Consider the following 217630-nt stretch of genomic DNA (forward strand, 5'->3'; position numbering starts at 1 on the left):
CTGCAGACGGTGATGAGGAGGATCCAGAAGCTGACAGAGGATGAAGCCATGTTCCTGAGTTCACTCTTTGACCAACACTGACTCAGTGGGACTGAAAGCTGCTGTAAAAACCAGAACAGGGTCATGTGATGCAGCATCAGCTGTTACCAGGCAGAGAGTCTGACTGGAGTCTGCTCAGCAGAGCACCGGACAAGAAGACCTGATCAATACCCTGATAGCATCAATAATCAATACCCTGATAGCATCAATAATCAATACCCTGATACCATCAATAATCAATACACTGATACCATCAATAATCAATACCCTGATACCATCCATAATCAATACACTGATACCATCAATAATCAATGCACTGACACCATCAATAATCAATACACTGATACCATCAATAATCAGGACTATCAAGTCAGTTCAGTTCCCATATCAGTGTACGAGAGAAAATAGTAGGAAGGGGGAGTTCAGAGAGTTAGGTAAAGTTGGCAAGATATTCACAGATTCGGACTTCCGGCATCAATAACTCATGAGATATACGTTGTAAAAACATAAACAATGCCTCTTTCAAATCGTTGTAAGCTAGACAATGTGCTACGAGGCCAGTTTTATCAAAAGTCGCTGTCTTTCAAGTTGCACAAATAGCACTAATGTCTATGAAAATTTAATTTACTTTTAATTTAATTTAATTGAAATTGAATTGAATTCAGGTAAAAGGCTAGAACGTACTGGTGAAGTGTGTATTCTGTGCTGGAGCGAAGTGTTTGTCCACATCTGTTGGAAGCAACTCTAATCTCATGAAGCATCTCTCAACGGCACGTGCTTCTACAAAACTAGTGGCCAGAAACACTGTTGTTGACCCTGTTGATGATGATAGCAGGACGGATGTGGCTAACCTGAGCTCTGCTGACAAAGAAGGGAACAAAGCCACGTCATCCAAGCAGCTAAAGCTGGATTTTTCTGCTCCAGCTTCATAAAAACTTGTGACACAGACTGAACTGAATGGAATAATAGGCAGGTATGTTGCTGAGAACATGCTTCTGCTATCAACAGTTGACTCCTTCAGAGTCCTCACTGGCAAAATATTGGAGAGAGCAGATGCTGGTTAGCTGGTAGGAAAGACATTTTCTAAATATGTAGATGCCGAGTAGCTAAAATGAATGTCAAGCTCAAAAAGGGGATTTGAAGAATTAGAATATGTAACTGTATGCAACTGGCTTGTGAAACCTGTTTAGAAAATAATCCAAATTATTAGACGCATTTAAATGAATTTTTTTTAAAAAAAAGGAGTAACTCAATAGTTACTTTCCCTGGTAATTAGTTCCTTTTATAGTGGAGTAATTCTGTTCCTAACTCAGTTACTTTTTGGCAGAAGTAACTAGTAACTATAACTAATAACTTTTTAAAAGTAAGTGCCATTAAACTCTTACCAGCTATTTTTGTTCAAATTATATTTGTCCAGACAAATGTACCTTTAGTTGTAGCAGGCATTAAAATGAACTAGAAATTGAAGAAAGCAAGGATGGTCTGATCCTTTTTTTCATGACTGTATTTTGGCCAACAAGGTGACCTGTGTGTGACTTTGAACCTAACTGGAGAGTTTGTTATACTTTGATTCCTGAAAGCTCTGACAGTGTAACTAGTGCCATAGATGCATTTCAGCTTATTAGATGTGCATTTGGTCTATCAGAAGGAGCAGGATGGTCTGCTAATGCTCAGCTGCAGGACCAGTTAGGACCAGTGGGAGCTTTATAGTTCAGATTCTGGTGGCTGTTCTTCTGTCACTGTTTGTGATGTTTTGTTTTTGTATGTTGTTGTTGACCTTTACGAAGGCTATGATACTGAAATGGTCTGGAGTTGTAATGCCAGGAGACAATATTCAGATGCCACTACTGCGTGGGATAGACCAGAGCGAAGAAGAGGAGGAAGTGGTGATAGAAGATGAAATCAGGGTTCCCACTCTGTCCCTGAAATGATTTTCCAGGACATTTCCAGGACATTTCCAGGACTTTTCCAGGACTTTTCCAGGACATTTCCAGGACATTTCCAGGACTTTTCCAGGACATTTCCAGGACTTTTCCAGGACTTTTCCAGGACATTTCCAGGACTTTTCCAGGACTTTTCCAGCCGCTACAGACACGTTTTCACATCATACACTAATACATTCCCGTCCCCCTCTGTCTTTGGAAGTGTTCTTTACTACAGCTGTAACCTGCATTTACCCAGACTGTCTCTATATTTATTACTCAGACATTTGATGTTCAGTCTATGGCTATAATTCATCTATGAAAAATAATTATGACAACTGTGTGATAGAATAATGCAAACACACCCACAGATTACAGTGTAGCGCTTCACTAGCATGACAAACTGGAGTTACAGTGCTCAACTGGACAATTCCCAACTCAACTTTCTCTGGTGCAATTCATTTAAAAATATTTTTATATTTTCAATAAATCACTGAAAAACTATTTCCTGTGTTTCATGTCAGTTTACTGCACAACTCAGATTTTTTACACATCTGGCACCTGCATTTCTCAAACATAATTAAAATCAAAATCACTGCCAAAATACCCAAACACATCATAAACTGTCATAAATATAACTCAGATATCAAAATAAAATTTTATCCTGCAGTGCAATAAGGTCAATATAAAACAATGTGATTCTAATAAAAATGCTCCTCCAAGAAGTTGCTCAGTTATTTTATCTTCTTGACCCCTGCTAGCGGTTCAAATGAACATGTCATAGTTCCAGATTCTCCTCTTCCCTGTGCTCTCTGTGCACATCTCACTCTGTTGACAACTACTTTTATTGGAAATTACAGAGATTAAATCGACATGAAAAGTGGTTAATGTCTCTAATTTCTTCTCTCCATCTATCTGTGCACATAGTCATACAACAGAATTCCTCATGTTGTTTTCATTCACTTATTTGTGTCAGACAGTAAAACAGGTGTGAACTACTGAGTGAAACGTGTTCCATTCAGATTCCCTGTTAAACTCCCGCTGTGCTGAAATCACAGATGTTGGATCTCACAGCCAATCAGGAAGCGACACGCCCACTAGAACTCTCCTCTGCTGTCACTCCACGGAGGACAGAGAGGACCCTGTGGCCGCCCACTAGGGTTGACACATGGCCCTTAAAATACGGAATCGTCCTTTATTTCACAATTCATTGTTGTTCCGTATTTTCATAAACGCCTCATACACGTCTGTCACACACTCATCAAAACTGCATAAGGAACAAAATAAAACACAGGAAATACTAAGGGCAGCCAATAATAAACTTCGTAGGACCCACGTAGCGAGGACCCGATGCCAGGTCCAGCAGATCACGCTGCACCCACGTGTTTAAAAATGTTTACACCCGAAACTCCACCACGTCCACAGAAGCAAAAACGTTTGCAAATGTACAGACGTGAGTGGGAAGAGAGAAACCCCTGGCAGTGGGTAAAAGGCAAACTGTGTTTTCTGTTGCTCATGGACTGGCTGAAGTAAAGCAGCATCAGGAGACCAACATGTAAGAAACATGAGAACAGAGAGAATCCAACCAGTAGGTCACAGTTTATCATCATCTAATCATCTCCTGAAGTCCATATGGTGAGAGACATCAGTATCTGGTTGTTCATTTACCAGAGGATGCTTAGAATCATGCTGATGTGGTCTGTACTCTACAGTATTTTAGTGACTCAATAAATGCCTAAGTTGTTTTTTTTTTTAAATGCTTTTTAGTTTTTAATAAACATTTATATAATAGCCTATATGTGATCAATAAATGGCCTTTGCCTATCTAAAGAAAAACTCCCTCAGAACTCTGATATGTTAACAGCACTAAATAAATCAATAAATACATGCATACACACATAAATAAGTTAATACATTAACTGTGTTAAGATAAGATTTAGATGGGAAAAAATGTCTGTAGAGAATTTCTTTGTCCAGTTCTCTGCATTCAGTTGTTTATGTTTTTGTAGAATCCAGTATTGCTCACTGGTTGCTCATTACATTTTATTTCATTAGTTTGGTTTCACTGTTTAAAATGAGGCCACTTCTGTTCAGGCAGAACCTGTGATCATGAAACAATACAAAACTCTTAGTTTCATGTTAATAAAGCACTAAAAGCTTTAAGGTTCTTCTTCAAAATTAAATATATCACTCCTTAGGTGGTAGTGGCCCCAAGTTCAGTAAAGTTGGAAAGATATTCACAGATTCAGACTTCCAGCATCAATAGCTCATTAGATATAGGTTGTCAAAACATAAACGGTGCCTCTTTTCCATCATTATAAGGTACACAATGTGCTACTTGATATAACTGGGCTTGTAGCACATTGTCTGCCTTGCAACAATGGGAAAGAGGCACCGTTTATGTTTTGACAACCTATATCTAATGAGTTATTGATGCTGGAAGTCCCAATCTGTGAATATCTTTCCAACTTTACTGAACTCAGCTCATCATTTACAGTGAAAACATCTGACAGCAGAGACGAGTTCAAAGAAAACATCTGGTTTCATTTGTAGAGAACTTTATTGTTCACAGATCAGAGACAGAACAGAAACACAGAGTGAAGTTTATTGGTTTGAGCAGAAGAACACTGGACAGGAAGTGGATCAGCAGATGTCCAACCTTCAGATGTCAACATCAACACAACCTGAAGAACATCTGGAAGAACTGAAGCTGAAGATCAAAGCTACCAAGATACACACATCCACCACACACTGATGACATCATCATCCCCCACCAATCAGCTGCACTCGTTTCCTTTGATGAGGAAGAAGGTTCCAGCTGCCACACCAAGCAGACCGATGGTCAGACCGATTCCACAGAACGCTGCAGGTCCAACACCTGGCTGGGTGGTCTCCACATCTGGATACAGAGACACAGAGACATGAAACATCTGGATACAGAGACACGAAACATCTGGACACAGAGACATGAAACATCTGGACACAGAGACATGGAACATCTGGATACAGAGACATGAAACATCTGGATACAGAGACATGAAACATCTGGATACAGATATACAGAGACATGAAACATCTGGACACAGAGACATGAAACATCTGGATACAGAGACATGAAACATCTGGACACAGAGACATGAAACATCTGGACACAGAGACATGAAACATCTGGATACAGAGATACAGAGACATGGAACATCTGGACACAGAGACATGAAACATCTGGACACAGAGACATGAAACATCTGGACACAGAGACATGAAACATCTGGATACAGATATACAGAGACATGAAACATCTGGACACAGAGACATGAAACATCTGGATACAGAGACATGAAACATCTGGACACAGAGACATGAAACATCTGGACACAGAGACATGAAACATCTGGATACAGAGATACAGAGACATGGAACATCTGGACACAGAGACATGAAACATCTGGACACAGAGACATGAAACATCTGGACACAGAGACATGAAACATCTGGATACAGAGACACAGAGACATGAAACATCTGGATACAGAGACACAGACATGAAACATCTGGATACAGAGACATGCAACATCTGGATACACAGACATGAAACATCTGGACACAGAGACACACGCAACATCTGGATACACACACGTGAAACATCTGGATACAGAGACACAGAGACATGAAACATCTGGACACAGAGACATGAAACATCTGGATACAGAGACATGAAACATCTGGATACAGAGACACAGAGACATGAAACATCTGGACACAGAGACATGAAACATCTGGATACAGAGACATGAAACATCTGGATACAGAGACACAGAGACATGAAACATCTGGACACAGAGACATGAAACATCTGGACACAGAGACACAGAGACATGAAAGATCTGGACACAGAGACATGAAACATCTGGACACAGAGACACAGAGACATGAAAGATCTGGACACAGAGACATGAAACATCTGGACACAGAGACATGAAACATCTGGACACAGAGACATGAAACATCTGAATACACAGACATGAAACATCTGGATACAGAGACACAGAGACATGAAACATCTGGACACAGAGACGAAACATCTGGATACAGAGACATGGAACATCTGGACACAGAGACATGAAACATCTGGATACAGAGACATGAAACATCTGGACACAGAGACATGGAACATCTGCATCATGTCTCTGTGAGCAGCTGTGTTGTGTTCAGGTCTCTGTTTAAATAAAGGTTCTTACCCCACATTCTGGTCAGTGGCTGGTCCAGGGCCAGATGTTCTACTGAACAGCTGTAGATGTCTCCCTGCTGTGGGATGAAGTCCAGTCTGGAGATCTGGGTGAAGGAACCGTCTTTGTTGGGGAAGGGAACGTTGATGCTGGTTCCTTCGGTCACCTTCTCTCCGTTCTTGGTCCAGGAGACTTTGACAGGAGCCGGATAGAAACCAGAAACATGACAGATCAGAATGTTCTTCACTCCCAGTTCCACTTTGTCTCTGTTGTAGATCATCGGGTTGGAAGGAGGATCTGGAACACAGAACGTATGGTTCCATTATAACCTTGGTTGTCTGTTATCCTGAGGCTATTTCTCCACTCCATCATACATTTCATATGTACAGGTAAGTCTATAACACCCTTATGAGAAGATGGGATGTGATAAAGCATGAATTTTTCAATGTACATATATTTACAAACCAACCAGGATGAGGTCCTGCATGATGTAAAGACCAGACCTGAGAGAGAAAAGCTGAGGTCACACATATATATGTATATATATATATACATATATATATGTATACATATATATACATATATATGTATACATATATATGTATATATATGTATACATATATATGTATACATATATATATACATATCTATATATACATATATATATTCGGATATATATGTATGAATTTTAGGATCTCAATATAAGTATTTGTATACCACCGTCACGACCGACTATTCGGATATTCGGGTCCAGCCCGATTGACCACTAGGTACGGACTTCATCAGAAAATGTTAGCAGCCTTCGCCAAATTCACCTGCCCCAATTGTTTGAGCAACCCATATGCCTGAACCCCCAGAGCAGCCCTAAGGAGACAGTGGCAGGAAAACACCCTTTTACCACGGAAAAAACCTTGAGCAGAACCCGGCTTTTTATGTGGGGGAACCATCTGCTGCTGGCCGGGCGGGTTGAGAGGAACAGATAAGATAGAGAGATAGAGATAGAGGGATGGAGGTAGAGGTAGAGGGGTGTGTGTGTGTGTGTGTGGGGGGGGGGGGGGCAAGGAACATAAAACAGACACACACACATATATGTATATATATGCATATTTACCTGTAGAATGTATGAATATTTAATAGAGAACAGTAAATTGAACTAATAATCATCTGAGCTGATGATCAATAATCAGTTTATTGTTTAAATTAAATACAGCAGGTATTTTTATATCTGATGATAAGACAGTTTTAACTTCAGACAGTTAAATTCACTGAAAAATCACCTTAGTTCCATCAGGAATATGAAGAACACATTTAAATGGTGTTGATCTTTACCTTTCTCCAGGGGAAGGTCCTTCATACCACGACGACTGACATTCAGCGCCTGTTTGCACATCTGTTGATTAGCCACAGCCTGTTCATAAGCTCCTGGGTAGGTTATATGATCTATGAAGTCTGGCTGAGGCTCCACTCCTCTCTGATTGATGAAGTCTGCATACCAAACCTCTTCTCTTTCCAGAGTGTACATGTCCTCTCCATCAGAGTCTGAACATCCAGTGACAGCAAGATCTTCATGTTGAACTGAAGAGAAAACACAGAAACTGATCAATAACCTGAAACACTGATTGATTATTGATTAGTCCTATCTGTAAACAGCTTGTTTATCCCCTCCTCTCTGTAAACAGTTTGTTTATCCCCTCCTCTCTGTAAACAGTTTGTTTATCCCCTCCTCTCTGTAAACAGCTTGTTTATCTCTCTGTAAACAGCTTGTTTATCCCCTCCTCTCTGTAAACAGCTTGTTTATCTCTCTGTAAACAGCTTGTTTATCCCCTCCTCTCTGTAAACAGCTTGTTTATCTCTCTGTAAACAGCTTGTTTATCCCCTCCTCTCTGTAAACAGCTTGTTTATCTCTCTGTAAACAGCTTGTTTATCCCCTCCTCTCTGTAAACAGCTTGTTTATCTCTCTGTAAACAGCTTGTTTATCTCTCTGTAAACAGCTTGTTTATCTGTCTGTAAACAGCTTGTTTACCCCCCTCTCTCTGTAAACAGCTTGTTTATTGATCCCTCCTGTCGTAAACAACTTGTTTACCCCCCTCTCTCTGTAAACAGCTTGTTTACCTCTCTGTAAACAGCTTGTTTACCCCCTCCTGTCTGTAAACAGCTTGTTTATCCCCTCCTGTCTGTAAACAGCTTGTTTACCCCTCTCCTCTCTGTAAACAGTTTGTTTATCTGTAAACAGCTTGTTTATCTGTCTGTAAACAGCTTGTTTATCCCCCTCCTCTCTGTAAACAGTTTGTTTATCTCCCTCCTCTCTGTAAACAGCTTGTTTACCCCTCCTCTCTGTAAACAGCTTGTTTATCTGTCTGTAAACAGTTTGTTTATCTCCCTCCTGTCTGTAAACAAACTCACCGTCAGCAGAGACCCCGAGGACCCAGCAGAGGATGAGGAGCAGCTTCATCTTGGTCAGCAGCAGTCTGACTGTTGAACTGTGGATCTGAAGTGGATCAACTCAAAGTGAGTCAAAGTGCAGCAGCAGCTCTGAGTCCCAGAGCACCAATCACAGAGCAGAGTCAGCAGTTACCGGGCAGACTCTCCCAGCAGCATCCAGCTGAGTTCCATCAGCAGAACCGTTCATCACTAAAACACTAAGTTTAGCTCAGCAGCTGTGGTCTTTGTGACAGAACCAGACTGAAGGTGTTGGACATCTGCTTTCCTCTGCAGTGGAACAACAACACAACGGTTCTCCTGTTGTTCTGGAGAACTTTAGGAACACTTTGGAGCCAGAGACTCATCAGAGACTTGATTTCTAAAGTGAAGAAGTGAAAGAAAACCTGTTGCTGACTGCAACTCATTTCCTCTCTAGAAAGACTGATGTGGAAAAGAATGAAAGCAGAGAATCTTGTGACAGCAGATGGAATGTTTCCAGACTTTCTGAGGACTTTTCTGAGTTGAGGACAATTCTGCTGCTCTTCTACTTCCTGAGTCTTTTCACTGAAACATCAGCAGATATTTCCAATAATCAGCAGACTGATCAATAATTAGAGTGTCACATTAGTGGAGGTTCAGTGTGAAGCCGCTCAGTGATCAAACGCTGCTTTTAAAGTCACTGTTTTACACTGAAGCAGGTGAGCTCACCTGGACAGGTGAGAACCAGAGAACCCAGTGATCCCAGAGGATCTACTTTCCATCCACCACATGATGCCTTCAGGCGTCTCTGTCAAACCAGGAATTTACTGCAGCGCCTGAATGCAGCACAAAGTCCCCACAGTTTATTTCACCTCTGCAGCAGCAGCCAATCAGAAAACAGAGCAGCTGCTGAGTCATCAGTCACCAGGAGAAGCTTCTACAGTCTGGAGGTTCCATCTCAGTTTAGAATGTCTAAGAACTGGAACCTGGTCTGGTCCAACGTTAACATCATCAGGTTCTACTGACCTGTTAGAGCGTAGAATAGAATAGAATAGATCATAATTAGAATAGAATAGAATAGAATAGAATAGAATAGAATAGAATAGATCATAATTAGAATAGACTAGAATAGAATAGAATAGATCATAATTAGAATAGAATAGATTAGAACCAAACAGAATAGAATAGAATAGAATAGAATAGAATAGAATAGAATAGAACAAAAACAGAATAGAATAGAATAGAATAGAATAGATCATAATTAGAATAGAATAGAATAGAATAGAATAGAATAGAATAGAATAGAATAGAATAGAATAGAATAGAATAGAATAGAATAGAATAGAGTTTTACTGCAGTTTGAACAGGTACAGTGGAATTCTTTGTGTGTTTTTTGAGTCGACTTTATATACAGGAAAAAATAAAATAAAATAATGAAGGTCAGAGCTGCAGAAATACAAAAAAGTCTGCATTCATATTAATAAAAAAATAAAAATCAGTTTGTATAAAACATAGTTTAGAACAGAAACCCTGAGAACATATTTAGTGATGTTCAGACTTTATGTAGACCATGGAAAGGACATGATGGAGGGTGTGAGGAGATGGGTGATGAGGAGGGGGAGGTGGGGGAGGAGGTGGGTGAGGTTCTCAGTCCTCCAGTAGGTTGTAGAAGGAGCTACCTCCTCCTCTCCTCAGGGTTCTGGACCACCAGTCTGATGGTGGAGGGACTAAAGCTGTGGTTGAAGAGAACCTGGTGAGGTCTGATGTTCTGCAGGTCTCAGGTTCTACCTGAGTCCACCTGGACAGATCGGGATCTGGTTGGTCCCTGAGGATGGTCTGGGTGTTTGCAGAGTCCATGGAGGGGAGGTCAGAGCTGATGGTCCTCTCAGCAGATGTAATGACCAAACTCATCCAGGGAGGTGTTGGAACCACACAGCGATCCTACTGGAGAAGATGAAGAACCCTCTGGAGTCTCAGGTGAGGATCTGAGTCCAGCTTCTCCAGCAGCTGTCTGAGTTTCTAGTCCAGTTGAGGTTCTCTGAGATATGAAGGTCAACTTGTTGCTGTCAGTGACCTCCACCTCATCTTCTTGATGGTGAGAGGCTGCTGAGAGGGGGAGGTCCTCCTGACGTCCAGGATGAGGTCTTTGGTTGTGTCTAGTTTAGAACAAGATCTTTTTCCTTTCCATAGATGATGATCTTGTGAACCAGATCTCCTCTAATGAGGCTGAGGATGGTCAGATCATCTCCATACTTGATGGAGTTGTTGTCCTAGGTGGAGGACCAGTAGGGTTCAGGTTAACTTTAACCCTAACCCTACTGGAACCTCAGACAGACCTTCTTTACTGTCTTCACCACCTGTGGTCTGTCTGAGAGGAAGTCCAGGATCCAGGTCCAGGTGGGTCTGGGTTCTCCCAGGTCTACCAGTTCAGTATTCAGCTCCATGGTTCTGATGGTACTGAAGGGTTGGAATGATCCAGGAACAGTAGCTGAGATGTTGAGGGATGGATGAAGAACCACTGATCTGATGGAGTGGAAGGAGAACTGAATGTTCTACTGAGTCCACAGAACCACAGAACCTCAGCAGTTGTATATGATCATAGTGTGTAGAGAATGGTTCTTTAAAGAACCCCTAAATGTACCCCCAGAGAACCATCAAAGAACTGTTTAAAGAAATGGTTCTTTGATGGTTCATATTTGCGGGTTCTTTAAAGAACAGTTTGAAGAAAAGGTTCTCTAAAGAATCTAGTTTTACTAAAGTTCTTTGGAGCACCTTTTATTGTGAGTAAAGGAACCATTATTTCATTGTTCTTCAATGGAACATTTGGGGGCTCTTTAACAAAAAATTTGAAGAAAAGGTTCCTTGAAGAACTTGTTTTTACTAAAATTCTTTTGAGGACCACTTATCGTTAGTAATGATAAATGGTAAGTATTTATATAGCGCTTTACTATACCTGAATGATACCCAAAGCGCTTTACATTATACATCACATTCACACACTGATGGTGGAAGCTGCCATGCAAGGCATTAACCACAACCCATCAGGAGCAGGTAGTGGTTCGGTGTTTTGCTCAGGGACACCTGGACATGAGCTCTCCAAGCCAGGATCGAACCGGCAACCCTCCAGTTACAAGACGGCCACTCTACCCACTGAGCCATGCCACCCCTATGTAATGAAAGTAATGACAGCATTCTTTGAAGGTTCTGGAAACATGTGGATGTTCTCTAAAGAACAGAATAAAGAAATGGTTCCTTAAAGAACCTATGTTTGCTAACGTTCTTTGGAGCTCCAGTTATAAGTGTAAGGGAACCGTTCTTTGATGGTTCTCTGGGGGCACATTCAGGGGTTGTTTAAAAAACCATTTGAAGAAGAGGTTCCCTAAAGAATTTAGTTTTCCTAAAGTTCTCTGGAGCACCACTGAGAGTGTGTGAAAGAACCATTCTTTGATAGTTTTTGTAAAGAGCCTCTTGCTGAAAGTCTCTTTGTGGAACTTTAAATGGTTCTTCCAGCTGTTCTAGATCTGAAAGATGGTTCTGTCCTGCTGGTGACATGGTGGACTTCTCCTGCTGCTAATAGACATTTGTTCCCCGTTCATGTTCCTGTCTCTGTTCTCGGTTTATGATGTTCTCCAGTGTGTTCCATCTGCTCTACAATCGTTGAAGGAGGTTCTAGTCCTGAACTGTTTTTTCTCTGTAACGGACTCCAGACGGAAGAGAATGGAGCTGCTAGCATTAGCATGGCTAATCCTATCTAGCCTATGCATCCAGTGCAGTACTAGCATTAGCATGGCTAATCCTATCTAGCCTATGCATTCAGTGCAGTACTAGCATTAGCATGGCTAATCCTATCTAGCCTATACATTCAGTGCAGTACTAGCATTAGCATGGCTAATCCTATCTAGCCTGTGAATCCAGTGCAGTACTAGCATTAGCATGGCTAATCCTGTCTAGCCTATTCATTCAGTGCAGTACTAGCATTAGCATGACTAATCCTATCTAGCCTATGCATCCAGTGCAGTACTAGCATTAGCATGGCTAATCCTATCTAGCCTATGCATCCAGTGCAGTACTAGCATTAGCATGGCTAATCCTATTTAGTCTATGCATCCAGTGCAGTACTAGCATTAGCAAGGCTAATCCTATCTAGCCTATGCATTCAGTGCAGTACTAGCATTAGCATGGCTAATCCTATCTAGCCTATGCATCCAGTGCAGTACTAGCATTAGCATGGCTAATCCTATCTAGCCTATTCATTCAGTGCAGTACTAGCATTAGCATGGCTAATCCTATCTAGCCTATGCATCCAGTGCAGTACTAGCATTAGCATGGCTAATCCTATCTAGCCTATTCATTCAGTGCAGTACTAGCATTAGCATGGCTAATCCTATCTAGCCTATGCATCCAGTGCTATGCTAAGGGGACTATGAGCACTAGCTGGCTACCTTACAGCTACAGGTTACTGGAACTGTTGGACTGTCTAGTTCTACCATCTTCAGACTACTGAATGACATAACTGAAGAGATACTCTGGCATCATGGAGACGGTCCTCGTTGAGGTAGGAAGACCAGACAATGGGTCCAGAGAGCTACAAAACTTCTGCTACCATAGATGCTAATCTGCAGCCCCCACTCCCTGAAAAATAACCTGTACTGATCTGCCTTCATCGCTGAGGCATTCATGAACTCCGTGAGTCTGACTCATTGATTCTCAGAGACTGGGCTTGGACTTACAGACCAGACAGTCTCATACACCTGGACAGTTGTCCTCAGGTACGTATGGACAGAGATGGACACTCTGGGAACAATCGGGGTGGACGATGCATCTAGATCAAGGACAGGTCCGTCTTCAAGTCAAACCAGAAACAGGAAGTGTGGAGCTGTGGTCCAGGACAGAAGAGAGGAAGTGAAAGAAGCTTCCTGTCTTCTCTGGACTTTATGAGTTTAGAAGCTAATATTTCTCTGAGAACATTCACTGTCCTACTGTCCTGGTGGTTTTATGGTCCTGGAGGTTCTTCTCTAGTCCCAGACTCATTCCTCCCAGAGACAAATGGAGAACTTTGACTTGACCTCGGTTCCAGTTAGAACCTCGGATGCTCTGTTTGTGTGACCAGAGGAGAGTTCCAGGTTCATGTTCTACCTGTGCAGGTGAACCTCCGTCAGTGAACACACCTCACCTGTCTGACAGTAGAACAGCTGATCAGGTGGTTCCGTCCAATCAGCTGTGAGAACAGAAGGTGTCATCATACTGGTGTTGAGGTGAAGCAGACCAGTAGAACCAGTAGAACCAGCTGGGTTCTCCTGCAGACGTTAAACTGAGGAACATTTATTAAATATCAGTCAGAGTCACATTAAAGAGTTTTTATTGATTTATTTTTATTGATTTAAAACAGAGAGAAAAACTCAGTTTAGAAATCATCAGACTTTACTGTGATGAAGAATCCATCAATAATCAATAACATCTTATTATTAAACACCTGCAGAAGGAACCAATCAGAGACAAGATCAACATTTACACCAGATCCACTGCTGGTTGTGTGTTTTTGTGTGTTTTTTTTAGTAATCTGTGTTGGTCTGAAACCTGAACTCAGCGTCTGTGGAAAGTCCCGACTCTTCCACTTCCTGTTCAGTCAGCAGCCAATCAGAGAACAGCTGCTGCTGTGTCATCAGTTACCAGGAAGCTGCTTGTTGAACAGACCATCCAGTACTTCAGTTAAAGTACTGCAGTAGTAGAAGTACTGTGACTGTATTAAATATGTAGAAGGTCTGGTGTTCTAGAGAACAAACAGCTGGAATGGTTGGTAGAACCTCAGAACTGGACTTTACAGAGTTCTACTGTTCTTCTCTGTGACCAGCTGCTTCATGTAGAAGTTTAACAACATCTGAGGAGGATTTTACTGGAAATGATCCTTTTAGTCTGAACGTCTAGAAACTGGATCCTGGTCTGGTCCAGCTTTAACATCAGGTTCTACTGATGGTGGAACCTCAGCAGTTGGAGAATCTAAAGACTTATACCCGATCTGATCCACCGCCAGTCCAACAGCCAATCACAAAACCTGCTGCTGATGACTCACCAGTCGCCGGGAGAAGAGAGCAGCTGCTGGAGGACCTCAGAGCAGAGACGGAGCTGAGACGCCCCCTGGTGGAGAACCAGGATCTGAGACCTGCTGGAGAACCAGGATCTTTGACGCCCCCTGGTGGAGAACTAGGATCTGAGACGCCCCCTGGTGGAGAACCAGGATCTAATGCCCCCTGTTGGAGAACCATCCAACAATTTGAGTCTTCAGATCTAGAAGCTGAGCTCTCAGGACTCCACGTTTAGAACCTTTATTTCTAGACAGCGCCAACTGCTGCAGTGGAGGATCACTACAGTGAACAAGTTCCAGTTCTAAAGGAGGATTTCACTCAGAATATACTTTAAAAGCTTTATTGAAGGAGTATTCCACACAAAGTACTACTTCCTGTCCAAGTACCTCTAGTTTAAAGGTTTATTCAAGGAGTATTCCTCACAAAGTACTACTTCCTGTCCAAGTACCTCTAGTTTAAAGCTATATTCACGGAGTATTCCTCACAAAGTTCTACTTCCTGTCCAAGTACCTCTAGTTTAAAGGTTTATTCAAGGAATATTCCACACAAAATACTACTTCTTGTCCAAGTACCTCTAGTTTAAAGGTTTATTCAAGGAGTATTCCACACAAAATACTACTTCTTGTCCAAGTACCTCTAGTTTAAAGGTTTATTCAAGGAGTATTCCACACAAAGTACTACTTCTTGTCCAAGTACCATGAACTACAATGTCAGTGTCTTATTTCTGTCCAGCAGAACATTGTTGTCTTTTAAAATCCATGTCGTTGCCTTTAGATTGATCACTCTTCATAGACACACAGCTGGGTCCTAGTCCTGGTCCTGGTCCTGCTTCTGACGGATCCTGGTCCTGGTTCTGGTCCTGGTCCTGCTTCTGATGGATCCTGGTCCTGGTCCTGGTCTTGGTCTTGATCCTGGTTCTGATGGATCCTGGTAGACAGAGAAGAAATCAGCAGCTCATGTAAGTCCAGCACCAACCAGCCTGAACCTGCTCAGATCAGAGGTCAGATCTTTATGGTTCTCCTATGAGACCCAGAACCAACCCTCCCAGTCATAAACATTTGATTTCTCTACTACAGGGGTATTCAACTAAAATTCAAAGAGATCCAGTCAGAGAAAATGTATTAAAGCAAAGGTCCGGAACATCATAAAGTCTAACTTCAATTAGTGTGATATATGTTGATGTAACCTAGAAGTTTTATTAGCGTGTGCATGTAATCAATACTGACTGTCAAATCAAATAAATTCAGTACGGTTCAAGAACATTTTGACAACATTTATTAACAAATAACTTTTGATATAACTGTACATCTTAAAATTAAGCGCAGAACTTGAAAAAATAATGACTAAACAACCCGAACCAGCTTATATACATCTTTAACAATACCTAAATCTCAAAAAATGTAAACAATTGAACACTTTAACATTTTTTTTCCTGTCTTGTTACTCCCCTTATATCCCTGCTGCTTAATGGGAGAACTGAGCTGCAGTTTGCTCTGCCAGTATTTTTTGAATTGTGTATTTTGAATTGTGGTCTGAATGGTGTCAGGGTCATTCTCAAACACATTTGGAGCTCATTGGTCAGTCTGGAACCATATTCAGTTTTGACTATGTTCATAGCTGAGAAAGGTGCCTCCAGCTGTATGTTGAGCCAAACATGGTCAGCATGTGCAGGACTATTTCCCTCTCGGTGTCGCTTTATTCATTTCCTTTTTTGTCTGTCCCTCACCTCTCACCTGTTTTCTGAACGCAGAGCTGTGATGTTTAGCAGCTGCAATGCAGAGACTTCATTGGCTGAGTAGTGTCATGTGGGATGGCTGAACTCGTACGTAATTGGTCTGTGTGTTTCCTGAGCTGATAACTAATGACGTAAACACTGGGAAAGCTGTGCCGGTAAAACAGAAGCCACCGGTCAAATTTAAAATCCCGTTACAATTTACTGATTACAGGTCCGGTCTGTATAAGACGGCGTCTGGGTCCAGATCCGGACCGCAGTCCGCCAGTTAGTGACCCCTGGTCTACCAGAACAGTCAGTCAAAAACTCAACAATTAACCTGAAAGACTCCATAATAAACTTAATATTTAACCTGAAAGACTCCATAATAAACTAATAATTAACCCTGAACCTGAACTTAGACCTCCTTCCAAAGCCTCACATCAATCTGGAAACACCGAGCAGCTCATTGGTTGACGTCTTCTCAGCTGTTCTGTGAGTTCTCAGATAAAGTCTTGAACATCCATGTAGACGCTGAGGATGAAGCCTTTAGTTCCTTGTTAGACTCTCCGTGTTTTCATCACAGCCTCCATCTTGTTCTGACCTCCAAACCCAACATCTCATTAGTTTTCTCCAGAACCCTCTTTAATGAGTTCATTAATGTTTAATGAATGTCTGGATTTACAGTGATGGACTTCTGGGTCCAAACAGAACCAGGATCACTGGAAAGGAACCTTGGAGTTGAAATGAGTTTAATAAAACAACTTGTGTTGGAGCTGGAAGAAAAATGTTTCTCAGCTGAAAGATTTTTTTTAGCCTTTATTTATACAGGTAATGTCATTGAAACACTGGGTCTCATTCTCAAGAGAGACCTGTCCTCAAATAACGTAAGACAACACTGAGTCACTGACAAACAACACTAAGGGACCTGGACTAGACAATATAACAACACAATAAAACACTGAGTTCCAGACAGACAGGTTTATGACAAAACACAACATAGACATCAACATGGATGTGCAAAGCGCCAAGCAATGAAGTAAAAATGTAAAAACACTAAGAACAAGTCCTAAAAAAGATAAAACACACATCTTCTAAATGAGTTCTGTTGAGCGTCTTCGTTCTTTGAGATAGAAGACAAACAACTTCTCTCAGATAAAGTAGCATTTTGAGATGGTTTGTTGGCAAAGACATGTAATAAACATTTGCTAGAAGCTAGCAGGTTAGCTGTTTTATGTTTTCCAAATTAGCTAAAACATCTTTTATGAATGTAGGTGCAGTTTTCAAGCTAGCTAGTTGTAATGTTAGCATGTGTGGCTCTCACAGTGGCTAGTAACTTCCTTCTGTTTGTACTGTTGGTGAAAAAATCTTAATTCTATGAATGCTAGTGTAGCGTACTAGCCAGCTGGACAGCTACAACCTTAGCATGTAAGGAGGCTACCATAGCTAGCTAACACATTGCTCATGCTAACTAGGACAATTTGCAAACATTTGTCAGCACACCTAGCATGCTAGCTCTCTTATGAGTTATTTTGGACAGATCTGGGTCATTTTTAAAGGTTTTGAGCCGTTTAGGACAACTATTGAGTCATGTTTGACATATTTTGAGTCATTTTGGACACATTTGAAGTCACTTTGACAGTTTTGAGATATTTAGGACACCTATTGAGTTATTTTTGACATATTTTAATCTCTTTTATTGGTTTTGAGCCATTTACGACAACTATTGAGCAGTTTTTGACACATTTTCAGGTGTTTTTGGCATATTTTGAGTCATTTCGGATATTTTTGAGTCAGGTTTTTAGTCATTTAGGGCAGATTTTAGTCATTTTCAAAGGTTTTGATCCATTTAGAACAACTATTGAGTAGTTTTCAACACATTTTCATGTGTTTTTGAGATTTTTTGAGTCATTTTGGACAAGTTTCGAGTCACTTTGACAGGTTTAGGGCATTCAGGACACCTACTGAGTTATTTTTTCCAGTTTTGAGTCATTTTTAAAGGTTTTGAGGCATTTAGAAGGTTTTTGACACATTTTCAGGTATTTTTGAAATATTTGGAGCCATTTTCGACATTTTTTGAGTTCTTTTGGACAGATTTTGAGTCATTCTTAAAGATTTTCAGGCATTTAGCACAGCTATAGAGGAGTTTTCAACAGATATTAATGCATTTTTGACATTTTTTTGACAACTAAACACTTGTCAAGACACAGATGAAGCTGTTAAAGCGGAAACAGATTGATTATTAAATCTGGAATGACTGCTGTTGGACACATTAGGTCTAATTCCTCCTAATCCAATCAGAGCTGCAGCGTTCTGAGAGCTGCTGACTCAGGAAGCTTCCTCTAATCCTCCAGCTGGACGCTGATGTTCCATCCAGGATGCTAGCAGCATGTCTTCACTGTTAGGAAGGTCATGTTCTGTTTGTAGGTCCTGGAAGCATCAGTCATCGTTCTGGACACGTCCTAGTCTTGATGGACACGTTCTAGTCCTGATGGACACGTTCTAGTCCTGATGGACACATCCTAGTCCTGATGGACACGTCCTAGTCCTGATGGACACATTAAAGTCCTGATGGACACGTCCTAGTCCTGATGGACACGTCCTAGTCCTGATGGACACGTCCTAGTCCTGATGGACGAGGTTCAAGTCGTTCCAATAAAAATCACGACCATTTCTGAAGAGTTCCGAGTCATTTTGGACAAAGTTCTGAGTAATTGTGTTGAGGTTTGTAGTATCTGATGTGTTACTTATCATATAGAATCTGGGAGGTATGGTCTATTACAATGGAATGCGTTCTCCTATTAGAAGGGACCCTTATTAGGGTACCTATGGCCAAGATATTGAGTGATGGGGCTCTTGGGTTTAGGAGAAAGATTGACAGGGCCCTCTGTTTGCTATTTTGGTCTTTTAGCTGAAACTATTTGTTGTGACTGCATATTTGCCCTCCTTGTTTAGATCATATAAAAGGGACCTCCAGTTGGGGTTCGGAGAGGTTCATTTGGCTGAATTCTCCCAGACTGTCTCTGTCTGACTGATGCTGTTCTTCCTTATAATAAACATATTATTGAGCAAGTCAGTGTCAACGGACGTTTCTTCTTAACCTGCACATCACGAACATCAGAGAAACTACGACAGGTTCCAGCTCACTTTCAACAGGTTTCCAGTCAGATTGGACAACTCTGTGTAGCTTCTATTAAAATATGGGCATTATTTAAGTCCTTCAGAGTCCATTTGGACAAATGTTGGATCACTTTGGACGGCTTTTGAATGGTTTTGGACATAATCATTTCATACTTTTGGACAAGTTTGGTGACATTCTGAACAATATTAGATTAATTTTGTTCATTTTGAAGATATTTATATCAGTTTGAGCAGATTTGAGTCATTTTGAAGGTTTTGAGCCATTTAGGACAATTATTGAGCAGTTTTCCACTCGTTTTCAGGTGTTTTTGTCATATTTTGAGTCATTTTGGACATTTCTTTAATAATTTTTAAAGGCTTTGAGGCATTTTGGACAATTACTGAGTAGTTTTGACAGGTTTTCAGGAGTTTTGGACATATTTTGAGTCATTTTAAAGGCTTTGAGGCATTTTGGACAATTACTGAGTAGTTTTGACAGGTTTTCAGGAGTTTTGGACATATTTTGAGTCATTTTGGGTATTTTTGTGAGTCAGTTTTGGCAGATTTTTGGTCATTTTCAAAGATTTTGAGTCATTTAGGACAACTATTGAGTAGTTTTTGACACATTTTTATGTGTTTTGGACATTTTGTGAGTCATTTGGGACAGATTTGGAGTCCCTTTGACAGTTTTGAGGCATTCAGGACATCTGTTGAGTTACTTTTTACATTTTCTCAGTCACTTTGCCCAAATCTCAGTCCCGTTTGTCACTCAGACTGGTCTGCTGAGGGAGTTTTCCATGGCAGAGGCTGGATGTGGACGTTTCCTGGGCTGCGTTCAGGCTGGATGTGGACGTGATGAAGGCTGGATCAGCATCATCCGTCCTCTAAGCTCTTTATCCTCGTCAGGGTGACAGAGGAGACTCGTCTTCTCGGCTTTCTCTGCCGATGCCGACCTGCCGAGGACTTCAGGTATGTTTCTGAGCGTGTGCGGTCGTTCCTCTGTTTCCATGGTGATGACTCTGATGGACAGTCGGTGGATGCAGTAACCGAAGGTGACAGATCATCAGCAGACAGGTGAGATACTGGAGGCAGGCTGTTCAGACATTACACCTCACATGACGGAAATACTCAGTTAATTAAATCAGGTTTACTCATTCTGAAGGTTCTGAAGCTTCTTCTCCTCAGAAAACACGTCTGCAACACGACTGCATTCTGATGTCACTGTTTGTTTTAAGCTTCCAGTCACTGACATGTCTGATTTTAAAAACAGACATTTTTGGAAGAGTTTTAATAATTTTGGGAACTTTCAATCACATTTGAAAACATTTTAGTCGATTAGGAGGTTGAGTTGTGTTGGTCAATGTTTAAGTTGCCATGGACATGTTTCTAGTCATTGTGGACCATTTAAAACCATTAATTTTGGACGTTTCTAGTCATTCTAGGTCATTTAAAGACACGTTTCTAGTCATTCTGGACCATTTTAAACCATTTTGAACACGTTTAAACCCCTTTGTTGGGTTTTTAATAATTGTGGACATATTTTGAGAAGTTCTGGACAATGTTTGGGTAATGTAAAGTCTGAACCATTCTGGACTCCTTTTTTTGAAGAGTTTTTGTACAAATTTAAATCATTTGGAATTTAGTCATTTGAGATATAATATTGAACTGGTGTTGATTTGTTTGGTTTCTCTCCATCTCTGTAACATCTCCATGGCTAAAGTTGCTCCATTGGCCCCGCCCATCACTGCCAGATTGACTCCGCCCACCATAATTTTGCAGGACATGGAGGAGGCGGAGCCAGCTGACGTCCGGTGAGTCACCACGCAAACGTGATGAGTGTTTCAGGACTCAGGGTCCTCAGGTGGCCTTTAGAAGTAACTCAGCTGGTCTAGAAGTCAACAGTTAATGGATGATCTGAGGTCAGTGATTGGAGGATAAAGACTCCTGGATCTGGAAGGTCCAGTTTCTGGTGGATCAGAACTCCTGGATAGAACTACACTATGAAGACTGAAGAACCAAGAAACTCTGAGAAAAGGTTGTTGAAAAGCATCAGTCAGGACGATACAAGAACATTAAAAGTTCCTGAAGATCTCCTGGAGTCCAGTTAAATCCATCATTAAGAAATGGAAGGAAGATGGAACATGAGTAGGATGTCCTCAAGACCTGAGAGACTAGAGAGGGAGGCCACCAAGACTCCTATGACTCCTCTGAAGGAGTTCCATCTTCAGACCGTTCATCCAACAACTGTTGTCTGTTCTACACCAGTCAAAGCTTCATGGAGACAAAAAGAAAGACTCTGATGGAAAAAGCTCCAATTAAATCTGGACTAGAGTTCACCAGAAGACATGTGGAGACTCTGAAGACACCTGGAAGAAGGTTCTTTGGTCTGAGAAGACCAGGATGGAGCTTTATGTCCATCAGACTAGATGATATGTTTGATGGACAGCAAATACTGAACATGGTCACAAACACACCATCCCCACTGTGAAGCACGGTGGTGGCAGCATCATGATGAAGCACAGTGGAGGTTAGGGTTTGGGTTTGAACTGTCTTTAAACTGTTTTCTTTTAAAACTACTTTGTGTTTTTGTTGTTTCTATAAATATAGTTGTGTTTCTGTTTTTTCTATGAATCTGGTTATGTTGCTGCTGTTTCTATAAACCTGCTTGTGTTGCTGTTTCTATAAATCTGGTTGTGTTGTTTCTATAAATCTGGTTGTGTTGTTGTTTCTATAAACCTGGTTGTGTTGCTGCTGTTTCTATAAATCTGGTTGTGTTGCTGCTGTTTCTATAAACCTGGTTGTGTTGTTGTTTCTATAAATCTGGTTGTGTTGTTTTTATAAACCTGGTTGTGTTGTTGTTTCTATAAACCTGGTTGTGTTGTTGCTTCTATAAACCTGGTTGTGTTGTTTCTATAAATCTGGTTATGTTGCTGTTTCTATAAACCTGGTTGTGTTGTTGTTTCTATAAACCTGGTTGTGTTGTTTCTATAAATCTGGTTATGTTGCTGTTTCTATAAACCTGGTTGTGTTGTTGTTTCTATAAACCTGGTTGTGTTGTTTCTATAAATCTGGTTGTGTTGTTGTTTCTATAAATCTGGTTGTGTTGTTGTTGTTTCTATAAACCTGGTTGTTGTTGTTTCTATAAATCTGGTTGTGTTGTTGTTTCTATAAATCTGGTTGTGTTGCTGTTTCTATAAATCTGGTTGTGTTGCTGTTTCTATAAACCTGGTTGTGTTGTTGTTTCTATAAACCTGGTTGTGTTGCTTTTCAGGGTCATCCAGACAGAAACTCCAGTGGTTCTGTTCAACGTCAACAACAGCAACAACAACGAGGACGAGTAAGAAAGCAGCAGACATGAACATGAAGTTTAGATGTTTAAAGGTGAGAATAACACGTTCACCTGATGTCTTCCAGGGAGGAGAAGAAGAAGAAGAAGAAGGAGAAGAAGGAGAGGAAAGAAAAGAAGGAGTAAGAGTCGTCTCAGAAGATAAGACCTTCAGTGGAAGAACTCAGAGAAAACCTGAACTATCTGTTGTCTTCTAGGAAAGAAAAACAGGAGAAGAAGGAGAGAAAGGAGAAGAAGCAGAAGGAGGAGAAAGAGAAAGAAAAAGAAAAGGAGAAGGAGAAAGAAAAAGAGAAAGAGAAGGCCAAGGAGGAGCCGTACGTTCTCATCATTTAAACATTTCTACCATCCATGCTGCAGTTTGATTGATTTTCTCTTTTATTTCTGATTGTTTTCAGTCCTAAGGAGATCACAGTGATCGATCCAGCAGGAAACACCTACTACCACTGGCTGTTCATCATCACTGTTCCTGTCATGTACAACTGGACGCTCATCATAGCCAGGTAAATGTGAAACACCGTCCACAGGAACCTTCTAGTCATCATCACCAGGTAACCATGAAACACTGTCCACAGGAACCTTCTAGTTCATCATCGCCAGGTAACCATGAAACACCGTCCACAGGAACCTTCTAGTTCTGCAGATCCGTCACGTAAATGTTCCAGATCACAAACTAGTTTTAATATCAGACAGGAATTATGGTTTTATTCATTGAAGGTTAGGTTCTGTCCAGACCATCTTGTTCTATGTTAAAAAGTAATCGCCCCCTGAGCTACCAGTCTACCAAAGGACCACATTCATTGGTCAGTTGGGTTCAGGTTCTCCATCCAGACCTTCATATGGTTCCTGCCAGGCTGGTGGAACCTAAACATCACTAGATAGAACCTGTCTTCATTGTGAAGCAGCTAAAGGATCTCAGAAAGCAGAACATGATGCCATGTTCTACAGAGATTCAAGAACAGATGAGGAACAAAGTCATGGACATTCATCAGTCTGGAAGGTTCCAAAGCCACTGCTGAGGCTCTGGGACTCCAGAGAACCTCAGTAGAGATGTTATCCACACATAGAGAAACATGGAACAGTGGAGAACCTTCAGGAGCGGACCAACCACCAACATTTCTCCAAGAATATCCACATCTAATCCAGGAGGTCACAGAAGAACCCAGAGGAACATCTAAAGATCTGTAGACCTCTCTGGCCTCAGTTAAGGTCCATCTACATGGTTCCACAATGAGGAAGGAACTCTGGAGGAAATGGATCCATGGAGAGTTAAAGATCAAACCTCCACTGACCTAAAAGATCATAAAGGTTCCTCCAAGACTTTAGGAGAACATACTGTGGACTGATCGATCAAAGGTGGAACATTTTAGAAGACATGGGCCTCTTACATCTGGAGTAAAACTAAAGAAGAACATGATACCAGCAGTGGAACATGGTGGTAGTGAGATGGTTGGAGGACCTGGATGACTGGTCATGAATTCTACTCTATCAGAAGAACCTCCTGGAGAACATCCACCATCAGTTCAGGACCTGAAGCTCAACACTAATGGACCCACAGAACACCAACAAGTCCACCTCTGAGTGGATCATCAAGAACTGAATGAAGGTTCGGGAGTCAAAGTCTGGACTTGAAGATGCTGGTTGAAGACCTTCAAAGATCAGCTGATGATCTAAAACCTTCTAATGTGTCTGAATTCAAACTGTTCTACAGATAAGAGTGGACCAGCGTTCCTTCATGGATGTAGAAGATGTCTGTGGTCCAGGTTTGACTTGAGGAATCGACCAACCTTCTCCAAAAAGGTCCCAAATTTGTCCCAAGTGAGAGGAATGTGTCGTCCCAGATCAAAACATGGATATGAACATTCCGAAACATGAAAAACCTGGAAGTTCAAAGTGGTTCTAGCTGCCTGAGTTAAACTTGTGCTGACGTTTGTGTTGTTTTTGTGCTTCAGGGCATGTTTCGAGGAGCTGCAGACCGATTACCTGGTCTACTGGTTCCTCCTGGACCTCCTGTCCGACCTCATCTACCTGGGCGACATGGTGTTCAGAACCAGGACCGGTAAAAACCCACAACACACATCCTAGAAGAGCTGTTAGCTGAAATAACGAGGCCTGAGAAAGAAATGATTCATAGATCTGATCTAAAGTCTGAGGTTCTTTCTTCACCCCTTAATAAAACAGGAAACGTCCTCACAATTCACAAGGAAAACTCTCTAGAACTTCCTGTCTCCACTGTCCTGTTTCCCGTCTTCTCCCCGTGTCTCATGCATCCATATTTTTATATGTTTTGTTAACAGTCAGCTTTTAGACCTCTTCATGCTGTGACATCCATCTTTTCCATGTTTTGGTGCTCTAATATTCAGGAGTTTTATGTTTACTGTGTTAATATTCAGGTTGTTAAAGTTGTGCTGCATTCTTTTCCAGGTTTCCTGATATTTGGGTTCTTTAAATCCAGGTTTTTGTCATTTTGGTGCAGGGATGTCCTGGTTTATGACAATTTGCTGCATTAATATCCTGCTTTTTTATGTTTATGTACATTAATGTAACCCACCAAGAACCTGAATATTAATCCACCAGAACACCAAAAACCTGAATATTAATTCACCAAAACATCAAAAACCTGAATATTGACCCACCAAAACATTAAAAAGCTGTTTTGTTCCATTAATATCCAGGTTTCTGATGTTTTGTTCCATTAATATCCAGATTTTTTATGATTTGTTCCGTTAATTTCCAGGTTTTTGATGTTTTGTTCCGTTAATATCCAGGTTTCTGATGTTTTGTTCCATTAATATCCAGGTTTCTGATGTTTTGTTCCATTAATATCCAGGTTTTTGATGTTTTGTTCCATTAATATCCAGGTTTCTGATGTTTTGTTCCATTAATATCCAGGTTTTTGATGTTTTGTTCCATTAATATCCAGGTTTCTGATGTTTTGTTCCATTAATATCCAGGTTTTCCACATGGTGCTGCATTAACATCCATGTTTTTGACATGCTTGAAAGTACACGGGCTCATGTTGTCCTTTTGATTTGCTTCTGTTCATGTTTCTTCAGGTTACCTGGAGCAGGGTTTGCTGGTGAAGGACGAGCTGAAGCTCCGTGAGCGCTACATGAACAGTTTCCAGTTCAAGCTGGACTTGGCCTCCATGGTTCCCACCGATGTTCTGTACGTCGTCTTCGGCCTCAAATACCCGGAGATCCGCCTCAACAAACTGCTGCGATTCAACAGGTACATGCATCACGATACCTGCTCCCAGGAAAATAATAATGGTTCTAGGTGATTTCTGGATATTAATGCACCAAAACTTAAAACATTTGGATATTAGTACATTACAATGTCAGAAACCACGATAGTGACCCACCAAAAACCTAAATATTAACACACCAAAACACCAGAAACATGAATATTAACCCAAGAAAAGACCAACAAACTGAATATTCACTCCCTGAAACATCAAAAACCTGAATATTAACCCAACAAAACACCAAAACCTGAATATTAACCCAACAAAACACCAAAACCTGAATATTAACCCAAGAAAAGACCAACAAACTGAATATTCACTCCCTGAAACATCAAAAACCTGAATATTAACCCAACAAAACACCAAAACCTGAATATTAACCCATCAAAACACCAAAAAACTGAATATTAACCCTCCAAAACACCAGAAACCTGAATATTAACCCAACAAGACACCAAAAACCTGACTATTAACCCAAGAAAAGACCAACAAACTGAATATTAACCCAAGAAAAAGCCGACAAACTGGATATTAACTCCCTGAAACATCAAAAACCTGAATATTAACCCAACAAAACATCAAAACCTGAATATTAACCCAACAAAACACCAAAACCTGAATATTAACCCAAGGAAAAGCCAGCAAAATGGATATTAACTCCCTGAAAGACCAAAACCTTCACATGAACCCACCAGAAGGCCAACAACTGGATATTAACTCCCTGAAAGACCAAAACCTGAACATGAACCCACCAGAAGGCCAGCACCCAGGTGTTTGGTGATTGGTTTCATGCCTGGCAGCTCTCTGGTTAGTGTTTCAGACTCTCTGACTCTCTTCGTCAGGATGTTGGAGTTCTTCCAGCGGACAGAGACCAGAACCAACTACCCCAACGCTCTTCGTATTTCCAACCTGGTCATGTACATCGTCATCATCATCCACTGGAACGCCTGCCTCTACTACTCCTTCTCCAAGGCCATCGGTGGGTCTTTTATATTATTATTATATTAGAAACTGCAAAGAGACACAACTTTCTGTCCGTTTGTGTCTCGTTGGGTTGTTTTATGTCTTGTTTTGTGTTTTCTGTCTTGTTTTGGCTGTTTTGTGTCTTGTTTTGGTTGTTTTGTGTCTTGTTTTGGTTGTTTTGTGTTTTCTGTCTTGTTTTGGTCGTTTCGTGTCTTGTTTTGGTTGTTTTGTGTCTCATTTTGGTCGTTTTGTGTCTCTAAGTGCCTTGCTTTTTGTTTTGTGCCGTGTTTTGGTTGATTTACGTCCCTTTTTTTTGTTTCTACTTCTGTCATGAATCACTTCGTAACAGTTTCCATTCCACTGAGTTTCTAAACGCCTGCATCATCTCCATCTCTGGCTTCAGGTTTCGGTGCCGACAGGTTCGTGTATCCGGACCCATCGGACCCAGAGTTCGGTCGTCTGGTGAGGAAGTACGCCTACAGCATGTACTGGTCCACGCTGACGCTGACCACCATCGGAGAAACACCGCCCCCTGTGGAGAACTCCGAGTACTTCTTCGTCGTCACGGACTTCTTGGTGGGTGTGACCCTGAAATATCCAAATAAAATTAAACGTCTCAGAAAAATGCTTTAAAAATGTCACACAAATTACAAAACATGGGCAAAAAGTTTAAATAAAAGGTCAAAAATGTAAACAAATAAAAGTAAATGTCAAAGAAATATCAGTAAAATGTTTCCCAAATGTGCACAAAATACGTTCCAAAATATTTATTATTATTATTTTAAATTATAATAATGTGAAGAAGTGAAAGAAAGTATAAAATGGCCAAAAATATTTTTAAAAATCAATAAAGTGTTTCTGTAATGTATGAAAAAATGCTGGAAAGACTCAACAAAGTTAATAAATTATCCAAAAATATATTTGAATTTCTCACAAATCTGAAAAGAAAGCAACTTTTGATAAAACACAATGCATTCATTTGTTAAAATATTAATGAAAAGTCCCAGAAAGGGAAAGAAACCACCCATCAAAACATCAAAAACCTGAATATTAACCCACCAAAACACCAAAAACCTGAATATTAACCCAACAAAACACCAAAAACCAGAATATTAAACACCACAACACCAAAAACCTGAATATTAAACACCAAAAAACCAAAAACCTGAATATTAACTCACCAAAACACGAGAAAATTGGTTAGTAACCCAACTAAAGGCCAACTAAACTGAATATTAACTGTCTGAAACATCATATTTTATTTGTTTAGTGTCTAGTTTGGAAATCATTTCTCATCAGAAATGGGAAGAAACATGATTCTACTTCCCAATGAACTGAAATGTGTTGATAAATGTGTGAAGAAGCAGGTTTGTGCTGCTTCGTTCTTCAGGTCGGCGTCTTGATCTTCGCCACCATCGTCGGTAACGTCGGCTCCATGATCACCAACATGAACGCTGCCAGAGCCGACTTCCAGGCTCGCATCGACGCCATCAAGCAGTACATGAGCTTCCGAAAGGTCAGATGTCATTATCTTTGCTTATTCTCCTGTGGAACTTTTCTTTTCTGCTTGAAAAGGTTTGCTAGAAGGACGCCATGGACTTCTATTGAACTATTTATCCTAGAATGCTGTATTTTTCAATCTCTTGACAAATTTTGAGACATTTTGGACAAATTCTTGGACAAACTTTAAGTCATTTTGGAAAACTTTCAGTTACGTTGCACGTTTGGATAAATTCTTGCTGGACTGAACCATTTTCAGTCATTTTTGGAAGAACTGTTGGCACGTTGGAGACATTTTTTGAGCCATTGTGGACATATTTTAAACACTTTTGGGTATTCGTTTGAGTCATTGTGGACTATCTTTGAGTCATTTTGGACCAATTTTACCATTTTCACCAATTTTTGAATCATTTTGGGCACACTTATAGTCATTTTGGACAAATTCTGAGTCATTGTTGACGATTTTTGCCATTTTAGATGTGTTGAGTCATTTTCAACACACTTTGAATCATTGAGGATGATATTTGAGTCATGTTGGACACATTTATAGTCATTTTTAACATATTTTGAGTGATTATTGACCATTTTTGCCATTTTAAACACGCGTTGAGCCATTTTGGACAAGTTTTGAGTCATTTTCAACAAGTTTCCAGTTGGATATTTATTCTGTTGGAGTTTAGAGGGTTGAAATAAAGAACAAATGATTACCTACCAAATCTAAATAGAGTGTTTCCTCAGAGATGTGTCTGTTGCCCTCCAGGTAACCAAGGACCTAGAGAAGCGAGTGATCAAGTGGTTCGACTTCCTGTGGACCAATAAGAAAGCGGTGGACGAGAGGGAGGTGCTGAAGTACCTGCCGGACAAACTGAGGGCTGAGATCGCCATCAACGTCCACCTGGACACGCTGAAGAAGGTCTGGACGGCTTCACGACGCTGCTCCCTAGCGGCAGCTCAGAGGGTTTAAAGCTGCTGTTTGGTTCTGCAGGTCCGGATCTTCGCCGACTGCGAGGCCGGGCTGCTGGTGGAGCTGGTTCTGAAGCTGCAGCCGCAGGTCTACAGTCCCGGAGACTACATCTGCAAGAAGGGCGACATCGGCCGCGAGATGTACATCATCAAGGAGGGCAAGCTGGCCGTGGTCGCCGACGACGGCATCAAGCAGTTCGTGGTCCTCAGTGACGGAAGCTACTTCGGCGAGATCAGCATCCTGGCCATCAAGGGTTTGTTATTGTCTAACCAGCACCGTCTGTAACGTCCAAACGCTGCTTCTTATCCCTGAACGTCGTTCTTTGTCTTTCAGGCAGTAAAGCAGGAAACAGGAGGACGGCAAACATCCGCAGCATCGGCTACTCCGACCTCTTCTGTCTCTCCAAAGACGACCTGATGGAGGCGCTGACCGAGTATCCGGATGCCAAGGCCATGCTGGAGGAGAAGGGGAGGCAGATCTTGATGAAGGACGGGCTGCTGGACCTGGAGGTACGATCACATGGTCTCATACGGGTGAGTCGCCAAGTGGAGCCGCTGACATCAGAGCTGGTGTCGTCCTGCAGGTGGCGGCGCAGGGTCCCGACCCGAAGGAGATCGAGGAGAAGGTGGACCGCATGACGGGAACGCTGGACGTCCTGCAGACCCGCTACGCCCGACTGCTGGCCGAGCACGAGGCCACGCACAGCAAGCTCAAACACAGAGTCACCCGGCTGGAGAAGAAGATGGCGCCGCCGCCGAGGGCCGACCAGCCGGTGGATGCCCCGCCCCCAGAGACGGAACCCACCAAAGAAGAAGAGAAGAAGTAGAAGAAGAACCAGACCTGGTCCCAAATCACCAAGTTCAATATTCAAACTCAGCACTTGTTCAATTATAAAGACAACGTTTCCCAAAGTTAGTTTATGAAACCTTCAGGAAACTTTCAGGGAACATTCCCAGCAGGTAGTCTGTCAAACCCTCAGGGAACCTTATGGAGAACTTCTGGGTCTTAAAGGGACCTCTAGGGAACTTTCTGGGAACTATTTACTGTGTTTTAGGGATTGAAAAATGTGATGTGGACCATAACCTCAAACCTTGAGGGAACATTCTCCGAAGTTTGTTTGTGAAACTTTTAGGGAACCTTTGGAGAACATTTCCAGAAGTTAGTTTGTGAAACTTTTCAGAAATCTTCTAGGAACGTTCCAAAAGTTAGATTGTGAAACCTTCAGGGAACCTTAAATTAAACTTCAGGGACCTTTTTTTTGTAATTTATTTTTTTTATTGACATTCAGAGTCAGATATTCACATTTGATACAGCATATGATATGTACAAGCATCTCAGATCTATTGTCTGCCCTAAAATGCCAAAACAGCGTCTTTTCTGAGCAATGAAAACAAAACAGAATCAAAAAACAAACAGCAACAACAACAGAAAACAAACAAATAGGGAGTGATCTTTCCCGTACATCACAATTATCATTTTGTAATTCAGGGACCTTTTAAGGGAACTGTTTAATATTTGCTACTGAAAAAATATGATTCCGACCATAAAGCTGAGAACTCGGTGAAACATTCCCAGAACATTCCCTGAAAATTATTTTTAAAAACCATGAGAAGACCTTCAGGGAACCTTCAAAAATACCAAAGGATTCTCAGAACGTTCTAGTAACTATGTACTTTTATTGTTAGGTACTAAAAAAAAAAGCAGAGAACCTTCAAAAGATGCCCAAAACTTTGTGAAGAAACAGTTTGCCCCATTTATGATTCTCCTTTAGGTCCTTTGGAATAATTCTAAAGCCGTCAGGGAACATTCCCACAAAGTTCCCAGAAGATGCTTTTTGAAACCTTCAGGATCTTCAGGGAACCTTCAAAAATAGCAAATAGTCCCCAGACTTCTCCTGAACGTTCTTCTGACTATTCAGTAGCTATGTACTGACCATCTTGGAATGTTTCCTGAAGATTCCCTGAAAGCTCTCAGAACGTTCCCTTAAGGTTAGTTGGTGAAACCTTTGGGGAACCGGGACTGACGTCACCAAATTCAAAGTTTGTGCTCAGAGTTTGTTTAAATAAAAAGATAAAAACCCAGATAGTGAAGTTAAAGACGGAGCTTCTGGAGGATAAAGACGTCATTTTATAATATCTCATGTCTGAATGACGTAGCTGAAGCTGCTGGAGGATCATAGTTCTGTTTTACTGGACCTGGATCTGATGAACGGTTCATATTGTTCAGCATTTTATACGCATTATTAAATCCATATTTCTGTTTTATCTGGACATTTCTCCAGCTTCTGTTCAGACAGACTGTAGTGTGAAGCTTTAGCATGTAGCTCGCCTGCTTTAGCTAACTGAGCTAACACTATGAATCCAACAGTGAAATAAATAAATATTTTATAAGGAATATCTGAGCTGCTTCTTTTATTTCCACAATAATCTACTGAAAAAATACAGTTCACGTTATTTAATTTGATTTTGACATGCTAAATGGTAAGATCTAAACTTTGATAATTAATCAGACAAATTTATCTAATCGAAATAATTTTTAATATTTAAATTATTCAAATGGGTCTGATCGTTTTACATTATTCAGGCAAATTAATATAATAAATAACGTTAACTTAATGAGCTTAAAATGATGAAGAAAATGTAAACAACTAGGGACATAGTAGGGATATTGTTGCAAGAGTGTTAAACTCATTCTGGTTCAGGTTCCACATTCAGTCCAGTTTGATCTCCAGTGGAGCGGACCAGTAAAACCAGTAAAACCACAGCAGAATAACCTAGAAATAACCACAACTCCTGATGGTTCCTTTGCTTTAGTGCAAAAAAGTACATTCTGAAAATGTTCACATTTAAGGAATTTTCTTTTCACTAAACATCATGAACAACCTGAAATTTCTGGAAAAAAATAAATTCAGTTTCATCAACATTCAGCCTCAGTTTATCATTTCCACATTACAACTTCCAGATCACAGAGTGTCGACAAAGAAACACAACATTTAGTCATCTGGAACTGAACCAGAGAGGATTTACTGCAGGATCAAAACCACAAAAATTAGACAAAAAAAATACAAAAAAAACCAAAAACAAGACAAAATACTACAAAAACGAGACACAAAATGACAAGAAATGACACAAATGGCACGAAACAAAACAAAAAAGAGACAAAAAATTAGACAAAAAAGTTTCAAAGCAATAAAAAATGGACAACACAAGTGAGACAAAAAAACACAAGACAACAAAAACAACACAAAACACTGAATAAAGAAAAACACAAATTGACAAGAATAAGACAAAAAACACAAGCGAGACAAAAAGGAAACACAAAACAACAAAAACATGAAAGAAAACAACAAAAACATGAAACAAACAACAAAAGTCCCCAAAAAAGACAAAAACAACAAAAACAAGACAAAAGTTTACAAAAATGAGACACAAAGCGACAAAAAAATAGACAAACAATGCAAGCGAGACAAGGAAACACAAAATGACAAAAATGAGAAACAAAACAAAAACATGAGACACAAAAAACAAAAGTCAGACAAAAAGGCGAAAAACAATAAAAAAAAGACAAAATATTACAAAAACGAGACACAAAACGACAAAAAAACGGACAAACGACACAAGTGAGACAAGAAGACACAAAACAAGAACCAAAACAACCAAAACCTGAGGCAAATGACAAAAATCTGTCAAAAAACATGACAAAATATTATAAAAATGAGACACAAAAGAACAATGAACAATCTAGTATTTTACTTTATGATCCAAACAACTTGTCATGATCAAGAAATTATTTTAAAATTTTAGTTTTACTAATTTACAGTCTGCAGTTAATGTCTTCTCTGGAATTTTTACACTTTGAGGGCCGGATTGGACCCTCTGGAGGACCGCTTTTGGCCCACGGGCCGCATGTTGGACACCTCTATCTTAATTTTAGTATTTAATTTCTTCAGGTAATAATTTAGTTTGGTCTCAGTTTTAACTTTATATTCATTTTATGAAATATTTTATACATTTTTAGCTAATTTTATTTATTGTTATTATTTTTGAGCATAAATAACAGATTTTTTTAAAATTACAGCAGCACCGGAAGTTTACCGCAGCTACTTCCGCCGCTTTTCATTTCATATTCATTTTTATTTAATGTTTTATTATTATTATTATTATTATTATTATTATTATTATTATTTTACTATTTTTATTGTATTATTATTGTTATTATTATTCAACGTAAATAATGGAAAAATGTTAAATATTAATCTGCCACAGGGACTACAAAGTTTAAATGATCGGTAAAGGCAGTGACTGGGTGTGTAGTCCCGGAAGTCCCAGCATGCACCGGGAAGCTCTGCGCATGACAACTAGGCATTGACGTGCACCAGACCGAGCACTGAGGTGAGTTTTAACTTCAAAACTGACCGTTAAAGTAAGTTTTCTGGGGGTTTTAATGACACCGTTAAATTACCGGCAGCTTCCACGTCACGGTAAGGCGGCAGCACCGGAAGTTTACCGCAGCTACTTCCGCCGCTTTTCGCTCGATTTGTCAACAAAATGAGTGTTAGCTTAGCGCGGCTAGCCGGCTAGCAGCGGTTTGAACCGCAGTTAACGGACCAGACCGAACCGTGTTCAGCCCCACCGAAGCGGTCCCGGTTCGGTGGGGCTGAACACGGCTCGGTCCGGTCCAGTCCGGTTCTGTGGGGCAGAACTCAGGTGAGGTGCGGAGGCTCCAGTGGAGGTGCTAGCTGTAGCATGTAGCTGCGACAGGTGAACGTGGCAGGTAACCGGACAGGTGACGATCTCGTCCGGGTGGAAACAAGAGAACCTGTTTCTAGTCATTCAACGGTGTCACGTCAGGTGCATTTGTGACGTAGACAGGTGCACGTCTGACGTAGTTGGAGAATATTTTGTGTCATTTTTGGGGAAGTTTTCGTCTCCTGGTACAGATTTTACATAAATGACAGGGTTTCTGCAGGGCATTAAAAAGCATTAATAGTCATTAAGCTGATTTTGCGAAAATTATGGCCTTAAATGGCAATAAAAATCATTAAATTTGATTCTCAGTGGCATAAAAAATTCTTTCTGCGGTTTTCAAGAAAAATATTTGACAATAATAATATGTAATTATGGACTGCGATTCTTCAGATAAGTACATCTGTGTAAACATGCCGAAGCATTGTGATAATTGTTTCATCCGGTCGGGTACAATTGCCATAAGCTGCATGTTTTTAAAGTGGCCGGCAGGCTGGACCAGGTGAAGGAGAGCTGGGAAATGTCGGAAACGCAAAAATAGCTCAAAAAGGTGGATTTCAGAGAATGACTGCAGCCTGTAGATGGTCATAGGTGGTTTCCGGATTCAGAAATAGTGAAATGTAGGGAAAGTGTTCATGTAAAAATCATCTTTTACAAAAAACAAACCTGTGTAATTTGTTGAGTTTGCGGTCGTGACCTTAAAATTTTTACAATCTAGCATTAAAATGGCATTAAAAAGCATTCAATTTGACTGGCTGATTTCTGCAGAAACCCTGAATGAACACGCTGAAGATGTTTTCTTCCTGTGATGAAATGTGATTTACCCAGAGTCCTGAGGCGCTTGCCATGGAGCCAGTCTGGCGACAGCAGGGCCGTGGTCGGGGGCGGAGCCAGGAGGCTCAGGGCGCCAGATTTCGACCCGGCGGTGGACGAGGAGGGAGGACTGAAGCTCCACACAGTGAGTCCAGAGGAATTAATCCCCTGCATCCCTCATCCACCGTCCAGAGGTTCTGACCTTCTCTGTAACCGACAGGCGCCGCCCCGCTGGACAAATTCGAGGAGATCCGGAAGTCCAACCAGGCCGCGGCTCAGCGATTGGTCGAGAGCCACGTCAGCTCCTCCTCCTCCGACGATGAAGATGACGACGACAGAGAGTGTCAGGACGGGAAGAGAGGGCAGATCCTGGCGTCTACCTTCACCACCTACACCAACCAGACAGGTGAGGTTACCGTGGCAACAGTAAAAGTCTGGGAGAAGTCTGGTCCCTTTGAGCTGTATCTTCCAGGTTGGTCAGGTGTGAAGGTTTAGATCCTGAGGTGCAGTGTCTCTGTGTGTCCAGGTGGGGACGCCACAGGTCTGGCCCGGACCGGTCAGTACCTCAGCGACCTGTTCCAGTCTGGAGCCCTCACCTGTCTGATCTGCATCGCCTCGGTCAAGAGGACGCAGCAGGTACGACGACAAATGGCTTTTAAAGTGTTGCGACTGTAACCTGCTGATTGCAACCTTCCGACTGTAACCCAAAGACTGTAACCTTCTGACTGTAACCTGCTGATTGCAACCTTCCGACTGTAACCCAAAGACTGTAACCTTCTGACTGTAACCTGCTGATTGCAACCTTCTGACTGTAACCCAAAGACTGTAACCTTTTGACTGTAACCTTCTGACTGTAACCTTCTGACTGTAACCTTCCAATTGTAACCTTCTGACTGTAACCTTCTGACTGTAGCGTTCTGACTGTAGCTTTCTGACTGTAACCTTCCGACTGTAACCTGTCAACTGCAATCTTCCGACTGTAACCTAACGACTGTAACCTTCTGATTGTAGCCTTCCGGCTGTAACCTGCTGATAATAACCTTCCGACTGTCACCTTCCGACTGCAACCTTCTGTCTGTAACTTTACGACTATAACCTGCTGACTGTAACTTGCCGACTGTAACCTGCCGACTGTAACCTTCTGACTGTAACCTTCTGACTGTAACTCCATCCAGGTGTGGAGCTGCTGCAGCTGTTTCTCTCTCTTCCACCTGCCCTGCATCCAGAAATGGGCCAAAGACTCGGTGTTCCTGGTGTCCTCTGTTACCGACGATGACTTCGGGCAGAAACAGCATCCGTGGCCCTGGTGAGGAGGAAATGGAACCCTCAGACCGACTGTAGCTCACCAGACTGACTGTAGTCCATGAGACTGAACCTTCAGACTGTAGTTCACCAGACTGAACCTTCAGACTGACTGTAGTCCACCAGACTGAACCATCAGACTGACTGTAGTCCACCAGACTGAACCATCAGACTGACTGTAGTCCACCAGACTGAACCTTCAGACTGACTGTAGTCCACCAGACTGAACCATCAGACTGACTGTAGTCCACCAGACTGAACATGCTGCAGCTCTTCCAGTGATTAGTTATTGACGAATGTTTTTTATTCTAAGTGATTGGTGACAGAGCTGGAGTCCTTTTTAACATATTTTGGGTCATTCTGGGAAAGTTTAAAGCACTTCTGGACATGATTTGAGTAATTTCAGACGCATTGTGAGATATTTTGGGCATATTTTTGGTCATTATGGAGTAATTTTAAACGATTTGGGATGTGTTGAGTCAAGTTTGAAGTTTTTTTAAAAGTAATTATAACGAGTTGTGTGGAGTGTTGAGAAGCCTGCTGCTTTCTGTGTAGTTGAATCTTCTCTGGAGTTGCAATGTTCAGTCCAACAATAAATTAATCTATGATCATTATTGACACATATCTTTTTAAATGAAGTCATTCAGATCATCTAATGTTCATGTTTTTGTCTCAACATCATTTAAAATAAATGTCTTCAGACAGAACTGACAGGTGAAACGGTTCCAGCTCTGACGTTTGTGATTTTCTGTCCTCAGCCCAAAGTGTCGGGCAGAATATCCACCCAGCGCTAAGCCCAACAGGTACGTCTGAACCGCCGTCCACCTGGAAACAGAACACCATCCTCATTATCAGTCTTTTAGAGAACTTTAGAGGATTGGTAGACAGGTTTAAAGGAACTCTGGACATGTTTAAAGTACTTTTGGACAGGTTGAAAGTTCTTCTGGACAGGTTAAAGTGCTTTTGGACGGGTTTGAAGTACTTTTGAACAGATTTGAAGTACTTTTGAACAGGTTAAAAGTGCTTTTGACAGGTTTAAAGTTCTTGTGGACAAATTTAAAGTACTTGTACACAAGTTTAAAGTAATTTTAGACAGGTTTATAGTACTTTTTGGACAGATTTAGAGTCATCGAGGGCAGGTTTAAAAATACTTTTGGACAGATTCATAGTACATTTGGACAAGTTAATAATTCTTGTGGACAGGTTTAGAGTACTTTTGGATAGGTAAAGCAACTTGAAACAGGTTTATAGCACTTTTGGACAGGTTTATGAAATATACTGTACAGATGAAGGTGCGTTGCCGCTGTCCTCCAGCAGGGGGCTCCATAACACTAAGTTCAGGTGATCAGAAACACCTGTTGGAATCTGTCTCATGTATTTTTCTTTCTTGATATTTAAAGGTGTGTTTGATAAGAACAGTAGAGCTGGAATGTTGAATCATTTAGAATAACTCTGCTGAGGTTTCTCTCTCCAGATGAATGTTCCTCTGATGTTCCTCACTGGTTCTTCTGAGCAGAACAAACTTCAGGGAATGTTCTCCACAAACCTTAACGGTGTTTGTGCTGCCTTCAGGTACATGTGCTACTGTGGGAAGCTGCAGGATCCTCCGGCCGACCCCTGGCTGGTTCCTCACTCTTGTGGGTCGGTCTGTCAGAAGGAGCTCAAACCCACCTGTGGACACACCTGCCTGCTGCTCTGTCACCCCGGTAACCGCTTACATCTCATAATTACCTCCCAGGTCTCAGCTTCGTGACACCACCGATCCATGTCGTGTTTTTACCACGATGTTGGTGATTCATTTTACCAGTCCAACTACAGCAAACACAGACTTTTATTTTATTTTCAGGCCACATTGGACAAGTTTAGAGTCATTTTTGTCACATTCAGAGTCAATCTGGTCAAGTTTAAAGGCGTCTTCAACTGATTTTAAGTCATTTTGGACATTTTAAACACATTTTGAGACACGTTGGACTACTTTGAGTTGTTTTGTACATGTGGGAAGTAGTTTCAGACAGAAGTAGAGTAGATTTACCGGAACTTTTGAGACTTTTTGAGCAAGTTTTGATTGATTTTGGACGAGTTTAAAATAATTTCAAACAGCTTTTATATGTTTTTTACAGCTTTTGTTCCATTTTGGACAATCTTAACTTATTTTTTCATTCTGGACAAGTTTAAAGGCGTCTTGAACAGGTTTTAAATCATTTTGGCCAAATTGTGATTGACTTTGGACAACTTATACAACAGTAATGTTAGTTTCAGATTGTTTCTGCATGTGTTGTTGAGGTCGAACTTGTAGCTGGTGAAATGAAGCCAGGTTCATGTGTGCTTGCCTTCAGGTCCATGCCCTCCGTGTCCTAAGATGGTGTCTGTGGCCTGTATGTGTGGGAAAGCTAAGCCCCTCCCCCGCCGCTGCAGCAACAAGGTAAACAATCAGAAGAAGGTTCCGGCTGCGTTCGGGGTGTTTTCTGGAAGGAAGGGCTTCCTGATTGTTGGCTTTCTTCTCCCTACAGGCCTGGTCATGTCAGCAGCAGTGTGGAAAGTTGTTGCCCTGCAGACAGCACACCTGTTCACAGACCTGCCACACAGGTACGCAACACCAACCATAACCTTAACTCTACTATCCCAACCTCTACTAACCCTACCCCTACCTTCCCCTACTAACACTTCCCCTACTAACCCTACTACCCCTACTAATGGTACCCCTACTAACCCTATCCCTAACCCTACTAACCCCAACCTTACTTCCCCTATTAACCTTTTAACCCTACTACCCCTACAACCCCTACTAACCCTACACCTACTACCCCTACTAACCCTACCTCTACTGCCCCTACTACCCCTACCTCTACAACCCCTACAATCCCTACACCTACTAACCCTAGTAACCCTACCGCCCTTTCTAACCCTACTCCTACTTATCCTACCTGTACAACCCCTATACCTACTAACCCTACTCCTACCTACCCTACCTCTACTATCCCTACTATCCCTACCTCTGCGACCCCTACCACTGCTACTCCTACTAACCCTACCTCTACTACCCCTACTACCCCTATCTCTACAACCCCTACAACCCCTATACCTACTAACCCTACTGCCTTTACTAACCCTACTCCTACCTACCCTACCTCTACTATCCCTACTATCCCTACCTCTACGACCCCTACCACCGCTACTCCTACTAACCCTACCTGCTCGGTGACTCCAGGTGTTGAATGTGTCTTCCTGTCCGTCAGAATGCCGTCCCTGTCCCAGAGTCAGCGTTCAGAGTTGTGTTTGTGGCCAACAGAAGGCAGAGCGACCCTGTTCCAGCCCTCAGTGGAACTGTCAGCAGGTAGGAACTCCTTCAGAACCATCACTTCCACAAAGTAGTACTTGGACATGTGATGGGAAGGGACGTAAGACTTGGGGGTAAAAGTTGGACAACTTGGAACCCAACCTTTTACTTAAAATGGGGCCTTGACACTACGACTAGTTCCACAATGGAAAGGGTTGTCGTCTTTGGAGTCATCATGTCTTATTTGTCATATCGTCTACCTGCATCATTTATACAGGAATGTATGCATCCTCTTGGGTACAAACTATTAAAAGTGTAATTTAGAACCAGTATTTTCTCAAACAGTGCCCCATTCTCTGTGTAATGGATGAAAGCTCTGAGGCTGGGGTCATGATTGTAGGACCTCTCTGTTGGCTAACGTGCCTGATAAACTGGAATCAATACAGAGAGGATTAGCATGACATGGACATGTCCTCAGCATTAAAGACTCGGTGTCTGTCTTTTCCAGGTGTGTGGCTCTCCCCTGCCGTGTGGAAATCACACCTGTGAGGAGGTTTGTCACGATGGAGTTTGTCCTCCGTGTCCTCGGTCCGTCAGCAGAACGTGTCCCTGCGGCAAGACCAGTACGAAGCTTCAGCTTTTGTTCTGACACCAGTGATGTAACTTTATTAGCTTTAGTTTCATCAGCACACAGCAGCAATGGAAGGCCTGGACATGCCTCATTCAGTGGTTTAATATGTTCTAGATTCATACAGAAGACATTAAACTGAAAGAACACAGAATTGATTCTGTAGAAAACAAAATAGTGTTCGAAAATCATTAAATAAACCTCTGAATGAGAAGCTGTGTCCAGACTAAGATAAGATAAGTCATTTATTTCTCCCCACGCCAGGGGAAATTCACATTGTTACAGCAGCTTAGGTAGCAATAGATGTAGTAATAGAAATAAATTAATAATAGAACAGTAGTAATAATATTTACAGCATGTACAGGGATGAGAAATGAGGATGAAATAGTGCAGTATTGACACACTGCAAGACAATGCAGTATAAAGTGGTATTAAAAAAATAAAGTTTACAACATTGTCATCATGTAGCGGTGTGTTGTCGGTCACTGATCTGTGTGTGTTTGTGTAGAGTCGTGTCTGCCGTGTACAGAGGAAGTGATGCCGTGTGGCGACACCTGCGACCGCCGTCTGTCATGTCTAAAACACACCTGTTCAATGAGGTGTCACCGAGGAAGCTGTGAGACCTGCAGACAGGTGAGGACACAACTAATACACACCAGTGGAGTGTGTAGTCAGACACACTAACACACTCTCTGTGTTGCTGCAGGAGGTGGAGAAGGAGTGCAGGTGTGGTAAACACAGGAAGCTGATGCCCTGTCATAAGGAATACCTGTGTGACTCCAAATGTCCAAAAACCAGAAGCTGCCAGAGGCACCAGTGTAGGAGGAAGGTGAGTCTACAGCTGCACTTTTACACACCTGTACAGGTAGAAGTCTGATTTATGCACACCTGTGCAGATATAACTCTGATCCATGCACACCTGTACAGGTAAAAATCTGATCCATGCACACCTGTACAGGTAAAAATCTGATCCATACACACCTGTACAGGTATAAATCTGATTTATTCACACCTGTACAGGTATAAATCTGATCCATACACACCTGTACAGGTATAAATCTGATTTATTCACACCTGTACAGGTATAAATCTGATCCATACACACCCGTACAGGTATAAATCTGATTTATTCACACCTGTACAGGTAAAAATCTGATCCATACACACCTGTACAGGTATAACTCTGATCCATACACACCTGTACAGGTATAAATCTGGTTTATTCACACCTGTACGGGTATAAATCTGATCCATACACACCTATACAGGTATAAATCTGATTTATATACACCTGTACAGGTATGAATCTGATTTATTCACACCTGTACAGGTATGAATCTGATCAATACACACCTATACAGGTAAAAATCTGATCCATACACAACTGTACAGGTATAAATCTGATTTATATACACCTGTACAGGTATAAATCTGATCCACACACACCTGTACAGGTATAAATCTGATCCATACACACCTGTACAGGTGTAAATCTGATCCATACATCTGTATTTAGCTCAGAACATCGTCCGTTCTAACAGAAAGCTTCCGTTCCATGTGTTTCCTGCTGGGTAAATGTCAGGTGATGGATCTAATCTGTCCGATCTGATGAAAGGTTGGCTGGTCTGTCTGAGCTGACGGCTGCTGGCTGGATTACATCTTTTTCTCTCGTTTTAATGTCACAGCTGGTTTAAATGTCATAGACGCTGAAATGTCCGTTTGCCTTGTGTTCCAGTGTTGCCCCGGTAACTGCCCCCCATGTGACCAGAGCTGTGGTCGAACTCTGGGATGTCGAAACCACAAGTGTCCTTCAGTCTGTCACCAAGGTAACGTCCAGACACGTCATTTAGACTGATGGTGAAGGACAGGAAGCCAGATGATGGAAACAATCACCAGCTGAAGTTCAGTTGGAAACAAACTACGACTACTGACTGTCCAGTTGTCGGTAGGTCTACTCTAGAACTTTCTCCAGGGGATGTTCTCCTCTATGGACTTCAAGGACCTGGAACTCTGGAAATATTCACAGGATGAAGGTAGAACTCTGATCATTAAATATACTAAAGATGAATGTTCTCAGTGAGACTAAACCTAAAGACTGGAAGCAGGAAAGAAGAACGTCCCCTGAAGAAAGTTCTAGAGTAGACCTACCGACAACTGGAGAAAGATCTAGAGTAGACCTACCGACAGCTGTAGAAAGTTCTAGAGTAGACCTACCGACAACTGGAGAAAGATCTAGAGTAGACCTACCGACAGCTGGAGAAAGTTCTAGAGTAGACCTACCGACAACTGGAGAAAGATCTAGAGTAGACCGACCGACAACTGTAGAAAGTTCTAGAGTAGACCTACCGACAGCTGGAGAAAGTTCTAGAGTAGACCTACCGACAGCTGGAGAAAGTTCTAGAGTAGACCTACCGACAACTGGAGAAAGATCTAGAGTAGACCGACCGAGAACTGTAGAAAGTTCTAGAGTAGACCTACCGACAACTGTAGAAAGTTCTAGAGTAGACCGACCGACAGCTGTAGAAAGTTCTAGAGTAGACCTACCGACAACTGGAGAAAGATCTAGAGTAGACCGACCGAGAACTGTAGAAAGTTCTAGAGTAGACCTACCGACAACTGGAGAAAGATCTAGAGTAGACCTACCGACAGCTGGAGAAAGTTCTAGAGTAGACCTACCGACAGCTGGAGAAAGTTCTAGAGTAGACCTACCGACAACTGGAGAAAGATCTAGAGTAGACCGACCGAGAACTGTAGAAAGTTCTAGAGTAGACCTACCGACAACTGGAGAAAGATCTAGAGTAGACCTACCGACAGCTGTAGAAAGTTCTAGAGTAGACCTACCGACAACTGGAGAAAGATCTAGAGTAGACCTACCGACAGCTGGAGAAAGTTCTAGAGTAGACCTACCGACAACTGGAGAAAGATCCCTGATTAGTATCTGATATCTTGTTTTTTAAGCCTGAACGTAAAAGGAATAGAAATACAACAATGTTCAGACACTCTGATCATTAACAGAGTTACTGGAGATGAAGATCCAGATGGTTCTGGGGAGGAACTTTCATATTTAGTTGGTTTTTATATGAAATGACCCAAATACAGCTGCTGGTTGTTTCAGGTGGGACTGAATGTCTGGACACAATAGACACTGTTTGAACAAGTCGTGTAATTACACACTTAGACAGACACACACACACACACACACACACACACACACACACACACACACACAAACAGTAACACACACACACACACACTTAGTCACATACACACACACACACAGTAACACACAGACACACACTTACACACACTCAGAACGTCACATCACATCCATGTCTGTCAGATTAGTTGTGATTAGTTGAAAGAGTCTCAGCTGGAAGGTTAGAGGTTAAATTCAGGAACATTCTCACCCACAACACCTTTATGTGTGTGTGTGTGTGTGTGTGTGTGTGTGTGTGTGTGTGTGCGCGCGCGCGCGCGCGTAGGTGTGTGCGTTACATTGAGAGCGGTGAACAACACCAGCTAAAATGTGTATTTGGAAAATGTTGACCTCTGCTTCCTGTTGATCATCATTAATCACCTTCAGCAAACACGTGTGTGTTTCAGTTTGTATGTGTGTCTAAGTGTGTCTCTCTGTGTGTGTGTGTGTGTGTGTGTGTGTGTGTGTGTGTGTGTGTGTGTGTGTGTGTGTGTGTGTGTGTGTGTGTGTGTGTGTGTGTGTGTGTGTGTGAGAGAGAACCGATAGCTTCCTGCGTCTGTTGTTCCTCGATTGGATGATAAAGGATAATTTATTCGGCTGTCTGCCCCGTGATTGGCCGAACAGATTAGAGTTAATTTATTTGTGAATCTGCGTGCTGATTGGCTGCTCTGACCTTTCAGGGGGAACCAGGAGAAGGTCACCTCAAAGATAACAGCCGCCGAGGCATCAGAGGGTTGTTCACTGTTTGTATGGACGCATTTAAATAACTTAAATATGGTCTAAATAACTACAATGTGGTCCAAAACAACAAAAATAAGATCTAAAATAACTTAAATATGGTCCTAAATGACTAAAATATGAACTAAAATAACTTAAATATGGTCCTAAATGACTAAAATATGAACTAAAATAACTTAAATATGGTCCTAAATGACTAAAATATGAACTAAAATAACTTAAATATGGTCCTAAATGACTAAAATATGGTTAAAATGACAAAAACATGATCTAAAATAACCTAAATATGTTCCTAAATAACTAAAATATGGTCTAAAATATGGTCCTAAATAATTACAATATTGTCTAAAATAACTTAAATATGGTCCTAAATGACTACAATATTGTTTAAAATAACTAAAATATGGTCCAAAATAATTAAAATATGGTCTAAAATAACTAAAGTATAGTTTAAAATGACTACAGTATGATCCTAAATAACTAAAATGTGACCACATTTTAGTTCTAAATAATTAAAATATGGTTTAAAGTGACTAAAATATGGTCTAAAATTACTGAAATATAGTTTAAAATGACTAAAATATGGTGATAAAAAACTAAAATGTGGTCCTAAATAATCAAAAGATGGTCTAAAATGACTAAAATATGGTCTAAAATGACTAAAATATGGTTTAAAGTGACTAAAATATGGTCTGAAATTACTAAAATATAGTTTAAAATGACTACAATATTATCCAAAATAACTTAAATATGGTCCTAAATGACTACAATATTGTTTAAAATAACTAAAATATGGTCCAAAATAATTAAAATATGGTCTAAAATAACTAAAGTATAGTTTAAAATGACTACAATATGATCCTAAATAACTAAAATGTGGTCCTAAATGACTACAATATGGTCTAAATTCAACTATTGTCCAAATTGACCGGAGTGTTTTTGATGAGAATAATCAGACTGCAGCTGTTGGAGGTGAAGAGTCTGGACTGGTATCAGTGTTGACTGTAAACTCTGTGGTATTTTAATGGACCCTTCACAGCAGAGTGTTGGCTGACTGAACCCAGGAGAACTCCTCATACAGAGAGTTAGAAGAATAAAAATAACCTTCATCTGATAGAAGAACAAACCCAGGAGAACTCCTCATGCAGAGAGTTAGGGTTACAGGAACACTAATATCATCACCTTCATCTGGTAGAAGAACAAACCCAGGACAAGCTTCAGGTGACACTAGTTTCAACTCTTAGATGTCAGTCTTCCACAAGCAGAGCACGAATTTTACAGAACAATCCAAGAACTGAATCTGTTTGAAAATCTCCAGGTCACAATATGGTCCAGAATAACTCAAACGTGGGTGAAAATGACTAGATACGGTCAACAGTGACTCTAATATGGACTAAAATGTTTTCATAAATGATTAAAATGACTAGATATAGTCAACACTGACTCTAATATGGACTAAAATGATTGAAATAAACGTGACTCCGTAGTGAGGAGATATGACTCTACAGTGGATTAGATATAAAATGAGAGTCAAACCCAGAGTCTCGTGCCGACAGACTGACCCTCACCCTGTGATGCTGGTTCTCAGGCAGCTGCTACCCGTGTCCGGAGAACGTGGACGTCCGGTGTTCCTGCGGTTCCACGGTTCTGGTCGTACCGTGTGGTCGAGAACGAAGCACCAAACCTCCTCGCTGCAAAGAACCCTGCAGGTAAACGTCTCTGTCCTCCTGATGGAAGCTCTGATGTCTGATCAGGACACCGAGCCAGACTGTTAACTTGGCATTTCATTGACACGCTGACTGAAAACCTGATCAGAATGACTCAAAACGTACTTTAAATGACTAAGAACTGGTTCAAAGAAACCTCAGATTTATGTAAAATGACTAAAAACGGGTTCAGATTTATGTAAAATGACTAAAATCGGGTTCAGATTTATGTAAAATGACTAAAAACTGGTTCGGATTGATCTAAAATGAATAAAAACTGGTTCAGATTTATGTAAAATTACTAAAAACTTGTTTAGATTTATACAAAATGACAAAAAACTGGTTCAAAAAGACCTCAGATGTATGTAAAATAACTAAAACTTGTCAGATTTATATAAAATGACTAAAAACTGGTTCGCATTTATGTAAAATGACTAAAAACTGATTCAAAAAGTGCTCAGATTCATGTGAAATGACTAAAAACTGGTTCAAAAATAGCTCAGATTTATGTAAAAGCACTAACAACTGGTTTAGATTTATGTAAAATGACTAAAAACTGGTTCAAAAAGACCTCAGATTTATGTATAATAACTAAAACTTGTTCAGATTTATCTAAAATGACTAAAGAATGACTCTAGAATTACTTAAAAACTGGTTCAGATTGATCTATAATGGCTGAAACCTGTCCTGTAACTGGTCTACCTACCTGGCCGTCCTCAGGTGCCCCCCGTCCTGCCACCACCCCACCAGGGAGGCCCACCGCTGCCACCCCGGGCCCTGCGCCCCCTGTAGGCAGCCCTGCTTACTGCCGCTGGCCGGCTGCAGCCACACCTGTCCACAGGCCTGCCACGACCTGGTTCTGGTCCGGTCCCAGCAGGTAGGAGTCTGAGCCGAGCATCGTGAGAACTTTAGGTTGTGGGAAACAGACGATCTCCGTCCTCAGATCGTTGTCGCTGCTATTTAAAGTCCCGTTTCCGGTCCGGACCCGGCAGAATTAATGGTGTTTGTGTGTTCAGGTCCAGCTAGCCGGTCCGTGGGAGCAGCCCACTGAACCAGCGTTTGTCCAGAAAGCTCTTCCCTGTCCGCCATGCCAAGTCCCCATACCAACGTAAGTCCACCCCCACTACACAAACAATGACCGAGTCACTTCCTGCTGCCATTAGACACTGTTTCCTGTCCTGTGGTTGACTTCATTCACAGCTTCAGGCACTCTGCTGCATTAAGTTGTAACGTCCTGGTTTTAACGTGTTTGTTGGGTTAATATCTGAGTTGTCAAAAAGTTTCTGCTTTAGTTCTCTTCACTGAGATGATCTTTCTCATCCATGTGTTGGAATAAAGGGAGCTAATGAGTGTTGGTTTGTTTGTCTTTCAGGAGCTGCTTTGGAGAACATGAGGTGAGAACCACCTTCATTTAGTCCATCTTTAACCTACCTTTAGTCCACCTTTAATCTACCTTTGTCCATCTTTAATCTACCTTTAGTCCACCTTTAATCTACCTTTAGTCCACCTTTAATCTACCTTTGTCCATCTTTAATCTACCTTTAGTCCACCTTTAACCTACCTTTAGTCCACCTTTAATCTACCTTTGTCCATCTTTAATCCACCTTTAGTCCACCTTTAATCTACCTTTAGTCCACCTTTAATCTACCTTTAGTCCACCTTAATGTACCTTTATTCCGCCTTTAATGTACCTTTAGTCCACCTTTAATCTACCTTTAGTCCACCTTTAATCTACCTTTATTCCACCTTTAATCTACCTTTAGTCCACTTTTAATCTACCTTTAGGCCACCTTTAGTCTGCCTGGTCAGCAGTTTTTCTGACCAGCGTCTCCGAGTTATTCTGGACTTTTATTTGTCCTTTACATTAGACAACTGAACCTTTAGACAACATGAACCTTTATGTTGGACAACATGAACCTTTAGACAACATGAACCTTTATGTTGGACAACATGAACCTTTAGACAACATGAACCTTTAGACAACATGAACCTTTATGTTGGACAACATGAACCTTTAGACAACATGAACCTTTAGACAACATGAACCTTTGGACAACATGAACCTTTATGTTGGACAACATGAACCTTTAGACAACATGAACCTTTAGACAACATGAACCTTTGGACAACATGAACCTTTGGACAACATGAACCTTTACACAACAAGAACCTTTATGTAAGACAACATGAACCTGTAGACAACATGAATCTTTACGTTAGACAACATGAATCTTTACGTTAGACAACGTGAATCTTTACGTGAGACAACATGAACCTTTAGACAACATGAACCTTTAGACAACATGAACTTTTAGACAACATGAATCTTTACGTTGGACAACATGAACCTTTAGACAACAAGAACCTTTAGACAATGTGAATCTTTAAACAACCTGAACCTTTATGTTTGACATCCTGATCCATTGTACGACGCTTATTTCGGTTCATGTTGTCTAACGTTCGTCTGGTGTTTTGTCCATCAGGTCAGTCCGGTGCCGTGCCACCGTCAAGGTCGATTCTCCTGCGGACGACCTTGTGGACGACCTCTGACCTGTGGAAACCACACCTGCAGCAGGGAGTGTCACCTGGTTACCGACGGCAACAAGGTGAGGAGCCTCTTCCAGAGACAGAAACCAGCCAGAGTCTGTCAGCATTAGAATGATGGTTTCTTTAACTTCGTTCGGACGAGGCATCAACTAATTATTATTTAAATAATCACAAATATACTATCCGATTGGATAGAAGGTGAAGGTCATGCATGTCGTCAGATCAGCTGTAGTTACTGGTTGTTCCACCAGCTGGAGCTTCTTGGAAGCTGCCTCATTATTATCCAGGTTTTTTATAGTCTTGCTGTTGGTGTTGTGTGAATATGCAGGTTTTTGAAATTTTATATGTAAACATGCAGGTTTATGACATTTTTATAGATTAGCATCCAGGTTTTCTGGTGTTTTATGCACTAAGGTCCAGTTTTTTGACAGTATTGTGTGTTAATATCCAGGCTGTCTTGTGTTTTTTGTGCTAATGCCCAGGTTTTTGACATCTTCTATGTGAATATGAATGTTTTTGACAGTTTTCTGGTGGTTTTGTGTTGACTGATGTTGGTTGTGTGTCTGCAGTGTGAAGTGTGCGAGGAGGGCTGCAGTAAGCCCCGCCCCCCAGGCTGCCCCCACCCCTGCCCCCGCTCCTGTCACCGTGACGACTGCCCGCCTTGCAGCCAGATGATTCGCCAGCGCTGCCACTGCAAGATCAGCATCCTCTACGTGGAGTGCATGTCAGTACACAGTAACACAACTCTGAAGCAAATACACAGTCTTACCGTGAACATGATGTTCAGAGTTTATCAAAACAGCAAAAACTGAAGCAAAGACACACAAAACATCACAGAACTGACACAAAATGACACAAGGGAGACAAAAAATGACAAAGATGAGACAAAAGCTCATAAAACAACACAAAAGAGACAGAAAACAAGATTTAAGCTTCAATCATCAGAGTTAAAATATGAGTGAATCCTGTCTATAGATGACTCTGGCTTCTTCTTCCATCATCTCGAATAGTTCTGACCATCCACCTACCAACATGTTGATATAAGCCTTAAGTTTACCCTAAATGACCTTTTAAAATTTTCGCTGGTGAATTATCAGAAAACAGAAACAGGTTTTGATCTGATGAGAACAAAATTCAGCTTTTTGTAGCAGCATCATGATGTGAAGCCTGGTGGTGGCAACATCATGATGTGAAGCATGGTGGAGGCAGCATCATGACGTGAAGCATGGTGGAGGCAGCATCATGACGTGAAGCATGGTGGAGGCAGCATCATTTCAATTCAATTCAATTTTATTTATATAGCGCCAGTTACAGTCAAATTGTCTCAAATGCATCATAATGAAGCATGGTGGTGGTATCATCATGATGAAGCATGGTGGTGGTATCATGATGAAGCACAGTGGTGGCAGCATCATGATGTGAAGCATGGTGGTGCTATCATCATGATGAAGCACGGTGGTGGCAGCATCATGATGTGAAGCACGGTGGTGCTATCATCATGATGAAGCACGGTGGAGGCAGCATCATGACGTGAAGCATGGTGGAGGTGGTATCATGCTGCTTCTTACTGTCTGGTTTCTCTCTACAGGATCCTGACAGCAGCTGATGACCAGACAAAGGTGAAGCTGAGTTCCTGTAACAACCAGTGTCCTAAAGAGGTACAGACTCTCCCTGTGGAGCCCCAGTGCATCATGGGAATGTCTCTCTGATGTCAGCTCCTGGTCAATAATCAATAATGTCATGGTGAATGAGGAACATTGATGTTTTCTGGACCTAGGGAGGAAGTAAACCAGAACTACAGAGACTAAACTGTAGAAGAAATGGTAAAAATGTGGATCAGAGATTCCTCAAACATCTGGTCTGGTCTGCAGATCTTCAGCTTCCTGTCAGAGTTGTTGTTGGAACATCCACCAGATGACCTGGTATTTCTTTTTACTGACAGGAACCATCTGAGATCAGAGCTCTGTTTTCTCTTCCAGCAGGTCCCTTCATGTTTCTATTGGAGGAACCTGAAGCTGCTCTTTGTTCACAAAACATAACATCTGGCTCAACTTCTAGTGTCTGCAGACCTCCAGAATAAACCTGAGAATCCTTGAGAACGTTCAGTAGAACTTTAACAGATCAGATTCTACTGATGTTAGAGCCTCAACAGTTGGTGAAATGTGGACCAAAGACTGTATTTTAGTAGAAACATGGATCCATCCATAGATAAACACTGACAGGAACTTTAGACCAGCCTGGATGGAGGTTCTAGACATTCTTCTATCTCCAGATCCAGTAGTTAAACTGTGTTCTCTGCTGGATCCATCCAATGGTTCTGATCGGATCAAACTCTTCTGTTCTTTCATGGATGGTGGTTTATTTCTGGAGATACTGGACCTTTAAACGTCTTCTCAGGTTTATTTAACAGTGAAACCAGAAGCTTCCAGATCTAGAACAGATAAGATGGTGAAGACCTAGAAGTTCTCTTGACGGTCTCCTGATGATCGTTGTGTTGTGTCTGCAGCTGAGCTGTGGCCATCGCTGTAAGCAGGTGTGTCATCCAGGTGAGTGTGAGGACAGGTGTCAGCAGAAGGTGAAGCTGCGATGCCCCTGCAGGAGGATCAAGAAGGTAGGAGCTCCTGCGGTTTCTTTCTGCTCTTAACCTCCTGGCTGATGAACGCTGGAGATCTGTAACGTCTTTCAGAGGATCGAATGTTTGTAGGAAACATCTGAGAACATCTGTAGATGGTTCTCCAGCTTCCATCAGCCTACTCTACTGTGATAAACATCTAGACATGGTGGATGACTGGAGTTAACCAGGTGGTGTGTCTGTGTGTGTCTGTGTGTCTGTGTGTGTGTCTGTGTGTCTGTGTGTGTGTGTAGGAGCTGCAGTGTTGTGTGTCGGCTCAGTGTGTTGTTCAGTGTGACGACACCTGCAGAGACCAGCAGAGGAGAGTCAGCCACGTAAGAACACACCTGGACACTAAACACACCTGGATAGACACACCTGGACACACACACCTGAACATACACACACACCTGGATAGACACACACACACTCACTGATCTGTGTGTGCGTGTGTGTGTGTGTGTGTGTGTGTGTGTGTGTGTGTGTGTGTGTGTGTGTGTGTGTGTGTGTGTGTGTGTGTGTGTGTGTGTGTGTGTGTGTGTGTGTGTGTGTGTGTGTGTGTGTGTGTGTGTGTAGATGAAGGAGGCGGAGCAGAGAGCAGCTCAGGAGGAGGAGCAGAAGAAACTTCAGGTGAGTGAAGAACCAACGGCTCGTTCTGATCATTAGTAGAGTTACAGTCAGATATTAATGAGTCTGAATCTGACAAATTTAACTGATCATTAATAGAGTTACCGCCTGTTTTTAACCAGTCAGAGGATGCAGACTGACTCTATCAGATTTAACTGATCTTTAATAGAGTTACCGTCTGTTTTTAACCAGAGGATCCAGACTGACTGCAGGTTCTCCTTGCAGGAGGAGCTGGAAGCCTTTGAGAAGCGGCAGCAGAGAGGGGGGAGGAGGGGCAAGAAGAGGGGGAGGAGGGGGGATGCCGACGGCGAGCAGGGGAGAGGGGGCCGCTGGGGGTGGAGCTTAGCCTTCATCATCATCCCGCTGGGCGGAGCTTTACTGTCTGCCGCCGTATTCTACCTGCTGAACACAGCCTGAAGCCACCCGCTGAGGACCTGAGACTCTCCTGAAAGTCACCTGGGACTCACCTGAAAATCACCTGGGACTCACCTGAAAATCACCTGAAAGTCACCTGAGACTCTCCTGAAAGTCACCTGGGACTCTCCTGAGACTCACCTGAAAGTCACCTGAGACTCTCCTGAAAGTCACCTGGGACTCTCCTGAGACTCTCCTGAGACTCACCTGAAAGTCACCTGACGGTCACCTGAGACTCTCCTGAAAGTCACCTGGGACTCACCTGAAAATCACCTGAAAGTCACCTGAGACTCTCCTGAAAGTCACCTGGGACTCTCCTGAGACTCACCTGAAAGTCACCTGAGACTCACCTGAAAGTCACCTGAGATTCACCTGAAAGTCACCTGGGACTTACCTGAGACTCACATGAAAGTCACCTGAAAGTCATCTGAGACTCACCTGAAAATCACCTGGGACTCACCTGAGACTCATTCTGAGACTTATTCTGAGACTTACCTTTTATTCACTAAGACTCACCTGAGACTCACTGAAACTTATCTTAGACTCACCAAGACTTACCTGAGACTAACCTTAAATTCACCTGAGACTCACCTGAAACTTACTCTGAGACTCACCTGAAAGTCACCTGAAAGTCTCTGAGACTCACCTGAAACTTACTCTGAGACTCCCCTTTAATTCACTGAGGCTCACCTGAGACTCACCTTTGACTCACCTGAGGCTCACCTTTAATTCACTGAGACTCACTTTTAATTCATTGAGACTCACCTGAGACTCACGGTTAATTCACTGAGACTCACAGGTGAGTCTCAGGTGAGCAGTGTCCAGTGACTCAGATTGTTGGTTCTTTTCTTCTTTTATCTGCAGACAGGAAACAGTTTGTGTCCTGGACAGTGGACTTCCTGTTGGAACCAGAAGTTGTTTATTTTTCTGTTGACGGTTCATTTGTTGCTCGTTAAATCTGGTTAACTCTGTCAGCAGTGGAACCAGAAGCTCCTCTGATTGACCGTCTCCATGAGCAGATGTTCTGATGGAGTCTGTAGCTTTAGATGTTGTTTATTTCAGGGTAACGTTAGAAGAACGTCCCAGCAACCATCTTCAAAACTCCACAGGTCCGACGTGTTGATGTTCTTCATGATGTTTCTGTGTTTGTCCTAAAGACCTTCTGACTGAAGATGATGAGATCTGATTGGTTGTAGAATTCAAACTGTTCTGGTTCTTGTGACGGGTCTTCTGATTCTAGAAACGCTGGAACTGTGCAGATGTTTCATGAATCTGGTAAAATGAATCTGTTTTTTCTGTTTTTGAAAATAAAATGTGTAAAAGTTTGATTTGTTTTATTTCCTGATTCTCTGATGGTTGTTGTGATGCTGCAGTGAGCAGACAGGAGGCGCTGGTCCTCCACAGAAGAAGAAGAAAATAACTTTATGGATCCAACGTTTAGAGACAAACTGGTTTCATTCATGAAGCATCAACTGGTTTGGATAAAATAAAACATTCTGATGATTGAAAATCAACCAGAACACGGAGAACATCTGAAGAACATCTGGAGAAAACCTGAAGAACACCTAGAGAACACCTGGCAAACGTCTGGAGAACATCTGATCCAACATTTGGAGACAAACTCTGGATTCATTCATGAAGCATCAACTGGTTTGGATAAAATAATAAAACATTCTGATAATGGAAAATCAACCAGAACATGGAGAACATCTGGAGAACGCCTGAGGAATATTTGGAGAACACCTGGAGAACATCTGAGGAATATCTGGAGAACACCTGAAGAACACCTGGAGAACATCTGAGGAATATCTGGAGAACATCTGAAGAACACCTGAAGAACATCTGAGGAATATCTGGAGAACGTCTGAAGAACACCTGAAGAACATCTGAGGAATATCTGGAGAACGTCTGAAGAACACCTGGAGAACATCTGAGGAATATCTGGAGAACATCTGAAGAACACCTGAAGAACATCTGAGGAATATCTGGAAAACACCTGGAGAACATCTCAAACTGGTAACAGGTCCAGAACAACTCAGGACTGAAACTGGTCCAAATTACTGAAGAACTGGTATCAGACTGGGGTCAGACTGGTTTCAGACTGGGATCGGACTGGTTTTAGACTGGTTTCCGACTGGTTTCAGACTAGGATCAGACTGGTTTGAGACTGGGATCGGACTGGTTTCAGACTAGGATCAGACTGGTTTGAGACTGGGATCGGACTGGGATCAGACTGGTGTCAGACTGGTTTGAGACTGGGATCAGACTGGTTTTTAGACTGGTTTCAGACTGGGATCAGACTGGTTATAGACTGGTTTCAGACTGGTTTGAGACTGGGATCGAACTGGATTCAGACTGGGATGAGACTGGTTTCAGACTGGTTTTAGACTGGGTTCGGACTGGGATCAGACTGGTTTTGGACTGGGATCGGACTGGTTTCAGACTGGGATCAGACTGGTTTCAGACTGTGATCAGACTGGTTTCAGACTGGTTTTAGACTGGGATCAGACTGGTTTGTCATCTTCTGTTGTGGTTAAATAAAGCTTTACTGGTTTAATTGTGGATCCAGTGAGACTCACCTGAGCAGGTAAATCTGTAGAACCAGCAGCTGTGTGTGTTTCTACGTATGTGTGTGTTCCTCTGAGTGTGTGTGTGTTTCTATGTGTGTGTGTTTCCGTGTGTGTGTTGCTCTCTCTGTGTATGTGTGTGTGTGTGTGTCCCCTTCTATGTGTGTGTTTCTCTCTGTGTGTGTTTCTGTGTGTGTGTGTGTTTGTGTGTGTGTGTGTGTTAATCCTCTCCGCTGGGTCACGTGCAGCCCCTGAGCTGCTCGGTGAGAGAGAGAGGGAGGGGGCGGAGCCAGCGTCTCGTGCCTGCTCGGTTACCGGAGCGGCTCGCGGGCAGCAGACAGAGAGATGGTCTCGCGCTCGGCGGCAGCAGCAGGTCATGTTGTCCGCGCGGCGGGAGACCTTCCCGCGTGTCACCTTCAGAGGAGCAACGGTGAGTTTAACAACCGCTGTTTACCTGTCTGTCTGTAACCTGTCTGTCTGTCTGTCTGTAACCTGTCTGTCTGTCTGTCTATAACCTGTCTGTCTGTCTGTAATCTGTCTGTCTGTCTGTAACCTGTCTGTCTGTCTGTCTGTCTATAACCTGTCTGTCTGTCTGTCTCTAACCTGTCTGTCTGTCTGTCTGTCTGTAACCTGTCTGTCTGTCTGTCTGTCTGTAACCTGTCTGTCTGTCTGTCTCTAACCTGTCTGTCTGTCTGTCTGTCTCTAACCTGTCTGTCTGTCTGTCTGTAACCTGTCTGTCTGTCTGTCTGTAACCTGTCTGTCTGTCTGTCTGTAACCTGTCTGTCTGTAACCTGTCTGTCTGTCTGTCTCTAACCTGTCTGTCTGTCTGTCTGTCCGTCTCTAACCTGTCTGTCTGTCTGTCTGTAACCTGTCTGTCTGTCTCTAACCTGTCTGTCTGTCTGTAACCTGTCTGTCTGTCTGTCTGTCTGTCTCTAACCTGTCTGTCTGTCTGTCTCTAATCTGTCTGTCTCTAACCCATCTCTCTGTCTGTCTGTCTGTCTGTCTCTAACCTGTCTGTCTGTCTGTCACCCGTCTGTCTGTCTGTCTCTAACCTGTCTGTCACCCGTCTGTCTGTCTGTCTCTAACCTGTCTGTCTGTCTCTAACCTGTCTGTCTGTCTTTAACCTGTCTGTCTGTCTCTGTCTGTCTGTAACCTGTCTGTCTGTCTCTCACCCATCTGTCTCTCTGTCTGTCTGTAACCTGTCTGTCTGTCTCTGTCTGTCTGTAACCTGTCTGTCTGTCTGTCTGTCTGTAACCTGTCTGTCTCCTCATCAGTAGATGTTTCTTTGTGCTGAATGGATCCAACATCTAGATCCTCTGTTCTCTGTTTCTGCTGCTTTTATTTTAATAGACACACTGAACCTGAATCACTGTTGATCAGTGTATTGATCAGTGTATTGATCAGTGTATTGATCAGTGTATTGATCATATTATTGATCAGTGTATTCATCAGTGTATTGATCAGTGTATTGTCTCATCTCCTCCAGACTGCAGGACCTCTAGACAGGATGGGAGGGGACACCTGTCCTCACAAGTTGGGATCGACCAATCAGCTGCAGCGGCTGCTCCTCTACATCCTGATTCCAACTGTGAGCCTGTTGGGAGTCCTGCTGCTGGGCCTGGGCCTGACCGGTACCACAATATATACACTATATACACACTATATACACAACAACTGGAGTCCTGCTGCTGGGCCTGACTGGCACCAGTACCACAATATATACTATATATACTATACACTACATACACACATGGACAACATAGTTGGTACTCCTCGGTTAATGAAAGAAAAACCCACAATGGTCACAGAAAGAATTTGAATGTGACAAAAGTAAAAATAAATAAAAATGTTATGAAAATTATCCAATGAAAATCAGACATTGCTTTTGAACCGTGGTTCAACAGAATTATTTTTAAAAATAAACTCATGAAACAGGCCTGGACAAAAATGATGGTCCCCCTAGAAAAGACTGAAAATAATGTGACCATAGAGACATGTTCAATCAAGGTGTGTCCTCTAATTAGCATCACAGGTGTCTACAAACTTGTAATTAGTCAGTTCCCCCCCCCCCGCCACCACACACACACACACACACACACACACACACACACACACACACACACACACACACACACACACACACACAAAAAATGAGTGGATACTGACAGCACCACAGTTCTCTGTAGTTTACCTTAGTACTCGCTAGTATCTGACACAGTGCAGGACTGCTGTGAAGGTAGAGACGTGCAGCGGTGGAGTATTTGCAACGATTTAAAAAAGAAAAAAAAAGAAATTTAAAGGAGCGGCGCTGGGATTTTAGCAGTAGCGGGCTGCCACTGCAGAATGAATGTAGAGGAACCCTGTAATGTAGTAACTTATTTATGTGTGTATGCATGTATTTATTGATTTATTTAGTGCTGTTAACATATCAGAGTTCTGAGGGAGTTTTTCTTTATATAGGCAAAGGCCATTTATTGATCACATATAGGCTATTATATAAATGTTTATTAATAACTAAAAAGCATTTAAAAAAAAAACAACTTAGGCATTTATTGAGTCACTAAAATACTGTAGAGTACAGACCACATCAGCATGATTCTAAGCATCCTCTGGTAAATTAACAACCAGATACTGATGTCTCTCACCATATGGACTTCAGGAGATGATTAGATGATGATAAACTGTGACCTACTGGTTGGGTTCTCTCTGTTCTCATGTTTCTTCCATGTTGGTCTCCTGATGCTGCTTTACTTCAGCTAATCCATGAGCAACAGAAAACACAGTTTGTCTCGTACCCACTGCCAGGGGTTCCACTCTTCCCAATCACATCTGGACTTTTGCAAATGTTTTTGCTTCTTTAGACGTGGTGGAGTTTCAGGTGTAGACATTTTTAAATGCTTGGGAGCAGCAGCGTCTGTAACCAGGCAACCAGAGACAGGACTATAGGACGGGACACACAGAGACGTCTGAGTTCTATCTGCTGGACCTGGCATCAGGTCCTCGCTACAAAGGTCCTACGAAGATGAAATTAGCTGCCCTTAATATTTCCTGTGTTTTATTATTCATTATACAGTTTTGATGAATGTGTGACAGACGTGTATGGAACATTTATGAAAATACAAAATTTGCATCCCATATTGATTCAATACGGGACGCAACAATAAATTGTCAAATAAAGGATGATTCCGTATTTTAAGGGACAGGTGGCAACCCTAACTCCGACAGCCATTCCATCTTAAAAGAACTGCATTTCTTTTTTACTGTGGCTTGGTGTTAGCTGCCACATTAGCCTGTGAAAGATACTGTTAACTGCTACATTAGCCTAAACAAGACACGTTAGCTGCTACATTACCCTACAAAAGACACCGTTAACTGCTACATTAGCCTGTGAAAGATACCGTTAGTTGCTACATTAGCCTAAACAAGACAAAGTTTGCTACAATGTTAGCCTGAGCAAGAAAATGTTAGCTGCTGCATTAGCCCACAAGAGATATGTTAGCTGCTACTGTAGTCTAAACACAATGACATTAGCAGCTACTGTAGCCTCAACAAGTTACTGTTAGCTGCTACATTAGCCTAAACAAGATAACATTAGCTGCTACATTAACCTAAATGAGATAACATTAGCTGCTACATTAGCCTAAACAAGATAAGATTAGCTGCTACATTAGCCTAAATGAGATAACATTAGCTGCTACATTAACCTAAACAAGATAACATTAGCTGCTACATTAACCTAAATGAGATAACATTAGCTGCTACATTCACCGAAACAAGACAATATTAACTGCTACATTAGCCTAAACAAGATAAGATTACCCTAAACAAGACAACATTAGCCGCTACATTAGCCTAAACAAGACAATATTAGCTGCTACATTAGCCTAAACAAGATAACATTAGCTGCTACATTCACCTAAACAAGATAAGATTACTCTAAACAAGACAGCATTAGCTGCTACATTAGCCTAAACAAGACAGCATTAGCTGCTACATTAGCCTAAACAAGACAACATTAGCTGCTACATTAGCCTAAACAAGATAAGATTACCCTAAACAAGACAACATTAGCTGCTACATTAGCCTAAACAAGATAACATTAGCTGTTCCATTAGCCTAAACAAGATAACATTAGCTGGTACATTAGCCTAAACAAGATAACATTAGCTGTTCCATTAGCCTAAACAAGATAACATTAGCTGGTACATTAGCCTAAACAAGATAACATTAGCTGCTACATTATCCTAAATAAGATAACAGCTGCTACATTATCCTAATTAAGATAACATTAGCTGCTACATTAGCCTAAATAAATGTACTTAGCCATATTCTTTGTGAACATGGAGTGTCGGTTCACCAACAGTGATGTGTTGCTTGCTGTTATGCTAAGCTAACACTAGCGGCTCAGATGTGAGGTTTGTCTTTGAGCTTCTTCCTCTTTAGACGGTGGAACGTTTGTGTCCTGATCATCATCAATGTCCCTGAAGTGTCTCTGGTCCTGGATTTAGTGAAGATGGGGGTTATTTGTGGATATTTTGGTTCATGTTCTTGGCTGAACGTTCTGAATGTGGAGGTGCAGCCGGTGACTCACAGGAACACGTTTTCACGCTTTCACCTAAAATACGACCGACAGAACCCATGACACACAGGAACTGTAGATGGATCACCATGGTAACCAGATCTGTCAGATGAAGAGGAGGGGAACTCGCTGTTTGTTCAGACGAAGCTTCAGAGGTTTAGAACGGTTCTAAAAGATCAGATCCACGTTCCACAGCCTGATCATCACAAACACTTTCTGTCACTTCAAAATAAAAGCCTCTGGTGGCAGCGTAGCAAACATTTATGTCTCTTCGTTGTTGTTTTGTGTCTCCTTGTTGTTGTTTTGAATCTTTTTTTGTTTAGCATTTTTTTTATGGCTGTATTGCATCTCTTTGTTGTTGTTTTACATCTTGTTGTTGTTGTTTTGTGTCTTTTTGTGTTTGTTTTGTGTCTCCTTGTGGTTGTTCAGAATCTTTTATTGTTTTGCATCTTTTTGTTGTTGTTTCGTGTCTCTTTGTTGTTGTTTTGTGTCTCTTTGTTGTTGTTTTATATCTTTTTGTTGTTATTTTTTATCTTTTTGTTGTTATTTTGTGTGTCTGTTGTTTTTTGCATCTTGTTTTGCATATCTTTGTTGCTGTTTTGTGTCTCTTTGTTGTTGTTTTGCGTCTCTTTGTTGTTTTGTGTCTCTTTGTGGTTCTTTTGTGTCTCTTTGTTATTGTTTTGTATCTTTTTGTTGTTGTATTGTGTTTCTGTTGTTGTTTTGTGTCTCTCTGTTGTTGTTTTGTGTCTCTTTGTGGTTAATTTGTACCTTGTTGTTTTGTGCTTCTTTGTTGTTGTTTTGTGTCTCTTTGTTGTTGTTTTGTGTCTTTTTGTTGTTGTTTTGTGTCTTGTTGTTTTGTGTCTCCTTGTTGTTTTGTTCTTTAAACTCTGATTTTACAGATGTGTATTCAGATTTTTTCCAGCTGCTGTTGTTTCTACCTGTATTTTTCTCTTCAGGTATTTTTGGCCGCAGCCTCTCTGACTCCGCCCCCCTTCCCTCCCCTGAGCCAATTGCCGACAGTGACCGTGGTTACCATGGCAACAGCACAAGCAGCCCCTCCTCCTCCTGGTTTGAGGCTGAAAACGTCACGTTGGTCACGGCGGACCACAGCGAGACCACAGCCAACCCTCCGCTTTCCTCCTCTCAGGCCCCGCCCACTCAGCCCCACACCAAGCCTCCTGATTGGCTGGCGGCCATGACGTCACTGACCACCGCCTGGCCGACTGGCACGACTCCAACACCTGACACAGGTACGCCCTGAAAGACGCAGCATGTTGGGAAATGTAGTCCTAGTTATGCAACACAAAACTACAATCCCCACAGTGTGTGTCCTTCCTGTGTGTTGTTGTGTCCTTCCTGTGTGTTGTTGTTGTTGTGTCCTTCCTGTGTGTTGTTGTTGTTGTGTCCTTCCTGTGTGTTGTTGTTGTTGCTGTTGTGTCCTTCCTGTGTTGTTGTTTTTGTTGTGTCCTTCCTTTTTGTTGTTGTTGTGTCCTTCCTGTGTGTTGTTTTGTTGTTGTGTCCTTCCTGTGTTGTTGTTGTTTTTGTGTCCTTCCTGTATGTTGTTGTTGTTTTTGTTGTTGTTGTGTCCTTCCTGTGTGTTGTTGTTGTTGTTGTGTTGTTGCTGTGTCCTTCCTGTGTGTTGTTGTTGTTGTTTTTGTGTCCTTCCTGTGTGTTGTTGTTGTTGTGTGCTTTCTGTTTGTTGTTGTTGTTTCCTTCCTGTGTGTTGTTGCTGTTGTGTCCTTCCTGTGTGTTGTTGTTGTGTCCTTCCTGTGTTGTTGGTTTTGTGTCCTTCCTGTGTGTTGTTGTTTTTGTTGTTGTGTCCTTCCTGTGTGTTGTTGTTGCTGTTGTGTCCTTCCTGTGTGTTGTTGTTGTGTCCGTCCTGTGTTGTTGTAATTATGTCCTTCCTGTGTGTTGTTGTGTCCTTCCTGTGTTGTTGTAATTATGTCCTTCCTGTGTGTTGTTGTGTCCTTCCTGTTTTGTTGTTGTTGTTGTGTCCTTCCTGTCTGTTGTTGTTGTTGTGTCCTTCCTGTTTTGTTGTTGTTGTTGTGTCCTTCCTGTGTGTTTTTGTTGTTGTTGTTGTGTACTTCTTGTGTTGTTGTTGTTGTGTCCTTCCTGTGTGTTGTTGTGTCCTTCCTGTGTGTTTTTGTTGTTGTTGTCGTGTCCTTCCTGTGTTGTTGTTGTTGTTGTGTACTTCCTATGTTGTTGTTGTCATGTCCTTCCTGTGTTGTTGTTGTTGTGACCTTCCTGTTGTCAACACTGTAATCTGATTGTCGTCACTGAGGACCGTCACTCTGAGCTGCATCCAGATCTACTGTCCTCTGATGACCTGATGGACAGAATGTGTGTGTTACTGTGTGTGTGTATTCCTGTGTGTGTATAGTGTCTATGTGTTTCTATATACTATGTGTTTATATTGTCTGTGTGTGTCTATATGTGTGTGTGTATTACTGTGTGTGTATATTGTCTCTGTGTGTGTGTGTGTGTGATGATGAATGGTGTGTTTCTATTTTAGATTCTCCTCGTCTCTCCTCTCTGTAGTCGAGGTGAATGTTAATTAGCTCCGGTCCATCCTGCACTCTGATTGGACGGAGGGTGGTCACCTGAGCAACTGTAACCTCCACAGAACGTTTACGGTTCTTTAACAGTGTTCTAAGACCAAGCTGGAGACAATTCACCTTCTGGTGGAATCACATTGAATCAATGATCGTCTTCTATCCAATCAGAGCAACTTTAACTGATGAATCTTTTGTTGTTTTACTGTTATTTAAAGGGTTTTTAAACGTTATCTACATGATATTTAGCTTTTCTAGCCCAGTTAATGTTACACCTAAACATTAAAAACTGCTGCTACTGTTAGCATAAAGAAGATAACATTAGCTGCTACTATTAGCCTAAAGAAGATAACATTAGCTGCTACTGTTAGCCTAAAGAAGATAACATTGGCTGCTACTGTTAGCCTAAAGAAGATAACATTAGCTGCTACTATTAGCCTAAAGAAGATAACATTAGCTGCTACTGTTAGCCTAAAGAAGATAACATTGGCTGCTACTGTTAGCCTAAAGAAGATAACATTAGCTGCCACTGTTAGCCTAAGCAAGATAACATTAGCTGCTACTGTTAGCCTAAAGAAGATAGAATTAGCTGCTACTGTTAGCCTAAAGAAGATAACATTAGCTGCTACTGTTAGGTCTAAAGAAGATAAAATTAGTTGCTACTGTTAGCCTAAAGAAGATAACATTAGCTGCTACTGTTAGCCTAAAGAAGATAACAGTAGCTGCTACTGTTAGGTCTAAAGAAGATAAAATTAACTGCTACTGTTAGCCTAAAGAAGATAACATTAGCTGCTACTGTTAGCCTCAATAAGACAACATTAGCTGCTACATTAGCAACTATGTGTGTTTATTTTGATCATTTTTACTTTTATACTTGTGTTTTTACTGTATTTATGTCATTTAATTTTTGCCGATATATGAAAGAAAAATCTTTATTTAATAAATGACAAAAAAATCCCAGAGATCAGATATTTATTTATTATTAGCGTTAACACGGAAGACCAACAGCCTCTCATCACAGCATCCTTTATTTTACTGTAGAATGGTCTCATTTAGCTCCGCCCAGCAAGACTGTGATTGGCTGAACTAAACTCTCCTTCTAAAGGCTCTGTGTTTGACGTTCTCAGGCAGAGCGTTCTGCACAGCACCGTGTAGAACGGTCTGACTGCACCAATCAGAGCCGTGGTGGGCGGAGCTAAGCTAGTGTCTGTCAGCAGGTCGCTGTCAGCTGATCGTGGAGCCTCAGTGTCACATGCTGCCCTACAACCAGACGTGGCTGTCGTCCTCCGTCGCCGTGGTGAAGAGCTCCGAGGTCGACATGTTGCTAAGGTAACCAAACACACAGGAGGCCGTCATCGCTAACACGTTAGCTTCATAAAGTTACCAACATGAGCAGACACCACCACAAAGAGACAGGAAATGACTTCAATTAAACTCAAAACGACTAGAAAAAGACACAAAATGACAAAAGCGAGACAAAAAGCATAAAAAAATGAGAGAAAAAGCATAAAAAACAAGACACAACACGACAAAAATGAGACACAAAACGACAAAAATGAGACACAAACCGACCAAAATGAGACACAAAACGACAAAATGAAACACAAAACGACAAAAACGAGACACAAAACAACCAAAATGAGACACAAAACAACAAAAAACGACACAAAACAACCAAAATGAGACACAAAACAAAAACAAGACACAAAATGACCAAAACAAGACACAAAACAAGACACAGAACGACCAAAATGAGATACCAAACGACAAAAAAGAGACAAATGAAAAAAATCACACAAAAAAACACAAAATGAGACAAAAAGCATAAAAAAACGAGACAAAAAGCATTAAAAACGAGACAGAAAACAAAAACGAGAAACAAAACTGAGACACAAAACGACAAAAACAAGACAAAATGAAAAAAATTAGACAAAAAACAACAAAAACGAGACAAAAAGCATAAAAACCTAAACAAAACGACAAAAAACGAGACACAAAACAACAAAAACGAGAAACAAAATGAAGACACAAAATGAAAAAAATTAGACAAAAAGCATAAAAACCTAAACGAGACATAAAACAACAAAAATGAGACACAAAATGACCAAAACAATACACAAAATGACAAAAATGAGACAGATGAAAAAATGACAAAATGAGACAAATGGAAAAAAATGACACAAAACAACAAAAACAAGACACAAAACTGAGACACAAAATGACAAAATGAGACAAAACGACAAAAACAGGACCAAATAGAACACAGATCAAGACTATTGAGACACAAGAGGACATTTAGTGGACTGAACCAGGAGAACCTGGTTCAGTCCAGAGTTCAGAGCAGTCAAACACTTCAGCTGCTTCAGACCTGGAAACTCCGTCAGCTGAAACTGAAGCCGCTGAAATGCGACGCTGCAGCTGACGGCCTGTTTACTCTGCCACATGTTTCTGCCGCAGACGTTACCTAGCAACAGATTCACACTTTACTGCCCCCAAGGCTTCACGCCTCCCACAGAAGACGTTCTCAAACCATCACATGTCCACGTTGACACCGAGATATCCATCAGTCAGAAACCTGCAGCCCCATGGAGGATCATTCCACAGGAAACCAAGCAATCTGGACCAAGTTCCTCCTCAGAACCTCCTCAGAACCTTCTGGTTCTTCATCTCCAGCAACTTTATTATTGACCAGAGTTCTACCTTGAGGAGACTCTCCTGAACCCTGGTGTTTGTCTTGCAGGTTCTTCAGTGGATTCTCCTGAACCCTGGTGTTTGTCTTACAGGTTCTTCAGTGGATTCTCCTGAACCCTGGTGTTTGTCTTACAGGTTCTTCAGCGGATTCTCCTGAACCCTGGTGTTTGTCTTGCAGGTTCTTCAGCTACCTCAGCAGACTCTCCTGCTACAGACACATCATGCTGTTCGGCTGTTCGCTGGCGCTGCCCGAGTGTATCGCTGCTGACGACACACACCTCAGGTACAGAAAACACTCCTCAGAGTGTTCACACCTGCACTGAACACAGAGCTCAACCACTGCTCCGTCAAACCAGTATAAGACCAGTAAAAACCAGTATATAACCAGTATATGAACATCAACAACAAAACAACAACACAGTAGCAACACAACAACAACAACAAACAGCACCACAACAACAACAAACAGCACTGTAACAACAACACAACAAAACAACACAACAACAAACAGCACTATAACAACAACATCAACAGCAAAACAACATCACAGTAGCAACACAACAACAAACAGCACTACAACAACACAAGAACAGCAACAACACAGGAACATCAACAACAAAACAACAACACAGTAACAACACAACAAACAGCACTATAACAACAACAACACAAGAACCACAACACAATAACAACAACAAAACAACACAAGAACAACAACACAATCAACACAACAATAACACAGTAACAACAACACAACAACAGCACAATAACAGCAACAAACAACAACACAATAACAGCAACAAAAAACAACACAACAACAACAAACAGCACTATAACAACACAAGAACAACATCAACAACAAAACAACAACACAGTAGCAACACAACAACAACTACAATGCAACAATAAGAACACAACAACAACAATACAGCACAACAATAACAACAACAGGTCTGCTGCTGCACATGAACCTCAGCTGTTCACTCAGTGAGTGGGGCAGCAGTGTGTGTGTGTGTGTGTGTGTGTGTCTAATAATAACTTTGTGTAATCAGACCTTACGCACGTCTTCAGCTCTGTGGCGTCTGACCTCTGCAGGGGGTTATGGGAACCTGAGTTTTATTAGCGTGTGTGTGTGTGTGTGTGTGTGTGTGTGTGTGTGTGTGTGTGTGTGTGTGCGGGTGTGTAGGAGGGTTGTGTTACCTTGTGCATCGTTCTGTGAGGCGGCGAGGGAAGGTTGTGAGCCCGTCCTCCAGATGTTCAACGCCTCCTGGCCGGACTTCCTGCGCTGCTCCCAGTTCAGCAACGCCACTGCCGGCCTGCCGCCATCTGTACCTTCATCACCACCTTCATCACCATCGTCGCCATCATCATCATCTTCATCATCATCATCTTCATCGTCATCATTATCCTCTACGTCACTTCCTGTCTGCTACACACCACGGCAGATCAAAGGGAAACCCTGTGAGATCAAACACACACACACAATGTCTTTTAAACTGGTCACATGTCACGATGACTTCAAAGCCCTCTCCTCTCTCCCATTGGACGGCAGCCATGTGTGGCGGGAAAGACCACTTCCTGTGTGCGACGGGGATCTGTGTCCCTCAGAAACTGGTGTGTAACGGATACAACGACTGTGACGATTGGAGCGACGAAACACATTGTGGTGAGTACAGACACACACACACACACAACAACACAGTAACACAGTAACACACACACACAGACACACACTGTAACACACAATAACACAATAACAGTAACACACACAGACACACAATAACACACAGACACACACACAGACACACAACAACACAATAACACACTCAGACACACACAATAACACACACAGTAACACAATAACACACACAGACACACACTGGGCCCCCTGGGAAAGTAACACGGGGTCGCCATCCGGTGGACCCACCACTCACCAGGCAGGAAATCAGGGTCAGGTGCTATGCCAACCAGGCAGTAGGCAGGAGTGGGCGTCTAGGCGCACCGCCCCCTGGGGGTGTAGACTAGCTCTGGGGACTTGGAACGTCACCTCACTGGTGGGGAAGGAACCTGAGCTGGTGTGGGAGGAGTTCGGGTAGCGGGTAGGCTATGGAGAAGGACTTTCGCTTGGCCTCGAGAAAGTTCTGGCAAACCATCCAATGCCTCAGGAAGGGGAGGCAGGGCTTTGCTCAGGCTGTGTACAGTCGGGGTGGAGAAATGTTGACCCATACTGGGGACATTATTGGGCGGTGGAAATAGCACTTTGAGTAACTCCTGAACCCGGTAAGCACATCCTCTGTGGGGGAGGCGGAGCCTAAAGACTTGGGGGAATCTTCATCCATATCCGTAGCAGAGGTCGCCGAGGTAGTTAAGAAGCTCTTCAGTGGCACCGGGTGTGGGCGAGATCCACAGATCCACCCTGAGATGCTGAAGGCTCTGGACATTGTTGGACTGTCTTGGCTGACATGTCTCTACAATGTGGTGTGGGGATCAGGTACGGTACCTGTGGAGTGGCAGGCTGGGGTGGTGGTTCCCATTTTTAAAAAGGGGGACCGGAGAGTGTGTTCCAACTACTGGGGTATCACACTTCTCAGCCTCCCCGGGAAAGTTTTCTGTAGGGTGCTGGGGGAGAGAGGCTCTGACCGATTGTCGAACTTCATATTCAGGTGAAGCAATGTGGGTTCCATCCTGGTCGTGGAGCAGTAGATCAGCTCTTTGCCCTTATGGAGCTGCTGAGGGGGTCATGGGAGTTCATCCTGCCAGTCTACATGTGTTTTGTGGATCTGGAGAAGGCCTACGACCGTGTCCCCTGAGGGGCTCTTTGTGGGGTACTGAGGAAGTATGGGGTACTGAGGGAGTATGGGGTACTGAGGGAGTATGGGGTACCAGGTTCTCTGATATGAGCCATTCGGTCCCTGTACAACCACAGTGAGAGCTGTGTCCACATACTCAGCACAAAATCAGACTCGTTTCCAGTGGGTGTTGGACTCCTCCAGGGCTGTCCCTTGTCTCTGATCCTGCTTGTGGTCTTCATGGATCTCAGGGATCAGCTGGGGTGAGGAGGGTGTCTGGTTTGGGGACCTCAGGATCTCATCTCTGCTTTTTGCAGATGATGTGGTTCTGTTGGTTCTTCAATCCTTCAGCAGCATTGGAGCGGTTTGCAGCCGAGTGTGAAGTGGTGGGGATGTGGATCAGAACCTCCAAGTCTGAGGCCATGGTTCTCTGATGGAAACCAGTGGATTGCTCCCTCTGGGTTGGGGGGGAGTTGCTTCCCCAAGAGAAGGAGTTCAAGTATCTCAGGATCTTGTTCATGCATGATGGGAAAATGGAGCTATAGATGGATAGGAGGACTGGATGGATACAAGCGTCTGAAAAGAGCTTCCTCTGTAGGGTGGCTGGGTTCAGCCTTAGAGATGGGGGGAGAAGCTCAGACATCCAGAGGGAGCTCAGAGTAGAGCTGCTGATCCTTCACCTCTAAAGGAACCAGTTGAGGTGGTTTGGACATCTGATTCAGATCCTCCAGGGAGACTTCCTTTGGAGGTTTTCTGAACATGTCCACCTGGGAGGAGACCCCAGGGCAGACCCAGAACCCTCTGGAGGGATTATATATCTCATCTGGCCTGGGAACGCCTTGGGATCCCCCAGGAAGAGCTGGAAAGTGTTGCTGGGAGAAGGAACATTTGGAATTACCTGCTTCATCTGCTGCCTCCATGACCCCAGATAAGAAGAAGAGGATGGATGGATGGATGGATGGATGGATGGGGATGGGGATGGGGATGGATGGATGGAACACACCACAACACACAATAACACACAACACAATAATACATAAAAACACACACTGTAACACAATAAAAATTACACACACAGACACACACTGTAACACAAGAACACACAATAGTACATAGTAACACACAACACACCCTGTAACACAATAGCACACACTGCAACACACAATAGACATCTCCATCAGTCAATTTGGACCATTTTTGCATTATCTCAGACAGCTTTTGAATATTGTAGACATATTTTCAGCTACCTTGGACTGTTTTTGAGGTAATTTGGGCAATTTTAGCGTCAATCTGGGTCGGTTTTTAATAATGTTAAATATGTTTTTAGTCACTTTGGACAGTTGTGGGGTGAATTTATGTCCATGTAGACATCTCTTTAGTCAGTTAAGGACATTTTTGAGTCAATTTTGGGCAATTTTTGCATCAACGTAGGCAACTTTAGTGTTCAAGTCACTGATTTTCTTCTTCAGATGTTTGCTGAGCTCCTCAGACTTTCCCTCTGTAGTGTTTGAGTCTAACGAGTGGATCTAATGGTTCTGTTTAAACTGGATCAGAGTCAGCAGCTGTAGTCGACTGGAATCACTCAGGAGGAGTTAAGAGGTCATGAAACTAAGAAAATCTGATGAAAACAACTTTCTACATCACCATCTTCAGACTGCTGGGATGAACGTGGTCTGTACAGGTGGACATAAACTTTGTTCAAACACATGCCTCGTGTTGCCATGGCGATGGCCACACATGCTGTATTGTCGTTTGTACAAAGAGCAGGATGCATTTTCATCTCGTCATGGTGATTGGTTTTTAGGTGACACACTGGTTGACGACGGTGTGAAAGTTCACTGACCTATTCATGTGTGTGTGTGTGTGTGTGTGTGTGTGTGTGTGTGTGTGTGTGTGTGTGTGTGTGTGTGTGTGTGGTGGTCGTCATGGCGACAGGAGGCCTCTATAGGCTGAGCCCAGTGGAATGCGGCGAGCTTCTTCTCTTTTTGACCTCCTCTGTAGCTTTATGACGCCGTAAACAGGAGGAACCGGTGGAGAGATGGAACACAAGGCGAGAACCGAGAGAACAAATAGGACAGACAGGAGAACCGAGGAGATCACTGGAGAGGAACGTGTTAGAAGAGAAGAGAAGATAGAATGAGCATGTTTTAGAAGTCCCATCAGGAGACGTGGATGGAAACTCTGGTTTAAAACTTCATGTAGATGGATGTTCTGACAGCAGCCGACCAGCAGAAAACTGTCCTTCTGTTCTAAAACCAAATCTAAAAGTTCAGTCATCGGGTTCAGGAAGTGGAACAGATCAGATGAAACCATTCAACCAGATTTTATCCATGTGAACACCACAGACCAACAGCGTGGAGGAGAGACCAGAGCTTCACCAAAACCAGCTTTAAGTTCATCAGTGATAGACTGCTGGTTTACTCTGACTGATCAGTTCAGTTCAAGACGTCTAGAGACTGAACGGAACAAACCATCTTTAGTAGAACCCCTTCTTCTTGTTGCCTAGGCAACACTGACAGACCTTAAAGAATGCTTATAGTCAGGATCTGCTGTAAAACTACCTGTAGACCAACAAGTCTGAGTCCAGAAGGAACTGATGCTGGAGGATGGAGAGGTTCTGTTCATGGTTCCTGAAACGTCCAACAGAACTCCTGCAGAACATCCCCTTACCATGATACTACCACCTCCATGCTTTACTGTGGCTGTTACATACCATGATACTACCACCTCCATGCTTTACTGTGGGCATTACACACCATGATACTACGACCTCCATGCTTTACTGTGGATGTTACACACCATGATACTACCACCTCCATGCTTTATGGTGCTTTAAGACGTTCACCAGTTTGTCTTTGTTGCCTTCGTTGGTCCAGAGAACTTGTTTCCAGTCTTCACAGGTCCAGTTTTTGTGCTTTCAGCCACTCAGATCTCGGTTTCTTGTTCTTTGGACAATGTACTGTTTTTTTTTTTTTTTGCAGATCCTCAACCCTTCAGACCAACCTTTCTCAAACGTCTCTTCACTGGGTTGGACCTCGTCATGTTGATGTCCTCCCTTATTTATGGTGCTGTTATCTCCTCCTGGTGACAACATCTGTTTATCCTCTTTCTTCCAGACCTTCTTCTATCACCAGAACTTCCAGTTTCTTCTCGTCTCTCCAGGGTCCAGTGAACTCCTTAGCTGGACGCCTTCAGTTCCTCTTTCAGTGGATCCTTCTTCCCTCATCGTACCTATCTCACTCTGGTTTCTGTGGTACTTCTAGAGATAAGGACACAGCTGAGATTCACTGGGACTTTTGGATGCAAACTCTCAAAAACCAAAGAGCTACAGTGAATAATGCAAACCAGCAGAACCAGTAGAACCCTCAGTCAGATATGAAGGGAACCTAAGATATGTTGAAGGACCGTGGGAGAGTTGAAACCCTTCAGGTGGTGGTTGTTGGAGATGGTTTTTGGTTCCTGTTGAATTTTGACGCCACTAACGGTCTAGGAACCCGTGATAGTAGCGTGTTCATCACAGGATCCTGGATGTGTGTGGGACAGGAAGTGATGTCGCTGTGATCATGTGACCTCTGTGTGTCTCCAGTGTGCTCAGATGGAGAGTTTCGCTGCAACACTGGACGATGTTTGTCTCCCAGTCTGGTCTGTGACGGATACGACGACTGTGGAGACCTGAGTGACGAGCACACCTGTGGTGAGACGCAAGCACACACACACACACTAACACAAAGACACATACACACTAACACAAACACACACACACAAACACACACACACTAACACAAAGACACACACACACTAACACAAACACACACACTAACACACAGTGACCCAGTTGAGGAATCCAGCAGCTGTCATCCAGCACGTTTAGACTTGTGTGTCTGAACACACTCTCAGCAACACACTGACACACTAAGACACACTGACACACTGATACACACTGATACACACCAATACACAGCAACACTCAGTAATGCACAGTACCATACTAACACACACACTAAGAGTGCAGTGGTTTTGCATGTTTTTGTGGTACTTTTTTGCCGACTTTGTGTTTTTGTGTCTCTTTGTGGTATTTTGGTGTCTGTCAGGTTATGTTAGTTTCATGGTGGCTTTGAATGTTTTTGTGTTGTCTTTGTGTCTTTGAGATGATTTTCATATTGTTTTATGGTGTTTTTGTGTCTCTTTGTGGTGTTTTGTATCGTTTTGTGATACTTTCGTGTCTTCAAGATGGTTTTCATATTGTTTTGTTGTGTTTTTGTTTCTCTTCATGGTGTGTTTGTGTCTCTTTGTGGTGTTTTTTGTGTTTGAGATGATTTTTGGATCATTTTGTGGTGGTTCTTGCATGTTTTTGTGGTACTGTTTTAGCAACTTTGTGTTTTTGTGTCTTTTTGTGGTGTTTTGTATCGTTTTGTCATGCTTTTGTGTCTTCGAGATGATTTTCTTATTGTTTAGTGGTGTTTTTGTGTCTTTTTGTAGTAACTTTTGTGTCTTTGGGGTGATTTTTGTATAATTTCGAGGTGGTTTTGTTTCATTTTGTGGTGTTTTGTGACTTTTAGGTGATTTTGTGTCTCTTTGTGGTTGTTTTATGTCTCTGAGATGATTTTTGTATTATTTAATGGTATTTTGTGTCTTTTTGTGGTGTTTTTGTATGTCATTGTGGTGTTTTTGTGTCTTTGAGGGGATTTTGGGATAATTTTGTTGTGGTTCTTGTATGTTTTTTGGTACTTTTTTGTCGTCTTTGTGTGTTTTTGGTGACTTTATGTCTTTTTGTTGTGGTTTTTGTGTCTTTGTTGTTTTGTCTCTGTGGTTGTTTCGTGTCCCTTTGTGGTTGTTTGTCGTTTTTGTTTCCTCATATTAAGTGATTAAGGGTCTAGTGAAAACTTTTGCTTTTGTGTCTCAATAAAGTTTTTAGTCGGAGTTTGTGGTTTTCTTGATTTCAGCAGCAGGACTTTCATGTCTTCTAAAAATGTCTTTCAGTTTTCTCTGCACATCTTCACAGTTGTGTGTCTGTGTGTGTGTGTGTGTCTGTGTGTATCCGTGTCTGTGTGTGTGTGTGTGTGTGTGTATCCGTGTGTGTGTGTGTGTGTGTGTGTGTCCACAGTGTGCGATCCGACTCGTGAGCATCGCTGTGCTGACGGCCGCTGTGTGTCCAGAGACTGGTTGTGTGACGGAGATCACGACTGTCTGGACAAGAGCGACGAACTCAACTGCTGTGAGTTTCAGAGAAGAGCAGATGTCTGCAGTAATCAGATTACTCCTGTCTCTGGTATCAGATTACTAACTACAGGTTGCATTCAGGCTCCACAGCAGGAACTCAGTGGAACTAAGGGGAGGTTCTCTGGTTCCTCCTTCAGTCCTCCTCAGAGTCCACTCATTCCTGCTCACGTCTTCTCAGATTCTTCTCTGTGTTCTTCAGCTGCTCTCTGCTGGAGGGGTTGTGTTGCTCTACCTTTATCTGGAGAACACCTCAGAGGTTCTGGTGGCTTCAAGACTCACTTTGACTTTAAAAAATTGGTTCAAAACGACAAAAAAATGGTCTGAAATAATAATAGTCTAAAATGACAAAAAAAATGGTCCAAAATGACAAAAAAATTGATCTAAAATCACTAAAAAAATTGGTCCAAACCTTCTGACCTCATGCAGCCCCAGATCATCATACCGCCACCTCCGTGCTTCACTGTCAGGACTCTGCATCCACTGTGGTAGTCCTGGTCAGGTTCTCACTGAACATCTGGACTCCATCTGAGCCCAACTCACTGATGTTCATCTGACCAAAGAATGTTCTCCATCATCCATCAGGCTTCTTCTCATGTTTTTCAGCAAACTTTCATCTGGAAGCTCTGATTAGTGGTACTATGACTCCTTCTGTTCCTCCTGATTAGTGGTACTATGACTCCTTCTAGACTTGCTGATTAGTGCTACTATGACTCCTTCTAGACCTCCTGATTAGTGCTACTATGACTCCTTCTAGACCTCCTGATTAGTGGTACTATGACTCCTTCTGTTCCTCCTGATTAGTGGAACTATGACTCCTCAGATGTTTCTCTTCCTTTGTTCAGTTCTTTTCCATGTGGAGCCATGATGCAGACATAGATAGACCCAATCACAGAAGGTTCTGCTGTTCTCAGCTCATTTAGAACCATGTTCATCAGTTAGACTGACTGGAATCACGGCTGGACTCACTTTGGTTCTCTGAGGTTCTACTTTGGGCTGAATTTTAAATCTGGTCTTTATAAAATGTTTGTGTCTGATTGTTTGGAAGCATAAAAACCTTCATCTGATTCCTGAAAGTTCAGCCCAGAGCAGGAACGTCCTGGTGTCTGGACACCAAAGCAAAGCTCCGGAGCTGCAGTCTTGTTTCCACATGAAACCTGAGGAGGATCACAGAGCGCTGAGTCACTGCGATGATTCACGCCGTCCGACTGTTGAAGCTGCTGTTTCTGTTTTCAGCCTGTAAGAGCCAGGGTCTGCTGGAGTGCTCCAACGGTCAGTGCATCCCATCGGCCTTTCGCTGCGACGGAGAGGACGACTGCAAGGACGGCAGCGATGAAGAGCACTGCAGCCGAGAGCAGAGTGAGACATCTGTCCTTCACGCCCATCTCTGCATTCACATTCAGCAGCTGAACACCAAACGGTTAATCCTCCGTAGCTGCAGCCGGTTTCAGGTTATCTCTGAACCGAGGGTCAGCCTGGAGCAGCATTCAGAGAGGCTTCAGCTGAACTACAAGCATGACCAACACGAGTCAAAAAACAGCCAATAATAAGAAGACAAGTAGGGAAAAAAGAGGCAAAATATAAGATAAGAAAACAACATTACATGAGAAAATATGACCGAAAATACAAAAACGAAACACAAAAAAGAGGTAAAATATCACCAAAAAGACAATTAAGAGGAGAAATATGACCAAAAAGATAAAAGAAACAGAAAAAAGAGGCAAAATATCACGAAAGAGACAAAAGAATCACACACAAGACACAAAAAACTCAAAAAACAGGCAAAATATGACCAAAAAGACAAAAAAAACACAAGAAAGAGGTCAAATATGACACAAAAAGCCACACAAAAACAAAAAAAGAGACAAAATATGACCGAAAGGAAAAAACAAAAAAGGTCAGATATGACCAAAAAGACAAAAAAAAAACATAAAAAGAGGCAAAATATGACAAGAAAGGACAAAGATTTTTTTTTTTAAAAAAAAACAACAAAAAACAAAAGATAAGAAAACAAAATTACATAACGAGAAAATATGACCGAAAATACAAAAAAGAAACACAAAAAAGAGGTAAAATATGACCGAAAATACAATGAGGTAAAATATCATCAAAAAGAAAAAAGCACAAAAAGGAGGGAAACTATGAAAAAGAAGACAGTAAAAGAGGTGGAATATGACCAAAAAGAAAAAAAAACACAATAAGACATAAAAACTCAAAAAAGAGGCAAAATATGACAAAAAAGCCAAAAAAAACACAAAAAATGGTAAAATATGACAGAAAACACAGAAAAAAGCACAAAAAGAGGAAAAATATGACCAAAAATACAAATAGAAATACAAAAACGAGATAAAATATCAACAAAAAGAAAAAAGACGCGAAATTTGACCAAAATGACTAATAGAAACACGAGAAGTAAAATATCAAAAAATAGACAAAAACACACACAATAAGACACAGAAAACTCAAAAGAGGCAAAATATAATGACAAACAGCAAAGATTTTTTTTTTATCAAAACAACAAAAAACTGGTAAAACATAAGATGAGAAAGCAAAATCACATAACATCAGAAAAATATGACCAAAAATACTAAAAAGATGCCGAATATGACCAAAACAAGACAGAGCAACAACAAAAACAAGTCAAATCTAGTCAGATTAGACAGAATTTAATCCATCACATGTTCAGCTCGTTGCTCAGGAGACAGAATTATGATATAACATGAGAAAAATGTGACCAAAAATGACCTCAACTTCACAAAATCAGACAAATATGGTCAAAAATGAGCCAAAAGATCTACGATGCTAAGCTAATTAGCCTAGCTTAGCATCATAGCCTCCAGTAGATGGTGTCAAAGTTCAGGTCCAGGTGTCTTTAAAGACACATCCACTGGAGGCTATGATGCTAAGCTACGCTAATTAGCCTGCTAGCTAATATTAACCGGTGTGTGTGTTTGTGTGTGTGTGTGTGTGTTCAGGTCCAGCTGGGTGTGTGTCCGGACAGCCCAGCTGCATCTCCACTTCCTGTCAGTGTGTCTCCAGCTCCAGCTGCGACTCCAGAAACAACAACAGCTGCAGTGAGTTTCAGAGTACAGCAGGAACAGAGTACAAGTACCAGAGTAATAGATTACTGTAGAAGTGCTGCCAGAGCAGAGTAATAGATTACTGAGTGTGGTCTCTGTCCAGCCCGCTGTGAGCCCATCAGCCTGGAGCTGTGCATGAACCTGCCCTACAACCTGACCAGCTTCCCCAACTTCCTTGGCCACCAGTCCCAGAGGGAGAGCTCCGTGTCCTGGGAGTCGTCTCTGTTCCCGGCCCTGGTCCAGACCGGCTGCTACCAGTACCTCATGTTCTACGCCTGCACCCTGCTGGTGCCCAAGTGTGACCCGGTCAGCCTGCAGAGGGTCCCTCCCTGCAGGTAAACTAGTTAATCTGGTAACTAGTGCAGGTAAACTACTAGATAATGACCTGGTTACCATTACAGGTAAACTACTAATTAACATGGTAACTATTGCAGGTAAACTAGTTAATCTGGTAACTAGTTCAGGTAAACTACTAGATAATGACCTGGTTACCAGTACAGGTAAACTACTAATTAACATGGTAACTAGTGCAGGTAAACTACTACATAATGACCTGGTTACCAGTGCAGGTAAACTAGTTAATCTGGTAACTGGTGCAGGTAAACTACTAGTTAATGACCTGGTAACTAGTTCAGGTAAACTACTGGTTATACTGGTAACTAGTTCAGGTAAACTACTAGTTAATGACCTGATAACTAGTTCAGGTAAACTACTGGTTATACTGGTAACTAGTACAGGTAAACTACTAGCTAATGACCTGGTAACCAGTACAGGTAAACTACTAGATAATGACCTGGTTACCAGTGCAGGTAAACTACTAATTAACATGGTAACTAGTGCAGGTAAACTAGTTAATCTGGTAACTAGTTCAGGTAAACTACTAGTTAATGACCTGGTAACTAGTTCAGGTAAACTACTGGTTATATTGGTAACTAGTTCAGGTAAACTACTAGTTAATGACCTGGTAACTAGTTCAGGTAAACTACTGGTTATACTGGTAACTAGTTCAGGTAAACTACTAGTTAATGACCTGATAACTAGTTCAGGTAAACTAGTTAATCTGGTAACTAGTACAGGTAAACTACTAGTTAATGACCTGGTAACCAGTACAGGTAAACTACTAATTAACATGGTAACTAGTGCAGGTAAACTAGTTAATCTGGTAACTAGTTCAGGTAAACTACTAGTTAATGACCTGGTAACTAGTTCAGGTAAACTACTGGTTATACTGGTAACTAGTTCAGTCAAACTACTAATTAATGACCTGGTAACTAGTTCAGGTAAACTACTGGTTATACTGGTAACTAGTACAGGTAAACTACTAGTTAATGACCTGGTAACTAGTTCAGGTAAACTACTGGTTATACTGGTAACTAGTTCAGTTAAACTACTAGTTAATGACCTGGTAACTAGTACAGGTAAACTACTAGTTAATGACCTGCTTACCAGTGCAGGTAAACTACTAGTTAACATGGTAACTAGTGCAGGTAAACTAGTTAATCTGGTAACTAGTTCAGGTAAACTACTAGATAATGACCTGGTTACCAGTACAGGTGAACTACTAATTAACATGGTAACTAGTGCAGGTAAACTAGTTAATCTGGTAACTACTTCAGGTAAACTACTAGTTAATGACCTGGTAACTAGTTCAGGTAAACTACTAGTTAATGACCTGATAACTAGTACAGGTAAACTACTAGTTAATGACCTGGTAACCAGTACAGGTAAACTACCAGTTAACATGGTTACCAGTGCAGGTAAACTAGGAGTTAACATGGTAACTAGTACAGGTAAACTACTCGTTAATGACCTGGTAACTAATACAGGTAAACTACTAGTTAATGACCTGGTTACCTGCAGTTAAACTACTAGGTAATGACCTGGCTACCTGCAGGTAAAATACTAGTTAATGACCTGGTAACTAGTTCAGGTAAACTACTAGTTAATGACCTGATAACTAGTACAGGTAAAATACTAGTTAATGACCTGGTAACCAGTACAGGTAAACTACGAGTTAATGACCTGGTTACTACATGGTTACCTGCAGGTCTCTGTGTCGTCATGCTAAGGAGAAATGTGAGTCGGTGCTCGGCATTGTGGGACTGCAGTGGCCTGAAGACTCTGACTGTGGACAGTTTCCAGAAGAAGGAGGAAACTCCACATGTTTGCTGCCAGAGGAGGGAGTGGACGGTAAGATGGTGGAGATGAAGGTGATGATGATGATGTCCTCCTGAGTACTAACACCGTCTTGTCACCGTGGTAACAGAGTGTTCTCCCAGTCACTTCAAGTGCCGTTCTGGTCGCTGCGTTCTGTCGACTAAACGCTGCGATGGACACCTGGACTGTGACGACCACAGCGATGAGGACGACTGTGGTGAGTTCACTACCTGTGTGATGTGTGATGTCACTGACTGTGTGATGTCACTCACCTGTGTGATGTCACTGACTGTATGATGTGTGATGTCACTGACTGTGTGATGTCACTCACCTGTGTGATGTCACTACCTGTTATGTCACTCACCTGTATGATGTCATTCACCTGTGTGATGTCACTGACTGTGTAATGTCTACCTGTGTAATGTCACTCACCTGTGATGTCACTGTGTGATGTCACTGTGTGATGTCACTACCAGTGTGATGTCACTCACCTGTGTGATGTCACTGACTGTATGATGTGTGATGTCACTGACTGTGTCATGTCTACCAGTGTGATGTCACTCACCTGTGTGATGTCACTGACTGTATGATGTGTGATGTCACTGACTGTGTCATGTCTACCTGTGTGATGTCACTCACCGTGCGATGTCACTACCTGTGTGATGTCAACGACTGTCCGTCTGTCCATCAGGCTGTTCTGAGCGTGCTCTGTGGGAGTGTCCCGGCAGTAAGGTGTGCATTAAAGCCAGTATGATCTGTGACGGCTTCCCAGACTGCCCCCTGCTGGTGGACGAGGCCAACTGCTGTGAGTCTGTCTGCTTCCTGTCTGGCTGCTTTTTACTTTCTGTTAACGTTGAAGGTAGTCATGTTGGTTTGTGTGTTGTCCTCAGCGGTGTGCAGCGACAACGAGCTGTCCTGTAACAACCACCAGTGTGTCCATCGGACTCTGTGGTGTGACGGCAAGAAGCACTGCTCAGACAGCTCCGACGAGTGGAACTGTGGTACCATTTATTATTATTAATCATAATAATAATAATAATAATAACACTGTCGTACCACCTTTATATTTATTAACAATAATAATAATAATAATAATAATAATAATAATAATAATAATAATAATAATAATAATAATAATAACACTGTGGTACCACCTTTATACTTATTGATAATAATAATAACATAATAATAATTACACTGTGGTACTGTCAGCGGGCTGTACCATCTTTATATAAAATAACAATATTAATATTATTATTATTATTATTATTAATAATAATAATAATAATCATAATAATAATAATAATAATAATAATAATAATAATAATAATAATAATAATAATAATAATAATTAATAATACCACTAAGCTGGTGATCATAAAAATATAGACTGAAACTTTAGTAGGCCGTGTTTCCTCATATCTACGCTGATTAAAGCCCATGGGGCTTTAACATCTGACACATTAGCATTAGCATCCTGTAGGTTAGCGTTCAGCATGTTAGCATCTGACGCGTTAGCATCTGGCAGGTTAGTGTACGACATGTTAGCATCCAATACGTTAGCTTTTGACACACTAGCATCCGGCACATTAGCGTCCGAGACATTAGATCCGATACATTAGTGTCTGGCAGGTTAGTGTCCACATGTTAGCATTAGACACATTAGCATCCAGCAGGTTAGCGTTAGTGTCCAGCACGTTAGCATTCGGCGTGAATCATTCAGAGTATTTTTTATTAATTAAACTCTGATAACTAATGATGTTTAAAACACAACAGGACCCCGGATCATTCCTTGAGGAACTCCAGAATTTTTCCCATAAATTTATACAACTGATTTGTTTAGTCTTTCAGTGACATTAGAAGAACAAAAGTAGTTTCAGTTGGATTTTTGCTTCAAAACAAAAAATGTAGCTGAAAAAAACTAGAACAGAACTGAGAATGGAGAAAAAAAACAAAAACACGGAAAGAACCCGAAGATCAGATAAAAACATTTTAAACCAGAAAATCCTGAAGACGAACTTTTAGAAATTCAGGCGTCAGTTTAATGAAAATGTAGTATTTCATTTTATTGTGAGAAAATGTTAAGTTCTAAAGCTGGTTCTGTTCTGGTTCTATTAGGTTCTAGCTCTGTTTGGTTCTAGTTCTGGTTCTTGTTCTGGTTCTAGTTCTGTTCTTGTTCTAGTTCTAGTTCTGTTCTTGTTCTAGTTCCATTTTAGTTCCATCCTCATTCTGTTCTAGTTCTGGTTCTATTTCTGCTCTAGTTCTGTTCTAGTTCTGTTCTAGTTCTGTTCTAGTTCTGTTCTAGTTCTGGTTCTAGTTCCATTCTAGTTCTGTCCTAGTTATGTTCTAGTTCTGTTCTGGTTCTAGTTCTGTTCTAGTTCTGTTGTAGTTCTGTTCTGGTTCTAGTTCTATTCTAGTTCTGATCTGTTCTGGTTCTAGTTCTGTTCTAGTTCTGTTTCTGTTCTGGTTAGTTCTAATTCTGTTCTGATTCTAGTTCTGTCCTAGTTCTATTCTGGTTCTAGTTCTGGTTCTAGTTCTGGTCTAGTTCTGGTTCTAGTTCTAGTTCTGTTCTAGTTCTGTTTCTGTTCTGGTTCTAATTCTGTTTCTGTTCTGGTTCTAGTTCTGTTCTAGTTCTGTTCTGATTCTAGTTCTGGTTCTAGTTCTGTTCTAGTTCTAGTTCTGTTCTAGTTTTGTTCTGGTTCTTGTTCTGTTCTAGTTCTAGTTCTATTTCTGTTCCAGTGAGTTCTGTTTCTGTTCTAATGAGTTCTGTTCTGATGGGTTCTGTCCTGGTTTTGTCCAGTTTCTCTGTCGGACCAGTCCGGTTCCGTCCTGACGGTCTTTAGGACGGCAGCAGAGTACCAGGTCTGTGCCGACGAGTGGAACCACGAGTTGAGCCGACTGACCTGCAGCCAGCTGGGACTAGGGTAAGGTTAGTAACACACCAGAACCAGGACCAGAACCGTCTGGAACCCGTGAACACGTCATGAGAACACGTCTCTGTGCAGGGTTCCCTCCTCCGTCTCCATGGTGACCGACCAGCTGGGCGCTCCGGGCCGTCGCCGTTGGTTACACGTCCATCCGGAGTGGAACCTGAGGAACGGTTCTGCTCTCCAGGCCCGGCTGGAGAAGAGAAGGTAGGACCCAGGAGAACATCTGGAATGTTTTACTAGAACCAGTGGTGAAACTTCTACTTCAGTGTCAGAGGTTTTTACAAGTGACCAGAACCTTCATCAGAACCTTTTTAAAGTTCCAGAACTTCAGTCTTAGAACCTTTTAGTTTCTACAGTTAAATGATTGGATTCTGTGATTTTAATGGAATTAACAACAAACTGCTCGTCCTGCAGCCACGCCTGTCATTCCAGGAGGAGAGTCTCAGTCCTCTGTACCAGAGAAGGTAAAACTCTCCTCCTCCTTCTTCTTCTCCTCCTCCTCCTTCTTCTCCTCCTCCTCCTTCTTCTTCTTCTCCTCCTCCTCCTCTTCCTCCTACTCCTCCTCCTTCTTCTTCTCCTCCTCTTCCTCCTCCTCCTCCTTCTTCTTCTCCCCCTCCTTCTTCTTCTTCTTCTTTTCCTCCTCCTCCTCCTTCTCCTTCTTCTTCTTCTCCTCCTCCTCTTCCTCCTACTCCTCCTCCTTCTTCTTCTCCTCCTCCTCCTTCTTCTCCTCCTCCTTCTTCTTCTTCTCCTTCTTCTTCTCCTCCTCCTCCTTCTTCTCCTCCTCCTCCTCCTTCTTCTCCTCCTCCTTCTTCTTCTTCTTCTTCTCCTCCTTCTTCTTCTCCTCCTCCTCCTTCTTCTTCTTCTTCTCCTCATCCTCTTCCTCCTACTCCTCCTCCTTCTTCTTCTTCTCTTCCTTCTCCTCCTCCTTCTTCTCCTCCTCCTCCTCCTCCTCCTCCTCCTCCTCCTCTTTCTTCTTCTTCTCCTCCTCCTCCTCCTCCTCCTCCTCCTCCTTCTTCTTCATGTTGACAGGCTGTAATCCCCCAGAGCTAAACAGTGCTGCCCCCTGCTGGCTGGAGTTGCTCTTCACAGAAGCTCCATGAACACTTGCATGAAGTCCTTAAGAAACCAGAGGGACAGTTTATCAGTCAGAAACCATCCGATGTTTCTGACATGAACCTGTCCACGTGGAATAAAACGAACATGTCATGTTTCATCAAAAGCTCTTTATTCTAGTATTCAACAAATTTTCAACCAGTAACACGTAAACTTTGTCTAAAAAGAGTTGTTATTTGTCTCCCGTGACACAAACCTTTCCAGAACATGTTTCCAAGAGTCCAGAGCTGTTACCAACACTGGAACCAATGGAGGCTCCACAGACTCTAGATGTTTAACTATCTACATCTATGCCAACTTTGTGAGACACTTTAGTTGCCTTTCTGTTGTTTTGTTTCGTCCATTTAGATCTCGATTTAGTTGTTTTATGTCTTGTTTTAGTCGACACAAAACAACTAAAACAAGACTCAAAACAACCAAAATGAAACACAAAACATCCAAAATGAGACACAAAACGACCAAAACGAGAAAAAAAATGACTAAAACAAGACACAAAGCGACTATAATGAGACACAAAATGACTAAAACGAGAGTCAAAATGAACAAAGAGACACAAAATGACCAAACAGAACCAAAACGATCAAAGCGAGACTTAAAAATGAGAAGGACAAGACAAAATAACCACAAAATCGCAAAAAGGCGACTAAATTGTCTCACAAAGTTTGTAGAGACGGTAGCAATGTGAATAGTTAAATATGCAGAATAGTTTTGTGTCTCGATTTAGTCGTTTTGTGGCTCATCTTTGTTGATTTGTGTCCTTGAGGCACTTTTGTCTCTGATCATTTTGCATCTTATCTGACCTGTTTCATGCAAATTGCGTTTTTCACTCTGAGGTGTTTCATTTTATGTTCAGAACTGGACAAGCTGCTCTGTGGAAAGTTGAGAACTCAATTTAATTATTACGGTGTTTCACCAACTGTCGGTGTCTCCGTCAGACTGTGGTCAGCGGCCGGCGGTGGGTGTCCACCCTCAGAGGAGGAAGAGGATTCTGGGAGGCCGGGTGTCGCGGCGGGGGGCGTGGCCATGGCAGTGCTCGCTGCAGAGCGGTCAGAGCGGACACGTCTGCGGCTGCGTCCTCATCGCCCGGCGGTGGGCGCTGACGGTCGCTCACTGCTTCGAGGGGTAAGACCTGGTGAGGGGCGGGGCTTCAGGATCTGTGGGAGCTCCAGGAGTGGTGGGGGAACTGCCTGGGGAGGGACGAGTCAGGGTAGAAATGGGGATGAAACTGCCTGGGGAGGGATGGCTAAGTGTGTTAGTAGTGGTAAAACTGACTGAGGAGGCATTATCCAATGACGCCAAGGGTAGTGAGACTGCATGGACCTGCCTGGGGAGAGATAACCACCTAGGGAAGGACTACTCAGTGGGTTAGTAGTGGTAAAACTGCCTGGGATGGTGTGATTAAATGTATTAGTAGTGGTAAAACTGCCTGGGGAGGGATGACTAAATGTGTTCATAATGAAAAAACGCATAGGGAGGGGTGACTAAACTTGTTAATAGTGGTAAAACTGCTTGGGGGATGACTTGATCTATTAGTAGTGATAAAGATGCCTGGGGCGGAGTGGCCAAATGTGTTAGTAGTGGTAAACTGCCTGGAGAGGGATGACTCAGGGTGTAAATGGCCATTTAACTTCCCAGGAAGGGGTGAATCAAGGTAGAAATGGTGATGGGGAGATGAATCAATGGGTAAATTGTGCTAAAACTGCCTGAGGAGGCATGGCCCAACTACCCCAAGGGTGGTGAGACTGGATCAAACTGCCTGGGGAGGGGTGGGGCTCAGTAACCCTAGCGTAGTCTGCAGGTTCTTGTGGTTTGATGACGTTCCTCACACTGGTTCTTTGGGTTCTAGGAGGGAGAGCGCTGATCTGTGGAAGGTGGTTCTGGGCCTTAGTAACCTCGACCATCCAGGCGTTCACAGCCAGAGTCGTGGTGTTCGGTCCATCATCGTTCACCCGCGATACAACCGGGCCGTGGTCGACTATGACATCAGCGTGGTGCAGCTCGACTCTGAGGTCAGAAGGGTTCTGTTAGGATGATCTGGAACCAGAAGGTCTTTAAGATACGATGGAGCTGTTCATTAAGAATTTAAATGTTAGAAGAAGGATTTTAGATTCTATCCTGGATTTCACAGGAAGTTAATGAAGAGGATTTAGTATCGGTGTATTAAATGAAGAAAGTTACAGGTCAAATATAGAAGGGTGTCATCTGCATAACATGTTCCTGTGATGTCCATCAGTGATCTCTCAGTATCAGTCCTGATGAATGTTGTTGACGTTGTTGTTGTTGTTGTCAGGTGGAAGAGACGCCGTTCGTCAGACCAGTGTGTCTTCCTCAACTTGGTCAGCTGCTGCCCCCGGACTCCTACTGCTACATCACTGGCTGGGGTCACATGGGCAACAGGAGTAAGCACCGTCCACCATGACAAGAACCCGTCCAACATGACAAGAAACCGTCCACCATGACAAGAACCTGTCTACCATGACACGAACCTGTCCACCATGACAAGAACCTGTCCACCATGACATGAACCCGTCCAACATGACACAAACTGTCCAACACGACAAGAACCCATCCAACACAAGAACCTGTCCACCATGACACAAACCGTCCAACATGACAAGAACCCGTCCACCATGACACAAACCGTCCAACATGACAAGAACCCGTCCAACATGACACAAACCTGTCCACCATGACAAGAACCCGTCCACCATGACAAGAACCTGTCCACCATGACAAGAACCCGTCCACCATGACAAGAACCTGTCCAACATGACAAGAACCCGTCCAACGTGACATAAACCCGTCCAACGTGACACAAACCAGTCCAGCATGACAAGAACCTGTCCACCATGACACGAACCTGTCCACCATGACAAGAACCTGTCCACCATGACAAGAACCTGTCCACCATGACACGAACCCATCCAACATGACAGAAACCCATCCAACGTGACACAAACCAGTCCACCATGACAAGAACCCGTCCAACGTGACAAGAACCCATCCACCATGACAAGAACCCGTCTAACATGACACAAGCCGTCCAACCTGACACAAACCGTCCACCATGACAAGAACCTATCCACCCTGACACGAACCATCCAACCTGACACAAAGATGTCCAACCTGACACAAACCGTCCAACATGACACAAACCATCCAACCTGGCACAAAGACGTCCAACCTGACATAAACCGTCCAACATGACAAGAACCTGTCAACATTACAAGAACCCATCCAACACGACAAGAACCCGTCCAACATGACACAAAGACATCCAACCTGACACAAACTGTCCAACATGACAAGAACCCGTCCACCATGACAAAAAACACGTCCAACATGACACAAACCCGTCCAACATGACAAGAATCCGTCCAATGTGACACAAACCTGTCCAACGTGACACAAACCGTCCAATGTGACACAAACCTGTCCAACGTAACATAAACCCGTCCAACGTGACACAAACCATCCAACAAGACACAAACCATCCAACATGACACAAACCATCCAACATGACACAAACCGTCCAGACTTTGGGTAAATACAGGACATTAAAGTCACAGTTTCCTGTGACAACAATAGACATGGATCTGCAAACCATTGTTTTTTGTGAACTTGTAAATGCTAACAGCTCTTTCTGTTCGTTTATCAGTGAGTTCATGTAAAACTCTGGTGTCTTTCTGTCTTCAGTGCCCTTTAAGCTCCAGGAGGGGGAGGTCCGGATCATCTCCCTGTCTCAGTGCCAGTCTTACTTCGACATGAAGACCATCACTCCCAGAATGCTTTGTGCCGGTTACGACGCTGGAACCGTCGATTCCTGCATGGTAACACCTGAACTCATATAGTTAGAGCGCTGAATGTCAGGGATGGTCATCAGTAACATCTAACATGATAGAAACTCCAACCATCTCTGAACAGAAGACACCATTTATCAGGTTCCTATAACGCAGTCTAGGGATCTCTGCCCAGGCAGTTTCACCACCAGCATCTGAAGTCATCCCTCACTGGTTTCTGACGAGTTTCGAACTAGTTTTGGACTGGTTTCAGACTAGTTTAGAACTAGATTTGGACTGGTTTCAGACTAGTTTTGAACTAGTTTTGGACTGGTTTCAGACTAGTTTCGAACTAGTTTTGGCTTGATTCAGACGAGTTTACAACTAGTTTTACACTGGTTTCAGACTAGTTTTGAACTAGTTTTGGACTGGTTTCAGACTAGAACTAGTTTTGGCTGGTTTCAGATGAGTTTAGAACTAGTTTTGGAGAGTCTCAGGGCTGCATCATATGTTCCTGATCAGTGATGTTGTTGACCTGTTGTTCAGCTGGCGGGCAGTCAAAGAGGGTTATAATTGATCTGTGAAGCCTCAGTGTTGGGTTTTCTGTTTCCAGGGCGACAGCGGCGGCCCGCTGGTTTGCGAGGACAATGGCGGTCATTGGACGCTGTTCGGCCTGACGTCGTGGGGCAGTGTCTGCTTCAGCAAAGTGCTTGGACCCGGAGTTTACAGCAACGTGACGCATTTCACGCCGTGGATCCAGCAGCAGATCTATGTCCACACGTACCTGAGCGACTGAACTGAGCGCCCGTTCATTCCAGGAGGAGGTGATGTCATCATCAGGCGCCACACACCTTCAGATCCTCTACCTGTGCCTCTATCTATACTGATTGCCTTCAGACGCTGGCTGCTGACCAGCAGTCGTAGGATTACTAGTGCTCCAGACGCTAACAAGCTAGCTAGCTGTGGATGAGTAGAACTCACATTCGTACGATTAAACGTTCACTAAATTCTCATGATTGTTTTCTAGTTCAGAAACTTGTGGAAGCAAAGAATCTTGCAGACGTGAGGTTTAACCACTGATGTCACACACCAGCTGTCTGTTGAATTCATGCAGGTGTGAAGAGGAGATGTCCTGCTAAATCTGAGTTTATGCAGGTTTGAGGAGGAGACGTCCTGCTAAATCTGAGTTGATGCAGGTGTGAAGAGGAGACGTCCTGCTAAATCTGAGTTTGTGCACTGATCCTCTGAGCTCTGAGCCGTTCCCGAGGGTTTGTTCTCCTCTGAAGCATTTTTACTCACTGTGGTTCATTTTTAATCTAAAGTCCTGCAGCTCTGTAGAACCAGAACACCAGGAAGAGGGAGAGAACTCAGAGATGTCTTCTGTCAGTAGTTAGAACACTTCTAAGACAGATTTGGACAATTTAAACTACTTTTGGACTGCTTCTAGACAAGTTTTCAACCAACTACAGACTGGTTTAAGACCAGTTATGACTGGTTTTAGGCTAGTTTTCACAGGTTTTAGACTAGTTGTAATTAGTTTTCCACTTGTTTTGATTGGTTTCAGGCTAGTTTAGATTGTCTTAAGACTAGTTTTGATTGGTTTTAAACTAGTTTTAATTGGTTTTAGAATAGCTTTGATTGGTTTTAGACTAATTTTTACTGGTTTTAGACTAATTTTGACTGGTTTTAAACTAGTTTTGATTGGTTTTAGACTAGTTTTGACAGTTTTTTGACTAGTTTTAACTGGTTGTAGACTAGTTTTAATTGGTTTTAGACTAGTTTTGACTGGTTTTAAACTAGTTTTGACTGGTTTTAAACTAGTTTTGATTGTCTTAAGACAAGTTTTGACTGGTCTAAGACTAGCTTTGACTGGTTTAAGACTCGTTTTAGTTGGTTTAAGACTAGTTTTGATTGGATTTAGACTAGTTTTGACTGGTTTTAGACTAGTTTTAGAATAGTTTTGACTGGTTTTAGACTAGTTTTCCAAAACTGAACTGTCTGGCACATTGAGGATTTCAAGAATAAGTCGGAACTCCTTCTGTCTTTTTTCAAAATATTCAAAATTTGGTGTTAAAACAAAGAGAAAAAAGATTCTACAATTTTTTTAGTTTTGAATTGATCATAAATTATGATAAATGGTGTCTAACATTTATTTCAAACCTGATCTCAGTCCAGGACTCACAGCAGCTTTCAAACTTCAGTGAATTTACACCAGAAAAGCATCATGTTGAACCTCAGCTGAAGCATATTCACTTTAAACCCTGAGGAGCCTCCAGTAAACCTCTGACAGTTTAAAAAGCATCAGTGGTGGTTAAACATCACAGTTAAACCCAACTTTCTTTGCGTTCACATGAAGATTTCCTGTCGTTATGAACAGCGTTTCAGTTTATTGTTGTGTTAAAACTCTGTGCTAACGGAAACACTCCCTGGAAACAGGGACAACAGGACAAACATCTGTTTCTGAAGCTGAGCAGTTAAACTTTTGATTCTCATTGAAACAGTCCCATATTTTCCTGCTAATTTCCTTGAAACCTTCCTGAAAGTTTCCAGAAACTTAGCTGTAAATGACATCTTACTGTGGTGCTAATCAGAGACGCTCCAGTAAGTAGTTTATGATTCATATTTACTGATCAAGAACCGACATCTTTAGCTGTTCTAGGAAACTCTGATGTCTGTTGGAGTTTAGCACCAAACTGAGTCGGTTCATATTTCTTCTTTTAGGGCTGAACAGCAGCTCGCTTTCAGGAAGTTATGAGGAACGTTTCCAGAAATGTGGCTGTAAAATAAACCAGACATCTTCACAATGATGGAAAAGCTGCTAGCTAAAACCAGACCAGCTGAGCACTCAACCTCCCACAATGCTTCACTCTATAGTGCCTGTACTTAAAGTTAGCAGTAAAACTTGTTACCTGTACAATGTCGTACTGTACGTGTGCATGAGTGTGAATGTCAGCGAGAACGACCATTTTCTTTGCTTCTCAACACACTAGCAACTGATTTGGGCAACTTTAATGGTCAACACTGTCTTCAGTTTGATTCTATATCCGACAGACTGCAGTCCCTTAGAGTCCCCAGATAATCCATGTTAACCTTTGATAGTGCATTAGGAGGTAATAGTGCTTTAGAACTGACGCTGTCATTTTTACTGTATTTGTTTAGTACTACAGCTCATTAGCCGCAGATCAAATCTGAAGTTTGAACAAATACTGAATATCAGCACTTAAAATTAAATACCAGCGACATGTTAAAGTATTTAAAGATTTATTCCTGAATTTAAATAGTAGGTAAAGTCAAAACACACAGCAAAAACAGAAATATTCAAACACCTGCTTATAACTGTAGCATATCGCTAATGTGGATGCTAACATATATTAGCCTTACCTCGTTGTAGTTTTAGTTAGCTCGCGGGCTCACTAACACAAACAATTAACTGCCAAATTAGCGCCAGCTAGAATATGAAGCACAAATGTAGCACACTGACAATATACAACATGTATTAATGTGTTTTAATAGCAGGAGCACCAAGCTACGTTAGCTTTTGCCATGTATTTAGAAGCCAATGACGTCCAGCTGTTTTAACAGTAGCAGAGTTCACTGGCTAGATGTTGTAGCTAAAGTTAGCTAGTAGTAAAAAAAAATGGCTGCAGAAGTTTGGACCATTTTAGGGAAACCTCAACTTCTTTGCATAGTCACGTGACTCTTGAATTAATGATCTTGAGTCTTGAATCATCCCTCCCCAGGTAGTTTAACCACCATTAACACCATAAATCCTTCCTCCCCAGGCAGTTTAACAACAAGCAACACCTTAACTCATCCCTCCTCAGGTAGTTTTATAATACTAACACCTTGAGTAATCCCTCCTCAGGCAGTTCACCCAGCATTAGCACCATACATCGTCCCTCCCCAGGTATTTTCACCACAAACAACACCTTGAATCATCCCTCCCCAGGCAGTTTTAACATACAAATACCTTGAATTGTCCATTTTAAGTGCGTTTCACCGCCATTAGCATCCTGAGTAATCCCTCCCAGGCAGTTTAACCACAAGCAAAACCTTGAGTCATCCCCTCCCCAGGTAGTTTTAATATGCAAATACCTTAAATCATCCATCTTAAGTTGGTTTCACCTCCATTAACACCTTAAATCATCCCTCCTTAGGCAGTTTTAACACACAAACACCTTGAGTCATCCCTAACCAGGCAGTTTTAACATACAAACACCTGAAATCATCCATCTTTAATTGGTTTCACCTCCATTAACACCTTGAGTAATTCCTCCTACCTAGTAATTCCTCTCCAGGCAGTTTAACCACCATTAACACCATACATCGTCCCTCCCCAGGTATTTTCACCACAAGCAACACCTTGAATCATCCTTCCCCAGGCAGTTTTAACATACAAACACCTTAAATCGTCCATCTTATGTCGGTTTCACCACCATTAATATCTTGAGTAATTCCTCCCCAGGCAGTTTCAGCACCATAATCGCTTTGAGTCTCTCCTCACCAGGTAGTTTCAGTTACCAGCTTGAGTCGTCCCTCTCTATGCAGTTTCCCTCTATAATACTTTGAGTCGTAGGAAGCGTCCTCTTGGTCGTTCTGTCAGCTGAGTCCTCTCCTTTTTGAGCAGCGATGCTTTGATTCTGTTGTAATATCACAACTGGCCACCAGGACACGCCCGTGGTCGTAGCTTTAATGACCACCACTCTTCAGACTGACGCTAATCTCTGCACTCCTTTTGGTTTGGGTAGATAAAAGAGGCACAAATTACAAATTAGTTTGCACAAAAAAACAGAAAATAAGAGTTCTTTATTCACATAAGTTTAACCTCTTGCTGTGCAGCAGCGCCCCCTGGTGTATGGACGACAGACTTATTAGGAGCTCATAAACGCCAAATATGTGAAATTAGAAGTTTAGAAGAGTTGCTGTTGGTTTGTAATAATGCAGACATCTTCCCACCCTCTAAAACAGTGCATCCTATAATAATCCACCATGTCTAAATATAAGATGACTTTTAAATAAGTTTACTGACAAATTACAAAGTCCTGCATGTCCACATGTCCACGAGTCGCTGGACAGATTCTGAAGGAAAGTTTCTGCCTGCACCTGGTTTCAGACTAGTTTAGAACTAGTTTAGATCTAGTTTTGGACAAATTTTGGACTAGTTTAGATCTAGTTTTGACTGGTTTCAGACTAGTTTCGAACTAGTTTTGGCTGGTTTCAGACTAGTTTAGATCTAGTTTTGGACTGGTTTCAGACTAGTTTCGAACTAGTTTTGGCTGGTTTCAGACTAGATTTAACAAAACTCTACTAGTCCTCTCATATTTGATCACATAAACACCACTACATGTGACTTTTGGCCTCATATACCACAGATTTTGTTGTTTTTCTCCAGAATCCCTTCAACATTTCCCTCCGTCTCAGTCCTCCCCAGGTTCTGTAGGTTTCTTCCAGTCACCTTGAAAATGAAACAGCCGGTTAGTTGTCCAACAAACTGCCCATGTAGCTTCTTCTACGTCGAGGTCGGACTGACATCTGGAACATTCCAAGTGGCCGCTGCTGCTGCTGCTGTTTTGTGTGTTTGGTTTTTTAAGAGTATTTTTCTACAGCTTTTTGTATGTCACGCTTCTTACAGGGCTGTCGGCGTGTGTGTACATGTGTGTTGGAGTGTGAACATGCGGTCAGTGCGTGTTTGTATGTTATCTGGTTTCTTCCTCGCTGTTTCATGATGACCGATGGATCTACATGCTCTCTGAACAGACTGTAGCCTCTAATGTTTTTGTGTAAACGGTGAATATTTGGTTTGTATCATCCTGTATCGCACCAATAAAACTATATATACACTCACACCATGTCCTCTCCACTTCCTGTCGGTGGTTCCAGGCCGGATTCGAGTTCAGTTTTGGGCTCTGAATGGATGAACACTTGACGGTGACTCACGGCTGCATTCAGTGTTTCCACTTCCTCCTGAAACGAGAGCAGACAAACAGATTTATCTTCAGACCTATTTTTAGATCAATGTCTTCACGAGAAAATGGATGATCTGAGGTCAGTGATTGTAGGATAAAGACTCCTGGATCTGGAAGGTCCACTCTCTGGTGGATCAGAACTCCTGGATAGAACTACACCATGATACTGAAGAACACTGAACACCACAGGTCAGGGGACGGATGGAAGTCTGAGGTCACTTGGAAGAAGGTTTGTAGGTCTGAAGAGACCAAAATGGAGCTTTATTTAAACATCATCACATAGAGACCATCTTCACCATGAAGCACGGTGGTGGCAGCATCATGACGTGAAGCATGGTGGTGGCAGCATCATGATGTGAAGCATGGTGGTGGCAGCATCATGATATGAAGCATGGTAGTGGCAGCATCATGATGTGAAGCACAATGGTGGCAGCATCATGATATGAAGCACGGTGGTGGCAGCATCATGACGTGAAGCATGGTGGTAGCAGTATCATGATATGAAGCATGGTGGTAGCAGTATCATGATATGAAGCGTGGTAGTGGCAGCATCATGATGTGAAGCACAATGGTGGCAGCATCATGACGTGAAGCATGGTGGTGGCAGCATCATGATGTGAAGCATGGTGGTGGCAGCATCATGATATGAAGCATGGTAGTGGCAGCATCATGATGTGAAGCACAATGGTGGCAGCATCATGACGTGAAGCATGGTGGTGGCAGCATCATGACGTGAAGCATGGTGGTAGCAGTATCATGATATGAAGCATGGTGGTAGCAGTATCATGATATGAAGCGTGGTAGTGGCAGCATCATGATGTGAAGCACAATGGTGGCAGCATCATGACGTGAAGCATGGTGGTGGCAGCATCATGATGTGAAGCATGGTGGTGGCAGCATCATGATATGAAGCATGGTAGTGGCAGCATCATGATGTGAAGCACAATGGTGGCAGCATCATGACGTGAAGCACAATGGTGGCAGCATCATGACGTGAAGCATGGTGGTAGCAGTATCATGATATGAAGCGTGGTGGTGGCATCATGATGTTAAGCACGGTGGTGGCGGCATCATGACGTGAAGCATGGTGGTGGCGGCATCATGATGTGAAGCACGGTGGAGGCAGCATCATGATGTGAAGCATGGTGGTGGCAGCATCATGATGTGAAGCATGGTGGAGGCAGCATCATGACGTGAAGCACGGTGGTGGCAGCATCATGATGTGAAGCACGGTGGTGGCAGCATCATGACGTGAAGCATGGTGGTGGCAGTATCATGATGTGAAACAAACAGCCAAAGATATTCAGAAGTGGTTTAAAGACAACAAGGTGAAAGTTAAGTGTTTGTACTTTTACTGTGAACAAAGTACTTGTACCCCGTGGTTTTGATACTTTTACTGTGAACAGACTACTTGTACCCCGTGATTTTGGTACTTTTACTAGGAGCAGAGTATTTGTATCCTGTAGTTTTGGTACTTTTACTGTGAAGGGAGTACTTGTACTTGTGGTTGTGGTACTTTTACTGTGAGCAGAATACTTGTACCCCATAGTTTTGGTAGTTTTACTGTGAATAGAGTACTTGTACCCCATAGTTTTGGTTCTTTCCCTGTGAACAGAGTACTTGTACCAGGTGTTTATAGTACTTTTACTGTGAACGGACTACTTGTACCTGTGGTTGTGGTACTTCTACTAGTGTTAGCGTGGTGCTAACGTCAGGTGTTTGCGTCCTCAGCTGTCATTAGCGTAGCGTAGCAGTGATTGTTGCGCTGCAGGCTGGTATTAGCGCCACTTGTCTCCATAATGCCAGGCTTTAGTCTGTCATTTAGCAGAACCACGACTCAACAGAACCTCCTGTTATTAGACTCAGACGTTCCGTGAGTCAGTCTTTGTTCCAGTCAGCTGTTCTCCCTCATCAGAGGAAACAGGAACGCTCAGTGGAGTTCTTTAGTCCTGCTGGGATCCATCCAGAACACTGCTGCCAATGTGAGTCTCTGATCTGATGCTTTGTTCCTGAAGCATCTGTTCAGGTTCTTTAATTTGTTCCTTATAGACCTGTTCAGGTTCTTTAATTTGTTCCTTATAGACCTGTTCAGGTTCTAGTTGGAAAATCATGAGCCAGGAAAATGTTCTTAACTTTGAACTAGAATTTCTGTTTGCTAAGTTCTGCAAAGTTCTGCAAAGTTCTAGTATTTTAAGTGGGGTGTGTTCTTTTAGTTCCCAGAACGTTTTTTTACAGGAAGGATGATGTTCTAAATATGTTTGGGGATGACATTGTGACAACGTTCTTCCCCGTAGAACACTGCAGGAACGTTTTATAGATTCTATTCTTTACTCTGCCAGAACGTTCCACCTTTGTGGAACGTCTTTCAAAGAATGTTCTGTCAAGGTCTCACTGACATCTTAGAAACATTTCTGAATGTCGCATCGAGAATGTCCTTCCTGTTCTGTGTTTGTTCTGAACGTGTTCTGAGAAAGTTCCACAAATTTTGATGTTTTCAGCGGAAAGTTTTCCTCTAGTTCCCAGAACATTCTTCTTAAAGGCGGAACAACCGAAAATGTTCTAAAAAATGTTTGGTGGTGACATTGTTAGAACGTTCTCAGAACTGAATGTTGTACCGAATGTACCGAAAAACCTTCTCTGTTTGTCGTCATGAAACACTGAGGGAACGTTTTACAGATTCTATATTGTGATAGATTAGCAGATTGTTCCAACTCTGCCCTTTATCAGAGCACAAGAGCGTCTGACGAAGAGCATTCTGAGGTCTTGATAACATTTTGAAAATGTTCTTTTAAGTGTTGCATTGAGACCCTTGTTCCTTTATCGTCCTGTAGAAAAACGTTCTACAATGTGTTCCCTCAACAAAGAGGCAAAAACGTTCCATCTTTGATAAATTTCCCAGTACAGCAGCGTTTTATAAATATACGATAACATCTGGAAAACGTTTTTGGAATGTTAGTTTGAGAACGTTCCTGTTCTGTTGGAGAAGAACATCGTCAGTGTTCCCGACAATGTTTTCTGAATGTTGATGGTAGAACATTACAGTAACTTTATAAGAACATTAGTGGAAATGACAATGTTCCCTAAACGTTCTTCGAACATTGGATTAAAGGTTCTCTTTAATCATCATTAGAACTTGTGGGTAACGTTGTCTAAATGTTGTGGGAACGTTCTTCTCCAGACACAAACAGGTTGCTTCAGTCTTTCTGAGTTCTGTTTCGTGTCTTGTGGGCTGGTTTTGTGTCATTTAATACTCTGTGTTCTTGTACTGCAGTACTTGTACTTGTACTGCAGTATTTGTACATGTACTGCAGTACTTGTACTTCCACTGAGGTATCAGTATTCTGGTGACTGGTTTGTTCCAGATGATGGATGAAGAATCCACCAAACGTTACTGTCGGCCGAACGACGACGGGTCCAAGCTGCACCAGGAACAGGTATCCAGGCCCCGCCCATCAACACCTGTAGCTGATAGGCCCCGCCCAGCTACAATGTAGCTGATAGACACGCCCACCAACATCTGTAGCTGATAGACCCGCCCACCTGGTTAAGTCCCACCCCCAGTTTAAAACTAAATGACGGGCAGAAAGGTTTAAACTGAATACTACGTTTTGTCCAAATACTTGTAGTTTTAAAGGTTTATTCGATCCAAAAAAAAATTTTTGTCAAAGTACTTAAAGTTTTGAAGCGTTATTCCAAATGTGAATACTACTTTCTGATTAAGTTCATGTGGTATTACATGGTAAGTCCTCCCAAAATACTACGTTCTGTCCAAGTATTTATAGTTTTAAAGGTTGTTTCCAGTGAAATCTGGCCATAGTTCATTATTTTGTTGTTTTTTAAAAGTAATTTCTGTGAGTTTAGAGGAAAATATCTCCAGTTTCTAACCTTCAGTCCTGAAACCCAGAGATGCTGCAGGAACAGAGTTTATCCTGAAGGAGGCGCTGCAGCAGAGACAATTAAACCTCATTAAACAGGAAGCTTCAGTGTTTAACCTGATTTTTTCTCCACCTGGTTCCTCATTTACAGCTGATTTACCGTATTTAGGTTCAACGAGTCCAGGAAGCCGATCGTTCGTTTAATGATTAAACGATCAATAATCAATCAACCCTGATAGACGACAGCAGAACAAAGAGAACCAACAGAAGAGGTGTGGAGAACAAACACAGAGCTTTAGAGGAAAGAACAACAGAGTGAGCTGGAGAACAGAACATGTTCAAGTAGAACACAAATACCAGCTCTACACAGGTAGTACTCTCAGTACTACACAGGTAGTACTCTCAGTACTTCCATTGTCAACAACAAACTGAAATATGGAACAAATGATTCAACACAGAAACCTTTAATCTCATTTTCTCACAATATTTGACATGATTTAATGGATGCAGCTTCTAAAATCTGAATATTTCCTCATTTTACTTTTAATAACGTTAAACTTTTAAGTATTATTATTAAATAATTCAAAACTGCAAATATTAAAATACTACATCAGTAATAATCTCGTAATAGTATCCAGTACTTCACATCACCTAATGATGCTGCCACCACCATGCTTCATCATGATGTTTCCACCTCCGTGCCTCTTTCTAGTAACTCCTTCAGAGGAGTCATGGGTGTCTTGGTGGCCTCCTTGACTATTCTATTCCTTAATGATGGATATTTTGCCTCCTGTCAGGTGATTTCTAACCACCTTTCCTCAGAGTTTCATTTTGTCGGCTCCTTTAATAACAAAATATTCTAATATATTGTCATAAAGTGGTTTAACTTTTAATAAATGAAGTTCTTCTCCTGAGAATACTGTGATACTCTGAGTGCATTGTTTACGGAAGCAGCGTTTATACTTTAATCGTGCAGTAGTAGCAGTTTAATTGCAGAGAGGACAAAGTGCAGCAGCCCATTCTCCGTCTATGTCTCTCACCCCTCTCTCTCCCTCTCTCTCTCCTTTATAACAAACTCTGCTGGTCAGAGAGGGAGTAAAGTTCAGGAGGAGAGAGAGATCACAGTCCTGCCGAGGACGAGCGAGCCGGACACGGTCAGTAATACTACTACTACTACTACTACTACTACTACTACTACTTAATAGCAATACCACGACTAGTACTATTACTACTACTACTACTACTAATAATAATACCACTACTAGTACTATTACTACTACTACTACTAATAATAATAATAATACCACTACTAGTACTATTACTACTACTACTAATAATAATAATAATACCACTACTAGTACTATTACTACTACTACTACTACTACTACTAATAACAATACCACTAGTAGTACTATTAATTCAATTCAATTCAATTTTATTTATATAGCGCCAATTACAGTCAAATTGTCTTGAGACGCTTTACAGAACCCATATGCCTGAAACCCCAGAGCAGCCCTAAGGAGACAGTGGCAGGAAAACACCCTTTTAACAGGGGAAAAAACCTCGAGCAGAACCCGGCTCTAATGTGGGGGGACCCATCTGCCTGCTGGCCGGGCGGGTTGAGAGGGACAGAAGAGGTAGAAAGGTAGAGATAGAGGGGTAGATGTAGAGATAGAGGGATACAGATAGAGGGGTAGAGATAGAGAGGTGGGGGGGTGGGACACAAGGACCATAAAACACAGCCACACATCTGAAGCATCCAGCATCCAGCTCTGGGACCAGGGACACTCGGAGAAAGGACACAGAAAGAAACAGAGTGAATGTAATGCAATAATGGTATATATAGTAAATACATAGGTAGTTAGAGAAGGGCTCAGTGCATCAAGAGAGGTTCCCCAGCAGTCTAGGCCTATAGCAGCATAACTAGGGGCAAACTAAAGGGACGTCAAGAGGGGAAGTCAGTTGTGCAAATGAAAACACCAGCATACCCCGTCAGGGTATGCTGGTGTTTTACTAGGGTTACTACTACTACTACTAATAATAATAACAATACCACTACTAGTACTATTACTACTACTACTACTTAATAGCAATACCACTACTAGTACTATTACTACTACTACTAATAATAATAATAATAACAATAACACTACTAGTACTATTACTACTACTACTAATAATAATAATAATACCACTACTAGTACTACTACTACTACTACTACTTAATAGCAATACCACTACTAGTACTACTACTACTACTAATAATAATAACAATACCACTACTAGTACTATTACTACTACTACTACTTAATAGCAATACCACTACTAGTACTACTACTACTACTAATAATAATAACAATACCACTACTAGTACTATTACTACTACTACTACTTAATAGCAATACCACTACTAGTACTATTACTACTACTAATAATAATAATAATAATAACAATAACACTACTAGTACTATTACTACTACTACTAATAATAATAATAATAATAACAATACCACTACTAGTACTATTACTACTACTACTAATAATAGCAATACCATTACTAGTACTATTACTAATAATAATAATAACAATACCACTACTAGTACTATTACTACTACTACTAATAATAATAACAATACCACTACTAGTACTACTACTACTACTACTAATAATAATAACAATACCACTACTAGTACTACTACTACTACTACTACTAATAATAGCAATACCACGACTAGTACTACTACTAATAATAATAACAATACCACTACTAGTACTATTACTACTACTACTAATAATAATAATAATAGCAATACCACTACTAGTACTATTACTACTACTACTAGTACTAATATGACTACTACTATTATTGCTAGTACTAATACTACTAGTACTACTACTACTAGTACTGATACTATGACAACTATTACTAACACTAATACTACCACCACTAGTACTAATGCTACTCGTACTATTACTACTATTACTAGTACCACTACTACTAATGCTACTAGTACTATTACTACTACTACTATTTGTACTACTATTACTACTACTAATACTACTACCACTACTATTACTACTACTACCACTATTAATACTCTGATTTATTTTTTTTGTTCCAGAAACGTACTGAGAAACTTCTGTGATGTTCTACTAATGTTCTAATGATGTTCAACTAATGTTCTAATCATGTTCTAATCATGTTCTAATCATGTTCGAATAACGTTCTCAGCAGGAAGTTTTCTTTCAGTTACCAGATTTTTTTAAGACAACTGAAGGCGTTCTAAAGATGTTTGGTTCTCCAAACTGAATACTGCACTGAGAACATTCTTCTTCTGTTGTCATGGAATGCTGTCGGAACGTTTTATAGATTCTGTCATGTGTTCCTTAACAACAACGTCAGAACATCCTGAGAACACTGAAGGCAGAATGTCGTCACTATGTCACAGCACAGGAACGTCTTACGAAGAATGTTCTGAGGTCTTGATAACATTTCTAAAACGTTCTTTTAAGTGTTGCATTGAAAACCTTGTACCTTTATCGTCCTATAGAAGAACGTTCTAGGATGTGTTCCCTCAACAAAGAGTCAAAACCTTTGAGAAATCTTACGTTTTGTAAAAATCTTTGACGACATCCGGAAGAAATTTTTGGACCGTTAGTTTGAGAACCCTCCTCTTTTGTTGTCACAGAACATCATCGGTGTTCCTGACAATGTTCTCTGAATGTTGATGGTTGAACATTGTAATTATTTTGTAAGAACCTCACTGGAAATGGCAGAATGTTCCACCTTTGTTAATATGTCACAGTACCAGAACGTATTATGAAGAACGTTCTGTCATCTGAGGTCTCGACAATATCTGGAACATGTTTCTGAATGTTGTGTTGAGAACGTTCTTATTTTCATTGTGGAAATGTTTTACAGAAGAACGTTTGTTGCTCCCTCAACAAGGAAGCGAAATGTTCCACCTTCAATCCATCACATTACAGGAACGTTTTATAAAACGTTCTGTATACAAACATTCACTCATCTGAGGCCTCAAGAACATCTGGAAGACATTTTGTGAATGTTGGTTTGACAACGTTCCTCCTTCGTTATAACAGAACATCATCTACGTTCTCTGAATGTTAACATTAGAACATTATTTCATCGTAGGAGGATCACTGAAAAATGAACATCTGAACATTTGATTAAAACACAAATTATTTTAATGTTATTTAAACGTTGTGGGAACATTCTCCGATGGTTCCCCATCAGTGAGGTTCTGTGTGCTTGCTTGCAGATCAAGATGGCCGCCCCAGAACCGTCATCCTGCTGTCCGTCCTGCGTCTCTCTGAAGGAACGTTGTCCTCATCCTAAGGGTCTCCTCAACCTGCTCATCACCAAACGTAACAGAACTCACTGCTTCCTTCCAGTTCTCATGTGGTTCCTCTGTCTGGGTTCCTCTGTCTGGGTTCCTCATGTGGTTCCTCATGTGGTTCCTCGTGTGGTTCCTCATGTGGTTCTTGTGTCTGGGTTCCTCTTGTGGTTCCTCTGTCTGGGTTCTTCATGTGGTTCCTCATGTGGTTCCTCATGTGGTTCCTGTGTCTGGGTTCTTCATGCGGTTCCTCATGTGGTTCCTCTGTCTGGGTTCCTCGTGTCGTTCCTCTGTCTGGGTTCCTCATGTGGTTCCTCAAGTGGTTCCTGTGTCTGGGTTCCTCATGTGGTTCCTGTGTCTGGGTTCCTCATGTGGGTCCTCATGTGGTTCCTCTGTCTGGGTTCCTCATGTGGTTCCTCATGTGGTTCCTGTGTCTGGGTTCTTCATGCGGTTCCTCAAGTGGTTCCTGTGTCTGGGTTCCTCATGTGGTTCCTGTGTCTGGGTTCCTCATGTGGTTCCTGTGTCTGGGTTCCTCGTGTCGTTCCTCTGTCTGGGTTCCTCATGTGGTTCTTCATGCGGTTCCTCATGTGGTTCCTCATGTGGTTCCTGTGTCTGGGTTCTTCATGCGGTTCCTCAAGTGGTTCCTGTGTCTGGGTTCCTCATGTGGTTCCTGTGTCTGGGTTCCTCATGTGGTTCCTGTGTCTGGGTTCCTCATGTGGTTCCTCATGTGGTTCCTGTGTCTGGGTTCCTCATGTGGTTCTTCATGCGGTTCCTCATGTGGTTCCTCATGTGGTTCCTGTGTCTGGGTTCTTCATGCGGTTCCTCAAGTGGTTCCTGTGTCTGGGTTCCTCATGTGGTTCCTGTGTCTGGGTTCCTCATGTGGTTCCTCATGTGGTTCCTGTGTCTGGGTTCCTCATGTGGTTCCTCATGTGGTTCCTGTGTCTGGGTTCCTCATGTGGTTCCTGTGTCTGGGTTCCTCATGTGGTTCCTCATGTGGTTCCTGTGTCTGGGTTCCTCATGTGGTTCCTGTGTCTGGGTTCCTCATGTGGTTTCTCAAGTGGTTCCTGTGTCTGGGTTCCTCATGTGGTTCCTGTGTCTGGGTTCCTCATGTGGTTCCTGTGTCTGGGTTCCTCAGTGTGTCTCTTTGCTCTGCTGTTCGGGGTGGTCTGGTCCATCACTGGTCAGGAGTGTCTACCTGGAGGGAACCTCTTCGGCCTCGTCATCCTCTTCATCTGCTCCGTCCTCGGAGGGAAGCTGGTCGGACTGATCCAACTGCCCACGCTGCCCCCCTTCCCTCCACTACTTGGTACGACCCGAGTACTACCAGAATAACGTAGTATAATCTGATCCAGACTAACCTGTACTAATCTAATCTAATCTAATCTAATCTAATTTTACGTGTGTGATTTTATGTGTGTGATTTTATGTGTGTGATTTTATGAGCAATGTGGCTCTATATGGTGGGGGCTTATTTACTGTATTTTTATGTCTTATTTACTTTTTCTTTTACTGTAAAGCACTTTGTGATTTTTTTTATCTGTGAAAGGTCCTATATAAATAAACTTGATTTACTTACTAGTATCTAGTATCTAGTATGTAGTATCTAATCTCTGAAACAGGCATGCTGCTGGCTGGCCTCATCTTGCGGAATGTTCCCTACATCAAGTGTGTAGTATCTAGTATCTAGTACCTGGTATCTAGTATCTTAAACAGGCATGCTGCTGGCTGGCCTCGTCTTGTCGAATGTTCCTTACATCTAGTATCTAGTATGTGGTACCTGGTGTGTAGTACCTAGTATCTAGTACCTAGTACCTAGTATCTAGTCCCTGGTACCTAGTATCTTAAACAGGCATGCTGCTGGCCGGCCTGGTGCTGAGGAACGTTCCCTACATCACGGACGCCGTCTTCATCGACACTCACTGGTCTGCAGCTCTGAGGAACATCGCGCTGTCCATCATCCTGACCAGAGCCGGGCTGGGCCTCGACCCCTCGGTACGCACCGCACGCGCTCAGTAGCCCCTGCTGACCTCACAGCGCTCTAACCAATGACGTTGTGTGTCTGTTCAGGCGCTGCGGCGGCTGAAGGCCGTGTGCGTTCGCCTCGCCATCGGTCCCTGTGTGGTGGAAGCCTGCTGTGTAGCCGTGGTGTCTCACCTGCTGCTGGGGCTGCCCTGGACCTGGGGCTTCATCCTGGGGTAACACAACTACACAACAACCCAACAACAATACACAACCACAACTGCTGCTGGGGCTGCCCTGGACCTGGGGCTTCATCCTGGGGTAACACAACTACAGACACACAACAACAGACACACAAACAGACACACAACAGCAGACACACAACAACAGATCCACAACAACAGACATACAACACACAACAACAGACACACAACAACAGACACAGACAGACCTGTACCATGCTACATGCTAGCTACAGCTAGCTGTGTATTGAAGGTGTTTCCATGTTCTCCTGCAGCTTCGTTCTAGCTGCAGTGTCTCCAGCCGTCGTGGTTCCGTCCATGCTGCTCCTGCAGAGGGAAGGATTCGGAGTGGAGAAGGTAAATCATCACCATGTTCCACTAACAAATGCTGGTTCTGTTCTCTGCCACCGGGGGGCGCACTCTATGTGTGGGTTCACAGATAGAGTGCACCCCCCGGGGCGATTCCATCATCTAAATGATGATGGAATCGCCCAACAAATCAGGAGAACCTTCCGAAAATATCAACAAAAACGGCTCCTAGACCCTCGTAATGATCACGAAGACCTCTACAAAGACCTCCTATAGCACCCTCTGAGACAAAAACTTCCTAAAGAACCTCTAGAACCATCCTAAAGACCTGTAGAACCTCCCCAATGACAACACAATCATCCCACTGACCTCCAGAACCAAATGAAATATCTGGTAAACTTCAGTTAGCCACCAGTAGAACCACCTAAAAGATCTTTAGATCCTCCTTGTCCAGGAATGTCAGGACCACTGGACAATCTCAACTCATCCAAGACCCTCCTAAAGGACCATAAAACCAGTTCTAATGATGGGTTCTCCTGTTCTCTAACACTTGTGCTGTGGTGTTGTGTCCAGGGAATCCCCACCCTGCTGATGGCTGCTGGAAGCTTCGATGATATTCTGGCTATAACGGGGTTCTCCACCTGTCTGGGCATCGCCTTCTCCACAGGTCTCACAGAACCTTCTGTCCTGTTCTGCTTGACTCCATCCTGCCTGTTCTGCATGCTGTGGTGGTTCTTGTCCTGCAGGTTCTACCTGGATGAACATACTGAAGGGTCTGCTGGAGGTGGTGGGAGGCGTGATAGCTGGACTGATCCTGGGCCTGTTCCTGGTCTGGTTCCCCAGCAGAGACCAGGTCTGACTCGCTGGAAAAAATGCTCCTCTCAAAACAAGAAAAAAAAGTTATTTCAAGGAACTTTTACCTTGAAATAAGTGAAAAAATCTGCCAAGTGAAAAATGTCTTGGTGAGATTTCTTGAAATCAGATATGATATTTAGAATATTGAGATCTTAAAATTAGCTGGGAAAACTGATTTTAAGCTCTATTTTACCAGGATTGTCAAGCTTTGGTGTCTTATAATAAGCCAGACATGCTAAAAAAATAGCAGTTTTTCACTCAAAAATAGATTTTTGCTTTCATGCAACCTCCTAATTTGAGATGTCTTAACCCTCCTGAGGTCTTCATTTACAGGCACCAAAAAATATTGTTTCCTTGTCTGAAAAAAATCCAAAAAATCAGCAAAAAAATTCTCCAAATTTCAGAAAATTTGCAAAACCTTCAGGAAGAAAATTTCAACAATTCCTTAAAAGTTTCCCTTAAAAGTTTATTTTTAAAAAAAAAAAAAACCCAAATTTGGCAAGAAAATTCTTGTAAATAATTTTATTTTCCAAAAAAATCCTAAAAATATCTAAAGTGATTCCATATATATCAGTATTTTATCTCAAATCAAGTGGGATGAGACATTTGGACTGAAAATAAGACAAATAGACTTGGTAGGATTTAGAGTTTTTGCAGTGCATGGTCCTTCATTCCATCTGCTATAAGACTTTACAACATCAGCATCACTGGCTGATGTTAACATAAACTGGACTATATCATTACCACCCCAAACCATAAAATTTGCACAGACATTCTTGCACTGCACATCTTTGCACTTTTAAACTTTATTTTTTATTTTTTCTGTTAAGCCACTTTATCCTCATCTCTCACCCTTGTATATATTGTAAATATTATTACTATTGTTCTATTATTATTTTATTCTTATCACTATGTCTACTGTTACATAAGCTGCTGTAACAATGTAAATTTCCCCTGGCGTGGGGAGAAATAAAGAACTTTATCTTTATCTTTATCTTATGTTCCAGTTCTATCAGTCCCGTATCAGAATGTGTTTCTGAAGGCCGTCTGTCTTCTGCAGGAGGACCTGGTGCTGAGGAGAACCCTCATGCTGTTGGGTCTGTCCATATTTTCAGTCTTCTTCAGTCATGTAATTGGTTTTGCTGGAGCCGGTGGTCTCTGCACGCTGGTTTTGTCCTTCCTGGCTGCTCTCGGCTGGAAGACCGACAAGGTAGAGCTCCTCAGAGTGTCTGAAACCTGGATCCAGCCACGTCCACACCATCAGAGCTTCTTCTCACCGCTAAACGGGACTTAGATCCAGGTGTTTCTGACTTTCTGTGCAGGCCCCGGTGGCAGCCATGGTGGGTCGGTCCTGGGATGTCTTCCAGCCTCTCCTGTTTGGTCTGATTGGAGCTGAGATCACCATAGCAACCCTGAGCCCGAGCACCGTGGGTAAGAACCGTCCTCTGTGACTCTTCTGTAACTCAGCAGCTCTCGTACCCACTCTGGTGTCTCTGCTCAGGTCTGGGCATGGCCTGCATCCTCATCGGTCTGGTGGTCCGTCTGCTGGTCACCTTCCTGCTGGTCCACTATGGAGGGTTCAACCTGAAGGAGAAGTTCTTCATCTCTGTGGCGTGGCTCCCTAAAGCCACTGTACAGGTCTGTGAGACTGCTACAAAAATATCCACCTAAAGAACCTCTAAAACCTTCAGAATCACCTCCATCAGGACCAGAACTTTCTAGAGACTAAAGAAATCACGCTTATAAAGGACCTTTAGATCACTGACCGCAAGAACCAGGACAAACAAAATCTAGAAGGTCTTCAGAAGCTGTAGGCACTCCAATTCATCCCTCGAACCTCCTCAGTTAATCCTTAATTAGTATAAAGAACCTCTAGAGCTTTAAAGAAACTTCGTAAACAACCATTAGAACCCTTAATACCCCTCAAATGCCAACAGTGACCACCAGAGCTACTAAAGTGACTGAGAAGCCTAGATATAACAACTAGATGATGACTAGAACCACCACACAGACTATCATGATTAGAACTCCTTAAACCACCTCTAGAACCTTTTAAATTACGCCTAAAATCTCCTGAGTGATGCTAAAACTTCAGTTCTGACAATAACTATCCAAAGGCCCTCAAGAACCTTCTGAACTACAGGGCCTATGAAGTACCAGGATGACCCCTAAAACCTCATGTGAACCTTTTAATGCTGAACTAGAACCACCAAAAAAAACCACTACATGCATTAGAACCCGCCAATAACCCCTAGAACCTTCCAGTAACCCCTAGAACCCTCCAATAACCCCTAGAACCTTCCAGTAACCCCTAGAACCTTCCAATAACTCCTAGAACCTTCCAATAACCCCGAGAACCTTCCAATAACCCCTAGAACCTTCCAGTAACCCCAGAACCCTCCAATAACCCGTAGAACCTTCCAATAACCCCTAGAACCTTCCAGTAACCCCTAGAACCCTCCAGTAACCCCTAGAACCTTCCAGTAACCCCTAGAACCCTCCAGTAACCCCTACAACCCTCCAGAAACCCCTAGAACCTTCCACTAACCCCTAGAGCCTTCCACTAACCCCTAGAACCCTCCAATAACCCCTAGAACCTTCCAGTTACCTCTAGAATGTCTCTGTGACTGCTGGGTACCTCTTCGTGTCCACCAGGCTGCCATCGGCTCCAAGGCGCTGGACATGGCGAGGGAGGAAGGTGACGAGGCCTTGATGAAGTTCAGTCTGGACGTGCTAACGTTAGCCGTGTTAGCCATCCTGACCACGGCGCCCATCGGTGCGCTGGGTATCGGCCTGGCGGGGCCCCGCCTCCTGGCCCGCCAGGTCAAAGGTGAGCACACAAACGTCTGCAGATGTTCTCGCTTCATTCCAGACTCTTTATTTACTGTTGAATCTCCGTCTCAGGAGAAGAGGTGGACAACGAAGCCTCGGCTCCCTGTCACAACAACACCGTTCAAGAAAAAGACAGCGTGACCCTGGAGAGCAAACTGTGAGGCTTCTGATTGGACAAACGGACTCTGACTACATTTACAGCACTCCCTCTGTTCACTCCTCATGTAGATGGTCCATAGTATGTAGTTACTCAAGGTTTTTAGATGTTCCTGCACGTTTCTTCTTTGCTTTGATAGTTGACCTGCTGTCCATGTGTCAATGTTTCTTTATGATGTTCTTTTTGATGCTTATAACAGTAAAGTCAGAGAAACTGGTCTGTGTCCTGTGGTACTGAACAGAACCTTAGAACACACCAATGAAAGAACAATCTCACAGTAAACAAACATGACATGAAATCTACAAGACGACCAGCATCTTCTCCCTGGTTTTACTTGGATTTAGGTCCAGGTTCTCATGAGAACTCTGTCAGATGATGAACCTCCTCCACGTAGAAGGTCTGTTTGTTTTCAGTCTTACTATGGTGGTCGATGTAGTCTAGGATCAGTCTGAGGACACAAACCTCGGAGATGTTCCAGGGTTCAGGAGGACTGACTGGTGGTGGACAAGTTTATGACATTTTTGTTCATTAATATCCAGGTTTTTAACACTTTTGCTGATTAATATCCAGGTTTTTGACATTTTTGTCCATTAATATCCAGGTATTTGACATTTTTGTTGATTAATATCCAGGTTTTTGACATTTTTGTCCATTAATATCTAGGTTTTTGGTACTTTTTTTTCATAAATATCAAGGGTTTTGAGACTTTTGTTCATTCATATCCCGGTTTTTGACATGTTTGTTCATTAATATCCAGGTTTTTGGTACTTTGGTTCATAAATATCCAGGTTTTTGAGACTTTTCTTCATAAATATCCAGGTTTTTGACATGTTTATTCATAAATATCCAGGTTTTTGAGACTTCTGTTCATTAATATCCAGGTTCTTGACATTTTTGTTCACTAATATCTAGGTGTTTGATCCTTTTATTGATAAATATCCAGGTTTTTGGTACTTCTGTACAGTAGTATACAGTTTTCTGATTGTGTTCTCCAGGTTTTTGACCCCTTTGTGTATGGATATCCAGTTGTGTGACAGTTTCCTACGTGAACTTGCAGACTTTTGAAGCCACTGATGCAAGTGTGACCTCAGACAGAGATCTCCAGCAGACATCGGCCTTTGACGCACTAGTAGCGAGTCTTTCCTGTTTCTGTGGAACTGATCTCACTATTTTTTTTGTTCTTTACACCACAGCAGACCTGTTCAAGCAACCGCAGCATTGGACAGAAGCCAGAGAGAAGACATGAGCAGACAGTGCTGTCGGTTAGACCGGCTGTTTGTGCAGCAGAGGCAGGAACGGTGGTTTTAACAGCACCAGAGTTCTACATTTCAACAGTTTTACTGAGAACGGAACCTGTTGTCTCTGTTGAAGCAGCCATCTTAGGGTGGTAAACCGATCCTGGTCTTTGCCCCAGTGGTTCGAGGCGTCGCACAGCCTCTGGAATAACAAAACTTTATACCTAGTGATGGAAACTTTCTGTCACTGAGGCTATTTCCTGGAGGCCACAGCAGAGAAACAAGCCTGAAAATCTATGGGTCGTTGATACTTTTGTGAATTATCTACTTTTTAAATCATTTTTGTGCATTAATATCCAAATTGTTGACATTTCTCTACATTAATATCCAGGTTGTTGATGCTTTTCTACATTAATATCCAGGTTTTTTAGACTTTTCTCTGTTAATATCCAGGTTTGTTAAGACTTTTATACATTAATGTATGTATTTTTCACACTTTTGTCATCACTATCCAGTTTTCATTCATTAATTTCCTGGTTAATGAAACTTTCGTGTCGTCGTCTTTGGGTTTGTTCCATGTGTGGTTTCTATTGCTTCTTGTTTTATTTTGAAGTCTCTGACCATGGGCGTGTCTCTAAACTTCCTTCCTGTTGTGACTGATTGGTCGTCTGATTTGTTCCATTTGGTTCTGGTTGTTCCTACCTCGTTCTTCCTCCTGTTCCTCTGCTTCGTCTTTGGGCTCCCTTTGGATTTCTGGGTACTTTTGGGTTTTCCTGGATCGCCAGCCGTCTTCTGTTTGCCGCCTCGCCTGACTTTGTTGTAAGTTTTTGTTAAAGTTAGTTTATTACCTGCCTGTCTGCTGTATTTGCCTTGAAGTGTGTTTCCATGAATCTAATTAATGCATTAAGATTCACTTTTTAGATAGTTTTTTTCATTAATATCCAGGTTTTTGACAGTTTTGTTCATTAATATCCAGGTTTTTTCGACTTTTGTTTGTTAATATCCAGGTTTTTTTTTTTTAGACTTTTGTTCATTCATATCCAAGTTTTTGACACTTTTGTGCATTAATATCCAGGTTTTTTAGACTTTTGTTGATTAATATGTGAATTTTAAACACTTGTGTTTTTCCATTTCCAGGTAAATCACTGAATCCATCCAAGATCTTCTCATGAAGTCAGATTTTTTTGCCTGAAACGGTTTCCTGAAGCTCCTCCGTCTGTTCTTTCAACATGAGGTGGTGAAAACCAAGCTGACCTTCCAAACAGGAAGTGAGCTCCAGCTGGTTGTTCCCACTTCTCCCTGTGCAGGTGTTCGTCCAGAGATGTGTTTCTAGAGATGAATGTTGAGCGTTGGGCCAGATGAAGTCTTGTTTGTGCTCAGCTCGCTGCTCTAACGCCTCCTTCCTCCTCGTGGTTTAAACAGGATGTTTTCAGCCAGCAGTCGGTCAGTGAAGCTCCTGAAGATGATTCAGCTTCTGCTCTGTAAGTTTTCTCATCTCAGACTTAAACTCTGACAGGACACTGACTCTTCTGTCCATTCAGATCCTTGGTTTTTGACACTTTTCTGCTGTCATTCACCAGTTTGCTGTAATTTATGGGTTTTTGACATATCTGTGTGGTGACATTGTTTTGCTTTTACTTCCTGAGTTTAGATTCGTTTTTCAGTAAAATTTAAGGTTTTTGACAGTTTTGTGTTTTTATTTACAGGTTTTTGATACTTCTGTGTGTTAATAGCCTATTTTTGATGGTTTCATGTCTAAAATTTCAGGTTTTTAATACTTTTTTCCTCAAATTTACAGGTTTTTGACACTTTCATGCATTAATACCACAATTTTTGGACAGTTTTATGTGTCAAACTTCAGATTTTTAATACTTTTGTCCTTTAATCTACATATTTTTGACACTAGTGCATTCACATTCAAGTTTTTTTTGACAGTTTTGTGTTTTAATTAATGGGTTTCTGACATTTTTTTGCTTTAACTTCCTGAGTTTTGACACATTTTCAGTAAAACGAGGTTTTTGACAGTTTTGTGCTTTAATTTACAGGTTTTTGATACTTCTGTGTGTTATTAGCCTATTTTTTGATGGTTTTATGTGTAAAACTTTACATTTTTGTTACTTTTGTCCTCAAATTTATTGTTTTTTGACACTTACATGCGTTAATACCACAATTTTTGGACAGTTTTATGTGTCAAACTTCAGATTTTTACTGGTTTTTGACACTTTAGTGCGTTCATATTCAGGTTTTTTGACAGTCTTGTGTTATACTTTATGTTTTTTTGGCCCTTTTCTGAGTTAACATCCAGGTTTTCCACATGCTCAGCTCGCTGCACTAACTCCTCCTTCGTCCTCGTGGTTTTTTAACAGGATGTTTTCAGGCGGTCAGTGAAGTCCATGATGATTCTGTTTCTCCTCTGTAAGTAATCAGTTAATAATTCTCAGAAACAGCAGGCTGCAGGTCAAAGCAACACGTGGTGGATTTAAATTAGACTTTGGTGTGGTCTGATTGTGTTTCAGTGCTGATGAGATGCTGCCGGACGTCCAGCAATGGTAAGATTCACCAAACAGTCCCAACATCTCCTCCAGAGAGGCAACAGCATGTTGTTGTTGGTCGAATGGTTGAGGCGACGTTGGAGACGTGAAGGAAGCGTCTTAATGTCTTCAGAGACGTTTGTCTTCATTAATACCCAGTTTACTGACCCTTGTGTTCCTCAGCCTCCATGGTGGTGGAACCCAGCCGGAGCCAGTTCTTCGAGTACGAGAAGTTCTCTCTGAGCTGTGAGCAGTTCGGCCCCAGGGACTGGACGGTTAGGAGATACACCACCAGCGGGTGAGTTCAACAGAACCCGACTTCTGATGGTTCTGGGGTCTGGTTCCTTTTGATGATCCGTTGGTTTAGTGTTCTTCAGGACTGTAGAAGGTCGTCTGCTTTAGGATTCGTTCCATGTGGTGACCGATGGATCAACCTGAAGATCTCACCTTCCATGTGAACTGATCTGTTGGACTCGAGGTTCTTTCGAGAACTTTGGCAGGTTTTTAAGTCAATGTGATCGTGAAACATTAAAGTGGAAACGCTGCTTTGTGCTGATATCCACATCTGTGATGCTTTACATCCACATTCATGACATTTTTGTTCATTAATATCCAGGTTTTTGACACTTTTGATGGTTAATATCCAGACTTATGACAGTTTTAAGATTAAGAAGCTTTATTGTCATTTCAAGGGTGCCATGAGATTCCATACGGCAACATCTCCTGTAGCAGCTAGGTGGGTGTTTGTGCTTCTAGGAGGAATCATGGTTCATGCAGCAGCTCTTCATAGCCGTGGGGAAGAAGCTGTCTCATTCTGTTGGCTCTCATGACTCTGAGTCCTCAGAGGGAAGGCTGGTGGACAGAGAGTGTCCTGGGTGGGCGGGGTCATCTCGGATCTTTGTGGCCTGTCGGAGGAGATGGCTGGAATAGTTCTCCTGTAGGCGTGGAAGTAGGGAGCAGATGATCCACTGAGCTGTGGAAGAACTTTGTTCCTCCTCAGTGTTCTCAGAAAGAAGAGACGTTGCTGGGCCTTTCTGATGGTGTGGGTGGTGTTCACAGTCCAGCCAAGAAACCTAAAGCTGGTGACCCCTTACAGTTCCTCCCCATTGATGCTCAGACCTTAGTGCGGTGAAGTCCTCGACTTCCTGAAGTCAATAATGACTTCTTTTGTCTTCTAGGTGTTGAGGTGGTGGTCACTGCACCAGGCCACCAGTGCTTGGACCTCCTCCCTGTATGATGTCTCATAACTGATGTTGATGAACCCCACAATAGTCGTATCATCTGCAGATTGGATGAAAGTGTTGGAGCCATGAGTAGCGACACAATCATAAGTGTACAAGACTGGACTCAGCACACAGCCCTGAGGAACACCAGCCCTGAGGAACACCAGCCCTGAGGACGATGGTGGAGGATGTGGAGAGGTCTGTTAGTCAGGAAGTCCTTGATCACAGACAGAAGGAGGTTCCAGGTTGTAGTGTCTGCAGTTTGTTGATGAGTCTGCTGGAGCTGATGGAGGTAAATGCAGAGCTGAAGTCAACAAACAGCATCCTGATATATGTGTTGGGGTTTTCAATGTGGCTGAGAGCGGTGTGGAGGGTGATGGAGATGGCATCATCTGTGGATCTGCTGGACCTGTAGGTGAACTGATGTTGATGGAAGCCAGGTGTGATGTGGGCCTTGACATGCAGTAACACCAGTCTCTCCATACATTTATGATCCTGGGTGTCAGGGCCACAGGTAATCATTCAACCCTGTGATGGCAGAGGATTTAGGACAGGGATTATGGTGGCAGATTTCAGGCAGGTGGGGACTGTGATTTGCTGCAGTGAACGGTTAAAGATGTTAGTGAAAACTGCAGCAAGCTGATGAGCACATGATTTCAGCACCCTCCTGGTACTCCATCCTCCTGGTGCTTTCCTGGTCGATGCCATGCAGGACTGGTTCTACCTGATGTTGTTGGATGGTGGGGGGCGGGTCATGCTCTGATGATGTCAGCTGTGTGTCCTCTACCTGTCTGTTGTCCTCTTCAAAGCGGGAGAAAAAGGTGTTAAGCTGGTCTGGGAGAGAAGTGTCGATGGGAGGGGGGGTGTTGTGGCATTGTTTGTAGTCAGTAATATTCTGTATGTCTTTCCACGGGGAGCAGGGGTTGTTCTCCCTGAAGTTGACTTCTATCTGCTCTCTGGACTTGTTATAGCAGCACTGATGTCTCTGTTCTGGTCTGCTCTAGCCCTCCTGTAGGCTTCCCTGTCTCTTAGTGCTCTGTTATTGGCGTTAAATCGGGGTTTTGGTGGGGAAATGTTTTTACCTGTGTCCTTGATGTTACCTTATCCATGCAGAAACTGATGTCTGATAGTATAGAGGAGGTGTGGAGCTCAATGTTTGGGTCTTCAAAGAGCTTCCATATGGTGTCTTCAGAACAGTCCTGCAGGGATCCAGAACTGCTCTGACTGGTACTGGGCTTAGACCTGCAGAAGAGGGGGTGTTAGCCGGAGTCAGTCACTGGGGAAGATGGTCTGAATGTCCGAGGTGGGGGGAGTGGAGGGCTCTGTAGGCTCCAGAGATGTTGGTGTAGACCTGGTCTGATGTTCTGCCCTTCCTTGTTTGAATGTCATCATTCTTGTAGAATCTGGGGAGATCAGTCTTTAAGTTGGTGTGATTAAAGTCTCCAGAAGCTCTCTGGGTGTTTGTTCTGTTGCCTGGTGATGCTGTCATGCAGCTGCTCATAGCTACGTTAGCATTAGCTCATGGGTGAATATACACAGCAGTTACAAACACTTGGGTTACTTCCCAGGGCAAATAAAAAGGTCTGCAGTTCAACGTTAGAAACTCCAGGTCTGGACAGCAGTGTTTCTCAATAACGGCAGAGTCCGTGGACCAACTGTTGTTGATATAGATGCACTTCCTGCTCTCCTCTTACTGTGTCCAGTGTCCACCTGGAAGACTGTACGTCCTGTTAGCTCCACGGCTAGGTCCGGCATGTTACTGTGCAGCCATGTCTCTGTTATCACCATGATACAGCTGTCTATCTGGTTGTTAACGTCCCACAGTTTCATCTCGTCCATCTTGTTAACCAGGAAGATGAGAGAAAGATGCTTGGAACTGCTGGTTTATGCAGAGTTGCAGTTAGCCTAGCTCTGATTCCAACTCTTTGCCTCTTTTCCAGCATCTTTGGCGGCTGCCGTGGCCTCCTTCCTGTCCGATCTTACTGGCGTATCCTCTCTGGGAACGAGTCAAACCCTTCTGGGGGGTCCAGCCGGTCCAGTGTTGTCTTAGCATTAAAAGTGCAGTTCAGGTGTTAGTCCTTCTCAGTGTGTAGCTACGAACTGAAGAGCAGCACCAGGCTGTTCAATGTTTGTTGTTCATATCCAGGTTTTTGATGCTTTTGTTCAACAATATCCGGGGTTTTGATGCTTTTGTTCAGTAATATCCAGGTTTTTGATGCTTTTGTTCAATAATATCCAGGTTTTTTGATGCTTTTGTCTGTTAATATCCATGTTTTTGACAGTGTTGTTGTTAATTTCCATGTTTTTGACACTTGTCCATTGATGTGTTGACAGGTTGGACTTGTCCCAGTGTGGTGGAGTCTGGGGCAGCCAGAAGTCCTCTACTTGTCACATGAACACAGTCAAGGCGTCCAACACTGGAGTTTATTGGTGTGAATCTAAAAACGGAGACAGCAGCGACGGCGTCAACATCACCATCACCGGTGAGATTCATCCATCTACGTCCGTACGTACGGACTTCCTTATTCCAGTTTCTGATGACCAATCATTTAGCTTCATGTTCAATGCAACATTCGTGACTCACAGGTCGAGTTAAAGTTGTTGGACAGTCACATTTTAAAGGATCCGGTTCCAGTAAGGAGAAGTGAATAGCATGTCTCAGTCTGACGGACAGGATGCAGAACTGGTTTTCCTGCTGTAACGGTGGACATGTTCTGGTTGTTTGCAGAGAAACCGGTGATCCTGCAGAGTCCTGCCCTGCCGGTGAAGGAGGGAGGAAACGTCACTCTGGGCTGTAGGACGAAGGGAACCTCCAGTGTAGAGGCTCAGTTCTATAAAGACGGAGCCTTGATTGGGTCTGGACCTGCAGGTCACATGACCATCCACCATGTTTCCAAGGAATACGAAGGCGCCTACAAATGTAGCATCCAAGGACATGGAGAGTCTCCACTGAGCTGGCTGCTGGTAGAAGGTCATTCCACTGTTCATGGCATTTTAACCTGTTAATATCCAGATTTATGAGACTTTTGTTCATTAATATCCAGGTTTATGAGACTTTTGTTCATTAATGTCCAGGTTTATGAGACTTTTGTTCATTAATATCCAGGTTTATGAGACTTTTGTTCATTAATATCCAGGTTTTGAGACTTTTGTTGGTTCATATCCAGTTTTCTGACATTTTTGTTGGTTAATTTCCACATTTTTGAGACTTTTGTCCATTAATATCCAGGTTTTTGACACTTATTGGTTAATATTCAGGTTTTTGAGACTTTTGCTCATGGATATCGAGTTTTTTGATACTTTTTCTGATTAATGTCCAGGTGTTTGGTAGTTTTTTGATTATGTTCTACATCAGTTTCCAGGTTTTTGAGACTTTTGCTGGTTAATATTCAAATTTTTGAGACTTTTGTTGGTTAATATCCAGGTTTTTGAGACTTTTGTTGGTTAATATTCAAATTTTTGAGACTTTTGTTGGTTAATATCCAGGTTTTTGAGACTTTTGTTGGTTAATATCTAGGTTTTTGAGACTTTTTTTGATTAATATCCAGATTTTTTTATAAGTGTTTGCTAACGATCAGGTTTTTGACACTTTTATTGGTTAATATCCAGAATTTTTACAATTTTGTTTGGTAATATCCAGGTTTTTGAGACTTTTGTTCATTAATATCCAGGTTTTTGATATTTTTGTCCATTAATATTCAGGTTTTTGAGACTTTTGTTCATTAATATCCAGGTTTTTGATATTTTTGTCCATTAATATTCAAGTTTTTGAGATTTTTGTCTATTAATATTCAGGTTTTTGACACTTTTGTCCATTAATATTCAAGTTTTTGAGATTTTTGTCTGTTAATATTCAGGTTTTTGACACTTTTGTCCATTAATATTCAAGTTTTTGAGATTTTTGTCTGTTAATATTCAGGTTTTTGACACTTTTGTCCATTAATATTCAGGTTTTTTACATGTTTGTCCGTTAATATTCAGGTTTTTGAGATTTTTGTCTGTTAATATTCAGGTTTATGACACTTTTGTCCATTAATATTCAGGTTTTTGACACTTTTGTCCATTAATATTCAGGTTTATGACACTTTTGTCCATTAATATTCAGATTTTTGACACTTTTGTCCATTAATATTCAGGATTTTGATATTTTTGTATTAACATCAAGTGTTAAACCCCTTGGTGCATTCATATTCAAGTTGTTGACACTTTTGTGGAAATATCAGGACGTATTTCTCATAAGCTGCTGCAGGGGCTCTGAAATGGACTCTGCTTTCTTTCCTTTTTTGATGTCTTCCCTGTCTGAATCAGTGGTTGGAGGACATGAGCACCTTCTAGCCCACTGAGTGAAAGTCTGTCTGTCCCCAGATGGGTCTGGCTCGGCGTCCCTCACGGTGTCTCCACAGTCGTCTCAGATGTTTGAGTATCAGTATTTGGATTTGAATTGTGGCCCAAACAGCAGCTTCCACGGATGGACGGTTCACAGGTCCACGGAATTAGTCAGCACCATCTCCAGCTGTGGACGTCCATGGGGGTCGGTCACGGCATCAGGCTGCATCCTCAAGACCGCCAAGCAGACCGACAGCGGCTACTACTGGTGCGAGTCTCTGACGAAACGGCGAAGCAACTCAGTCAACCTCACGGTGCACGGTAGGATCATGAGAAATCTGTCCATCCAGGTCCTCACTTTCATTGGTGAATATTCAGGTTTTTGAGACTTCTGTTCATAAATATCCAGGCTTTGGACATTTTTGTTCGTTAATATCCAGGTTTTTTAGACTTTTGTTGAGTAATATTCAGGTTAATCTGTCTGTTTTGATATTTTGTGCAGTGATATCCAGGTTCTTGACACTGTGCCACTTTAATATCCAGATAAAGAAGTGATCCTTGTGATTCCTGTCCTCCCTGTGATGAAGGGAGACAATGTGACACTGAGCTGTCATTCACGGTCTTCCACCAGCCTCCCATCTGATTTCTATAAAGACGAGGTCCTCATCGGGATCAACTATTCTGGTTCCATGACGATCTTCCATGTTTCCAAGTCAGACGAAGGAATCTACAGGTGTGAGATCAGCGGTCATGGAGAGTCTCTGTCCAGCTGGCTGTTTGTCAGAGGTGAGCTGAACAGAACCAGAAGCCGTCCCACCAGGTGTGGATCTGGTGGATCTCATGTCGTCCATCAGATGGAATATGTCACCTAACAGAGCAACCAGCAGCATGTCCAGAAACAGCTCAGAAAATTTAAACAAACTAGAAAGTGGAGGAAAATGTGTAATCTTGTAACTGTTTAATCTAGCTTTCTTTGGGTCATGTTGTGGTTATTTTATATTTAAAGTAGTCTGACTCACTGGATGTATAGTGTCCTGAAAAAGTATTTGCACCCCTAAAGAAATCTTCTGTTTCTGCATATTTGTCACATAAATGTTCCACATCATCAAACCGTTTTAATATCAGACAAAGATAACCCAAGAAAACACAAAATACAGTTATTAAATGATGGTTTTATTCATTGAAGGTTAAGTTCTGTCCAGACCATCTTGTTCTCGGTTAAAAAGTAATCGCCCCCTGAGCTACCAGTCTACCAAAGGACCACATTCATTGGTCAGTTGGGTTCAGGTTCTCCATCCAGACCTTCACATGGTTCCTGCCAGGCTGTTGGAACCTAAACATCACTAGATAGAACCTGTCTTCATTGTGAAGCAGCTAAAGGATCTCAGAAAGCAGAACATGATGCCACGTTCTACAGAGATTCAAGAACAGATGAAGAACAAAGTCATGGACGTTCATCAGTCTGGAGGGTTCTAAAGCCACTGCTGAGGTTCTGGGACTCCAGAGAACCTCAGTGAGAGATGTTATCCACACATGGAGAAACATGGAACAGTGGAGAACCTTCAGGAGTGGCCAGCCTACCAAAATTTCTCCAAGAACATCAGCATCTAATCCAGGAGGTCACAGAAGAACCCAGAGGAACATCTAAAGATCTGCAGACCTCACTGTCCTCAGTTAAGGTCCGTCTACATGGTTCCACAATAAGGAACATTTTGGAGAAAATGGATCCATGGAGAGTGTCGTGGTTTCTCTTAGACATAGAGGATGTGCAGATGTTGAAGAAAACGTCCATTGACACTGACTTGCTTAATAATAAGTTTCATTATAAGGAAGAACAGCATCGATCAGACAGAGAGACTGCCTGGGAGGAATCAGAGCCAATATGAACCTCCCCGAACAATAACCAGAGGTCACTTTTATATGCTTTGGACAGGTATGATGTCACAACATATATTTCCTAATTAGAAGACATCTGGTCATGGAACAAGACCCTACAGATCAACCCCTTATCATTAAGGTGCCCAAAGAGCCATTAGAGCCCCTGAGATTAATTATCATTACCTGGACATAATGACTCCCAATCTAATCACAGCAATGACTTCCTTCAGCAGAAGAACACATTGTATTCTGACAAGCAACATCTCAGATCAGATAGTACAAGAGCTAAAGATCAAACCTCTACTGACCTAAAACATCATAAAGGTTCCTCCAAGACTTTAGGAGAACATCCTGTGGACTGATGAGTCAAAGGTGGAACTTTCTGGAAGACATGGGTCCGTTCCATCTGGAGTAAAACTAAAGAACATGATACCAGCAGTGGAACACGGTGGTAGTGAGATGGTTGGAGGACCTGGACGACTGGTCATGAATTCTACTCTATCAGAAGAACCTCCTGGAGAACTTCCACCATCAATTCAAGACCTGAAGCTCAACACTAATGGACCCACAGAATGCCAACAAGTGGATCATCAAGAACTGAATGAAGGTTCTGGAGCAGACGAGTCAAAGTCTGGACTTGAAGATGCTGGTTGAAGACCTTCAAAGATCAGCTGATGATCTAAAACCTTCTCATGTGTCTGAATTAAAACTGTTCTACAGAGAAGAGTGGACCAATGTTCTTCCATGAATGTAGAAGATGATCACAGCTGGAACAAACATTTACCTGCTGCTGTCAAACCAGTTAGTAGGTTCAGGAAATATGCAGAAATAGAAGATTTCTGTAGGGGGCAAATACTTTTATCATGATGCTGTAGGTTCCAGACCTGCCACTGGCCGATCATCTCGATAATAAACATGTTAGCCGAGGACTTGGATCGTCTGCTAGAAGGAACCTAGAAAGTCCAACATGGAGGCAGTGACTGGGTCTTTGGTTTGTGATGGTTACCTGAGCAGGTGTTTGCTTCTTCCAGGTTCAGATGAAGGAGGTCCACAGGAGGTCCTGAGCGTTGTGACAGTGATCCGCTGCCTGGTGGTGGGCTGTCCATACGTCATCTCCACCGTCCTCATGGCGTCTTTATACCGACAGCAGCCCACAGGTAGGGAACCAACGGGCTAACCGACCCACAACGTTTAGAGAACGCTACATACAGGTGGTCAGAGGTGAAAGGTGGTTGGTTCATCAGAAGGTCAGAGAGCTCTCAGGGACAGAGGTGAAGGAATCTAGAGTGACTCCAGAAGGTTTCTCCAGACCTGTCCAGGAGTTTTTCACACCTTTGTTCGTTAATATCCAGGTTTTTCACACTTTTGTTAATTGATATGCAGATTTTTTAGACTTGTGTTCATTAATATCCAGATTTTTGACACATTTGTTGGCTAATAGCCAATAATATCCAATATGTCAAACAGGAGAAATAGTCCTCCTGTTTGAAATAGACAAGCCAAAGTGTAGAAATTGAGTCAAATGTAGTTAAAAACAATGCACAGAATAAATCAAAACAACATCAGATAGACAAATAAAAGCACCAAAAAAAGTCATCCGATTCAGAGGAATAAAAGAAAACGGAGTGTAAAACCACACAGACAAGACTACAAGTAATAGTAATAATCATAAATATAGTAAATAATAAAACAAACTAATAAAATAAATCCAGACAGACAACATCACAGAAAAGCAAGTCACTAAAAAGCCCTTTCTCAGGCCAGTTGTTCCAGAGCGTCGTCAGCATAAGTTTTCTGAGAAGTCTGGAGGATCTGAGGCTGTTAGAAAATGATTTCAGTCCTGGGAAAAGTTCCAATCATTCTAAAAACCAGACTTAAACCAAGGCCAAAACCAGTTTAAGAACCAGTCTAAAATGGGTCCAACACCAGTCCAGAACCAGCAATCCAGAACCCAGTCTGAAACACTTCCATGAGTGTTCTTAAAGTCCACATCTAAACCTTGTCCTTTAATGACCACAGTTCTGACTCTCCTTCTCCTGGTCTCATTGGACTGATAGCAGGTTTAGCAAACTGCAAACCTTCTGTTTCATCACTCAGAGAAAACCCTAACCCCGAACCTGACGTCAACCAATAACACAGATGCCTTCGTACTCCGAACAACGTCGAAGATGTTGTGGGACTTTTTTCTGACAAATCTAACCGAACAAGACGTTTTGGTCCAACCGGACAGACAGTTCATGCATCCAAATCCTAAGAATAACTAACATTTATCATTGTTTTGTGTCTTTTTGTGTCTCTTTGTAGTTGTTTGTGTCTTTTTCTAGTTGTTTTGTGTCTTTATGTAGTCGTTTTTGTGTTTCTTTATTGTTGCTTGTGTCTTTTTGTAGTTGTTTTGCATCTTTTTTGGTTGTTTTGCATCTATTTTAGTTGTTTAGTGTCTTTTTGTGGTTCTTTAGTGTCTCTTTATAGTTGATTTTTATATTTTTGGGTCATTTTGCATCTATCTTTTGTTGTTTTTTGTCTCTTTGTAGCCATTTTGTGTCTCTTTATAGTTGTTTGTGTCTTTTTGTAGTTGTTTTGCATCTTTATGTAATTGTTTTGTCTCTTTACAATTGTTTTGTCTTTCTATAGTTGTTTTACGTCTCGTTACTTGTTTTGTGTCTTTTTGTGGTTGTTTTGTGTCTCCAGATAACGGCACATCTCATATTTATTTACAGAATCCGAGCCCATCCGAAGGAGAAACCTGCCCGTTTCCATGGCGATGTCTTCACGTGGACAGGAAGACGAAGAGTTGAATGAACAGTACGATGACGTCATGGCTGCCGTCACCACCGAGCATCATTTCTGAAACAACCTTTGACTCGTTTGTATGTTCTTTTTGTCAGTAAAGTTTTGTTTTTTCTTTAATCAAAGCTGCAGCATTTTTCCTTTAACTTCTGATCTTGTGAACTTTACAAAAGTGGAGATTAACAAAAAGAGAGTGCATTTCTAAAATGAAGATATATTTAGCTCACAAAAAATACATAAAATGACAAAAATGAGACACAAAATGGCAAAAATGAGGCACAAAACAACAAAAACAAGACACAAAGTAAAATGAGAGAATGTTAGCTAACGGTCTTAGCCAGTGTGAAGATGGTGCTAGCTAGCCGCTAACCTCCTGACACGCTAACGATACAACGAGATGGTTGATTTCAGCTGCATTCATACATTAAAAATTATGCAATTTTGGATCATTTGCAAAACCTTTGTGAAAGAATTTGAAGACATTTTCTTTGATGTTTAGGACATTTTCATCATTTTGGACCCTTTAAGTCATTTTTGACAAATGTATGACATTTTGGCCAAATATATGCTATTTTGTACAAATATAATTCATTTGGGATCATTTTAAAAGACTTTTCTGACAAATTTGTATCATTTTAGACAATTTGTGAGACATTTCTGACAGTTTTTGTTGTTCTGGACAAATTTTAGACCATATTTGTCCAAATGTGTGTAATTTTATCCAAGTATAATTCCTTTAGAATACATTTATGTCATCCTGGGTCATTTTCTTTGATATTTTGGATGGATTTATGGTATTTGTTTAAGAGTTTTTTTCATTTTGGACAATTTTAAGCCATTTTTGAACAATGCATTTTATTTTGGGCAAACATAATTCATTTTAGACGAATTTATTTCGTTTTTTACATTTTTTTATTACTACATTTTGGACAAATTGACATTATTTCGTACAAGTTTGAGTAACATTGCTGGTTCTGGGTAATCTGACTACACTCCCCCTGATGCCCTGCGCGCCGCAGCCCGTTGCCAGGATACGGTGCACCGCCAGCTCCTCCGTTGAACACCGTTTGGACGCAGACAGATGCTAATAAACGGAACTCGGACCGCGAGTTAAAGCGTTTAAAAAAACAACAAACGGTCGTTTAACGTCTGAGACACCGTCTGTCTGCGGTCTGGGTCGAGGTGCCCGGTTCCAAACGCCCCGCTGTCGGCTTGTTGTTAGTTGCTGGGTGCTACTGTTAGCGACTGGTTGCTAATGCTAACAGGTAGTTGCTACGCTAACAGCTAGGTTCTAATGTTAGTTGGTGTGCTGTGGTGTTAGCTGCTGGTTGCTACTGTTAGCAGCTAGTTGCTAATGCTAAGAGCTAGGCGCTAATGTCAGCACCTAGATTCTTATTGTAAACTGCTAGGTGCTACTGTTAGCTGCTAGGTGCTACTGTTAGCCAGCTGGCGGTTTGGTTTCCTCAAAGCGGAGAAAACTTTAATTTAACGGGCAGAAAACAGTTAAAAGTGCCCAGAAGTTGGTTTGAAAGGAACATTAACCGAATAACTGAGCTGTCCGGTCCGTTCCGGTCAGAGAGAAACCGTTAAACTGCTCCGAAGCTCGGCTTGAACGTCCAGAGACGCGGTGGGCTTGGTGCTAGCCGCTGTGGTCCGCCTATGGATCGGGATGACCGGGAGAGGGCCGGCCGCCTGCTGAAGAACCAGCCGTACGACGAGAGCCTGGAGGTGGGCGACGGAGAGGAGGTGGCCAGCGTCTACAGCCTGACTCCCCGCGGCCAGCGGCAGGTAACTCCGCTGCTCTCAGGCCCTGTACCGTTACCGAACCGGTGTTCCAGTTTAACTGGTGATCAGGTTAACTGGCGATAGTTTCCGTCTCCAGATGTTTCGTCCGCAGATTCGTCACGATCAGACCTGGATTTACGTGAAATAAAGATACCAGATAAAGAAGACCTCGCCGAAAAACGTCGGCATCACTACTTAATAAAGTCTATATCCATGTAAATATCATCTACAGACAGTAAAAAGAAACGTGCGGGCCGAAATAAAAAACACGTATTTTTCAAGTACGGTGAGAGGATTCGAACCCATGTAATCCAGCGATAAAATTACGAGATCACCGTTTTACTCATTGTGCTACCGATCAGCTCTGCAAGCATTCTGCTTCATCCATATAGATCACTGTCATCCTGTCAGGTGTTTAACACCTGGTGATTGTTCAGGAATCACGTCCATGTCAGCTGGGGATAATCACAACTTAACACAGGCTTCCTGGTTAAGAACGAGTCACAAAACTATTTATTGTCTCACCAAGAAAACCCACAACATAGAAGCACGTCCACTGCTGTGTTGTGTGTTGAAGTTCTGCTCTGGATCTGTTCCACTGAACACACAAACTAACACACAACACAGCAGTGGACGTGCTTCTATGTTGTGGGTTTTCTTGGTGAGACAATAAATAGTTTTGTGACTCGTTCTTAACCAGGCAGCCTGTGTTAAGTTGTGATTATCCCCAGTTGACATGGACGTGTTTCCTGAACAATCACCAGGTGTTAAACACCTGACAGGATGACAGTGATCTATATGGATGAAGCAGAAAGCTTGCAGAGCTGATCGGTAGCACAATGAATAAAACGGTGGTCTCGTAATTTTATCGCTGGATTACGTGGTTTCGAATCCTCTCACCGTACTTGAAAAATACGTGTTTTTTATTTCGGCCCGCACGTTTCTTTTTACTGTATGTAGGTGATATTTACATGGATATAGACTTTATTAAGTAGTGATGCCGACGTTTTTCGGCGAGGTCTTCTTTATCTGGTATCTTTATTTCACGTAAATCCAGGTCTGATCGTGACGAATCTGCGGACGAAACATCTGGAGACGGAAACTATCGCCAGTTAACCTGATCACCAGTCAAACTGGAACACCGGGTTTTAACGGTTTATCATCGATTATTATAACAGTAATCCCATTATGAGCTTTTATTTCTACTATCACTCATTTCACTGTAACTGCTGGATGAATTAATTTGATGTTAATACCCCTCAGATGTCAGTTTATGGTCAAATATCTCTAAAAACTACATTCTCTGCTGTTTTATTCTCTGTTCTTGCTTTTAAAATGACTGGAGCTGTTTATCAATAATCAGAATATTGGCAGTGACCAATAATCAACTGATCATTTTACTTTTTACTGCTTTTATCTGACATAAATGTCAAATTAAGATTTTAGTTTAATGCTTTTAACTGATCTTTTTACAGTCATTCTGGATGATTTTTTTTTCATGGTGGACAAAATTCTGTCATTTTATGTCTAAGGAATAGAGGAACTTGCAGAGGAATGTTATTATTTTTACTGTGGATTATTTTCTGGATTAATCAACTCGCTGTTTGTTCGATTAAATGCCTGGAATTGGTGGTCAGATTTGTTGGTTAATAATCCACGTTTTTCAGACTTTCGTTCATGAATGTCCAGGTTTTTGACAGTTTTTTTGGTAATATCCAGGTTTTTAAAACTTTTGTTGGTTAATATCCAGTTTTTTTTTTTTTTACATTTTTGTTCATTAATATCCAGGTTTTTGCCACTTTTGTTTGTTAATTGACACTTTTTTTTTTTTTTTACATTTTTGTTCATTAAAATACAGGTTTTTGACACAGTTGTTCATTAATATTCAGGTTTTTGAGACTTTTGTTGGTTCATATCCAGTTTTTAGACACTTTTGTCGGTTAATTTACAGGGGTTTTTTTGTTGACATTTTTGTTCATTAATATCCAGGTTTTTGAGACTTTTATTGGTTAATATTCAGGTTTTTGCCATTTTTGTTTGTTAATATCCAGGTTTTAGAAGAGAGGAACTTTCAGAGGAACTGCATTATTTTTACTGTAGATTATTATCTGGATGAATCAACTCGCTGTTTGTTCGATCAAACACCTGGAAATGGTGACAGATGTCAGTGTTTGGTCCAAAGATGTCCAGTTAGCTGTCACAGAGGAGGACAGAAACCAGAAAGTATTCACTCTGAAGAAGCTGCAGTGAGAGAATTTAAATGGAGAGATTGATTGTGGATGTAGGTGGTTTATTTGCTGACAGCTGGTTTTATTCTGTGATGTCTGTTTGTCCAGTCAGAGTCCAGGAGGAACCGGCGGGTTCGAGGCCTGATGTCGGCCAACAGCAGCAGCGACGAGGACCACAAGCCTCCGAGAGCCAAAGAGCCGACGGGGGTCAGTCCCAACGAGGAGGAGGAAGAGGAGGAGGAAGAGGAAGAGGACTCCGACGAGGACGATACCGACGATGACGATGAGCAGACGGAGGCTCCAGAGGGAGCGTACGACCCGGCCGACTACGCCAACCTGCCCGTCAGCACCGAAATCAAAGAGCTGTTCCAGTACATCACACGGTGAGAAGCTCGTCCTCTGGTGGAGTCACGAGTTAGAGGACGCTGGTACCTTATCTGACAGAAATAAAAACATGAAACGCTACAAACCCATGCAAAACAACACACAAAGTGACAGAAACCGACACAAACAAGACACAAAACAACACAAACAAGACACAAAATAGCAAAAATGAGACACAAAACTACAAAAACGAGACAAAACGACAACAAAAATGACACAAAATCACAACAAGACCTAAAAGAATAAAAATGAGCCACAAAATGAGAAACGAGATGAGACAAATAAACAGTTAGTTCTGATGGTTCTGTTAACCAGGTTAGTTCTATATGGGTTCTATTAACCAGGCTGGTTCTATATGGATTCTATTAACCAGGTTAGTTCTATATGGGTTCTATTAACCAGGCTGGTTCTATATGGGTTCTATTAACCAGGTTAGTTCTATATGGGTTCTTTTAACCAGGTTAGTTCTATATGGGTTCTATTAACCAGGCTGGTTCTATATGGATTCTATTAACCAGGCTGGTTCTATATGGGTTCTATTAACCAGGCTGGTTCTATATGGGTTCTATTAACCAGGCTGGTTCTATATGGGTTCTGTTAACCAGGCTGGTTCTATATGGGTTCTACTAAAGAGGTTAGTTCTATATGGGTTCTATTAACCAGGTTAGTTCTATATGGGTTCTATTAACCAGGCTGGTTCTATATGGATTCTATTAACCAGGCTGGTTCTATATGGGTTCTATTAACCAGGCTGGTTCTATATGGGTTCTATTAACCAGGCTGGTTCTATATGGATTCTATTAACCAGGCTGGTTCTATATGGGTTCTATTAACCAGCCTGGTTCTATATGGATTCTATTAACCAGGTTAGTTCTATATGGGTTCTATTAACCAGGTTAGTTCTATATGGGTTCTATTAACCAGGCTGGTTCTATATGGGTTCTATTAACCAGCCTGGTTCTATATGGGTTCTATTAACCAGGTTAGTTCTATATGGGTTCTATTAACCAGGCTGGTTCTATATGGGTTCTATTAACCAGGCTGGTTCTATATGGGTTCTGTTAACCAGGCTGGTTCTATATGGGTTCTACTAACCAGGTTAGTTCTATATGGGTTCTATTAACCAGGCTGGTTCTATATGGGTTCTATTAACCAGGTTAGTTCTATATGGATTCTATTAACCAGGTTAGTTCTATATGGGTTCTATTAACCAGGCTGGTTCTATATGGGTTCTGTTAACCAGGCTGGTTCTATATGGGTTCTGTTAACCAGGCTGGTTCTATATGGGTTCTATTAACCAGGTTAGTTCTATATGGGTTCTATTAACCAGGCTGGTTCTATATGGGTTCTATTAACCAGGTTAGTTCTATATGGGTTCTATTAACCAGGCTGGTTCTATATGGGTTCTATTAACCAGGCTGGTTCTATATGGGTTCTAGTAACCAGGCTGGTTCTATATGGGTTCTAGTAACCGGGTTCTGTCTCCTGTCAGGTACACTCCTCAGTCTATGGAGCTGGAACACAGTCTGAAGCCGTTCATCCCAGACTTCATCCCTGCTGTGGGAGACATCGACGCCTTCCTGAAGGTGCACACTCACCTGACCACTCCACTCAGACACCTTCATGACTGTGACATCACTGTGACATCACTGCATTTGACTTTCAGGTGCCGAGGCCGGATGGTAAAGCCGACAGTCTGGGCCTGCTGGTTCTGGATGAGCCCAGTGTGAAGCAGTCGGACCCCACAGTGCTGTCACTGTGGCTGTCAGAGGAGACCAAGCAGCATGGAGCCACAGAGGTACACCTGGATTATACACACCTGGATTATACACACCTGGATTATACACACCTGGACTACACACACCTGGACCACACACACACCTGAACCACACACACCTGTATTATACACACCTGGATTGTACACACCTGGACCACACACACACCTGGATTATACACACCTGGACTACACACACCTGTATTATACACACCTGGATTATACACACCTGGACCACACACACACCTGAACCACACACACCTGTATTATACACACCTGGATTGTACACACCTGGACCACACACACACCTGGATTATACACACCTGGACTACACACACCTGTATTATACACACCTGGATTATACACACCTGGACCACACACACACCTGAACCACACACACCTGTATTATACACATCTGGATTGTACACACCTGGACCACACACACACCTGGATTATACACACCTGGACTACACACACCTGTATTATACACACCTGGATTATACACAACTGGACCACACACACACCTGAACCACACACACCTGTATTATACACACCTGGATTATACACACCTGGACCACACACACACCTGGATTATACACACCTGGACTACACACACCTGTATTATACACACCTGGATTATACACACCTGGACCACACACACACCTGTATTATACACACCTGGATTGTACACACCTGGACCACACACACACCTGGATTATACACACCTGGACTACACACACCTGTATTATACACACCTGGATTATACACACCTGGACCACACACACACCTGAACCACACACACCTGTATTATACACACCTGGATTATACACACCTGGACCACACACACACCTGAACCACACACACCTAATTGATAGTGTAATGATACCGCCACCTCCATGCTTGAGTCAGACTAATGATACCGCCACCTCCATGCTTGAGTCAGACTAATGATACCGCCACCTCCATGGTTGTTCCCTGCAGCTGAAGAAGGTGACCAGCGTGGCCAGTCCTCAGTCCAACCCCCGGGCCGTGGACAGCTGGGTGGACAGCATCAGCGCCCTGCACCGCTCCAAGCCCCCGGCCAGCGTCCAGTACGGCCGGCCGATGCCCGACATCGACAGCCTGATGCAGGAGTGGCCGGCCGAGCTGGAGGAGCTGCTGGGTCGCCTGCAGCTGCCTCCGGCCCGCCTCCGCTGCAGCCTGCCGCAGTACGTAGACCTGGTCTGCAGCCTGCTGGACGTCCCCGTCCACGGCAGCCGCATCCAGGCCCTGCACCTCCTCTTCAGCCTCTACTTGGAGTTCAGAGACTCTCAGCACTTCACCCGCAGAGTGTAGGAGCACCTTCTTATACCAAGGACATGGGGACTCTGAAGCACACAGATGAAAAAGAAACGTCAAAAAATACCAAATAAATACCAAAAAATGTCAATAAATACCAAAAAACACCAATAAATACCAACAAATGACAATAGTTTCAGACTTCAGAGACGACTGAGTGTCCAGATCAGAGCCGAGGTGCCACAGGTTCGTGTTTTTCTGCTCATGTTGGACAAATTTTTAGTCGGTTTGTTTTGAACAGATTTTCAATAATTTCCAGCAGATCTCAAAGTAATACACAATTTTGAGTGATTTTTGGACATTATTTAGTCAGTTCAACCCATATTTCAGTCATTTTCGACACATTTCTGTCATTTTGGATCCTTTTTTCAGTAAATTTAAACTCATTCTGTAATTTTGGACAAACTGAGGTTTGTTTTTTTTTTTTTTTTACAAGTTTTCTTTCATTTCTGACCATGTTTTGTTCAGAAACCTGCAGCTTCTCCTGCACATGAAAGAACTCATCTTCATGTTTATAGGATTTCCTGGCTGATTTTAACCAGAGAAGTTGGTGTTTGGAGAATCAATCTAAGCTGGAGTTCTGGAATATTTGGTGTAAAAATTTGATTTAATAAGTTATAAACAACCGTCATGGTTCTGGTGAGTGCTCCATCCTTGTCTTTGTCTTGTTTCAGGTCATTCTGGACACTTTTCCGTCCATTTTGAAAACTTAATTTGCACAAATATTTAATCATCTTGTTTTTGTTCTTGCTTTGAGTCTGTTATCTCTCCACTATCTTTATCTGACTGATCTTCAATAAAGCTGGACACAGTTTTGAGTGATTATTTTTGGCTTTTTGTTTTTTTGTTTCATCACTTTATCAAATTTGTGACCAATTTTGTCATTTTGAGCAAGTTTTTGGTCATTTTTAACAAATTTGAGTAATTTAGCACAAGTTTTAAGTCATTTTGTAATTCACTTTTTTATTAGTTTTCAACTTTTATAACAGTTAAACGAAAACATAACATCAATAATAACAATAATAGTAACAATAATCACAAATGGATAAATTAAGAAAAAATAAATAAATGAAACAAATAAAACAAAAAACCCCAAAAAACAAAAAAACCCAAAACAAACAAAAAAACCCCAAAAACAAACAAAAAAAAAAAAGGAAAAATTATAAAAGTAAACAGAACCAAGATAAAACAGAATTAAGTCTCTCGTGTTACACAGGGTAAACAATTAAGTAACTCATCTTTCCAAAAGAACGATAGAAACAGGCATAGGCTAAGACAATAAGACATCAGCACAGGTGTCATATATCACTGCACCACACTTATACTTGGTGTTGCCAAGATAGAAGTCCAGTCACAAGAGATACAAGATACAAAATACAAATCATGAGAAAAGCACACATTACCATCCATTCAGCTTATTCCTTCCCATGTACTACTTCAACCATAAAGGGGCCCCATATCTTTTGAGTTTTAAGTCATTTTGAAGAGATTTCTGTGAGTTTTTGTCTGCTTTGAGTCAATCTGGACAAACTAATCCCTATTTTCCACACATTTCTGTAATTTTAGCAGGTTTAAAGCCATATTTGAGTCCTTTTTGAAAGGTTTTGACATTGAATAATGTTAAAATATGCTTTAAAATGCTGTGTAGTGACCAGTTAAACGTTTAGTTTTCACCTGTAGCCCCGTTCTGATGGATAAATATTGAATTAATGATCAGCATCCTCTGCCTACATCTCCCATAATGCACCGCACTGTTGTGGTTCCGGAACAACATGGCGGCCGCGGGCTGCGTCTTCCACAGAACCCTGGGCAGGTCCGACGGGAACAAGGTCTGATTGAAGTGCCTTTCACCGCCGTTATCGATACGTTTCCGATCAGTTTAATTGATCAGGCTGTGACGCAGCCGGTTTCCGGTTCCAGCCCACCAGACTCCATTCAGATATCTGCCGTTTTAATGCCGCGTCGCACCGCAGCGTCTGTCCGGCTCAAACACAAACTTAAAGGTTTAACTCATAACAGAGAGTCGTCAAGTGGATTATTAATGAGCCGAATTTAACACAACTATATAACTACTTAGAATCACCTTCCATCTGGGCTGTAGATCTCTTCACTGTTAACCGACAACAAATCCAACCGTAAATGATCCAATATTTGCATTGAGCCGCGGTAAAGGGTTGATGTGGAACCAAGAGCCTCCTGGTGGAGAACAGACTGTAGTGTGTTAAATTTACAATAAGAATAATTCAGAGAAACACTCACTGTGTTGTAAACATGTTGACTAATAACTGACAACTAATCCAGCTGATTGCATTGTGTAGTTTTTACCCTTGACTTTGTCTTGTCTTTTTTACCCTTGTCTTTGTCTTGTGTAATTTTTACCCTTGTCTTTGTCTTGTTGTGTAGTTTGTACCCTTGTCTTCGTCTTGTTGTGTAGTTTGTACCCTTGTCTTTGTCTTGTTATGTAGTTTATACCTTTGTCTTGTTGTGTAGTTTATACCCTTGTCTTTGTCTTGTGTAGTTTGTACTCTTGTCTTTGTCTTGTTGTGTAGTTTATACCCTTGTCTTTGTCTTGTGTAGTTTTCACCCTTGTTTTTGTCTTGCAGGTGTCCTCTGCTGTGGTGTGCAGGGAGTCCCTCCATGTGGTGGCGCTGCAGCGTTACAGCAGAGATCAGGGTTCTCCGGTCTACTTCCCTCAGGCCGTCCTCAGCGGTGAGACAACTGACAATCAGAACTGACAGAATTAAAGCCTGAAATTTAGTCCTGTTTTTTTTTTTTAATTCCAGCATTCGTCCTCTCAGAGAAGTTCACGTAATAGAAGACCTGACGAGGTTTAAACCAAGAACCCAACATGTTCCCTCTGGATTCCCTTTGAGCAACAGTTAGAAGGAACCAAAGCACCTCCATTAGAACCAGAACCAGGCTCAGGACGGGTCAGCAGGAGATCAGTCCGATAGATGGGGCTGCTCATGAAGGATTTTAGATTCTGTCCTAGATTTACAGGGAGTCAATAGAGTTAGGAGGAGAAATATGGTCTCTGTTACTGGTTCTACTGGTTTACTGGTTCTGTTGGTTTACTCATTCTACTGGTTCTGCTGGTTTTCTGGTTCTACCGGTTTACTGGTTTATTGGTTCTGTTAGTTTACTGGTTCTGCTGGTTTAATGGTTCCTGTTAGTTTACTGGTTCTGTTGGTTTATTCATTCTACTGGTTCTACTGGTTTTCTGGTCTTCAGGGGACGACCTGTACGACGTCACGCTGTCTGACGGTGACTGCAGACTTCAGGTGACTCTGGATCCGGGTCTGAACCGGCTGGTGGAGAGGAACGTCCTGCGGTCCGGACAGATGCTGAGGAACGCCGCCTTCAGCTCCACCATGACCGCCCAGCTCCCAGCATGCACCGGGGCCTGCAGGGGGACAGACAGGTGGGTGGGAGACAGGTGAGGACAGGTGAAGACACGTGAGGACAGGTAAGTTTGCTGCTGCGCTGTGATTGGCTGTCTCTCCTGCAGCTACAGGATGGTGAGCGTGGACGTTCCCGGTCCAGGTGAGGACGGAGACGGGAGGACAGGTGTGGACTGGGACTCTCTGCCCTGGTTTGGATCCTCAGTAGCTGCAGGTGAGACCGTCTCACCTGGAGATGAAACTCAATCAGAACTTCTTCTTCTGTGGTTTCTGACGGAGTCCAAGTCTAGATCCAGGAGGAACCAGGAACCAGATCTGAGCTCAACATCCAGAAGTTTCCTCTAAATCACTTTATTCTGTCTCAGTTAAAATTTATTTAAAAAAAAAAAAAAAAAAAACAGAACGGTGTCCAAAATAGTCTGCAAGGTTTTCCAAAATAAATCACAAATTATGAAGAAATTACATGAATGAGACTGAAATGTGTCTGAAATGAATGAAAAATTGGCCACAATGAATCTAAATTTGTTAAAAAATGTATTTAAAAAATGACCAAAACAATCAAAAATTGTCTAAAATTAATCTAATCTTTAAACTTTCTAAAACATTTACCAAAAATATTCCAAACTTTTCTAAAATGAATCCAAATTTGTTTAGAATTCATAAAAATTGACCAAAAATAATCTAAAGTTTTCCAAAATGAATGTAAATGAGTTAAAATGTATAAAATATTTACCACACTAATCAAAAATGGTCTTAAATTGGTCTAAATTTGTTAAAAAATTGACCAAAAATAATCAGAAACTGTCTAATATTGATCAAAATTTCTTTAGAATTTATAAAACATGTACCAAAAATAATCAAAAATTGTCTAAAATGAATCTAAATTTGTTTAGAATAACAAAGTATTGTCCCAGATCTGTCCATTCATCGACAGAAGAAGAACTTCTCAGAAACTCAAGTGTTTTTAACCATCAATAACGCCTTGGCTGATCGAGCAATTGGTTCTGGATCCTGCAGCCCCATTGGTTCCCCTCAGAGCCAATCGGAGTGTCTTCCTGCCGTTGTGGAATAACGTGGACTACAGCGGACAGGTGTGGATGGAGGCTCCGCCCACTGAGGAGGAGGAGGATGAAGAGGAAGATGGAGAGGAAGGTACAGATAGATTTAAACATCACTGGACTCACTCATGTTTAGAGACACATCCAGAAATATTCTGTAAAAATATTCTGTTTCCTGTTCATCCAACAGATCAGGAAAAAAAGTAACAACTCCTTTATCCAGTTTTCTGATCCAGTAAGTGACGGAAATCAGTTTAGGATTTATCAGGTGTCTACAGTTAATACAGATTTGCCCAATAATTCATCTAAATTTGTTCAACATGTATCAAAATTAGTCCAAAATCAGATAGAATAATCCCAAATTAATCTACATTTGTCCAAAATAATCTAAATCTGTCTAAAAAAGATCAATATTTGTCTAAAACTAGAAAAAATTTGTCCAAAAATAATCCCAAATTTTCCAACATTTGTCAAAATTTGTCCAAAATGAATCTAAATGTGTCCAAAATAATAAAAAAATTGCCAAAAATGATTCAAAATTTGCCCACCAATAATTAAAATTGTCCAAAATGAATCACAAATTGTCCAAAATGTATCAAAATTTGTCCAAATTAATCAAAATTTGTCCAAATTTGTCAAACATTAATATTTTTCCAAAAAAATTAAATTGTCCAAAATAATAAAAATTATCCAACATTTGTCAAGAATATTCCAAAATTAGACAAAATTTGTCCAAAATTAATCAAAAATTGTCCAAAAGTCATCAAAATTTGTTTAAAATAATCCCAAATTGTACAACATTAGTCAAAATTTGTCCAAATTAATCAATTTGCCAAAAATAGATCAGAATATGTCCAAAATAGATCAAAAAATTGTCCAAAATTATTCTAAATTTGCCCAACAATAATTAAAATTGTCCAGTAATTTTGCAAAATTTGTCCAAATTAATCTAAATTTGTCCAAAATCTGTCCAAAATAATCAACATTTGTCTAAAATTAGTCAAAAATTGTCCAAAATATATCCAAATTTGTTCAAAATAATAAAAAATTATCTAACATTTGTCAGAAATTGTCCAAAATTAGTCCAAATTCATCCAAAATTAATCCAAATTTGTCCAAATGAAATAAATGTGTCCACACAGTGGGTTCTTGAATCAGCTTCGAGTCTGATAATAAATATTTGAACATTTTAAATCATAAATAAACTGAAACCAGTGAATCTATTTCTCATATCTGTCTCCAGGACGACGTCCAACTGTCACCGTCTCCCGGCTCAGAGACTCCTTCCTGTCTGGTCGCCGTGGCGTCACCAGGGGTGCCGTCCAGCATCAGCTGATTGTACGCATCATCAACAAGTCTCCGCTGACCTATTACGGGAGGACGGACAGGAACTGTGAATGTCCATATAAGGTCAGTGGGGATGGACAGGAACTGTGAATGTCCATATAAGGTCAGTGAGGATGAACAGGAACTGTGAATGTCCATATAAGGTCAGTGAGGATGAACAGGAACTGTGAATGTCCATATAAGGTCAGTGGGGATAGACAGGAACTGTGAATGTCCATATAAGGTCAGTGGGGATGGACAGGAACTGTAAATGTCCATATAAGGTCAGTGAGGACAGACAGAAACTGTGAATGTCCATATGAAGTCAGTGGGGATGGACAGGAACTGTAAATGTCCATATAAGGTCAGTGGGGACGGACGGGAACTGTAAATGTCCATATAAGGTCAGTGAGGATGGACGGGAACTGTGAATGTCCATATAAGGTCAGTGAGGACTTACAGGAACTGTGAATGTCCATATAAGGTCAGTGGGGACGGACGGGAACTGTGAATGTCCATATAAGGTCAGTGAGGATGAACAGGAACTGTGAATGTCCATATAAGGTCAGTGGGGATGGACAGGAACTGTGAATGTCCATATAAGGTCAGTGGGGATGGACAGGAACTGTAAATGTCCATATAAGGTCAGTGGGGACGGACGGGAACTGTAAATGTCCATATAAGGTCAGTGAGGACAGACAGAAACTGTGAATGTCCATATAATGTCAACGAGGATGAACAGGAACTGTGAATGTCCATATAAGGTCAGTGGGGATGGACAGGAACTGTGAATGTCCATATAAGGTCAGTGGGGATGGACAGGAACTGTGAATGTCCATATAAGGTCAGTGAGGACGAACAGGAACTGTGAATGTCCATGTAAGGTCAGTGAGGACAGACAGAAACTGTGAATGTCCATATGAAGTCAGTGGGGATGGACAGGAACTGTAAATGTCCATATAAGGTCAGTGGGGACGGACGGGAACTGTAAATGTCCATATAAGGTCAGTGAGGACTTACAGGAACTGTGAATGTCCATATAAGGTCAGTGAGGACGGACAGGAACTGTGAATGTCCATATAAGGTCAGTGAGGACGGACAGGAACTGTGAATGTCCATATAAGGTCAGTGAGGACTTACAGGAACTGTGAATGTCCATATAAGGTCAGTGAGGACGGACAGGAACTGTGAATGTCCATATAAGGTCAGTGAGGACTTACAGGAACTGTGAATGTCCATATAAGGTCAGTGAGGGCGGACAGGAACTGTGAATGTCCATATAAGGTCAGTGAGGACTTACAGGAACTGTGAATGTCCATATAAGGTCAGTGAGGGCGGACAGGAACTGTGAATGTCCATATAAGGTCAGTGAGGACGGACAGGAACTGTGAATGTCCATATATGGTCTGTTCTTCAAGATTCTTCAGTAAAAAATTGTTCAAAACTTTCTGAAACTGTTTAAAAATATTTTAAGCCACAAATGCTTCAGAAGTTCTCCAGAATGACTCAGAATGAGTCCAAAAATTATCTGAAACATTTGACTTGAATCCTGTCCCCAAATTTATATAAAATAATTGTCCAACATCAGTTGAAATTTATCTGAAGTCACTCAGAACTTAAACTACAATAATGCAAGTTATTTGGTACAGCTTTCCTGTAATTGTGGACAAATTTAGGTTATTTTTGGACTAATTGAGTTTAATTTTGACAAATTTAGATTCATATTGGAAAAAATCTGATTAATTTTTGAGCATTTTTTATTTATTTAAGACAGATTGTGATTATTTTGGACAGATATACATTCATTCTGGAAAAAGTTTGATTGTTTTGGGGCAAATTTTGACAATTTTTAGACAAATGTAGATTTATTTTTGGACTAGTTATTTTTTAATTTGAACAAATTTAGATTCAGTTTGGACAAATTTAAATGATTTATTGATTGATTGTTTTGGAAATGTTTATATTTGGACACATTTGATGAATTTTGGACAAATTGACTTTAATTTGGCCAAATTTAGATTCATTCTGGTCAAATTTTCGTCATTTGTGGACAAATTTAGATTAATTTTTGACATTTTTTTAAAATTAATTTTTGACAAATTCGGATTAATTTTGGACAATTTTTTACTTAATTTTGGCCAAATTTTAATAATCTTTGGAAAAATTTTGATAGATTTTTGATATTTTTTATTTTTAATTCATTTTTGACAAATTTAGATTATTTTTGACCATTTTTTAATCACTGGACAATTTTACTTGAATTTGGACAATTTTTGATTATTGTTGGACAAATTTTGGTGTGAATTGGCAGTGTTTATTTGGTGGACGTATTTCTTCAGAATGATTAGAAACTTGGCCATAACATGACCGTGACGGTGTGACCTAGGGTTCTGAGGTGTTTTGTGATGAGTTGTGGAGCTTTAGATCCAGGTCTGGCTGAAGACAGCGTTAGAATGAACTCTGTAGAGAGCAGTGGAGGACCTACAGCGGATCCCTGAGGAACTCCGGACCTCATTAAAGAGAACAGAGGAGGACCCACAGCGGATCCCTGAGGAACTCTTGACCTCATTATGAACTCTGTAGAGAACAGAGGAGGACCTACAGCGGATCCCTGAGGAACTCCAGACCTCATTATAAACTCTGTAGAGAACAGTGGAGGACCTACAGCGGATTCCTGAGGAACTCTGGCCCTCCTTAACGTCTGTGTTTCTGTGTTTCCTCCAGGCGGTGTTGGAGCTGTGCGACCAGACAGGAAGTGTGTGTGCCGTGTTGTGGAACAGTGTGTGTGTCAGCTGGTATCGTCGTCTCAAGCCCGGTGACATCGTCGGCCTGCGACGCTTCCGAGTCAAGCAGCGTTACCAGGCGGAGCCGGGAGTCATCGGTAACCAGATCTGAAGTAGAGCTGCTCTAAACCTGAACCAGGAACTAAACCTAAGCTTAGTTCGGAACTGAAGGTTCTCTAAAACACTACGGTAGTTATCTGAACATTAAACATGATTTTGTTTTCCTCCAGTTAAAGGATTGAGTGATTTTAAAACACATGCAGATAAAATCACCTGGCTTCAGGTAAAGAACTCATTATTTCAAAACAAAGTGACTTAAAATGTGTCCTAAATGACTCAACAATTGTCCTAAACAAACTGAAACTTGTCTCACATTTGTCCTGAATGACAACATCTTTTCAAACATGACTTTACATTTTTTTTTTTTAAAAATGATTTTAATGTTGTTTAGAATGGCTTAAAATATGTCCACAATTACTTTAAACTAGTCTAAAAAGACTAAAACAATATAAAATTCCTCAAAAGTTGTTCCAAATGAGTAGAAGATGTTTAAAACAGCTCGAAAAACGTTCAGTGACTCAAAATGTTTCCAAAATGGCTGAAAATGTGTCATGAATGACTCAGTAGTTGTCCTAAACAGCTTGAAACTTGACTCGCATTTGTCCAGAATGACAACATCTTTTCAAACATGACTTTACATTTGAAAAAAATGACTTTACACTTGTTTAGAATGGCTTAAAATATGTCCAAAATTAGTTTAAACTAGTCTAAAAAGACTAAAAAAAAAAATCATCTAAAATTACTGAAAAATTGCTCCAGATAGGTAAAAGATGTTTAGAACAACTCGGAAAACATTCAGAAATATTTCAAATTTGTCCACAGTCTGTTTCCTTAAGACCTTAACATAAGTTTCCAAAGTGACTCAAAAATGACTTAAGCTGGTCCAAAATGGCTCACATGATGCCCAAATAAGTTAAAAAATGGTCCAAAATAGCTAAACACGTGTCTGAAATTACTCAGAATTAGACATCTTGAAACCTGTCCAACATGACTGTTATGTTCTCCAGATGTTCGGAGACTATTTCTGTCATTTTACAGATAGAGGCAGCAGAATAAACCTCTGTGTTTCTGTTGTTCTGTGTAGAAATCAGTGTTAACAGCAGGAACCCTGCAGCTCAGATATCCGTCCTCCCAGAATCCTCCGTTTCACCCGAGTACGTCCCACCAGCCGTCATCTACAGCTTCTACAACAGGTAAAGATCACACGGTCAGATGGTCCACACTAACGGGACCTGTTCAGAATGTCCTCATAATTCAAACTGTCCTCATAATTCAAACATCCTCATAATTCAAACGTCCTCATAATTCAAACTGTCTTCATAATTCAAATGTCCTAGTAATTCACAAATGTCCTCATGATTCAAACATCCTCATAATCCACAAACGTCCTCATTATTCAAACGTCCTCATAATTCAAACGTCCCCACAATCCAAACTGTCCTGTCTCTGTTGCTGTCAGTCAGCAGATCCTGGACCAGCCTCATGACACCGTGTGTGATGTCATCGGCGTGCTGACATTCGTAGGACGGTCTGAGCGAATCAGGAGTAAGGGTGAGGGTTACCACGGTGACGGTGTGATACTCTGATGTTGGTATGTTTTTACAGTTTTTCAGAAGTAATAATCTGCGTGTTCACTGGTAGATGGCAAAGGGGCGGAGCTTGTGGAGTATCGCTGGCTGCAATTGGAGGACGGTGCCAGCGATCAACCAATCATGGTGAAGCTCTTCTCTACGTCACAGCCTGAGACTCACCTGAAGCTCCACCCAGGTGAGACGCAGGAATAACGTTTCATTCTCCAAAATTACTTCAGTCTGTTCAAAACAATTTAAAATGTGTTAAAAAAAAGCTAAAATATGTTGAAAATGACTAAAACGTGACTAACATGACTTGAAGTTGTCCTGAATAACTAGAAATCTGTTAAAATGACAAAAATGTGTCTAAAATGAATCAAAAATTGTCTAAAATGACTAGAAACATCTCCAAATATCGTGACATTTTCTGGATTGATGCAAAATTTGTCCAAAATCAGTCAAATGTGTCCGAAACAACTTAAAACATGTTTTTAAAAAACTAAAATATGTTGAAAATGACTAAAACGCGTCTTAAATGACTTGAAGTTTTCTTAAATAACTTGAAATCTGATAAAATGAGAAAAATTTGTCTAAAGCGAATCAAAAATTGTCCATAATTATTCAAAATTTGTCAAAAATTAATAAAAAGTGTCCAAAATAATCAAAAAATTGTCCAGGATTTATCAAAAATTGTTGAAAATTTATCAAAAATAATTAAAAAATGCTCCAAAATGAGACAAAATTTGTCCAAAAATGAGTCAAACGTGTCCAAAACAACTTAAAAACATGTCAAGAAATATATATTGAAAATGACTAAAACATGGCTTGAATGAGTTGAAGTTGTGCTAAATAACTCGAAATCTGTTAAAATGACCAAAAAATGTCTAAAATTAGTCAGACTTTGTCACAAATTGATGTCAATTTGTCAAAAATTAATAAAAAATTATCAAAAATAGTCCAAAATTTATCAAAATATGTCCAAATATACCATATTTTTTCCAAAATTAATAAAAAATTTTCCAAACTGAGTCATAATATGAAAAAAATCTAAATTTGTCAAAAGTGAATTGAAATTGGTCAAAAATTTATAAAAAAAAACTTCTCTAAAATGAATCAAAAATGGTCCAAAATTAATCAAAAAATGTCTAAGATTCATCAAAATTTGTCTAAAATTGATCAAAATTCATCTAAAGTATTCACAATTTCTCTACAATTTATCAAAATGTGTCTAAAATTGATCCAAATTTTAACAAAATCTATATAACTTTGTCCAACATTAATCAAAAATTGTCCACAATGTATCAAAAATTGTTCAAAATGTATCTAAATTTGTTTGAAATTTATCACAAATCATCCAAAATTAATCAGAATGTATCTAAAATATATCTGATACTGTCCAAACTGAGTGATAATTTGTCAGGAAGAACTGTGACGTTCCATCAGACTGACATTGTTGACGTTTCTGTTTCCATGGAAACAGTGAATAACCTCCATGTTTGCGTCTCTGTTTCCATGGAAACGGTCTCCAGCCTCGATCCTGGTCGGTACCAGACTGAAGCTGGTCCGGGCCTCGGAGCAGACGTCCTACCTGACCAACAGCGCCTACACTCAGGTGTACTGCTCAGGTAAGCGGGATGGGCGGGGCTTGTTTGAGGTCCTGTCTGTCCATCTGCATCCTGATTGGCTGACCGTGTGACTGACAGGTCAGGGCCACCACTCCCAGATGAGCTACCGACGGCTGCGGCCGGTCCGATACTTCCTGGACTGGCTGAGGACGCAGGAGGACGCCGCCGTGCTGAGCAGGGCTCTGATTGGAGGGTTCTTCACGTACCCGCCCCTTCCTGTCTCCATGGAGACCTACATGAAGGCGCGCAGAGGTCAGTTTGTTTACCGTTTACTGTTTGTATACTGTTTGTTTACTGTTTATTTACTCTTTGCTATTTGTTTACTGTTTACAGTTTGTTTACTGTTTATTTACTGTTTATTCGTTGTTATTTACAGTTTATTTACAGTTTATTTACTGTATATTCATTGTTATTTACAGTTTTTTTGTTCCTGTTTGCTATTTGTTTACAATTTATTTGCTGTTTGTTATTGTTTATTTGCTGTTTACTGCTATACATGTACTGTTTATTTACTGTCTATTCCTGTTTGTTTTTGTTTATTTACTGTTTATTCCTGTATGTTATTGTTGATTTAGTGTTTGTTACTATTCATTTACTGTTTATTTGTCATTTATTTGCTGTTTATTTACTGTTTATTTACTATTTATTTTCTGGGGGGGGCTGTGTCTTTGGACACATTTTGAATAATCTTTTATGTGTTTTAAGTTAATTTATCTGTGATTTCTTTAGTCACTTTAGAGGAACCTGTGATGATTTTGAACATATTTTCAGACATTATTAACGAGCTGTAAGTCAGTTCTGGACTCGTTTTCCTCGTTTTGGAGAAGATCCAGTTGTTAGTGTGAGTTTTTCTTATTTTCTGACGTGTTCTGGACAGATCAGAGGTTTACTTCCTGAATCCTCTGACATGGTTCAGGTCTTTAAACTGAAGTAACCTCCAGTCTGACCACCTGCCGCTCTTCCAGGTGAGCCGGGATTCCTGCGAGGGGCGGAGCTTCAGATGGCGCTGGACAGACTCTGTTACCGGGAGCGATGCACCTTCTGTATCCAGGCAACCGTCACCACGGTTACCTACAGCCGCCTAGGAGAGGTGACGGCAGACGTTTACCGTTGCTTGTTTTTATGTTTTTACAGAAAGGTTTTACTTCATATTCTGCTGTAAAACTGGAGCTTTAGAGAGGAAAATATAAAAACAAAACAGCTCCAGATGTCCCAAAATATTAGTCAAAAACCTGTCCGAACTTATTCAGAACTTGTCCAGAATAATTAACAGTTTTCCAAAATTAGCCAGAAGGTTAGAAAATCATCTCTGTGTCTACAATGCCCCAAACTTTGTCCAGAAAGACTAAAATTGTCCAAATTTCACTAAAATGACGGAAATTTATACAAAATTTATGACACAAATTCTAAAAAATGAATAAAAGTGTCTAAAATGGATCAAAAATTGTCCAAAATCGATCAAAGTTTGGCCAGAATTTTTCAAATGTGTCTAAAACAACTTAAAATGTGTCAGAATAAGACTAAAATCTGTTGAAAATGAGTAAAACAGGACTTGAATGAGTTGAGGTGGTCCTAAATAACTTGAAATCTGTTCAAATGACAGGAATTTGTCTAAAATCAATCGAAAATTGTCCAAAATTAATGAAAATATGTCAAAATGTATCCAGATTTGTCTAAAATTAAGCAAAAATTGCCCAATATGAGTCATATTTTGTCCAAAATGAATATAAAATGCTCCAAAATTTATCAAAGTTTGTCTAAAATTGATCAAAATTTGTCTAAAATAACCCAAACTTAAACCTAAACTCCAAATGTCCAAATTTGACCAAAACAACTGAAATTTCCACAAAATTTATGACACAAATTCTAAAAAATTGTCTACAATGACTTGAACATTTTAAAGAACGACATAAAATTTGCACAAAGTAACAAGAATTTGTGCACTTTTAAAAAGTCCAAAAATTGTCTATACTCATCTAAAATTAATCAAAATTACTGAAATTTGTCAAAAAATTCTTGAAATGTCAAAACTTACATGAAAAATTTCCAAATTAGTCTAAAACGTGTTCAGATTTTTTTTGAAATGACATGAAAAATGTCCAAAGGTATAAAAACTAGTCTAAAAGGACTTAAAATGTCCAAATTTCACCAAAATAACTGAAATTATGACGTAAAACCTCCAGAAGAGTTTAAATTAATAAAAATAATGGTTTTAAAGAAATGTCCAGAGTTATTCTAAAGTGTCTAAGATTGACCAGATTTTTGTGAATGTCCTTTGTGAGAAAGTTTTGATTCGTTTTAGGACAAATCTGACACATTTTAAAGACATATTTCACATATTTTGGGTCATTTTTGACAAGTTTTGAGTCATACTGGACAAATTCTTGGTAATTTTGTACAAATTTTGTGATTTTGGACAAATTTCGAGTAATTTTTTATGTGTTTTGAGTTAATTTAGACAAGTGTTTGTAATTTTGGACAAGTCTTTAGACATTATGGAGTCCTTTCAGTAATTTTTGGAGAAATATTTTGTCTTTTTCGGACAAATTTTGAATCGTTTTTGGTCAAATCTGACACATTTTAAAGACATTTTTAGCAAAGTTTTGGTCATTTTTGACAGTGTTTTAGTTATTTCGAACAGATTTAAGTCATTTTAGACAATTTTGAGTCATATTGGACAAATTCTTTGTAGTTCTGTACTAGTTTTCAAAGTCAAAGTCAGCTTTATTGTCGGTTCTGCTACATGCGTACACATACAGAGAATTGAAACTGCATTTCTCTCTAACCCTAAAACGTGAAAACTAAAGCTAAAAATTTAAGATACAATCAAACATCAGAGAAAAACAAAAAGACAACAATCCTAATCTACATACGGCACAATTTAGTCTATTGTTCAGAACCTGAGTATTGTAGTACAACAGAAGACAAGAGTGTAAACTGGCATTTAGGAGAAAACATTAAAGTGACTTAGTGTCAAACAGATCATGTGCTGTTCCAGTGCAGGTCAGAGGTTATTGACCAGAGTTTGTGTATGTGGGGGAAGGGGGTGGTAGAGAGTTCAGCTTCCTGACAGCCTGGTGGATGAAGCTGTTGCTCAGTGGGCTGGTCCTGGTCCTCAGACTCTTCAGTCTCCTCCCTGATGGCAGCAGGCTGAACAGGTTGTGGGATGGGTGTGTGGGGTCTCCTGCAATGCTTAGTGCTTTGGGAGTGAGGCGGGTGCTGTAGATGTCCTGGAGGGAGGGGAGAGAGAGACACCCACAATCCTTTCTGCTGCTTTCACGATGCGCTGGAGGGTCCTGCAGCAGGAGGAGGTGCAGGAGTCGTACCACGCTGTGATGCTGCTGGACAGGATGCTCTCCATGGTGCCTCTATAGAAGGTGGACATGATGGGGGCCGGGGCACTGGCTCTTCTCAGCTTACGCAGGAAGTAGAGACGTTGTTGTGCCTTCCTGACCAGTGATGTTGTGTTTCTGGTCCAGGAGAGATTTTCTGAGACGTACACACCCAGGAACTTGGTGCTGCTCACCCTCTCCACAGCCGCACCGTTGATGTTGAGAGGAGCATGCTGGGTGTGTCCTCTCCTGAAGTCAACAACCATCTCCTTTGTCTTCTCCATGTTCAGAGAGAGGTTGTTGGTGCTGCACCACCTGGCCAGGTTGCTCACCTCACTCCTGTATTGTGTCTCATCGCTGTTACTGATGAGACCCACCACAGTTTGTCATCCGCAAACTTTATAAAAGATTGGAGCTGTGAGCTGGAGTGCAGTCATGGGTCAGCAGGGTGAAGAGTAGGGGGCTCAGCACACATCCTTGGGGGACCCCATGTTCAGGATGATGGTGCTCGATGTCTTGCTGCTGACCTGTACTGCCTGTGGTCTCCCTGTCAGGAAGTCCAGTAGCCAGTTGCACAGTGAGGTGTTGAGTCCAAACTGGTCTAGTTTGTGGATGAGCTGCTGGGAGATGACGGTGTTAAATGCTGAACTAAAGTCTATGAACAGCATTCTAACATAAGAGTCCTTGTTTTCCAGGTGTGTGAGGGCTGAGTGGAGTGCAGTGGAGATTGCATCATCGGTTGAGCGGTTGGTCCGATATGCAAACTGGTAGGGGTCCAGGGTGGGTGGGAGGAGGGATTTGATGTGGTGCATGACTAGCACCAAGTTCACTCCCATCCTATCAGGATGGGAGTGAGTGCAACTGGGCGGTAGTCATTGAAGGAGGAGGGGGATGACTTCTTCAGTACCGGGATGATGGTGGCTGTTTTGAGGCACGTGGGGACAACAGCCTGCTGAGGGCTCTCTGGGGACAGTGACAGCACCTGGTCACTGGGAGGAGGTGTGGTCTTCTGTGCAGGGGTGCTGTTGTTTGCTTCAAAACGGCCAAAGAAGTCATTCACCTCACTCGAGAGACAGGTTGGCCCTAGCTATCCTCAGGCCTGCCTCGTCTCCAGCTCTGAAGGCATTGTTTCATACCTTCAGGAGCCTGTAAACCTCCCCTGTCAGCCACAGCTTCTGATTAGCCTGAACAGTGACGGTCTTGGTGGCTGTCACATCATCAATGCACCTGGTGATGTAGGCAGTGACAGTCTCTGTGTACTCCTGGAGGTCTGTAGTGTTATTGTAGGTGGCAGCTTGTTTAAATACATCCCAGTCTGTGGTGATGAAACAGTCCTGAAGTGCCTCTGAAGACCCTTGTGGCCACACACGTACCTGTTTCTGAACTGGTTTGATGGTTTTAACCAGTGGTCTGTATGCTGGAATTAGCATAACAGTAATATGGTCTGAGGCACCAAGGTGTGGCAGGGAAAGGCCTTGTAGGCTCTTCTCTGGGTCGTATAAACAAGATCCAGTATGTTGTCTCCCCGGGTAGGAAAGTCTATGTGCTGGTGCATGCTGGGAAACACAGTCTTTGGATCCGCATGGTTAAAGTCCCCAGCCAGGATCAGGATCAGAGGTTTTGGACAAATTTTGAGTCCATTTTTAGATTTTTTGAGTTAATTTAGACAAGTGTTTGTGATTTGGGACAAGTCTTTAGACATTTTGGACTCGTTTTAGTCATTTTTGGCAAAATCATCTGTCATTTTAGACAATTTTGGGTCATTTAAGGACAAATCGTGCACATTTTGAAGACATTTTTGGACAAATTTAAGTTATTTTAGACAAGTTTGAGTCATACTGGACAAATTCTCAGTAATTTTGGTGAAGTTTTTGTGATTTTTTTGGACAAATTTTGAGTAATTTTTTATGTGTTTTGAATTTATTTAGACAAGTGTTTGTGATTTTGGACTTCTTTCTCACTTTAGAGAAACTTTTAATAATTTTAATTACAAAAAAGTGTCCAAAATTTGCTCTAATTTGTCTAAAATCTACCAAAATTAGATGACAATTTTCCAAAATTAGTCTCAAATGAGTTCATGTTTTAAAAGAAGTCATGAAAAATGTCCAAAAAGAATCTATAAACTGATATAAAACGTGTCCACAGATATAAAACTGGTCCTGAGTGACTAGTGGGTTGAAGCGTCTCTTCTGTGTTTTCTCTTTCTATAATAATCACTGACATCTGGACTCCTGCAGGACGAATGCTGTTTGTTCTGGATGGATCGATCTTCATCCTTCTCTCCATCCTCCTCCTCACCCTCCACCCCCCGATCCTCCAGAACTTCTCCGTCCTTCAGTCCAGCATCTTCAGCAGTCAGCCGGTCGACGCCTCGAACTCCCAACCAGACAGCAGGGTGACGCTTTAAACCAGTTCATTATCAGACTTTAAAACAGTTTATTATTGACTTTAAACCAGTTTATTATCAGACTTTAAACCAGTTTATTATTGACTTTAAACCAGTTTATCAGACTTTAAACCAGTTTATTATCAGACTTTGAACCAGTTTATTATTGACTTTAAACCAGTTTATTATCAGACTTTAAACCAGTTTATTATCAGACTTTGAACCAGTTTATTATTGACTTTAAACCAGTTTATTATCAGACTTTAAACCAGTTTATTATCAGACTTTAAACCAGTTTATTATCAGACTTTGAACCAGTTTATTATTGACTTTAAACCAGTTTATTATCAGACTTTAAACCAGTTTATTATCAGACTTTGAACCAGTTTATTATTGACTTTAAACCAGTTTATTATCAGACTTTAAACCAGTTTATTATCAGACTTTAAACCAGTTTATTATTGACTTTAAACCAGTTTATCAGACTTTAAACCAGTTTATTATCAGACTTTGAACCAGTTTATTATTGACTTTAAACCAGTTTATTATCAGACTTTAAACCAGTTTATTATCAGACTTTAAACCAGTTTATTATTGACTTTAAACCAGTTTATCAGACTTTAAACCAGTTTATTGTCGACTTTAAACCAATTTATTACCAGACTTTATACCAGTTTATTATTGACTTTAAACCAGTTTATTATCAGACTTTAAACCAGTTTATTATTGACTTTAAACCAGTTTATTATTGACTTTAAATCAGTTTATTATGAGACTTTAAACCAGTTTGTTATCTGACTTTAAACCAGTTTGTTATCTGACTTTAAACCCGTTTATTATTGTTATTTTTTACTGGTTTTCTCTGCAGGTCTTTTAAAAGGAAGCTGCTGTCGACTGAAACTCCAAAGAAGAGGTGAGTTCTGGTTTTAAACTGGTCCAGAACCAGAACCTGTGTTTTGGTTTTTCTGGTCCAGATTTAAATCCTGAATGATTCTGGATCCAGAGACTCTTCAGGTCAGTTTAGTTTCCTGTAAATGTTGTTGAACCTGAGGATGAAGTGTTGTGTTTCCTCAGAGGTCCGTGGGTCACACTGCAGCCAGAACACAACACCGACACAGGTGAGACCAGAACCACAACGTTCTAAAGACCTGCAGAACCTCAGGGACTGGAAACATCATGACATCACTGTGGTCGTTTGTGTCTCTTTGTGGTCGTTTTGTGTCTCTTTGTGGTCGTTTTGTGTCTCTTTGTGGTCGTTTTATGTCTCTTTGTGGACGTTTGCGTGTCTTTGTGGTTGTTTTGTGTCTCTTTGTGGATGTTTGTGTCTTTTTGTGGTCATTTTGAGTCTCTTTGTGGTCGTTTTGAGTCTCTTTGTGGTCGTTTTGTGTCTCTTTGTAGTCGTTTTGAGTCTCTTTGTGGTAGTTTTGTGTCTCTTTGTGGACATTTGTGTCTCTCTGTGGTACTTTTGTAACTCTTTTTGATAGTTTTATGTCTCTTTGTGGTTGTTTTGTGTCTCTTTGTGGTTGTTTTTGTGTCTGTGGTCGTTTTGTGTCTCTTTGTAGTCGTTTTGTGTCTCTGTGGTTGTTTTGTATCTCTTTGTGGTTGTTTTGTGTCTCTTTGTGGTCATTTTGTGTTTCTTTGTGGTTGTTTTGTGTCTCTTTGTGGTTGTTTTGTGTCTGTCTCTGTCTCTTTGTGGTTGTTTGTGTGTCTGTGGTCGTTTTGTGTCTCTTTGTGGTCGTTTTGTGTCTCTTTGTGGTCATTTTGTGTCTCTTTGTGGTCGTTTTGTGTCTCTTTGTGGTTGTTTTGTGTCTCTGTCATTGTTTTGTGTCTCTTTGTGGTCATTTTGTGTCTCTTTGTGGTCGTTTTGTGTCTCTTTGTGGTTGTTTTGTGTCTCTTTGTGGTCATTTTGTGCGTCTGAATCTTCCAGCTAATGAATCTTCTCCACCTCCTTCAGTGGTTCTGTTTGAAGCCTCCATGGAGTTCCTGCAGAACGTCAACCCAGACGACAAAGACGACGATGAGGACGATGACGCCTTGTCCTTCGTCACTGCCCCCTCCCCACCCATTGTCCCACCCGTCACCATGGAGACCTTCCCCATGTGTTATGACCACGCCCACTGGGAGGAGCAGACGGCCACCGTGGTGATGGGAGGAAAGACGACGCCGGGGAGGTTCGACCTCGCCATCGACGACTACTACACCCTGAAACTGAGAGGTACACGGTTCTATTACACCCTGAGAGGTACACGGTTCTACTACACCTTGAGAGGTACACGGTTCTACTACACCTTGAGAGGTACACGGTTCTATTACACCCTGAGAGGTACACGGTTCTAGTACACCTTGAGAGGTACACGGTTCTACTACACCCTGAGAGGTACACGGTTCTACTACACCCTGAGAGGTACACGGTTCTACTACACCCTGAGAGGTAGGGTTAGCGTTGGCACGAAGAGACACAAAATGACCACAAAGAGACACAAACCGTGTTGTTCAATGTGAGGGTCCAGTTCCATCAGTGTTCTCTGTGTTCCTTTAGCTCTGTCTGACGGGGTTCTGGTCGATGCCGTCTTCCTCCCCCACGCCTGGTCTTCCTCCCCCTGCCCCCTCCTGATGCCCCACTCCAACACCTGGACCTCCATCCTGTCACATGGAGCCTTCTCCTCCCACACACCTCCACCTTCACCAGGTCGGTACCGACACTCCTCAGCCGTCCCACGTAGAACCAAACAAGAACATCTGGGTTCTGGTAGAAACTGACCCCAGATCAGGACGGATGCAGGGATGTATTGAGCCTTCTTCCCAACTAATCAGCAGAAACTCCAACTCACAGCTTCTATTCAGGAAACATTTAGAATTCTACCAGAAAGTTCTAAGAATTCTACCTTCATACTGGGAATGTTTACAGAGCTCCAGGTCCTTGGAGTCCATAGAGGAAAACGAGTAGACGAGTAGTCTACTCTAGAACTTTGTCCAGTTGTCGGTAGGTCTACTCTAGAAGTTTTTCCAGTTGTTGGTAGGTCTACTCTAGAACTTTGTCCAGTTGTCGGTAGGTCTACTCTAGAACTTTGTCCAGTTGTCGGTAGGGCTACTCTAGAACTTTTTCCAGTTTTCGGTAGATCTACTCTAGAACTTTTTCCAGTTGTCGGTAGGGCTACTCTAGAACTTTTTCCAGTTGTCGGTAGGTCTACTCTAGAACTTTTTCCAGTTGTCGGTAGGTCTACTCTAGAAGTTTTTCCAGTTGTCGGTAGGTCTACTCTAGAACTTTGTCCAGTTGTCGGTAGGTCTACTCTAGAACTTTGTCCAGTTGTCGGTAGGGCTACTCTAGAACTTTTTCCAGTTGTCGGTAGGTCTACTCTAGAACTTTTTCCAGTTGTCGGTAGGGCTACTCTAGAACTTTTTCCAGTTGTCGGTAGGTCTACTCTAGAACTTTTTCCAGTTGTCGGTAGGTCTACTCTAGAACTTTTTCCAGTTGTCGGTAGGTCTACTCTAGAACTTTTTCCAGTTGTCGGTAGGGCTACTCTAGAACTTTGTCCAGTTGTCGGTAGGGCTACTCTAGAACTTTTTCCAGTTGTCGGTAGGTCTACTCTAGAACTTTTTCCAGTTGTCGGTAGGTCTGCTCTAGAACTTTCTCCAGTTGTCGGTAGGTCTACTCTAGAACTTTTTCCAGTTGTTGGTAGGTCTACTCTAGAACTTTTTCCGGTTGTTGGTAGGTCTGCTGTAGAACTTTTTCCGGTTGTCGGTAGGTCTGCTCTAGAACTTTTTCCAGTTGTTTGTAGGTCTACTCTAGAACTTTTTCCAGTTGTCGGTAGGTCTACTCTAGAACTTTCTCCAGTTGTTTGTAGGTCTACTCTAAAACGTTCTCCAGGGGATGTTCTCCTTTCCTGCTTTCAGTCTTTAGGTTTAGTCTCAGAAAATTCCAGGTTCTCGACAAAGTGACTCTAAACTCATTCTCAAAATAGTACATTTTCTGTCATTTTCATGCATTGAATTCAGATTTTGGACATTAGCTTATATTTACATGCATTTTGTTCATTTTTTCTGTTTTCTCAAACACTTCATTAATACTTTCGAGCATTTTACCGATTTTTGGGCAGTTAACTAATCATTATAGATAATTTCGTTTTGCGTTTTAATGATATTTTCAGACATTTTAAAGATTCTTGAACATTACCTAATATGTACAGATATTGTGTTAATAATTTTTGGCATTTTATCAATATTTTTTAGCATTTTAAGAATATTTTCGAACCTTTTATTAAGATTTTTGGACATTAACTAATACGTACATTTTGTTAACAGTTTTTGGTATTTTATTGCAATTCTCAAACATTATATTCATACTTTCTGATATTTTGATAGTATTTTCTAACATTTTCATGATATTTCAGATATTTTATTAAGATTTTTAGACATTTAACTAATACTAATGGATATTTTTGCGCATTTTATCAATGTTTTCAAACATTTAATTAATATTTCAGACGTTTAGTTAATATTTTTGGACATTTGATTAATACTTAGAGATATTTTTACCATTTTATTAATATTTTCAAACATTTAATTTGCATTTTCCGACATTTTATTCAGATTTTTGGTAGTTTAACTAATACTAACAGACATTTTGTTCATAGTTTTCAAACATTTGATTAATATTTTCAGACATTATATGAAGATTTTTGGGTGTTTAACTAATACTTACAGATATTTTATGAATATTTTTGGGGATTTAATTAATATTTTCGAACATTACATGAATACTTTCTGACATTTTAATCATATTTTCTGATATTTTCATGATATTTCAGTCATTTTATTTACATTTTTGGACATTTAGCTCATATTTATGGATTTTTTGATGTTTTATCAATATTTCAAACATTTAATTAATATTTTCCAACATTTTATTTAGATTTTTGGACATTTAACCAATACTAATGGATATTTTGATCATATTTTTTGCCTTTCATTGATATTTCTGGTCAGCTTTCACGTTTTAAGCCGTTCTTTCTTTCTGTCTCTTCTCAGCTGACCTCATCGCCATGGCAACGCAGCTGACCAATCAGAGGCTGGTGTGCGTCCTGGAGGTGTGTCACCTGGGCGGAGCCTCCACGGAGCTGGTCCTGAGCCGAGCGTTCCACCTGGCCGAGTGATGCATCATGGGAGTTTTCCTGTGGCTTATTTATTATTATTTATTTTAAATGCTGTTCTGATTCATTGATGCACTTTAACTGAGTTTGTGTTTAATATAAACAAAGTCATGTTTTCAGTTCAGAGTTTTTGTTCTAATATTTTTAGAACGAAGGATAAAAGAACCCTTTATGAGGCTTTACTGGATGTTTGGTCGTAGGAAGAGTTAGTGAAATGTAAATCAAAGCCTTTTGGAGGGAGTTCATGTTGTTGAAGGTTTCTGGTCAGACTTTTAAAATGTTTCTACGTTAAATGATCTCACAAATGTACATTTATTATGTTGTTCCCTTTTATAAGCTTAGACTTTAAATTATTCTTCAGTTTCTCCTGAAGTTGTAAAGAAAAAAACACCTTAACTCTGAGTAATTCCTGGACATTTCAACTGAAAACTCTTCCAAAATGACTAAAACCTTCTCAAAGTGACTCTAGACTCATCCAAAACGACTAAAACCTCCTCGACTCCTTCTTATTTCTTCATGTTTCAGAGAAACCTCGCAGCTGTTTTTCTAACCTGTAAACTTTTGTACGATGAAGGAAGAAATGTTCCAATAAATTCTGCTTTCTTGGTTATTTTTCTGCTCTGAAGTTCCAGTTTGTCTTTCAGGTCATGAGTGGAACTTTTTCAAGAATAAACGGCCAGATGTTTATCAAATTAAGTTTTAATTTCTGATAAAATATTGTCACAACCACTTTTCTCGAGTCAGTAATCATCCTGTCAGGTTATCTGTGGACTGGATGGTGCTGCAGGTGTGTTCAGGTGATGAGGAACCGGTGGAGGTGAGTCTCACTGATGTTTATTACTTCATGGATCCCAGGATCAGAAAATACAACAAAGATCACTAAGTCTTGAGGATTAACAAGAGTACAGATCACTGGGGCATGGGGGGGACTGTCTGCTATGGATCAGACTACTTCCTGGTGTATGTAGGTGACGGTCTGCTGTGGATAAGACTATTTACTGGTGTATGTAGGTGACTGCTGTGGATCAGACTATTTGCTGGTGTATGTAGGTGACTGTCTGCTGTGGATCAGACTATTTGCTGGTGTATGTAGGTGACTGTCTGCTGTGGATCAGACTATTTGCTGGTGTATGTAGGTGACTGTCTGCTGTGGATCAGACTATTTGCTGGTGTATGTAGGTGACTGTCTGCTGTGGATCAGACTATTTGCTGGTGTATGTAGGTGACTGTCCACTGTGGATCAGACTATTTGCTGGTGTATGTAGGTGACTGTCCACTGTGGATCAGACTATTTGCTGGTGTATGTAGGCGACTGTCTGCTGTGGATCAGACTATTTGCTGGTGTATGTAGGTGACAGCCCATCATGGATCAGACTATTTGCTGGTGTATGTAAGTGACGGTCTGCTGTGGATCAGACTATTTGCTGGTGTTCAGCTGCTGCGCTGGCTGTGTTTCTGACAGACGTAGCGTAGCTTGCTGGAGCAGTGCAGGTCGTTGAGGCGTCCATCGAAGTGAAGATGAGCGCAGTCTTCGTCTCCGGGACCGAGACCGTGAGCCGTCCAGCTGTCCGGCTGACCCGGCTTCCAGCGCCTGGAAACACAAACAACACAAACAACACAAGCACAAGGTGAGAAGACTTTCAGTTCAGGCTTCCTTCTTCAGGATTCTTTGGGTTTTCTTCGAATGATGCATTTTGTCAGGTTTTAACCGTAATTCTGAAATTATTTGGGCCGTTTCTTAAAATATAAAACACTGTCAGTTCTTAACCTTGAGATTTAAATTAGCTATGGTCTTAATTTGAATATTTGACTGAACCTGAAGGTAGGAGTGGTAAGGAGAACATCGTCAGGTCGCCATCAGGCTGGCTGTTCCTACAAGGTCTAAAAGAACCAAACAAAGCTCCTGGATCAGCTCTGTTGGGCCTGAAGGTGATAAGGAGGTTGGGAGGATGGTCTAGTCATGGAGATTCCCAAAGAGGAGATACCTGAGAAGGCCAAGAAGCTAACTGGACTCCCTGGTCCCCTTCTACACAAAGACGCGGTGACCCATGAGAGGCTGGAGGGGGTTCAGTCTGCTGGGGCTGGATCTGACCAGCAGCTGAATCCTGGAGATTCACCACGTGGAACATTCTGGACTATCAGAGCAGCTTCAGGCTGAGGGTTTCCTTTGACCAGCTGGGACCATCAGGAAGTGGTTTTAGATCTCAGTGAGTCATGATGTTTGTGTTTGTTCTCTGGATCTGGATCTTCATGTCTCTGATCTACAGCTTCTGTTCTCACTGACCTCCTAAATGTTCATTGTTCTGTTTGTTCTCCATCTGATATCTCCACCCTCACCCCAACCGGTCGAGGCAGATATCTGCCTTCCCTGAGCCTGGTTCTGGTCTAATGGAGGTTTTCTTGTTCCTTCTCACCTTTGCTGACTGCTGCTAAAGGAAACTTTAGATTGCTGGGTTTTCTAACGAATGGCTCACCTCCGGTTCATCACGTAGGGCGTCTGGTTGACCCACTCCCACTTCCCCGTCCTCTCATCGGTCAGACCGATCCAGTAGAAGCTGCCTGAGGTGTGACGGGTCACAAAGTCCTGGTGGACAGACAGACAGACAGACAGACGGTTAACCGCTCTGTGTTTACAGTAGATGGATGTTGTCCAAACAGCTGAGACAGACAGACGACGGACGGATGGACTCACCCACTCCTCGTCGGTCAGGAGGATGGCCAGGTGGGACTCGTGTCCGTTGCACCAGTCTCTGGCATCGTCCCACGACAAAGCATCCTTGCTGAAGAGGTAACAGTTGGAGCTGAAGGCGTCCCAACCCAGAGGACAGCAGCCGTCCGCCGTTGACCCTGAGACAGATGGACAGACGGACAGGAGACAATCAGACAATCTTCTGGTTCTTCTGCCTTTCCAAAGACTGAAATCAGAGCTAGAACTCAGAGTCTGGACTTATTTGGAAGCTGAGGACACTTGGTGGACACGTGGACATCCCAGAACCTTTTAGACAATCATACTATTAAATGTTTTCAGGAGGTGAGAAAGTTTTGGCTAAATGAGGACATTTCTTCATAAAACAGAACGTTTTTAGACTGTGGACCGTTGGGGAAGAACCAGAAAATCTTGGACCACAAGGTCTGAAAGTCCCTCAAGTTTACAGACTTTGATTTAGTTTTTAGTTTTGGGACTTGGTTGGAACTGGTCATGGACTTGATCTAGGACTTTGTTTAGGCTGGTGTTAGACTGGTTAGACTGGTTTAAGATTAGTTTCACGCTGGTTTGATGGGTGCTATCATAGGATCCATGACCTGCCTCAGCTCCACTGATCATCTGGGAGTTGGGAGGAGTCAAGAACTTCAGACGGAGAAGCTTCAAACAGTGAACCAGCAGATGGTGCTGCTGAAGGTCCAAACATCTTCAGTCTGTGTGTTCAAACCCAAAACCTTGTTCTGGATCTGCTGTTCTAAAAGTCTGAGAAGAGTTTACCGTTGTTGATGAAGCGTTCGAGGGAACATTTGAGCGCTGCCACCGTCCTCTTGATGGAGTCGAGGGCTGAAAGCTGCTTCAAAGCCTCCGATACTGAAGGAACAAACAGATGGATGGTGAGTCATGAACAGTGGGGCAGCTCAGTGTTTCTGCAGAAGTTCTTACCCGACGTCAGCTGGTCCTTGTTGCTCTCCACAGCAAACTTGAGCCGCTGGACGTCTTTAGCTGCATCTGGAGCAGAGCGAGGACAGGTTAGAGCTGGCAGAGTTCAGAGCTGACAGGAAAGTTCTGGTACCTTTGGTGAGCTGCTGGGCGTCGCTCAGAGATTCACTCAGGTTGGAGACACTTTTCTCCACAGACCACAGTCGGCTCGACGTCCTGGCGTCTGAAAAACACCAGATATCTGACTGAGAATGTCATGTTTCACACGGGACACGTGGACTGGATGGTGCTGCAGGTGTGTTCAGGTGATGAGGAACAGGTGAAGGTGAGTCTCACTGATGTTTATTACTTCATGGATCCCAGTATCAGAAAATACAACAAAGATCACTAAGTCCTGAGGATTAACAAGAGTACAGATCACTGGGGCATGGGGGGGACTATTTACTGGTGTATGTACGTGACAGTCCATCATGGATCAGACTGTTTCCTGGTGTATGTATTCCTGGAATTTACTGGTATATATCGGTGACGTCTGTCATGGATAAGACTATTTCCCGTTATATGTAGGTGAGGGTCCACTGTGGATTAGATTATTTCTTGATTCATATGGGCAACAGAGTATTTCCTGGTGTGTAGGTGATAGTCCACCATGGATCAGACTATTTGCTGGTGTATGTAGGTGACTGTCTGCTGTGGATTAGACTATTTCATGATGTATATGGGCAAAAAACTATTTCTTGCTATAGGTGATAATCTACTGTGGATCAGGCTATTTCCTAGTGTATATCGGTGATGATCCACAATGGATGAGGCTATTTCCTGTGTATGTAGGTGACGGTACGTCGTGAATAAGACTATTTGCTGGTGTATGTACTGTCCACTGTGGATTAGACTATTATATGGGCAACAGACTATTTCTTGCTATATGTAGGTGACGGTGTATGTAGGTGATGGTACATCATAGATTAGACTATTTGCTGGTGTATGTAGGTGATGGTACGTTGTAGATAAGGCTATTTCCTGTGTATGTAGGTGGCGGTCTACTGTGGATCAGACTATTTCCTGATTGGAGACACATTTCTCCACGGACCATAGTCAGTTTGATGTCTTGTTGTCTGCACACATCAGATATCTGACCGTTAACGTGATGTTTCAGATACAGCAACACTGTCAGTCAGTACAACCCATATATGTCTCACATTTTCAGTTTAAAACTCAGAACTGCAGATGTTTAATAATTAACTGCTATTAAATATCAGAGTCCTCAGGTAGTTTTCACTGCCAGCTGCCAAAACCACAGAACAGGTTTTCATGACATCGTAAAATAAATGTCAGGTCATTTGGACTCATCACTTTACATCGTTTGGAAAAGTTTTTGGTCACATTAGAAAACTATTGAATCATTTTTCATCAGCGAGTAATTTTGGTCACAATGGAAAAAAAATTGTCACATTGTTCTTATCTGGAGGCTTTTAGACCAAATCTGCATCATTTGGACCAATCTGGAGTCAATCTGGGGTCAATCTGGAGTCAATCTGGATTCAACCTAGAGTCAATCTGGAGTCAATCTGGAATCAATCTGGATTCAATCTGGAGTTAATCTGGAATCAATCTGGAGTCAATCTGAAGTCAATCTAGAGATAATCTAGAGTTAATCTGGAGTCAATATGGAGTTAATCTAGTGTCAAACTGGGTGGATCTGGAGTCATTTTAGGCAAATTTGTATTAACATTGGACTTACTTCAGATGGTTTTGGAGAATGTTTCAGTAATTTTAGTCAGTTTTGGTCATACAGGAACGTTTCTCCACATTAAAATATTGTGATTCATCAGATTTCATGTTGGTCCAGTTCCAGGTCCAACATGTCGACCCTCAGCGGTCCCTAAAGTCATGAAACCTCAGTGAAGCCTGAGTCCACTCACTGCTGGCCGCCATGGCGATAATCAGGACGAGGACGAGCGTCGCCGCGGCAGCCGGAAACATCCAGCGTCTGTATCCGTGGACGGACAGGGCGACGGGCCGAGGCTCTGACGGACAGACGGACAACAGACAGACAGGTGGTGTGAGGTCACGGTGAGCTGCTTCCTGGTTCTGGTGTCCAGGTGTGTTCGGGTACCTTTGTTCCAGAAGGAGCTGCTGTCGTCCTCCACGTCGTCATGGTACTCAGTCGTCATGGCGATGTCTCCGCTCCGTCTTCTCGCAGACCGTCAACTGTCCAAACAGAGCCGCAGGTCGTCGGCCTCCAAACGCACTTTGAACTGGAAAACACCGAGTGTCCCGCTGTGTGTTTGTGTGTCTGAAGTTCAGTGTGGAGAGTTTTAACATCAACACAACGTTTACCGTCCAGCTGTTTGTCAGAGTAGTGTTAGGTGTGTGTCTGTTTGTGTCTCTTTGTGGTTGTTTTGTGTCTTTTTGTGGTTGTTTTGTGTCTCTTTGTGGTTGTGTTGTGTCTCTCTGTGGTTGCTTTGTGTCTCTTTGTGGTTGTTTTGTGTCTTTTTGTGGTTGTGTTGTGTCTCTTTGAGGTTGCGTTGTGCCTCTTTGTGGTTGTTTTGTGTCTCTCTGTGGTTGTGTTATTTTAAGGTCAGATATCTCTATTTGTGGCCAGTAGTGTTTTTCTTTTTTAGCTCTGTGCAACAACTGACAGCCTGATAAGTGAACAATAAGTGAACGAGTCATAAATGTAGAAACATTCCTGATAATACGTCATACATGTTTATAAATCACTCTACATCTTTTATTTTTGTGTGTCATTTCCTGCTTTATTGGTCATTTTTGTCTCATTCTGGTCATGTGTGTTTCATTTCGTTGGTTTTGTGTGTCGTATCTGTCCTATTGTTGTTGATTCTGTAGTTTGTGCTTCAGATGGAATCTTTCCATCTCATGTTGTAGACCAGCTGATCTCTGGTTGAGACCAAAAACGGAGCCCAGGCATCCGACTGATCGAGCTCATTGTTTATCTGTAACTAGTGATGACATCATCCCTCTGTGAGGTCATCACTGAAGTAAAGCAGCAGAGCGGGCGTGAACATGTCTCGGTCCAGCCTCAGCTCCTCCAGCTCCACGTCCTCATCCAGAACGTTGTTTTCCTCCAGTGTAAGGTTCAGGTCCAGAACCTCTCCGTTGTGTTTCCAGGTGTAGCTGTGAGCGTGAGCGTTGTAGCGCAGGTAACGCTGTCGGATCTCCTCCAGGGTCTCCTCACTGCACACCTGACGACACGACACGACGGGATATAAGACGACAACTCAACAACATGACACGACACAATGGCACAATGTCATGACATGATACGACATGAAATGATGCGACATGACATGACATATGATACGACATGATATGACATGGCATGACATGATATGACATTATACGATACGAGATGACATGACATGATATGACATGACATTATACAATACGAGATGACATGATATGGCATACGATACGAGATGACATGACATGATACGACATGACATGATATGACATGACATGATACGACATGATATGACATGATATGACATGACATGGCATGACGATACGACATGACATGATATGACATGACATTATACAATACGGCATGACATGATATGACATTATACGATACGAGATGACATGACATGATACGACATGACATGATATGACATGACATGATACGACATGATATGACATGATATGGCATGACATGATACGGCATGACATGATACGACATGACATGACACAACATGACATGACATTATACAATACGAGATGACACGACATGACATGATGAGACATGACAACATGACTGGCGTCCTATTGGAGGACACCAGTGGACTGCGTTACCCAGAGTGCACCTGTCCTCCAGCTCACCTCCAGCCGCTGCTCCTGGGATGTCAGCGTGTTGATGATCCGGATCCACCTGGTCTTGGAGGACAGCAGCCCCACCTGGTAGCTCTGGTCCTTCCACCAGGGCTCTCCGAAGTCGCTGGCCCAGTCGGAGCGAGGGCCGGCGGGGGGAACGTGGAGGAAGCGCCCCCTGGGGGTGTAGTACCTCTGACAGCAGGTCTGGAGGTCCACGTAGGTCCGGATCTGAGGGTTCAGGTCCAGATTCATTTATCACAGGTCAACAGGACAGGGTGTTTAGAACACGCTTTTACATCTTTTAGTGTTTTAATGTCCAGGTTTTACATCTTTTAGTGTTTTAATGTGCAGGTTTTACATGTTTCTGATGTTTTGGTGTCTTCCTAACCAGGTTTTTGACTTTTGAAGTCTCACTATCCCGGTATTTTAACTTCACAGTAACTTCTTTGATTAATTTCACTGTGGTTTTCCTTGATGTTTGTAGTTTTCTGAGGACAGTAGTTTGTTAGCGCTCACGTCTTTGGTCTCGGGGTCGAACCAGTAGCTAATGTCCTTCCCAGCAGCCTCCATGATGGGCAGCATCAGAACGTCTCCTGCAGACAGACAGCAGCGTTTAGAACATCAACACCATCACTGTCTCATATTTATGTCCTCCTTCAGGACAGCAGATCTCTGGAAGAAACAACACATTTTAATCCACATTTTCTGACCTTCTAGTTTTGTCCAGCAAACAGTTTAGATTTGAGTTTACCGTCATGATTAATAAAGACACAGAGAATATATTCACATTTTACCAGGTGGAACCAGGAAACAAACACAACTGCAGCATAAATAACAGAATAAATTACAGTTTGTTGTTGAAATGATGAATTTCTTACAGAAAAAACAAAAACTACTGAAGAAAACATAAGTGGAGCAACTAATTTTTAAAAAAAATTGTCGATTTGTGTAAAAAATAAATAAATAAATATGAGGATTTAGACCAAAATTAATTTAAAGAATAAAGAAATACTTTATTAAAGGATCTGTCTTCCATAATTAGTGTAAATTAAACTCATAACACCTAAAACAATCAGTTTGAATATGATGAATACATTGATTTTTAAATGTAATCAGCTTGATAACGTGTGTTTATGTTCCAGTTATTAATTAATAAAGACGACTATTATTATTGTCCTGTAAGAGCAACTGACAAGAAACTGATTTCTTCAGTTTCTATTGTCTATTTATATATAAATAGACATATTTCTACATATAATAAACATTTCTATACATAAATATGTCAGTTATCATCTATCTATCTATCTATCTATCTATCTATCTATCTATCTATCTATCTATCTATCTATCTATCTATCTATCTATCTATCTAAACACACATATATAATTAGATATATTTATGTATAAATATATCTATAATACATAAATTATAATATTTAAATTATACATTGTAATATTTGTATGTAAATAGACATGCATAATTATATATACAATGTCTATTTATATATGGGCTGTACAGTGGCGTAGTGGTTAGCACTTTCGCCTTGCAGCAAGAAGGTCCCTGGTTCACGTCCCGGCTTTCCCGGGATCTTTCTGCATGGAGTTTGCATGTTCTCCCTGTGCATGTGTGGGTTCTCTCCGGGTACTCCGGCTTCCTCCCACAGTCCAAAAAAAAATATGCTGAGGTTAATTGATTACTCTAAATTGCCCGTAGGTGTGAATGTGAGAGTGCTTGTTTGTCTCTGTATGTAGCCCTGTGACAGACTGGTGACCTGTCTAGGGTGTCCCCTGCCTTCACCTGAGTCAGCTGGGATAGACTCCAGCCCCCCCATGACCCTAGTGAGGATTAAGCGGTGTATAGATAATGGATGGATGGATGTCTATTTATATATGTATATATAATTAAAAATATTTAAATTTATATATAAATTCTAATATTTTAATAATAAATTATAATTTTTAAATTATAGCATTAATATATAAATTCTAATATTTATATATTAATTCTATAATGTTTAGAAATAAATATACATATCTATACATAAACTATAATATTTTAATTACAAATTATTATATTCATATATATATAGACATTTTAATATATAAATTAGAACATTTGTATGTAAAGTATAATATTTATATATGAATTATAATATTTCTTTCAGTGTTTTTAGACTGAATCGGTGTGTAAAAGAATAGCTGTTGTCTGAAAACATCTAAAGCTGCAGCTTCCCTTCAGGTAATATTAATGAATCCTAATTAAACAGGTTCCGGTTCTGTCCGGTTCTACCCGGTTCTGTCCGGTTCTCTCACCTCCGTGCCGGTCCATCAGCGGGCTCAGGTCGAACACTTTGCCCAGAAAAGACACCCAGAGGTCGGCTGCGGTGTTATGAGCCGCCACCTCGGAGGGAGTGAAGAACCTGGGTCTGTCCATGTCCGGTTCGGTCCGGTTCAGTCCGGTTCAGTTCGGTTCGGTCCTTTTCTACCGCGGAGAGACGGTCCGGTTCGGTACGGTTCAGTCCGGGTCTACGGCGGGGAGACAGTCCGGTGTGATGTTGACACGTTACTATGGTAACGAGGGGCGGAAGTGGGGGCGGGGCTTGTAGAGGTAAATAAATCTAAAATAAACGGATTTTAGCACTGATATTAATTATTGTCTGTTTATAAACATTTAAATTAAAAGATATAATGTTGTGGTTCAGGGTTTAAATGAAATGTTGAAGATACAGAAATTCATCATGTTTTTATTATAACAGTAGGAGCATTATTCACTGATTTTTATTTTTTATAAGAATTTATTTTTTTTCTCACAGATTTACTCTAATACCTAAAAATCACAGAAAAAACATTAATTTATATGTTAAGTAAAACTGCTAACAGTGTTCACATCAATAATCTGAGTTTTATAAACAGTAGCTGTTGAATTACGCCACTAACTGTATTTAAATCTGATTAAAATATCATTATTTTTACTAAAATTTGCTGTTTTTCAAATCATTTTTACTGATTTTCAGTGTGATAAAATTTAAAACGTTTTATCATGTGTTTTTCTGTCACCGTTTTTGTTTGTACAGATGTTTTTTCAACTCTTTAAGTAAAATATTTGCAATTTTTGATCAATTTTTTATTTTTACACCATAGATGAACCAATAATCACATATTTCAGAATGTTTTTGGATATTTTGATGTTTTATTATTCAGATTTGAGAGATTTAAGTGTTTTAATATCCAAGTTTTAGATGTTTTAGTCTTTTAACATCCAAGTTTTAGGTGTTTTAGTTTTTTAATATCCATGTTTTCAATGTTTTGGGTGTTTTATATTCAGGTTTTAGAGACTTTGGTGTTTTCATTTTCAGGATTTTCACGTTTCAGTGTTTTAATAGCCATATTTTTGACGTTTGTATGCATTAATAACCAGATTTCTGATGTTTTTGGTGTTTTAATATCCAGGTTTTATGTATTTTTGTGCTTTAATAAACAGATTCTTGATGCTTTGGTGTGTTAATTTTCAAGTTTTTGATGTTCTGGTGTTTTAATATTCAGGTTTTAGATATTTTGGTGGATTAAAAACCAGATTTTTAATGTTTTGGTGCATTAATAACCAGATTTTTGATGTTTTATCGTGTTAATATCCAGCTTATTCATATTTCGGTGTTGATTACCACACATTTCCTTTTTTTCAATTCCATGATAAATTCCAGGTAATGAGCAGCAGAATATTTAGTTATTGTGTGATTTCTTCACCAGCTGTAGATTTAACAACATAAAGTGTTTTCTGTGTAGATGCAGCATTAAATTCGTCAGGTGTCCGTGTTTATTTTGGGTTTCTGCTCACTAACAGTGACTGTTTCTCTCCCCCTCTCTCCTGGAATGCTTCAGACGTGGCAAACGCTCACTTTTCCCATTTTCATGAACTTTCTGCAGAAAAAAAAAATCCCGTCGTCCTCGTTTCCATTTGTCGGCCTCTGATTGGCTGTTTAGGAGCAGTTCCGGGGCGCTGATTGCTCGGCGATCCCGTCAGTCGAAGCGGTCACGCCTCTGATTGGATGGACACGCCCCCATAGAGCCGGGGACATTTTGCGGGCTCTGTTGACATGAATTTATCCCGTCGGGAAAACTCGGGACGTATCGCGATACTGGAGGCGGAGGAGAGCTACGGTGAAGTGTCGGTTTGAACGGAGCATTTAACGGGTTTCAGCGGCAGCAGAATGTCCTCCTGGCGGATCCTCTGCCTCGCGGCTCTCGCCTTCTTCCAGAGCTCCACGTCGGCCGAGAAGCGGAGGCTGTCTCCAGGTAAGGCCGCCCCGCAGGGTCCTGTTTCCGCCCAGGCGGACCGCCGTGACCCGCTGTAGCATCCCGGAGCTAACTGTTGCTAACCAGTTTATTTTACTCCAGCTTCTTCTATCGGCGACAGAAACCCAGAAACATGAACCGGCTGAGAGTTTACGGAGCTTTAACTGTGATTCTAACTGTTGTCAGCCTCACTTATAACTTTATAAATTAGCCCCGGAGCTAATTATTAGCAGCTGAAGACTGAGAGTGAAGCTAACTTTGTCCAAAAATTACTAAAACGTGTCCAAAAAGAAATTAGTTTCCAATGAGACTAAAAAGGCTCAATAATGGTCTAAAGGACTTGAAACGTGCCAATAAATCCGTCCAGAATAACTCAAACTTGTCCACTGTGACTAAATTAGACTAAAGTTACTTTAAATTAGTCTAAAATGCTTTAAATTAGTCTGAAAGGGCTTCAAATGAGTCTATAATTGCGATAAATTAGTCTGAAATGGTGTTAAATTAGTCTATAATGGTGTTAACTTAATCAAAAATGACTTTAAATTGGTCTATAATGGCGTTAAATTAGCCTGAAATGGCTTTAAAGGAGTCTATAAGAGCGTTAAGTTAGTCTGAAATTGTTAAATTAGTCTATAATGGTGTTAATTTAATCAAAAAATGGCTTTAATTGCTCTAAAATGGTGTTGAATTAGTCTTTAATGGCACCAATTTAATCTAAAATGCTTTAAATTAATCTGAAATGGTGTTCATTTAATCTAAAATGGCTTTAAATTGGTCTGAAATGACATCAAATTAATCTATCACAGCGTTAAATTAATCTGAAATGGTGTTAAATCTGAAGCTTCCATTGACTTTCAACCCAACTGATTCTCTTTTCTTCCACCAGGGAGAGTAAATGAAGGTTCTCAGGTGATGAATTGTTGGTTTACTAACAACATTCTGCCAGTAATGCCGCACAGATTCTTATATAAATGGAAATACTGACATAAGTATTAATATTTCACAGATTTTATGTAAAGTAGAATGGAACAGATCGATCCAGAATGACTCAAAAATTTGTTCAACCTGAGAAAGTCAGACAAAAAATGACAAAAATGAGACACGAAATGACAAAAATGAGACAGAATGGCAAAAATAAGACAAAAAACATAAAAAATGAAACAAAATGACAAAAACAAAACACAAAATGGCAGGAAAAAGATGCTAAACAACAAAAATGAGACACAAAACGACAAAAACAAGACACAAAATAACAAAAATGAGACGAGAAACGAGAAAAATGAGACAAATTCCAATGGATAAACCCAGCCTGGAGGTATTTTAGTAACCAAATCACTCGAGGAATCGCTTCAGTCCTAAATGTGATGAAATTCTTCTAAAAGGGCTCAAAATTGTATAAAACAACTGAAAAACTTTGCTCCAATTGAGTCCAAAGTGACATAAATTTGTCCAAAGAGACTCATAATGAGTCTGAAAGCTGGAATTCTTGCGTCCCCTGAACACATCTCGGTGTTTGCCGGGGGATGGGGATCCTGCAGATATTTGGGGAAAATTAAACAACCGGCCTTCTGTCCCTGAACCTCTCCCTTCCCTCCTCCGTGAACCTTCTCAGGAATTCCACTGCAGATTCCTCGAAAGCCTGCAGGGAAGCAGAGAGTTTGAACGAGCTGAGAGTTTAAACGAGCTGAGAGTTTGAACGACCTGAGAGAGTTCAACCTGGAGCTCCTCGTCACGCTCAGACTTGTTTCCTGCTGCAGAAGCACAAACCTCAACGTTCGCAAAGGGAAGTCTTTACTGGAGACGGAACAAAATGACTCACGTGTTTTAAAATGTGTCTGAAATGAACTTAAAGTGTTTTAAAATGTGTCCAAAATGAATGTAGTGTTTTAAATGTGTCTAAAATGAACGTAGTGTTTTAAAATGTGTCTAAAATGAACTTAAAGTGTTTTCAATTTGTTTAAAATGGCTCAAATTTTGAGCAACGTGATAGAAAATTTGTCCTGAATCCTAAAAAGTGTGTCCAACGTGACAAATCATCCTTAATGCTACCAAATTTGTTCATAATGATTCTAAAATGCCCTGAAACTTGTTCAGTGTTTCTCAGTTTGCCTAAACTGATGTTGTTTTTTCCATCTCTACTAAAAATTTTTCCAAACTGATTTTAAAAATCTGTTCAAAAATTCTCAAACTTTGCCCTTAATGGCTCCATTTTTTCCCAAAATGCATAAAAGTTTAGAGCAACGTGAGCAGAAAACCAGTCCAGAATGATCTGAAGTCAGATCAAAGTATCACTTCAGCCTGATCAGTATCTTTTTAATATTTTGTCGAACACAACAAAAACATGTCAGAAATGTTTTAGTTTGTCCAGAATGATCTGAAAGGACTTGAAAGTGTTTTAGTGTGTTTCTGATTTCAGAAACATAAATATAAAACCATGAATTAAATAAAAACTGTCCGTAATGATGTAAACCTGTTTATTATAGAGTCACAGTACTTTTACTTTTAGTACCACAGTACTTTTACTTTTAGTACCACGGTACTTTTACTGAGCTGTACTTCATCACCGACCAATCATGTTTGTAGAAAACCTGCTGGTGATCACCGCGGCAACCGAGGAGACGGATGGATTCCAGCGCTTCATGAGGACAGCGAGAGAATTCAACTATACGGTGAAGGTGAGGAAGAGGAGGGAGATGAAGATGATGGTGATGGTGATGGTGAGGATGATGATGATGAGGGCGTGTCCTCCAGGTGCTGGGTCTGGGGGAGGACTGGAAGGGAGGAGACGTTGCACGGACAGTTGGTGGAGGTCAGAAGGTCCGATGGCTGAAGAAGGAGCTGCTCAAACACTCAGACAACAAGGACCTGGTCGTCATGTTCGTGGACAGGTAACCTCACCTTAGATAACCTCACCTGACCTGACCTCACCTCACCTGTCCTGACCTCGCCTCGCCTGTCCTGACCTCATGTCACCTGTCCTAACCTGACCTGTCCTCACCTGTCCTGACCTTAAATGACCTCACCTCACCTGTGTCTGTCACATTGTTCGATGTCTTGGAACAAGTTTCTGTAACTTTGGACAAGATTTTCTGGCATTTTTAGAGGTTTTTGTGTTTTTAAATGAGTTTTCTGTCATTCTGACAGTCGAGTTGACTGTAGCCGGTTTTCTGTCATGTTGGACAGTTTCCAGTAATTTTAGACACGTTTTCTGACATTTTGAACCAGATGTTGTCCTGGCAGACAGGTTTTTTTATTACATTGGATAAATGTTTTGAGATTAATTCTGGTCAAAATTTTCCGCATTGACGGAGTTTCCTGTTGTTTTGGTCAGGGATTCAGTGATTGTCAGCACATTTCCAGTGGTTTGGACAGTTTCCTGTCCTCTTGTGGTGGACAGGTTTGTTGAGTTATTATGTTAGCCGACAGGTAACGCTTTCCCTTCTGTCCCACCTGTCTTTGGTTTCTGCTTCTCTTGATCTGCTGTTCTTTAAAACCCTTTGTTGGGTGAGAAACCCGACTCTCCTGTTCTACTTCACACCAGAGGACAGAGGTTTGGTTTCACCTGTGGAGGACATGAATCCACTTATTGTGCTGCTGTTAGCATCTCTGCTAACAACACCTGAGATCTGCTCACCTGTCGCAAATTAAAATCTAAAACAAGAGCTCGGAGCAGCCGCTGGAGCCTGAGAGACTAAACCCAGGGACAAAAATACACACCAAAACGACTCAAACGTGTCCACACAAACTAAATTCGTACAAAGTGATTGAAACATGTCCACAGGAATTCATATTTGTCTAAAATCATTCAAAACATGTCTAAATGACAGAATGTCTGCATTTGTCAAAATCATGCAAACATGTTGAAAATAACTAAATGGTTTGACATTTATCCAAACGGTCCTGTCCAAAATGACTCAAAACTTGTCTAAAGTGACTCAAAGTTGTCTAGAAGGACTTAAAACTTGTCTAAAATGACTCAAAGCACGTCCAAAATGATTTGAAACTGGTTCAAAATGCTCAAAACTTGTTCAAAATGACTCCTGTCCTGTCCAAAGAGACTCAGAACTTGTCCAAAGTGACTGAAAATCTGATCAAAATGACTCGGAACTTGTTCAAAACTATTTAAAACTTGTTCACAAGACTAATTTGTCAGAAATGACTCACACTTGTCTATAAGGACTCAAAACTAATTTGCACAAAATTACTCAAAACTTGTCTAAAACTACTCAAAAGATGTCCAAAGTGACTCAAAATCTGTTCAGAATGACTGGAAACTTGTTCACAAAGACTAATTTGTCAAGAAGCACTCAGAACTTGTTCAAAATTACTTGAAACTTGTCTGAAGTGAATCAAAATGTGTCCAAACACATCCAAAACGATTCGAAACTGGTTCAAAATGACTCAGAACTTGTCCAAAGTGACTCAGAAAGAAGGTACTTTAAGATATGATGGAGCTGCTCATTAAGAGTTTAGACGTTAGAAGAAGGATTTTAAATTCTATCCTGGATTTTACAGGGAGTCAATGGAAAGAAGCTAATAGGAGAACTCTGATCTTTGTTCCTGGTTCCTGTCAGACCTCAGACAGTCAGAACTCTGGCTGCAGCATTTAGGATCAGCTGGATGTTTTTCAGAGAATTATTGGGACCCCCTGATCATCAGGAACTACAGTAGTCCAGCCTAGAAGTTCTAAATGCATGGACTAGTTCCTCAGCATCACTCTGAGACCAGATGTTCCTGATTTTTACAATAGTATGTAGATGATAGAAAGCTGTCCTACAGACTGGTTTTCTATGCTGAAGGACAGATCCTGGTCAGAGAGAACTCCGAGGTTCTTTACAGTAGAACTGGAGGCAGCGCCATCTAGAGGAACTATCTGGTTAGATAGTGTGTTTCAAATACAAGAACCTCAGTTTGTCTGGATTTAAATGAACAAAGTTCCAGGTCATCCAGGCCTTTACGTCCTTAAGACATGTTGGAGTTTGACCAACTGACGGGTTCCATTTGGTTCCATAGATAAATAGAACTGGGTGTCATCTGCATAACAACGGACATTTATATAGTGTTTCCCAATAATACTGTCTAAGGGGACTGGGAAGTTTGTATCTGCACTCTTATCTACTTAGTGACATTTTATGGACACAAAACGACCACAAACAGACACAAAACAGCCATAAAGAGACCTAAAACCGTCACAAAGAGACACACAACGATCTCAGAGACACAAAATGACCATAAAAAGACACAAGACAACCACAAAGAGACACAAACTAACCACAGAGACACAAACTACCACAAAGAGACACAAGACAACCACAAAGAGACACAAACTAACCAAAAAGAGATGCAAACAACCACAAAGAGACACAAAACAACCACAAAGAAACACTGAGTTCAGACAGAATCAAATTGACTCCAAACTAACTGATGTCAAATGAATCGGTGATTCTGCATTCTGTTGAGTCTTCATAGATAAATATAGCTGCGTGTCATGTGCATAACGACGGGCATTTATACAGGGGAGAATGTACAAAGTAAATCATACTGATTCTACCACAGAACCCTGAGGAACTCCATAACTAACTCTGGTGGAAGAATCCTCTTTAACATGAACAAACTGGAATCTGTCTGATAAATAACACACACCAGAAAACTGATCTGAACTGGACAATTTCTGACACACTTTGAGTGACTCAAAAAGTGTCCAAAATTACTTGAAAGTTGTTTACTAAGACTTATTTGTCAAAAATGACTTGAATTTGTCTAAAAGGATTCAAAATTGTCTAAAGTGACTGGAAACTTGTCCAGAGTTACTCAGAATCTGTTCAAAAAGACTTGAAACTTCTTTACTAACACTTTTTTATGACAAAAAACTTGTCTAAAAGCACCCAAAACTTGTCTAAAGTGACGAATTTGTCCAAAATGACTCAAACCTGTCGACAAAAACTAAATTCGTACAAAAGTGATTCAATGGTATCCACAGGAATTCATATTTGTCTAAAATGACTCAGAATCTGTTCAAAATGACTTGAAACTTGTTTACAAAGACGTATTATTTTAAAACTTAACTAAACTTGTCTGAAAGGACTCAAAACTTGTCCAAAGGGACTCAAAACTTGTCCAAAGTTACTCAGAATCTGTTCAAAATGACTTGAAACATGTCTAAAGTGACTCAAAACGTGTCTAAAATTACTTGAAACATGTCCAGAATGACTCATTTGTCCAAAACAACTTAAACCTGTCCACAAAAACTAAATTCGTACAAAAATTATTCAAACGTGTCCACAGGAATTCATATTTGTCTGTAAGGACTCAAAGTGTGTCCAAAATGACTCAAAATCTATTCAGAATGACTCAACGCTTGTCCAAAACTATTTGAAACTTGTTCACAAGACTAATTTGTCAAAAATGGCTCCAACATGTACAAAATGATTCGAAACTGGTTCAAAATGGCTCAAAGCTTGTTCTCAAAGACTAATTTGTCCAAAACGACTCTACTCTTGTCTGTAAGGACTTGAAACCTGTCCACAGTGAGTGTCTTTGTAAGGACTTGAAACCTGTCAACTACAGGAGGTCCTCCCTCTGACTTGTTGGTTCTTCCACTCGTGATTCTGTTGGGTCACGTTCAGACCTGAAACCTTCACACTTCTGTTTTCCAACAGTTACGACGTGATCTTTGCGTCCGGACCCGAGGAGCTGCTCTCCAAGTTCTCCCGACTCGGTCACCAGGTGGTTTTCTCAGCTGAAGGTTTCTGCTGGCCCGACCAGCGCCTGGCCTCCAAATACCCCGAAGTGCATTCTGGGAAACGCTACCTGAACTCCGGAGGTAAGAGACCTCAAACACATGGGTTTATTGGACGTGTTTTTACTGGAGATGAACCCAGCAGCTGAGGTGATGTTTTGTGTCTTCAGGGTTCATCGGCTTCGCTGCGGACCTCAGCGCCATCGTCCAGCAGTGGAAGTACAAAGACAACGACGACGACCAGCTGTTCTACACCAGGATCTTCCTGGACAAGACGCAGAGGGTAAACCACATCACACAGTCCATGAAAACCTCCACAGTGGGTCTCAACCTTCAGACTGATGTTAAAAGATGATGTGGTTTGTCTCCTCAGACCAAGTTCAATATAACTCTGGATCATCGCTCCAGAATCTTCCAGAACCTGAACGGAGCTGTTGGTGAGTCTGTAGCTCTGGTAATTAGTCCATAAAGTCGAGTGTTTCAGGTTCTCACTGCTGCTCATCTTCATCAGATGTGATCAAAGTTTTTTAGACGGACTGACAGAGGCAACTAAAGAGGTGGCTGTGGGAAGTTTACATCTGCACTCCTAACTACTTAATGACACATCATGGACACAAAACGACCACAAAGAGGCACAAAACAGCCACAAACAGACACAAAACGACCACTAAGACACACAAAACGACCACAAAGAGACACAACACGACCACAAAGAGACACAACATGACCACAAAGAGACGCAAAATGACCACAAAGAGACACAAAACAACCACAAAACGACCACAGATACACAAAACGGCCACAAAGAGACACAAAACGGCCACAAACAGAGACAAAATGACCACAGAGACACAAAACAACCACAAAACGACCACAAAGAGACTCAAAACGACCACAAAGACACACAAAACAAACACAAAGAGACACAAAACAACCACAAAGAGACACAACACGACCACAAAGAGACACAAAATGACCACAAACAGACACAAAACAACCACAAAACGACCACAGATACACAAAACGGCCACATAGAGACACAAAACGGCCACAAACAGACACAAAACGGCCACAAACAGACACAAAACGACCACTAAGACACACAAAACAACCACAAAGACACACAAAACGACCACAAAGAGACACAACACGACCACAAAGAGACACAACACGACCACAAAGAGACGCAAAATGACCACAAAGAGACACAAAACAACCACAAAACGACCACAGATACACAAAACGGCCACAAAGAGACACAAAACGGCCACAAACAGAGACAAAATGACCACAGAGACACAAAACAACCACAAAACGACCACAAAGAGACTCAAAACGACCACAAAGACACACAAAACAAACACAGAGACACAAAACAACCACAAAGAGACACAACACGACCACAAAGAGACACAAAATGACCACAAACAGACACAAAACAACCACAAAATGACCACAGATACACAAAACGGCCACATAGAGACACGAAACGGCCACAAAGAAACACAAAACGGCCACAAAGACACACAACACGACCTCAAAGAGACACAAAACGGCCACAAAGAGACACAAAATGACTACAAAGACACACAAAACGGCCACAAAGGGACACAAAACAACCAAAGAGACACAAAACGGCCACAAAGAGACACAAAACAACCAAAGAGACACAAAACGGCCACAAAGAGACACAAACTGAGCTCAGACAGAATCCGTCATTGATGTTTCTACATTCTGTTGAGTCTAAAACGTCTAAAAGCAGCAGCTAACTGGTTTGTTGTTGTAGTTGGTTTATTTCCAGAAAACACATGAATATGTTCTAATCGGTTCATTATTAAAGGTTATTTAATAATTTAAATAAATGTCCAGCCTCAGCAGAACCAAACACCTGACTAACCTGAATCCGTCCCACAGATGAGGTGGTCCTGAAGTTTGAGCGGGCGAAGGTCCGAGCGAGGAACGTGGCCTACGACACGCTGCCCGTCATCATCCACGGCAACGGACCCACCAAGGTAACCGGCCAATCACAGCGTCCTGCCAACACCATGTGACCCCCAGAACCTCCTGATGTTCTGCAGGTTTCATCCCTCTGGACTCCAGCGGAAGTTTCTGTCTGCTTTTTAGCTCCTGTCTTGTTTTTCCTCACTGTGGGTCATTTTAACTTCAGTATCTCCATGGAAACAGCACATTATCAATTCAAAGTGACTAAACTTGTCTAAAGTGACTCAGACTTGTCCAAAGTAGCTTGAAAGTTGTCCAGAGTGACTAGAACATGTCCAAAGTGACTTAGATTTGTCCAAAGTGACTTGAAAGTTGTCCAAAGTGACTTGGAAATGTCTAAAATGACTAGAAACTTTGTCCAAAGTGACTAGAAAATGTCTAGAATGACTAGAAACTTTGTCCAAAGTGATTAGAAAATGTCTAAAATGACTAGAAACTTTGTCCAAAGTGACTAGAACTTGTCCAAAACGACTAAACTTGCCCAGAGTGACTTGAAATTTGTCCAAAATGACTTAAGCTTGTCATAAGTGACTAAAGCTTATCCGAAGTGACTAAAATGTGTCCAAAGTGACTTGAAATTTGTCCAAAATGACTGAAACTTTGTCCAGTGTTACTTGAAACATGTCCAATGTGACTAGCACTTGTCCAAAAACAACTACAACTTGTCCAGTGACTAAAAATTTGTCCAAAGTGACTAGAAACATGTCCAGTGGCTTGAAACTTGTCCAAAGTGACTCATGCTTGTCCAAAGTGACTCAGACTTGTTCAAAGTGACTAGAACTTTGTCCCAGATGACTTGAAACCCCTCCTAGTGAAGGTCATAGCTGGCTGTGGTTATTCCAGAGCAGGTTCTGTTGTGGCTGGTTTAAAGTGATGAAGACGTTGGTTTAAAGTGATGAAGACGTTGGTTTAAAGTGATGAAGACATGATGATGTCTGAGTGTAAACCTGATCAGTAACTGACTCGGACCGACTCGTGTCTCTGCAGCTGCAGCTGAACTACCTGGGAAACTATGTCCCCACGGCCTGGACCTACGAGAACGGCTGTGGGATCTGCGACGATGATCTGCTGTTCTTCACCGACGTACCTGTACGGCCGCTCACCTGGACCCAGAACCAGCCGGTGTAGTTTAGCAGCATGTCTGACCTGTGTTTGTGTCTCCAGGACGAGGAGCTGCCGCTGGTGTACGTAGCCGTCTTCATCGAACACGCCACGCCCTTCATGGAGGAGTTCCTGGACCGACTGACCACGCTGAACTACCCGACCGACAGGATCCGCCTCTTCATCCACAACAACGTACGGTACCGGACACGCTGACGTCCTCTGCTATTTGGTTCTGTCCTGACCTGATATAACTTCTGCTGCAGGTGGTGTACCACGAGCGCCACATCCAGAAGTTCTGGGAGCGATACCGGGCCCTGTTCCCTGACGCCCTGCTGGTCGGACCAGAGGAGGACCTGAAGGAGGACAAGGCCAGAACCATGGCTGTGTGAGTGGACAGGCTTTAGAACATTACGAAACTAAAACCTGAGACTGTTTAATGGGATTTAGAAGCAGAATTACTCAAAACTTGTCCAAAGTGACTCAGAACTTGTTCAAAGTGACTCAAGACTTGTCCAAAGTGACTTTAAATGTGTTCAAAGTGAGTAAAACATGTCCAAAGTGACTTAAGCTTGTCCAAATTGACTTTGAACTTGTCCAAAGTGACTAAAACTTGTCCAAAGTGATTTTTAAACTTGTCCAAAGTGACTAAAACTTGTGAAAAGTGACTCAAACTTTATTCACCGTGACTCAAAATTGTCCAGAGTGACTTTAAATTTGTTCAAAATGACTAAAGCTTGTCCAAAGTGACTCAAACCTGTCCTAAGTGACTTTAAGCTTGTACGAAGTGACTAAAACTTTGTCTAAAGTGACTCAAACTTTGTCCAAAGTGAGTCTAACTTGTCCTAAGTGACTTTAAACTTGTCCAAAGTTACTAAAACTTAGTTGATGACTGTTTGCAGAAAGTTAAGGGGATTTTCTGACCTGTTTGTTGTCTGGACTCTGCTGACTGATTTAGAAAGGAAAAATGAGCGTTCCAAACCACCCTAACATGTTGGTGTGTTTTCAGCGAGGCCTGTAAGAAGGATCCAGAGTGCGACTACTACTTCAGCATTGACTCCGACGTGGCTTTAACGAACCCTGACACTCTGAGGATCCTGATCGAGGAGAACAAGTAGGTCCCCTCGCTGTTGGTGTGTTGTGTTTTCTGTTGGTCGGTTGTGTCTGGTAGTGATTGTAAACCCTCTCTGTCTCAGGTCGGTGATAGCGCCAATGCTGTCCAAACATGGGAAGCTGTGGAGCAACTTCTGGGGCGCTCTGAGTCCTGAAGGATATTACTCCAGATCTGAGGACTACATTGAGATCGTACAGGGCAAGAGGATGTGAGTGCACACGCAAAAACACACAAGCATGGCTAGTTGAGTGGTCTCACCCACAAACAATGCCAACAAACCCACAACCCAAATATAGCGTTACAGCGGCGCTTCCAATGTCAGACCTTTCTGGAAAACACAAAACTTTGAAGCCATTTTTCTCAGAAACTACAGAATGTGGGTCAGACCACTCTGCTTCCAAACCCTTCAGTTATTAATGGATTATTTGTTGTTGTTGATGATGGAACTGATTAAATTTTTATTAACATATGACGAAGAAGAAGGTCGTAAATGTCAGTGTATTTTAGATCAGCTGTAGTACCTGGGTGTTCCACCAGGTCCGAAGTGACTTAAACTTGTCCAAAATGACTTAAACTTGTCCGAAGTGACTTAAATTTGTTCTAAGTGACTTTAAACTTGTGAGGTTTCAGGTGTGTTTGCTGACCACCTGTGAGGGGCCATATAAAAAGTGCATTTCCCCGCTGTCTATCTGCTCTTATGTACAGGTTTTTGACAGTTTTGTGCATTAATTTCCAAATAATTGGTTCTGTCCAGTGGTATTATCTAGGTTTTGACGCTTCTGTGCATTTATATCAATTTGTGACGATTTATTGCACTATTAACCAACTTTATAATGCATTGTTATCCCGGTAATTGGTACTTCTGTGTGGCATTATCCATGTTTTTTATGCTTTTGTGCATTCATTTCCCAGTTTTTGATAATTTGGTGCACCAATACCCCGCTGTTTTTAACACATTAAAGCATTGATATTCAGGTTCGAGACACTTCAATAATACCTGGGGATTCTATGCATGTCTCTAATGTAATCTTTTTGTGCAGCGGTCTGTGGAACGTGCCTTACATCACTCAGGCTTACCTGATCAAAGGCAGCATGCTGCGATCCAAACTGTCCCAGGTGAGCCTGTATGTGGACGATGGGATGGACCCAGACATGGTGTTCTGTCGGAGCATCCGAGACCAGGTAAACCAACACCTGAACCACCTGCACATTCATATGTATTCATCTTAGACATGACAAACTTATCAGAACTCCCAGTGTGTCAGAAAGGTAGCATGACTTTCAAACCCACCGACAGGTTTCTGGCTTCAGAAGGTTAGAGTAGTTTATCGTAAACTGTCTTATCTTGTGTTCAGTGAGGTTGTAGTTTCATTCAACGATGGACCTTTATGTCCACAGGGCGTCTTCATGTTTGTGTCCAACCGGGACGAGTTTGGTCGTTTGGTGGCGTCGGCCAACTTCAACACGTCCAGGCTGCACCCGGACATGTGGCAGATCTTTGACAACCCCATGGTCAGACCAACACGCATGAACACGCCAACACAAGCACATGGTAAACTGAAAGGGAGGCTTGAGGTGAACATGTCTGTGTTTGCAGGACTGGAAGGAGAAATATGTCCACGAGAACTACTCCAAGATCTTCGAGGATGAGAAGAGCTTCGTGGAGCAGGTAATAAAACCCGACATAAAGTTTCATATTATTACGATGCGTTTCTGTGACCTCACTGTTAAGATCAGGACAAACAAATCTTTGTGGTTTCATAATATTGTGTCTTTCAGCCCTGTCCAGATGTTTACTGGTTTCCAGCTTTCTCAGAAAAGATGTGTGACCATCTGGTGGAGACCATGGAGGACTATGGCGAGTGGTCTGGAGGATCACACAAGGTAACCACTCATTCTAATAGTCTGTATGAGTGGAGAGTGAGTCCTGGGTTCTGAAAGTTGTGTGTCCTCTTTGTGTTATTAAGGACGAGCGACTGGCCGGCGGTTATGAAAACGTCCCGACTGTGGACATCCACATGAACCAGATTGGCTTTGAGAAGGAGTGGCTCAAATTTCTCAAAGAGTACATCGCTCCAGTCACCGAAAAACTGTATCCAGGATATTACCCCAAGGTACGGTCCAGACCCAAACCCCAAGGTACGGTCCAGACCCAAACCCCCAAGGTACAGTCCAGACCCAAACCCCAAAATATAGTCCAGACCCAAACCCCAAGGTACGGTCCAGACCCAACCCCCAAAGTATAGTCCAGACCCAAACCCCAAGTTACGGACCAGACCCAAACCCAAACCCCAAGGTACCGTCCAGACCTGAACCTCAAGGTACGGTCCAGACCCAAATCCCCAAGGTACTGTTTAGACCCAAACCCCAAGGTATGGTCCAGACCCAAACCCCAAGGTACGGTCCAGGCCCAAACCCCAAAGTATAGTCCAGGGCCAAACCCTAAGGTACAGTCCAGACCCAAATCCCATGGCACGGTCCAGACCCAAACCCCATGACATGGTCCAGACCCAGACCCCCATGGTATGGTCCAGACCCCATGGTATGGTCCAGACCCCATGGTACGGTCCAGATCCAAACCTCATGGTGCAGTGGAGTTCTCAGAGTTAGTAGGAAATTAAGAACATTGACTGATTGTGTTTCGTTGAATTTAAAGATTTTTTTGTTGTCCTTGTGTCCGTCAGGCTCAGGCCATCATGAACTTTGTGGTGCGTTACCGTCCTGATGAGCAGCCGTCTCTGCGGCCGCATCACGACTCCTCCACTTTCACCATCAACATCGCCTTGAACAATAAAGGCGTCGACTATGAGGTACACGGGCTCCTGATCTGATGAAAGCATTCAGCAGCTGATGGTTCAAGAAGAATCAAAACTAAACTGAGTTCTGTCACTGTGTCAGGGCGGAGGCTGCAAGTTCCTGAGGTACGACTGTAAGGTGGAGTCTCCCAGGAAGGGCTGGTCCTTCATGCACCCCGGCCGCCTGACGCACTACCACGAAGGGCTTCCCACCACCAGGGGGACCAGATATATCATGGTGTCTTTTGTGGACCCCTAACAAAACCCCTAAGCTGTGTGTGCATGTGTGAGTGAGAGTGTGTGAGAGAACATCAATCAACCTCATCATCACAAACAAAAACAGATGTGGTGACCCTGAACGCATCGCCTTGTTTTAAATCATTTCAACGTGTCTTCTCGTCAGGTGGTCCGACACATTTCTGTCTCCATGGCCACTGTTATGAGAGACCTGTTGTTGTTGTTGACATTTCACAGTAAGCATTGACTTATTTTTATTCAGAACAAGCAGTCGCGACACCACACAGCAGATTATGTGGTCCTGCCAAGCATTTCAAAATAAGAGCCTCTCATAGAGGTCACAATCAGTCGTCACCATGCTGCCTTACCTTGATGCCTGAATCTATGCAAGAACACACTCCATGATTGTTTGTCTGTCTGTGTGTGCTGGTGCTGTCCATTAAACTATACAAACAGCAGGTGGCGTTGCTCCTGCAGGTAACAGCATGTGTCTGCAGTTTTAGGACCTTTGTCTTTTTGCGTCAACTCAGCCTCCTGAATTTTGCTACAATGCTCCAAAATTCCAACCAGAATATAGGTGGTGCTCCACTTACATCACAATTCCATGCCTACGCCGCGACGTAACTCGATTTTACCATAAGTTGGAACTCGCACACGGTGTCGAATGTGGCGTACGACCTGTGAATGTAAACAAAGCCGTCTTCCTCTTATAGCGCTGCGTGACGACGTATTCATCCGCTCCACTCGCCAACTAGTTCCAGTGCGGAATTTGTGTTAAAGTTACAAATGCCGTATGTCAGAATGATGGAACAAGACTTTCTTCACAAATTTATGGGTGATGGTAACGTAACCATGAAAGGCTGTAGGTCGAGGACGTCATAAACCGAGGACCTGCTGTACTACATTATGTCCTGGAGGTGAACTTGTTCAGCAAATTCTGTAATTAGCATAATGAGGTCATTTTCAGGTAAGATCCCAAACGGATCGTCTGAGATCAGACGGTTGAAAAGTCATTGTTAGCTTGGGGATATCCCCAAGCTAACAATGACTTTTCTGGCCAGAAATGTGGTCCTTCCTGCAACAGGTGCTTCTTCATTATGGTTCGTGTCCACAGGATCCGTCAATTTCTCGCATCCCATTCATTGTCTACATGAAACGCACCGCAATGAATGCTGGTTCTGTTGCGGTGCATTTCGAAAGTCCAAAGCATTGTGAAACTTTGGTGAAACTGTCGCCTCTTAACTAAAACGAGGACAGATTGAGCAGATTATTTCTCGCGTCAAATGCTTTCAGAAATACTTTTTGCTGAACTGTTTTTGGAATAAAAGAAAGTTTGTGACCGAACCGTCATGTTGGTCCGATGCTTCTAACATACTGCAGCCCAAAGCGCTGTCATGTGACCAGCTAGTGATCCGCCCACCAAGCTGGCAATTTTCAGATGCGGCATGTTTACATGTGAGAAAAACGGATCCTGTGGACACGTACCGTAATATGTCGGATGTTAACGTGTCAGACGCTAACATGCTGGATGTTAATGTGCTGGACGCTAATGTGCCATTGCTAACATGCCAGGCACTAAAATGTCATTGCTAACATGCCGGACGCTAGCGTGTCATTGCTAACGTGCCGGACACTAACATATCTTACGCTAACATGTTGGACGCTAACATGTCGTTATCGTACCGGACAATGATTTGTCAGATGTTAACGTGTCATTGCTAACGTGCCGGACACTAACATATCTTACGCTAACATGTTGGACGCTAACATGTCGTTATCGTACCGGACAATGATTTGTCAGATGTTAACGTGTCATTGCTAACGTGCCAGACACTAACATATCTTGCGCTAACATGTCAGATGATAACGTGTCATCGCTAACGTGTCATCGCTAACATGTTGGATGTTAACGTGCCAGACACTATAGTGTCTTTTCCTATCATGTCAGATGCTAACATGTTGTCGCTAACGTGCCGGACACTAACATATCTTCCGCTAACCTGTCCGCTGCTAATGTGGCGTCGCTAACGTGTGTTCAATAACATGCCAGACATTAACATGCCAGATACTAACATCAGAAATGTGGTCCTTCCTGCAACAGGTGCTGCTCCCTCAGTTATTTCAGTAGGTGGCGCTGTCGTGATAAACAAGGTCCTAGAAATGCGATGCTGCAGCTGTGGTCCTGGAAATGCAGCTCCTGCAGGGGGCGCTGCTCTCTGGTAGTCCCAGCACACAGAGTCCTCTACAGGATGATGTTCCGTGTTTGTTGTTACCGTGGCAACCAGCAGCTGACTGGGTCAATCAGAGGGTCTGTTAGAGTTGAAGTCTGTAGAGTGAATGTGTTGTAGAGAGCAGAACTTTAAAGTCTGTAAACTGAGTTTTCAGGGGGTGAAACTCCACTTTGAGATGTTTTAAACTGTTACCGGGGAAACGCTAAAGGCCTTTTTATATTTCACATCCTAATCTTTGTTGTTTAGTTTTTTAAATCCACCTCTTCGTGTTTCCGTCATGGTGCCAAACTGTCATCTCCTCGCAGGATATTTTAAAAAAGCAAAAGTTTGTCTGTGTGGGGAGCGAGATTTCCACCCGACGCCTCGAGTTTTCAGTCCATACGAGGAATCAGCTTTGTACAAACTGCATTAAATTATTGTGTTGAGATTTTAATTAAAAAAAAAAAAACTGTGCTGAAACTGAAATGTGTTGGTGTCGTCTGTCGGCCACAAGGGAATCTGGTTAATCAGCTGCCTTCAGAATGATTTAATCAGTGTGTGGAACTTAAAATAAAAACTGGGATTTAATCTTCTTCTATGAATGTTTTCTGTCCAGAAGAAAAAACAAAACTAGTCTAAAACTAGTCAGAACCAGTTTAAAACCAATCTAAAGCCAGTCTATAACCAGTCTAAAAATACTGAAATCCCACTCCAGAACTAAAATGAAAACCAGTCTAAAAGTAGTTACAACCTGTTTAAAACCAGTCCAAAACTAACTGGTTTCTTTCCTCAGACAGTAAGCTGAAGATTTTTGGATTAAACAAGACATTTTAAAATATATTCTGACGTTTTAGACCAAACTAATAATTAGTTCCTCCAGAAAAATAATAGATTATGCTGCTGCCACTGGCTTCACGTCATGATGCTGCCACCACCGTGTTTCACGTCATGATGCTGCCTCCACCGTGCGTCACATCATGATGCTGCCACCACCATGCTTCACATCATGATGCTGCCTCCACCGTGCGTCACATCATGATGCTGCCACCACCATGCTTCACATCATGATGCTGCCACCACCATGCTTCACGTCATGATGCTGCCACCACCATGCTTCACGTCATGATGCTGCCACCACCATGCTTCACGTCATGATGCTGCCACCACCATGCTTCACGTCATGATGCTGCCACCATCATGCTTCACGTCATGATGCTGCCACCACCATGCTTCACGTCATGATGCTGCCACCATCATGCTTCATGTCATGATGCTGCCACCATCATGCTTCATGTCATGATGCTGCCACCATCATGCTTCATGTCATGATGCTGCCACCACTGTGCTTCACATCATGATGCTGCCACCATCATGCTTCATGTCATGATGCTGCCACCACCGTGCTTCTCAAAACTTCTCTAGAATGACTCAAAGCTGCACAAGACGAGATGAAATCAACTTTAGTGATTTACAAACGGCCAAAACTTTGAGTACAAAATTATTCAAAACTTCACAAATTGTAATAATAGTAATCGATTAAAAATTCCATGGATTAATCAGCAGTGAAACCAGTTTGTTTTGTGAGGTTTAGTTTTAGACACAAGCTGAGGGAACAATCTAACTTTAGATCCACATAAACTGAACCAAATCTTAATTTCTTTTAATTTACCAGGAAATAGGCTCAAACTAGAATTAAATAACTTTTCTCTTTGCAGGGAGATTTAATTTGAAGGCGTTGAAGGTTTTCATGTTTTTGTGTTTCCTGAAGCTGGAGGCCGGAACGCGCTCAGAAAATAGCACCATGTCGCTCGCCGTAGAAACGGAAATTCGCCGCACCGCTTTTCAGGAGCTCATCAGACAAAAAGAAACGTGTGAATTCCAAGTTTCCATGTGAACGGTTCGGGACGTTATCGGTGTTAACGGGGCTGCTGTGAACCAGTTCGCGCTTCGCCAGGTTTGGAGCTGCGCGGCCGCCGTACTGCCACCGGGAGACAACATGGTGCTGGAGAAGAAAGGCTCTGGTAGTTTCAGGTTTATTTTCTGCTAATTAGCCGATAAAACGCTGCAGATGGTTTAGAGAAACGTAAAGATTTAAGGTGTGAAAACCTGTGTGGCTGCTTCGTCCTTCATGTGCGAGATTCGATGAAAAAACGTCAACCTTTAGCGAAACTACGATTTTCTGACGGATGCGTGTTGTTGTTGATGTGGCCGCTAAATGTTAACAATCAGAACACACCCGCAGCTTATTCGGCGTATAAATACTTAATAAAAACACTAGACTGGCTTTAAAAATGCTATTTAAAGAAGACTGGTCGCCCTACAGAAGGCTGCTCCTCTGTGGTTAGTTTGAGGGGAACACCCAGAGGGATTCTGGGGGTTTTGTTTCCGGAAGTGAAACTTTGAGGGTCCAGCTGTCAGCCGAATTCATCTTTACTTCCAGACAGGTCATGAAAAGTTTCAGGAAGTGTCACTGATGCTTCAGATGCAAAAAGAAAAGAGATTAAATGTTAAATCAACGGTTTTTACAACGAAGTCTGGTCTGAGTGTCGGACAACTTGTCACGAGTATACTTCAGGAACCTAGACTGATTCTGCCTACCTACCTACCTGTCTGTCTGTCTACCTGTCTGTCCATCTGTCTGTCCATCAGCCCGGGTGGAGGCCGGTCAGCGCAGAGTTCTGGACGAGGCGACCCGTCAGAGGAGACTGACACGGCAGCTGGAGGCTCTGGAGAAGGACAACTTTCAGGTCCTGAAGCTCCTCATCTTCTGTTCTTAGAATAACCACCAACATAGAAACCTTCAGGTCTCATCTGCTCCAGTAGATGTTCCATCAGATGTTCCAGCAGATGTTCCAGTAGATGTTCCTGTAGATGTTCCAGCAGATGTTCCAGTAGATGTTCCTGTAGATGTAGATGATCTCTCTGTCTTCTTCCCCCAGGACGACCCCCTGTCCTCACTGCCTCCCCCAGGGCCTACTGCCCGCCTTCCGGCCTTCAGCGAGACAGAAGAACCAGGTGAGACACACTTGTCTGTCCTCCTGTCTGTCCTCTTTTCTGTCCACTTGTCCATTCTCCTGTCTGTCCTCCTGTCTTACCTACTACTGTCCTCCTGTCTGTCCCTCTGTCTGTCCCCCTGTCTCTCCTCCAGTCTGTCGTCCTGTCTGTCCCCCTGTCTGTCCCTCTGTCTGTCCCCCTGTCTGTCCCCCTGTCTGTCCTCCAGTCTGTCCTCCAGTCTGTCCTCCTGTCTGTCCTCCTGTCTGTCCCTCTGTCTGTCCCCCTGTCTCTCCTCCAGTCTGTCGTCCTGTCTGTCCCCCTGTCTGTCCCTCTGTCTGTCCCCCTGTCTGTCCCCCTGTCTGTCCTCCAGTCTGTCCTCCAGTCTGTCCTCCAGTCTGTCCTCCAGCCTGTCCTCCAGTCTGTCTCCCTGTCTGTCCTCCAGTCTGTCCTCCAGCCTGTCCTCCAGTCTGTCTCCCTGTCTGTCCTCCAGTCTGTCCTCCAGCCTGTCCTCCAGTCTGTCCCCCTGTCTGTCCTCCTGTCTTACCTACTATTGTCCTTGTTTCCGTCCAGAGAAGAAGAAGAGGAAGACGAGGGGCGACCACTTCAAGCAGCGTTTCAGGAAGAACTTCACCACGCTGCTGGAGGAGGAGGTGAGTTGTTCGCCTTCCCGTTCTCTGATTGGCCGAGGGCCGTCAGCTGACCCCTCCTCTCCTGTCTGATTTGCAGAACCTGTCTGAGAAGCCGGAGCCCAACTACCTGTCGGCAGCAGCCCCGCCCTCCTCGCTGCCCCCCCGACACTTCTGCTGCGTCTGCGGCTTCCCGTCGCATTACACCTGCACCACCTGTGGGGGGCGCTACTGCAGCAGCAGGTGTCTGTGCACCCACAGGGAGACCAGGTAACAGCAGGAAGTGACATCACATCAGCTGAGCAGAAGTCTAAACGTCCAGGTGTTCTGATGAGGAAGAAAAGTTCGAGAGCCAGGTTAAAAATGGTACAAAACCAGTTTAAAGCTAGTCACAACCAGTTTAAAATCAGTCTAAAACCAGTCAGAGCCCAGTCCAGAACTAAAACCAAAACCAGTCTAAAACCACGTCCAAAAACATGTATTAAATAGGGTGACCAGACGTCCCGATTTACCCGGGACCGTCCCGTTTTTGAGCCCTGCGGCAGGGCTCAAAAACGGGACGGTCCCGGGTAAATCGGGACGTCTGGTCACCCTAGTATTAAACCAAGTCCACAAACTAGTCCAAAACAGTCTCAAACTTTTTCAATTCAATTCAATTCAATTCAATTTTATTCATATAGCACCAATTACAGTCAAATTGTCTCGAGACGCTTTACAGAACCCATATGCCTGAACCCCCAGAGCAGCCCTAAGGAGACAGTGGCAGGAAAACACCCTTTTAACAGGGAAAAAAACCTCGAGCAGAACCCGGCTCTAATGTGGGGGAACCATCTGCTGCTGGCCGGACGGGTTGAGAGGGACAGAAGAGGTAGAGATAGAGGTAGAGAGGTGGGGGGGGACACAAGGACCATAAAACACACACTTTAATACATGCATGATAAGACAGATGATACATGCAAAGTACAACTAACATGGAAGCTGATTATAGTTTACTGCTATGGTGTATGACTCTGGCATTAAATATACTACATATATAGCTGGTGGTAAATTCAAAAATATGTAGACGAGCAAATCAAGTATAGTGAGGGTGATGCAGAGTAGATTGATGGAAATGGGCAGCTGGAAGCAGTGGGCTGGAGGAAGGTCAGCAGCAGCAGCATCCCACAGATGGAGATTAGGCCAGTTGGTGGGAGAACCACCACAGATCTGAAGCATCCAGCTCTGGGATCAGGGACACTCGGAGAACTAGTCCAGAACCGTCTAAAACCAAGTCTAGAACTAGTCCAGGACGTCTAAAATCAAGTCTAGAACGAGTCCAGAACCATGTAAAACCAAGTCTAGTCCAGAACTGTCTAAAACCAAATCTAGAACTAGTCCGGAACCTTCTAAAACCAGGTCTAAAACTGAGTCCAGATGTAGTATAGAACAGTCTAAAACCGAGTCTAGAACTAAACCAGAACCGTCTAAAACCAAATCTAGAACTAGTCCAGAACCGTCTAAACCAGGTGAACTTTAATCTCCTGCTAATCTGCTCTGACAGTGAACAGGACTAACTCGTTGACTTGCTGACCTGTAGGGGACGCTGTTTCTCTAGCTGCTGTCTCCGTGTCTCTGCAGGTGTCTCAAGTGGACGCTGTGATGACCGCGACTCGTCACCACGGCAACGGAGGTGATGGGAGGTGAAGCGACGTCTGCAGCCGTTCACGACATTCTAACGATGCATCTACCTAGACAGGTGGAAGCAGGAAGACCTGGACAGGTGGACGGTGGACTCTACAGCAGCATGTTAGCTTAGCTTAGCATAAAGAGCTGCTAACAATGAGGACATTTGGACTTTTTGGTCGTTTTATTATTTTGGACGTTTTTTGTTAATGTTGGACGAGTTTCACGTCATCCTGGATAAATTTCTGTTAATCTGGACAAACTCTGAGTCATTTTCAACCATTTTTGACTCTTTCTGGACACTTTTTTATTCATTCTGGGAGGTTCTGATTCATTTTTGAGACATTCAGTGACTGTGGACAATTTTATGTCATTTTGTACAAATTCTGGGTCATTTTGAGTTATTTTTGACTAATTTTGGTCAAACTCTCAGTCGTCTCTTCCAGTCTTCTGCTGTAAATGAGAAGCTCCAGCTTAGCTTAACTTAGTTTAGCTTAACTTAGCTTAGCATAAGTGGCTGCTAGCTGCGGCTAACAGCTAGCCTAGCTCAGCTCCCTGGTGTTCAGTTCTGTGTTTGTTTCAGAGTTGAGATGTTTGAGCTGCTGTCTTCATTAAATGTGCTTCAGAAGAACGTCTCTGACTGTCTGTCTGTCCTCCAGCGCCACCACCAGGTCGTCTCCTGTAAATACAACAGCAGCATTTAAACAGCAATCTAAAGTTTATTACTGATGATGATGTGTTTTCCTGTAAAAACTGTTGGTTCGGTTTTATTTCTGTCAGGATGTGAAGCAGATGAGTGGAGATCGAACCAGACTGACAACTTTCACGCCTTTTTGTTGTATTTTTAATTCAGTTTGGACAGAATTTGAGTCACTGAGCAAATCTTCAGTTATTTTTTTGAATGAATTATTAAGTAATTTTGGACAAATGTGTGTTTGAAAAAAATCTCATTTTCTGAATAAATACTGAGTTATTTTGAACAGACTGCAGTCACTTTGGACACTTTGGGACGAATTTGGGACGAATTTTGAATCATTTCAATCAGTTTTTGAGTCTATTTTAGAGTAATTTGGGGCAAATTTTGTGTGTTTGGACAGTTTTAGGGCATCTTCAACAGGTTTCATGTGTTTTGGTCCAAAGTTTGAAGACAGATTTACAGTTATTGAACACATTGTGGTCATTTTGGAAAATGTTGTAAGATATTGTGTACCAGTTTAAGTGTGTGTGTGTCTGTGTGTGTGTTTGTGTCAGGTTAAAAGTCCAGCTGACTCTCTCCTTTTCCCTCCCTGGTATCCATGGCAACAGTGTCATAAAACATGTCAATAATTAATGTGGACTTTTGAGTTGTTTTGACACAAAGTTTCTACACACAAATACGCACAAACACACACATACAGTAACACACTCTCTGTTCCAGCGGTGCGGATTTTGTCTCAACTGGAGGAAACGTCGCCTCGAACAGCGGAGCAGCTTCACACAGTCGGTAAGTAGAACTGGGAAAACTGGGAGGACTGGTGGAGTCACTGGTGGAGTCACTGGAGGAGTCACTGAAGACACTGGAGAACTCGTGAAGTCACTGGTGGAGTCACTAGAACTAGAACTAGACCAGTCCCTCCTGGACCAGTCCCCCCTGTATGGATTGTGTTTGTCCACCTTGTTGTGAGTCTGCAGCAGTTTTAGTAACAACCGTCTGGATGAGTCTCTGCTGACCTGAGACCAGTTTGAACTTTACAGCTCTGAATCTGAAACCATTTTTAGAGACAGTAAAGTGTAAATCATTGACACAACGTCTGAGGTAAACAGGTTAGAGTGGTTCTGGACGGGTTCGAGAGGAACTCAAATCTTCTAGGAGACAGTTTAAGAACTTTTTTAGTCATTAAAGATGAGATTCAGTCGTAGAGAAGTTTTAGGTCATTGGTTTGTTGTTTGGAGTCATTCTGGAGAAACATGGAGTCATTTTCAAACGTTTATGGAGTCTTTTAGGACACGTTTTAGTACATGGTGGACAAACGTCTGACTCATTTTGATCTTGAATCTTTCTAGAGATGTTTTAGTCAGATTAATTATATTTGACAAGTTGTCAATCATGTTGGACAAGTTATAGTCGTACAGGACAATTCAGTCAATGTAGAGAAGTTTAATGACATTGATTTGTTGTTTGGAGTCATTTAGGACACGTTTTAAGAACTTTTGCACTGGTTTTAGTCATTAAAGACAAGATTGAGATGTTGTAGAGAAGTTTCAGGTCGCTGGTTTGTTGTATGGAGTCATTTTGTAGAAACATGGAGTCATTTTCAACCATTTATGGAGTCATTTAGGACACATTTGGTTCATTTAGGACACCTTTTAGTGAGTTGGGACAAATTCAATCTTTTCACAGAAGTTTTAAGATGTTGTGGATGAATTTCGGACTAATTTTGAACAGGTTTATGTCGTTCTGGACGCGTTCTACAGGAGTTGATGTCATTTAGGACATGGTTTAAATGGTAAATGGTCTGTATTTATATAGCGCTTTTACTATACCGGAAACGATACCCAAAGCGCTTTACATTATACATCACATTCACCCATTCACACACACATTCACACACTGATGGCAGAAGCTGCCATGCAAGGCATTAACCACCACCCATCAGGAGCAGTTAGGGGTTCGGTGTCTTGCTCATGGACACCTGGACATGAGCTCTCCAGGCCAGGATCGAACCGGCAACCCTCCAGTTACAAGACAGCCACTCTACCCACTGAGCCATGCCACCCCAAGAAGGTTTTTAGTCATTAAAGACGAGATGTAGAAGTTTTAGGTCATTGGCTTGTTGTTTAGAGTAATTTAGGACACGTTTTGGATCAGTTTCCTCTTTATGGGTAAATGTGGAGTGATGGTGATGAACAATCAGGTTTCTGTAGATGGAGACTCACTGATGAATATAAATTTATGTGTCTGAAGCTCCTGCAGACGTCCATCATGAAGCCTTCGTCTCCTCCTCGTCCTCCTCGTCTGTCTCTGCAGAGTCCTGAGCTGCAGTCAGAGTTCTTCAAAGGTACAAACATACTTTTTCTTTAGTTTTATGAGGTTCTGTGAGTTTTCTGTCTCCTGAGTGTGTCTTTAGTCGTTTGGACGGTTCATTTCCTCGTCTTTTCTTTGTAGAGTTTCGGAACAAACTTCGTCCTCAGAGAGATGTCTGTGATTCGGGTGCTGTCTCTCCTCCGTCCTCTCCCCCGTCCTCCCCCTTCAGTCCAGCTCCGTCTCCTTCGTCCTCATCTTCATCGTCTCCCAGTTCCACCATCAGTCCAGGTGAAGTTACTCTCATTTCTCATGTTGTGGAAAATATTATATTGATGATGAGTATTTTCATTTTGTGTCCGTCTTTGGTTATTTTATGTCTTTATTTGGACAATTTAGTCTATTTTTGCACATTTTCCTCTCTTTTTGGTCATTTTGTGTCTTTTTGAACATTTATGGTTATTTTCTGTATCTTTATGGTTATTTTTATGTCTCTTTTTGAACATTTTGTGTCTCATTTTGATCATTTTGGGTCTGTCTTTTTATGCTTGTTGGGTGTATTTTTGCAATTTTTTTCTCTTTTTTGTGTCATTTTTTGTGTCATTTTTGTCAATTTCTGATCATTTTGTGTCTTTTTAAGGTTATTTTGTGTTTTTGTTTGGATAATTTAGTCTTTCTTTGCACATTTTTTGTCTATATGGTCATTTTATGTCTTTTAACGATTATTTTGTGTGGGTTTTTTTGGGGAGGGGGTCTTTTTGAACATTTTGGGTCTATTTCTGGTCATTTTATGTCTTTTTGGTCATTGTGTTTCTTTTATGGTTATTTTATGTCTTTTTATGGTTATTTTGCATTTGTTTTTTTTGGTCATTTTTGTCTCTTTTTTGAACCTTTTGTGTCTATGGTCATTTTGTGTCTTTTTACTGCTATTTTGTGTGTTTTTTGGATCATTTTCTGTCTCTTTCTGGTAATTTTGTGTCCTTGTTTGAACTATTTGTGTCTATTTTTGCACATTTTGTCTCTGTTTGTGTTTGTTTTTTGTTCCTTTAATGCAGTGGTTCCCAACCTGTTTGGCTTGGAGCCCCCTCTATAAGCTGCACCCCCCCACCCCAAAAATAACCACCCCATAAGTACACTAAAAAACAGAAGAGGGAAGTTATTGAATTGTATTACTAATAGAAAATTCCCTAAAATTATGAACAAAGTAATATTTTATATCAAACCAAGAGTTGTACTCTGACGAGGAGGAGAGAGTTTATGGCTGCAGGAAATCTGGTGACACTACAATGCATAAGAGTTAAGTTATTGATTTTTTTTTTAACTAAAAAAATCCTTAAAATTATGAAGAAAATTTTTTAATATCAAACCAAGAGTTGTAGTATGAGCAGCAGGAGTCAGTTGCTGGCTGCAGTAAATTTGTTGAATATTGTGTCTCTTCTCTGTTTGCAGCAGTTTTGCATTTTACAGACGGTCCCTGTTCACTCGTCACACAGCCTGCTGCTCATAGACACCAATGTTATTTCTGCAGATACTTTTGATTAAACTGGGCTTGTAGCATATTGTCTACCTTACAACAATGGAAAATAGGCATCGTTTATGTTTAGACAACGTATATTTAATGAGTTATTGATGCTGGAATTCCGAATATCTTTCTGACTTTACCGAACTGTGTTTTATTTCCTGACATCGCTGTAATTCACTGGTTTCATGCTGTCATTTACGAGCATTTCACCACAAATAACATAATTCTGTCTTGTCCTTTAATAAAACCAAATTTAAGGTTACTCTCGAGGTATAGCCGGAGTTTTTAGGTACTGATGAATCTTCACCCATTTTGCGTTTTCCAGACATCGTTTCCATCAGTAATTTTCTAACTGCACACAAACTAATGAATCAGGATGAACTAGAAGCCGACCTTAAGAAAGACCAAATAAATGTGCTTTAAAAATGTTTTATAGGTAGACTTGTGATGACACAGTGAGTCTTTTACTCTGATTTTATCCAGAATGTAAAAATATGTTTTTTATAACATCACAGCCTCAGAGCAGACAAAACTTCGCGCCACCCCTCAGATCTCTGGCGCCCCCCTGGGGGGGCGCAGACCCCAGGTTGGGAACCACTGCTTTAATGCATCAGAACGGTGATCAACCACGTTACTGGAGTTAAATAACTTTCCAGAGGCGTCATTGTGAATCTTTGAGAGGCTGATGGTGTTCGTAGCTCATAGTTCAGACTTAAAGAGTGAAAAACAAACTGAAGCGTCATGTTTTAGAGCTTTTAGGACTCACTAAGTGTTTTTGTTGTCTTCAGCTCGTCTATTGCTGTCCAGCCCTGAGCTGCTGTCAGAGCTCCGGGAGTCCAGGACACGCCCCCTCAGACATGTCCCCGCCCACAAGGGACTGACCACCGTCTTCTCTGGACGAGGACGAGGACGAGCACAGGTGAGCAGACCAGCACCTTTACCTGGCTCCTGGTCTTTCTATAGAAGGACTCTGGATCTCACAGCAGCGTTAGCGTTAGCTCCTAAACTGAGGATGATTCAGCCACAAACAGTCCAGTCTCAACATGACAAAAACCACATGCTAGCAAAAAAAAACTTAGATAAGAATAATGTTAGCACATGCAAAAAGTAGTGTTAGCACAAAAGCTATGAATGTAATCATTAAAAGTCCCAGTTTAGTATAAAAAAAATGTAACATCCACAAGGATTAGCATAAAAACCTACATCAAATACTAATGTTAGCATTAAAAAACAATTTAGCATGAAAAGCTAATATTAGCAAAAATGCCTCACATTAGCATTAAAGCTAAGGTTACTACAATTAATTTCATATCTAATTTTAGCATAAAAGGTAATGTTATCATAAAACCCCAGGTTGGCATATAAATATAAAATAACATTAGCATATAAAAAGTTAATAAAATATTGTTGCCCTTAAAACTAATATTTACATGTGAACAAATGTTTGCATAACAATTACTGTTAGCATATAAACCAATGTTGGCATAAAAGCTAATATTAGCATTTAAACAAATGTTAGCTAATATTAGCATGTGAACAGATGCAACCATATAACCTAGTGTTAGGATATAAGTTAATATTACCATATAAACAAATGTAACCATATGTAACTTAATGCTAATATGTAAACAAATGCTAGCATATACACTAATGTTAGTATGTAAACAAATGCTACCATAAAAGCTACAATGTTAGCATTAAAGCATATATTAGGATATAAACTAATGTAACCATATAAACTAATGTTAGCGTATAAACAAGTTTTAGCATGAAAAATAATATTAGCATGTAAACTAATGTAACTATATAAACTATTGTTGGTGTATAAACAAATGTATCCATATAAACTCATGTTACTTAGGGTATGGACAAATGTTAGCACAAAAGCTAATATTAGCATGTAAACAAATGTAACCATACATACCAATGTTAGCGTATAAACAAATGCTAGCATAAAAGCTGATATTAGTATGTGAACAAATGTAACCATATAAACTAATGCTAGCGTATAAACAAATGCTAACATAAATGCTTATATTAGTGTTTAAACAAATGTTAGCTAATATTAGCATGTGAACGAATGCAACCATATTAACTAATGTTAGTGTATAAACAGATGCTAGCATAAAAGCTAATTTTAACATGTAAGCAAATGTAACCATCTAAACTAATGTTAGCATGTAAACAAATGTTAGCACATAAAAGTGAATGTTTGCATGCAAACAAATGTAAACATATAAGCTAATATTAGCATGTAAACAAATGTAACAATATAAACTAATATTAGTGTATAAACAGATGTTAGCATAAAAGCTAATTTTAGCATGTAAGCAAAGGTAATCATCTAATGTTGGCATGTAAACAAATGTTAGCATAAAAGCTAATATTAGCATGTAGACAAATGTTAGCTTAAAGATACCTGTTCATCCAAGTACAATAAGAATACCTGAAACACTCAAGGAAAATGATTTTATGTTATTAGCGACACAGTGCTAGCAACGTTGTGTTTCTAATGAACTTCGTTTTCTCCTCCAGAACTCTAACTCCTCCCCCAACACCAAACCAGCCAATCAGAAGACTTCACGTTGAATTCATGAAGAACCACTACCTCAGTCCAACATGGACTCTAATTCTGCTTGAATGATCGTTTTATCCCAATCTGAAATCATCAACTCTGAACCTGGACATTTGATCACAGAACCCCTTCAGACCAGGACTGAAGACTGCAGTTCCTGGAGCGTCCACCAGAGGCAGACTCTAGCTCCTTCAGACCTCCATGTTAAAATGTTCCCAGCAGAAATAAACGTGTTTACAGCCTGGTGTTCAACCGGTCCTGGTCTCTTACGATAATTCACCCAGTCATGTTGGCTTTAGGCTGTTTTAGGGGGACCTGGACCTCCAAGTTCAGGATCCGCCCCTGTAGAACCACTCTTAAGGTCATGTTTATTGAAGTACCACTCCAGGTGTGTGCAGGAAAAGGTAACTGGCTGGTTGGGTTTTAGTTGTTACTTATTCTATCCCTCAAACACGCCAAGAACTCCAGATCCATGAGACTTCAGGGAGGAATCATAAAACTACAGATTAGAAGAACCTAATTAGACTTAGTCTGGAATGTCCCAAACATTCACTCCAAAGTAGGAACTTTCGGAGATCGCAAAGATGTTCTCTGTCCTCTCGATGTCCAGCAGCATCTTCAACCTAAAGTTCTACAGATGTTCCAACAGAACAAACCTTCTGTTTCCAGTTCAGTCCAGTAGCTGCTGGTGTTTAATGATCAAAGCTGTGATCCGACACCAGCCCCGTCTCTCCATAGTCCACCAGAAAAATTCACAGTTTTCAACGTACTCAAGGCAAATTCAGAAGCGTTTGAGGTTAGGGTTAGTTCCAGGGTTAGTAGAGTTAGCTACATTAATGAGAGTTCTGCAGGGTAGGGTTATGGTTAGGGTTGGTAGGTTTAGTGTTAAGGGTTAGGGTTGGAGTTAATGACATTCTTGATAGTTTCATAGGGATGGGTTTAAGGTTAGGGTTAGTCCTACGTTAGGGTCAGTAGGTAGAATCGTTTCGAGTTAGTAGATTTAGTTTTAGAGGTTAGGGTTAGTAGGTTTACCGTTAGTGGTTAGGGTCGGAGTTAATTACACTCATGATAGTTTTGTCGGCATAGGTTTAGGGTTAGTTTAGGATTAGTAGGGTTAGGGTTAGTTTTAGGGTTATAGTTTGGGTTAGGTTAGGTTCAGTAGGTTTAGTTTTAGGGTTGGGTTACTTCCATTCTTGATACTTTGTTTATTAACATCCAGATTATTTATTCTAATTCGAGTTCAGGTTTTTCTAGTCGATGTTGAACTTCAACCAAACACATGAGCTCATTTCTGTTGCTGTGATTGGACGTCACCGTCCAGGGGCGGAGTTTAAACGGACGAAGGATGAAGTTCACATGTAGAATTAAGATCAAAGCAACCTGATGGCGCTGTTTCCTCTCATGACCTCACTTCCTGTTCTGTCCAGCTCTTGTTTATGTCATCAGAAGGTTGAACCTTATCATTTTTAGAGCTTCCATCGTTTGAAATTAAAAGTGCAGATTTTATTAATATTAGCTGTTAAGTTGTTATGAAAATACCGTGTTTTTACATGGATCCTATCATGTAGAGATATTGTTTCATAACTGGTCAAATCACAACCATGAATGTGGCTAAAATATGTGTTTAGTAACAGATTTAAATGTTGTAACTTACATGAAGATCTAATGTCTAATACAGAATTTTATTCCTAAACTGTATTACTTGAAAACACTTCATCACCCAGAACAAACCGGAATCATCACTGAGGAAAAGTTGTGCTCCTTATTTTTCATGTAAAGTTTACTGTGAAATCACGAGAACCTCCACGAGAGTGTGAAAATATGCAAAGAAATGTGTAAAGACGCCACTTTCCAGAAGTTTTATATGTCTTCAGAATCATTTCCTGATTAAAAACTTGTGTTTTTTCTTCCTTCCTGTCGATTCTTGTTTAAACCCAGTAATGATTCATGTTGGAACTACCATTAAACCTGATGGAAAACCAGAGTTTCTATCCGACTCTTTTTCTTTCACACCAGAAACCAGATGAACTGTTGATGCGTTTACTCATTTACTGTCATCTGGGGACTATTATAATGGCAGAAGTCCATTTTAAATATTGCCAGAGTTTCAGAATAAGAGGTAATACGCAGGTTTGAGGACTTCTAGTATCCAGATTATTGATATTTTCATGTTATTTTTCCAGGTTTGTGACCCTTATATTCATTAATATCCAGGTTATTGCTCATTTGGTGCATTAATATTCAGATTGTTGGCATGTTTGTGCTTTAAAATCCAGTTTTGGATGCTGCTGTGCTCTCATGTCCTCATTTTTAACACTCTTGCACATTCATTTTCAGGATTCTGATTCTTCTGCATGTAAACATTCTTCTTATTGATAGTGCATGAAGTAATATCCAGGTTATCCTTTTACATCTTAACATCCAGGTTATTGACATTTCGGTGCATTAATATCTGGGTTTTTGACACTTTTTTTGCATGATAACATCCAGGTTTTAACATTTGTGTATTAATTTGAATGTTTTTTAACACGTTTATGTGTTAATTATCCAAATATTATCCATATTTAGGCATTAGTATTGAGATAATTTACATATATTTCATTAGCATCCCAGTTATTGATAATTCGGTACATTAATATCCAGGTTTTTGACACTTTTGTACATTATTATCCAGATTATTGGTAATATGGTGTATTAAATTCATATTGTTGGCATGTTTGTGCTTTAATATCCAGTTTTTTGATACTGTGGTGCTATAATGTCCTCATTTTCAACATTCTTGTGCATTCATGTTCCTCTTTTTGACACTTTTCTGTGTTAATTATCCAAATATTATCCATATTTAAGCGTTAGTATTGATGTAATTTACATATATTGCATTAACATCCAAGCTATTGATAATTTGGTGTGTTAATATTCAGGTTCTTGGTGTGTTTGTGCATTGATATCTAGTTTTTGACACTGTTTTTGCCCAGTAAAATCCAGGTTTTAATGTGCATTATTTGAATTTTTAAAAAAACATTTTTCTATGTTAATTATCCAAATATTATTCATATTTAAGCATTTGTATCAAGGTGGTTTGCATATTTTTTGCATTAACATTCAGTTTATTGATAATTTAGTGCATTAATATTCAGATTTTTGGCATGTTTATGCATTAATATTCAGGTTATTAACACTTTTGTTCATTAATATCCAGGTTTTTGATACTTTTATTTATTACCGTTCAGGTTTTTGACACTTTTGTTCATTAACATCCAGGGTATTGATAATTTGGTGCGTTAATATTCAGTTTCTTGGTGTGTTTGTGCATTGATATATAGTTTTTTTGACACTTTTTTTGCCCAGTAATTTCTGTGCTAATTATCTAAATATTATTCAGATTTAAGAGTTAGCATCCATGTAGTTCACATATTGGTGCATTAATATGTAGGTTTTCCGTACTTTTGTGCGCTAATATCCTTCCATGTGCACCAACTGTAGTTCCTCTGGACCACCAGGGGGCACTGAACGTTCCGCTGAACACCAAACGGAAGGAAAGCGGACCGGAAGTGTCGTTGGTCCATCTGTGAGTGGCGGCGAGACAGCTGCGTTAGCTGCTTAGCTTGTTTATCGTCGCAGTTTCAGGTAAAAACGTGAAAATAAACTCTTTATTCTGCTCCGTCCGGCGTCAGAACGCGGAGCGGGCGGACCGGAAGGAGAAAAACAGGCTGCGGGGTGTTAGAAGGCGGCGCTGGCTGTGATGCTAAGTTGCTAATTAGCCGCTGTTAGCTTCGGTCGGCTAGCGGGATGCTAACGGGCAGCGCTAGTTTCATCTGTTAGCGGTGATAAACTTCAACTACAGGTTGTGTTTTCAGTGTGAAGTCTCAGTTTGTGTTCAGTTCAGGAGTTCAGTTTGACGGTGAAGGAAGTAGTTATAAGAGCTTCGCCGGAGCTAACAGGCTAACAGCTGCTTTATTGTTTGTCGTCTTGTTGTTTTTCTTCTTCCTGCGGCCCACACCAACACAGAGATCTGTTAGATGGATATAAAATGTGTTTTTAATAAACTAAGGACCCTTTCTGAGCCAGTCTGGGTCAGAAAATAACAGAAAATCAGACTAGACCCATGTTCCTTTGAATGTAAACTACCAGTATTTATTAGAAGGAGTCTGTGTTTTACTATCCAGGTCATTATTTATGTGTTTAGACACAGTTTTATGAGACTTTTGTGGATTAATATCCAGATTATTTATACTTATCGATGTGAATATTGATCTTAATGATAGTTTTATGTTTTAATATTAAGATTATTTATATTTTTGTCTGTTTATATCCAGGTTATTTATACTTCTCTGTGTTAATGTTCGGTTTGTTTTTATTTATGTGTGTGAATGTTGCTATTAATGACATTTTTGTGTGTTATTATTTTGGCTGGACCCGAATATTCGGTCATTACGGTGGTATCCAAATATTAATTTTGAGATCTGAATATTCTGATCCCCCGCCTCGGACGATCAAATTATTCGCTTTGTCCATTTTTTCTTCCCCTGGTGGCCGATGTCGCACAATCCGAATATTTGGCTTGTCCGAATACTGGCTGGTCCCTTCGTCTCCGACTACCCCTGTTGGACGATGTCGGACAATCCAACCATTCGGCCTGTCCCTCCACCCAGAAATTGCTATTTGGGCCAGCCCTGGTTCATATTCCGATTATAGGACTTCCTCGATTTACGGCGGACTTCTGTCCTCTGGTGTTATGTAAGTCGAGTTCCGCCGTGAGTTGGAACTCCGGTGAAAATGTAAACAAAGCCGTTACGTGCATCACTATATCCATCAGTTTACATGTTTGTGCAACTGCAGTAACGACAAAGTCATTAGTTCACACTGAAACAAAACTCGGTAGGAAAATAGCAGCGAAAATGTAAACTATAAGTCGGATTCACGTCTGGGAGCCGCAGTGGATTTTGTGAATATAGCATAATCCAATGTGGCGGCAAATGAAAACAAAGCCGTCTTTTAGCCGAATGGCGACGTATTCGTCTGCTCAGCTCTCCAACCAGCTCCACTGAACCACTTCCAACAAAACGATGTAAACCGAGGACCTCCTGTATTTATCCTTTTCTCTGTCTGTCTCCAGGTTATTGATACTTTTCTATGTTAATATCAGGATTTTGTATGTTTTGGTGTCTTAAAGACGCCTTTTATTGCAGATTATCAGATCTAATATTCAGCATGTTTCTGAGTATCAGTAGCGTGTTTTCTATATAATAAAGTCGGTCTGTAGTTTTAGCTCCAGGTTCTCTTCTAATCAAACATATAAAAACAAATTTTTCTTTATAGTTAGTGTTACTCTGGGTTTTCTGTTTTTTTTAGGCACGTACGATATTTATCTTTGATGAATAATAAGTATCAGCAGATAAATCACAAAGGTGTAGCACTTTAAGGTGTTACAGTCTGAGTGACTGATTGGTATTGATAACGAATCGATCACATTCTTATTGATCTGCTCCCTGACAGTGAATCAGTTCGATCCGATGGGCGACAGCGATGACGAGTTTGACCGGAGAAGGCGGGACAAGTTCAGGAGGGAGCGCAGCGACATGGAGAGGTCGAGGGAGCGGGACGACCGCAGGAGGGACGACTGGCCCGACAGGTAACTTCCTGTCCCGACGGGTAGCTTCCTGCCACACCTGTGGTTCGTGGTATCCGTGGTTACGTGTCAGTCAGCTTGGTGTCATTTCTGCATCTTTGTCATTTTTTTCATTCTTGCTTCTTTTGTCCCTTTTTCCCCCTTATTGCCGTTTTAAAAATAATTTTTGCATCTTTTTTCATTTTTGCATATTTTGTTTGTTTATTTTTGTCCCAGTTGTTTTGTAGTTTTTGGGTTCTTTGGCGTCTTTTTGAGGCATTTCGTGTCATTTTTATAATTGTCTTTTTGTGTAACTTCCACATCTTTTACTTTATTTTTGCAGCTTTTCATGTCATAGTTGTAATTTCTGCATATTATTTCATTTAATGTCTGCGTCTTCTGATTTGTTTTTTTTTTTATCATTTGGGTGTTGTTTTTGCTTCTTTTTGTGTCAGTTTTGAATTATTTGGGGTCATTTTTTTCATCTTCTGTGTCTCGATCCGATCATTCCCACTCTGTTGGACTAAAATCCTGCTGACCGTTGGTGTTGATGTGAAGCTAAATCAGAAAATAAATCTCCTCTCAGACCTGTTCTAGTTTCTGTTAATTTGTCGGCCTCTTGTCTGAAAGATCAGCTTTTCTGTAAAGTCTTTAACTTCTGGTCGGTCTTGCGTTCATGTTTAAGGGTTGTGGCTTGGTGTGACGTTTTAAGTGTGATTTCAGGGACTGGGATCGTGGCAGAGAGAGGAGGCGGGAATACGATCGCGGTCGCAGAGAACGATTTTCTCCTCCGAGACACATCAGCCCTCAGCACAAACGAATGAGGAGAGACTGGTGAGTCCAGATTCTTTTATTTCAGACTTTGTTTTATTTCAGAATTATCTGAGCTGACTTTGAGGTTGATTCCAGGGACGACCACCGGGGGGAGCCGTACCGCTACGACCTGCCCTACGGAGGGGGAGGCGGAGCTCCGTTTCCAGGGGCAGGGCCTCAGGGATGGCACCCCGACTTCCCCCATCTCCACCCCCACCACGGGGGTCACCCACTACAGGGCAGGTGAGCTCAGGTGTCCACTCAGGTCTGCCCCCTTGTGGTCAAAGACTGTATCACATTAAATGCTGTTTGAAGAGTTAAATCTGTAATTTTATTAACATTTTCTGACATTCTTTTAAGGTTTTCCATTACTTTTATTTAAATGTGATGATTTTAAGTTCAGATTTGGTAAATTTTCTCCTGTTTTATGCAGAATTACAGAAATGTGACGTAAAAATTAACAGGAAGTCAGAGCAGGTTTGATTACCTTCTGTTGTTCTTCTCAGGCTGGGCATGGTGGATCCAGACCTGCCTCCTCCTGGTCCTCCAACCATGAGGAGCTTCAAGGTGAGCACAATGAAAACACCTGGATTTACCCGGATTTAACACCTGTATTTACCTGCATTTATCACCTGTATTCACCTGGATTTAACACCTGTATTTACCCGAATGTAACACCTGTATTTACCTGCATTTATCACCTGTATTCACCTGGATTTAACACCTGTATTTACCCGAATGTAACACCTGTATTTACCTGCATTTATCACCTGTATTCACCTGGATTTAACACCTGTATTTACCCGAATGTAACACCTGTATTTACCTGCATTTATCACCTGTATTCACCTGGATTTAACACCTGTATTTACCTGTATTTAACACCTGTATTTACCTGGATTTAACATCTGTATTTACCTGCAGGAGTTCCTGCTGAACATGGAGGACAGCGTGGACGAGACGGAGGCCGTGAAACGCTACAACCAGTACAAGCTGGACTTCAGACGGCAGCAGCTGCAGGACTTCTTCCTCCAGCACAAAGACCAGGAGTGGTTCCGCTCCAAGTACCACCCCGATGACATCACGGCCAGGAAGGCGGAGTCTCTGGCCGCCCTCAAAACCCGGCTGGGCGTCTTCCTCTTCCTGCTGGACAACAACTGGCTGGACAACGTGTCTCTGGACATGGACCACGCCCCCGCCATCATCAAGCTGCTGGATGCAGGTAAACCTAGCAGCTAGCAGCTATCAGTTAACAACTAGCAGCAATCACCTAGCCTCTAACAACTAGCAGCTAACAAGTAGCACCTAGCAGCTAACAGCTAGCACCTAGAGGCTAACACCTTGTAGCTAGCACCTAGAGGCTAACAGCTAGCACCTAACAGCTAACACCTAGCACCTAACAACTAACAGCTAGCAGCTAACACCTGAAACCTAGCAGCAAGCTGTTAACACCTAAAAGTGATAACCTAGCGGCTAACACCTAACAGCAATCCCCTAGTGACTAACACCTAGCAGCTAACTCCTAGCATCTACCAGCTAATACTTAGCTCCTATAGACCCAGAGGGGCTTGTGGATATTGTGGTCCTCAGACTGTGTGTCTGTTTACAGCTGTGATAAAGATGGAGGGCGGTATCACCTGTATTTACCTGTATTTAACACCTGTATTTAACACCTGTATTTAACACCTGTATTTATCTGTATTTAACAACTGTATTTACCTGGATGTAACACCTGTATTTACCTGTATTTAACACCTGTATTTACCTGGATGTAACACCTGTATTTACCTGTATTTAACACCTGTATTTATCTGTATTTAACACCTGTATTTACCTGTATTTAACACCTCTCTTTACCTGTATTTAACACCTGTATTTACCTGTATTTACTGTATTCCAGCTGTGATAAAGATGGAAGGCGGTACAGACCTGGACCTGCAGGTCCTGGAGGTTCCTGCTGCTGCTCTGGTTGCCGGCGGCGACGCCAGCAGCGGTGAGAAGAGTCAAACCGACCCCAGCGGAGGAACCGTCAGCACTCCGACTGGTTCAGAACCGACAGTGAGTCCGACGGACGAGACGACCGGCGACGGGACGAGAGACAAGAAGGACTCTGAGAAGGTGAGGACAAAGACCTGAAGATGTTCTGGTTCCACTTCAACTTCCTGTAGGACAACAAACCTAGAACCAGCAGACGTGTGCTCGTCCTGTAGATATTTCCTGTCTCTCTGATGTTTAGATTTGATCATTTTAGTCACATTTTTTCTACTTTTGTGTCTCGATTGTTAATTTGTCTTTTTTTTTCATTTTGTGTCTTGATTTAATAATTTTTTGTGATTTGTGCCTAATTTTCCTCGTTTTGTGTCTTATGTCATTTTGTCCTGTTTTTTGTTGTTTTGTGTTTCAGTTGTGTTGGTTTTTTGTCATTTTTTGACCCATTTTCCTTGTTTTATGTGTTATGTCATTTTGTCTTGTTTTTACTTTTTCTGTCTTAATTTAATAATTTTTTGCCTTTTTTTGTCTTGTTTTTTATTTTTTGTCATTTTGAGTCTCATTTTAAAATTTTTGTCTCATTTTAGTCATTTTTGTGTAGTTTTTGTCATTTTTTGTCTCCTTTTAATATTTTTTGTGTCATTTTAATCTTTTTGTCTCATTTTAGTCATTTTGAGTCTCTGTTTAGTCATTTTTTGTCTAATTTTTCTCATTTTTTTGTGATTTTATGTCTCATTTTTGTCATTTTTTGGTATTTAGAGTTTCCTTTTTGTTTTTTTGTGTCTCTTTGTGGTCTCAGTATCATCTTGTCATCCTGTAGATATTTTTCTATCTCCGTGTTTCCTCTCTACTCTGCTCCTCATCAGTAGATGTTTCTCCAGGCTGGATGGATCCAACTACTTGCTGCTCTGTTATTTCCTGCAGATTTCTAACTGAAACCTGTAGAATAAAGAGATTTTGATGTTTCCTAAAGTAAAACTCCTGTTTTGCTGTCAGGAATGTGAAGACGCCAAACGTAACGGTCAGAAGGAGAAAGACGAGGAAGAGGAGGATGAGGAGGAGAAGAAGGATGAAGAGGAGGAGGAGGAGAAGACCTCTAAGAAGGTGAGTCTGCTCCGGTTGGTCTGAACGTCCTCCATGTTCTGGTTTTAATGTTGTCCTCTTCCTCTCAGGGCAGGAAGAGGAAACGCAGCGTGTCAGCTGACAGCGGCGAGGGCAGCGCCTCCGACTCTGACTCCTCCCACTCTGACGGCGAGAAGGAGGAAGACGAGGAGAAGGAGGAAGAGGAGGAGGACCGAGGAGATGGTACGTACAGCTGGATATAATAATATACTAATGTTAATGAAATACCTGACAATATTAATATTATATGAATTAATGAACTTCAGAGCAAATCTCAGCAATACCTCCAATAATTATTAATGAAATACATGGAAAACATTAAAGTAGTTCTAGAAGGATGGAAAAATCTGAATAAAGCACATCAACATTTTTATGAAATCTAAGCTATATTAATAAACCTTTAAAAATGTAGTAAACTAAAAAATCCAACAATTCTTAATAGGATATATATAAAATATGTAAATCTATGAGCACCTAGCAGCTAACACCTAGCAGATAACAGCTAACAGATAGCACCTAGCAGATAGCACCAACAGATAGCACCTAGCAGATAACAGCTAACAACACCTAGCCGATAACACCTTGCCGATAACACCTAGCAGATAGCACCTAGCAGATAACAGCTAACAGATAGCACCTAGCAGATAACAGCTAACAGATAGCACCTAGCAGATAACAGCTAATAGATAACACATAGCAGATAACACCTAGCAGATAGCACCTAGCAGATAGCACTTAACACCGAGTAGATAGCACATCGCAGATAGTACCTAGCAGATAACAGCTAGCAGCTAACACCTAGCAGCTAGCACCTAACTGATGGCACCGAGCAGCTAATACCTAGCAGCTAGCACAGAACTGATGGCACCTAGCAGCTAACACCTAGCACCTAACTGATGGCACCTAGCAGCTAGCACAGAACTGATGGCACCTCGTAGCTAACACCTAGCAGCTAGCCCCTAACTGATGTCACCTAGCAGCTAACGCCTAGCAGATAGCAGCTAGCACCTAGCAGCTAGCACCTAACTAATAGCACCTAGCAGCTGAGACCTAGCGGCTAGCAGCTAGAACCTAACTGATGGCACCTAGCAGCTAACACCTAGCGGCTAGCACCTAAGTGATGGCACCTAGCAGCTAATATGAGGTGATGGTATTTACTGCTGGATATTATATTTTACAAATCCTAATGTCTCAAAATGTTAATATTATATGAATTAATTAATAAACTTCCAAAACAATTTTTTATGAAATTGAAACTCTGTCAGCTGCACAGTGGTGTAGTGGTTAGCACTTTCGCCTTGCAGCAAGAAGGTCCCTGGTTCGCGTCCCGGCTTTCCCGGGATCTTTCTGCATGGAGTTTGCATGTTCTCCCTGTGCATGCGTGGGTTTTCTCCGGGTACTCCGGCTTCCTCCCACAGTCCAAAAATATGCTGAGGTTAATTGATCATTCTAAATTGCCCGTAGGTGTGAATGTGAGAGTGATTGTTTGTCTCTGTATGTAGCCCTGTGACAGACTGGTGACCTGTCTAGGGTGTCCCCTGCCTTCACCTGAGTCAGCTGGGATAGACTCCACCCCCCATGACCCTAGTGAGGATTAAGTGGTGTATAGATAATGAATGGATGGATGAAACTCTATCAATAAACTTTTAAAAATAAAAAAAATGAACGAAAAGGTGTGAAAATCTTAAATGTCCACAAAATTACTAAACTGTATCATGAACTTAGTTATTTTTGTTTTATTTATATTTAATATAAATGATGAATGTGTGTGCATGTTGTGTCTCAGAGCGCCGTAAAGAGCGAGGGAAGGAACGTGAGAAGGAGGTGCCAGCTAAGCCCCGCCCCCTCCACCTCACCACCTCACTGTTCATCCGGAGCATCCCACCAGAAGTGTCCAAGGAGGAGATCACTGCTGTGAGACACACACTAAACACACACCTGGACACTGCACACAACTGGACACTAAACACACCTGGACACTAAACACACCTGGACACTACACACAACTGGACACTACACACAACTGGACACTAAACACACCTGGACACTAAACACACCTGGACACTAAACACAACTGGACACTACACACAACTGGACACTAAACACACCTGGATACTACACACAACTGGACACTAAACACACCTGGACACTAAACACACCTGGACACTACACACAACTGGACACTACACACAACTGGACACTACACACAACTGGACACTAAACACACCTGGACACTAAACACACCTGGATACTAAACACACCTGGATACTAAACACACCTGGATACTAAACACACCTGGATACTACACACAACTGGACACTAAACACACATGAACACTAAACACACCTGGACACTAAACACACCTGGACACTAAACACACCTGGACACTAAACACACCTGGATACTAAACACACCTGGATACTAAACACACCTGGATACTAAACACACACCTGTCCACATGACACTCACCTGTCCTCAGCAGCTGTACTAACCTGACTGATGTCCACAGTTGTGTCGCAGGTATCCAGGCTTCCTGCGGGTGGCGCTGTCGGACCCTCAGCCTGAGAGGAGGTGAGAAGGTTTCCTCTGACAGTAGAAGATGACGTCCAGGGCTCCAGAGGTCTGATTAGTGAGAGAACAAGGATCTTCAGCTGTGTAGCTGCTGCTTTAACCCACACCAACAGATAATGTGTTAGCCAGGGGGGTAGAAAGTGTCAGTTTAATTTATTCCATGTCTCTGTCAGTCTGTTCCTGCTTCATGCGTACAACCAGCTGTTGAGCTGTTAAACATTCCTCAAAGAAAACTGAGGGAAGAGGAGGTCAGAGTCAGACAGGAAAAGTTAGTCTGGAGCCCTGATATTTCTATATTTTATTTATGTCACTTTTGATGCAGATGTTTTTGGCCTGAAGGTGTTTGACACGTCTCAGACTGCAGTAATCATAAAAAATGGACACTTAGATATAGAAAGTATATGGGGTCCTCGACTTACATCGGAGTTCCGTTCTTATGGATCAGTGTTAGAACTCCAGCTCTTAGGTGCATCACGATATCGATCAGTTCGCCCGGTGTTTATTCCTGTTCCCAGCGTTTTATTCTATCTAATTTCACTTCCATGGAGATGCTTTCCTTTGCTTCCAAGCATCAGAAGAGTCTGACTTACGCTGGGAGCCATAATGAAGGACAGAAAGTTAGTGAATGTAGCACAATCCAAGGTGGAGTACAACCAGAGAATGGAAACAAAGCCGTCTGATAGCACCATGACGACGTGTTCATCCACTCTGCTCATCAACTAGTTCCACCTAACCAGTTCTGATGGAACGCTGTAGGAATACATCGTCATGTGGTGCTATAAGACGGCTTTTTTAGACCAAATCTAAACTGGTTCAAACCGGATTAGACCAAATTTAAACTGGGTAATACTGGATTAGACTAAATCTAGACTGGATAATAGTGAATTAGATGTTTTTTGTTGTTTTGTGTTTCAGTTGTGTTGTTTTTTGGCATTTTTTGACCCATTTCCTTGTTTTATGTGTTGTTTATCATTTTGTCTTGTTTTTAGTTTTTTGTGTCTTAATCTAATAATTTTTTGTCATTTTATGTCTCATTTTTGTCTTTTTTTGGTATTTAGAGTTTCCTTTTTGATGTTTTGTGTCTCTTTGTGGTCTCAGTATCATCTTGTCATCCTGTAGATATTTTTCTATCTCCGTGTTTCCTCTCTACTCTGCTCCTCATCAGTAGTAGATGTTTCTCCAGACTGGATGGATCCAACAACCTGCTCCTCTGTTACTTCCTGCAGATTTCTAACTGAAACCTGTAGAATGGCTTCTAACCTGTAGACTCAGTTCTGATGTAACGATGAAACCCTGTAGGTTGTAAACTGAGGACCTGTAACTGATTTACATGTATTTAATAAGAACAACAGTGGTTTCATGTGAACAGACTGCCGTTTTAATGTTGTATATAATGTCTTTATTTAAACCAACATGTGACACTGCACAAAAACAACAAATGATAATCCAGACAGAATCAGTCCTGTAGCTAATTAGTGACTGTAAAAATGTAAAATTCCACTTCTTACATGTGAAATGATGCTTTTTTTCCCATCATGCGGTTAAAACCCTGGTAATTCCTGGATATTTGGTGGTTCTGATCAGGCTGATGTTGGTTCATATATAATATTTTACACATAGAGCTGACGAGGTTTGTGTGTTTTCAGGTTCTTCAGGCGCTGCTGGGTGACGTTTGACCGCAGTGTGAACATCAAGGAGACATGTTGGAACCTGCAGAACATCCGGGTAAGCCACCAGAACTCAGTCAGAACCAGGCGTAGACGTAGATGGACGGATGGATCGATGATGTCTTTGTCGTCCCTCAGCTCAGAGACTGTGAACTGTCCCCGGTGGTCAACAGAGATCTGTGTCGGCGAGTTCGCAGCGTCAACGGTCTGACGCACCACAAGCCGGTGGTGAGGAACGACATCCGGCTGTCGGCCCGGCTGGTCCACAGTCTGGACCAGAGGGGGGCGCTGTGGGTCGGACAGGTACGCCCTCCACACCTGCACATGTTTACATTTAACCAGTTTCTGTCCAAGTTTTGGTCGTTTTGTGTGTGATTTTTTTTTGTGTCGTGTCTCGTTTGTGTCATTTTTGTGACAAATTTTAAAATCCTTTTGAGTTAAAATAAATCAGGTTTTGTCCTTTTCAACAGTTAAACAGGAATTTCACAACTTTAGAGTCACTTTAGATGATTTTAAAAAATTTAGACTGCTATTAAGTACTGTGTCATTTTGTGTCTTGATTTAGTTATTTTTTTGTAATTTTTTGCCTGAGTTTTCTCATTTAGTGTCTCTGTGTCATTTTTGTGACAAATTTTAAAATACTTTTGAATTATTGTAAATCGGGTATTGTCATTTTAAACAGTTTGAGTAATTTCACAACTTTTGAATGACTTTAGATGATTTTTAAAATTATTTAGACTACTGTTAAATATTTTGTGTTGTTTTGTGTCTTGATTTAATAATTTTTTGTGATTTTCTGCCTGATTTTTTTTCATTTAGTGTCTTGTTCGTCTTTTTGTCTTGTTTTTTGTTTTGTGTCTTAATCCACACTTTCAGTTGTACTAATGAAAGTTCAAATGGATGTGGCAAAAATAAGAAATACATGATCATTAAATCTGAAAAAATAAATAAATTTATGCTTTTTGGCAGTCGTAAAGTAGAAATTCATGATACTCATTGAAAGTTTTCAACTTATTTTAGACTCTTTTTCAAGTTTGACTATTGTTGAGTATTTTTATTTTGGATAAACTTTGAAGAATTTTGTGTCATTTTTGTGACAATTTTGAAATTGAGTTATTATAAATCAGGTATTGTCATTTTTAGCAGTTTTAGAGTAATTTCATAACTTAAGAGTCAGTTTAGACGATTGTTTTTTAGAATTATTTAGATTATTGTGAAATATTTTCATTTCTATCAAACATTTAAGAATTTTTTGTCATTTTTTGAGCCCAGTGATTATTTTTAAAAACATTTTGGACAATTTTTACATAATTTTAGACAGTTTTCAAGTTTTGTTTTAGCATTTTGGAATAACATTAAGACCTTTTGGATCATTTTACAGTCATTTGACAATTTTTGGATGATGTTTGAACTATTTCAACTTATTTTGAATGATTAGGTTCTTTCAAAATACTACATTTAACAACTTTTGAAAGTTTTAGAGGTTTTCAGTTATTTTTATCCATTTTAGTTGTTTTAGACTACTTTGAATCGTTCTGGACAGATTTTGCATCAGTTTAGACTTTTTTAAAGAGTTATTTAGACTATTGTTGAGTGTTTTCCATTTTGGACATTTTTACAGGTTAATTTTGGCAGTTGTTGAGTCATTTTATACGTTTTTATTCATTTGACATTTTCTGATTAATGTTGGTCAGGTTTAAAGTTATTTTTGACCATGTGAAAGTTGTTCTCGACAACTTTTAAGTCAGGTTGTTATATTTCAGAACATCTGAACAACATTTGAGCAGTTTTTTTGTTTGTTTTTTTACAAAGTTTGTCATTTTGGACAATTTTTGTAAAATTTTGGATAGTTTTCAAGTTTTGCTGGACCGCCTTTGAGTCATTTTAGACATATTTTAAGACTTTTTTTAGGTCATTTTCAGTCATTTGATAATTTTCACACCCTTTTTCAAATATTTGAAGGTATTTTGGATGATTAAGTTATTTTAAACTATTATATTGTCATATTTAACACATTTTGAGCCATTTTGAAAGTTTTTGGTTAGTTTTGGAAGTTTTCAGTTATTTTTAATAAATTTTTTTTAGTTCATTTGGACTAGTTTGAATCAATTTGAGCAGACTGGGACTCATTTTGAACATTTCTAGTTATTTTTTGACATTTGCTGAGTCATTTTGGACAAGTTTTGAATCATGGCAGTTTTTTTGTGATTTTATACAGGTTACAGGCCATTTTTGACTAGTTTATAGTTGTTCTTGACCATTTTTGAATCATTTGGCCTTTTTTTGGTGTAGTTTTAGGCAAGTTACAAGCTGTTTTTGAATAATTTAAAGTTCTTTTTGACAAGTTTTGAGTCATTTTGAAGAGGTTTTTGTTTTTATTGGCCATCAATGCAAAGAACTGGTCAGTCGCAGGAACGAAATCAGCCTCTTTGGTAGAATAACAGATTTGTTTTAACCAAATTTCCACCATCATAGAACTGGTCTGTATTATTCTATCAGAGCAAGTTGAACCATTGGAGACCAGATGTTCACATCAATGAGCAGGACTCTACATTATTTCTCCAGTTACGGCTTCAAACATTGATCCACAGATTGGTGGAAGAAAAAATGCTGAAATCCACAAGACCCATCTTCTTAGAATATTTAACTCTAAAACTTCTGTTACCTTTGACCCCAGATTTTCCTCGTGGTCGACACAGTCCACATTCAGTTCTATAAAGTCAGTCAGATTGGAGATGATCAGGTGTGAATTTCTCTTCTCCAGATGGAGACCAACCCCGTCCTGAAGAACATCACAGATTACCTGATAGAGGAGGTCAGCGCTGAGGAGGAGGAGCTAACGGGCGCCGCCGGGGGCAATGGCGATGAAGCTGGCGACTCCAAAGACCCCGCCTCTGCTGAGGTTACCGTGGAGACAGACGACAAGCTGCTGAAGGTGGGAGGAGCTCTGTTCGTGGTGATGCATTAATCTTTAGTCTCCAATGACCCCTAGAACTCTGAATGTTCTCTGATGGAATCATTGAAACATGAATCTTTGTCATTGAAAACAATCTTGTCAGAAAGACCAAAAATTTGTGGTCTTTCTGACTTGGTTCTTCAGGTTCTTGATGGGTCTTAGTCAGGACTTTGGGGAGACCAGTCTAGAACCTTCATTCTAGTCTGATGGAACCATTTCTTCACCACGTCTGATGTTTGTTTGGGCTCATTGTCTTGTTGAAACATCCAACTGTGTCCAAGATCAACCTTCTGCTGATGGTTTTAGGTTTTCCTGAAGAATGTGGAGGTGATCCTCCTTCTTCATTATTCCATTTACCTTGTGTAAAGCTCCAGTTCCACAGAGCATGATACTGCCACCACCATGCTTGGTAGGTTTGGTTTTCTTGGGGTAAAAAAAAAGTCTAAGACTTGCCCAAGACGGTCCTAAACCAGTCTGAGAAAAGTCTACAACCAGGACCAAAATCAAACCTAAACCACTCCAAACAAATCAGAATACAGTCTGAAACCAGTCCTAAACCAGCCCTCAAAAAAATCTAAAACCAGTACAAAATGAAGACCAAAACCAAACCTCAACTACTCCTAAAAAAAAAGTCCCAGACCTGCCCAAGACCGTCTGAAACCAGTCCTCATCCAGGATCAGATCCAGAGAAAAATAAATCCTAAACCAACTTTAAATCACATCCAGATCATAAACCAGTTCCAATAAAGTCCAGAACCAGTCCAACATCCAGTCTGAAACCAGTCCAGAAGCTCTTCTAGATGGCCTTCTATGTGGCTCAGAGGAGTCAGCAGCTGTAGTCGATCCGAATCACTCCAGAGAAGTTAAGAGGCCATGAAACTAAGATAATTAGATCAACACACAACGTTCTACATCATCAAAACTGATCATTGAAGTTACTGTTCATATATTTTTGACCCAGAAGACTGTCATATTTCCTGACCTTTAATAAATCTATGAAAGAACCAAACTACAGGATTTTTTTTAATGACAAAGATTCATGTTTCAATGGTTCCATCATAAATCCAGAGTTCTGGGAGTCATTGGAGACTAAAGACTGATGATAAACATGGGCTTAATAGTGAATTTAAACTTTGAATCTGCTGTGTTGAGGTTCTGGACCGACTGCTGCTCTACCTGAGGCTGGTTCACTCTGTAGATTATTATAACTTCTGTGAGTATCCTGCTGAGGATGAGATGCCTCATCGCTGTGGGCTGGTCCACGTACGAGGACCTCTACCTGTAGCCAAGATCACAGCGACCGAAGGTGAGCCAACTATAATGACGGTTAAAGGGATGCAGCAGTAAATGTTATGGACTGTGAATACTGGTGATGCTATTGGGTCTAATCCAGCGCTGTGCTCTGATTGGACAGTGAGCGAACACCAGAAGATGTGTGAGGAGCGATTGGCTCCTCTGCTGTCACCTTCGGAGAGTCTGAGTGAAGAAGAAGCTGCCAGACTGGGAAAGAAAGACCCAGAACAGGAGGTAGAACATTTGTCTGGCTGGTTTTATATCCGTCCTGTTTCTCTCAGTCGTCTCAGTGTCAGCAGATTAACCAGGCAGTTTCAGATGGTCCTGTTCTCCGCTGTGTTTCAGGGGATACCAAAGTGTTCCCAGGCCAGATGAGATACGTAAAGTCTTGGATTTATTCACCTGCAAATGTCCACATGGACCATGAATGAAAGCTTGTTGCTAGGAATGTTAATAATCAACCAAAGTAGATCTCCCAACAAGGCAGAAGACAGGGAACGTGTAGATCAGCTGTAGTTCCTGGTTGTTCCAGCAGGTGGAGCTGCTTCTTCTCTAATCCTGTAGATCAGCTGTAGTTCCTGGTTGTTCTGGCAGATGGAGCCTCTTCCTGTTTAATAGATCAGCTGTAGTTCCTGGTTGTTCCACCAGGCGGAGCCTCTTCCTGTTTAATCCTGTAGAGACCAGAGGAGGCGTCACTCAGACGACAGTTAAATCAGAGAGCATTGTGGGAGTTTCATTGTGTGTCTCGTTTTTGTCGTTTTGTGTTGTTTTTGGCATTTTGTCTTTTCATTTGTGTCTTGTTTTCGTTGTTTTGTGTCTTGCTTTAGTCGTTTTGTGTCTCATTTTTGTGATTTTGTCTTGTTTTTGTGATTTTGTGTATTGTATGCATCATTTTGTATCTCCCTTTTGTGGTTTTGTCTCATTTCTGTCGTTTTGTATCTCGTTTTTGTGGTTTTGTGCCTAATTTTTTCATTTTGTGTCTTATTTTTTTTCATTTTGTGTCTCATTTTTGACATTTTTGGCGTTTGTGTCGTTTTTGGCGTTTTGTGTCTCTTTCGGCGTTTTGTCTCGATTCTGGCGTTTTGTGTCTTATTTTTGGTGTTTTGTGTCTCTTTTTTGGTGTTCTTGGCGTTTTGTGTCTTATTTTTGGCGTTTTGTCTCGATTTGTTGTTTTGTCTCCTTTTTGGCGTTTTGTGTCTCGTTTTTGTCGTTTTGTGTCTTGATTTTGTCATTTGTCTCGTTTTTGTTGTAGCTAGCAACGGGCACCATGACAAAGACTTCTGTGTATGTTAATGTAGCTGAGCCTTTTAGGTCATTAACTTATCCACACTTTCTTCAACCATTGTATGACGCTTTCAAACAATCTGTGTCCAGGTGGAGAAGTTCCTTTCGGCCAACACTCAGGAGCTCAGTAAAGACAAGTGGCTCTGTCCGCTGAGCGGGAAAAAGTTCAAGGTGAGTCCGACTTCCTGCTCAGGTTCGTGTTCGGCTACCCTTTCTGGCTGGTTTCCACGGTAACAGTCTTTATTGTTGTTCAGGCTCCAGAGTTCGTCCGCAAACACATCCTGAACAAACACGCTGAGAAGGTCGCCGCCGTCAGACAGGAAGTCGAGTTCTTCAACAACTTCCTGTTGGATGCCAAGAGACCTTCGCTACCCGAGAACAAGCCCCTCCCACCGCCGGCTCAAGGTGCTGCCCCTGTAACTTCCTGTTTGTCACCTGAACCCAAAAGACGTGACGCTCTGAAATACTGATGTTCTCTCTGCTGTCTTTCAGCCGCTCCCCCCGGTCTGCCTGGATTTCCTGGTCAGTCGCCTCAGCAGCAAAGTCTTCTGGGATATCCTCCAGGAGTCAGACCTCCGCTGCCCGGCTTCCCAGGTTAGTTAACCATCAACTGGTCAAGGAGACACCAACTACCAATGGTGTCTGATCAGACTTCTGTGTAGAAACTCAGTCATCAAGGTCCTGGTGATGGTAGGAGCTTCAGGAGGAACCAAGTGGTCTTCCAGAACCTCCAGTTGGTTTCTCCTGAAGCTCCTACATTCTCCTCATCCTGTAGATGTTTTCTATCTCCATGTTTCCTCTCTACTCTGCTCCTCATCTATAGGAAGATGTTCCTCCATGCTGGATGGATCTCCAACAACCTGCTCCTCTGTTCTGTTTCTGCTGCTTTTTTTATTGAAGTTTTTATCTTTGACCAAAGTTTGAGCCGTTGTAGACGAGCTTTCAAGTCATTTTGAACAATTTTAAGATGATTTTCTACAAATTTTACATTGTCGTCTCTTCTCTTTAGTTGTCTCATTTTTGTTGTTTTGTGTCTTGTTTTTGTTGTTTTATATCATTTTTGTCGTTTTGTGTCTTGTTTTTGTCATTTTTTATCTTGTTTTTGTCGTTTTCGGTGCCGTTTCTGTCGTTTTGTCTTGTTTTTGTTGTTTTGTCTTGTTTTTTCATTTTGTTTCTAATTTTTGTCATTTTGTGTCTCTTTGTGGTGGTTTTATCTCCTCGTCCTGTAGATGTTTTTCTATCTCCAGACGTTTCCTCTCTGCTCTGCTCCTCAGCTGTAGAAAGATGTTTCACCATGCTGAATGAATCTCCAACAACTTGAATTACATTAAAAATAACCTTTACAAATCGTCCAAAATGACTTAAAACGTGTCTGATTTATCCCGGTATGTTTGTGTGCTTCAGGCGGTGGACCTCCCCACCCTCCCAACCAGTTCGGGCCTGGACGTGGGAACTACGACGGCTTCAGGGGTCACTTAGGAGGAGGAGGCTTTCCTGGGAAACAGAGAAACAGCAGGTAGAGAAGAGGAAGCTACGACTGACGGCCCACAGAAACACGTATTGATCAGGTATTGATCGGCTCTGTTTGTGCTTCCAGGGGCGTTCGAGGAGACCCTCGGTCCATCATCGAGTACAGAGACCTGGACGCCCCCGACGACCTCGACTTCTTCTAAGCTCTGGAAACAGGAGGATGTTTTTTTTTTTTACTTTTTTATTCCTACGTTCACCCTGATTCCTCCATTATCAGTTAGGACAGAAACTGTAGTGTGTGTGTGTGTGTGTGTGTGTGTGTGTGTGTGTGTGTGTGTGTGTGTGTGTGTGTGTGTGTGTGTGTGTGTGTGTGTGTGTGTGTGTGTGTGTGTGTGTGTGTGTGTGTGTGTGTGTGTGTGTGTGTGTGTGTGTGTGTGTGTGTGTGTGTGTGTGTGTGTGTGTGTGTGTGTGTGTGTGTGTGTGTGTGTGTGTGTGTGTGTGTGTCAGCTGGACCAACGTTACTATCAGTTATTAGTGATGATCATTCGTGACACTTTTCCAATAAAGACCAACACAGGAGACCAGATGACGTGTAGCTGTGGTCGAATTCATGTTCCTTTAGCGTCGACTCGCCAAGCATGGAGGTGGCAGCATCATTACACTATAACTGACTGAAGCATGGAGGTGGTGGTATCATTATGCTATCAGTTTAACTAACTCAAGTCTGAGTCAGAAAGACCACAAATGTAGTGGAACGGCACCAGAACTACATTTGTCATCTTTCTGACTTGGTTCTTCAGGTTCTTGATGGGTCTAAGTCAGGACTTCGGGGAGACCAGTCTAGAACCTTCATTCCAGCCTGATGGAACCATTTCTTTACCACGTCTGATGTGTGTTTGGGCTCATTGTCTTGTTGAAACATCCAATTGTGTCCAAAATCAACCTTCTGCTGATGGTTTTAGGTTTTCCTGAAGAACGTGGAGGTAATCCTCCTTCATTATCTCATTTACTTTGTGGAAAGCTCATAGACTGTATAATAAAGATGGACAGAGCACCTGGCTCCAACTATGAAGCCTACACGGAAGTATCTAGAACCTGCACTACCACTCCGTCCACCAGGTTCTGGCTCCAAAAAGCTCCGTAGACTCCACTTCTACATGGGAAAAACTAAACCTCGATGGACTGCTTTTCTGCAGCTCAGGATTTTTTTTCATTAGCTTTCATGGTCAGAACCAGAGATCAGGTGGCCGATCTAAAATAAATCAATATTGAATTTTACACAGAGCGAAGCCGATCAGGTAGCCCCGCTGGATTGACTCTCTGGTCTGGACTGATTGACGGATCGTCTGGTAAACTGCTCTCCTCGTTTGGATTAATTCTGATATAATAATTGTTGGTTTATTTATCGGTGCAGCAGCAGAACATTTTCCACAGACAGTTTTCCTGCTCGTTGGCTTGTTTTAACCAGTTTTCTACCTTCAGCTGATTCTACCAGCAGACACTGAAAGGACTCTGATAGTTTGGTAAGTAAATGTTTATTTTCTTATCGGTGCCGCTTTTACTACACTTTATATGCAGCTTTAGTGTCACATATAATGTGTGCAGTTTATTTCTGAGTTGACCAGAGAAGAAAGTTAGCATCCAGTAAATAATAATTAATAACGTTTAGAAAACCTTAATGGGATTTAAACAGTAACGTTAAGGTTCTGTGTTGTCTGTACCAGATGGAGCACACTGGAGAGCCTCATAAACTGAGAACAGAGACAGGAACATAAACAGGAAACAAACGACTATTAGCAGCAGGAGAACCATCTTTAACATCTAAAGCAGCTGGAAGAACCATTTAAAGTTCCACAAAGAGGCTTTCAGCAAGAGGTTCTCTGCAAAAACTGTCAAAGAGTGGTGCTCCAGAGAACTTTAGGAAAACTAAATTCTTTAGGGAACCATTTCTACAAATGTTTTTGTTTTTTTAGTGAACCCCTCAATGTGGCCCCAGAGAACCATAAAGGAACGGTTCCCTTACACACTATAAATGGTGCTCCAAAGAACATTAGCAAACATAGGTTCTTTAGGGAACCATAGCTTTATTCCATTCTTTAAAGAACCCCCACATGTCCCCAGAGAACCTTCAAAGAATGCTTTTGTTACTAACTGTAAGTGGCACTCCAAAGAAGTCAAAGCAGGTTCTTGAAACGTTTTCTTCAAATGCTCTTTAAAGAACCCCCACATGTGCCATTAAAGAACTATGAAATCATGGCTCCTTTACTCGCAGTAAAAAGTGCTATGAAGAACTTGAGTAAAAGTAGATTCTTTAAAGAACCACTTCTCTGTAGCTCTCAGTCCATCAGACTAGATGTTCCCAATGATCCAGACCAAGGCTGGAAGGTAAAGACTCTGGGTGCTCAGCATCAGTGTTGCCAACTCCTCAGGAAAGTAGCTATTGGCTGTCCTAGAAGTCGCTAAATGACGTCATCGCCTAATTTGCATAATTTCCTCTTTGCATGTAGTTGTAATCAATGTTGTAGGAGAGACAGAAAGTGAGATTAAAACACCCAGAATCTGTTTATGAACTAGAGGCTGAATGCAGGGATTTATTTTAGTGACAGTGAAGAAACATTTTCATTTCCATCCCGCTCTGTAAGCAGGACGGATCTGCAGAGACTTTGATTCATCTGCAGTCTGGACATGGAGTGATGTGGGTCTCCTTCCTCTAATTAGACAGTGGGATGCTGCAGGTCACTAGACTGACCTCCTGTGCTTTGTGAAGGGGAGGAGCTCACAGCGCCACCTGCTGCTCGTTGAGGACAGTAACTGCAGAAAGATCCCAGCTTTCATGTCAGACAGGGGCGGATCCAGATTCATTTTAGGGGGGGCGGGGGGCACAGGGGGGTACAACAGATATTTTAGAGAAGGTGTAAGAAAAAATGAAAGCTGCTACCGACCTCTCGCTTTTACAAAGTATTTTTCATGGTTTTTTTTGGCTCTTTAACCCAATAGGAAAGCTGTATATGACCTTTTCATTTTGGACTGTTAACATTCAAATTATGATGGACTTGTTTCCTTGTTTATGTGAATTACAGCATCATTAGCTGCAACATCTGCCTGTTCTGTAAAACTGGTAGCTCAACGACAGCATCCTGAGGACAATTAAGTGACAAATATTGTGCAAGAACAGCACTATTACAACCCTGTCAATTTCCACGTCTTAGAATGTTTACTGCCAATTATCACACATAAAACAAGAAATAATATTCTGTACTATTAGCAATCAGTTCTCAGATGTAAACCATAAACATCACAGGGTTCTTTATGCTAATCAGTCTAAATCACAATGAGTACTACCCAATACACAGTGAATAAATATTATCTGAAAGTCGGGTTATTGTTGTTTATCAGCACAATACAAAAAGATTCATGTTAGAAATATTCCAGTTAAGACTCTAGAATATCAGGATTTATGTAAATTTACCTCAATAATATGAAGGTTCAGGTTAAGATTGTGCAGTGATATTTATTATGTAAGTTTAGCTGATTAAAGTTTATGACTCTGCACTACAATATTATTTATTATTTAAATTTACATCATTATTATAATATTTAGGGTCAGAAATCAAATATTCTATAAAATGTAAATACACTGAACTCATTTGGATATATTTAAGTGAGACTACAATATTATTTATGACACAAATCTGTCTAAAGAATCCAAATTTTAATCATTTTTACTCCAAACATTTACTGGACTGATTTAAATATTAAAATCACTCCTTTCTAATCCTCTGCTGTACGTTCAAACCTGAGGCCTTAAATAGAAACATACAAGTATCTGATTGAAGGAACTTCTGCAGAGTCCTGGTTCCAGAACATGATGATAGAATTATAGACAAACTTTAACAAAAGCTGTCTGAGAGTTTACAGGTTTTTATGTTGGATTTCTTCAGTAATTTAATGAGAGTTATCAGCAAAAATCAAGTGTTCATTTGATGAACTTCATTTCCTAAAACATCCAGAATTGGAGCTCATATCTTTGCAGCTGTAAAGTTTCTGCTCCTTCAAAGTTCACAACACAATGAATGAATTCCTAAAACACTCTCAATGCTGGAGAGCGTTTGTGATGCTGAAGCAGTGATCAGTTTTTCTGTTTCTTCTCTGGAGATGCACAATGAGGGACGTCTGCAGCGACTGAGAAAGAGTCTCACCACATCCTGACATGAGGAAAAAGACTTTATTGAAGACTACAATGAGAAAAACTATCAGACAGCAGACGGCTGCATTCAAGGTGAGCTCTGAACATTTGATCTGGAACAGGAATTCAATAACGGCAGCATGAGCTTCATTTCAGTCTGTAGCTGCTGAATTCATGGATGAATCATCTGGCACTAGAGAGGAAGACCATCAAACATCCACGTCAGCTGATGGAGGTCCAAGAGTCTCACCCAACAAACAACCAACAGAGTGAAGACCTCCAATCTGATTGGACAGCCTCCTATTCAGCCACGTGTGAACAAATGCCTCTAAGCTGATTTGTTTTCTAAAATAAATCTAGTTTGAGTCCTAATCTATGCCTGTGTGTTTGCTTCTTTACACTGCTGTTAACAGTTTAGGCTGTTAGATTGTTCCAGATAAGACAAGTACAAGATTCTTCAGAGCCGTTCTACCACGAGCCTGACAGGAAGAACAGCAACTGAATGTTCCTGTGGTCCCCTCAAGGCTACTTTTAGCTCTACATTTAAGGTGGAATACTCCTTTACACCAAGATTTTTTGGTCTACATTGAAGGATTTTAGGTGGAATATTCCTTTGAACGAACTTTTTAAGTTTATGTTCAAGGATGCTGGCTGGAATATACCATCAGACCAACCTCCAAGGTCTACAGTAGTGAATTTTAGGTGGAATATACCATTAAACTCACCTTTTAGGTCTACATTGGAGGATTTTAGGTGGAATTTTCTTCCAAACCGTCTTTTAGTCTACATTTAAGGATGTTTAGGGTGGTATATTCTTCCAAACCAACTTCTCAGGTCTACATTTCAGGTGGAATATTCCTCCATACTAACCTTTTTGATCTACACTGAAGGATTTTTTCTAAACCACCCTTTGGGGTCTATATTGGAGGTTTTAGGTGGAATATTCCTTTTAACCAGCCCCTAAGGTCTCTTTGAGGATTTTAGATGGAATACTCGGTTAAAGCAACATTTTAGGTGCATGTCCAAGGATTTTTGGTGGAATGTTCCTTTAAGGTGGATGTTTGAGGACCTTGTAGGTGGAATACTTCCTGAAACCAACCTTTTAGGTCAACATTCAAAGATTTAAGGTGGAATATTCCTTTAAATCAACCTAAATTTCATGTTTTGATCATTATCAAGTGAGAAACCTCAATCCAGACTCCTCATAATGACGTTTGAGATTTATGCTGCTGTTATTTGTTTAGTCCAGACTAAATGACAGAAATCCACAACTGTAATTTTATTTCAGGACTCGGTTATTAAATGTCAAAACAATCCATGTGACTCTAAAAACTCAACAGCTTTACAAACTCTAAGATTAAACTCTCCACAAGGCTCCAAAATAAGTTGGACTTCTACATGAGAGCTTTAATTATCCTTTATCTACTTCCTGAAAAGTTTGGTCACTAAAAAAGACAAAAACTAATATTTTCAGCTGAACTAAAGACAGACTTTGTGATTTTTCTGCTCACATGTTGTGTTGTTGTAAACTTCCTCTTTCAAATAAATAGCCACCTAACCCCCTGGAAACCAGCGTTTGTCCTGTTTTTGTGTTGCTCCTCGGCAACCCTAGACAGCCGGGTCGTAATGTTTTTTGAGCAACACACCATACTATGACGTTTTTACAATGATGGTTCTACTATGAAACCAGTTTGACATGTTCAGGTGTTCTTTGTGTGAAAACTCAGAGATTTCAGGTATCAGAAGGTGGTTTTCAACTTTCTTTGTTAACTTTCTGCCTCAACTTTAAACTAAATTTCCTTCACTAAGCCAGCCCTCTGGACTTCCAGTAAGCTGTGTTCCTATTGGCTGTCCAGGTGGCTGCTTGGTGTTATCAGGAACACCTGAGCAGCTCAGTGTCTTCCTGCTTTATTTAGCTGCAGACAAACATTTCCTCTGCTTCTCTTCACCACATTAACCTGGGTTTGGCTCTATTGCTTTAGTCTGTTCTTTAGGCGTTGGCTTGCAGCTTCCAGCAGTA

The 217630-nt window shown here is 41.5% G+C and overlaps 13 protein-coding genes across 21 annotated transcripts; 10 read left to right on the top strand and 3 right to left on the bottom strand.

Moving 5' to 3' along the window:
- Positions 1 to 4546: 4546 nt before the first annotated feature.
- Positions 4547 to 8743, bottom strand: LOC111563420 (mamu class II histocompatibility antigen, DR alpha chain-like). The gene is made up of 4 exons (XM_023262488.3): positions 8591 to 8743; positions 7517 to 7762; positions 6200 to 6484; positions 4547 to 4860 (listed from the first exon to the last, which is right to left on the bottom strand). Exons 1-4 carry the CDS (start codon positions 8637 to 8639, stop codon positions 4739 to 4741), a joined length of 702 nt encoding a protein of 233 aa, XP_023118256.2. The 5' UTR covers positions 8640 to 8743; the 3' UTR covers positions 4547 to 4738.
- A 12468-nt stretch (positions 8744 to 21211) lies between these two features.
- On the top strand, positions 21212 to 32440 carry cnga1b (cyclic nucleotide gated channel subunit alpha 1b). Its single transcript, XM_055007395.1, has 14 exons — positions 21212 to 21312; positions 22773 to 22838; positions 22916 to 22969; positions 23045 to 23161; positions 23243 to 23347; positions 24797 to 24903; positions 25901 to 26075; positions 26934 to 27070; positions 27458 to 27630; positions 28445 to 28570; positions 29315 to 29467; positions 29540 to 29771; positions 29852 to 30027; positions 30102 to 32440. Exons 1-14 carry the CDS (start codon positions 21212 to 21214, stop codon positions 30342 to 30344), a joined length of 1965 nt encoding a protein of 654 aa, XP_054863370.1. The 3' UTR covers positions 30345 to 32440.
- Positions 32441 to 33834: 1394 nt separating this feature from the next.
- On the top strand, positions 33835 to 53450 carry LOC111563425 (nuclear transcription factor, X-box binding-like 1). 2 transcript variants are annotated; one of them, XM_055007391.1, is made up of 25 exons: positions 33835 to 33909; positions 35092 to 35221; positions 35297 to 35482; positions 35603 to 35712; positions 36252 to 36382; positions 37137 to 37181; positions 37951 to 38084; positions 38715 to 38800; positions 38889 to 38964; positions 39615 to 39712; positions 40164 to 40278; positions 40792 to 40916; positions 40990 to 41112; positions 42019 to 42109; positions 45806 to 45926; positions 46644 to 46800; positions 46940 to 47031; positions 47296 to 47317; positions 48407 to 48529; positions 49040 to 49194; positions 50059 to 50128; positions 50977 to 51081; positions 51336 to 51416; positions 51658 to 51711; positions 51901 to 53450. In XM_055007391.1, exons 2-25 carry the CDS (start codon positions 35110 to 35112, stop codon positions 52123 to 52125), a joined length of 2637 nt encoding a protein of 878 aa, XP_054863366.1. In that variant the 5' UTR covers positions 33835 to 33909; positions 35092 to 35109; the 3' UTR covers positions 52126 to 53450. The 2 variants fall into 2 exon arrangements, with proteins under 2 accessions (XP_054863366.1, XP_035800454.2); XM_035944561.2 differs by having other exon boundaries at positions 51934 to 53450.
- Positions 53451 to 54977: 1527 nt separating this feature from the next.
- On the top strand, positions 54978 to 91420 carry LOC129348064 (atrial natriuretic peptide-converting enzyme-like). Of its 2 annotated transcripts, XM_055007388.1 has the most exons (24): positions 54978 to 55119; positions 56176 to 56320; positions 60225 to 60518; positions 63038 to 63149; positions 64690 to 64794; positions 65698 to 65972; positions 66064 to 66177; positions 70887 to 70994; positions 72405 to 72515; positions 73754 to 73876; positions 75493 to 75591; positions 75701 to 75926; positions 77639 to 77787; positions 77864 to 77971; positions 78446 to 78559; positions 78645 to 78755; positions 80555 to 80678; positions 80760 to 80888; positions 81099 to 81148; positions 82733 to 82919; positions 83644 to 83806; positions 84088 to 84196; positions 85494 to 85627; positions 86190 to 91420. In XM_055007388.1, exons 1-24 carry the CDS (start codon positions 55066 to 55068, stop codon positions 86370 to 86372), a joined length of 3327 nt encoding a protein of 1108 aa, XP_054863363.1. In that variant the 5' UTR covers positions 54978 to 55065; the 3' UTR covers positions 86373 to 91420. The 2 variants fall into 2 exon arrangements, with proteins under 2 accessions (XP_054863363.1, XP_054863364.1); XM_055007389.1 differs by lacking the exon at positions 78645 to 78755.
- A 3490-nt stretch (positions 91421 to 94910) lies between these two features.
- Positions 94911 to 106342, top strand: LOC129348065 (sodium/hydrogen exchanger 9B2-like). The gene is made up of 14 exons (XM_055007406.1): positions 94911 to 94976; positions 96506 to 96571; positions 99698 to 99803; positions 100908 to 101078; positions 101622 to 101764; positions 101840 to 101967; positions 102249 to 102330; positions 102856 to 102949; positions 103029 to 103135; positions 104198 to 104347; positions 104460 to 104568; positions 104639 to 104775; positions 105793 to 105967; positions 106042 to 106342. The coding sequence occupies exons 3-14, from the start codon at positions 99704 to 99706 to the stop codon at positions 106128 to 106130; spliced, it is 1485 nt and encodes a 494-aa protein (XP_054863381.1). The 5' UTR covers positions 94911 to 94976; positions 96506 to 96571; positions 99698 to 99703; the 3' UTR covers positions 106131 to 106342.
- Positions 106343 to 106491: 149 nt separating this feature from the next.
- LOC111563422 (putative high affinity immunoglobulin gamma Fc receptor IB) lies at positions 106492 to 120681 on the top strand. 4 transcript variants are annotated; one of them, XM_055007408.1, is made up of 11 exons: positions 106492 to 108668; positions 108784 to 108842; positions 109728 to 109776; positions 109878 to 109910; positions 110076 to 110190; positions 113450 to 113598; positions 113844 to 114086; positions 115481 to 115762; positions 115985 to 116227; positions 118351 to 118476; positions 120037 to 120681. In XM_055007408.1, the coding sequence occupies exons 3-11, from the start codon at positions 109755 to 109757 to the stop codon at positions 120165 to 120167; spliced, it is 1344 nt and encodes a 447-aa protein (XP_054863383.1). In that variant the 5' UTR covers positions 106492 to 108668; positions 108784 to 108842; positions 109728 to 109754; the 3' UTR covers positions 120168 to 120681. The 4 variants fall into 4 exon arrangements, with proteins under 4 accessions (XP_054863383.1, XP_054863382.1, XP_054863384.1 ...); XM_055007407.1 differs by having other exon boundaries at positions 106492 to 108842; XM_055007409.1 differs by lacking the exons at positions 106492 to 108668; positions 108784 to 108842; positions 109728 to 109776; positions 109878 to 109910 and adding an exon at positions 111071 to 111407 and having other exon boundaries at positions 110061 to 110190.
- Positions 120682 to 121121: 440 nt separating this feature from the next.
- On the top strand, positions 121122 to 128438 carry LOC111567092 (intraflagellar transport 46 homolog (Chlamydomonas)). 2 transcript variants are annotated; one of them, XM_023267984.3, is made up of 5 exons: positions 121122 to 121894; positions 124228 to 124502; positions 125996 to 126089; positions 126170 to 126301; positions 127259 to 128438. In XM_023267984.3, exons 1-5 carry the CDS (start codon positions 121766 to 121768, stop codon positions 127610 to 127612), a joined length of 984 nt encoding a protein of 327 aa, XP_023123752.2. In that variant the 5' UTR covers positions 121122 to 121765; the 3' UTR covers positions 127613 to 128438. The 2 variants fall into 2 exon arrangements, with proteins under 2 accessions (XP_023123752.2, XP_054863393.1); XM_055007418.1 differs by having other exon boundaries at positions 121752 to 121894; positions 124232 to 124502.
- An 893-nt stretch (positions 128439 to 129331) lies between these two features.
- si:ch73-71d17.2 (RPA-related protein RADX) lies at positions 129332 to 150917 on the top strand. 2 transcript variants are annotated; one of them, XM_055007392.1, is made up of 19 exons: positions 129332 to 129444; positions 130219 to 130324; positions 130847 to 131036; positions 131124 to 131230; positions 132034 to 132168; positions 133318 to 133484; positions 136125 to 136281; positions 137328 to 137436; positions 137703 to 137794; positions 137885 to 138010; positions 139344 to 139439; positions 139518 to 139691; positions 140405 to 140529; positions 145009 to 145166; positions 146026 to 146070; positions 146232 to 146275; positions 147112 to 147372; positions 147697 to 147846; positions 150186 to 150917. In XM_055007392.1, exons 1-19 carry the CDS (start codon positions 129388 to 129390, stop codon positions 150308 to 150310), a joined length of 2424 nt encoding a protein of 807 aa, XP_054863367.1. In that variant the 5' UTR covers positions 129332 to 129387; the 3' UTR covers positions 150311 to 150917. The 2 variants fall into 2 exon arrangements, with proteins under 2 accessions (XP_054863367.1, XP_054863368.1); XM_055007393.1 differs by having other exon boundaries at positions 129426 to 129444; positions 130399 to 131036.
- A 208-nt stretch (positions 150918 to 151125) lies between these two features.
- Positions 151126 to 156233, bottom strand: asgr1a (asialoglycoprotein receptor 1a). Its single transcript, XM_023267981.3, has 8 exons — positions 156067 to 156233; positions 155873 to 155977; positions 154084 to 154173; positions 153954 to 154019; positions 153789 to 153881; positions 153000 to 153154; positions 152782 to 152891; positions 151126 to 151898 (listed from the first exon to the last, which is right to left on the bottom strand). The coding sequence occupies exons 1-8, from the start codon at positions 156122 to 156124 to the stop codon at positions 151739 to 151741; spliced, it is 837 nt and encodes a 278-aa protein (XP_023123749.2). The 5' UTR covers positions 156125 to 156233; the 3' UTR covers positions 151126 to 151738.
- A 149-nt stretch (positions 156234 to 156382) lies between these two features.
- Positions 156383 to 160335, bottom strand: LOC111567094 (cytochrome b5 domain-containing protein 1). Its single transcript, XM_023267986.3, has 4 exons — positions 160095 to 160335; positions 158298 to 158374; positions 157791 to 158009; positions 156383 to 157156 (listed from the first exon to the last, which is right to left on the bottom strand). The coding sequence occupies exons 1-4, from the start codon at positions 160213 to 160215 to the stop codon at positions 156926 to 156928; spliced, it is 648 nt and encodes a 215-aa protein (XP_023123754.1). The 5' UTR covers positions 160216 to 160335; the 3' UTR covers positions 156383 to 156925.
- Positions 160336 to 161865: 1530 nt separating this feature from the next.
- plod3 (procollagen-lysine, 2-oxoglutarate 5-dioxygenase 3) lies at positions 161866 to 178751 on the top strand. The gene is made up of 19 exons (XM_023267978.3): positions 161866 to 162074; positions 164658 to 164749; positions 164826 to 164962; positions 168734 to 168897; positions 168984 to 169096; positions 169187 to 169250; positions 170728 to 170825; positions 171802 to 171903; positions 171979 to 172110; positions 172182 to 172303; positions 172925 to 173029; positions 173112 to 173237; positions 174070 to 174211; positions 174428 to 174541; positions 174627 to 174698; positions 174809 to 174913; positions 174997 to 175143; positions 175714 to 175839; positions 175928 to 178751. The coding sequence occupies exons 1-19, from the start codon at positions 161990 to 161992 to the stop codon at positions 176081 to 176083; spliced, it is 2202 nt and encodes a 733-aa protein (XP_023123746.2). The 5' UTR covers positions 161866 to 161989; the 3' UTR covers positions 176084 to 178751.
- A 1296-nt stretch (positions 178752 to 180047) lies between these two features.
- Positions 180048 to 192635, top strand: znhit1 (zinc finger, HIT-type containing 1). 2 transcript variants are annotated; one of them, XM_055007425.1, is made up of 10 exons: positions 180048 to 180292; positions 180921 to 181018; positions 181211 to 181286; positions 181836 to 181915; positions 181992 to 182161; positions 183509 to 185036; positions 186498 to 186591; positions 186699 to 186845; positions 188865 to 188995; positions 190612 to 192635. In XM_055007425.1, exons 1-6 carry the CDS (start codon positions 180268 to 180270, stop codon positions 183528 to 183530), a joined length of 471 nt encoding a protein of 156 aa, XP_054863400.1. In that variant the 5' UTR covers positions 180048 to 180267; the 3' UTR covers positions 183531 to 185036; positions 186498 to 186591; positions 186699 to 186845; positions 188865 to 188995; positions 190612 to 192635. The 2 variants fall into 2 exon arrangements, with proteins under 2 accessions (XP_054863400.1, XP_035803019.1); XM_035947126.2 differs by lacking the exons at positions 180048 to 180292; positions 180921 to 181018; positions 181211 to 181286; ... (1 more) ...; positions 181992 to 182161; positions 183509 to 185036 and adding an exon at positions 185072 to 185212.
- A 1512-nt stretch (positions 192636 to 194147) lies between these two features.
- LOC111567087 (serrate RNA effector molecule homolog) lies at positions 194148 to 212010 on the top strand. Its single transcript, XM_023267977.3, has 21 exons — positions 194148 to 194278; positions 196148 to 196283; positions 196983 to 197093; positions 197169 to 197315; positions 197579 to 197639; positions 197997 to 198294; positions 198973 to 199190; positions 200058 to 200165; positions 200234 to 200366; positions 201970 to 202097; positions 202693 to 202754; positions 204401 to 204479; positions 204560 to 204724; positions 207186 to 207356; positions 208530 to 208683; positions 208792 to 208904; positions 210045 to 210125; positions 210209 to 210359; positions 210447 to 210548; positions 211359 to 211470; positions 211552 to 212010. The coding sequence occupies exons 2-21, from the start codon at positions 196165 to 196167 to the stop codon at positions 211625 to 211627; spliced, it is 2589 nt and encodes an 862-aa protein (XP_023123745.1). The 5' UTR covers positions 194148 to 194278; positions 196148 to 196164; the 3' UTR covers positions 211628 to 212010.
- Positions 212011 to 217630: the final 5620 nt, after the last annotated feature.

Source organism: Amphiprion ocellaris, chromosome 23, assembly GCF_022539595.1.
Source record: "Amphiprion ocellaris isolate individual 3 ecotype Okinawa chromosome 23, ASM2253959v1, whole genome shotgun sequence".
Classification (NCBI taxonomy): domain Eukaryota; kingdom Metazoa; phylum Chordata; class Actinopteri; family Pomacentridae; genus Amphiprion; species Amphiprion ocellaris.

Excerpts from the sequence above, each read along its gene's own strand:
- LOC111567087 (XM_023267977.3), top strand. The coding sequence starts at position 196,165 with ATGGGCGACAGCGATGACGAGTTTGACCGGAGAAGGCGGGACAAGTTC. Across the intron at positions 202,098-202,692 it reads CCAAGGAGGAGATCACTGCT|TTGTGTCGCAGGTATCCAGG; the intron begins GTGAGACACACA and ends TGATGTCCACAG. Across the intron at positions 210,126-210,208 it reads TGAGCGGGAAAAAGTTCAAG|GCTCCAGAGTTCGTCCGCAA; the intron begins GTGAGTCCGACT and ends ATTGTTGTTCAG.
- LOC111563420 (XM_023262488.3), bottom strand. The coding sequence starts at position 8,639 with ATGAAGCTGCTCCTCATCCTCTGCTGGGTCCTCGGGGTCTCTGCTGAC. Across the intron at positions 7,763-8,590 it reads CCTCGGGGTCTCTGCTGACG|TTCAACATGAAGATCTTGCT; the intron begins GTGAGTTTGTTT and ends TTTTCTCTTCAG. Across the intron at positions 6,485-7,516 it reads GGACCTTCCCCTGGAGAAAG|ATCCTCCTTCCAACCCGATG; the intron begins GTAAAGATCAAC and ends TCTGTGTTCCAG.
- LOC111567094 (XM_023267986.3), bottom strand. The coding sequence starts at position 160,215 with ATGGACAGACCCAGGTTCTTCACTCCCTCCGAGGTGGCGGCTCATAAC. Across the intron at positions 158,375-160,094 it reads GCTGATGGACCGGCACGGAG|GAGACGTTCTGATGCTGCCC; the intron begins GTGAGAGAACCG and ends GTCTGTCTGCAG. Across the intron at positions 157,157-157,790 it reads CCCAGGAGCAGCGGCTGGAG|GTGTGCAGTGAGGAGACCCT; the intron begins GTGAGCTGGAGG and ends TCGTGTCGTCAG.
- LOC129348064 (XM_055007388.1), top strand. The coding sequence starts at position 55,066 with ATGTTGTCCGCGCGGCGGGAGACCTTCCCGCGTGTCACCTTCAGAGGA. Across the intron at positions 75,592-75,700 it reads CAGAAACAACAACAGCTGCA|CCCGCTGTGAGCCCATCAGC; the intron begins GTGAGTTTCAGA and ends GTCTCTGTCCAG. Across the intron at positions 83,807-84,087 it reads TGGTGCAGCTCGACTCTGAG|GTGGAAGAGACGCCGTTCGT; the intron begins GTCAGAAGGGTT and ends TGTTGTTGTCAG.
- LOC111567092 (XM_023267984.3), top strand. The coding sequence starts at position 121,766 with ATGGATCGGGATGACCGGGAGAGGGCCGGCCGCCTGCTGAAGAACCAG. Across the intron at positions 121,895-124,227 it reads CTCCCCGCGGCCAGCGGCAG|TCAGAGTCCAGGAGGAACCG; the intron begins GTAACTCCGCTG and ends CTGTTTGTCCAG. Across the intron at positions 126,302-127,258 it reads AGCAGCATGGAGCCACAGAG|CTGAAGAAGGTGACCAGCGT; the intron begins GTACACCTGGAT and ends TGTTCCCTGCAG.
- si:ch73-71d17.2 (XM_055007392.1), top strand. The coding sequence starts at position 129,388 with ATGGCGGCCGCGGGCTGCGTCTTCCACAGAACCCTGGGCAGGTCCGAC. Across the intron at positions 131,037-131,123 it reads GCCTGCAGGGGGACAGACAG|CTACAGGATGGTGAGCGTGG; the intron begins GTGGGTGGGAGA and ends TCTCTCCTGCAG. Across the intron at positions 147,847-150,185 it reads CACACCTCCACCTTCACCAG|CTGACCTCATCGCCATGGCA; the intron begins GTCGGTACCGAC and ends GTCTCTTCTCAG.
- LOC111563422 (XM_055007407.1), top strand. The coding sequence starts at position 109,755 with ATGATGATTCTGTTTCTCCTCT. Across the intron at positions 110,191-113,449 it reads AGGAGATACACCACCAGCGG|GTTGGACTTGTCCCAGTGTG; the intron begins GTGAGTTCAACA and ends ATGTGTTGACAG. Across the intron at positions 116,228-118,350 it reads CAGCTGGCTGTTTGTCAGAG|GTTCAGATGAAGGAGGTCCA; the intron begins GTGAGCTGAACA and ends TGCTTCTTCCAG.
- LOC129348065 (XM_055007406.1), top strand. The coding sequence starts at position 99,704 with ATGGCCGCCCCAGAACCGTCATCCTGCTGTCCGTCCTGCGTCTCTCTG. Across the intron at positions 103,136-104,197 it reads GGTTCCCCAGCAGAGACCAG|GAGGACCTGGTGCTGAGGAG; the intron begins GTCTGACTCGCT and ends TGTCTTCTGCAG. Across the intron at positions 104,776-105,792 it reads TCCCTAAAGCCACTGTACAG|GCTGCCATCGGCTCCAAGGC; the intron begins GTCTGTGAGACT and ends CGTGTCCACCAG.
- cnga1b (XM_055007395.1), top strand. The coding sequence starts at position 21,212 with ATGGCTAAAGTTGCTCCATTGGCCCCGCCCATCACTGCCAGATTGACT. Across the intron at positions 23,162-23,242 it reads GAGAAGGCCAAGGAGGAGCC|TCCTAAGGAGATCACAGTGA; the intron begins GTACGTTCTCAT and ends GATTGTTTTCAG. Across the intron at positions 24,904-25,900 it reads GGTGTTCAGAACCAGGACCG|GTTACCTGGAGCAGGGTTTG; the intron begins GTAAAAACCCAC and ends ATGTTTCTTCAG.
- znhit1 (XM_055007425.1), top strand. The coding sequence starts at position 180,268 with ATGGTGCTGGAGAAGAAAGGCTCTG. Across the intron at positions 180,293-180,920 it reads GCTGGAGAAGAAAGGCTCTG|CCCGGGTGGAGGCCGGTCAG; the intron begins GTAGTTTCAGGT and ends TCTGTCCATCAG. Across the intron at positions 181,287-181,835 it reads CAGCGAGACAGAAGAACCAG|AGAAGAAGAAGAGGAAGACG; the intron begins GTGAGACACACT and ends GTTTCCGTCCAG.
- plod3 (XM_023267978.3), top strand. The coding sequence starts at position 161,990 with ATGTCCTCCTGGCGGATCCTCTGCCTCGCGGCTCTCGCCTTCTTCCAG. Across the intron at positions 173,030-173,111 it reads ATCCTGATCGAGGAGAACAA|GTCGGTGATAGCGCCAATGC; the intron begins GTAGGTCCCCTC and ends TCTCTGTCTCAG. Across the intron at positions 175,144-175,713 it reads ATCCAGGATATTACCCCAAG|GCTCAGGCCATCATGAACTT; the intron begins GTACGGTCCAGA and ends TGTGTCCGTCAG.
- LOC111563425 (XM_055007391.1), top strand. The coding sequence starts at position 35,110 with ATGGAGCCAGTCTGGCGACAGCAGGGCCGTGGTCGGGGGCGGAGCCAG. Across the intron at positions 37,182-37,950 it reads CCCAGCGCTAAGCCCAACAG|GTACATGTGCTACTGTGGGA; the intron begins GTACGTCTGAAC and ends TGCTGCCTTCAG. Across the intron at positions 49,195-50,058 it reads ATCCTCTACGTGGAGTGCAT|GATCCTGACAGCAGCTGATG; the intron begins GTCAGTACACAG and ends TTCTCTCTACAG.
- asgr1a (XM_023267981.3), bottom strand. The coding sequence starts at position 156,124 with ATGACGACTGAGTACCATGACGACGTGGAGGACGACAGCAGCTCCTTC. Across the intron at positions 154,020-154,083 it reads CGCCCAGCAGCTCACCAAAG|ATGCAGCTAAAGACGTCCAG; the intron begins GTACCAGAACTT and ends GCTCTGCTCCAG. Across the intron at positions 152,892-152,999 it reads TCCTGACCGACGAGGAGTGG|GACTTTGTGACCCGTCACAC; the intron begins GTGAGTCCATCC and ends TCTGTCCACCAG.